General features: G+C 43.6%; 1 protein-coding gene, 1 long non-coding RNA gene and 1 pseudogene across 7 annotated transcripts; 2 read left to right on the top strand and 1 right to left on the bottom strand.

Annotated features, from left to right (window-relative positions):
- Positions 1–57,654: 57,654 nt before the first annotated feature.
- LOC147000157 (uncharacterized) lies at positions 57,655–65,580 on the bottom strand. The gene is made up of 3 exons (XR_015046188.1): positions 65,455–65,580; positions 58,863–59,015; positions 57,655–57,867 (listed from the first exon to the last, which is right to left on the bottom strand). It is a non-coding gene; the product is annotated as an uncharacterized LOC147000157 (long non-coding RNA).
- On the top strand, positions 63,588–234,646 carry Smarca2 (SWI/SNF related BAF chromatin remodeling complex subunit ATPase 2). 6 transcript variants are annotated; one of them, XM_021151582.3, is made up of 34 exons: positions 63,588–63,734; positions 78,074–78,334; positions 82,329–82,458; positions 89,186–89,650; positions 98,718–98,979; positions 105,523–105,649; positions 107,544–107,717; positions 109,933–110,106; positions 112,679–112,849; positions 122,325–122,378; positions 127,012–127,142; positions 127,356–127,413; positions 129,362–129,462; positions 130,711–130,858; positions 134,633–134,796; positions 136,309–136,375; positions 137,048–137,158; positions 140,117–140,359; positions 142,050–142,163; positions 150,068–150,175; positions 150,853–150,939; positions 154,881–154,927; positions 157,052–157,218; positions 164,832–164,995; positions 169,087–169,314; positions 175,287–175,364; positions 179,939–180,157; positions 208,316–208,533; positions 216,269–216,322; positions 227,251–227,356; positions 227,819–227,920; positions 230,475–230,607; positions 232,401–232,543; positions 233,657–234,646. In XM_021151582.3, the coding sequence occupies exons 2-34, from the start codon at positions 78,110–78,112 to the stop codon at positions 233,690–233,692; spliced, it is 4,809 nt and encodes a 1,602-aa protein (XP_021007241.1). In that variant the 5' UTR covers positions 63,588–63,734; positions 78,074–78,109; the 3' UTR covers positions 233,693–234,646. The 6 variants fall into 6 exon arrangements, with proteins under 6 accessions (XP_021007241.1, XP_021007243.1, XP_029328330.1 ...); XM_029472470.2 differs by lacking the exon at positions 63,588–63,734 and adding an exon at positions 65,050–65,552; XM_021151583.3 differs by lacking the exon at positions 63,588–63,734 and adding an exon at positions 65,775–66,040.
- A 15,492-nt stretch (positions 234,647–250,138) lies between these two features.
- LOC147000156 (serine/threonine-protein kinase VRK1-like) lies at positions 250,139–256,040 on the top strand (annotated as a pseudogene).
- Positions 256,041–288,358: the final 32,318 nt, after the last annotated feature.

Here is a 288,358-nt window from a genome sequence, read left to right as displayed (position 1 = left end):
TGATCAAGATAATCATTTCCTTATACTAGCAATATTGAAAACATCTGTAAACTATATGGAAACTCTGATCTCTAAAACTGTGCCTGCTTAAGAAATGTCCTGTAACCAGAAACTGTTTTAGACAGAATTCAAGTCTCTGTGTATTTCAGTAACTGCCATACCTACAGAGAGCCTGGCTGGTGTTTCCCACTCTCTTTTCAATGGTCAGTTTGACTCTGAGTGAGCTTCTGAGACCCATGCTGAATCATCTCAGAGTTTTAAGAATAGCATCGGTAGGTACCTGGGCTCCCTGAGGTGTCACAGCGCTTGAGAGCTAGCTCATAAACTGACTCTCTTCTTGAGATCTGCTCTGAGGACCTGGGTTGCTCTTGGATCATAATTAGTCTTCCCAACCTGTCAGGTTTGCTCTTAACAAACAAAATTATCTCAAGGGGAGAAAAAGCTGTATTAATCAATCCTGAAGGGTTTCTATTTTTTTCCCCCATTAGAAATACAGCAGAGTGACTTTAATGTTAAAAGGACATTTCAGACCACAAAAGGCCAGTGACTTTAGAGGGATATTTCCTGATGCATTTGGCACTTTTAAAATCTCTGCTGCTTTGGCTTTTTTTTTTTTTCTTTTTTCAATATAAACCCTCTCCTAGTTTCTAGCATGGGTATTTCTGAAATTCATCTACTGCCATTTTTCTGTATTGCCCAACAGATTGGTCCTAGTACCTTCTGATGTGTGACAGCTGTGTTTTAACCATTCCAAGTGTAGCATATGAAAGTAATCAAAGACATTAACACACTAGTGTCTGCATCTCTGGAGGGATTTCCTGCACATGGAACCGTTAGGCCATGCAAAGGCATAGGTAAATGACTTTGGGTTAGTATTTAGGATTGGGGGTTTCAGGTTTTGCTGTTTAGTTGGGCTTAGCATGACGCGGTGCTCTGTCCATACCTGTGAGCGCATCACATGCTCACACTCATGGGCACATGTTTCTAAGGGCATTCGTGTCTACAAAGGGCAGCGTGCCATTTTTACGGAACATAAGATATATCACACATTAATCCAGGCATAGTGATTTCTCAGTCCCCAAAGGAGGAAACCGTTAAAAGTTTAGTGTTTGCTCTGATAGTAATGGACCCTGAGCCGAGTAGTAACGGCTAACTTTGTAACATCCTAATGTAAGCAGTTATTGGGGAATGTTTCAAATAAAGTATTTTATTATTGTAAGATTGGACTGTACTTAAAGAAATATCCTTGGATCCCCTCCAAAGCTAAAAGAAGGTAGCCTGCTCATTCAGCATCTTTCTCTGCCAATAAATTAGGGTTTTGGGAGTAAAGGTTCTTTGTTTATCATGAAAGGTAATGGATAAGAGGAAGAAAGCAAGCTTCCAAAGTACATCCGTGGTTGGCTGGGTGGTGACGCACTGCGCAGCCGTGAAGGGGCGGGGTGTATTACCTCACTGATGACAAAATCACAGAAATGACAGAAGCAAGGTGTCCGGGGCTGAAGCTTAAGAAGGAGGGTTCCGAACGTGACAGATGCGGTCACGAGGCTCGTTCTAAATTTGTAGTTAGTTCGGCTTAGGCATTCAATTTCTGCATACTTGGTGACAGAAGTAAAAAAAAAACAAAAACCTGTCAATTCAAATAGTTTTACTCTGTAATCCTGCACTTCAACGTCACAGGCCCAGATAGAGGAGAGGGCTAACGTGCCATTCCATCATGTCAGCTCCATGTTCTTTGCTGGATGAGGTTTTCCTTCAAAACCTGCTTTAAGTCGGCATGGGCAGTGGGTCCCGTGGTAAAGCAGCTAGGAGCCCACATTTATCCCACGTTCCAACTCTCCCCACAAGACCACTGCTGAGAAAACCTCAGCATGGCTGCTCTGTGTAGAGCTCTTACTCTTAATTAAAATGGTGACACCAAAAGCTTGTAATGACTCCCTCGGTGCTATTAAAAGGTGCAGGGTAAATGTTAGATCAGGGCCCGGTCTTTGGGGGATAACTGAGAGTTGGATTTCACATTTTCCGTCACTAACGCTTCAGCCATCGCTCTTTCTCTGGCCTCCCGTAGGACTTGTCTAGGCACTGGGCCACATCCAGCATTAACTCCTTGCTGGAGGAATCTCTCTGGAGCACCAGACTACTAGGGGGGGACATAGAAGACAAGATGGGTGGATATGCACGTGCTGCTTTGAGAAGCAAGAGTTAAAGATTAGGATTCGGTGGAATCCTTGTGGTCTACCTCTCTTGTTTCCGAGCCTCAACTTTGCCTGCTTTACTCAAGCAAGGAAAATTAGGAACAGTGTCTGAAATCCTGCCATTTGGATCCGCCACTCTAATTTCCTTTACAATTTCGTGCGGGGAAGTGGGGGAGGGGGGTGGATGTTTAGAATGTGCAATGTACTGGACTGCACAGGAAGGTACTCAAAAGGGGGAAACCTAGCATCTCTTCTTCTAGCATCGTTGGGAAGTTACGCCAGCAGAAAAGTCGAGCCTCACCCTTAGGTGAGACTTTACAGGAGCGTTTGGAGGTCCAGCAATGGAGAGTCAACTAAAGCGCAAACTGCATAGAAATGATGAAGGGAGGGAAAGTGGAGTGGGAATGGCTGAGTGGGGAACCTGGAGCCAGAGCAGACACTGAGTGACAGCCTAAGTTCTGAGTGTTGCCTCCTTACAAACGAACAGAGGCTCGCGAGACACGTGGTGTGCTCCATTTTGCTTCCTGACTTACTGATGAGTAGTTTAAAACTCAGGGCTCATCTAGAACACTGGCAACATCATCCTTCTTCCTCCCTCTCTCCCTCCCTCTCTCTTTCTTTTCTTTCTTCCTTTTTTTTGTTTGTTTTGTTTGTTTTTATGCTAAGCTGTGGTTCTACAGGCATTACTCCAGAGGAGGCAGAAATGGCATTCCCAACCCAATTGATTTTCCACTTCTCGAAGCAGTGTGTACTCTCATGGTTCGTTGGGCTTAGCTACCACAGAGTGAGAAGTATCAGTCCCTAGTGTGTTCTTCTCCCTCCCTCAGTATCCTGCTTCCTCTGTATCCATGTATTCATCTTCTGTCATAATCCCATGGACTGTGATCAGGATACTGCCCCACCTCACCTAACCATTAATTGCCTCACTAATGTCTTCATAAAGGTAATTTGTGTGGTTATATAAAGTCAATGTTAGAATTAGTGCACAACCCTTGAGTGCAAATCACAGGAGGAAGATTATGGCCGCCACATTTCCTCAATGAGACTCCCACCCAATTGTTTATGTACAAAATTCAAGGAGATACAAATCATTTTATTGTCAGGGTTGGAGCTGAAATTGCAAATAGTCAAAGAAAAGGAAAACTTTGAACTGAATTTACATTCATATGTGAACGGCCATTCATATAGAATAGTGTGCTGGTTAGGTTCCCAGCAGGAAATAGCTGGAACACTCAAATTAGGATCCTTCCAGGAGAATTTAATAAAGGGACTATTTACAGAGTTGCGGAGAAGCCACAAGGGTTAGTGCAGTAACCTGGGTAATAAAAGCACAGCTGTTACCAGTCCCAGACCCAGGAGATGAGGGGAGGGAGCTGCTACTGGAACCAAATCTGAGAGAAGTGCAGAGAGTCACCACAACAGGAGCTGGGCCTTCCAGCCAAATCCACCGCTGTCCCCATGTGACCCAGCAGGGAAACAGCCAGGAGAGGAAGACCCTGCTTTGGTGTTTTACCTTTCACCCAGTCTCTCACCAGGGCTAGACACTGCTAGTGCAGATGCTGTGGATAGGCAAGAGGACCACTGGTGAAGTTTATATACCTTAGCTTCTATTCTTGTAGATCTGAACGGGCAGAAGGCATGCAAGGAGTGGGAAGAGAATAAAGCTCTATGCTTGGGGTGGGCCTGGGAGGTGATGAATGATGTGGAAGATTTAAAGCTACAGTTTTACTGGTGTCCCACAAACCTGAGCCTGTTACTAAATCGAAACACAACACACACTCACACACACACACACACATACCCCACACACACTCAGATGGAAGCTGCTATCCCCTGGAGTCCCCATAGCACCCCCTTTTCTCTTTCCCTTCCTTCTCTCCTCCAAAATCTTGGGCATCTTCATTCCTGGTTCTACCTTGAAAAATAGTTTCAAATTTCTATTCTGTTCCTTTTCAGATTTCTCTAAGAGTAAGAATTCTTAAGCCTGAAGCAGCTACAAGGAGGAAAAAATTTCCAACTCTCAACATAATTTTGAGGCATTAGTTGAAAAAAAGAAGTCTTCTCAGCAGTCTTTGTCATATTTCACATCCCCTCTTCAATCTGAGCACGTCTCAAAAAGAATACATGAAGTACGTGATACCTTAAACCTTGCTTACTCAACCCGTGTGTTTGGTGTTTAGGGGAGGGTGTATCTGTTTTCTAGTTATGACTGGGTAATGAATTCCTTGATTGGTTGGATGGAGTCCATAAAATACCTTCATTCTCCTTGCCTAGCCCTATATTGACCTTTAATTCAACTTTAATATGTTTATCATGTATAGATGCACCAACTAATACCCAAATGTTGTGGCTTGAAACAACAATATAGTAACTGCCACAGCTTCGTGGCTGTATGGGTGCTCCCCACGTTCCTGGACTTGGCAGCTAATATGAGGCCCTCATGCCACTGTACACGGATGCAGACTGTAGCCTTGAAAATTAGCAATGACTGTTGACAAAGGTGCTGTTCATAGCCTCTCTGCAGTGTTTATATTTAGTAGCCTGGCAGGTTGGTTCTGAGACAGAATAGCTCAGGAGGAGCCTTTCCAGAGACCCAAGTGTGAGTTGCCAACTGCCGGTAGTTTATCAGAAGTCCCAGAGGGCACTTGTCCTTCAGACATGCCTCACATCAATCAGGTTGGAGTGAGAAGAAATAAGATATTCTACCCACTTCATATGTGGAGCAGTATGTACCCACAGAGGAACAGAATGCGTAATATACAAATCAACATGACTTTCTCCTCTTTTGTCTTTTCCTGCTAAAATTATGATCATTATTTAGTGTTATAATAATGTAGCAGCCTAATTAATACAGAGAAAAAGAAAAGCATTGAATTAAAAGTGAGGCCACACCGATCATTCCAACCAGGGACAGACTGAAGCCAAAGCAGCAGGTTGACTATGCAGCACCCGCACAGTGGTGCCTGGCCCTTGGACTCTGGGAGCATCCTAATGCCTTCTAATCCTACTGCTAATGAGAAGGACATTTAAGACCAACCTACAGCTATCCATCTCCATAGTTGCATCTCCTGCTTCCTGACTGGTTAGGAGGATGTAACCAGTTTAAAAATTCAACACTGAGGAGGGAACATGGCCAACAGAAGCAGTCCTTCTGAGCCACCGGAGCTACAGTGTACAGACAGTTCTTTACTTCCAACTGAAGGTTAGCTATGCCCTACCCCCCAAGGGTGTCATCTTCAGGGTACACAGACATCAAATTGCACCAGTCCCAACCTTGTCACCACTACTGTGGTCTTGAGGTGGTCACTTGCAAGCATCCACATCTGGAAAATGAGAATTGGCTGTTCAGTGTGTTAAGGGATAAGACGGATGCTAGAAATGTGACATGTAAGGCGCCAGATATAACTGAAGTGTTTTCAAGATTGCTGTTGAACACAGGGCTCAGCAAACTTTTCTGTAAGGGAATACAGAACATTTTCATGATGGCAAGCCCCATGGTCTCCTGTTGAGACTACTCAACTGCATCATCATCATCATCATATCTCTCTCTCTCTCTCTCTCTCTCTCTCTCTCACACACACACACACACACATACACACACACACACACACACACACACACACACATTTAAAAAATGGCCATGAAATAGATTTGATTCTCAGCTCATTCTCAACCTTAGTCAAGGTCAAGATTTCACCTGGGAAAAAGTATAGAAGGGAAATGGAGGAAAAGTAAACATTTTCCCCCTTCCTCCCCGAGAAAGGAAGGTGGCTTATGAAGCTGGCAACACTTAGGATGTGAACAGACCAAAGGTCCAGAAAGTGAACAAAAACATCCAAGGTTTAGGAAATCCCAGAAACTTAGAAGATTCACAAGGCCGCTTCCCCATGGTCCCATTAGTCATGTACATTATAGTAGGTCTGTCTGGGCAGAGGAGACTCTCCAGTCAGCTGCCTGAGAGCTGTGCAGGGAGCTCTAGAGACATTATGACTCTTATGAGATGTTACCCATGCTGTGGTGAGCTTTTTGGTGATACAACTACATTTTAGTCACCCATACTCCTTTAAATAGTCCCAGCAAAGTCACTGATGAAATAAGGCAGGAGTTTGGTAGAATTGTTACTTTGGTCTGTTGTCAGTGCCCTGTCTGAGGTGAATGGACATTTGCTCATATCTCTCTAGGAAAGAGGCAGATAACTAGACGAAAGCCGGGGTCTACCACAACTAAGTTGTACCCACAAGCTCCACACAGTAAATTCTCAATAATATCTTTTATTTATGCTTATGCTTAACTATGGTTCACCTGACTTCAGATAAGGTGACTTTCAAGTGTGAAGAAATGGGAATGTTCTGAGCATGATAGTGCGTGCCCATAATCCTAGTACTCTGGAGGCTGGAGCAAGGAGTTCTTGATCTCACTTCCTAGGTTACCAAAACTACTTAGCGTCTCAGACTGTCTCAAAACCAAACCAAACCAAACTAAACAAACACCAAACAAACAAACAGAGCCGGAAGATGGTTCGGAAGCTAGAACTATGCACTGTTCCTCTGGCTCTCATGGGGTAGCTCACTATCACCTGGAGCTCTAGCTCCAGGGGACTCCATGCTCTCCCGGCTCCTGCATGGGTGTGTGGTACACATTCACTTCATCCAGATACATCACACACACACACACACAATCACACACACACATTACATAAGTAAATCAGAGACATACAGAGAGAACTTGCTATTTGATACTAAGAATTGACAGCAGGCTATTTCTAAGGATGGGGAGAAAGTGAGATGCTGGGAGCTCAGGTTTAGAGATTCGTTGTCTTAGATAAAGATAGAGCAATGCTCCATTTATTCAGCCTAGAATTGTTAGAACAATCAGGAGTCTCAAGGTGACTCTCCGTGGGAACTTACCAGCCCTTGGTAGGATTATTTACTCCGTGACATGTTTGCAGTGACTTTTGTTTTAGTGGTTGCGGTGGTGCTGCAGGCTAGCAGTAGCTTGCCAGTGTGAGGATGCACATGAGGCCATTGGAGGCCAAGGAACAACTTCAGGGGGCATCCACAGAAATACTGTCTTTGCCTCTGAAACAGGGTTTCTCCTTAGCCATGAGCTCATCAGCTAGGCACTGGCTAAAGATAAAGAGGCCCAGGAATGTTCTCATCTCCAGCTTCCCGTCACTAGGATCACAGATGCCTGACATTTATATTTGGGTTCTGGGGATCTAACTCTGTCCTGCTTGCTGAGGCCAGCACTTTAACAAATGACTTAGCTTACAGCCTGGTTTTGATATTTGTATTTGGGGGTTTTGTTGGTTGTCTTTAGAAGGCAGGAAAGAGCCTGGGGCCTCATTCCTCACTCACTTGAAGCAGCCCTTGAGAATCACAGCAGAGTCCCAACTGTAGAGGGAAAGGGAAGCATGAACATGTGAGCTCCAAAATGCTTAGAGAGGTGGGGCTGTCACTTGGGGGAGTGGGGGTGGGGGTGTAAAAACATTTAAAGCAGATGTCCACAAGGCCAGGGCCCCAGCTAAGCCTTTTGCAGAAACACAGAATGGGGCCTGATGTAAACAGTGATGGTTACAGCAGCCTTGTGGACCGTGCCAAAGGCTTCCTATGAAATGCTAGTTCAAGTCTTGAAAAGGCCACCAGCTATTCTGTTCCATGTAAACAAAACAAAGAGGATAAGGAAGAAATGTAAGTCCCTGGCAACTTCTCGAGGTTCTCATGGAGATTTTTCTCCCAATTGCATTGCTACCAAGTCCACTGTAGTGTGGAATTAGGGAGTTTAGACATCGGGCACAACTGCTACTCACCTGGAACCCCAGCAGTGAAGACGCTGAGGCAAAAGGATGTGAATCAGAGATGGGCCTGTGCTAAATAGCAAGACCTTATCTATAAATGAATAAATAATTAAATATTATAGTTAACACTGGATACTTGAAGAATGCTCGTACTGCCCAAACTCTCTAGAACGTGGACATGTAAAGGCATGTACATACTTGCTTCTCCATGAATGACCTGAGCTAAAAGTGTCACATTGGTGATACTGGCATATACTTGGTACACTGTATCTAACCTTGGCTGTAGAAGTGTAGGGAGCTGTTGCTGATGCTGGTTATTATTTTATAGGAAAGGCGCTGTAATATAAGCAACATCTTACCAGGAAATGGGTGCATTGTCTTTGAGCTTGATTCTGCAGCCTCTTCCTTCCTTCTCCAAGGTTCTAATGAGATTTCTAAAAGCTTCAATTTCATCCTCTTGAGCATGGTAATAGCACCTCTCCTTCATACATCACCGGTGGGAAGAACTCATAGAGAAATGGTAGGCAGGAAAAGCTTTTCAAATTGATGCAGAAAGGGAAGATGCTGTAAGGTGATGTCTGAGAGGACACTGGGATTGATGGCTAGGTGTTTTAAATGTGCTTTCACGGTTTGCTTAATAGGATCCAAGAACGAATTGTCTGAACATACATATGTTATCAGTGTATCAATAGTACAGCAATTCTATGCATCATTTCTCTTCCCAGCCTCATTCTGGAAACTGATAATAAACACACTAACAGCAAAAGCAGCTGGGACATAGTTGACACCATCAGTCACCTTTCAAAGCTATGGCTACCTCCTTCGTTCCTCATTAACAGTGCCCAAGTATTATTCCTGCATCAGTATACATGTCATCTTTTTAGAAATGTGTTTATATGCATGAGTGTTTTGGCTACATGTATGGATGTGTACTATGCACAAGTCTGCTGCTCATGGAGTTCAAAAGAGGGCATTAGATCCCTGGAAACTGGAGTTAAGGATGTTTGGGAGCCATCAGGTGGGTACTAGGCACCAAATTCCGGTCTACTGCAGGACTAAGTGCTTTTAACTACTAAGCCAGCCATCTCTCCAGCCCTCAGATCATCCTCTCTGCTCTTCACTTCAATGATAAATATTGATTGTTCAAATCCAATCATAGTAATACTGTTCTGTTTGCTAGTGACTAATTAATAGGTGGGCATCCATTCATTTAGAACTATATTCATAGTGAGAACCAAGAGTTATTGAACTCTTTCTGCATATGCCAAACAGGTCCCCCAAGTACTTGGAGAAACTGATGTTAATCTTGCAAGCTGGGGCCAGTGTCTTCCAAACTTCATAACAGAGGGCACTGGGACCTAGGAAGACATTAATATTTGCTCAAGGAAATAGGTAGAATCAAAATACAAACCCAGACAAGCACAGTCTCAGAATCCATATATGCTTCATTACTACAATTTAATACTGTACTTAAGGAGGAATATCCTAAGGGCTTCTGAGAAAAGTCTTTTCACTGCTTTAAAAAAGGGGGAGCAAGGAAGGAGGAGGAAAAGAGAAAGAGAAAGAGAGAGAGAGAGAGGGAGGGAGGGAGGGAGAGGGAGAGGGAGAAAGAAAGAGAAAGAGAAAGAGAAAGAAAGAGAAAGAGAAAGAGAAAGAGAAAGAGAAAGAGAAAGAGAAAGAGAAAGAGAAAGAGAAAGAAAGGAAAGAAAGAAGGATGGAGAGGAAGGATACAATACATGGCCGGCTTCCTTCCAAGCTTCTGCTGAATATATGTAATGACCAGAATGATGCTATCCCACTCTTGGCAATGGGGAGAGCTGAGTTCATCCACTGAGGATAGCCAGGTGGAAAGCCTGAGTCCTTGGTATAATGTTAAACACTAGTGTTAGAGATGGGTCTTGGCTAAAGGCACTTTGCTGTCAATCCTGATGAGTCCAATTCAATCTCCAGAATCTACACAATGAAAGGAGAGAGCACTGTTGTTCTTTGACCTCCATGTGTATGTCATTACACACACACACACACACACACCTACACATGTACACACCTACACACACCTACACACACACACACACACACACACACACACACACCTCTATATAACAGATAAAAACACTGACTTTGCAAATGTTGCCTGTTTCAGACCTTCGTAATAAATGAAATAACATATAGCTTCAACTCCATTCTAATGATTTTGAACAGAAAGCTTCTATGGTTCTATCACTGGCATGTTTTTAGGGGTGGTACATCCAGCAAAGATATTCACTTTTCTCTGGAATACTAATTTACAGTTAGAAATATGTTAGAGATACCAAAAATGAAAGGCAGTGGACAGTGGTAAATTTCAGCCTAATGTGGCACCTTGCTTCCTCGGTTTTATCCGTCAGGGTTAAGGACAATTCCTGGCATAGACATCAAATAACTACATAAATCACTTCTTCCTTTTCAGCGACAGCTTCAGAAGGCAAGAAAGCCAACTTCTTGACTTCTGTCAAAAAAAAAAATATTGTTTTCTGATCTCAAGTGATCATCAGGAATGGCTTCATTTTCCCTTTTGAGATAGGTTTCGCATGTTTGTCCAGGCTGCCCTAGAATTCATTGTGCATCCCAGATTTACCCCCAACCATATTAGGCCTACTGCCCTAGCCTACTGGTTACTGGGATGACAGGTCTGACCCACTGTACCCTGAATTAATGCTGTCCTAAGTTCCAAATTCTGTAGCTTATTGTCAGTCTTTTACTTCAACTTTCAAGAATTATGAAGCCTTTCCCCAACACACACAATGCACACACACAAAACACACACACACTCTCTTAGTTAAGGTTTCCATTGCTGTGAAGAGATACCATGACCAAGGCAGTTCTTATAAAAGACAACATTTAATTGGGGCTGCCTTATAGGTTCAGAGATTCAGTCCATTATCATCATGGTGGAAATATGGCAGCATCCAGGCAGGCATGGTGCTAGAGGAGCTGAGAATTCTACATGTGCACAGTGACTCACTTCCTCCAACAAGGCCACACCTCCTAATAGTAGCATTTCCCATTAGCCAAGCATATTCAAACCAACACACACACACTTGCGCGCGCAAACCCCCTCCAACTTCCAGACTCCTGTTATGAGTCTCTCTTATGCAGTTTCAGTTACTCCAAAGGCCAACCATGTCCAAAGCTGAATGTACTCTTCTTTTCTAGAAATCACTTTCCCTTGACCCTTTTGGTTCATATCCCACACTAGGGGAAAAATGGCTCTTCTAGGCTCCTTCATCTCACCCCATGAGATGGTTTGGGTGTCTCTTATAATCATTGTTGTCAGTCCATCCCCCAGACCTAACCACTTTTGTCCTTGTGCTATTTCTCCCACCCAACCCCCAACTCTCTATCAAGCTCTTCAGATAGCTGCCCCGTCCCCATATTCCATGTGATCAGTACTTACACAAAGCTGAGCAGAGTCCCCTAGTGGTGCTTCTTCATTCTTTAACTTCATTCTTTAACTCCATTTGGGAAGGCCTCCCCCATGCCCTCTCCATCTCTAAGGGATACTCCTGTGCCCCTGGCTACACCTGTGGAAATCACCTGCTCTTACTTGGTGTCTTAGTTAGGGTTTTACTGCTGTGAACAGACACCATGACCAAGGCAAGTCTTATTTAAAAAAAACATTTAAAAGACCTGGCTATGCACCCGTTCTCCCCTCTACCACTCTTTGACATGGTCAACTCAGTCAGTAAAGTGTTTGCTTCTAAGCATGAAAACTTGGCCTTGATGTAAGAAATTGGGCATTGTAGTGTATGCCTCTAATTCTACTCCTGGAAATCTATGACAGGAAAATTCCTGAAGCTACTGGACAGCCAGCATCTCAGAAGCAGTGATTTGCTTGTCTAGTAAAGGGGGAAAAAAATCTCAAAAATTAAGATGCAGAGTTCCACAAAAGTTCTCATTGGGTAAAGGTTCTATTACCAAGACTGACAACTTGAATTAAAACTCTTGGAAACCACATGTCAAAAGGAAAGAGCTCACTCTAAAAAGGTGTCCTGTGTCCTCCCTTTAGGAGGGTACTGGCACATGTGTACACACACACACACACACACACACACACACACACACACACACAAATAACCATAGATAGATAGATAGATAGATAGATAGATAGATAGATAGATAGATAGATGGTAAAAAATGTAATTAAAAAAATTTAAAATGTAGAGTGACTAAGAGATGCTTATTGTTGACCTCTGACCTCCATGTATGCTTGTGTGTACATGCACACAAGCATGTGAACCTTCATACACCTGTGTACATGTCCATCCAAGCACATGCATATGCCAATCACACATGTATGCACAAGAATTAAAACTGATTAGAAAAATATAAATGAGACAGAGCAGTAGGTTCTGATGCTTTGGGGATATAACAGACAGTTCCTAACAAATGAGTGTTTTCTCCTAGAGCCAAGTGAGTGCTAGATATAGAGAAGTAGGAAGCACTGAGAAATATTAAATACATATGTATACGTACATAACCACAGTACATCTATGTAATATATACACAAGAAGACTAATGTATGTGTGTATACACAGACAAAGCTGCGATAGAAGAATTACTTCCAGTAAACTGCAAACTTCTACTGAGAAGCATGGTAACACTGACGGGCACAGACAAAGCAACATGAAGACTTTGGTACAGGTGAGACCTCATCCCTTCCTCAAACACTCCTTGAACTTTATGAATGAAATCCAGTCTACTTCAATATATTTTTCATTGAGATGTGAGGTGTACCTAAGGCTTACCCATAATCAAAAGGAAACAACCAAGATACGTTATGGTTATTTTCAAATATCAAAGCAATAATAGATGCCAAATATATTGCTAAAGTAAAATAATCAGAATAATGTGCCACCAATAGAATTGCCCAATCTTCACTTCTTTCCTGTCATTGTTTGCCCACCATGATTCTGACTTTTTTGTGTGATACTTGCTCAGACCAACCAATAGCAATGTCACATGCCATGTGACGTTTGCCTGTTATCGAGTCCATATTTTGCTATATACCATGTCCATCTGCCCACTGAGTTTACATTACTACAGTTTCATTATCTTTGCTTTAATGTGCCATGCCTATGTTTAAAAATCAGCAATGGCAGAACCGAAGGCCTTGGGGATTTAATAATATAATGACGCAAAGCACTCAAAGACAGGTCCTAGGCGGTGGCAGCAGCACCCAGGAGAAAAGCAGATTTGGGATTGAGTTAGCATATCCTAGATGATCCAAATTAGGAGAGGCACGGAATCAGAAGCTGTGGTTCATACACAGCCTGTAAACCTGTTAAATGTGAGCAGCGCAACCCCTCAGAATTGCATAGAATGGAAATATTTCATGGATCTCCTGAGGCGGTCACACATAGTTAGATATCTTCCCAAACAGAAAAAAAAAAATATGTAAATAGTTTCTTTCCTTGATAAGCAACATTTAGTGACCAGAAGGCACAACTAAAGAAATTTAGGTTTGAGAAAAAAGGGATGAGGATTCAGGCGATGGGATAACCGGATGAGAAAGGAGCCTGGAAGCCATGAAAGTGGGAGTGATGGGGAAACAGTGTGATACCTAGCTTACATCTCCCATACACAGAAGAAATTTCAGATTTCTCTTGCCAGCACCTATCTCCAAGACACTGTTCCTTACTGCAGTCTGCCTAATCTACATTTGAACCTGGGCTGCTCTGATGTTCCCTCCAAGTCACTGTCTTCTGGACAGGGCCAATTCTTCCTCATAAGTGTGCATCCTATCAGTGGAGGCCCCAGTGCCCATGTCCACCCTAGCAGTACAGAGGAAGGCTGGTGGGGTCTCCACTGCTTCTCCCGGGGACAGCGCAGTTCTATAGAATGTGTTAAACAGTTGCCCTGTGAAGAAATGAATCTGATCATAGCTTCCTTTCCACCCCCCCATCTTCAGCTGACCACCAGCACTTTTTTTCCAGGGAGGTCTACCTATATATACATCTACCTGTATTGAGTCACTAGCATCACGGGGACCACATCATGCCCTAGCCGTCACAGTGAAAGCTGAGTCACTCTCAAGTCTCCTGTCATTGGAGATCAGCCTTACATCCAGGGAACCTGGCACAGCCTGCTCTTACCCTGAGCACTAACTGAACCCTTTATTCTAGAGTCTGCTTCTTAAAAGTCCAAGTTCGAGCTTCTTGTCCGTCTGCGGTTAAAGACTTTCACAAAAGACTCCTTCCTTTTAGCCTATAAGCTGACTCACTCTTCCTTACTCTGCATGTCCTGCTAGAATTTACTCCCTCGAAGTCAAATGCCCTTCCTCATCACCGCTGCCCATCAATCTTTAAGATTTGCTTTGTCCTACTTTGCCAATGAAGCATGGTCCTTAACCACTTAAATATAACCTGATTTCACCTATCATCAACTCTTCCTGATGGCGCACAGTAAGAACTCCACAGCAGACAATATTTATAATGGCCACTCTTTGTGTCCTTTTGAACATCTCTCCATCTGTATCTGCTGTCCATATGGGTGAATAAAATGCTCAGGTTAGTTCCAAAGCTTCTCTCCACCACAGATAAGTGGGGTGATATTTAGCAATGCACTTTCCTTTTCTTAACATCAATTTTTTATCATATACATGTGTGTATGTGTAATTTATATATGTGTGTATGTATATATGTATATGTACATATAATATATTGTATATTATAAATATCTAATAATATACATACATAAATGTAGATTATATATATATTAAATCTCATATTTTAAAAATGTTATATCAGAAATTGGAGAAATAGCACTTCCTATTCTTACAGAGGACTTGGGTTCAGTTCCCAGCACCCACACTGCAGCTCACAACCATCTGGAACTCCAGTTCCAGAAGATCCAATGTCCTTTTCTGACATCTGTGTCTCCTGCATATATGTGGTACACATAAACTCATCCAGGCACACATGCACACATACACATAAAAATAATAAGTAAAACTTTTTATAAATGTCATACAGGGCACCTGGAACATAGAGTGCCTGATAACCTGGGCATCTCTTATGGCTGAAGATACTTTATAATCGTATATATTCCAGTAGTTCAGAGTTGCCGCCTTTCAGTGGTGAGTTGGTGAAGGTTACTGTGGTTAGCAATGTAGACTGTCCGCTGGAGGAGTTTAGACCAGTGACCCCTTCAAAAGACAGCAACTATTCTTCAAGGAAGTGTCAGAAAGAGAGGGGAGAGTGAGAGAGAGGAAGAGAGACCAATAGCCCTGGTGGCACATGCCTTTAATCCCAGTATTTTGGAAACGGTGGCAGCAGAATTACAAATTCAAGGCCAGCCTGGGCTACATATCAAGTTCCAATCTTGAATGAGGTACTTAATGAGACCCTGCCTCAAAACAAGGTAAAACAGAAGGTGAAACGAGTTCACATCTCCACCGGTTCTATCTACTTTCTAAATCTCTAATAACAAGTCCTGTACATACTTTTTAATCTATTATCTATTTAGATGTGTGTTATGTATGTGCATTTGTGTGCATGTGAGTGTGTGCATGTGTGTATGAGTATGTGTGTATGTGTGTATGAGAACACGCATGTGTAGAATCATGAAGGAACTTCATACCTTTACATGGGTCCCAGGGACAGAACTCGGGTTGTTGGGCTGGCAAGGCAATAACTTTTACCCACTGAGCTATCTCACCCACCCTCTGATAATGTCTTGTAAGAGTGTTGTTGCCATTAAAACTAAACTAAACCTGTTGTAAAGAGGTTGTAAAGAAACCTCACTGTGTAGCCAGAGATAAGTAGCTTAGCTTTTCTCAATCTGTCTGTTCATTTAACAGTAAGATGAGACCAGATGACCTCTGTTGTCCCTTGGAAGGTGAGGAGAATATACTTGCTTTGCTATAAAATGCCAAGCTGGTATTAACTCTATTATCATTTATCTTTCATGGAGGTAGCAGTGCTAAGAAATAGTCTCCCTCTAAGTAACAAATTGATACAATATTTCAAGATGTAGATGACTAATTGTCCCTATTGTCATATGTCAAGCTATAATTCAATTATTATTAACCTCCCAAATGTCTGCATTACTTATGAAAAGGTATCATGGCCTATATTTAAAAAGCAGGTAGAAATGTTTACTATCTCTTTCCTTTGGAGAAAAAAAAACCACATCACTATGCAGGGACTGATTGTATTCATAATGAACTATTTGCTTATTGGAACCAAAGATAGCCCATGAGTTTCTGTTGCCTGGTTTTTACTAATTGCTACACGTACCCTTTGGGGCATTAGAACTATATTTTAATAGGGTAGGTGGTGACTATGGCAAAGTTTAGAGTACTGCCACTTTTCATTTATTAAGACGAAAAAAATATTTGTTATTGGGTCTCATTTATGCCCTGACTTGAAGAGTGATTTGGTGTTTGAAACACACACACACACACACACACATCTAAGGAATCATGAGCTATATGCTGGGTTATACAAGACATGAAGACAGGTCTACACTTGTCTTCTGACAGATTTGTTGGGGTGTCTGTTACACTAAATTGATAATTTTTTTTTCTCATCAACCTCATTTCAGTGTTTGCTTTAGGAACCACTGGAAAGTCAGCCCAAAGTGACTGACCATGGCTGTGGCTGTGCAGTGCCCTCCAGCCTGGTTGCTGCAGAACGTTGCCAAGTGTCAGTACAAAATGCTAAACATGCATCATAGGCTATTGTACCTTCAGACAAGTCTCCAACCCTAAGCTAAGATCTAGTGAATATGAGGGTTGGGTAGTCTATTTCCTCCAAACGTAGGGACTTAAATCTCACAGTCTTTGGTGGAGGTTGGGAAACATCTCACCTGTATCTCTGGGAAAGAGTTCAGGTGTGACTTTCCACTGGGGTTCATGGTGGCTACATTCTGCGTAACTTAGACTTTCGGTTTCAGTACCACCATCACCACCTCATACCCCCTACCCTTTTGTGGCCCTGGTATTCTTGATCTAGAATACAGAACCACAGAGGATCGCTTGTGCAGCAAAGCCACTGGCCCACCTCTGTTGACCTATGAGAGGTAGACCAGCCCTGCAGCTGATAGCCACCCAAAGCACAATTCCCTGCAAGCTGCTTGGATCTGGTTACACAGGGTTCCAGGATGTCACTTCTGAGTGATAGATGAAACTGTGACAACATCATTTCTCCTACTGATTAGTCTACCTGCAGGACAAGTTGGGACAATTGTCTTTTCAATTGCAGCAAAGGCCCCCACTGCCCTCAGAAGTATCTCCCAGCCTCTTGGCCAGGTGTGAAGTTTCCTTTTATAGATATACTGTTCTGTCTGACATCAGTACCATCCAAGTGTAAGCAGCAACAAGAAACTAAAAGGCACAGGGATCGGCACAGGGGGTGGCTTTCCCTTTAAAGTGGTTCATGAATCTACCACCTTTTGGCCTATGGGGGCAGGCACACAGAGCCTGAGTGAGTTTGCTTTGCTCCCTGTTTTTGTACATTATACCTAGCAGTTTTGAATGAAACCTGAGAATCAGACTGACAAACAGACAGATGCATTTGCCCTTGAACCACAGGCCTTCAACCTTAATGACAGAATATACTTAGTGAAGCGGGAAGCACCTCTTTTCTGAGGACCTTCTGTTACCAGATCATGAATGTATTTTATTATTATTATTTTTTGCATAGGTAGTAAAGTATTAAAATTTTTTATTATATATTTTCTTTATTTACATTTCAAATGTTACCCCTTTTCCTGCTTTCCCCTCTGAAAACCCCCATCCCTTCCCCTTCTCCCCTGCTTACCAACCCACCCACCCCTGCTTCCTGACCCTGGCATTCCCCTGCACTAGAGCACAGAACCTTCACAGGACCAAGGGACTCTCCTCCCACTGATGACCAACTAGACCATCCTCTGTTACACATGCAGCTAGAGCCATGGGTCCCCACATGTACTCTTTGGTTGGTGGTTTAGTCCCTGGGAACTCTGGGGGTACTGGTTAGTTCATATTGTTGTTCCTCCTATGGGGCCACAAACCCCTTCAGCTCCTTGGGTCCTTTCTCTAGCTCCTTCATTGGGGACCCTGTGCTCAGTCCAATGGATGGCTGTGAGCATTCAATTCTGTATTTCTCAGGCACTGGCAGAGCCTCTCAGGAGACAGCTATATCAGGCTCCTGTCAGCAAGCTCTTGTTGGCATCCACAATAGTGTCTGGGTTTGGTGGTTGTAAAATCAGAATATTTTGGGGACCAATAAGAATCTGTTCTTAACAATTCCTGGATCAAAATAAGGTGGCAGGGGTTTCTCATTTTGGTTCCTCTGCAGTGAAGGAGTAGATCATGCACTTGCCTGGGGCACACAGTGACTTGGCAAACTCCTCCTTCCTCTCTTCCCATGTGCTGGGCATAGGGGCAAGCTATACAAGAAGCCCGGGACTGATGAGTGCTCCATCACAGATGTTAAGTCTACCCTCTCTCTCCTTTGCTACCTACTGCCTTCTGTCCGAGTTAACATGTGGAATCTGTAAGGCACAGAGCTGGGCTTGACTGTTCCTTGGGCTGGCCACTGTCATCTGCCAGATAACCCAACAAGCTAATAAATCCAGCTGGGGGTGGCTATGCTTTTTGCCTGTGGTCTGTTACAGCATATGGTGCCTTCAGTGGTGGTTTGGGAGGGGGGTGCAGAGCTGTCTCACTGACAGTGACTGTCTGATGCCCTCACCCAAATACCACACATACTGTCATGGACCGATGAGCACAGGCTCAGCTTGGTTGGAATTCATGGATTTCATAAGAAAGATTAAAGTTGGAATTGAATCCTGCTGGTCCCAGGATGGCAGAGCTGGCTGGCAACATTTGGAGACATACTCCTTAATTGGCCTCATTATTTTTCCAGAGGATAAAGAAATGGAAGCAAAGAAAGATTAAGTGACTCCCCCCAAGGACTTGTGCAGTCAGTTAATATTAGGAGGAGGGCTAGAACCCTTGCCCCTGAGTTCCAACCTGGTGCCTCCTCCAGCTTAGGCTGTCTCTGTGTGTTTGGTTTCATTTAGAATGCAAAATATGGACCCTTGCAACCTTTCCTGGAATTGGACTTCTGAGCCTAAAGTGGCTTAATGCTCACTTTGGGGAAGGAAGAACATGAGGTCTCTAAGTGGTTTTGATCAAGTTTGCCAATATTTACACCCTAGGATAATCTATATAAACTTCACAAATAATGTAAATCCCTACCACACGCATTAACTATAAGTTACCTGGGTCTTCCAAAAAAAAAAAAACCGTGTTACATAATGACCCTGACAAAGTTAACAATGGAACAGAGAACTGACGGTAACCACCGCCCGCACTCGCTGCTATTGACCATTTTAAGTGGGACTATTTTTAAAATACTGTATGCCTCATTAAGCCATGCTCTGAAAATGAGAAATTTGCTTTAACGGCATTGTTTTGAATTGCTGAGAGGAGACTCTATCAACCACAAGGTGCCCTGCTGCTGAACTCAGCCAAAAAGCTGTTAATAACTCCAGCAGATGTTTCAGCTTTTTAGGCCAATCGACTCTCTCCCTCCTGCCCACCCCTTTCCAGAATCCTGTGCCAGTATGACTGAACTCCAGTTCCTGTGGTTGCCACTGCCACTGGCGCCGCCGCCGCTGGGGCGGGTGTTACTAGTACTTCTGGGGAATGATTCTTTAAATGACTCCTGGCAACAGAACCTCTGGCCTCTGAGGTCAGAGCATTATTGCTTTTACTATCAGAAGTTTAAATCTTCAGAGGGGCAGCGGAGGTGAGGGCGCGCAGTCCAGGCTTCTGTGATGTTTTCGGCCTTAGTTGCTAGTCATTTTGTCTCGCTTCCTGTGATCTCTCCCGAGGCTAGAAGTCCATTTCTCAGACTCATCAGAGTGCTAGGGCCGGCTGAGGCCCAGGGTCATGAATACACTGGTGGCCTTGCAGGTCCGGGGGGGTGGGGTGGGGGAGGGCTGTGTGTAGTGTAAGTTTGTGTGGTTCCTCGCTGATAGCCTGTGCTTCCAGTGTCCCGACCTCAGCAGCTCTGCAATATCAGATGTGTGTCTTAGAAACCCAGCGACATCCCCGTGAGATGCAGGGAGTGTGAGCTGCACAGTGGACTGGACCAGTGCAGTTCCACCCCGGTGGACGGTGTGACATCACGGTGTGACACCTTCACCTGAAATTAAATCTATGTTCTCAGGCTTTCCAAATGAGAAGAAATTAAAGCATGCTCTGCCGTTGCCTCTTACTTATTTTGGAGGAAAAAACTTAAGGATACCCCAGTGACAACAGGATGACCAAGACAACACAAGTGTACCACACAGTTGCCTGGTAACACATCTGAAGTACACATCTATACCTGTTGTCGTGCAAGAAACTGCCATTTTAAAGCAGGGAGGAATGGAGAGGTGGAATCAAGCTTATAAATATTTTAATTCCTTATTTTGATGTAACACAAAAAAAAAAAACAGAATCTCTGAGGCTCTGTGGACCTCCTTTGTCAGCTTCAACATTTACCATCCATAGTAATTCAACACCCAAATCTCCACTCTGTACCTCAGTGGCTGTAAAAGCACCTTTTCCCCAGCAGCTGCCCACCATACCATACTGTCTGCACACTCTCAACGCTATGTCTTTTCAATTCTCGCTTTGACTATAAGAGGATGACACAAGTCTCCTGCCTCTTAAACCCAAAAGAATGATAGATTCCATCACAGCTTCGTTGGCATTCTCTTCAGCTCAGGAACGGAGCGCTCATTAACGCTGACAGGAATTTGAACATACATACAAAAGAGAAAATACAGTTGTCAATGTGTGTGTGTGTGTGTTTTCTCCACTTTCTTAGACCAAGCCGCCCCCCCTGCCCCGCCCCGTGGCATCAATATCTTTTAATTCGGGAACATGGGAAGCTCAGATTGAAAATCATGTCGCTAGTGCTGAAAGACAGCATTTGCGCTAGCAAATGAGAAGGTCTTTCTGTTTGATCACTGTGGTTTCAAGAAGTCCCTGTCAGATGTAGATTCTTTAGTAAACTAAACCACCAACGTTGTAATAATAAAACAGGCCTTCCAAAAGAAGGGGGGGGGGGAGCAACAACAGAAACTCCCTACTGAATCAGTACAGAATACTTCTCATTATTAAAAAATTCCATATTAAATTACACATATGCATCTCCAGGGGGGGTGAATGCACAAGATAAGGAAAAAGAATTGAAAATAATCACGGCTAAGTTGAGATTTCAGGCCTGCCAGCAGTGAACAGTGGGACTAGACATGAATAACTGATGCAGAGACGGCGGAGGCCCATGTAAATCCACACCATAGACTTCATTATGTCCCGAACTCTGCCTTGGGACCCTATGCTGAGAGTGACGATTTCCCAACTATTTTGTTTCTTGATTTTCTTTTTCCAGTTCAGATAAACCAGATGACAAAGGAAAGATGCTTCCATACTCTTTCCATGATGGATGTTCAAGACCAAAATAGCCTTGCCATCTGATGTGTTTCACAGTTTTAAGTTAAAACAGACATGCCGGAATATGCTCGTACATCTGGCTCAGGTGCTCCACTCGCCATATGTTTGTGAAATAATCCAAGGAGATGTTACAATTGTGTATTCCCCTTGGGACCTGAATAAAATGTGCCCACAAAGAGTTACCTAATTATTCATTCCTGCCAACAGCATCCTCACCTAATAATAAGGTGGTGCTTCAAATGAGACAATAGCGCTTTCAGTCTTGAGAGATGTCAGTGCCACTTATTGTTGCAAAAACAGAAAGTCTTTTGCATGTTGAAAATCGGGAAAAGATCCCCGACCTTTGAAGCAAATAAAATCTCTGCAGGTGGCATATTTTGGGATTCTTATGGTGACAATTTATTCAGTGTCTATCAAAACCCGATTGTTTCCTTAAACCTATTAGACGATAGCCCATGTAACCTCAGTAGGAATTAGTGACCCCAAATCCAACCTTATAAGAAATAGGTATTCTGGCAATATTCCGAATTGTGGAGGCTGTGTGTGTGTGTGTGTGTGTGTGTGTGTGTGTGTGTGTGTAACAGGAGGTGGTACATGGTGTGAGACCATGTGGGTGGCTGTGTTTCTGCACTTGTGGAGGACAAAAGAAGACATCAGGTGTCCTACATGATCACCCTCAGCCTTATTCCCTTGAGGCAAGTTCTCTCACTGATCCTAAAACTAGGCTGGCAGCCAGTAAGCCCCAGTGATCCCTCCTCACATTCCCCTGGCATTAGAGGTTACCACATGCCCGTGGCCATGCCCAGTTTCTGACATGGTCTTGAGATCCTAACTAGGGTTTTCATCCTTGAGCCCCAAATGGAGCCTTCTCTCTTGCCTGTAGGAAGAGCTCTATAGATGGCAAATTGCAATCACATTGGTTGCCACACTTCACCTCTGTGACAAATTTGCCAATCAGATAAGAAGGGGTGCTTTGATTAGCCTTGCTTTGTGGGTTCTGATTCTTCTTGGCCTTTATTAGTCAGAGGGTGAGCATGTAAAAGCTTTTAGGTGATGTTAGTCTTGACCAATGAGAACCATTTGCCACGGTGCAGATTTCTCATCTGAAGAGACATTGGCAATCATCTCTGTCCATTTTTCCTTGTAATTTGACTTTCTCTAGCCTATATTTCTCACTTACATTTTTATTCATGTATTATTAATGTGTGTATATCTGTGTATGGACGCACATACTTGCATGTGTGCATGTATGCATGTATGCACATGCTATATGTGCACATACTTGTACCAGGGTACGCATGCAGAGATCACAGGACAACTTTGTGCAGATCATATCATCCCTCTACCTTTAGGTGGCTTCTAAGGGACCCAATCCAGGACATCAGGATTTTTCTCCACATGCCTTTCCACCCCTGAGCTATCTCACTGGCCCAAACTCCCAGTTTTTTTAATGTTTATCTTGATTCAGAATTGGTAACTTGGTGTTCTTTAGAGGGTTCAAAAGGGAAGTTAAATGAATTTAATCATTAAAATACAGATTGACCATTAAAATTAAAAATTTCATAAAACTCTAGGCCAGGTCAAAATCCCAGTAAATGAAGCACTGCTCTAGACTCAGCTTCATTCATCATTAAATCAATTTAAGATTGTGGCAAAGATGAAGATGTCAGCCAATAAATCTCTAGAATACAACAACAAAATTCAATATACAAACTGCTAGTTGTATATTGACTGAAGCATCAAATGGCATGGGGACTGAAAGCCCAAAGAGACTAGGGTAAGAGTCTAAATAAGCAGATTGTATTAGAGTTTCATTTTCCCTGTGATAGAAACCCTGGTGTCAAGCACGAGGCAGAGCCCCAGTTATGAATGGATGTCATTTTCCCAGGTATCTGGTTTGCAAAATGGGTGTCCATAGCCAGCCACCTGCCCCCGAGATGTTTCTGGAGCTTCAGGTAAATTTTTTTATCCCTCCTTCCTGGTAAATCTTACCACTTTTCATAGCTCAGTATATAATCTCTTAAGTCTGACAGGGAGGGAGAGAATGTTGCTAAGAAGTAATTGAATATCAGTCTCTTGTTGGGATGATAGAAATTAAAGAGAAGGTCCATCCTGCTTGAAGAGTGAGAGAGCATTACATTGGAACAAAACTCTGCAGGCCTTCCCCATCACTGCACACGGAGACAGAGTGAACGCTACGCTTTCCCAGAGAGGAGCCTTGAATCTTTGACCTTGGCATCTGGTGGGGTTCAGATTAGTGTTTGAAATTTATCTGATGGGAGCGAAGGAAGCTGTTGGAAGAAATCCTGAAAGCCATCTCCACAAAGGGAAGTGTCTCAGCAGAACAGATGCATGGCTCTGACCTCATCTCTTTCCCAGCACCCACTTCAGCTAATTCACTGAAGAAAAAAAAAAAAAAAAACCCCTGGACTCTCCAGGTCAAGGCCATCAAGCACAACCATCACCATGGTATAAAAGTCTCCATAAACAAATGCATGTCCCAGAAGTGACTTGGAAAACATATTCCGACTGAAGCACAAGTTGTGGTCAGGATATATCCCTAAGTGTGTCTCCAGGGTTATGTATATAATCAAGAAGACATTCCTGATTTTAATTTTGTCAGGATAATGCTTTGTGATTCCCTGGGCAAATGTTTTCCTACTTATCATGATTATATACCTAAAAACTATACATACATCTTCATTCACTCAATGTTTATTGAGTAGCTACTAGTGTGCTGCACATTAGAGGTGCAAAGTTAAGAAAGGCAAGGGCTTGCTGTCAAGGTGTTTAAACAAGAGAAGAGTCAGATTTGCATACAGGCAAAACAATGAGATTTATTAAATTGAGTGGCATAAAAACCTGAGTGAAAGATTAGAATAACACATCTAATATGTCCTGGAAAACCTCCCAGAGGAAGTAGAAACATTAATGAATATGTGTTTCCTGGGCAGACAGAAGATTTTAAACTATATGCTATCAGTCATGAGATACTCTTATGTTATTTCCTAGGGAGATGTGAACAAACATTTAGCCACCCTGGTATGGCACTAAAGACAAACAGAGTAACATTTCCACAAAATCCTATGTGGAGAACCAGTGAGGTTATTAGCTTGAGAACATACATGAACAATTACAGACTTACAGGAGTCTGGGTGATGCCAAGGACCATCATCATCATGATGTCACCCTATAGTCCCACTCACCATGAGACTCTCATGAAAACTCCATCATGGAGTGTCTCCCCCCCCCCCCCCACTTAGTTAACCTTCCACTTCCTATACACTCTAGAACATACCAAGGTCACTTGCAGCTGATGAAGGGGTCAGGCCAACATAATGGCTGGACTACAAGTAAAGATTCTGCGAGTGGCCCTTCATCCATCTACTAGGAACTACCTATCAATAGGCCCTTTACTATTTCACACACCAGCTATCTCTGAATTGTACTGCACCATTAGCTGCCATGGCTACCTGGCCAAAGTAGTATCTACTCCAAGATGGGATAGAGTGTACATGTTATGTTATACTCAGAGAAGAAAAGCCATACCTCTACAAGTGATTGAGTTTTAGTATTTGAATTCTGAGGCCAAAAGAAAAGGGAGATTAGAGGTGAGGATTCCTGGAGACCAGGTGAAGATCAAGGACTATCCTATAGGAATGAAGGGAGTTTATGGGCTTATTGATGGTCATTACACTATGCAAAGAGGGTAATAAATAGAGTGTGTTGTTTGGATCTGAGATGGGAGTCAAAACCCCTTCAGTCTACATCTTGGGGAAAGGGGTGAAGCCCCCAAACTTTCACTAATACAAACAGGAAAAAAACAGGTTGGGGGTCCCATAGCACAGATGAACAGCATGGAAGCTGTGGACTCCCTGAGTTTGATTGGCCTATAGGGTATTTGGGTACAATCATTTAGAGAAAGCCTAGAGATGGAAGAGACTCAAGATAGGGATTTAGATATGAAGTATCGGCAAAGACTACTTCTCCCCAAAGTGAATAAACTGGGTGAAAAGCACACTGATTTCAGGGGAGGGTGGATGGATAGAAACACAGAGGCACACCCTGTAATGAGATAGAGTGGACAAGAATGAAAAGGTGGGTAGCATAGAAACCAACATCCCAAGAACAGATGAGAGGCAACACACAAGGGGGGTTAGGTTTGGAGGTGAAGAAGGCAAGGCAGTCTGTGCAATGAGATGGGTAGAACCATAAAAGAGTGGGTCAAAGTAGGAATGGACAGTGTGGAGTCCCAAATAGTAAGCTCAGGTAGCATTTTCTAAGACAGCAGTCAGCATATGAAAGAGAGAAGACTAACGCCAGGGCAGGGTTTTCATGTGCTTCCTTTTCTTGCTGAAGGAACGCCTTGACAATGGAAAATAGCCAAAAGAACATTTCAGTTAAAAGGACATTAATGAAGCCAAGTCCCTGAGAATATCTATCAGGTGGGGAAAAAAAATGTCCTTAGCCTCATGGGTGGAGTTGCTAGAGATGATTGTAAGAGGAGAACAGATACAGGTACAGGTGGGTTTGGGGCAAATGAATGGCGAAATGAAAGAAGCCACTCCTGATTGCTACTGGTCCCTCAATTCAAATCAAGGCCACCCTGAAGACAGAAGATTAAGCACTTTGAGGAACCGGGAAGACTTGGAATAGTGGGTGAGGGACATGGGAGCCGCACATGTAATAGGACTGGCGAGTCACATTAAAGGCACAGCTGAGATTAGTTTCGACCCAGATTTATGGTCTCCACTTGGCTTGGTTGTGATTTTTCTTTCTCCCCCAGCAGAGCAGTGCTCGCAGAATGTTTACAGCTGAGGAGGGTCCAGAGAGGATTGCTGAAGGACACGGAGCCCATCCATCTCTTCAGATAGTTTACATTACATCTCAAGTTCAAGGTAAACCAAACTAAATACCTAAGCCATTCTATTTTTGGTCTTTTTCACTGTTGCTTGCTTTTCCTAAATTGTGTGTTGGCATCAGGCCTTGGTTTACACTGGGGAACCCAATAAGCAACAAACAGCCCTGGGTGTCTTCGTTCCTTTAGCCTCTCAGAAGGGAATTCAGGAAGACATGCTCAACTCTCTGTACCACTTGTGTTCCTCTCATGAGGGCCCCGAGAGCATCTTTCTTGGACCTAATTGTCAGGAGACAATCGATTGCTCAGGAGCAAAACCAGTGAGTTTGTGTGTTTCCTTGGTGCAGAGGCAGAGATGGGAAAATACAGTCTCTAAGCCAGCATGCATCCATGCATCCATCTATTAGCAACTTAACCTTGAGCCTGTTAACTTTTCTGGATTTCTATCTTCTCATCTATATGACAGCAAAAAATTATAGGGCCTGCCTTGTAGAAGATTCAGCAAAGTAGTCAATGCAAAAATCTTCAGTATGCTATCTGGCCAATCACCAACTCTCAATACCCATGAGCTGTTGGGAACATTATCTTACAGCTGATATTTTCTGGTTAGGATTTTGTGTTTTCTAGCCATTCTAAATGTGATACACCATTTAATGTACTAATTTTTTTGTCTCTACCTAATAAGATTTTCTTTTCCATTTGTTCTTTGTCCACAGCACTTAATTTTATATCTAAAATCTACCTACCATCATTTTTCCATGAGGCAGAATGTAAGTAAACCCCAGAATGTCTAATGTCATCAATAATTATGAAGACTATCCCATATCTTTTGTTCCTGTTTTAGGAAAAGTTTCAAAGACAGTAGAAAGAACTCAGAAGTTTGTGATTTCCATTTACATCTTGAAATGCAAATTTCCTAGAGATCTATTTCACCTGATTCTTTTTCTTACAATTAATTATTCTTGATTGGCTCCTTTGGGGGCTTACCTTGAGTCAATATTTGCTTACTTACTTTTCATTGTAGAAAAAAATAACATGCAGGGTGGGGTAGGCTATCTATCAACTGGAGAAAGGGCTAAATTTTCACCATGCAGTGTACTCTGCACTGGGGTTGGGGGAGGCTCACTTGACCTCAGTTTACACCCCAGCTCTACCCTGACCACCCTCCACTGCCTCTCTGCTAAGTAGGGCTAGCATGTAGGCTGTGGGAAGCAGAGAAGAGTTGCTGAGTAGACTAACTGGCTCTGCATGCTATGAAGGAAGCAACAGAGAATCATTCGAACTTGGCTTGAGAAATTGGGCCAGATAATTCTGCCTTCTTTGAGAGGTGACAAATCGGGACATACTTGCCTCCTTGAACTTAGTTATTTGAAATACTGATACAACCCATTTGGAAGACGTTTAGCCAAAAATGAAAAAAAAAAAAAAACCTAACTGTTTTAATGCTGTTTTAAGAATACCATTCTCACAAGCCTCATCCGGTCAGAAAAGCACCAGGCCAGCTGGGGCGCAGGGTCGGCTGACACTCACCAGCTACCCACAACACCCGCCACAGGATCTTAAGACTTCTGGTGAGTGGAGCACAGCTTCTGCTCCAATCCAATTGCGCAGGACCTGAGACTGCATTAGTTAGGGAAGCAGAAACCAGCCTGAGTAGGGCCACAGGCCTCATCCGGCCGGATCAGCGCAGGGGTAGCTGGAGCGCAGGGTTGCCTGACACCCGCCAGCTACCCACGACCCCCGCCACAGGATTTTGGGACTGCTGGTGAGTGGAACACAGCTTCTGCTCCAGTCCAATCACGCGGGACCTGAGACTGCTCTGGTTGGGGAGAGAGAAATCCGACCTACATAGGGCCACAAGCCTCATCCGTCAGAAAAGCACCGGGGCAGCTGGGGCGCAGGGTCGGCTGACACCCGCCAGCTACCCACAACACCCGCCACAGGATCTTAAGACTTCTGGTGAGTGGAACACAGCTTCTGCTCCAATCCAATTGAGCGCGGGACCTGAGACTGCATTAGTTAGGGAAGCAGAAACCGGCCTGAGTAGGGCCACAGGCCTCATCCGGCCGGATCAGCCCAGGGGTAGCTGGAGCACAGGGTTGCCTGACAACTGCCAGCTACCCACGACCCCCGCCGCAGGATTTTGGGACTGCTGGTGAGTGGAACACAGCTTCTGCTCCAATCTTTAAACAGTGACAACGATAACAACTAACCCCAGAGATTACCAGATGGCGAAAGGTAAACTTAATAATCTTACTAACAGAAACCAAGACCACTCACCATCATCAGAACCCAGCACCCCCACTTCGCCCAGTCCAGGGCACCCCAACACACCGGAAAAGCTAGACACGGATCTAAAAGCATATCTCCTGATGATGGTAGAGGACTTCAAGAAGGACTTTAATAACACACTTAAAAAAATACAGGAGAACAATGCTAAACAGGCAGAGGACACTAAAGAGGAAGCACAAAAATCCCTTAAAGAATTGCAGGAGAACACTGCTAAAGAGTTACAAATCCTTAAAGAAAAACAGGATAACATAATCAAACAGGTAGAAGTCCTTACAGAAAAACAGGAAAACACATCCAAACAGATGATGGAAATGAACAAAACCATACTAGACCTAAAAAGGGAAGTAGACAGAATAAAGAAAACCCAAAATGAGGCAACACTGGAGATAGAAACCCTAGGAAAGAAATCTGGAACCATAGATACCAGCATCAGCAACAGAATACAAGAGATGGAAGAGAGAATCTCAGGTGCAGAAGATTCCATAGAGAACATCGGCACAACAATCAAGGAAAATGTAAAATGCAAAAAGATCCTAACTCAAAACATCCAAGAAATACAGGACACAATGAGAAGACCAAACCTACGGATAATAGGAGTGGATGAGAATGAAGATTTTCAACTCAAAGGACCAGCAAACATCTTCAACAAAATTATAGAAGAAAACTTCCCAAATCTAAAGAAAGAGATGCCCATGAACATACAAGAAGCCTACAGAACTCCAAATAGACTGGACCAGAAAAGAAATACCTCCCGACACATAATAATCAGAACAACAAACGCTCTAAATAAAGATAGAATACTAAAAGCAGTAAGAGAAAAAGGCCAAGTAACATATAAAGGCAAGCTTATCAGAATTACACCAGATTTTTCACCAGAGACTATGAAAGCCAGAAGATCCTGGACGGATGTTATACAGACACTAAAAGAACACAAATTAAAGCCCAGGCTACTATACCCAGCCAAACTCTCAATTAACATAGATGGAGAAACCAAAGTATTCCACGACAAAACCAAATTCACACATTATCTCTCCACGAATCCAGCCCTTCAAAGGATAATAACAGAAAAAAACCAATACAAGGACAGGAACCACGCCCTAGAAACAACAAGAAGGTAATCCCTCAACAAACCTAAAAGAAGACAGCCACAGAACAAAATGCCAACTTTAACAAAATAATAACAGGAAACAACAATTACTTTTCCTTAATATCTCTTAATATCAATGGACTCAACTCCCCGATAAAAAGACATAGACTAACAAACTGGCTACACAAACAAGACCCAACATTTTGCTGCTTACAGGAAACTCATCTCAGAGAAAAAGATAGACACTACCTCAGAATGAAAGGCTGGAAAACAATTTTCCAAGCAAATGGCATGAAGAAACAAGCTGGAGTAGCCATTCTAATATCTGATAAGATTGACTTCCAACCCAAAGTCATTAAAAAAGACAGGGAGGGACACTTCATACTCATCAAAGGTAAAATCCTCCAAAAGGAACTATCAATCCTGAATATCTATGCTCCAAATACAAAGGCAGCCACATTCATTAAAGAAACTTTAGTAAATCTCAAAGCACACATTGCACCTCATACAATAATAGTGGGAGACTTCAACACACCACTTTCACCAATGGACAGATCATGGAAACAGAAACTAAACAGGGACACAGAGAAACTAAGAGAAATTATGAATCAAATGGATCTGGCAGATATCTACAGAACATTCTATCCTAAAACAAAAGGATATACCTTCTTCTCAGCACCTCATGGTACCTTCTCCAAAATTGACCACATAATTGGTCACAAAACAGGCCTCAACAGATACAAAAATATTGAAATTGTCCCATGCATCCTATCAGATCACCATGGACTAAGGCTGATCTTCAATAACAAAATAAATAATAGAAAGCCAACCTTCACGTGGAAACTGAACAACACTCTTCTCAATGATACCTTGGTCAAGGAAGGAATAAAGAAAGAAATTAAGGACTTTTTAGAGTTCAATGAAAATGAAGCCACAACATACCCAAACTTATGGGACGCAATGAAAGCATTTCTAAGAGGAAAACTCATAGCTCTGAGTGCCTCCAAAAGGAAACTAGAAAGAGCACACATTAGCAGCTTGACAACACACCTAAAAGCACTAGAACAAAAGGAAGCAAATTCACCCAAGAGGAGTAGACAGCAGGAAATAATCAAACTCAGGGGTGAAATCAACCAAGTGGAAACAAGAAAAACTATTCAAAGAATCAACCAATCAAGGAGCTGGTTCTTTGAGAAAATCAACAAGATAGATAAACCCTTAGCCAGACTCACTAGAGGGCACAGGGAAAGCATCCTAATTAACAAAATCAGAAATGAAAAAGGAGACATAACAACAGATCCTGAAGACATCCAAAACACCATCAGATCCTTCTACCAAAGGCTATACTCAACAAAACTGGAGAACCTGGATGAAATGGAGAAGTTCCTAGACAGATACCAGGTACCAAAGTTGAATCAAGATCAGGTTAATGATCTAAACAGCCCTATATCCCCCAAAGAAATAGAAGCAGTCATTAATAGTCTCCCAACTAAAAAAAGCCCAGGACCAGATGGGTTTAGTGCAGAGTTCTATCAGACCTTCAAAGACGATCTAATCCCAGTTCTTCACAAACTATTCCACAAAATAGAAACAGAAGGTACTCTACCCAACTCATTCTATGAAGCCACAATTACTCTGATACCTAAACCACAAAAAGACCCAACAAAGATAGAAAACTTCAGACCAATATCCCTTATGAATATTGATGCAAAAATCCTCAATAAAGTTCTTGCTAACCGAATCCAAGAACACATCAAAACAATCATCCATCCTGACCAAGTAGGTTTCATCCCAGGGATGCAGGGATGGTTCAATATACGGAAATCCATCAACGTAATCCAGTATATAAATAAACTCAAAGACAAAAACCACATGGTCATCTCGTTAGATGCGGAAAAAGCATTTGACAAGATCCAACACCCATTCATGATAAAAGTCTTGGAAAGATCAGGAATTCAAGGCCCATACCTAAACATGATAAAAGCAATCTACAGCAAACCAGTAGCCAACATCAAAATAAATGGTGAGAAGCTTGAAGCAATCCCTCTAAAATAAGGGACTAGACAAGGCTGTCCACTTTCTCCATACCTATTCAACATTGTACTTGAAGTCCTAGCCAGAGCAATTCGACAACAAAAGGAGATCAAAGGGATACAAATTGGAAAAGATGAAGTCAAAATATCACTTTTTGCAGATGATATGATAGTATATATAAGTGACCCTAAAAATTCCACCAGAGAACTCCTAAGCCTGATAAACAGCTTCGGTGAAGTAGCTGGATATAAAATTAACTCAAACAAATCAATGGCCTTTCTCTACACAAAGAATAAACAGGCTGAGAAAGAAATTAGGGAAACAACACCCTTCTCAATAGTCACAAATAATATAAAATATCTTGGCGTGACTCTAACTAAGGAAGTGAAAGATCTGTATAATAAAAACTTCAAGTCTCTGAAGAAAGAAATTATAGAAGATCTCAGAAGATGGAAAGATCTCCCATGCTCATGGATTGGCAGGATCAACATTGTAAAAATGGCTATCTTGCCTATAGCAATCTACAGATTCAATGCAATCCCCATCAAAATTCCAAATCAATTCTTCAACGAATTAGAAAGTGCAATCTGCAAATTCATCTGGAATAATAAAAAACCTAGGATAGCAAAAACTCTTCTCAAGGATAAAAGAACCTCTGGTGGAATCACCATGCTGGACCTAAAGCTCTACTACAGAGCAATTGTGATAAAAACTGCATGGTACTGGTATAGTGACAGACAAATAGACCAATGGAATAGAATTGAAGACCCAGAAATGAACCCACACACCTATGGTCACTTGATCTTCGACAAGGGAGCTAAAAACATCCAGTGGAAGAAAGACAGCATTTTCAACAAATGGTGCTGGCACAACTGGTTGTTAACATGTAGAAGAATGCGAATCGATCCATTCCTATCTCCTTGTACTAAGGTCAAGTCTAAGTGGATCAAGGAACTTCACATAAAACCAGAGACACTGAAACTTATAGAGGAGAAAGTGGGGAAAAGCCTTGAAGATATGGGCACAGGGGAAAAATTCCTGAATAGAACAGTAATGGCTTGTGCTGTAAGATCGAGAATTGACAAGTGGGACCTCATGAAACTACAAAGCTTCTGCAAGGCTAAAGACACCATCAATAAGACAAAGAAACCACCAACAGATTGGGAAAGGATCTTCACCTATCCTAAATCAGATAAGGGACTAATATCCAATATATATAAAGAACTCAAGAAGGTGGACTCCAGAAAGTCAAATAACCCCATTAAAAAATGGGGCTCAGAACTGAACAAAGAATTCTCACCTGAGGAATACCGAATGGCAGAGAAACACCTGAAAAAATGTTCAACATCCTTAATCATCAGGGAAATGCAAATCAAAACAACCCTGAGATTCCACCTCACACCAGTCAGAATGGCTAAGATCAAAAATTCAGGTGACAGCAGATGCTGGCGAGGATGTGGAGAAAGAGGAACACTCCTCCATTGTTGGTGGGATTGCAAGCTTGTACAACCACTCTGGAAATCAGTCTGGCGGTTCCTCAGAAAATTGGACATAGTACTACCGGAGGATCCAGCAATACCTCTCCTGGGCATATATCCAGAAGATGTCCCAACCGGTAAAAAGGACACATGCTCCACTATGTTCATAGCAGCCCTATTTATAATAGCCAGAAGCTGGAAAGAACCCAGATGTCCCTCAACAGAGGAATGGATACAGAAATTATGGTACATTTACACAATGGAGTACTACTCAGCTATTAAAAAGAATGAATTTATGAAATTCCTAGCCAAATGGATGGACCTGGAGGGCATCATCTTGAGTGAAGTAACACAATCACAAAAGAACTCACACAATATGTATTCACTGATAAGTGGATATTAGCCCAAAACTTAGGATACCCAAGATATAAGATACAATTTGATAAACGCATGAAACTCAAGAAGAATGAAGACCAAAGTGTGGACACTGTGCACCTTCTTAGAATTGGGAACAAAACACCCAGGGAAGGAGTTACAGAGACAAAGTTCGTAGCTGTGATGAAAGGATGGACCATTTAGAGACTGCCGTATCCAGGGATCCATCCCATAATCAGCTTCTAAACGCTGACACCATTGCATACACTAGCAAGATTTTGCTGAAAGGACCCAAATATAGCTGTCTCTTGTGAGACGATGCCGGGGCCTAGCAAACACAGGAGTGGATGTTCACAGTCAGCTATTGGATGTATCACAGGGCTCCCAATGGAGAAGCTAGAGAAAGTACCCAAGGAGCTAAAGGGATCTGCAACCCTATTGTTGGAACAACATGATGTACTAACCAGAACCCCGGAGCTCTTGTCTCTAGCTGCATATGTATTGAAAGATGGCCTAGTCGGCCATCAATGGAAAGAGAGGCCCATTGGACTTGCAAACTTTATATGCCCCAATATAGGGGAATGCCAGGGCCAAAAGAATGGGAACGGGTGGGTAGGGAAGTGGGGGGCGCTATGGGGGACTTTTGGGATAGCATTGGAAATGTAATTGAGGAAAATATGTAATAAAAATATTAAAAATCAAAAAAAAAAAAGAATACCATTCTTTATGCAGGCGAGATGTTGCCTCCACAAGCAAAGGGCGTGTGTGCTTAAGCTTGAGCACCTAAATTCTGTCCCTAGAAGTATCATGGTGGGAAGGAAAGAAGAGACTCTTCTAATTGTACTCTGGTTTCCACACATGTAATGTAGCATATATACACGTGTGTGTGCATGTGCATATGTACCTGTGTGCACATACATGCCCATAAATGTCAAAGAAAACCATTTTTAAACGATATCATTCTTAAGAAATCTCTTGCTTTCAGAACATCAGTTTGGCCTGCAATGTCACAGAGAAACATACAATCTATCTGTGTATATTTTCCGCTTTTTATTACATTAATGATCTGGGTAAAAAATCCCTATATGCAAATAAGCCTGCTTTATCTCCTGGCAGATGATAGCTGCACTTTGGTTCAGAGTCCCTTCTTCTAATTGTTGCTGTTCCTGCTTAGAGGAAAAGCAGCCTTTGTTTGGTTTGGTTTTAACTGGAGGTGTGTGGACATTGGATGACTTATCCCAGTTGTGGCTATCAAAAGGATTAGAAAAGGCTTTAGGCCAATTCTTTTAAAGAAAATTGAAAGACATATTTTCCTAGGCCCTTCCCAACTTTCAAGACCAAAGTTGAAACCCAGAGGGCATTGTGTTGGTGAGCCACTCCCATCCCACAGAATACCCCTGAGAAATCAGAGTCGTCGCACAGCATAGAAAGAGGCCAGCTACAATGGTTGGCCTTCAAAGGGGCTCATTTATTATATTGCTCAGTGCCCTACAGAGTTGCTCCAAGCTTATAACTGCCACTGATTTCAAAGAGAGCTCTGAACTCACATGTGTTCCACAAGGCACGGTGCAGGATGAGAAATAGGCTGAGTGGCTCTAAGCCATGCTCAGACATTTTTTTAATGTTCATAAATGTCTTTGGCACCATCACTTTCACATAGAAACCTACTTACCTCCTGCAGCAATGTGTGAAATAAAGCCATTTCCAAACCTGGGGAGGGGATGGTTTGGAAATTGGGCTAAATCTTCAAACTGCACGAAGAATGAAAATAGGAGTCACAGGTTGGAGCTCAGCTCTCACCAAACGTTTCCAAGGTCAGATCATAATGACATTCCACCCTGATAGAAGCCATCAGAGATACCCTTAAAGGGTGAAGAGGTGAACCACGGTCATCTCCCTAGCTTCCCACTGACTTAAACTGACCCTTACCTCTAAAGCATCCCAGAGCTGGCTCTCAACAGGGATGCAACTGGGAACCAACTGGCATGATCTTGAGAAACTCCTTGAATTAGGAATGTACATTTCCTACAACTTTTAACTGCGTAGGGCACTGGTCCTCAACCTTTCTAAGGTAGGGACCCCTTAATCCATTTCCTCATGTATTAGTAGTAACCCCCCCCCCAAATTAATTCATCACTACTTTATAACTGTAATTTTGCTTTTGGAGATAGAGGTTTGCCCAAGGGGTTGAGATGCACAGGTTGAGAGAACTACTGGCCCAGGGAGATGCCACCACTTGGCATGTTAGTAGGAGGGCTATTGGGATCTCGCTGAAGTTTTTCCTGCAAGAGAGAAATTATCTTCTGCTCTTTTGTTCCTGTGGTTCCTGAGGGCAAAGATAAGGAAATGTGTATCTTAGCTGCTGGTCAGTTTAGTCAGCAGTGACTTTGTGTCCTCTGAGATGTTGTGAGGGTCCTCTGTCATCCTCTCTGAGTGGTTTCCTGAGTACCTGTGTTTGGACAACTACAGAAAAAGAAAAGATTACCCATCTCAGTAGACCCTAGGCAGTATGTTATATTACGTGCCACTTTTAGTAAGAAAGTGATCTACCTGAGCGAGAAGGTGCTAGCTGGGAAATTAGAGGTGGCCACAGGTCTTCTTTCTTGTAGTCCCTCTCCGGTTTTCAGGGTGAGGAGCATTGTTTGTTTTATTCATTTTGAGGCAAACCTCTCACTGCCTAGCCCAAGCTATGCTCAGTTCCACAGCAATCCTGCCCCAGCCTCACAGGTGTTAGCCACAGCCTTTTCTATCTAACAAAGTGCTGCCAAGCATTTATCTGCTATAAACCTTCACTGTTTCTTTATTCCCTTAAAACCACTTAGTGAGCACCTTCTATGTCCAGATGTAAATCCATTTGTTGAGACACGGCAGAAGGGAAGATAGTGAAGATCCCTGCTCCATGCAATTGTGTCTGAATGTACAAGACATGTGATCACGCAATAGGCCTTATGTCTGATGGAGTGACGAATCTAAAATCACTAATGAGCAGGCTCGATTATGGAGGTGAAGGCAAGGTCTGAATATGGCAAGAGAATCTGGGAAGGGTTGATAGAGGGAGGTGGCCTTTGAGTAAAGAATTCTTGGGAGGTTTTCTTTGTCGTCATTGTTGTTAGTCCATATCTTCACTGAATCCTCCATGAATTCTTTTGAGAACTTCAAAGGCTATCTAGCTGATGAGCAGATAGAACAACCATGGACCACAAAGACCCGGGGAAAGGAATTGGGCTTGCCTTCATGTTGTCAGCACAGTGAGGGACCATTAAACATTCCTGGCTTACAGGACAGATCCATGGTCTTGGGTCCCATCTTAAAACTATTTGTTGCAAAAGTAATTCCGCCATGCTTTTCTCTCACTCCTGGGGGCTTCAAGTAGATGTTGCCATTTAGACAGATGAAGCTTCACAAATAGTTTCTAGAACTCTATCAAGCCAAAGCTATTCTGCATAGCATCCTTAACTCCATCATCATCAGTACAAATACACTTAAGTAGCTGCCTTCTCTTACTCCTGCCCTTGGACTTATTATTGATGTCAATATCCTTTCACATCTCCCTGTCTCTGAGAGAAGACACCCAATTTTCTCTATGAAGCACAGCGTATTTCTAACCTTTCTCTTTTGCTTCCTCTTTCCTTGGCTATCCTTTTCTTCTTTCTAGTGTCTAAGATATCACCCACTATGGAGCCTGTTTACTGGACCAATGAAAAAAATGACTGTGGATACTGGTACCATTTGAAGCATTGAAAAGTACCGTGATAAGGAGTGTAACTTGGAAACAACTAAACTAGGTAGAATACATGAATACTGCTGCACCCGATGGCATCACCTCCCACGCATTGTACCTAAGCATTTCTAGGTCCTTCCTACGTTGTCATAGCTCTCTAGACCAGCAGTTGGTATCTCCTGCCTTGTTGGAAATGGAATCTCAGGCTCCACCTCATTTACTGATTCTGCATTTTAACAAGATCTCTCGAGTAGAGATATCATACACACAGAAAAGCTTGAGGATTTCTGCCTCAAATACTCCTAGGATGTCAGCAAAATTGTGCTTCCTAACACTCATATAAAAGTCAGGTGTGACAACATCCATCTGTAACCTCGGTGCTGGGGAGGTCAAGGCAGGGGCCTCACTGGAACTCTGGCCAGTGAGTCTAGCTGAATCAGATAACTTCAGGTTAAGTGAGAGACTGTCTCAAAAACAATTTGGGTCCACGGCTTCTTTCTACATTCATACCCATCTACACACTACAGCACACACAAACAACAACAACAACTGCACTTCAGAGATCTACAATTGGCTAATAGACTATCCGACCCACGGTGAAGAATCAGTATTCTAACCACTTGTGTATAGTACACACCTGCCATCTTAGAACCAGAGGAGCCGAGTCAGGAAGATTGGGAATTTGAGGCCAATCTGAGCTCTACAGAAATATCTTATCCCAAACAAACAATAATTAATTAATTAATCCAGTGTTCTTTTCATCATACCAACACCCTGTGTTGAAGAAATACCAATCCCCTGCGTTAGAAGAAAATGACACATACTTGTTTTTAAATTGTGTGTATGTCTGTATGTGGTATACATGTATGCCCGTGTGTATGCAGGCATGTGTGAAAGCCAGGTTGGTGCCCAGTGTCGTCTTCTGGTCTATGCTATCTATCCTTTTTTTTTTTTTTTTTTTTTTTTTTTTGAGACAGGGTCTCTCACTCACTGAACTCAGAGCTTGCTGATTGGCCTAGTGACTAGCTAGCCAGTGAACCACAAGGGCCCACCTAGGGGGTTACATAGGCATGCCACCATAGCCAGCATTAACTTGTGTGCTAGGGATCTAAACACAGGTCTTCATGCTTCTCCAGCCAGTCATTTATCCTCAGAGCTGTGGCCCAACCCACACATCTCTCTTTAGGTCTGATCTATCTAAATTTTCTCTCCTTCCCTGACCTTCCTGTCTCCCTCCCTCTCTCTCCTTTTTCAGGGTTAAAGATTGGACACGGGGTCTTACTCAATTCGGTCTTTCTTAAGGAGCATCGATAGAGATCACAGCCTGATGCTATCCCTGATCGTGAGTAAGCAACTGGTCTTCTCTTGCTCAACCACACGTCCCTGGTGCTGGGTGTTGCCCACAAGGTCAAAGGTTCACCGCATAAAACCAGCTTCATATTTCAAATTTTCTCTATTCTTTCCCAATTGCTCACGTGAACACATTAAACTATGTTAGATATCCTGTAGTATCTGTTGACTTTTTTTCTTTCCTAAGCAGGCTCCTTGCTGCCTTGCTGCAAAAACTGTCCCCACCACCACCCCCCCACACACACACACACACACTCAGCAAGCTCAGTCTGCTCCACATAGAGGGTTGTTTCTCATACCTCATTTGCAAGATGCTGATGCCGAGTTCAAAAGTCAAAGGTCCTTTGTAGCTATTGCAGGCCAGCCAGCCAGCCAGCCAGATTCTGCCTAAGGTGCTGGCCTCTTCCTAGAAGTAAGCCTCAGCTGAATTAGCAGGGCTGGTTCTTGCAGGCACAGAGAGGACACATTGTTATCTTGGTTTTTAATCCCCACTGATGATATTGTAAGTAAGTTACTGCTCATCCCATTTTCCAAGGGAGGGAGATGACTGCCATGCTTCTTCTCTTCCCCAGGGTAGGGTTAAATGCAGAGTAGTATCTAAACCAACTAAAGGAACCCACTAGAAAGATACAAAGTCAAAGTCTAAGACCTTCCAGAGAGGATTCAAAAAGGTGCAGAAGAGGAATCCTAGGGAATGTGTTTAGAGAAGTCCATAGCAACACTGTAATACTGACTACAATAGAGGCATATGATCCAAGCAGGGCCTTCTAAACCAGTGAGGTTTTGATTCTTCATGTTTACCAAAGAAGCAAGAAAAGGTCACTGGCTTCTATAAGAAAGAGGGGTGAATAATCCCTCAAGCTAGCAGAGCATCTCCTAGGCTCTCCTCAGGATTCCTGTTAATATACAGGCTCTAAGTTACAGCTTTCTCTGCCCCATCCTGTCTCTCAGACATTGGGTAGTATGCTCTCCCGTGCTTCTCTCTGAGAATCTGAAGACAGTTCATGCCAAAGTCTCTCTCCTGCTCTTAATGAATTTGATAGAATATTATAATTACTCAGGGTTTAATATATGCTGCAACTGTTTTGCTGGCTTAGCACTTAAGGATGCAAACTTTTCCATCTCTTCCAGAAACATGACATTATCAGAGGGACTACCATAATTAGAAATAAAACTGTATGGTCCTCATTAGCCAGAAAAGCAGCTTTTAAACCCAGGGAGGCTCTACTCTTATTCCAAGGCTCTATTTTTTTCCCCCATCAGGAAGATGGGGTGGGGAGGCAGAAATGGAGTTTATTTGGTAGAGTACTTGTCTAGCATGCATAAGGCACTGGTTTTTATCTGCAAATAGATTGGGCACATTGGTGTGTATCTGTAGCCCCAGCACTCTGGGGGGGGGGCAGAATGATCAGAAGTATGAGATTGTTCTCAGTTACATAGGAACTTTGCCCAGTTAAGAAGGAAAGAAGAGAGTGGTAGTGGTGGGGACATTTCAATGCCAAGCTCGATGACAAGAGTTCACTCCTGATAATGCACATGACAACAATGCACATGACAGGAGGGGAGCACTAGCTCCCTCAATTATCATATGACTTCCACACATCCATCATACACACTCACCCCCAAATAATAATAATAAAATGTAAATAAATGTAAAATAATCAAAGATAGAGGATAACTACTGCTTCTAACAGAAGAAATCCAAGCAGACAAAAAGTTTGAAAGATTACGATTACGCTAAGCTCACTATTGTTTAAAGCCTTGCTATTAACTCCATCTTAAGCATCCAAGTTCATTTAGTTTTTCAATGCAGTGCGCAAAGTCCTGTGAGCCAAGAACGTCATGGTACATGGTTCTGAGGCTATTGTGTTCCTGCTAGCTAGGTGTAACCAGAAGAATGCTTTCTGATTTCAGCTCCAAGACCAAAAGGGCCAACTCCCAGGTGACCTCAAATAGCAGAAGAGTCTGTAACAGCCAGGACACGGTACTTCAGTGAAGATGGCAGGATTCTCCTCGATTACTAGCATCTGTCTCTATCTCTGTCCTTCTGAGATCGGTCTTTCCTGGGGCCTTGCTATGGTATTTATTAGTCCCAGAAAGAGTTGAACATGTAAGCCCATGCTTTCTTATACCTCTTCAAGGGAATCTGGTCAAATCACAAATGAACATTATTAGTACTCATAATAGTTGACATTGTAAAGGAGCTTAAAACCAACCCGTTGATTTTAAGGATTCTGTATGAATATTGTTGATGTGGAACTCAGAGAATAAAAAAGAAAGTCATCATGGAACACTTAGGAAGTATCACTGACAGGCATCAAACTTAACATGTTCAAAAGTTAATTTATAAAGTAGCTTCATGAGTCTGTTTGTAATTATTCAGGGAGGAGAGCTTACCAGAGGAAAGCAGGCATTAATGAAGGTAACATTATCCCATCAATAATTAAACATTGATTACATTTTAAACATCCTCCCCCCCCCCTTTTTTTTTTCATTACGAAGGCCAAAGAAAGAGGTCAGCAAAAACTGTTGTTCTGTTCCTTGGGATTTTAGATGAACACCTTGTCATAGCTGAGGGCTCCGTTTCTGTTTGGGGACAGTTTCATCCTCAAGGTTCTAAGAGCAAACATGACCTTGATGAGGACCTAAGACATGTTAATAGAGGGCCCTCTACACAGGTAAAGACAAGGACTCAGGCAAACAACAGTATGTGGTAAGATATCCCCAGAGGGGTGACAATGGACAGTCATGGGATCTAAGGCCTGCGGGCTGAGGGGAAGAAACTTGGAAAGTAACCACAGAGGAGAGTACCCCTGCTCTAAAGGTGCAAGCCTACTGCCAGGTCCAAGTTCAACCAGAGGATTGGATACCTCATTCTCACAGTCCCACACTCCCAAGGTTCCCAGAGGGCTCCTACTTCCCACTGTTTCTAACTAGAAGAAAGAAGACCACGATGTAATTGAAGAAGATCAGATTCCTTCCAAGCATGGCCCAAACGAGCAGACGTGAAGGAATAGAGGGAGAATTTAAGCTCCACTATGGGCCATGCTACCCGGGTTGCCAGGCTTTGCTTCCCTCTCAGGCCTCTTTTGGACCTTCTCCCCACCATTGCTCTCATCTCCATCCACTACATCAGCAACAGGAAGGCCAGATAGTTTCAAAGTGGCCTGCCATAGACAGAAATCTATTAGTGCTACCAGAATGTTCCATGAAAGGAAGGTAGTACATAATTTTAAAGTGTAAAAGTTCATATATATGTATATGTGTGTGTATGGGATATGTATATATATATATATATATATATATATATATATATATGACCTTTCTCCCATTTTTTTAAAACTAAGAATTAGCAGACAAGGCTGGGTAAGATATGTATATGTATACATTTCACACACACATTTAGACACTATTTATTGTTCACACATCAAATGAACATTTCCTTGGATTCCTTCCTCAGACTTGAGTTGTTCTTCACAAGCTTCAAACAGTGGTGGTGTGTGTACTAATCTCTGGGTTACTGGGGATGAAGCAATCCTTGCTGGTTGAAAACCATGCCCTTATAATTAGAGACAGTAACAGTGGTGAATGTGGTTGAGAGGTTGTGTGCATGCCTGAAAATGTCACCAGGAGGATGGGGAGATGACTCGGTGACTGAAAGTACTTGCTACTTAATTATGAAGACCTGAGTTTGTAGCCCCAGATCTCATGTAAAAGCTAGACAATAGCACAGGTATCTGTGATCCTAGTTCTCCTAAAATGAGATGATAGACAAAATCCCCTGCAGCTCAGGGGCAAGTTTGCCTGGCATACAGAGTGATGAACAAGAAACACTGACTCAAACAAGATGGAAGACAGGACAGACATCAGAGGCTGTCCTCAGACCTCCATGTGAGTGCCATGGGGCATGCATGTGCCCATAGACACATGTATATACATCATAGAGATACACAAATTCAAAATAGTTTTAAAAGATATAGAAAATGCCACAATGAAACTCAATTCCCTTATATAATTAATATGTTCAAATGAAAAAAAAAGAATTGAGGTACTCAACTGAGGTCTTCTGAATAAAGGGGTTCTGAGGCAGATTTTCCAGTGGTATCTGTTTATGTCATGAAAGATAAGACTGGAGATGACAGTTCTCCCTGGCAGCCTGGTAGCGCCTGATGATATCAGGAGAGCTAACCAGCAAGGAGGGATCTTCAAGCCCGACTACACAGACTGGTTATTTTTACACTTTTCACAGAATAGGATGTTTTCCTTCCTAACATTCGGTGGGAAGCTGATAACTTGATTAATGTCTGTCTTCATCCCAGAAGGCAGTTTCATGAGTAATGAGAAGCTGGTCCATCATTGAGTTCCTGACTGTGGCCGGAGCCTGTCCCACAAAAGGAGGGAGCACCCTGAAGATGTAGAATGAACCGCCTACTCAACCAGTCCTCCTAGCTGCCTCCGTTGGAAGGCTGTGGTGTCCTTATCACCAAAGCACTAGAGATAGGATGTTCCGCTAACAGCTGTGTGCATGTTTGAGAACAGCCTAGCACTCTGCGTTATTTAACTTGCCAGTTTCTTGAGAACCTGAAAGCCTGGAGGGAGAAGCAGTATCTTAATCAATTTCACACCCACTGTATCTGACACATAGACAGTGAATAATATTCCATAAGATTTTCAGGTAAAATTCAAGTAAAAGTCATATAATGTGAAATTTTCCACTTAGTGATTTGTTGGCGTTTGGTACATCAAGAATGTTGTACGGCCGTTAGTAGCTACTTAATCTAAGACAATTTTCATCACCTTCCAAGGAAACCTGTCCCCATTAAGTACTCACTCCTACTCCCTATCACCTGCCTCCGGTGACAATGGATTTTTCTCTCTGTATTTGTGGATTTCCTTGTACTAAATGTTATGTATAAATGGAACGTTAAGATGCATGGCCTTTGGGTCTTGTTTCTCGAAGCTACATACTATTTGTAAGGTTTGTATGTGTTTCAGCATGGCCTTGCACTCCTTCCTAAGGGCCGAATACTTTATCATTGTGTGGCTATATGTCACATTTGACTTATCCATTCATCTGGTTTGGGATATTTAAGTTGTTCCCACTTGGAGCTACTGTGGCTATTGAATGTTCACTACAAAATTGTGTTTTGAGCATTTTTTTCCAGTTCATTTTGGAATATCCCTAGAAATAGGATTCTGGGTGACTCTCCTCTTAGCTAAGTAAAATAGCACCACACTATTTTCCTCAGTAGTTGTACTATCCGTGTCCCCACGGGCAGCCCATGAATTCTAACATGTTTCTCAACACCTTCACCAACACTTGTGATTTTCTAGTTTAAAAAAAAAATGTTATTTTAGTCATCCTAGAGAGGAATAAGGCATGTATTACTGTGACTTGACTTTGCATTTCTGTATTTATTAATGATGTTAAATATCTCTGTTTAGTTGTTGGTCATTTATATAATGACCTCTGTAAAGAAATGTCTATTCAGATCCTTTGCCCATTTTTAATTGGGCTATCTGTCTTCTTAGTGTCTAGTTGTAAGAGGTCTTTGTATCATCTGTGCACTGGGCCACTGTCAGAAGAGTGGCTTGCAAATGTTTTCTCACATTCTTTGGACTGGGTTTTCATTTTCTAAATAAAGTTCTTTGAAGCATAAAATGTTTATCTTTGATGAGGTTCAGCTTATTTATTGCTGGCTTTGTTTGTTTGTTTTGTTCTGACATTCTGTAATCTTAAATATTTTGGGGAGCCTAGTAGATGTAAAGAACTCTTAGAATTTCAAGGAAAACTATAGTATTGACCCAATTACCTCCGTGGATTTACCTAAGACATTATTTTAATGTTGGAGTTAGTTCCCACTATTCAAGTTTCAGGGATGTCAAGATGGAACTGAGTCATAGAGGAACTGAGAGATAGATTTAGGACAGAAACCTTGAGATATGTATTCCAAACCAAGTTAAAGGATTTCTAATTAAAAGAGTTCAATTAAAGGATAACTGACAAATATGTGGAGGATAAGCACTCTATGAGTGAAACTCGCAAAAGAGTTTGAGAAATCTCAAGCCATACCTGCAATACTGAATACAATGGTGTTTATGTAGAAGGAAAATAGTAATAAACTCTGACAATTACAGAGTTACTATAGAGCAATGATGATGATGATGATGATGATGATAACCCTAGGTAGTGAAGAGAAATGAGAAAAACTTAGTTTCTAATTGAACTCCAATATGGTAAGTTGTCCTATGCACAGTAAATATTCAGTAAAGTGTTTGTTGATGCAGAAGGAAGTCCCCAGAAGAACAAATGAGCACCCTGCATTGAGTCAGTTCTTAGTGATGTGTGTTGGATGAAAGAAACCTTCTAAAAACATAAATAATTGAGAAATGGCACTTGCAAGTTGAATAGCGATTGGGAGGAGGTAAGGACATTTCAGAGAGTACCATTTCTAGACAAAGAAGAAGGAAGAGATGCAGGGAGCAAGGAAGCCAACTTCTTTGCAAGACTATAGGCCCAATATCAGGACTGGTACTGTAAAGGAAAGATCAGATTTTCAGACGCCAGGAACACAGCCATTCACAACACAGATGGAGGAACCCATCTATCAGATGGTGACAGCAGTTTTGCTTTTGTTTCCTGTTGTGAAGCACCCCAACAACAACAAGAACAACAAAAAACCCAGCTTGGTGGAGAAAGGGTTTGTCTTAGCTCAAAGTTCCATGTTATGAATCATGGTATAGAACCCAAGGCAGAAGAGACTTGAGAGAGCCAGTCATGGTAGGTCTATAGTCAGGAAGGAAGAGAAAGGAACACTTGCATTCTGGAACTCAGGCCCCTCTCCTATTTTATTCAGTCTGGAGTTTCACCCATGAAATGGAAATGGTGCCATCTATACTCAAGGTGAATCGTCCTACTTCAACTAACTAGATTAAGGAAATCCTTCAAATATGTGCCCACTGGCCAACAAGATTTAAACATCCCTCACTGAGACTCCCTTCCCAGAGTTCTAGATTGTGTCACATTGACTCTTAAAACAAATCGTCACCACAGCTTATCTAAGTTTGCACACTTAGGATAAATATATTCTTTCCTATCAACTTCCCTCCAAATGGTTCCCAGCTCCCTGTTATGTGTGGTTTCTTTAGTGGGGATGGATGTTCTCGTAGGTGTTGAGTATTTGCACTCATATAGTATGCATGTGAGTGGGGATGCAGAAGTCAAAAAGGCATCTTCCTCAATCCCTTCCCACCATATTTTCTGAGACCTGGTTCACGGAACTTGGAGCTCGCCAACTACCTAGACAAGCCGACTAACAAGCTCCAGGGAGCCACTTGTTCTGGATTCCGTAGCACTGGGATTTGAGCCTGGATTTTATGTGGGTGCTGGAAATCCAAACTCAGATCCTCAAGCTAGCAAAGCAGGCACTTCACCTGCTAAGCCATCTCTCAGCCCCCCATAGCCTTTTATCTTCAAAAGAAATTATTTTTTTTTCATAAAATTCTCTTCTACTATTCAGGCTCTGAGGACGGAAGTCAGCTCATCAGATTTGTCATAGAGAAATATTAACTAGTGAGCCATCTCACAGGCCCTCTGGTATCTTTTGAATGATTTCCACTTGCATTCACTTACTGAGCAACCTCAAGATCATATCTTATCCCTCAGGGCATCCTCAAAGCTCAACACAAAGGGCATGCTCAATACATACTTATTAATGATGATGAGGAGGAGGAGGTTCACTGTTAGCACAGCTGTGCTGCCTTCTGTGTCAAGCAGGAAGCAATATGGGAACATCAGGTAGGAAAGTCATCGTTGTCTGTGATATATATATATATATATATATATATATATATATATATATATATATTACTTGAATGGAACAGATATAACCAAGGAGAATAAAAGAAAAGGAGAGAAGGGGGAAGGGAAGGATGGAGGGAGGGAGGAAGGGGAAAGCAAGGAAGAGGGAGAGAAAAGAATGGGAAGAAAAGGAGAACAAAGGAAGGGAAGAAAAGAAATGCGCCTCATTTTACATTTTCTCACACCTTATTTCACCATATCACAGGAGAGACCAATGTGAAGCAGTCTCAAGCTGTAGGATCTGTCACATGATGTTTGAGGTCTCAGCTGCAAGCAGTAAATAGTTCCAAAATGTGACCCCAGGCTTTATAGGTGCACTTTAGTCTTCATAAATGCAAAGCACGATGGCCAAAAGGCTTATGCTTCCAATTCATATTGCCCTGGGATGTAGTTTTATCTCTAGGAATGACTTCTTGCTTGACCACAGTCAAGTTATTCAACTTTTCTATGCTGTTTTCTACTACTCTGGAAAAGGAGCGACTGTCCCTGGAATCTTAGAACATAACTACCAACCAGCTCTTTCCCTCAAAATCTCCAGCTTGTAGTATATGTCTTTCTGTTTGTTTTTGGGAGCCTTGGTTGACCTGGAACTCACTGGGTAAAAACAGCCTGACTTCAAACTCATAGAGATCTTCCTGCCTCTGCCTCCCTAGTGCCTGAACTAAAGGTGTGCACCACCAGATGGGCTTGTAGCATATGTTGATGTCTATGATGTGAATATTCCCAGAACAACTGATTTCAAACTACATCAGGTTCACAAAATCCCTGGAAATCTAGCAGGTGGCTTCTACGGGTGCCTTGCTGACAAGATTGCTATATGAAGATGAAATGAATTCATGCATGCAAAGCACTTAGAACTTGCTCTGGCATACCATGAGCTTAGTTGGAGGAATATTAGCTATTTTGGGCTTACCATCTTAGTTTGCCCCCTTCTATGGAAATGGAGGATCAAAAATAGTCCATTGCAAAAAAGCAGTTGCCTTGAATTTAGTTCATGCCAGACTCTTCTTAGTCACTTGCTTTATGTTCAAGACTGCCAAGCGGCCCCATTGACTTACTTGATTTCCTTTCCTTTTTCTTAATTCATCTTTTTGGAGCATTCTAAGAATGAGAAGACTGGCTTAAAGCCACATACCAGGAAAGAAAAGGGTTTGTAAAAAAAAAAAAAAAAAAAAAAAAAGTATGGATAATCCCAAATGAATAATTTTTCCTGAATAACCATTTTAAAAAATACTTAAATACTAACTCGACTAGCCGTGGAAGTTTCTTTGGATATGATAACTTATTGCCCATTTTGAGAGGGAATATGAATTGTATTCCACCTAGCCTTCAAAATAATTTTATTCCTTGATATTTTTCCTGACACAGAATAAATAAGAATTTTTATTAAAAAAGGATCCTCAAATATATTACTATGAGCAATGTGACTTTCTACCTTTTGATTCCTGTGGGCATTTCCATGACTCCCCCAGTAAAATATCTTCTTACTCATCTCCTTTCCTGGCTGTTGCATCAGAACTAATAGTTATGCAATAAATATTTGCTACCTGCAGAAAACATGGCAGTTTTTGATCTTTAAGCCTAAACATGGCTAGCTGACAGCTCTATTCATCAGCAGGAACCCCAGACTCGGTCATTTTTCTGCAGAATCTATCACCCTCTCTTGCTTCCCAATTTGTGCAGCCTTCCCCCTACACCTTCCCAAGTCCTTCCTTGCTTCTCTCATTTTGATTTCGTGATTTTTCATCTCTTCTCAGCCACTGCTGGAGTTGTCCCTTCCCTCCTGTTCCTATGACATAATTTGTTACTTCTCTCCTGAATACCACGCATCACTGTCATCCTCAGATGTCAGGGAAATGTCAGATTATGAACCTTCCTGTTGACGAAGTGCAGGAGCCAGTGAGAAGCCAAGCCTGACACCACCAGAAAGCGTCTGCTCAAATTCTCTACATTTCGGGAACGTAGAAAGGTCTCCCCATGCTTTGCCAGCCACCCTTTGCCCAGGAACCTGGTGGCCTTCTGACTCAGTGAATCTGACTGTCCCAGAGAGCATAAATTGAACCACATAGTGTCTCTCTTTGTGAATGGTTTGTTGCTGTTAGCATGGTACCTTCATGGGCTTTCTTTCATGTTGTAGCATGTGACAGAAATGTCTTTCCCCTGGTGGCTGCATTCTATTTGTATTGCCTGCACATACCACATCTTATTTACACACTTATCCATTAATATACAGACAACAAGACTTATCTACCTTTTGTCTACTGTGGGTAATGCTGTGAAGGGCATGTGTGTATCTCTGCTCAAGCCTCATTTAAAGTACTTTGGGTATATGTCCAGAAATGGATTGTTGGATCATATGGTACATTTATTTTTAATTCTTTTTATAATTTTAGCATTTGCTTTTATTGATGTGTAAGTATGCACACACCTCTGCTCGTGTGTGTGTGTGTGCGTGTGCACGCACACGCACACATAGCATGCATGCACATGTTACATAAAGGTAAAAGAACAATTCACAGGATTTAGCTCTCCTTTTCTTTCATTTGGGTTTCAGGGATTGAACAAACATTGAACTCAGGTCATTAGGCTTGGGAAAAAAGCCATTACCTATTAAGCCACCTCTCCAGTCTTTTATTTCTAATGTTTAAGGAACTGCCATAATATTTTTCACAATGGCAGGGCCATTTGCATTTCCATCAACAGGGCACAAGGGCTTTTGATAGCATTCCTCTTGGAGTAAAGTGACAGAGTAGGATTTCTGATTTCTCCACGTCTTCACCAGAATTGCTTTTCTTTCTTCCTTTCTCTCTCTCTCTCTCTCTCTCTCTCTCTCTCTCTCTCTCTCTCTCTCTCTCTTTCTATCCTTCTTTCTTTCATTTTCTTTTTTCCTTCCTTCCTCTGTCCTTCCTTTCCTTTCTCTCTTCTTTGTTTCTTCCTTTCTTTCTTTCTCTCTTTCTTTCCTTCCTTATCTATCCTTCCTTCTTCCTTTTCTTTCTTCCTTCCTTCCTTCCTTTCTTCCTTCCTTCCTTCCTTCCTTGCTTTCTCTCTCTCTCTCTCTCTCTCTCTCTTTCTCTCTTTCTCTTTTTCATAGAATGCAGTTGTCCTAGTTTGCTTTTCTGTTGCTGTGATAAAACACTGACCAAAACAACTTGGGGAGGAGAAGGGCTAATTTGGCTTATACTGGAGACTCAGAGTCCATTCCTGAGGGAAGTTAGGGCAGAAATTCAAGGTAGGAACAAACCTGGAGCAGAAAATGAAAAAGAAGCCTTGGAGGAGGATGCTTGCTGATTTGCCTCCCAAGGTTTACTCGGTTTGCCTTTTTTTTTTTTTTTTTACAGCCGAGGACCACCAGCCCTAGGGTGGCACCATCTACGGTGGGTTGTCCCCTTCTGCATCCATTAACAATGAAGAAAATGTCTCAGACTTGCAGACAGGCCAATCTGATAGGGATATTTCCTCACTTGAGGTTTCCCCCACATGACGTTGATTTATTTCAAGTTGGCCCAAACTAACCACCACATCACCCTGATGGGAATGGTGTAATAACACTCATGACTGTTTGTACCTATGATCTTTGCATGGTTTTAAAAAAAAAAAACAACTCTTAAGATATTGAAATTCTACCATACATCAACTCAATTCCATCTTCATAATTTCCACATGAAATATGGATTATCGTAATCTCATGCCATAACAAGATAACTAGATAGGTAAATGCAAATAAGTTAATTACACATAAATATGTATAGAAACACATGGAAGAGCAGAGTGACCACAATAGGTAGGGCAGCTGGGAGGGTAATGGAAAGCCAGCCCTGAGCATAGCAGGTATAGGAGAAGATGTGGCCATTAGAGGCAGGCAGACTGCTGTGAAGCAAGATATTGAGGAAATTACATTTGATTTGTGTGTGTGTGTGTGTGTGTGTGTGTGTGTGTGTGTGTGTGTGTGTGAGTGTGTACGCACCTGCAGGGAGCTATCAATAGTATGTCCTGCATTTAAAATCTTTCAACATTAAGAGGAAGGTAGGAAAGAATGGGCTTTGGCTTGAAAATGTGTCTAATACTCAAAGAAGCCTGGACTTCACCTTCAGCACACCAAAGATTCACTTGATGCTCCTGAGAAAATCACAGAAGATGTGGAAGCCAGTTCTGGGACTCCGACTGAAGTCCGCTTCCCACTGAACTGGAATGCAGGTACTGGAAACAGAACAGTAATACAATAACCTACTATGGAGGCTTCCCACATGGAAAATCCTCAGGGAATCCTCTGGACCACAAGCAAGACCCAATTAGCACTGGAAATGATGATCACCATGTTGGGGCATGACACCATGCAGGGAGAAAAGCTGGAAAGAAAACAAATTAATAATCATAGTAAAAGATGGGGCTGGTGGGATGACTTTCCCCATTAACCAGATTTTTCTTTTTTTTTTTTTTTTTTTTTTTTTGTAACGTGGTCTTGGGTTGTCAGTATAAAAATATTGTCCAAATGGTAAAAATTACTGACAGAAAAAGAGGTGTGTGAAGAAGACATTGATTTTAGATAAAACAGTGGACTTTAGGCATCATGAAATAAAAGCACACCTCTCAAATACGGCGGCTCTGGAGCTGTTACCCACACTGTCAGACATGAAGTTTTAAATAGGACTCAAGTTTTTACAGACTGTGTTGTGAACCCTGGAATTTGATATTAAAATCATGGTATCATTTATGTTATCACTACAAAAATATGGGACAATTATGTGTAAATCTAATAAAATAAATATAAGATTTATAAGGGAAGTTATAAAACGTGGAAAGAAATCAAGAACTAAACAGAGAAACTGTTCTCAGATAGGAAAACTCCATATTTTCAAGACACCTGTTCTTCCAAATTGATCTATAAATTTAACATAATTTCAATTAGGATCCAGGTAAATTATTTAATAGGTGGGGTGTGTGTGTGTGAGAGAGAGAGAGAGAGAGAGAGAGAGTAAAATTTACATGGAGAGGCAAAAGACACAAAATAGCCAATATAATATGAAAGAAGAACCCGAAGACTCACTGCAAAAAACGACAGTAATAAAAACGGTGTGGTATACACAAAACAAAAATTAGACATAAAAACAAACACACACACAAACAAGAACAAAAACAACAAAACAGAAGAAAAGCCAAAATGAGCTCACATAAATATAATCAAGTGGTCTTTGACAAAAGAAGCAAAGGGAACCTACTGGATTTTTTTAAGCCTTTTGGAGCTGCGGGGGAGGTGGATTAGTCAATAAAGTGTTTGCTGTGCAAACTGAGGCTGATGCCTGGCACCCAGGTAAAAAGGTAGGACAGGTCACAGATGGCGTACACCCTCAGCATTGGAGAGGCAGTGACAAGAGGATTTCTACAACTGTAGCAGCCAGCCAAATGAGCCACAAGCTCCAGGTCTCAGTAAAAGACTCTTTCAAAAAGGAACAAGGTCAGCAGCTCCAGAAGAGTGCCTAAGCCTGACCTCTGACCTCTGACCTCTGACTTTCACACATGGACACACACATACACTCAGTGTTTTCAATAAGTCACCCTAGACTAAATTAGACAGCAACATGAAAGAAGGAAGAAAGGACAGAATGATGAGAGGGAAGGAGAGAGGGAGGGAGGGAGGGAGGGAGGGACCATGAGGGCTCTGAATACAAAGCATTTACTTTCCTCACCATGTATTACAGACCTAAATGCAAACATGAAACTATAAAACTCCTGTAAGAAAACATGACCTTTCAGAGGCAACATGAAAGGCACAACCCATGAAGGAAGTAATTGCTAAGCTAGATTTCATTAAAATTAAAAATGTCTCATCTAGAACAGAACAATAGCTAGAGAAGGAACCAAAAAATGGTTACACAGGGCACACCTGATGAAGAGCTAGTGTTTTAGCTGGCGAGTTCACTCACTCAGGCTGCTCTTTGTCACTGGAACCCACGTAGCAGAAGGAGAGAACTGACTTCCACAAGTTGTCCATTAACCTTTACATAGGCTGTGTGTGACATGTTGACACACACCAAATAGCTACATAATTAATAAATAGGTAGATGGATGGATAAATAAATAAAATAAAATAAGTAAATGAAGTTAGATTTTTAAAAAAGAGTCATTTAGAACAGCCAGGCATGTTGTACCACACACACACACACACCACCATCCTAGCATGCAGAGGCAGGAGGATCAGTGCAAGTTCAACTTGATCTGTATAGAGAACTCTAGGCCACCCAGAACCACATAGTGAGACTCTGTCTTACAAAGCCAGAAAAATATACAAAGAGCTCTTAAATGTCAATAAAGAAAACCTGTAGTCAGTCATGGCGGCTCTTACCTATAATTCCATTATCAGACTGAGGCTGCAGCCCCAAGGGAAAGCCAGTGTGGGCTACATGGTAAGTTTCAGGCCAGCCTGATTTACAGAACGATCCTTTCTCAGAAGAAAAACAAACAAACAAAAAGGAATAACCTATAGCTTTCTATTATTCGTTGCTATAATGAAATACCCAAGAGATTCATATAATACAGTAGATAAATTCCTGATCATAAGATCTACATTTTAATAAGCTGTTTTGATAGTAAATCTCAATTTCCAACTTAGTAATATTCCAGACACCTAGGAAATGAACCTCTGGGCATGCCTGCTGGGGATGATCTTGATTAAGATAGTCCATGTGGAAAGGCCTAGTTCACCATAGGTGGCACCATTCCCTAGGCTAGGATCCTCTACTGTGTGAAAGAGAAAGTAAACTGGGCACAAACATTCCTCACTCTCTGCTTTCTTAGTGTGGATGCATCATGATGAGCCAGTCTCCTGTTCTATCCCCATGCTTTCCCTGCCAGTTCTTGTGTCTGCTGCCAGGATGGGCAGTTTCTCCATGGAATGGCAAGCAAAATTAAGCTCTCCCTTAAGCTGCCTTTGGGGAAGTATTTTATCATAGCAGTGAGAACCTAACTAAGACACCTGTCCTAAAAGCAACATAAATAGCTGAGTAACTGAAGGTTAAAGGTCCTGTGTGTCCCTAATTGATCCAGTATTTTTCCACCCATTCAGAATTATGAGCCATGATGAGATGTATTGAGGATAAAGTTAAAGGAAGGAAGGAAGCAAGGAAAGAAGGAAGAAAGAAGAGGAAAGAGGGAAGGAAAGAAGGAAGGGAGGAAGGGAAAGAGGGGAGGAGGAAGGAAAGGAGGAAGAAGGAAGGGAGGAAGGGAAAGAGGGGAGGAGGAAGGAAAGAAGGAAAGGAGGAAGAAGGAAGGGAGGAAGGGAAAGAGGGGAGGAGGAAGGAAAGAAGGAAAGGAGGAAGAAGGAAGGGAAGAAAGAAAGAGAAAGAGAGAAAGAAGGAAGGAAGGAGGGAGGGAAGAAGGAAGGAAGGAAGGAAGGAAGGAAGGAAGGAAGGAAGGAAGGAAGGAAGGAAGGGAGAGACAAAACACTAATTTCAGAGGGCCACAGGGCATTGCACTTAGAAAGAAGGCAAGTACTGTTTCAGGAACCTGTATTTAGTTACCGAGGCTCTCATAGGTAAACCTCATTTCTCAACTCAGCTCTGTAGAACAAATGGAGACTGGCCCTCTTGGTCTGTGTTTCCCAGGCTCCCAGATCAGCTGCAGTCAGCCCTAGTCAAGCTGATGAGAGTTACTTACAGGCCAGTGACAGGGCTACAGGTAGGCAGGAAGAAGGAAGAAGCCTCGGGGAGCCATTTGCTCTCCTTCACATGTGGAATCAAAAACAATCAAATGACCCCAACTATTGAAGTTGAGATAAAGTTAAAGGGATTAGTAAATTAATAATTCTTCTATTTTTTTTTTCTTTTTCTCCTCACTCCCTCTCTCTTTCTCTAAGGGAAACAATGTGGATGAGTAGAAAATGTACTGACAGGGACTGAAGAGACCACCTTATCTTGGTGGGTAGCTATGGGCAATCCATTCAACTACACGTCCTAGTATAGTGTGCTTGGTTCAGTCATGAAAACAGAAGTCCTAAGATTAGCATGCACTTCTTAAACTAGGGACTACTATAAGGTGCTATATAGCGTTACTACTCACAGTAAGGTCCTAATACATGCTCTGTAGTAACCTGGGTATTCAAAATAATAGGTTATTGGGAAGCATAAATATTTATTTATCTAGATCATTAAATTATATGTGGTTAGAAAGAGAACTGCCCTACCCACAGGCTCTGTTTTTTGAATGCTTGGTCTCCAGTGGGAGGTACCATTTGGGGGAGATTACAGAACCTTTAGGAAGTGGGATCTTGCTGGATGAAGTATGTCACTAGGGGAGAGCCTTGAGGGTTTATATCTCCACTTCCACTCATCTCCCACTCTGCTCTCTCTGCACTGTGCTTCTAGTTCAAGATGCGATCCCTGTTTCCTGTAGCCACCTGCTGCTACACCCCTCCCCCGCCCCCATTATGGACTCTCTCCCCTCTGAAGCCATAAGCTCAAACAAACTGTCACAACAAAATATTGAGGTTTCAAAAAAGAGAACGTCCCTGGCAGAGGATATATTTTTAAACACGATTTGGTAAAATATTGACAGGATATAAAATAGTGACTTCTTTATATTCAGATATATCTTGAAACTTTAGATCCTGGGCAAATGTTCTTTTATCTTAACAGAAAGTTCCACTTCTTCATATATAGCTATAGAAAGTATATTACCCAAAGCTCCCAGGTAATCTTTATCATTAGATTTCAACACACGTGGCAATGTTTCTGGTGGGATCAGTATGTGGATGTGCACATATCCACACAAAATGTGATTTTTTTTTTTTACTACATCCAACAGTTTCTGAACTCAGTGTCTGTTCAGCTAAGTTTTTCTGATAGGAAGATAAAAGTTTCCTACCCGGTGAAGAATCCAGATGCTTTGAAACCTACCCCAGACATCTATGCTAGTTTTCTGTTCATCACTCTCCGGTTTAAAAAAACAAAACAAAACAGTACTGACAGCTAAAATGAAGCCATATTGTTATGGCATGTGTTTTTGTGAGGAGAGGAGGAAGGCCTGAGTTAGTGTGTGTTGCTGCCATGAGTATGACCGACCTCAGAGCTGTGGGATAGTGGCAAAGCCTTTTTCCCAGGGTAAGGCTCAGAGAGATGACAAAGCCTCCCTCTGGTCCCAGATGCCCCTGTTAATACTGTTGATAGTGTGTACAGAAAGAAGAAAAAGCCACCATATCTTCTTCCCTGTGGATGTTTACAGTCTGAAGACTGCTCCCCTACAGAGACCGCTCCCAGGAGGGCAGCTAAACCTGCCTCTTTACTCCAGCTGTAGACCATAAACACTGGCTCCTTGTTTATCTCTCTGTAATAGCCCAACCGCTTTGTTCAACTGTATGCAATGGCCCTGCGTCTCTGTTCAGTTGTATATAACGAACATACTGAGCTTCTGAAATGCTGTGCTTTCTCCATCAGAGAGCCCAGTCCCCAGGCAACCCCAGCTTTTCGGGGCACTTCTGTCTTTTCTTCATTTTCCTTGCTGCCCCAGTCAAGTCTGTCCCTGGAGCCATCTTGGACAAGGCAGTATTTTTGTCCTACCTGAGAACAAATTCAACCTGCTGCCCTCCTCCACAGAACTCAGCTTGCTTATTTCACATTCTTTATGCAGTCATCTAAGGGAATTTTAGTAATTGTTTCTGTGTTTACATATTGCTGGCTTATTTTTTAATTGGATGCATGGAATTTTTGTAAAAGTCATGCAGAGGATTTATTTCTTATCATAACATTATCATGGGTCATTTAGGCTGCATAGGCTTCTTGGTAATTCTTACCACCTTCTTGAGGGAAGAGCTCCTTGAGAGTATAATGAAGCAGATGCACTCATTGAAGAAAATGCATATTACGTTCCTACACACACACACACACACACACACACATACATACACACATTTAAATAGAGTTAGCCTACAAAGGGAGAAAAATACCCCAACTAGAGACCATATGCTAGCAAAAACAAAACAAAACAAAACAAAAAACACCCACTACTTGCAATGAGTTATTCCTTTTTGAGTTGTTGGCCAATGGTGTCCCATATACCCGCAAGTGTATTGCAGGCTATTTCCAGTACTCTTGGTTACCCTCCAGAACTTGGCCATAAGAGCCCGCTGCTGAAGATACCACATACTCAAATCATACAACATGGAATAGCCAAGCTGGCACTGACCTAGAAGCTTCAGCTATGCTCTCCACTCTCATAACGCCAGAAGGTACTATCACATTTCCAGAGTAGAAAAGCAGTCATCGGTTTCACCCAGCAGTGAACCCCATAAGGTATAACAATGACTGGTTTGCTCAGCTATACCCACTGTTGGTGCAACCATAGCACACTCGAGAATAACTAATCAGGTTCTGATAGGAATAGATCCCCTCCATAAGTAGGAGCTGTACCCTGGTACTGTTTAGGGACCAAGAACCTGTAGGTGAATAAGTTATAGATCCTAGGGGAGATTCTAATACTAATATTATGCTAAATGGACAAAGGAGACCTATTCCTATACCCATAGGTCAGTTCATCTCCCAACCCTCATAAGAGAAACTTCTTGGAGACCCTCAACTGGTCAAAATGCAGAGACTAAGAGACTGTGGAATGCTTAGCCTAAATGCAACATCTCTATAATAGCTCTCTCCTCGAGGATTCTCGAAGGGGCAAAAGATTGTAAAACTTCTAGGTGGTTGATCTCATCAAGGAAACAGTAGTTTTCAGGACAACTGGACTTACAGTGACTGCGGCAGCCTCCACCAGACCCTTAGTAAGCTCAAGCCAGACAAATCCCAGTACAGAGGGGATGAAGGGAGGAGGGCACCAAATTATCACCTCGAGTTGATGAGTCACTGGCATTTGATAGCTGCTATGAGAGAGTCAGGAATTTTGAATGATGTGATTGCCTGGTAGATTAAACAACTCCAAGGCAGGCCCCACTCCCAAGAGAAGTTGGGCAGCACAAAATAGACTCCACAGGAAAGCATAAAAGAAAGAAACAAATCTCCCAGCAGGGCAAGGAGGACGGAGAGGGTGGGGATAGGAGGAGTTGGGGGAACACTGTCAAAATATATTGTAAAAAAAAACTCTCAGAGAATTAATGAAGTATTATTCAAATTAAAATCCACACTAACATGGCCACATAATTTGGTACAGTAAATGTTTGGAAGAAGACTCATATTCTACCCCCACCAGTGTTCCAGCATGGATCAAGAACCTTCTACTGAGGACAAATAATGGCAGTTTTTCCATGAGGACACGCATTGCTTGAGTCTGGAGAGCTACCAAGGTGAGTTAAAATTTCTGACTTCATCATTTAGTCAGCTCCAAGTTGTTTGATCGCCTTTCCCTTGGACCTCAAAAGAAAGTAAGATAAAGTACAATGTGTATATTTCATTATTAAACTCGAGTTCAGTATTAATAATATATCAAGTGCATTATGAATCACAAAGCAGAAGTGATGAAGGAGTAAGATGAAGATGAGAAGAAAAAAACCTTAATTATCTTGCTAATTATGATTACATCATATTATCAATAATGAATGCCTCAATATAAACTGAATGTGTAAGTCAGAATTCATCATGAGCGATAGTTAATATCAACCCACATCCCAAGCAGTCTTGGGTAATTGTGGATATTTTTGACCTATTTTTTTGTAAGATCTAATTAGGTCCTCATTGTTTTACTTCTCGGCATGGCTGGCAATGAATTCTTGGGGGCTAAAGTAGCAATTTAGAGCCTGGTTTTCACCTGTGCTTGCCTTATTGCCACCTCAGCCTCTGATTTCTTTTCAGAACTCTTTTTAAGTCAGTTGCTTCATAAATAAGAGGGCTGATTGGCTAAAATTGGAGACAGGAATATCATCTGTGATTTCAGTTAAGGTAGACCCTGAGGAATGGCAACTGTGAATTCATTTAAGGTAGACCCTGTAAGCCTGAGACACTATGGTGCTTGAAGAGCTGTCTCTGCCGATGAGGGAACAGAAGGGTGTCAGCACCATGCCTGCCTGGGACAACCCTGCTCTCAAGGTTCTTCAGCTCTTCTGCATGGCAGAAGGCTAGTTTACTTCAGAGACATCTAAAGACTCTACAGTCTGCGAGTATATTAGGCATACAATCCTTTCACTTTGGAGGGGTTTGTAGCAGCAGCAATGTTTTAAGGTCAGGAAGCAAAAACAGGGTTTCTAGTATTCTTCTCATATCAATCAATTGCCTTGCTTTCTCCAACGTGGGGAACACAGTTTAAGAACATTACTTAGCTGTCTTGTCGTATGGACTAGAAAGTGAGACTAGTGTCGCGTATCTTATTTGGCTAAAGGGAAGAAAGGATATGTGTGAAGATACAGGCCTACCTTCTGGCCTGTGGTTTAAAGGAGAAATGCTGTCGGGACCGGCTGATTCTCTTAGCGTGTCCAGCTCCCTCGTTTCCTTTGGCCTGGTTCAAATATTCACAGAACTTCTGATCAATGCTCTTCATACCAAAGTGCAGCTTCTTATCTTTCAAGCTTCCAAACAAAACAAAATTAAACAAACAAACAAACAGATATTTTAAAGTCTTTCCTGCTTAAAAATTATCAAAGATTGTAAACGTTGCAGATTGTTCATCATAGTTACTGGTGGTGAAGACCTGCTGAGTTCTCAATATTGGGTAAGTTTATTATTTATTGCTCATCCTTTCATTCAACAAAGTAGTGGAGGTTGTTTGTTTGTTGTTATTTGATACACTGTACTAAGCAACTAGCTAATTGCTGAGGTTTCCACCATGAATTGAACTTATTCTATACCCTCCGGGCACTAGTGGAGTGATATCAAACAAATTACTGCATCAAAGTCATAAGTGCCCTAATGGAGGTGCACATTGGTTGCTATGGGAGCAGAGTGGGACCTGCAGCTTTTCTGTCTGCAAGGGCACCAGGACCACTTTCTGGATGTTGGGTCACAGGTGAGTCTTAGAGGACCTGGAGTTAAGGCCTGCCTGCATGTCAGAGAGGGGAATATGACCAACAGAGCTCTATAGGAACCTACAGGTAGAGCAGGTCACCCACAGGGTAGCATTGGGGGGAAGTCAACAAGCCTGGTAGACATCTGTCCCTCCAGGGCTTTGAATGCTATGCTAAGTTTGAAGTTTATCCTAAGATGAATTGGGGATACATATAATTTTAAAGTAGAGAGTTTTACAATCATAAAAAAAATTAGGGTGGCATTTTAGAGATATGATTATGGAGAGACAAGATATTTTTAAATAGTTTATTAGGGAAGAAGAGAGAGACTAGTGTTTAGTTCTGTAATCAGTTTTCTTGCTAATTCTAAACCCTTCACTAAATTAGATGTCAGCGGATTCAATTTGTTCAAGTCCAGTGTCTACTACTACATATGACATAGCCAGTCCCTAATGGCCTTACCTGCTCTGGCCTGAAGCTCAATACCGTCCACATTAATGCTTTGTTGGGAGTAAAAGCTTCTAAATTTTGTGCATGCAGTTTTCCTTTACAAGGGCGTTCCAACCAGATACCGGCTTTTAAGCCCACTATGTACTCTATAGAGGCATCTTCATCTGCCAAAGAGGACTTACATAACAAGTAAATGTGGCCAAGCAGACATGAAAAAGCAACTTCTACCCCTTGCTACCAAGCTAGAAAGAGAAAAGGCAACTCCAGAGAACACATTATGACTCATCGAAGTCCCCAAAGCAAAGCTCCCAGGGACTGCAGCATCCTGTGCAGCTTCCCTGGGTCCTTTTACCCTCTTAACCAGAGCTGCTTTCCTGTGATTCTGTACAAAACAAAAGAACCTCTCCTTTTTCTTTCTCAGCATCAGCAATGGTTACGTTTTGCTTCACCACAGAGATGAAGCACGTACTGGATGTGCTGCCCTCAGTTTTTTCCTATGGAGCAAATGCTGCAGCCTTTTATTTCTCACGAGCTTCAGAATCTTTTATGAAATTCTTACTTGCTGCAGTGCAAGCTACAAACAAGACAATTCTTCAGAGGAGGGAAATGAAGGGAGAGGAGAGGGTGAGGCATCCTTAGGTCAATGTGAGGTGAAAGGGAGCCAAGTATCTATATTTAATCTGTATTCCCGAGCACTGATCGTGCACTTTCATTCTGGTGGTTGAGCATGTACAGGTATGGGTAGCAACCCCTTCAAGTACTGCATCAGAATTTTATGTAAGCTGGAGAACACACACACACACACACACACAACAAAGGGAAGGTCTTCTTTTTACTTTCTCTCTGACGAAATGCCAGAAGGAATGGCCAGTGGCTTTTGTGTCATAGAGATGAAGGTTTCTCTTTCTAAGAATTGTTATGGCAAGTGGAGGTGAAATTTTATTAATGAGAGAATAACGGCAAAGCCATACTGGTCATGGTGTGGCACACCTGTAGGAGGCAGGGGTAGGGGGCTACAAATGCCAGAGCCCTTTGGGCCAGGGAGAGGGAGAGGGAGACAGAGAGAGGGAGAAAGGAGGAAAGATAGGAGGGAGGGAGAAAAAGAGGAAAAGAGAGAAACATAGAAAGACAGACATATATACACAGGTAAATGAACAGGGAGAAATACAAACACACACACAGAGTCAAAGATAGACACAGAGAGAGTCAGCCAGAGATAGAGAGATGGAGAGATACACACAGAGAAAGAGACAGAGAAATAGAGAAAAATAGATACACAGAGGGAAAGACACAGAGATGCACACACACACAGAGAGACAGACAGACAGACACAGAGATACAGAGAGACACACACAGAGAAATAGAAAGAAATAGACATACAGAAAGACACAGAAATGCACAAGTGTGCAGACACATACGTACAAACACACATACACACAAGACACACACATAAGACACACATACATACACACACACACAAGACACACACACATAGACAGAGACAAAGTCAGAGAGAGACAGACACAGAGGGAGACACACACAGAGAGAAATAGACAGTAAGAAATAGACATACAGAAAGAAAGACAAGAGATGCGCACATAGAAACACACACACACACACACACATATCTTGTGATATCATCAAATTGTTAAACCTGGGCTGTGAAGTTGACATGTGAAGGAAACAAATTTAAAACCTAATCCTTGTTAATGAATGCTTATCTTTATAAGTTAAAGCCTTTTATTATACACAATTAGGTTTCTGGCTATATTCTGGTAAAGCTGAAACCTATTAGGCAGTTAGAAGCTAGTATTTAGATTATGCATTTACTACACTATTAGTTGGACTTAGCGTTTCTTAGAATATATTCCCAGTTACTGTTATACTGGCCTATCCTCAGGCAGAGAAACAATTTCTTACAACCTCCAGGGAGGCACACTATATTCTAGTCCCTTTTGTTTGGTTTAGAAGTTTGCCATGGGATACACAGAAAACATGGAAGCCAAATTTAACAAGCAAGTAACAGCACCTTGGAAAACTATAAAACTCTAGGTTTGTGTGATTGCTCTCCCTGCTTGCCTGCTCCATGCAGTGGAGCCTTGGTAGGGCTTCCTCCCAGGCCTGGGCCAGTGATGTAAACTCTTCCTAATGAGCACACAGGAATCTGACATTTGTTCCCTTTGCTCCTTGTCATCAACATACCCAGTATCTAAGCCTGAGCATCCTTAGAATGGCACTTCACACCCAGTGGCTCTCACAGTCAATTCTGTAAAAGTATAAACCATCTTAAAATAGGATTTTACCCTAGGGTGGGAGGGATCCTCAACCAAATAGTCACAGTGCACTTTGAATGACTAATTTACGCCATTACATTGCAAAATAAGGAATAAATCATACTTTTCATAACATGACCACATAGGAGCAGTTTTAATTTTAAGAGTCAAGCACCTACATTAATCTGAGTCTAATATAATAGGCCTCTGATTTAAAATCTCCTAACATTCTTTCACACTTCATAAAACTAAAAATAAAACCGCCTCACCAAATAGTGACCTAGGGTCCGGCAGACATACTGTATTTCAAGGAAAACTGAAACACTAGCTCTCCAAACCACTACGTGCAGGCAAATTGCAGTTTGTAGCCTTAATTGGTCTTAAATGTGGGGTGGAAGAGAGAGGAGACTTCGGTCTGTAGAGATTGAGATTTATTTCCCTTTTTAAATCAAAAGCAGATCCCAAGGTTCAGCTGCCCCCTGACTCTCCCGCCCTACCCTCGCGGGTCGTTCTCTCCTCCCACATTTTAATGTATATTTTATTCGAAGATGACAGGTGAGGGGAGGTGAAAGTGCTTCGTGCCTTTCCGAAGTAAACAGAGGGGTTAGGCGGGTTTATCTGGGTTTATTTATTTACTAGGAGGCCGGCCTCTCAGCTGTTTCTCTTCTCTGGCATTTGGAAGCTTGCAGTCCTTTAGGGATGAGACAGATTTGGCAAGCTCGCTCTTTGTGCCGCCTCCCTTTTCACTGGGGGTTGGGGATGGGTGGGAAGAACGCAAATTTATGACAGCCTTGAGAGAAACGGGGAGGAGGCGGGGGTCGAAAAAGTTTCAGCTCCTATGATAATGCCCATTCCCTCCCACCCCCACCCCCGCGGCCAACACTGCCACAAACAGCTTTGGTGCCACCCGGAGCCCTGCCCCCGCCGTCCCCTCCCTTTCTCTCTGCAGGCTCGAGCTGGCAGGCGCAGGCACACTTAAATTCCAGCACGGTCTCCACATTCCCCCGAACTACTACGCTCGATTACTACGGCTGCCCTCCCCTTCGCTTCGGGGGTTCCCCCAGCCTCCTCGGAGAAGCTCGGAAGGCTTCTGCCAGCCAAAGGATGTGCGGCTCCCGAGTCCAGCAGGGCTGCGGGCTGGTTGCTTGTCCTGCGCAGTTTCTCTGCTCCAGGCACAAACACGGCGGAGAGCCGGCGCCTCGCAGACACACACAGATCCACGCATACAGTAGAGCTGTCTAGATCCACATTCTTGCACACCGCCCCCTGCTCCCCCCGCGCGCTCCCGGAGTCGCTGAGCAGGGCGAGTGACAGGAGCGTCCCACCAACCCGCGCCGGGCCGGGCAGGGAGGAGCGGCTCGCGGGGCCAACTGCGGCGCGTCTTCCGGCGCCCGTGGAGGCGGCGAGGGTGGGACGCGGGGCGGAGCCCGAGTTTAGGAAGAGGAGGGGACGGCTGTCATCAATGAAGTCATATTCATAATCTAGTCCTCGCTCCCTCTGTTTCTGTACTCTGGGTGACTCAGAGAGGGAAGATTCAGCCAGCACACTGCTCGCGAGCAAGGTAAATATAACTTACAACTCCTTTCTCTTCTCTCCCCGGCTCCGGCCTTTCAGCAGCCGCAGCCGCCGCCGAACCCCTCGGGCACCGCGCCGCCTTCGCCCCGGATTATGCATCCTTATCCTAATCATTATTTATTGTGCATGCTGGAAGACCAAAACAAACAGGCGGGCCAACCGCTACAACAACAAAAAAGCCCGCCTCTTCCCCGCGGGCCTCAGGTGGAATGCTCTAACCACAGCTCCCGGGTGGCGATAGAAGAAACAAAGTTTCAACCGAACCTCGCCTTTCTAATAATAACAGTAATAATTACTACTTCGAGGGGGCAAGGAGAAGAAATCCCAACATGTCACAGCCTTGACCCTGGGCAGGTTGACAGTGATGCGCTGCCAACTCAGGGTTGCAACACACTCTCGGCCAGGTTGCACCCCCCCCCCATCCCCTAAAAAGCAGAGGTGGGGAGGGCTGGTGGCAGGAGGAGAGGGGGATTTTGGAAATCCGGGCCGGGGGGGGGGGCGGAGGGGTTGGGAGGCGGGGGACTGGAAACGCGACAGTTCACCCCGAGCCATCCTCCCCATTAGAGTTGGAAGGGAACAGGAAAGGAGGGTGAGGAGCCCGGGCTAGCGGCAGGGCGCCAACCAACACGGCTGCTATTCGCCTCCCGGGGACTTGTTTAAAGGGCTCTGGCTGCGGGGACGAGAGCAGATCTTGGCGGTAGTAGTCTGGGCTGGCGCACTGAGCGGGCGGCGGCCACTACCACAGGGTTGGAGCCTTGGGGCTCCGAGGTGTCACCTCCACTCCCGGGGTTCCCTAGGGTAGGGAAGGGAATGTTGATTGGTGACAGGCCTTTAGGTGAAAGGGTTGCCCCGGGGGCTATGGCCGTGGCACCGCGGACCTTCTTGTCTGGTACCTAGAGGCAGCGCGGGCTGGGATGTTGAAGTTCGGGGTGTCCAGCCCGGGTCTCATTACAGAGGGTGGAAGGAAGCCCCAAGGAAAGAGGTCCGAGGTGTCCACTAGGCTCAGTTAGCCTCCCCTCCCCTTTCTGGGTTTGTTTTCTTTTGCTTGGTGTCTTTCCTTGGCTAGCGCCGAGGAAGCTGCAGACGCGGGGCGCCTGGGATGGTCTGAGTGTCAGGGGCGCACAGGGACCCGGGAGAGCCACGGCGGCTGAGGGCTGGGGAGGCCATGATCCGGATAATCCTCTCTGTCTGACTGTCACAACAGGACCCGCACGCACCCGGACAGCGGCCGTGGTGTTCGCCCGGGAAGGGAAAGGGCTGCGGTGGGAAGGAAACAGGGGGTGGCGAAGGAGGGAGGCGGGGAGAGCCGGTGGGAGCCTCCTCCTAGCGATGACACTCACCCCTTCCTTCTTGCTCCCTGCTTTCGAGTTTGCTTTATTCCCATCCCAACATAGTTCACCCCTTCCCTTGCCTCCTCCTCCTCCTCCTCCCCCATCGCTGGGCTGCCTCCCCTCCCGTTGGCGTTGCAAAACAGGGCCACGCCATCTGCATAGGTGTCGCGATGTACTTCCCCAAATCACCGGTCCAGCGCGCCAGCCCCTGGGCGCCCTCCAGCCACCAAGCGCACACCAGCACAGTGCCCCCCGGTGCCCCGCACCAGGCCGCGCAGCCTGGACGCAGTGACACCGCTCCGGGCGGGGCGCAGTGGTGAGGACTCTAGGGGACACCCGCGCTCCGGCCCGGGCGCTCACGCCGGTTTCCGGTACCTGCAGGAGATCGCCGGGTGCCGGTGTCTGCATTCACCCCTGCGGCCTGGATTACATTATTATTTTTTTATACCGGTTGCTAGTCGCTGCGGATAGTGGTGAGCGCCGGGCTGGTAGGGCTGCCTGGGGGATGGGGGCGGAGGGAAGTTGGACACCAATCAACCCGGAAAAAAAAAGTTTGGCAGGGCTGCAAGTCGGATGGAGGGGCTGGAGGGGGCGGCGGGCTGGCATGAGTGTGCAGTGCGCTAGGGACCAGTGAGTGACGAGCTGCGCGGGCTGCGTCTCTAGCCGGAGCAGTCCCTGGAGCCGGACGCAGAGCCGGCTGGGTCTGGCGGCGGGAGGCGGTGGCGGTGCGTGCGGCGGCGAGGGCGAGTGCGTGGCGCGCGCGAGCGGCGGAGAATCAGGAAGTCACCGCGGCGAAGCGCACAGACGTGTTTGATCGCCGTGACATGACGCGCGCGAGGGAGGAAGAGGAGGTGGCGGGGGCCGGGCCGCGGGCGCCGGCCTAAGCCGCGCTGTGCACACCGCTCTCTCGCAGCCCCGGGCGGCGCCAGCCCGAGAGCCCTGGCCGTTCAGCGTCGCCCAGGTAAGGAGCCGGCTCCTCCCGCTGTCGCCGCCGCCGCCACCCGCTGAGCTTTCTAGGTCTTTCTCTGCCGACCCCCCCCCCCCAATCTTTGGCTCTCCTTCCGTGCAAAGTCAGGCAGGCAATCGATTGCAGGGAAAACTTTCCAGCGGGAGGCACTGCGCGGGGGAGATGGAGGCCTCGCGGGTGGCTGGCGTGGTCAGTTCTTTCTGCTCCAGGTCCGGAGAGAGTGAGTCGCTGTGCCCTGCGGCTGTTGCATGTTCAAACTTCGGGCCTAAACGTGCTTCCAACTCTCGCAGGATTTACTCCACGAAGAAAATAAACACCCCAAGCGGTCCACTCTCTCGCGGGGGCCCTTGGGGGTGTTTAAAGCGAAGGAGGAAGGTGTAGGAGGGGAGAGAGAGAGGGCGTAGTGCAGAATCATTCCTCATTCAGTGTCTGCACCGGGTGTTATGTAATTTTAGTGGCACATGGGTGCGAAGCCCACACTGGGCTTCTCCCTCCTTTGTTTATATAACTTTTGGGGAGTTTTGCCAGGCTGTCTCCTTTATCCCCTCCTCCCCAGTGCAGTGGAGGTTGGTGCTTTTGAAAAACAGCAGAGTGACCGGAGTTAGCACTGTTTTATAGAGGTGTCATCATTGTGTCCTTTTTAGTCATCTCGTTGACACAGATTCCTTTGTATGTTTAACAATGGAACATAAGGAAGACGTTAAGTACTCACGTTTGTTCTTTGTGCCTTGTGGTGCTGTTTGAAGTTTCAGTTAATCTTCAGACTTCTTTTCACCTGGCTTGCTTGCCTTGCTGGTGGGAACACCTAAGATGGTTTGAGACTTTCTTCGGTTTGGATAGCACAAAAATCCTTTCCACGACTCAGAAAACAGTGAGAACTCGTCTAGTATAAAATGTCATGGTCGTGTTATGTGTGCATATACTTACAAACGCACAGTCTAGTGTCTCCAGCAAGGTTTTCCTCCAATTTGTGAGACTTTACCTGAAGCTGATCCCTACCCTACCGGGGGACTTGTCAGGCTTAGGGATGGAAGTCTAAGTACACACAGTTGAAAGGTTAGGAGGCGTGACTGGGTTGTTTCTTAGGTGGCATTATTATGCAAATGAAGGCACACTTTTTTCTTTTCAGAATCTAATTGCCCTTTTATTCCTCCCGGCTTGCTGACTGGTTTTTAAAATACTACATTTGGATAGTTGAGGAAGGGAGCCCAAAGTGGGGTTGGGGGACTAGGGACTAAGGACAAGAAGGTAATTGGGTTAAAGTGTGCCGTGAACTTGTGTGAAAATGCCATAAGGAAACGCATTGTCTTGTACAGTCAATATACTCTAGGATACGTCTTAAGAAAAAAAGAAAACCTTAAGAATAAAATAACAAAATGGTCCCTTTCATCTCAAATGTTTACTACTGAAAAACTGGGAGATTTAGAGACACCTGTTGTTAAGGTAGGTTGAGGGGAAAATAATCCACAGGATAGAGGTAGAGATAGAGATAGATATAGAGTGCTATCTAGGTTTTGTTGAGGCCTTTTAAAAGTGGGGCCATATTGGTAGAGAATGTTTTTTAAATGAGGTAGGATTTGGGGATGTCAGAACCTTTGACAGGAAGGGAGGGAGAGCCCACCTCATGCAGCCTTTCTCTCAGGACTTGTATCACTCACAGTCCAGCATTGGATCTGACTGCACTCTGGTGTCTCACCGAAACCACCACAGAGCCTGTTCAAAGCAGCCTTAGATCTTGCTTCTGTTCTTTTGTAAAGTGTTTTTTTTTTTTTTTTTTTTTTTAACATTTCTCATCAAGTTTCTTGAAAAAAATGCTCTGGCCAACACTTGAGGCTTAGAACTAACAGCAATAAAAGTGTGTCTCTTATATGGTTAGTGCTTGAATTATTTTTTTTTTAAGTATTCTGACACATTATACTTAGAAAGTAACCCCTTTGCAGGTAGTTATTTAAAGCTCTGTTTCTTTGTCAGTTGAAAATAAACCTTTCTGCAGGTGGGGTAAAAGATGTGCAGGTAAAAAGCGCATCTTTCTCTTCTAGGGGGCAGCTTGGATAGTCTAGGATACTGTATAATATGTAATATTTTGACGTTTCATTTTAAAGGCGCACTGTGTTTTGGAGGACCATAAACAGAGAGGTTTCATAAATTATGGAAGTGGTGCTGTCCTCCAGGGGTCCCAGGTTCTTCCCTCCCTTAGAAGTCTTCCTTTGTAAACAAAGGCCTTTGTCAACCCTCCTAGGTCAGCAGCTTGCTGCTGCTCTAGAGAAACAATAAATCAGTATTTATGACATTTTGACATGCTGCCATGAAGACTCCTGACTTATCTCAGGCACCACGCTGAGGACTTGTTCCCCAGTCCTCAGCATTGTGAAGGAGGGCCAGCCAGCCTGGGCCACCAGAAGTTAGGATTCAAACTGTTTCTGCTTAAGATGCTGTGGAAGGAAGAAAACTATGATCCACAGATCCCCCTGTGGGAATTTCTAATGAGCAAATGAGCAAATGACCCTCGTATGAAAAGCTAGATTTGGAGACTGTTTGTTATTTATTTTTCCCTGTCATTGTTCAGAAAAACTATGTGTGTGTGTGTAACTTTTAATATCTAACTAGTTAATAAAATTATGAGCCATTACATAAGTAATTGGGTATAGATAGTACAGATGTTGGTAATTTATTTGGCAGAGTGTTTGGGAAGTTGTAAGGCCTTTGTTTTTCTCTATACAGAAAGTTGTGGCTTCGTGTTACTTAGAGAACACAGGAGTCTAATACTAAGCCTTGCCAGAGTTTGTGAAAGAGCACATTTTCTGCCTAAGAGATTTACTACCAAGTTAAATAGGATCTCGCAAACTGGGTTTGAAAGACTTTATGTCTCCCTTACTGTTTATTATATCTTTATTATTTTCCATATTATTGTTAGTACCTTTCCTTGAAAGTGTTCAGAATATATCCACATTTTCAAGTACTTAAGTTTTTTTTTAAATATAATTTAAATACTTGAATAATTATACTTCAGCAGTTTGTCTAAGGGCTCTGATGGAGCCAGTAGCTAAATGATGAAGTTTTTAAATATTGACTAGAACCATCTCATTAATTCTCTCACATGATCACCTAGAGTGATGTATTGGATAAGGATGTAAATTCTCATTTTTTTTTTATTTGTTTGCTTTTTGGAGACAAAACCTTATGTATGCCAGACAGGCCCAGAATTCACAATCTGCCTGCTTATATCTTTACTGGAATTACAGCTGTGTATCATCACACCTGGAGCTAAGGACAGAACCTGGGGCTTTGTGTATGCCAGGCAAATTCTCCACCAATGGCATCCTTAACACACAATTTATTTCTGGACTTTTGGGAAACTTCATATGAATCGTGATATTTTACTGGTTGTTTGGGGGCCTGTGGGGCATTGTGACAGGTATAGTCAGGATATGCTTCTATGTGATTTACAGCATCTTAAGAGTACTGCATTTTTAGGTGGGTAAGCTTCAGTCCTATACCATTATATGTTCTACATTTGTGCAAACACTACTGTCTTAGAAACTTTTCACAACAAATTACTTAATCTAAGTATGGTCTGGGGTTTGTAATTGATGAATGGAATCCCCAGAAGTTGAGGCTGAAATAAAACCGAGTTTAAAAGCCATTAAGGTGTAATTATAATCCCCTCTTCTTTAAAAAACAAAACAAAATACTGGATTTGGCATTTGGGGGTTAAAATTGGGTTTTTAAAAAATGGCTGAGAAGAGCTGTAGTGTGTTGGTACCCAGGTTATCTGAGGGGGATTCTCTATGTGTTTGCTCTCCACTTGTGGCTTTCTTGTTTGGGATGCTTGTGCATTTATGTGGTACACTGCAGTTCCTGCCATCCCACTGGGAGATGAGCCATCCCTGTGGAAATTGAAGGTCTGGTAGGAAAGCCTCTCCTGCCCTCAGGCTTTTAAACAACTGGACACATAATAGCTTGGCAAATATTTGCAGCTATTCTGTGGTTTGCTGTTCTGCTCTGAGATGCCATTAAGCAAAGTCCAAAATTCTATTAAAAAAAAAAATCAGTAGTCAGTAAGTAGTGGTGTTTTCCACAATGTACCTGAGATCTAAACACAGGAATTGAGTGGATTGCTGAGCCCTGTAACAGATCAGAACCAGCTCTCTTGACTTCATGTGACAGATAAAATTTTATGAGAGGGTGGAAAAACAGAGTAAAGATGGGGGTGGTAGATGCAGGCAATCTTAGATCAGAAGAAGATCTGAGCTCACAGGGACTAAGCTTCAATAAGCCTTGGGAAGACCACTATACCTGTTTTGACCTAGACCAAGAGGTCCTTTTCTAGTGTGCATCCAGTGGTAGGCAAGGAATTGAAACCCAGAAAGGTTCGGTGGACCTCTTGATGACAGACTGGTTCCTAAATGGTTACTGTCATGCATTTCAGGGATTCACTGTTGAGTTCAGATTATGACTGTGTCAGTCAGGGAACATTGGGCATATCAAAGATAAGTTGGCCTAGAGGTATAGTTTGGTAATAGAAGGATCAAGTGCACGCCTTTAATCCCAGCACTTGGCAGGCAGAGGCAGGAAGATTTCTGAGTTTGAAGCCAGCCTGCCCTACAAAGTGAGTTCCAGGACAGCCAGGGCTATACAGAGAAACCCTGTCTCAAAAAGCCAAAAAAAAAAAAAAAAAAAAAAAAAAAAAAAGGATCACCTAACATGTGCTTGTTAGGTTCATGTCCTTGGATCAGTCCTCAGTACTGTAAGACTGTCCATCACATACTTAAACCTGGTTCACTCCGAGTGGAAGCCTAAATGTTGAGTTTTACTCCTCAGTACAGGTAAGCGTGCCATCCAGATGTTAAGGCATGCATTTTATACTTTTTAACAACTTATTAGTGAACAGATGAAATTTTCATAGTAGAAACCATTGATTAGTGTCAGCATCCTAAGACAAGATTGCTTTGGAAAAGAGCCCTCCAGGTCTGGGAAGGACAGGCATGCCTACAACATGTGTGAATGGTTACACTTCAGGATGATGCCCACTTGGGAAACTAGCTTTTGATGGCTTGATTCATTGGTTTCATTTATGGCCAACAGCCTAATGGTGTATACTCACGGGGATTTTAAAACTGAGTTCACCTTTGCAGGTCCCTATTCTCCACGTCCCAGATTAGAGAGCTGTGTTGTTTCTGCATTTGAAGAGGTCTCTTACACATTTCGGGTTTTGTGATAAAACACCTTGCTTGGGAACATTGTTGGTCCTCACTGGCTTGGAGTAGAATGCATCCCAGATGGACTTCTGTAGGGTGGTAACTCAGGGTTCTGTGGGAGTGATAATGTGAAGGGAGGGTCCAGCTCAGGCAGTGCTTGGAGCACATGGGGGTTGTTGGGGTGGGAGGGTAATTAGCACCGCAGCACAGTTTGTTATCTTCGCCCTGCACCAGGCTTCCTCCTAGCCTTTGCCAGATCTGACTCTGGGCAAGGACAGTCCCAAGGCAGTTTATTTAAAGTCAGGGCAGCAGCTCAGGCATGTCCTAAATTTGTTTCCCTGATTGAAAGATGAAAGAGAGTTCACAGAAAGCCCAGTGAGCAGAGAAATTTTCATCTAAGCACTCCCTAAAACACATATGACTTTGAGCTGAATGGCAAGCCAAAGTGAATAACTGTGAGAATATGTTGTCAATGCTTTTCTAGGGCTTAGGTGGGTTAATTTACATTAGCTTTAGGTGCAGTATGATTTTTGTCACCATCACAAATCATATGTGAAGCGTTTATAAGTTCTACTTCTCAGGCCAAGTAGCAGTGCAGGCCTTCATGATGTTTAACTGGGAGGCAGATACTCTTGGCCTCTGAACAGGAGGCTTCCGGTAAACTTATTATTTCCTTTATGTTCACTTTTGTTCTAAGTCCTGCCCCCCAACACACACTAATGGTGCTCTGTCCAGTTCTAGGCAGATTGCTACCTCTTGTGAAGGAGTTCAGTTCCCCTGCAGAGAAGGGTGTGTGGAATGAAGAGATGCACCCCTCCCGACCAGAGACTTCTGAGTCGGCAGACAGACACAAAGGACCCTTATCTTGCCTTATCTGCCAAGTCTTATCTCTCTCCTGTCACAGCCAGAATGCTTGGGAAAGGCCGAGTTATTCTTAGGCCTTGGACTAAGTTCTTATTTATGATGGTCCACCTTTAGCCTGCCCCTCAGAGTCTTCCTGTAAAGTGAGCTGTGGGAAAGATTGGCTGGAGACTTGGGCTTTCTCCAAGCTTCCTTAGGAACTCTGCAGAAGGGCAGTTTTGGAGGTATTGTCCAAGCTACTGAGCACTCCCCAACTCTTCCTGGTTTTTCTTAAGCTTCAAAGTCTAACCACAGTACTAGCATCTCCAGTAAGTCTTCCCAGAGGCCTTAACTCCTCTTTGAGTATCATTCATATTGCCTTGGGGACATTGAGTTAGACGCATACTGATTTTGAAAGATCTCCATCTTTATTTTTCTTTGTTATCATCTATACACAAATTTCCTATTAGGTGTTCTGGGTTCCAGGGTTTGTGTGTGTGTGTGTCCTTATTGATCTCCTGTAGCTCCCCTCTGCCTGGAACGAGTCTATAGAGCTGAGAATATATACATAAAAATAGATCCTTCCTTGTTGGGCTAAGCAAGATGAAAGAGAGTTCACAGAAAGCCCAGTGAGCAGAGAAGTTTTCATCTAAGCATTCCCTAGAACACATATGACTTTGAGCTGAATGGCAAGCCAACGTGAATAACTGTGAGAATATGTTGTCAATGCTTTTCTAGGGCTTGGGTGGGTTAACTTACATGACTTTTTTGTCACCATCACAAATCATATTATGAAGCGTTTATAAGTTCTACTTCTCAGGCCAAGTAGCAGTGCAGGCCTTCATGATGTTTAACTGGGAGGCAGACACTGCTTTCAGGCACTGATGTCTTCATCTCAGAATCTCTTTAGGACTTGGCTTCTCTTTATTTCATTCCTTGATAAGTAAATATACTGTCCCAGCCAAAGCCTAGCCATTGCAAAACACCTCTGCCCACCTTTCCATCTTTGTTCTTTGTCTCCCACTTTTCTATCCCTGTCTGGCCCAGCAGTGGAACCCATTACAGATGCGCTGGGCTCAAGCTGAGCCATGTTATCCCTAAATCAATGAGGTCAAGACAGCAGATTGGCCAGCTGCTCTCCTGGTTGTATCCTTAGGAATTGCCATCCCTTCCTTTCATCTCCAAGGCAGTAAGGAGAAGATGGACCTGATGGTTGTGTTAGAGGGCATCAGGGTTCAGCCGGTGCATCCAGCTAGGGCAGCCAGGGAATGAAGAGATCAGAGACACACTCAGAGCAAAGACAGCAAGCTGGGATCAACAGTGGACCCGCTCTCTTCTGGAGACACCACAGCACCCTGGACAGTCGGCATGTTTGTTATAGAGAGAGGCGGGACTATTGCATACAGCTGGCCGATGAGGTGGGCTTATTACATACAGATAGAACCAGGAGGCACAGTTTATGGTATACAGCTGGATCAAAAAGGCAGGTTTAGTTAATCTTGGTAGGAGCAGTCTCTGCAAGGGACTTGAAACTATAAGCATCTCGGGTAGCGGGAGAGAAATCTATGGTGAACATTTTCTGTGCACTGTCACTATTTGCATTCTCCCCCACCCCCATAAAGGCTTTGCCACCCCTCTGAGCCTAAGACTGTGGGGTCCTTGCAGGTGTTAACAATACACATTCACTCAACAACTCACTCACTCAGGCTTTTCTCCAGCTCTCTAAACTCAGCAGGAAGGTAGAGAGCTCTGGTAGCCTTGATTCAGTGGTGGTAGGCTTACCCTGATAGACACCCTGCTTGGGTGGTGCACTGCAAGTCAAAGGAAGGGCTCTATAAGGAGTTTTGCTCCTGTGACCCATGGGACTTTGGACAAGCAGAATTGTGCTTTCATGCCTTCACCTTTGCAATGGGAGCCTGATACAGTGTCTCCTAGTGACTAGAATAATTATGAAGCATATTTGGTATGTTGAAGTTCTATTACCCACATACAGATCCTTGGAATTTCCTGGATTGCAATTAGACAGGAGTCTTTAAGTTTTGTCTAGGTTGTCAGAGTTGGAGTGGTGACCCTTAGAATTCAGTGGAGTTGACCTCCTTTTAATATGCAGATGGAGGTGCTCAGCCTTTCCGGGGAGAGGGAGGTGGAGGCTTAGGCTGACTGTGGGGTTTGGGGTTGTGGGAAGTGCAACCATGGCCTTTTATTTTTAAAAGCACACACTCCCCATTAAGGCAAGAATGTCTGGGTTAAGAAGACAGGGTGGACTGCTGAAGAATTCTTGCCAAGAACACAGTGGCCTGGCCCTTTGGGAGTCCTGGTCTGAGACGGAGAGTAACGTGTCAGGGAGGGAAATGGGGCTGCATTGCACGTGTCTGGGTGGCAGCTGGGCTCTTGCCCAGGCAGATTTCCTTCAGTTAGTTAGGTGCAGCATTGTGGGCTAGGTTGTCCCCTTCTGAGACAATGTAAAACTCTGTCCCCAATGCAAACTGAAAATAGAATGTCTGTTTCATCACTTGGACAGTCCTATCATCTGGGATTATTAGCCCTGTGCCTCTCTCTCCCACTGTGTTCCTGGGACCATCTCCTTATCTATCCCACCTGGTGCTTTGAAGAAAGAGGAAAGGGGCAAGGATTTGAATGGACACCAGGAGAGAGCTGAGTTGGCTGACCTGGACTTGAAGCCCTTATTGCTGACTCAGTGATAACATGCCGGCCCCCTGCCTTGAGATTTGGATCTCGGACTTGTAGCCCTAAGGGTCTTTATACTAACAATATAGGATCCTGCCATGGTGCATTTGAGCTAAAGAGTAAAGTTGCCACCAGAAATGTAGAGGAAGAATAAGAGTGGACCTTCTGGCTTCAATTCTTCTTCCTGTGAGTGCTTGAGAGATGGACAGTCCTGGCTTTGGCATAGAAGCCTATTCAGGAATTCGAGCAAGCCCAGGACAGGAATGGGGTCTTGGAGAGTCTCTGGATGATGGTAGACACCAAATCGTAGATAGATCGATGGAGAGGGTCTTTGCGATAGATATTCCCATCCTAAGACTAGAGGGAGCAAAGGGGCACCTTGGGAAAGGTTCTTTTTCAGGGCCCTAAGACTTGAGGCAGAACTCAGAAGTGTGGATTCACAGTTGAGTTGGAGATCACCCATCATGGCCTTGGAGAGTCTAGCTCTTTACCGTTCCCTATTGACATGACCCAGACTTAAATTTTGCAGCTTCTCTTAGACCTATATATTCATTACATCCCTGAGTCTGTGGCTTCTCATCTGGAGTTTCCCATGAATCATGTTCCTATATTAAAATTCCACTTAATGTGTTCCATAACTCCCCATTTCCCTCCAAATAGATTTTTCCTCTCGAGAAGTTTTAGTCTCCTTTAAAAAAAAATAAAGAGGAATATTTGTCTGGAGTTGAATGTGTTTTACAACATCTCAGAGATCCCAGATAAAGGTGATAATAATGCAGAACACAGCCATAGATTTATACATATTAAACATGTAAAACACAAGAGGTAGAGGTATCAGGCTAACTTGAGTGTTTGGGTGTTCATTGTTCAATCTTGTGCTATATTACCAAAATACCTATTGGAGCCAATTTCATAACAAGCCGTAACAGGAACTAAGTAATTTCCTTTAATTCACTAAAAAATAAAGGGGTGTATCAGTTTGTTGATATACATGGCAGAACATTATAACTTGGAGTGCCCAGTGAATTGACGTCAGCTTCCTAAGTTTAAAATGCTGACCGAACATGTTTGTGTTTATGTGAGAGGTAGGCGGAAGGTAAACACAAGGGTTATTTCCATCTGCTTTGTTAGTCATAAAAAAAATAATAACATTTGGCCCTTAGGGTATTTAAGGTTATAATTCACCCCAGGCCCTTCTCTGTTTGAGGAAACACTTGTATTGAGTTCCCATTTTAATTTATTCACCAGAGTCTCCTATGTTTCTACATACCCTGTAAAGACTTCTCTATTTACACACCTCAGACACTGGGTACTCTTTAGTTTTTATTCACAGAATTTATTGACTCCACTTGCCCTTGAAATCTTGCCTGCTGTTCATTTGCTCAGTTTGGGTTTGTGCTTGTTTCATGGCATGGTCTCACTCTGTAGCCCAGGCTAGCCTAGAATTCTCAAGGAACGCTTCCTCACTATCCCATGTACTGTCACTGCAGGTGTGAATGGCCATGCCTGACTCTCATCAGGTATTTTCTGAGCCCATAGTACATGCAGATAGAAGGTGCTGGGGCCCCAGGAGTGAGGAGCAAGGCTCTGCCTTCGTGGGCCTTGCTCTCTAGAGGGTCAGTAAGCAAGCAGGAATGGAGCTGAGGTGGCTTTTTGTACTTCCCCTTCACCTCCCGCTTCACTGTGAAGGAGCCATGGGTGACTAGGCTGGCTGGTCTAATTTCATCTCTGCCATTATGTGGTAGGTGAGGGAGTCACTTAGAGGGAGCCATTCTGTGTCTTGTGAGGTTGACAGCAAAAATGTTTCCCATGTACGTGTGTGTACCTACAGGGCAACTCCTGAACATGGACCGATTATCATCATCCTGGCACTCTGCTATGTTGTCAGGATCTTTGATTTCTGCCGGAATATGGAAAACATCTTATTTACTCATTTTGACTTACTATTCTCAGTGCAATGACTCCGCCAGTCAGTTCCTAGTGGGGAAATGCCAGGAAGCTTGGAGGCTGGGTGATGGGGGAGTGTTCAGTTAAGTCTGGAGAAACAGAAAGCCCATTCGCAGACACAGACAGCTACACCCTGGCATCCTTGACCAGAGGCCTAGCACGAATCCTGAGTCTTAGTTGTCCAGGTTTTGGTTCTAATATATAACCTAGGAGGAGAACCCCAGCTTTATCCATTTTGATTACTTGAGGTCCAGTAGCTATGGTGGGTAGGTGAGGCAGGCAGCTGTGGTTGGAATTCTGTTGTTTTACATGTATGTCTCATCTGACTCTAAGAAGTATCAAGACAAGAACTTATCTAATAATTGTGTCTGGATCTATTTGAGCCTATATTGTATGTATGTAGCTTCTCTCTCTCTCTCTCTCTCTCTCCCTTTCTCCCTCTCCTTCTCTCTCCCTCTCCCCATCTCCTTCCCTCTCTCCCTCCCCTCCCTCTCCCCCTTCCCTCTCCCCCTCTCCTTCCCTCTCTCCCTCCTCTCCCCCTTCCCTCTCCCCATCCCCTTCCCTCTCCCCCTCCCCATCCCTCTCCCCTCCCACATTTCCTCCCCCTCTCTCTGTTTTGTTGTTGTTTTGTTTTTGAGGCAGGGTTTCTCTGTGTAGTGCTGGTTGTCCTGGAACTTGCTCTGTCCACCAGGCTGGCTTGGACCTCACAGAGCTCCTCCTGCTTCTGCCTCCCAAGTGCTAGGAGGAGTAAAGACCACCTATGTACCACCTATGTGCTACCCTGTGTGTTATTTTTCTTCCATTTCTATAATTGAGACTTCTCTTTTTATTATCAATTGACGGACTTATTTTTTTCCCCCTTTTAGCTATCTAGAAATCTTGGTGAAGTTTTTATTGCCTGTTGGCTTGTGAAAATGAGTCTTGGTTGGATACTTATTTGCAAATGATTTTCTATTCCAGTAGTTTGGGGCGGGGGGCTTAATGACTTCTGAGGTGTCTAAGCCAGCCTATAACAGAGAGTATCTGTTGTGTTTAGTAATAAATTTCAGACTTGTTTAGATTCTGCTTATGTGTTAAATTTCAGTTGCTCCAGTGAGACTCTCTATATCCAGGGTGATTTATCATTCGGGGGAATCATTTAATGTATGTGTTTTTTAAAACAAGTGGTCTCCATAAAACCTGAGCCCAAGGTTATATATCACATTCATTCAAACATCTGGAAGAGGCCAGGGAGTTCTGTTTGATGTTAGTTACAGAAATGGCACCATCAGATTTTAACAACTGTTTTATTTGGACCTTAACATCATGTTTAAAACATTTCTTTCTTTCTTTTTCTTCCTGCTCTCCAACTTAGTGTCACTCTGCTAACTGGCAGAGCCAGGAGACCTAGATGTCCACACCCACAGACCCAGCAGCAATGCCCCATCCTGGGCCCTCCCCGGGGCCTGGACCCTCTCCTGGACCAATTCTGGGGCCTAGTCCAGGACCAGGACCATCCCCAGGTTCTGTGCACAGCATGATGGGTCCCAGTCCCGGACCTCCCAGCGTCTCACATCCTCTGTCAACGATGGGCTCTGCAGACTTCCCACAGGAAGGCATGCACCAATTACATAAGGTAAGAGTCTGTGCCCTTTCTCCCTCTTGACCTGTCTTCTCAGGCATTCTGATGACTCTGAGCTTTCTCCTGCTGGTAGCATAAGGATCTAGCTAGAAATTTGTGTTAACTTGCATGTTATTAAAAACATTCCTATAATCCCAGCACTTGAGAGACTGAAGCAAAAGGATCGTGCATTAGAGAGCAATCTGGATCTTATAAAAACCAAAACCAAACCACAACCAAGCGCAATCTAAAACAAAAACCATCCCCAAACTGGTGTAAAACACTTCTACTGCTGTATTTTTTTACTGTTACGCATGGCCCAGTAATCGAGAAGTTGTCTTTTCAAACACAAAGGTCCACCATGCAATTTGGACAGGTTTGGGGATTGGTGGGTTAAAGGTATTTTGTCTTGGTGAACGTATCTCAGTAAGGGAGACCTCCTTCCCTCACCTCCTGTGTACTTTATATCACTCACAAATTAATATATTAGAAATTAGTCCTCCCTACAAATGTTGAAATTTATTTGATGAAACTAGATCTGTAAGAGTGAAGGTGAAAGTTGTCTTCTGAAGGCATTTCAGGGCCTGGAGAGAGAGAGAGAGAGAGAGAGAGAGAGAGAGAGAGCGAGAGAGCGCAGCAGCAGCACCTAAGAGCACGTGAAACACTACCATTGGGCAGCTCACACTGGCCTATAACTGCAGCTTTAGTGAAGTGATGTCCTCTTCGGCACCCCCGTATGTTGTCACGCTAGATAGCATGGGTGAGCATGCGCGCCTGCACGCCAGCACACCCACAAATAAATAAATCTTTAGAACGTATGTTTTCAAAGGGCTTTATTAAAATTAAGTAGTTTATGGGGAATTCATTCTTGATTGCTTGATTGAGATGCATAGATCGGTCAGGTTGGTCTCAGAGTCTCAGCAATCCTGTTCTGTGGCCAGTGTGTTGAGCGAGCTGCAGTGGGAGTCTTGGGGATCCTCTGTTCAGAAGATCTTCTTGTTCAATCCCAGAATAGTGTCTAGCCACCCTGTTTATGAGACCTCGATACTTGCCTGGAAGATGATCATTACATGGCTATTGTTCAGCGCAGAGCCCTTCTAAGAGGTACTAAGGATAGCTTTTCTGAGAAAGAAAGCTCTTCTTAGACTGTTTGCTTTGAGGGTTAGCAGTAACCGAAGAAAACCTACAAGGGTACCCTGTTTTACTTGAAGGTCTTGTCTCCTGAGACCAGTAGAGGTTTTACGCCCCTGTAGATGATATTGCATAGCAGCATATACATATACATATGCATAGCAGCAGATATATCCAGGATCTCTGGAGAAACAAAACCAATGAGATTCAAGGTTTTTGCTGAGGAGTTCATTGGCTCATGTGATTCTGCAGGCTGACAGGTCACACAGTTTATGGTCAGCAGGATGGAGAAGTGGTTTAGTTCCCATCCGAGTCTGGAGGCCTAGGAATCAGAAAAGTCAATCCTGTAAGCCTTAATCAAAGTTAGGACACACACTTCCAGCCTAGGTCAGAAGACAGGCCTCCTCCTGACCCTCTTTCCTTGTCTCCCAGCTCTGTTCTTGTGGGATGATGCCTGCTGCTTACTTAGGCTAGGGCACCTCTGTTTCTTCAGTTTACATTCAAATGCTAATCCCACCTGGAAAACCCCTTCCAGACAAACCCTGAAATGCTGCTCACCCAAGTAGTATGGATACCTGTGGCTAATTCAAGGTGCCATATTAAGTTAACCATTATGGTAGACAATTTGATAGAAGATACTTGATTAAAACAAAAGCATTGAGAAAGGGGCTGGTCTTTCCTCATTTTATCGGACCCTAAGTCTTTTTCAAGATAGGGCCTTAGGACGCCCAAGTGCAAATTATTATTGGGAAAGTAGTATGTGCTTATTGTAAAAAGTGGAACATGACCAAGATAAAGGAGATAATTAAACCAAGGGAACAGTTGTACATGCATTCCACGTGCCACTTTACCCATACTCTGTCATAGGTACAGCATCAGCAACAGGTCTGCACAGACAGTTTCTTTTTTTCTCATCATAGAACCATACTATCTCTATTATTCTCTATTCCTCTTTTTATTCAATAATGTGTCTGCAGTATTCCCAAGTTTGTATCCCTCCCCACTTTTGCTTGTTTGTTTGCTTGATATAGAGTCTTGCGTACCTCCTGCTGACCTGGACATCGCTCTGTAACCCAGAAGGTCCTTCAACTCCCTCCCGTCGTCCTTCCTTCTCTGTGTCACTGTGCCTGCTTATCTCATCAAATATCTCCTGAACTAAAGCTCTTCTTTCCCATAGCCTATTATGGGGTGACACCTTGACATACTGAAGTCACCAAATCATCTCATGTTATGTCAACTTGGAGGTGTAGTCTAGATGTGTTCTACCCTTGTAGACTTTGTGTGTTATCAAACCTCTGGATGATCTGAGGAAAAATGTGGAGGACATGTTTAGCTAACCTTTGTGATTGAAACATCTAAAAATTAAGTATGCGGGTGAGGGTTAGTTCCGTCCTGCCTTTTCTCTTGGGACGTTTTATTGATTAGCATCTCTTCTGACCCAAGGTTTCTTTCCTACGTTCTTTCCATCTCTCATATCCAGTACACTCTTTTTTTTTGTTTTGAGCTTGTGTGCTTCCTTCTGCTCTGTGTTTGTCTTACCTGTGGGCTTTGGTGTTTTTTTTTCTCTTTCAGCCTTGCTGACTTCGCCCCTTGCTTTTCCTCCCTTGCAGCCCCTCAGATAGCTGTCTGCGTGAGGACCTGGGTGAACCCACAGAGCACACACCTGCTGGCCAGATGCCTCCACTTTCTTCTTCCTCCCTTTTCAGGCCGCTGTGTTCCTTGTCTTCCTCCTCCAGCTCCCTCTGAGCCTGGGCTTTTCAACATCACTGAAAATAAGTAAACAAGCGGCCTAAATACATCTGCTGCGTGGCTTTGATTTCCTCTCTATTATTACTACTTAACAGACTCAACTGACACTCTTTATACCACATTCTTCCCATTTTTCTTCTGAACATCCTCTTTATGGTAAAAATTTCCCTCTTTTCAAGTGCATGCTTTTGACTCTGCAGAAATTAACTTTCTTTTCTCCAAAACTGCAAACACTCAGCCTTTTCTTGCTTGGAGTCATTTGGTTTTTATAAACTCTTGGAAACGTTCCTTTCAGGCTGTTTTGAAAATTGCTATTACAGTTTGGGGGAAGAATAGACTTTTCCCTTTCCAAACACATGCTCCCTGGCCCGGTTCTGGATTGGATTAACATCAGTTCAATAGCCATTCATTGTATGTCTGTCATGCTCTGGGGCCCGGGTCCAGTGTGCCATCCCCGAGCTTGGTGTTTACTTCCAGCCCGTGCCTTTAGCCTCTCCTGGCTCCCCTTCCTTGGCAGCAGCAGCTTTCTCTGCTGTTCACGCTCTCCTTTTCAGTCTCCACCCCCTTCGCTTCGCTGCCCCGTATGTTCTTCTCTTCCCAACTGCCATGGAACCTTCTGGTTCAACTTTGTAACTTTCCTTAGTTCACTCCTCCTGTGAGGAAAAATGACCAGGAAAATGGGTCACCTCGACCATTTCCCATAGCCTTCATTTGGACTCCAGAATAAGTTCAATATGTAACGGGTTTCAAGGCTATTTACAGAGGTATGAGAGAGAGAGAGAGAAAGAGAGAGAGAGAGAGAGAGAGAGAGAGAGAGAGAGAGAGAGAGAGAGAGAGAGCTTTGTCTACTTTTTTCTTAATTGGGAGGTTGTGACATTGGCTAATGAATGAAATTCAACCATTTCTAACGCCTTATTTTTTTTTGACTTAGAGATGGTTTTGCTGGTCCTATTGGTGTAATAATATCTCTTCCTATTTTTACTTATGAAGCATAAAAATATAGGTCCATAGGATGGACAGTGAATGGTTGTGTCATATCTTTAAAGCCTTTGGGGATGACTTTTGATAGTCTTGCTAGAAATAATGTACCTTAAAGAGGTCTCTAATGGATAGCCTTTACATGTTTCAGCCCATGGATGGGATACATGACAAAGGGATTGTAGAAGATGTCCACTGTGGATCCATGAAGGGCACCAGCATGCGCCCACCACACCCAGGAATGGGCCCTCCACAGAGCCCCATGGACCAGCACAGCCAAGGTTGGTGGCCACTGTACATTAGATTTTGTCTTCATACCATATTAAAGAGATATCAGTCTTTCCTAGTAGTAATTTAGAAACAGTGTTTGTTCGTTTGTTTTTCTTTTTCTTTTTCTTCTTTTTCTTTTTCTTTTTTTTTTTTTTTTCGAGTCAGGGTTTCTCTGTGTAGCCCTGGCTGCCCTGGAACTCACTCTGTAGACCAGGCTGGCCTCGAACTGAGAAATCCACCTGCCTCTGCCTCCCAAGTGCTGGGATTAAAGGCGTGCGCCACCACTGCCCGGCTTAGAAATAGTTTTAACCTAGGAGTCTAAAGATGGTTCACCCCAGTTAGCTTGCCTTTTCTATATCTATATCTCCATATCTACCACCCGTTTCACCCAACAAGATATCATTATTATTCATTTGGGGAATTGTATTTCCTAACTCCTAATAATTTTATCAGCTCAATGCATCCAGGAGCTTCGTGTCATTTATTGAGAGTCCTTATTTTGATCTTGTAAATGATGTCACTCCCATCCCAACTGGGGGACCTAAAGCTTGGGGAATTTCCTTATTTTCTCTGAGTATACATAGCCAGTAATTGATAGGCATAAAAAGGAATCTAGATCTCTCCAGCACCAATAGCATAGCTGGAAAAGTAAGATGAAGCAAACACCTGTATCCCTTCAGTTGACACTCACACCCTGGGTCAAAGGTAACATTTTCTGGCAGCAAAACCACCTGGCATTGCTGGTCAGTGCCTCTATAGGTCTCCTTAGGCTTGCCATAGCAAATAATTGTGAATCTAGTGGCCCAAAACAAATTTATCCTTTTGTAGATCTAGTGGTTAAAAGTTCATGAGCAAGGTATCAGGAGAGACCACTGTCACTTAAGGCTTCAGAGGAGACTCCTCCCCACCTCTGCTGGTTGCCAATAAAACTTGGCATTCCTAGACTTATACACTCTAGTCCACCCCACCACCCCCTTTGTCACCACAAGGCATTTTCACTGGCTGTCTCTGTATCCAGCTCTTTCTTTTTGACACTTGATCAAGGTGGACCCTAATCTAGTAAGGCTTCACCTTAACTTGGTGACGCCTGCATGGCCCTGCTTCCAAATGAGGTCGCACTCACAGATAAAGAGGATAGGATATCTGTGTTTCTTTGTGGGTAGCAACACAATTCTACCCCTCACCATAGCTAATCAGTATGTGAATTTCTTTTCTCCTTTTTGTCATCTATGTCATGTGTCCTTCCTTTGCTGATACTGAAGGGATATTAAACCGCTTCAGTCATTAAAATACCCATAGTCTGAATGCAGAATCACCAATTGGCTGGCTTTGCATATAAGGCCTGTGCATTAATCTAGTGCCAATTGACACTGGTATGTCGGTCTTCTTCCAGGATACCTGTGGCTTATATGTTGAACATACTTTCCTGTAATTAAGTGTGTTTCAGTTTTTCCTCTGTTTACAGTGGGGTCCACCACAGCAAAGACTGGGCTGTGAGGATTTAGAGAAACATGCTCACAGTTGTTTTTTTTCCAAACTAAATAAGCAGGTCCCAGAGGCTGACATTAGAGTGCCCCTCCGCTGTTATCTATGGTCTTGAACATCCCAGGGTCTGATCAGAGTCTTGGTAGCAGGCGAGCATAATTATCCCAGATGACTGGTGAAACCTTGACCTATGGAGGAGAATCAGAGGAGTGAGGCCTTTTGCAGGATAGGAAGGAGAAGTTTGAGAATGGATTGTAGCGGCACCTCTAGGTTCATCACTTAAATTCTAAGGGGCCATGTGTACTCGTAGCGATAATGAGACCTCAGTTTCAGTACCTGGAAGGTATGGCTGAACTGCAGGCAGTAACTCCTAAACCCAGATGATTCAACTTTCTCTGCTCCTGGCCTTGCCAGACTTCTAGAAGTGACTGGCGCTGTGTGAGTGCCCCTGAAGGAACAAATAAAGACACCTGGATTTTATAATTGAGAACAGTTTCACATTTGCTTCTCCTGAAAATTCTCTGGTAGCTTGACTCTTCTTCTCCTTTAGGATTATTTCCTTTACCTCTAGGTTCTCCTGCTTGGTAGCAATGCTCTCGACCGCTCTCGACCACTCTGCACACGCTGTTTCATTAGATACAGAGACAAATCATACATGCAACACCCCCCGCGCTTTTAAGTAGTTCTGTTTTTATATAAATTCTATCAGTGTTTAGTTACATGGAAGTAGGAGGACCTTCATTCAGTCAATGGAGTTAGAACTAGCATGTAATATTCCATAAAATCGCAAAGTGTTCTGTAGACTGGGGAGTGAATGTTTTCAAAATACAGCAGTGTTGGTAGAATGCATTTCCATTTTACATAATGATCTAAAAAGAATTTTGACCTGGTAAATTGAATGTACCTTTAAAATCCCATTGTGGAAACATCTTTCTAAACTGACAGCTATAGGGAAGTCTCGTATTGGTGAGACGGCTGCTAGCTTTAACTAATTCAGAACACAGTTTAGGGTATTTTAGGGCATTGCTTGGAAGGCAAAACCAGTTCCCACAGTAAATACTTGTGTGCCTCATAGTCCCAAAGATAACATTTTTAATTTTTAACACAGTGGACTAAGAATGTTTTTATAGATAGACAGACAGACAGACACACACACACACACACACACACACACACACACACACAGTGTGTGTATATATATAATCTAAATACATGCATATGTTGTTGTATGTAGAAAATGTATATAAAACTAGTTCTTAGAAATTTGAGATTAATAATTGGAGAGAACTTACTGCTTCCCTCCAAGACAAGGTGAAACTAAGGAGACGGTGACTCTTGAAGACCAGTGAAGGAAACCTGCCTTTTTTGTGACCCTTTTGGATGAGTAAATCAAAGACAACGTTGAGAAGAGTGGTATCTGTGGCAACAGTGTCATCTTCACACAAATGGCTATTTACTCGGAGGCCATGTCTTCTCTCTGTTTTCTCAACTAAGGATAATTACCAAAATATGTTATGCTGATGCATCATTTAGAATCTGTTTTCCCTCAAGTTTTATGGGATGCTACTCATGTCAGAAAAAAAAAAATCCCTTTCATTGTAGCTAAGCCGCTGTCACATTTTTAATGTCACAGTGACAGAATGATTCTATTAACATCTTCTGTAAATTCTGGGAAACAATTTCCTCCGACCCTCGGCTTCTTTCTATCAAATTTGAGGCAAAATTTCTCATTCTATTGATTGATCCTGCCATATGAAGTTGATTCTGCCAGTTTCCTTCTTGTCAAACTTACCACTGCTTTCCTGCGGTGATTTCTCGGTGGCCAGGTGTGTTGGTCGGCTATTCATTATTGTTACAAAATAGTCCAGACAGTCCAGTTGGAAGGAGGGAACGTTTATATTGGCTCAGTTGCAAATCTTTCCATCCATCTTGGCTCTCTGAACCTAGGTCTGACATGGCAGAGTATCTTATAGAAAGAACAGTGGGGTGGAGGAGGCCTGCTTACCTGTTAGCACCTCAGAAGCAGACACGGATAGACAAGAAGAGACTGGAGTCCTAATATCCTCTTCAGTAGCACATCCCCAGTTATTTAACTCTTTAGTAGCTATCACATCTTCTAAAGTCTGCTGCCGCCCAGGTGTGCGAGGTGAGGCCCAAACCTTTGTCCAGTATCTAGGCCTTTGGGCTACGTTCTGCAGCTGTCTGTTGCAGGTTCTTTTGTTTGGCTCCCAGAGCTTTGAGTTCATCTCTTCAATGCAGTTGTCACATATTTGTAATGTATACTTGATCTTAGCTCAACCTCATAGCAAAGCTTTATATGTGACTTAAAAGATGGGTTCAAGGGCTGGAGAGATGGCTCAGTGGTTAAGAGCACTGACTGCTCTTCCAGAGGTCTTGAGTTCAATTCCCAGCAACCACATGGTGGCTCACAATGATCTGTAATGGGATCTGATGCCCTCTTCTGGTTTGTTTAAAGAGAGAGACAGTGTGCTCACATACATAAAATACATAAATACATTTAAAAAAAAATGGGTTCATTATGCTACATTATACAGTTGAGTTTATATGTGTTTGTCCAGTATTTTAGACCTTGTATCAGGAATTCTGTGACTTGTGGATCACCTTATACCTGACAGCTTAGAAAACGAGGAAAACTGGGTGGGCCACAGAAGACTAGTGACTCATCTTAACTCCTTGAGTCATATCTTCCTACTATGAAAATATAAGTTTTCCTTCTTATACTAGATTCAGAGTTGTGAAAAGAGATGTTTAGTGAATAGCCATTTTGATCAGCTTATAATTAAAGGGTGAATATCAGCTTCATGAACAGCAAAAAAAAAAAATATCAACGGCAGAAGTTAAGAAACTTATTGATACCCTACTTATTGTTATAAATAGTAACATATTGGAGTGGTAACAAATGGAATATTTATGCTGGCAGTCTAACAGGCTGTCTTCAGGGAGACTTCCTTGGCTTGCTTTCATAGATAACTAACTAGAATTAGAACCCCAATTCTGATGTTGTATGCTCCCACATGAAGTAGGGATTTGGGTATTGAGACCCAGTAGTCCCCCTCTTGGGTAGGAGTTCCCCACCTGGTGTTTCACTTCTTAATCATCAATAGAAGAACACCAACTCTTTTCAGGGGATTGTGTTAATTTGTTTTTTCCCCTCCGGATAGCAACATCACAGATAAAAGTAACTGTCATTTCTTTTCTCCTGGCTTCAGGATGGTGGTGGTCTCTGGGGGTCACCCACCTCTGGATCTTTGTGGTCATGGAACTCTTTTATACAGACTTGACATGGGTTCAAACCCACAGCCTGCCCCTAGTAGCCAGGCTTGTGGTGACCTTTACACTAATCATCAAACACAGGCTCACCAAAGGATCAAGTCTTTTCGCCTGTGTTTGTCCTCGTCTGCCTTGGGACTCCTTCACTTTATTAAAATTAGTCCTTTGTTTGAACTGAAGGCAGCTGTTGGATTGCAGTAGCCATTTGGTACCTTTTTCCATCCCAGGTCTCCCTCTGACAACACTCGGTCATATGTTTTTGAGGGTATTGTTTAGCACGCCATCTTCTGAAATGCTTCCCTTGAAATTTCTCTGTGTTTTGACATTTCTTCCTTCAGAATAATATTCTTCATTTCCTCCGTTTGCTATGTTAGAACCCAAGTCAGTGCCTTCCATTGTCTCAGGCTATCCCTAGTGTTATGCCTGGAGATTTTTGAAATTTTAAATACCCGATGTATTTTGACATAAGAAAATGTAGAGTAGATTATTGAGTGTGTGCCACTAGATCCAGACAGATTCGACTTTAAAACCTGAGCTATAGGCCCAGCGGTGGTGATGCATGTCTTTAATCCAGTACTTAGGGGGTAGAGGCAGGCATCTCTGTGAGTTTGAGGCCAACCTGGTCTATGGAATGAGTTCCAGAACAGCCAGGGCTACACAGAGAAACTCTGTCTCAAAAAACAACCAACCAACCACCATCAAACAAACAAACAAACAAACAAAAACAACCACCAGCCAAGCAACTAAAACAAGCTATGCTACAAAGATTTACTTGTGTGACATTGAGTGACTCGCTCTGAGCCTCTGGAGCCTTACCTGAGAATAGGAAAGAACAGAATATGAAGAACAGAATTTTCCTTCAAAGGGCTGTACAGCGGGTTGATATTGGCAGTATATGATGCTCTCCCTGATGTGCTTTGGTCCTTCTGCCATCCCTGTGCCTACACCTGCCTGGTTGGCTGTCATCATCATCTTAATTCACTTCTGATTGGTGATGCCTGCCTTACCTACTGTGGAATAGTGTCCTATGACCCCTACTGCATTAGTGAGACTAGTGATTTCACCAGTGACCCATACAATAGGAGTCAAATGCTCTAGCTTCCTAACCCCCATCCCTGGAATAAGCCTAGGTAGTTTATTTATCTTTTATCCCAAAGCTTCTGCAGTGGATTAATCTTCAAGGCCTGCTGCAACAGCTGGCTTGGTAATGCGTCTTTTTTATTGGCTATCTTCCCTCCCATATATTACGTCTCCATATTCCTCTCAGTGCCCCGGTACCTCCCATATAAATTACCTGCTCAGTAATTGGCTTAGCCTGTTTCTGGACCAACTCAGTTGAGATGCTGTGTGCTGCCACTGCACAGTGACTGTAATTGCCAGTTAGTCACAGCTTGCATGATAATCAAGCAAATAATACTTGATTTCTTCATAAGACACTGTCTATTCTATACAGAGCCACGGTAGACCTCTTCATGTTGCAGTGAATGGCTTGGAGCTACTTCTAATGTAGAATACTGCCCTTCGTCGTTGTTCCTGCAGGTGGCTAACAACCACTCAGTTTGCCTTCTAGGGTACAAGTGGCTATTGATCATTTGAGATGTGGCTGGAGAAATCCAGATGTTCTGTGAGCATGAAATACAGGACACCAAAGACCTATTATGAAAAAAGAATACACAGTAGCTCTTTTTGGAAATGCTAGTCTTGTGGGTGTTAAATAAACTGCTATAAAGTTATCTTTACCTGTTCCTTTGACCTTTTTAATGATGTACCTATTAGATAGTTTTAATATATAGAAAGACTATATTGTGGATTAAACTTCTAAATTATATGTAATTGTTAACTTGTTAATACCTTAAGTTTCTATCATGTTGTGCTGCACTAGGAAATTATTAGAATACTCAAGAATAACCTCCCTCCCCCGAGTCATTTGCTATAGCCTGTGATATTATGTTTTTATTTTAGGTTATATGTCACCACATCCGTCTCCTTTGGGAGCCCCGGAGCACGTCTCCAGCCCTATATCTGGAGGAGGCCCAACCCCACCCCAGATGCCACCGAGCCAGCCAGGGGCACTCATCCCAGGAGATCTGCAGGCCATGAACCAGCCTAACAGAGGTCCCTCGCCTTTCAGTCCTGTACAGCTGCATCAGCTTCGAGCTCAGATTTTAGCTTACAAAATGTTGGCCAGAGGCCAGCCTCTCCCTGAAACTCTGCAGCTGGCAGTCCAGGGAAAAAGGACCTTGCCTGGCATGCAGCAGCAGCAGCAACAACAACAACAGCAGCAACAGCAGCAGCAGCAGCAGCAACAGCAGCCCCAGCAGCAACAACAGCAGCCCCAGCAGCCTCAGCAGCAGGCTCAGGCACAGCCCCAGCAGCAGCAGCAACAGCAGCAGCAGCCAGCTCTTGTTAGCTATAATCGACCATCTGGTAGGTTAATACACAACCAAATGAATATCATTCTGGTCCAGCTTGCATAAGCAGCCTCTTGCACACAGAAGCACTAGGTTAGTAGAAGCCATTGAGTTTGGCTAAGGTTCTTGGTTCCTACTATAAAGAGTCCTAGAGCAGTGTTTTTTAATTGGAGACCCTCCTGCAAGCTGGGAACCGTGGAAGAAAGCACATAAACATATAAACACGAAGCACATTCACCCAAGATCCTGTATTCTCTTTTAAGATGTACAAGGTTGCTTGAAAGCCTATCAGTGTACTCCAGGTTAGGCAGCCTTGTTTCCTCTGCATTCAGCTGTAGAACTCCCTGCTCAAATTGGCCCCCAACTGAGTCTTTCAATATTTGTTGATTTATTTATTTCTTACCCTGTTTGTTGGAATAACATTTATGCACTTGATGTTTAAAAAAAATATATCAAATAAGAAAGCTGAAAATGTGGGAAATTTTAAAAAGAAGCAAGAATCTCCAGGTCAGGGATGTAGAGCCCACAACAGCCCCCTGCAGTTACCATGGCTAAGCTTCAAAGAGGAGTTGAGTTTTCTGACAGAGCCACAAGGAGGTGGGGTCACAGATCTCATTCTCACCATTCAGAAGGAAGTTGCTTCCCAATTTCTCAGAGGACACAACATGGTTTCTGGCATGAGAATATAAAGTAGATCTCCCAGGTGTGATTATCCTTCAAATTACAGTCATTCCTTGGTGTCTGAAAGCGGATTGCTTCTAGGACCCCAGTGGATAGATACCGAGATCCGTGATGTTCAAGTCCCTTATATGAAATGTGGTAAGGCATTTGCATTTAAACTATGCATATCCTTTCTGTGTACTTTATCATCTGTAGATTATTCAGGAGAAATACAGACTACAACATGAATGCTATCAGAATGGTTGGTACACTGTCTCGTTTAAAGAATAATGACAAGAAAAAGAAATCTATACCTACTCAGTACAGATGCATTTTTGCCCCTGAGTGTTTTTTAATCTGTGGCTAGTTGAATTTACAGAGTTGGGGCTCATAGACATGGAAACCTGACTATTCTTCTTATTATTATAGGCTTTGGATGATAGAAACGTTGGTAACATTTATTATAGCAGGGTAACAGATCCACATACCCTGTTTCTTAGACTCCTTGGGATAAAAATCTGAAGCTATGATTATATAACAGAGGGCTCCCATGTTGTCCTCTGCATGATCTTCTGGAGACATGGCTCCTTCTTGTTGGCAGAACCCAGAGGTACAAGGGGCTTTAAAGTGCTCCTCTGTGAAGGTTGCATTTCAAGAATGCATCTCAAGATAGCCCGGGGTGAAGGTATTTATCCTGGAAGCCTGATGGACCATGAGTCTCATCCCTAGAACCTACATAAAGATAGGAGAGAAATGACTCCAGAAAGTTGTCTCCTGACCCACTGTACATACACACTGTGGCACACATGACCCCTTTTCCTAATCGTTCAATCAATCAATCAATCAATCAATCACATTTTAAAAAAGGACTAGATAAACAGAATTTATGGTTTAGCTATCAGGGCTTTAGATAGTGGAGACTGTAATGTTCCCCAGACACAAGTACCATCTCCTATGAAGGAATGGCTTCCCCTCATTTGGGTAAACTGACAAGCTAATAACCATCAGAACAATGAATTTGGGATGTTTGTCCTAGGTTTAGGAACTCAGGTAAGGAGAAAGGATTCTGATTAGTATATTTGATTTAAATATTTTAATTTTCCAGGTAGCATTTCTTTTCCGGTAGATTTAGTTTTGAAAAATAGAGACACCAGGAAGATGAACTCTTGTAGTTTACAGGTTTGACATTAGAAGTGAGTCTAGTGGCTGGGGAGATGGCTCAGTGGGTAAGGGTCCTTGCTATGATCTGAGTTCGAGTCCCTAGAACATGTGTAAAAATCAGGCATGGTTGTGTGCACCTATAATCTGGGTACTGTGGTGAGGGGTTAGTAGGGAGACTGGAAGATTGTTGGCACTTGCTGGCTGCCAGTCGGACTCTATGTTCAGTTCTCAAGGGAATAAGGCAAAGACTGATAGAGTTGGACACAGAAGACCCATAAATTCCTCCTGACTCCCACTCCCCTCCCCACACATACTTATATACTGCATATAGACACACAAAAGGTTAATAATTTTTAATGGGTGTCTTAAACCAGCTGTGGCATACAATATCTAACCCCAGCTCTTGGGAGGTCCATGTAGGAGGGCCGAAAGGTCACTGAAGATAATGTATTCAGTTATATCATGAGTTTGAATCCCAGCTTGGGGTGTATGACATCCTATCATAAAACTGAAGCCCAAAACAAAACTAGCAGAGAGTTGTGTCTCATAGTTCTGAGGCTGGGACTTCCGACATTATTAGTATGATGACAACTTTATCATGTGGTGAGTCCTTGCTTTCTGGTTCACAGAAAGCACCTGTACTCTACCCTCTCACAGTATGGGGGGTGAGGAAGCTCTGTGGTCTCTCACATGGTCACTGGTCTCATTCATGAGAGCTTTTCCTCATGGCTTCATTTTCTCTACCTCCTAATACCACCTACTTGGGGATTTAGATTCCAGCATAGGAATTTGGGGAGATACAAACATTTAGAATATAGAATGTGGTTTTTTCTTTCCTTCTTTTGTGTGTGTGTGTGATTTAAAAAAAAAAGATTTGTTTTATTTATATGAGTGCAATGTAGCTGTCTTCAGACACACTAGAAGGGAGCATTGGATCCCATTACAAATGGCTGTAAGCCACCATGTGGTTGCTGGGAATCAAACTCAGGACCTCTAGAAGAGCAGTCATTGCTCTTAACCGCCGAGCCATCTCTCCAGCCCGTGCGTGTGATTTTTAAGACAAGTTCTTTCTTTGAAGCCTCAACTAGCCTTGAACCTGTAGCATTCTGCCTGTCTCTAAATGCGATAGGCATGTGCCAGCGCTATCAGTTTAGAGTTGAGTTTTTAAAGAAAAAGATTATTTCATAGCCAGATTTCTGTGTGGCCAGCAGAGAGCCTTTTGATAGATGGAGGACCCAAATAGTATCCTTGGAAAAGACACGACAAACTCCATACATGGGAATGACAAGTTGAACCCTCAGTAAAATATAAAGCTCTAGAGAACTTGGCCAAATAGAAGGAAGACTTTTGTGTGTGGCTTAGACACCGAGAACCTGCTGGCTGGCTGGTGCTCTGTCGTGTCCCTGGTATGCGTTCCCTCTGCTGCATGGAGTGCATTCAGATCCAGACCCTAGCTGTTGTGACTTGCAAGCTCATATTCTTGACTATTTCTCCCAAATCCTACAGACCAGGGAAAGGATCTGCAGAGTGTGTGTGTGTGTGTGTGTGTGTGTGTGTGTGTGTGTGTAGGGGGGAGGTGCCTGAGCCCTTCTCTCTTGTGCATAAAGAGTGGAGATCATAGCTTCCTGGCACAACTTCACACTGCTAACAGAACTGGTTGTCTCTGCTTCCCACATCTTAGAGCATGACTGGTTTTAACAACCGGGTTTTACACAGAGGCCAGCTGGTTACATCAAGATAGCTGGCACCTGGGCAGAGCAGAGGGGACAAAGTGAAGTTCCTGAGAGGTAACTATGTGTGGGATTTTGTCATATGAGCATTATCCATGGTGCCTGGAGCATGTCTTGGGGTATCACCTGCCACGTCATAGGCCTCCAAAGGCATTAGCGGCTTTTCAATGACCTCAACTGAGCAGGAAAATATTCCAGAGTATGAAGAAAGTAGGATGCTGAATTCCTCATCTGAGAAGCCTTTCCGCCAAATGATGGGAATGGCGTAGTGAAATTTAAATGGTGAAGAAGTTTATGTTATCTGAGTATATCATTGTCACTAGTACTTCATGTCAACTGAACCTAACTGTGCCTTAATTTTTCTGGGCCATTTCCACAAATGGGGTAACCTTCTTAATTATCTACCTCTTTGCCTATTCCTGCCCCATTGCCCACCCCCCTGTCAATAGGAGGACTTAATTTTATCACCCACTGCTCATGTCTTTTGTATGTCCCAGCTGTCATGCTTAGTAAGAAATGAAAGTATTTGTTTGGGCAGATCCCTGTTTTCTGGTCAAGAGGACAAGAAGACCATGGGTGAAAGAGAAAAGGGAATATCTCTTTCCAATAGAGCAGGTTGTCCTTGCTGCTGCCACGAGCGTTGATCCTGTAAAACTTGTGCAGAAATCTGACACAGAAGGACAGACAACCTTATTGGATAACGGCATTTTTTATAGACATTTTGAATAAACCTAAATAATGGAAAGATTTTTTTTAAAGTCAGTATTAAACTATCCTTCACCCTTTAAAAAAAAGTGTATTTGCTCATAAACACCCTGAAAAAATTTTTTAATGCATGTACTTCTCCTAAGGTAGTTAGGTCTCTTCCATTCTTCTGTCTCCTTTCCTAGTGTATTTCATGAACAAAGAGAACATGTTACAGTGCTGAGTTGGTCTTCCTTCCCCAAACTTACTCAAGAGCTAGTACTCACCGGAAGTGACATTGTTCCATAGCCGGTTGCCCTCCTGTACACTGCGCATGTGTGCGGGAGGAGGCAGGGGCAATGGCAGCGGCGGCCACTTCTCAAACAGAGCCTTGTCCTTGCTCATGTGGGCAGCGCTCAGATGAAGACAAATTTCTCTTTAGGCTTTGATTCTTTTAGGGATTAAAGCGGGATAAAAATGAGAACTGAAAAAGTTGTGGTTTGGGGAAGGTGAAGGAACAACCTTACAGTGGTAGAATAAGAAAGTGGGTTGTTTGTTTTGTTTTGTTCTCTGCTCATCTTAATAAATGCTTGTGTTCTCCCATGGGGGGGGGGGGAGGCACGCATCTGAAACGTTTGCTCAGTTTAAATGTTCTTTACTTCATTTATTTATTTATTTTCCAACCTGTAGGAATCACTTACATTTCTCTTTAATGCAGAGTGGTGATTTGCTTAATCGCCCTGTGTGCTGAGTGGGATGAGTGCACAGAAATGCTGTGCAGGTGAGGCAGAGGTGCAGGTGTTTTAGGAAGTGTGTTGCCTTGTTAACTTCACATCAGATGGGATGGGATTGGATCACTTTCTGGAGAGCCAGGCAGTACAGGTTCTACTTTAGTTCCTAAGACAAGGGCTGAAGTAGATTACGTTTTGGGCACTGATCATATTGGAGAGACAAGCTAAAAATTCAATCTTTGTTGAGTTTGAAGGTGACAGGAAAGGCCTTAGGTAGCTAAACCACGGGTGTTTGGTGCACAATGGGTGTTATTTTGTGGCCTGAGTCCCAGTGCTCTCTGTAAAAGTCCTGCAGGACAGACACAGAGCTGAGTAGATGGTGCGCACATCCTGAGTATAAGTACAGGAAGCTCCATTGAATTTCCCAGACTCTGTAAATCACTGTATTTATACAGTCAGCCAGAGAGAGGAGAAAACAGACCCACACAGTAAATAAATCTGGGTTTAGCTAGGAAATAGAATTTGTTCCTAAGTAGCCCCGATAGCAGCTGTCAGGGTACACACAGCGAGTGCACTGACCCAAGGAGCATCTGCGCTGGGTTGTGTGAAACTGCAGACATGTTTTAAAATTTGGCCCAGAAAATAGCTCCCCAAGTTGCCAGCTAATTGGGTACCCAGATTCCGAAAGTGCTGTCTTTTTGTCATGGGGTTTTCTGTTGCGTGGCGTGCAGTGATTAGATTAGATTTTTTCTCTCCGTCCTTGATCAATAAAGACGAAACGGTGAGCTTACTGAAACCTCATGACCACTTAGTGAGAGAGGCATCATCATCAACATCCCTGTTCTGCAGATGATGAAGCAGACACAGGACTTGGCAATGCGGTCAGCCTCACACAGCCAGTGGGGTAATAGAGCTACAGAAATATTTGTCTTTCTTTTGGGGGAAAGGGCAACCTTATGTTATATATATTTTTGAGAGTTATTTTGTTTTATGTGTCTGAATGTTTGGTCTTCATGTGTGTATGTTCATTGTGTGTGTGTGCCTGGTGCCTGAGGAGGTCAGAAGAGACTTCAGATCCCCTGGAACTGGATGGTTGTGAGATACCATGTGGGAGTTGAACCTGGGTCCTCTGCAAGAGCAAGTGTTCTCTAGCCCTTACTACTGCTGTTAAGTTAGACATTGGAATACATAAGTCTATGGTTGGGTCTCTGTGCCTCAGTATTAAGGATGAATCCACCAGACAGTGTAGCAGGATAAGGCTAACGAGACATATCAGCCTTATCATAGAGACACAGCAACCCAAAATGACCAGCTGACAATACCTTGCTTTCATTAGAAGGTACTGCCTTTGTACTTCTCGGTACTAGTACCTCTGCTACATAGGGGGTTGATGGTAATGATAAGGATTGCAACCGGTGAGTGTGTGCTGGTGCAGGACTCAGCAGCCAGTGTGTACTGGTGCTGGACTCACAAGCAAGTGTGTACTGGTGCTGGACTCAGCAGTGAGTGTGTACTGGTGCTGGACCCATGGGATTTTTTTTATCTTTTGAACTTAGAAAAGAGAGAAAATACTTTGAGGGTGAAATTTACAGTAATCATTGTAATACTATTTTATCAATAACTACCAGATTTTCTTCTCCTAAAAAGTATTTCTACTCTGAGACTTTGACACTAGTAAGCTTGTTCTTTAGTGTGCTAAGATCACAGCGCCTAATATATTTAATTCTACTTGCTCAGTGGCTCTTGCCACCAAGTCTGAAGATTGAGTTCGATTCCCACAACCCACACAGTGGAAAGACATTGACTCCTGCAGATTGGCTTCTGATGTTCCATACATGCACTTTGGATGCATGCCCCCCAATAAATAAATCTAATTAAAAATAAAAAAAATATGTAAGTACTAGAAATCTATATTGTCTGTCATTTGACTAGTCATACATAAGACAGTGTAAAAGAAAACACATTCCTTAATTAAAAAACCTCTCAGGAAAGGTATTCTAAAACCTGCCCCACATAATGTATACCAGTGCTTAACAAATCCGGGCTTTAATTGCTTTCTTAAATATGGATGGAAAAAGTTCTAAATAAAACACATAATGAAGATCTTTGTATTTTGTAAAAGAGCTCCCATTCAGAATACAAAACAAAACAAATTTAGTTGAAAAAAAAAACCAACTTTATATGATGATATAGCCTCGACATAGAAATAAAGAGCCATAATTTCACCCCAGAACTTTTTAAAATCAATCCCCAAGAATACCAGGACTATAAATTAGTTTAAGGAAAAACTTTAGCAGAGCAGTGGTGGCATACACCTTTAATCCCAGCACTCAGGAAGCGGTACAGAACCGTTCCAGGACAGCCAAGGGTAGACACACAAACCCTGGGGGAGGGGAAGACACAAAGAAAAAAACCTTATCTAGGTATATATTGTTTGGGAAATTTTACCTAATTTTTGGAAGGGAAGGAAAACAGCCTGTGCCAGCTATTGAGAGAGAGGTACCTGTATGTATACACACACACACACACACACACACACACACACACACACACGCGCGCGCTGAAGCTTCCCCAAGCCCTTTGTACTGATCCTTCACGTTCCTCACGTCACGGTGTTTGCTTATGGCTTTCTCTGGATTGCCATTGAAGTCCTCTAAATGGCATTTGTCAGAAGTTGAAGAAATGTGTTTCTTTTTCCACAATGCATGCCTTTGTGTGGTTAATTATTGTGCCTCTCTGAAGTTTTGGACTATGAGTTTTGTGTTTAATGGCTGTGTTATTTTTTTTTTTTCCTAAGGAAGGATATAAGAAATACTTGGATGAATTCTGCTTGTAGCTTTAGCATCTGCTGAGTGAGAGTCTTCGTTTATTTTATTTTTTTAAAGTGCACTAATGCATCTGGTACCTTCACTAATTGTATTCAGTTTTAAGGAAACTGAGAACTCACCTGGGGGAGAATTGAAGCCCTTCTTATTTTAGATTTGTATCCAGCAGTTAATTGAAATTCCTAAAACTTAATGCAGAAAACTGGCTGAAACTGAATTCAGCAATATTTAAAGATTTGTTTTGTTGCTTAGGGACAGGGTCTCCTATAGCCCAGGTTGGCCACCAACTCTTGAATTCAACTCTTGCCTCTACTTCTGAAGTGCTGGAATTACAGGTCTAGGCCGCCATGCCAAGCTTCAGAGACAGGTTAAAGATTGCATGCCCTCGTCTGATGATAAGAAGAAATAAAATCTTAATATTTGCTTGAATCTTAATATTTGCTAATTTTTGTTAGGGGAAATGAGCATATTTTACCCCTAATGTTGAGTAGTTTTAGGAATACTTTAATAATGTAATTAAGGTAAGATTTACTTCCTCGGATTCACTATAACTAAGCCTGAAATAAGCTCTCAGAGCTGCTAAGGGAAGGATGAACCTCTTTTAGTCCCCAGTTAGCTATTTTAGCCCTAGGCACTGGATCCCATAGCGGTTGGGACAGAGGCCTGTTTTATAGGAACTTATCAGCAGTTTGCAAAGTGAGACCTTGGGGCCACACCCATTGCATCTGAATATTGTAGAATTCGTTCTTTTTTGGAGTTTGAATCCACCTGTGATTCTTTTTTTTTTTTTTTTTTTTTTTTGTTTTTTGAGACAGGGTTTCTCTGTGTAGCTCTGGCTGTCCTGGCACTCACTCTGTAGACCTCAAACTCAGAAATCCGCCTGCCTCTGCCTCCAGAGTGCTGGGATTAAAGGCGTGTGCCACCATGCCCGGCCCACCTGTGATTCTTAAGCAACAACAAACCTACTGCAGAATGTGGCGTTAAAAAGCCACTTTGTCATTTCCTTGATTTATTACAACGAGGAGTCATTTTTTTGTGTGTGTGGATATTTTGACAATATTCATTAGTACGTGCCATTTTCCCGTGGAATACATGCTAGGCCACTTTTTCTCTTTCACCCCTGCCCATCATTTCTTTCCTTCCTTTGTGCCCTCTATTAGTCATCTCTTGAGTTTAAGACAATGGCAGCCTCAGACCCTAGGTAGTGATTGATGGATGGAGGAGAGATAGGTATGGTCAGCAGGGGGTCCTTCCATCTGACCTGTCCTGCTTATGTCCCCTTTGTCTCACAGGCCCCGGGCCGGAGCTACTGCTGAGTGGCCAGAGCACTCCGCAGAAGCTATCAGCACCAGCACCAAGCGGACGACCTTCACCCGCACCCCAGGCCGCCGTCCAGCCCACGGCCACAGCAGTGCCCGGGCCCTCGGTGCAGCAGCCCGCCCCAGGGCAGCCATCTCCGGTCCTACAGCTGCAACAGAAGCAGAGCCGCATCAGCCCCATCCAGAAACCGCAAGGCCTGGACCCGGTGGAGATCCTGCAGGAACGAGAGTACAGGTAGCGCCAGGCCATTCCCAGGACCAGGGGGTGACACTTGCCTCGTGGGGCAGTGACCTCATGGGGACACTGGGAGGGGTGAAGAGAGGGCAAAGAGGACTTAGGCTGTGACCATGGTTTCAGAACATTTGTAGAGTAAGTTCATATGCCATTGTGCCGGTCCTTATGTGTTGTTGAGTAGGACAGGCTGATTTTCTTCCATTTGGCCAGAAACGTTTACCCACCCGGTCTGTCTGCTTGCCAAGGTGCTTAGAATACACCGATCAAAAGCCCAGCCCAGAGTTCCTGAATCTCAGGGCGTGTCACCTCACACTAGGATTATGAGATGGTCCGGTTTTGTGTTCTGGAACAACTGATGACTTAGATAGTCATGTTGAGTATGTTGTCTGGGTCCATCCTTCAGAACTCTGGCCCAGCTCATGGGCCAGTTTGAGCAGTACTTAGAAGCTTACTGCTTCGCTCGGCCCAATGTGTTCTGTGTTTTAATTTGCTCATGTTTTAGTCTAGAGCTTGGCCCAGGTTTAGGGATCAGCCTTAGGTATCTGTCTTCAAACGGGAACCTTAGTTAAACTTGGAATCCAGGCAATAGTCACCTGATTTGGCACAGTTGTATCTAAATTAGGCATTGGCAAACTTTTTCTGTAAAGGACCAGATGGGAAACATCTAATGTTTTACAGGGCCATATGTCTTAGACACAGATAGTCAGCCCCGTCCTCTTTGTGGGAAAACACCAATAGACCCGTGGCGTCTTAGCTCTGTTCCAGCAAAACTTTATTTAGAAAAGCAACTGGGGACAAGATTTGGCCCACGGGTGTCACTTATCCGGCCCTTCAGGTCAGTGGTTAGCAACCATGAAAAAGTGGGTGCAGCAAGAGCTAAGATGAAGCAAAACTGAGGCTTTGATTTCTGCGGCCTGCCTGGAAGCGTGCTCTGTCAAGAACAGCTCTGTGGTCTTGGGCAGGTTACATCATTTCTTTGTGACTTCTATGTTAAAAATATTATAGTCTTTTCTCATAGAGTTGGGAAAGGTAATGCGTTCTGTAAGCTTTCAGTAATATTGGTGTCTGCCATTTTCCCAGTGTTACTTGAAGTAAATGCAAAGTAGATGGGAAAAACTAACAGAGAATGTTAGCCAGGAAGCAGTGTTTGGGTTCTCTTTAAAAGTGTTGTCTTAATCTTTATTAAAAGGCATGTAGCTTGTTATGAACTAAGTAAAACATCACTGGTTTCGGAGACATCCCAGCAACCAGGTATTAGATGTAGGTCACCCTTTGAGTGGGAACATGACTTCATTTTCTCATTTCTGTTGGTGGTTATCACTGGGAGCATTTCTTCTGTCGTTCCCAGCTTGTCATTGTGCTTCCTGGGCATCAGGGCCAGGTATTCATCACCGTTGACAGGCACAGTGTTTTGGATAAGAACTAGTGTATCATAAAGTCAAACATGAGGATACCCAGGGCAGAAAATCTCATCAGATGCAACATCTTCTTTCTGTTGAATAAAAGAAGGCATTAAGTAGTTGCTGGGGTAGTGCTCGTGGTCAGTTATAAGAAAGACCAGAGTTATGTGGTTATCCTGAAATTCTAACTTGCCTAAAATCGATCATGCTTTCGCCCTGCCCAGAAGGGGCAAAGATGCCAGAAGCTTTGCCAGCTCATGCAGTTTACCCTCAGAAGACATTCACTGTACCGAGACATTTTACGTAACACTGGCCCTTTTTCTCTTTCTCAGCCTTGTGTATGTGTGCATGTGTGTGTATGTATGTGTCCATGGGTACATAAGTGCATGAATGTGCACATGTGTTTGGATAAGCTGCTTTGTGGACTCCTAAACCTGTTTTGTCATTGTTGCTAGGATTTTAATGACAGGGCTCTCCTATAATCTCATTTTAATGCCATTTTAAAAAGTGTGAGTTTGAATGGATTGTCTTCCAAAGTATTAAATAGTACTATTTGTCTATTTCAATGTATAAAATGGTTGTAACCTATATGATCTTCTTAATTAAATTTTATTGCATCTATTCACATATTTGTTTGTTTGTTTGTTTGTTTTTTATTTATAGCACATCTGAGCTACTTCACAGATGTGGAAGTCAGACAGCAACCTGTGGGAGTAGTTGTTTTTTATTTTCCTTCCGTTATATGGTTTCTGGAGATTAAGCACAGGGTTGTAAATTTGGTAGCAACTGAGCCATTTCACTAACCCCATTCTCCTATCTTGACATCTACTAGTATTCTTTAAACTGTGGTACAGGGTGATGCATGCCTCTGATCTCAGCATATGGAAATCTGTGGCAGGAACATCATGAAACCAAGGCCAGTTTAGGGTACGTGGTGAGACCCTGTCTCAAAAACCAAACCAACTCTAAATCAAGTGCCTATCAGACTGTAGCTGAAAAGTTGTTTTTTCATATTGTTACTATTTGATAAATGTGCCCACCTTGGTATAGCTGAAGTTGTGTGGTTTGGGGGTTGCCAAAAACCTGGTGGGACCTTTGGCCTAAATCTCCCCATGGCCATCTGGGAAAGAGTGAACTTGTGCTGGCAGCTTTTCAGGGGCATGCCTTATCTTGTTTAGTCATGGAACAATAGTTGACTTCTGCCTGTATAAAGACACATTGTTCAACCTCAGAGATTAGGTTTATCATCGAAGGGGTTACATTAAGTCCCTTACATACTCATAAAAGGCAGTTATGAGAATCTTTCTCTCCTGTTCCCTTTGATGGGCTAGCTCACCAGACTTCTGCCTGATCCGTAGACTCTGCCTGGCCTCTACGACCCTCTCACCTGGCTAAGGATTTGAGTCAGGTCCTAACAGTTCTCTTTTGGGATTTCATGGACTCTGACAAAGCAAAATATCATGCAACAGAAACCCCACAACAGATGTTCATTTCATTGGCTACAGTCCTTGTCTGCAAAAATTGGAAGGGAATTATTAGTTGGCTGCTCTTCCTGGTTTGCCATAAACTCAGAATCTTTGTTGTTGTTGTTGTTGTTGTTGTTGTTGTTGTTGTTGTTTTACAGCCTAAGTGAGTTTCTGCCTGTGCACACTCTGCTTGGCCTCAGATCTCTAAAAGCCCTGGCCTTGAAACATTTATCTCCCCTTTATTTTGGATCATTTCCTTTCGACTCTCTCATCATTTTTAATGGAAATGTATTCTTTCTTTGGTGTCAGACAGTCTTGCCTGCTGCACTAGCCCCTTACCCCTCCCTCCTCCCTTTTGGGGCTTGAGTTCTTGACTCTAACTATAGCCAACTTCATTCCCTTCCACATTCGATCAAAGAGTACTTCAGGAGCTTATGCACTGACGTGTCAACTAGGTCTGTGAAAACAAATGTTCGCATGGAGGATGCGTGTTACCCTTAGAAGGGTTTATTTGAGAAAGGCAGTTTTGAATTACATCAGGCCTCTGGTCTCAAAAGGGAAGTGAGTATGGAAACAGGTCAGGAGATGTGTGCATGCATGTGTTGCATGTGTGTGTGCATGTGTGTGTGCTTCCTTGTCTGGCCCTGTGTGTGTGTGTGTTTTTTTTCCTTGTCTTGCCTTGTGTGTGTTTCCTTGTCTTGCCTTGTGTGTGTGTGTTTCCTTGTCTTGCCTTGTGTGTGTGTGTGTTTCCTTGTCTGGCCCTGTGTGTGTGTGTGTGTGTGTGTGTTTCCTTGTCTTGCCTTGTGTGTGTGTGTTTCCTTGTCTTGCCTTGTGTGTGTGTGTGTGTTTCCTTGTCTTGCCTTCTGTGTGTGTGTGTGTGTTTCTTTGTCTTGCCTTGTGTGTGTGTTTCCTTGTCTTGCCTTGTGTGTGTGTGTGTGTTTCCTTGTCTTGCCTTGTGTGTGTGTGTGTGTGTTTCCTGTGTGTGTATTTCCTTGTCTTGCCTTGTGTGTGTGTGTGTGTGTGTGTCCTTGTCTTGCCCTCACTGCCATCATAACCCTGGAAACTCCTTTTTAGGAATCACCAATAGCCACTGTGCCAGAAGAGCCACCAAAGTCACACATGTTCCCTTTCTCTCAGCCTCGCTCTGTAAAGTGTCACTCAGCTCCTTGAAGGGACAAAATGTACCAGTGTCATTTTCTGTTCAAATAACTCTCCTACGGGAATCATAAACTTCTCCCCTGGACTTGAACAAATATCTGTTGCCTTTAATGGAACTCTTTTCCTTGGCAGAACAGTAACCTCTCTTGATTTACTCTTCAGTCTGTATGAAAAACCTGAGTGACCTAATTCTGCTTCAATCTTCTGTGCTCGTGAGGACACTAAATGAGCCTCCTGCAGTCAGGCAGGATTACATCTTGCTGTTGTTTTGGGAAGTTTGGAATCCTGACTCTCTTTATCAGACTTCCTGCTGAATCTCATTGACGGGGAGATGAAATTGTCCAGGAGAGGAGCATTATTTAAAATGAAGATTTCTATTAAGCACAACAACAGAGATAGGAGTTGACTGTCACCCCCTCTCCCACGCCGCCCCACCCTCACAAGTTTGCCACCCACCCCAAGTACCACAATGAGCGCATATCATTTTGCTGTAAAATCTCCCTCTCCTGTCTTGAGTTTGTCCTTTGTACTTTATGCCTTTCTGAGAGAGAGAGAGAGAGAGAGAGAGAGAGAGAGAGAGAGAGAGAGAGAACTCTTGAAATGCACTAATAATAAATCACTTCTCCTTTGGAGAAGCAGCCCCGACAAGGAGAAGAGCACCCTTAGCTCCTACCTGCTGCAGCACCCCAGCACCCACACTCTGTACCATAAGCCTCCACTCCTGGCTTCCTCACTTCTCTTCCCTCCAACTTCCCACCCAGTTCAGTGAGGGTTTGTCTCAGCATAGTCACCCCAGGTGTCCTGTGGTCACATTCCCTCCTAGAGCCTATCCTTTGGAAGATGGAGGAAGAAGCCACTGTTCCTCGAGTTTGATGCCTGGCCCACTGTGCCATTGCAAACCAGAAAAACAGGGGAAGCTTCAGCTCTAGGATACTCAAGTAAGGAAAGAACCTACCGAGTCTAGAAACAAGGAGATAACGAAATGCAGTCATGGGTGATGCCATCTTCCGTCGCTTAATAGCTAACTCCCTTTAATGTGGCCTTGATAATAAGACTATAAAGCAAAGTGGCTCTAAAGGTTAAACACTTGTTTTAGGTTTACTTCTATTCCCCTCTAAGTGTTTTGATCTCTCTTCATATATTCAATGTTTAGATGTGACTTCTTTTGCCTATTTGGACACCTGGGGCTACATAGATAGATGGGGAAAACCACTCGGGTAACAATAACCCGTAAAATGTAGGTTTTGGTTTTGGATTCCTCCATGTCTAGCTCTGTGATATCCACATGTCTCTTCAGCTTTCTCATTAGTAACATGGGGCCACCCCAGCATTTATGTACATGCACCTGTGTACTCGTGTGTGTGTGTGTGTGTGTGTGTGTGTGTGTGTGTGTGTATGCTGGGAATTAAAAATTGCTCATTAAATGCACTTAGTGCTGAGAGCATTTACTGGGTTAACTCATTACTACTTCTATTAGCATCTCTTTCCTTTCAATCCTAGTCTCAGTTTTATCCCAAACCCACGGAGGGGCTTATTCTAAAACTAGATTTCAGTGGTGTGTATTTTTAAAAGTAGGGCTTGAAACCTATTTGTGTGTGCCCAAGCCATAGCAGCCAGAGGCCAAGGAGAGATGTCTTATATTCTGTAGCCTGTCTTCATCAGGAGGAAGTACTTGCAATTCTATTCTTGATGGTGTCTAAACTGAGAACCCCCCCAGCATCCTTCTCAGGAAATGCTCTTCACTGCTGCCCCTGATTTTTGCAGATGCCCAGCTTGTCTTCTTTCCTGAAACAAGCACTGCACAGAGGAAGTGGTTGTGGTTGGCAGGGCTCTCGGAATGTCTCAGCTGGCTGACTTCTGTGGCCTCAGCTCCTAAAACTGCACTTGCCACCCCACCCCCTTTCACGACTAGAGTCACTGTTGTCTCAGCATAGAAGGAAGAACTGTGGCCTCAGCCTTGTTCAGTGGCAGGCTGGGAGTTAGGAAGCTAGCCAGACTGCCTCTACATTCTCTCTATGATCTCCTGATCTCTCTATGACTTCTGATCCCCTCCCCATCTCCCCCTCTATGTAGTGTGAAGTCCTTTTCCATGTCTTAGAGAGAAGCTACAAAGAGGTTCAGGGTGTGTTAGGTAGGATGAAGCATCTCCCTTCAGGAATTCAGAGGGGGCCCTTTCTTGATTAGCTTTTGAAAACCCTATTGAGAAGCTGAGCAGGTAAAGGCAGCCCTTGTCTTGAATCCCAAAATGCATGTGAGGACTGATATTTATAAGCTGTCCTTTTTGTGTCCATACATGCACTATGGTATGTACATTCCCCCCTCCAATAAATAAATAATTGCAGACTTTTTTTTCTTTTAAAAGAAAAGAAAACCTAGTTGGGTATCAGAAGTTGACTGTCTGTATATGGAATATAATTTACCATGAACCCAAACCTAAAGCATTGCTGATCACAGAGGAAGAAATCGTAATGCAGGTCTCCACCTGCCCCACCCCTGTCTTCTTTCTTATTTCCTTCTAGACTTCAGGCTCGCATCGCTCATAGGATACAAGAACTGGAAAGTCTGCCTGGTTCCTTGCCACCAGATTTACGCACCAAAGCAACCGTGGAGCTGAAAGCACTTCGCTTACTCAACTTCCAGCGTCAGGTAACACCTTTTCCCCAGTGAACCCGTGACGTAGGAAATCAATGTGATTGTTGCTAAGGTGTGACCTGGGAGCTTCCTCAAGTCTACCTTATCTTGTAATAAAGCTTAGTGAGCTAGCACATCTTCAGACTGATAGCTCACGGCTGAGAGGGAGGAGTATGAACTGCTCATTATTCTATTCCCCTTCTGTATGCACTGAAACGTACAAAATCAGTTATCGAACTCTGGTACCCTGGATGAAAACCATGACAACGGATTGGGAAGATCTGTGTTTCATCTTTGTGACTCTAAGGAAAACCACAGAGGTGGTAGATGGTGTTCCTGGTAAACCCAAATGCACAAAGGTAGCCATGACTCCAGAAACAGAAAATATGGTAGTCAGTCTTGCTCCTAATCACTAGCCCATTTTTATAGAAACAAACAAAGGGAAAAACCCCAATGTCTTTACCTTAATTATTCAAAAAAAACTTAACTTGGGGTCACTCGGCCACATCAGAGTCACAGGTTGACTAATAAGGAGTCGCTGTCTCCTAGAACTTACTACTGAGATCTGGCATAGTGATCTATATTCTGATTTCTAAATTAGTAGGTGTGTAATGGAATGAAGTAGAGCTAATTTTCTCTTGGCTGAGTTTTGTCAAAGTGTGCAGGCCCCTCGTCCACAGATTGCCTGTCTGAGTCCAGGGGGACAAGGAGTCCCTCTTCTGTCGGATGGGTTGTCCTAAGGTATGGGACATACAGAATGAACTGTTACTGTGTAAGCACAGTCTGGAGGTTTTGAATTCTGTCTGCTGGAGGATCTGACTGAAATCACAAGGTCACCTCTTTTGCTACCATCTCTGAACTGGAGTTCACATTTGAATTCCTGGATGTCATATGATGGGGGGGAGGGGGCGCATCTGGTGTCTAGGGGCTACCTGGCTAGGGTTTTGAGAGAGCAGAAATCAGGTTTCATTTAAAATGGAGGAGGAAAAGAGAAAGCCTCCAGGTTCCATTGCTTCTTAATTAGAGGAAAGTTTTTTACAGAAGCGAATAAAATTTTGGACACAGGTTTAGGAAATGAATATTAGTGGCGAAATGAATATTAGTGGCACGAGTTCTCAATTTTGAGACATGAGTCTCTCTCCTCAAATTCTGCTGGTCCTTGTCTTTTGTTTGATATTATCTATTATCTACAAAGTTTCCTGGAAAATCTGTTATCTACAAAGTTTCCTGGATTGATGTGACTGATACTAATTTCAGGTTCAATTTAAGGTAGAGCCCTCCAAGTGCCCACTGTCTACCAGCATATAATATGTAATATCGTCACATTGTTATATGACTATAATCTAAAACAAGTCCATAGCACAATATAAAATTTTAATACTAAAGAATATCATTTTTGGAGAGGAAGAAAACCCAGACGTGTATTTTTATGATTTCTTTGAAGCTGTGAATCTACATTGTTGGAGTTACTGTTGTTACTTAGAACATGAATGGACAGCAACTCTCTTGTTCTTCTTGTAGATCAGCAACAGAATGATAATATGACAGTTAAAAAAAATTAAAAGGTTTATTGACTAAGCATTGCCATTACAATAATTAAACAGAGTGAATAACTTTATTTCAAACCTAGATAGCATCCTTATTATTTTTTTTACTGTTACAATTGTATAATTGGTTTTTTATGTGAATTATGTGTAAGAAGATTTATACCGTCCTTAAAAAATTACCATGTAAAATTGCTCCAATTTCCATTTCTTGCTTTTTGTAATTGACCAACTTGCAATTGGATTGAGAAACTTGCATGAAAATCCTCCTTCTGTTCCATTGAGTTGAAACTCCAGGAGCTCAGAGGGCTCAGGGTCTGGCTTGTGTTTGGAGGATTCTTTAACCACTATTCTCTTCCTGATAGCTGAGACAGGAGGTGGTGGCCTGCATGCGAAGGGACACCACCCTGGAGACGGCCCTCAACTCCAAAGCCTACAAGCGGAGCAAGCGCCAGACCCTGCGCGAGGCACGCATGACAGAGAAACTGGAGAAGCAGCAGAAGATAGAACAGGAGAGGAAACGCCGGCAGAAACACCAGGTCCTTCAACCTTTGCCGGTTCTTCTGGGTCAGAGGTGGACCGTAGGGTCAGTGGTCAGGGCCGGGATGTTTGCAAAGTTGGCGCAGGGAGGTGAGGGAGTGGTGGGGGTGGATCATAGAACAGAAAGGTGATTTGGAATTTATATACTACAGATGTATCATGTAGGGATAGGAAAGTACCCTACTTGGCTTTTAGTTGCTGTGAAAACACTGACAAAACAACCTGGGGAGGCAAGGGTTTATCTGACTTGCAGGTTATGGTGCATCTTTGGGGGAAGCCATGGCAGGATCAGAAGTAGGGACCACAGAAGAACACTGCTTACTGGATGGCTGGCTGTCTCTAGAACTTTCTTATTTGCTCTCTTCCACAAACCAGGCCCACCTGCCCAGGTGACCCCACCCACAGTGAGTTGGGTTCTCTCACATCCATCAAGAAAATGCCCCACAAACATGTTCCCTGGCCAGCGGGAGGTAGTTCCTTAACTGAGGTTCCCTTCTCACCAAATGACTCTAGTTAGTGTCACATTAGGTCAAGACAAGACAGAAGTGACCTGCCCACGGGCTGTAGCAAGATAAGGCTGAGGACCCAGCTTTCTTGAAACCCAATCAGTTGTAGTCAGTGGAGGCTGCTCTCACAAAATACCAGACCGTGTAGTTCATCAACAATAGCAGTCTGTTTCTCCGGAGATCTGGAGGCTGGAAGGCCAAGTCTGCACAGCAACATGGTCACCTTGAGGGTAATGCCTCCTTCCAGGCTGCAGGTGGCCAACTTCTTGTGTTTTCACAAGGCAGGAGACAGAAAGAAGAAAGCTCTATGGGTTCTCTTTCTCTTCCATCTACTTCTGATCATATTATGTGAGGGGCATCAGCTTATGAACTGGGGTAATGTCTTTCAACCCCTGTGGGGGTCAAATGATCCTTTTATAGAACTTGCCTAAAACCATCAGAAAATACAGATTTTTATATTACAATTCATAACAGTAGCAAAATTACAGTTATAAAGTAGCAATGCAAATAATTGTATGATTGGGGGTCACCACAACATGAGGGACTGTATTAAAGGGTCATAACATTAGGAAAGTTGGGAACCACTAAACTAGGGTCATCTTTAGCCCATGACAGATATGTCACCCAGAATTCTATGGGAAGCTAATGACTAAGTTGGCCATGAGTGAGTCTTCTAGAGCAAAATTCTGGGGAAAGATGATTTGGAAAAGGGAAACAAAGTTAGAAAGTGATTTTGCTGTTTTGCTTGCCCATATGGTTTTATGCCCCCGAGGCCAGAATAAGCCTGGGTACCCCTGGAACTGGAGTTACAGATGGTTTTGATCAACAGTGTCAGTGCTGGGAATCGAACCTGGGATTTCTATAAGATGAACACATGCACCTAAGTGCTGAGCCATTTTTCCTGCCCCCAGCAGGAAGTTATTTTTATATATTGTTTTGTACTCTTTGAAGGGCCCAGTTGGAGGAGTCACGGGGCAGATATTCAAAAGCATTCCTTTCTAGGACATTAAAAATTTTTGATGTAGGATTTGATTTTGTCTCAGGATTGTTTTATTGTGCTTAATTTAGTGCCTTAGTTTCCTTTTGAAAAAAAAATTACAGATTTTAGTGTAAGTAGGGTATGAATGCTCCCTTCCTTGTAAAAAGTGAATTTGGATTGCATATGGAGAGTTCAGCTTTGTAAAAACTTATTTTGCATCACAGTTCTAAATTTAAGTTAGAGCAGAAGAAATGCGGTTTTCACTGGAAATGCCCAAAACCCTCATGTTTATTTCAGGGTGACAGAAGAATGTATTGTAAATTTTTTCATAGATGTTTTTGTAGGTCATCTTTTGTCTTGCTCTTTCCGGTTCAGATGACCACACCCTGGTGGTGAAGGCAGTGTCTCTTCCCTAGCTTACAATATACAGACGAGGAAAGTCTTTCTTCCCCCTTAGCCCATAGCCCTGTCAGTCTTTGCTTTTCCCAATTTTGTCCATCCACTTCAGGGAGTGAAGGCAGCCACTGTTTTCTAGGCTTACAGTCAGTCATCCTAGCCTACAGCCCACAACCTGTACTGCAGAGGCTCTAGGCAGGGCCCACATCATCAGTAGATTGCGGTCTTTGAATGATGCCAGGGTACACTGCATCATCTCACCACTGGGCGTGTGGATATGTCACTGGAGAGTGTACTTAAAGCATCCCTTTCTCTCTCTTGTGTATCCTTTAGGAATACCTGAACAGTATTTTGCAACATGCAAAAGATTTTAAGGAATATCACCGGTCTGTGGCTGGGAAGATCCAGAAGCTCTCCAAAGCAGTGGCGACTTGGCATGCTAACACAGAAAGGGAGCAGAAGAAGGAGACAGAGCGGATCGAGAAGGAGAGAATGCGGAGGCTGATGGTAAGGGGCCCCATATGAGATCGAGAAGATACCCTGCTTGCATCTTTCCCATTGAAAATGGGACACAAGGCATTAAGACCAGGAAGGGAAGCTGCTTTTGACAAACACATACATATGTATATACATATATATACATGTATATGTACATTTACATACATATATATTTATTCATTCACACACATATATATGATATTGAATGATGTCAGTGTCTGCTGCTTCATCAGTTGTGTGGATAGTCATATATATACACACACACACATACATATATATTATATCATCATTCACACACACACACACACACACATTCACAGATGTCTGAACCTCTGGAGGGAGGAGTAAGAATGTTTTGTCTTTTCTGTACAATACATCTAATGATCCATGGTTACACATAAGCACATAAGCATAGAAGTTTTGTACCCCAGGCTACCATCATTATCCACTTGCATAGCCTCTCATGGAAAGGTACATGCTGTGACTTGCAGGAGTTTGATGATCACATCTGGAAGAATGGCACATGCAGTCCATTGAACCAATCTGAAGATATGTTTTGGGATGGGTGGCTGTCTTAGTCAGGGTTTCTATTCCTGCACAAACATCATGACCAAGAAGCAAATTGGGGAGGAAAGGGTTTATTCAGCTTACACTTCCATACTGTTGTTCATCACCAAGGAAGTCAGGACTGCAACTCAAGCAGGTCAGGAGGCAGGAGCTGATGCAGAGGCCATGGAGGGATGTTCTCTACTGGCTTGCTTGCTCTGGCTTGCTCAGCCTGCTCTCTTATAGAACCCAAGACTACCAGCCCAGAAATGGTCCCACCCACAAGGGGCCTTTCCCCCTTGATCACTAATTGAGAAAATGCCTTACAGTTGGATCTCATGGAGGCATTTCCTCAACTGAAGCTCCTTTCTCTGTGATAACTCCAGCTGTGTCAAGTTGACACAAAACAAGCCAGTACAGTGGCTAAGATTTTTTTGAATGGCTAGATCACAAGGTCATGTCTTTGAATCCAAGATACATATTCATTCTCTCCCCTCCCCCAACTTGACATTCATAATTTTAATAATTGTGTAAATTTACTAAGTTACTCTTGAATGTTAAAACTGACTTTTAAGTTGATTTGAAAGGGTTTTGGGTGCCAGCTCTGTTGTCCCAAGGCATGCTTGGCACCATTCCTTTTGCACAGTTTGATTTTAGTGGATATACAGATGCAGAACAAGTGGGTTAATGTCACCAGCCTGAGTGTTGTGTTTTATTGACCATTTGTTTCTGGAATTGGACAAAGCAAGCCATGAAATTTAGAAAAACAACAAATCTGTACAGGTGCTAAGCTATCCAAAGCTCTGTGTGAAACAGAATTTCTGAGTGGGTAAGAATAAACCTCACTCATAAATACAGTTCTAGAAATCCTAAAGACACTCTCTTTCTTGTCAGGATCCTAGTTGATGTTTTATTTCATTAATTCAGGGGTTCCAGACAGTAACCACCATTTGAGGTATTCCAAAGTCTTACTATTTCCCATCCTTTTTTCCCATTTCTGTATTGGAGAATACTGTCAAGTCCTTTCCCTAGTGAGGGGGGACTCTTGTGCAGGAAACGGAGCAGTCAACAGGCAAATTTGTCTGATTCAGCTGAAGGAAAACTGTATTAGAACTCCGGCAACAGATTGGTTTGACACTAATGATTAGGCATTTGCAAATCATTAATTTTTGCAATTAAATGATGGAATATACAGATAATAGAGAAACTGAAGTTTTTTATCACTCTTTCTTCAAGTGAGATCAACCATATCCAAAAGCAATTAGAGTTATAATAGCATTTGAGTTCACGCTCATTCATGGTGCAGACAGCAGCTACACTGAGTGATGAAGCCGCTGTCGCTCCCGCACGTGCTGGACTGACACCCCACAGCTGAGTCTCCGAGTTCTTCTGGGATAGCGCAACCTCTTAGAGACTATTGGGTGTTCTCCTTTTATTCAGGCATCCTAGAAAAAACACTTTGGGATGTTCTCTCATTGGGACGTGTTTAAAAGATGTTGCTCTCTAGGCGGCTCAGAGGACATCACGAGTTTTCTCCCATTTGATCTCATGATATTGCTTAATGGGAGGTTGAGGTGGTAGTAATGGGGTTTGTTTTAGTACTCAAGAGTACCAGATTTCGGGAGCTAAGTGACCGTCATCTCCAGTCACGGAGGCTTGTGACTCAGTGCTGCAATTTTTGCGCTAATTCTGAACAGTTCAAAGAAGCACAGAATTAACGCAAAGTGCTTAGTTATGTCACACACCCAGTGGGGCTTAGCCATATCACACATACACAGTGGGGCTTAGTCGTATCAAACACACTAGTGGGTCTTTGTGCAATAATTGTGCTACAGACTTTAGAGTCACAGGCCCAAGGTGTTGCTCATCTATATTTGCCACATTGCAGGCGCCACTGGTAGGGGAGCTCTTGCAGCCTGGCTCATGGTCTGTTGTCCCCAGACACTACCATATTCAGGTTGTGGACAGAGAGAGGCATGTGAGGTGCAGCTGTGAGCATCGGTCATCATGCTGTTGTCCTCCTCTTCCCAATCAGGCTGAAGATGAAGAGGGCTACCGGAAGCTTATTGACCAAAAGAAAGACAGACGCCTCGCCTACCTATTGCAGCAGACCGATGAGTATGTCGCCAATCTGACCAACCTGGTTTGGGAGCACAAGCAGGCCCAAGCAGCCAAAGAGAAGAAGAAGAGGAGGAGGAGGAAGAAGGTGAGCTCCAAAGACTGGTTTTAGATGAATACTGTTCTCTGATAAAAAAGCCAGTTCTGACTAATGGGAGGGTGTCTATTGCTGTCTTTCGGTAGTCACCTAGATTAGCATGGTGTAAAAGTAGATGATGTATTAGAGATGAGGGTATAAAGAGATTATTGCAATGAGGTAGTGCATAGTCTGTATTTCTGCTGTTCAATGCATTGTGATATTTCAAGCCAAGTATGCACAGGCAGGAGGAGAAAAAGGAATACAGGCACAAATAAGCATCTATATAGGTTTCATGCCAGTGTGACAGGGACGACTGAGTTAAGAAAATGGAGTGAAAATTAAACAAGAAATGCAGTGTACCTACAGGAGCAAGCCAAGGAAAGGCAGACAAGAAATCCTTGGGATGCTCTGGACAGATATTTTAGTTTGTTTGGACAGATGAAAATGATGGACATTGTCATTCAGTTGTCCTGTCCTGGTGTCACACAGTAAGTTAAGCTTATTAATACAAGTTTTACCAGTTATAGAGGAAAAAAACAATCTTGTGTCAAATAAAGCCTACTTATCATAAGAAGTTGAAGGACAAAACGGAGCATCTCTGCCCTGCAGATACCATGTCTCCATTCAATAAGTTGCTGAACGTGGGACAGAAAAATCTGGATTTCCTTGGACTTTGGAATGTCCAGTCAGCACCCCACAGATAGAGGGTTCAGCGTCCTAAGTGAAAGATGTATTCTCTATGTTGACAATGCGCAGGCACTTTCCTGGTGCTGCACTCCAGGTGGCCTGACGACACGGCATTTAGGTTGCATGCGTGGCATAAGGGATCAAGAGGTAACTAAAGTATGCGGGAGAACCCAGGGAGGTCACGAGGGGACACTGTGACATTTGCCCAAGAAACCTGCGCATCTTTAGATTTTGGTCTCCTGAGACTTGGGTCTCCTGGAACCTTTGCCTGGTGGTGGATACTGAGGCACAGGCGGCTGCGTTTGTTTTCCTAAGCACGTCTGATTAGGCCAGGTACAAACATCCACAGAAAACATTCATTAGAACTGTGAAAATGGAGGGTTCGGAGCATTTAATCATCCACTCTCCGCACTGAATAATTGAATGGAATGGTTTTTTTTTTTTTTTTTTTTCAGAAAAAAAAATAATTAATTTCATGGCTTGCGAATTCTCATACCTGTTTTATAATTAAGAGGGAGGAATGTGTGATGGAGAAGGAGCCTTCTTGTACCTGATTTTCTTCATATGCGATAGCTCATCTTATTGTGAAGCTGGGGGAGGGATGACTCTGTGTTTGGATTTAGCCGTTTTTGTCGCTGAGGAGGATCTCATTTTCTTGTCAAGTGTAGCGTTATAGACCTCTCGGAACTCCAGCTCCCAACTCATGATTTTGAAGGAGAACTTTCAGAGCCGGCAAAAGGGCACACAGGCAAAGAGATACAGTGCCGGGGTGTTCCAGACGCAGACCCCCAATCCCAGGACAGTTCCAGTGTTCCCGGGTCTGGGGCTGTGTTCAGCAGAGGTTGTCACTGTTAGTGAGTGCGTTCAGCATTAGAGTTCCTTCTATCTCCTTGTGATTAAAAGCTAATGGCCCAGATTAGAGCTTCTAGTTTATAATTAATAGATTCCTGCTGTGGAATCAGATAGTCACGTCACCACAGGCAAAGAAAGCAGTGATGGCCTGTTGACAGTGATGCCTGCATCTTTGCTTTGCTCTGTGCAGAACAGGGCTCTGTTGCCATTTTTCTCAGGGTTCTGCTTGTTCTGTCAGACCTGCAGATGGGACGGTGTGCTCCTTGCACATAGTCCTCCTTTCTATTGCATGGGGCCATTTACCGGCACTTAGGAGCCTTGGGAGTGTGCTAGCGAAGAGAGAAGCGATACAGACGTTAATTAAACATGTACCTAAAGTAATAACTTTAGCTGTGGTGAATGATAAGGAAAACTGGAAGTCCAACAGGAGGTGAGACCCAGTAACCTGGCAGCAGAGAAATATCTTGATAGCAGAGCAGTAGTTGTCCACAGAGAGCTCTGAGCACCCTCCTGATGTCTGTTCCATGATTAATGTGAAGAATGCTTATTTCCAGCCAACTACGTGCATGCTCTTAGGACAGCCAGCACCCAATCCTCCTTGCCTTTAGTGAGACTAAGGAAGGAGATGGGACTTTGTTTCCTTTCTAAACCATCACTCCAAGGGAAGTGGGATGCATAAGTGGAAAGGAAAGAGGGAAGGGAAGGGAAGGGAAGGGAAGGGAAGGGAAGGGAAGGGAAGGGAAGGGAAGGGAAGGGAAGGGAAGGGAAGGGAAGGGAAGGGAAGGGAAGGGAAAGAATGAGAAGAGGCAGGTTCTTCCTCATCCTTCCTGGACTCTGTTTCTTTCACTGGGCTTTAAGACCACTCAGCATAAAGTAGCCAGTTCCAGATGTTTCTTTATTGAACTACCAAGGAAGGCGAAACATTTAAGAGCTGGTTATTTGACCCTTGGTGCTACCTGTAGTTCCCCGCTCCATCACTGGGAACGATTGAGAGTCACCTGTTCCAGCTTCTCTGAGGTGGAGGGAGTATCAGTACTTTATGCTGCAGACTGTGCCCGAGCCAGCATCTGCTCACTATAAGCTGCAGACTGTATGTTCCAAGTGTCTCCCCATTGTAAGCTGCAGACTGTGCACCCCCACCCGACAGTGTTTTCCCCATAGCCTCAGATAATACTGTCCCTGTTTACAGTCTTGAAAATGAAGGCATCAGTGCATTCCTTATTTCAAGTAAACCTTCATTACTCAGTGAAATAATAGCCCTGAGCTGGTTGCAGTAAAGATGTAGGCAAAGAAAGGAGAGCACCCCTGGCCTTGAGGCTTGATTGGATAAGGATTACTCTACTTTCAGTGTTAAACTAGTATAGAGTTGTTTGTTTTTTTTTTTCCTTCTATTCTTTCTATTTTAATCACCCGGCATAGCAGAGCCTTTGCTGTTCTTGGAGAATGTGTTGTTTAGTGTTGCTCGTGGATAGTAGGGTTGGTTCCTGTAACCTGTCTTGACCTTGTTAATTCAATTCTCTTCCCCATTTGGTGCATTTCTATGCAGTGCATCTTTATAAATTACTTCGAATCTTCTCATTCTCAGCCCGGTCTTTCTTCACTGGCCTTGAAATGGAAGAGGATAAAAAGTCAAACCTATGTCTGTACTTAAACAGGTCAGAGGAGAAATAAGTTTTAAATATTGAGCTAGTGTGTTAAGTGAAGGCAAGCCCTGTGTTTCAGGGTGAAGGCTGCCTTGAGCATTCAGTATGACCTTGATCTTTCTGTCCCACCAAGGTGTTCTCAGATGTCTACAAGTGGCTACAGAGTGGGGGAGGGGAAGGGGGCAGATAAAACTAACAAGCTTATACAAACAGGTTTGCACATAGGACTGTCCTTGTGGTGATAACATGCAGCCTTTAACAGTCAGAGCTGCATAAGAAAATATTTGCATACTAATTTGCCATCAGTCTCTTATAGGGTGTGTCATTAAAAGATGTATTATAGGTTGTTCTGTCCCTTATCCACTGATAGGGTTGGTTCTGGTTTGATCCCTGTTGCTGTGATGAACACCAAATACATGAGCAAATACAGCTTAGGGGAGGGAAGGATTCTTTCAGCTTACACATCCAGGTGACACTCCACGGTTGAAGGAAATTAGGGCAGACACTCTAAGCATGAGACTGGAGGCACAGACTGAGGAGGGACGCCTGTCCTCACATTCATTGGCTCACACTCAGCCAGCTTGCTTACATAGCCCAGTCCCACCCCTGCCTAGGGATGGCAGCTCCTGCAGTGGGCTAGGCCTTCCCACATCAGTCAAGAAAGTCTCTCACAGATAGTGGCCTCAGTCTGGTCTGCACAGTCCCTCAACTGAGACCCCCTCTTCCCAGCTAAGTTATGTCAAGTAGTCAGTCAAAGCTAAGCAGGACAAAGGGCTGGAAATACTTTCTGCCCTCCAGGTCTGATGTGAGGGTTACGTAGGAAATTTATCTAAAGCATTTGGAGTACTCACTGGCCCACAGTAATACTCGGTAAATGTTAGTTGCTACATCAAGCAATTTTGTGATAAATGGGTAGAAAGATGTTGAAATACTTGTGGTTTCTCCATCTGATTGTTTGATTTTGAAAACAAGGCTCGGGGGATGGCTCAGCAGGTTAAGGCCCTTGCCTCCAAGCGGGAAGACTGATCCAAGTTTGATATCCAGCATCCACATGGTGGAAGGAGAGAACTGGTTCCTGTAGATTGTCCTCTGACCTCCACATGTGTGCCGTGGCACACAGACACACACACTTTTTAAAGTCCATTTTTATCTTGATTGCGGATTTCCTAATGTTGGATACATTGATCATTTATTTCTTTTTCTGTTTATCTTCTTTTTTTAAAATAACAAGGTCACATGTGGTCCAGGCTGTCCTCGAGATAACCAGGAATGGTGTTGATTTTTAACTACTAAGTGCTAGGATTGCCAGCAGGGACCAGCAGGGCCAGCTATTTTTTTTTTTCCCCTAACTGAGGTTCGGTTGTGTGTAGGAGGAAATCTTCTAGGGCATTGGTAGGGTCTTTGGCTGTCAGGACGTGTAGAAAGGATGGGGGGATTTATTATTTTGGTAGCCCCTGCTCCCACAGAGGGGATTTTCAGCTTTCTGGTGATAATTTCTCCTGGTGCTTTAGGCGTGGTGTTTGCGAAAGCTGTGGCTAGGAGCTCTTGCCAGAGGCTCAGGGCGCTTAGTCTAGTTGTCTTGCTTCAACATCTAGAACTATTTGATGGCTAGCAAGAATGAAATATAAAGCCATCCCTCTAGCCTCTCAAGATGTTTACTGGTAGAAATGCATGGTTGGGTTTAGGCTTTTGATGTGTCTTGGAAACCCATGAGATTAATGGGCGTGCGCTTAGCCCATGCACAGCGCTGCCAGGCGGCACTTTCATGGCGGGCTTGGCTTATCTTGTTTTATTGTTTACAGATGGATGGAACATTAGACTTATGGTGTTTCTCATGCGAGATTTGGTCTTGTTTCTCCCTGGTCCCTGTTTTTCTCCTGCCATTCTTCTCCTTGCTTGGCTCCCCAACCCTCTTGTGTTTCTATGCAGTATATGTTTCTTTTACACTCTGTGTCTGTCCTCAGGGCCTTTTGTCCTTCTCTTTCCAACTATGTAGTTTCATGGTCTAGCCCAGCTCTCTCCCCTGTATTTACCCGGTCTTCATTCCTGTTAGAAGGAAGAATCTCAGTATGAGAGAAAATGTGGCAGTTTTCACCTTTCTGAGTCTGAGTGGCCTCAATATAATCTATTTTTAAAGCCTTTTTGTTCACTTTCCCTTCCCTCCCACCTACCTCCCATCCACTTTTATAAGTACAGCTCAAGGCTCTTATACATCGAAGGGAGAACTTTCCTGTCATGGTGTATTATTCAATACAGTGATTGGAAATGTGATTTTTAACCTTTTTAGATATTAAACACAACCGCCAAAAGCCAGCTGGTAGGATAAATAAAAATGCCATTGAAACGTTTGTTGTAAATTCAAGTTGCTCACTGCGTCTTCCGGTTATTTGATCTCTTCTGTTTTCCTAAAGAGTCCATGGTTTAGTGCAGCTTTTCCTTCCAAGGCTCCATAGGTATCAGAAAGCTGCTTACTCAGGTTTGCACACGTGGGTGTGAGGGCTGTCTGGAGAGCTGGGAGCACTCTGCCTCAGCAATTAGATTCATTTGATCAGTTCATCGTGGAAAATGGGGGAAACCAGTTTGAATCCAAGTCCTGTTTAGCTGGCTTTACCAGTTACTGGAGTCAAATGTTCAAATTGGCTTTCTCTGTAGGACAGGACCCAGGCAATGTTCAAATGCTTGCTAATTTGATATTCCTGGGCTTTTTTTTTTTTTTTTTTCTGTTTGAGCACCTGTCTCCATGCTCAGAGGCCCACTTAAATGACAGTAAAAATAAACCAAGTGGTTCCTAGAAGCTTCATTTCCAGAAAAGTAGAATGAGCCCTTAAGGTACCGACATGTTTAGCCATTGCTCCAGCACACCGTGGCAATACCTGCTGGGGGTTGAAAATGGGTCCTTTTATAATATAGGCTGTAAAATACTCGAAAAAAAGCTGTTTCTTTACAAAACAAGGCAGCCTCCATGTTGTAGTCTAAAGAGACTGCCCCACGGAAGTCTCTTTCCTTGATTTTTACTAACGTGGGATCTTTCTATTTCCCAAAGTCCTTCCTCTGGTTGCTCCATTGTTCGTTTTATAAGCCTTTGAATGGAAGATGCGCCATCTGCTTGCTCTCTGATCATTCTGAAGCAGAGAATTCCAGTTGACATTGGCCTTTGAAACTGTGGCCCCAGATCTGTTTGATTTTTAGTACTTTTTTTTTTTTGTGGTGAGTAATCTTTAGTTAGGAGTAGTTTGTATCACACACACATCCCCCTGCCATGAGCAGGTTTATTTAGCTTTCATCCCCACATAAGCATAGATAGGAGGAAGCCAGGACAGGGTTCCTTTGGCCTTGATTAATGAATGAACTTCAATGTATTAGCTTGATCTTTTGTTTCAATCAATGGGGTTAAGCGCAGGCACCAACTAGCAGTATTAGAGCATTTGGTGGTGGTTCCCTGACATAGACCACTGTGGGAGAATGGTTCTCAGGCAGTGGCTCTACGGTTACCTGTGTCACATACGCACCAAGCTATCTCACCTGGGGCCCAGAGACGTAAAAGTCACATCTCTTGAGTATCTAGAGAAAGGAGGGAAGGGGATTTTGGTTTTCTTTTCTGTGTTGACTTGAGTTTGGCGGGAGAACATGGATTTCTGAAAGGATGTCCACAGACACCAGAAGGCCAGGTCACAATGAAAGGGGCTGGTGGTTCTCTCTGTAGACTAGACTGCCACCTGGCTTTCACATCTTATAAGCATGTGGCAGAATTGGGTTCAAGGACAGGGTGGGTGTGACAGAGGTGGCAGAGGACCCTAGTTCATTGATGAATCCTATGTGTGGGTGTTCTTAACCATTTTATAACTTGAGAAATATTTTTGGCTTCCAGTTGCAATAATGATAGCAATAATAGTAATAAAAATAATGAACAGTGATAACAACAATAATATGAATTATTCAGTTAGTGGATCCTAAGTAAAATGCATTGTTCACAATGATGCTTTGTTTATTTGTCTGCTAAATGCTCATTTGGTGATTCCTAAGTGCTGGGCACCCTGTAGGCGTGAACCCTCCTTGAACACATAGAAGCCTCTGGCCTTGTAGCTTTAGGAGGCAGTTTTCAGATAGTGCCATAGCCTGTCTTAATTACAAGCTTAACAATAGCTCCTGACCTACTACCATTTGTGGTCCTGAGCTATGGAAGTATCTTTTTGTCATGTGCCATGTGAATTCAGGATTGAGCAGGTTGAAACAGTGACCCAGTTCTACAGTGGAAACCGAGGTAAGAAGAAGCTGATTTGCTCTGGGTGGCACAGCTAAGGTCTCGTTGTGCAGTCAGAGATGTGATTCACATGCAACGTGTCTAGTCCCAGAACCAAGTGAGTAGATGGACTGACAATAGTACTTTGCATCTTGGCGTCTAATGATATTTTCAAAAAAGAGTTTAGGGGACTTTAAGTAATCAAAGGTTCTGATGATGAGGCAGGTTTTAGACAATGCTTTGGCTTACTCATAGTATATTCATAAGAGAATATTCTTGTGGAGTAGTTTAGATTCTATTAATTTATGGTGCTTCAAGCTTTTTAATGTGCTATTCATTGAAATGGTGATCCAGTTCCACTTGCTAGCTATTTCAAATTGGCTTTTTCATTGTCTCATTTGATTCTCTTTGTTAGCCAAATCTGTAGCTTATTTCTGGTTTGTATGAAAAGAATGGTGGGATTAATTGACTTTCTCTCATTAATTAAAACCATCTCTGGAGTATAGTGCTTGAGAATTCCAAAAATGGAACCTTCAGTGACTGGTAGCTGGCCAGTTTCTTCTCTGAACACAAGGTTTCTGTCATCGTTGGAGCATCTCCCCATGCTAGGTGGGGAGCCCATGGGTGTGATTTCATGTATCAGCCCTCTGGGCCAGGACATGCAATACACAAAGTACAAGTCTTGGGCAGGTCTAAGTGTAGGCGCCTTTATTTCCCCAATCTTCGGTACAAACTCTGTTGTTTAGACTTCATCACCCCTGTCTGTCTATGTCTATGTCTCTTCTGGATCTGTCTGTCTGCCTGCCTGTCTTGTCTACCTCCCTCCTTCCTTCCCTTCCTCTGCGTGTGTGTGTGTGTGCGCGCGCGCGCGCGCGTGCATGCACATGTGAGAGGGTCGCAGAAAGTGTATTTCGCTAGGAAATTATAAAATACATAGAAAAGAACTTTAAAAGGTCATACATTTATGGGGCTTCTTCAGCTAGACTTTAAACATTCAGTAGTTTCAGTATGGTTGCTTTGTTAAGAGAATAATTAGTTTCATAGAAGATAAAAGTATTAATAGAATGAATGTCTTAAGAAAAAGGAGAGTTAATATTGATTCCGTATTATTGTCTATATTTTTCAATTAACTAAAATAAAACATCTTAGGATAGAAAGCTTTTCTTCCTAAATGTCTTTGTACCATAAGTGACTGCAGCTTTTCTCCCCCGTGTTTTATTGCATGGAGATAGTATGGCTTTTAGTAATGATTTCAAAATAGAGATTCTGTATATAGAAAATATGTTACCTGTTAGCCGGGTGTTGTAAATAAATGAAAGACATTTTGACTATTTTGTATATATTACAGATGGACTCAGGTCTGTATAATGTGGCGTCATCCTAGTCTCTCATTTCCTTGTCTTTGAGGCACAGAGAATCTAATGGGCAAAGGCACTGTAATATTTAAACAGTAGTAGGTGATGGAGTTTTTCATGAGCGCGCAGTAGATACACATCAATTTCCCCACATACACACCATGGAAATACTATATATTATGAAAGCCAATTAGGTAGAATAGAAAGCACCCAGGGAACTCACACAATTTTGTTTGGTTTTGTTTTGTGTTTTTATGACTGAGGAGCGGTTCAGCGCATTCAGTTGATGGACGTTTTTAGAAGGCTGCTCTTCATTGCCGATGAAAACTAGCTTAGGGAATAGGAAAGTCAAACTAATTATGTCAGGATTTGTCTTCAGTGCAAACATGAGAAAATGTTTCTGATTCTGCCTTCTGTCTTGATGGCGCCCATGTCTTAAGCTCCGTGGGTCTCTAGCGATGCAATCCACACAGATCTCTAGTGTGCGGGCCTCGAATCACATCTGGCTTTGAGTGACTCTCTACAAGCTGCTAATGCCATGCATGTTTTATCGCAGCAAAGAGAAACAAAGATGAAAGATGTTAGCACTTGCACTGTCTGTGAGGACAACACATAGCAATTGAAAATTACGCATGGGAGTTGCCATGAATTAATTCCTGTCCTGTATTTTTGATGTGTACTTAACACTTGACTTTGTTGTTTTGCAGAAGGCTGAAGAGAATGCAGAGGGAGGGGAGCCTGCCCTGGGACCAGATGGAGAGGTAAGGGCCATGCCAGTCATCCCCTGTGCGCTGTTCTTTGTGTACACTAATTTTACTTTCTCTGAGCCACTTGTTTGTTTGTTTGTTATAAAAAAAGTTCTATTCTCAGGTATGTATGTGCGTCTCTGCCTGTATAGCCACTTGCACATTTATGTGTATGCCCACAGAAGCCGGAAGAGGGTGACTGTTCCCTGGAGCTGGAGTTATAGGCCATTGTGAACCTCTGGATGTGGCTGGTTGGAACCAAACTTGGGTCTTTTGCAAGAGCAGCAAGTGTTCTCTGTCCAGCTATCTCTCCAGCCCCTTAGATGATCCGTTTTAAAGTAAAAAAAACCAGTTACATTGGTAGGGCTATGGCACAGTGGGGCGAACTCTCAATGTGCAATTGTGAGGCCAAGTTAGGACCTGCAGAACCCATGTGAAGCTGCCCATGGTAGCTGTCTGTAGCCCCAGTGTTTGTACAGTGACTGCAGGCAAAGGCAGGGCGACCGCTAGAAGCTTGAGGACAAGATATCCTGAAACTCTTAGTGACAAACTATTGCATGAAATATTAAAAAGACCAGCAAATTCCTGCGCTAAGCTGGACCCTGGCAGGCTCCACGGCTCCAGCATGGTGTTCTCTTCTCGGCAGACTCTCTGGCCCAGAGCTCCTGAGAAGTCTCCACCTGACTAAGTTTCCTTGGTGGGCTGTTGCCACGCCAGCCCCATGTGATGACCGCCCACCTAGTGGTTAGCTGTCACAATTCCCAGTAACCCGGTAAAATCAAAACTCTAGAAGTTTATAATTAAACGGTCAGATTTACATATTAATTAATTCTCAATTTACAAAATGCCCACACAATAATTTCAGAGCCAGTTGATAATGATATAAGCTGCTCACCTAGATTAGGTAAGTTAACCCAATTATTCTATCCCTAAATGATATTATAGCTACCTGTGGCTCCTTAAGGCCACCCAGAATCTGAATTGTCCTGCTCATCCTCCATCTTCCTCCTCCTCCTCCTCTCTTGTGTCACTGCTCCCTGCCTCTACAACTCTTAGCTCCACCTCCCTTTTCCCTCTCCAATCACAGGTTTCTTGTTATCTTAATATTTAAATTAATTGGACAGGGAAAATTTTGTTACAACAAACAACATGAAACCTTTCTCCCAAACCAGGTGAAAGGCAAGGTCTGACAAGAGTGTCTTCTGTCCTCCACACACATGCCTGTACACACACACATGAATGAGCGTATGTGAACACACACACATGCACATGATGATGGGGTTAAGATATTACAAACATCTTCCTTCAAAGCACAGTAGAAATTTAGAATAACACTGTCTCAAGATTATTGATCAGCTGATAGAATTTCTTATAAATCATGCTGTATACAGATAAACATAGATCTTTTGTAGAAGGTGTAAGAGGCTAAAGTGATTCTGTGATTTCATTTGGCAAGTAAATAATACAGAAGCATGAAATACAGCTTATTGTTCTCTTTAGCTAATTACTGATTTGAAATTGGAAAAATACATAAACCAGAAAGTATACATATTCTGGATTTTCTTGAGGTATTTCTGTGGGCTTATAATATAGACTATACATAGAGCTACACAGATATTGTCCTTAATTATATATCCTAGGACTTCTGATATTATCCTGAGTTCTGAGGAAGCATTATTTATTTATTGGATTTTTTTCCCTGAAAAACCGAAGGATCTGTCCAGTTATAAAATGAAGAGATGCAGAGTCAGAGAGTTTGTTTTAAATGACTTTCACATGTGATGGGGGGGTTGCACGTTTCCTTCTAGAATCACTAGGCACATGAGGACCTGTGGCCAGATGCAGAAACCTCTTGAAAATAGATGTTGGCTAACCACTCTAAGCCATTGCAAGGAAAGAAAAGATCAGGATAAATATTGATATGTAAGAAATTGTAGACAGTTCATTACCGGGTAGAGTGCTGTGTTGGAACACTTAGAAGCAGCAATGGCTTTCCACACCCCAGCCTTCTCTCAGAAGGTGGCCCCCCAGGGTAACTGAATGCCTTCTAGTTCTCTCATCTTTTATCTTGTGTGGAAATTAGCTCCTGATCTGGGACCTCTGACATACATGTCATTTTAATCTTTAATGTAAATAAATGTGAGTTCTGTTTGCTGAAGTTTGAGAAGTGGGCATCTCGCTCAGTTTGTTTGGAAATAATGTTCTTATTTCTCTTCTGGGCTCATTCTGTGCTTTTGCCAGAGTTCTAATTCCACCCACAGTGATTTCCAGTTTTCTCCGAGGTGCGACATTAGCAATAAAACAGGCTGTATGATAATAGCCCACGATAACAAGATACGGGTTTTTGTTTGTTTTTTTTTTTTTTTGCCACGGAAATGGTAGCAAGTGTTAGATCCCCCTTTTCTCTCGGGAGTGTGTGGATGACCTTTTACATTAACGAGGAAGAATCCTGTGGCCATGCAAAGTGTTGCTGCTCAGAGTGATTGCTTTAGCGCACATAGGAGCAAGTAAAACTGACAGGCTGGGGCAAGCCTTTTCTGTTAAAGTTCTTTGTGAATAGTCGCTAATATTGGCTCTGATGTTGATGGTACTTGGTTGAGAGAGCAGGAGCAAAGAACTGTAGGGGCTTTGGGTTTTTGGGGAGGATGTTATTTTCTCCAAGATATTGATAGTAACATCAACACACTGTTTTTCCTTATCATTTTTGGGGGGGCTTAATTGGAATAAATTATATGGGAATCTTAATTGCGCCAATAGAGCTGCATGTATTTATTTGACCACAAAACTAATTAAGAGTAATTTAGGGCAAGTTCTTTGAAATAATGAATTGCCTAAACAGTCCATTTTCCTACTCTTCAGGAAGTAGAGAGCAGAATGCACACACAAATGAAGTGTTTCCAAATGACTTACCCAGGGCCCTGCTCCTAGAAGTCGGTCACCTTACAATTAGTAGCATCCATTTGCATAGAGTTGCTTCATTTCCAACCTCACCGAGAGACCCTGTTCTCTGGGGCACATTATCTACAACCTCTGCAGTTTCACATACTCTTAATTTTCTTTACAAAGTTTTTTTTCCCCCTCTTTTTGGTAGAGTCTAAAAATAAACTTCATGTTCGTCTTGGTCAATTCTTCAGGTTTCAAATAAGCAGAATTTTGTTTGTTTGTTTGTTATCATACACATAGCTCCAATGGTTGAAGTAGACTCAATTCTGGTGGGTTAGCTTCAAATAAAATACATTGTAGTAGGTGACATAGGCTATGTTTTGTTGTTCTATCCAAAACCACAGCTTGCAAGAATTGTTACCTGGGGAGTGTTAGGTAAAGGATTGGGGAACTATTAGTTTTAAATGACCCGAATCAGGTCTGTTTGCCTGAAGTAAGAACAGAATTTATTACAAGGCACGTGTCCTCATCCAAAATGCTTGCAGCTAGAAGTGTTTCAGTGTGGGTTTGGACTCAGACATTGGAGTGAATAGATATACATATTATTTATATATATGTGTGTGTGTATTATATATATATATATATATATATATATATATATATATATATATATATATATGTGTGTGTGTGTGTGTATTATATATATATATATATATATATGTGTGTGTATATATACACATATACATATATATATACACATACATATATAAATATGTATGATCTCTCTCTCTATATATATATATATGTGTGTGTGTGTGTGTGTGTGTGTGTGTGTAATAACTTGGAGATAGGACCTAGATCTAAGTATACACTCTATTTATGCTTCATACACATCTTCATGGTTTTTTTCACATAGGATTTAATGCATAGTCTGAGGGTGACTTTATGCATTATTTTAGTATGCTTGTATTTGGACTAACTATGGATGGTTCTTCCCATTGGCCAGTTATAGAGTTCTCCACTTGTTCCATCATGTTCATGGACAGAAAGTTTCAAATTTTACACTTTTGGGCTAGGAATGTTCAGTGCATAACAGGATAAAGGGTACCTGGAGAACCTGTCCTAGGGCTCCAAGCTAATTCTATGTCATCCCATCCAGCTGGTCCAGTAAAGCCATGGCTGCTATTTGGAGAAGGCAGGCACTTGTCATAGCCCAGTGTCACTCCACTTGCATTGCTGCCAACGTGATTTGGCTGTCTGTTAGGATACCTGCGTCCCAGATTCCTTGATCTTCTCTGTCTTCTAACTCAGAGCCTTGGCAAGTACACCCAGCCAGTTTAGAAACGCCAACGCCTTACACTTGTACCTTAGGTGCCAGGGAGGCCTATTGAGTTTTTTTTTTTTTTTGTTGGGGATCAAATTCAGAACCTTGTACACGGTAGCCAAGTGCTGTACGATTGAGCCCCAGCTCCAGTTTTTAAAGACAGTCTCAATGTGTAGCCTAGGCTAGCCTTTAACTTATGACCTCTCTCCCTCAGTGTCCAGGGTGCTAGTGTTCCCCACATGTGCCATCATGTGTACTTTGGATTCTTTAATGGGAGGTGATCTTTCCCCTACTCACAAAGACATATTAGATCCTGAAAAGAAAAAATGCAGAAAACAGTTGAGTTACTGGGCAACCAGAAAGCCTGAAAAATACCCAGTGTAGAACTGAGAGAGCCTCCTACGACCCAAGGCTGACTTGATTTCTCTTTGCTCTTTCTAGCCAATAGATGAAAGCAGCCAGATGAGTGACCTGCCTGTCAAAGTGACACACACAGAAACTGGCAAGGTCCTCTTTGGACCAGAAGCACCCAAAGCAAGTCAGCTGGATGCCTGGCTGGAGATGAATCCTGGGTATGGTGTTAAAACAGTTGCTGGGACTCTTGGAGCTCCTTTGACTAGGGGTGGGGGTGGCATTCCTTTTAAAATCCCCAAACAAAAGCAGGGAGCCTTTGCTGAGATGGGGAAGCTTCCTGTGTGCATTTGTCATTTGCAAGTAGGCTATTGCAGTTAAGTCATATATGCCTTAAGATCAGCCCCCTCGTCTCCGCTCCTCCTTTTCCCCAGTTACGAAGTTGCACCCAGATCCGACAGTGAAGAGAGTGAATCGGACTATGAGGAGGAGGTATGTGGACATGTGTCACTTTGTGGGGTTCAGTGTTAACAGAAGCAGACGCTTCTCCTCGTGACACCTCCTGCCCGTGGCTTTTGGGTTTGTTCTCAGGTAATGACTGGGGCTAAGCATGTGGGTAGTCTCTGAAGTTCTGTGCCTTGCAACCTCACTACCATCTCGGGGGGTTCCTGGCTGGTGAGAAATGTTGACAAATCCTAAGTTCATTTGGAACCAAGAAGAGAGAAGCTATCGTTAGATTAGAGGAGGCCTTTGGGTGAGAACTTTGAAGATGGCTTGCTTTGGGAGAGACGCTGTCCTATCCCCAAGTGGTCTGTAGCGAGAGCTAACTGCCCAAGAACTTGTGTACCCTTCTAAGCCATGGCGTCCATTAGAAGTTATGTATCAGGGACCTGCGCTAGAAAGGGCAACATGGGCAAGCCTTAAGACTCACTGACTGCCTGGATGTCTCTTTAAACATGACTCCTAGATTTGAATTCTTGGATATGCTGGTTACTGGAAGGAAAGCATATTTCGCTTTTTCTTGGGAGGAATAAGTAATACGTTTAAATCCTAAAATGAGAATCTTGCGTACTTCCACTAGGGATTAAGAAATGATAAAGGTATTTGTTAGGTTAATTATGAAATGATTGATTAGTACAAATAAAAAGATTAAGTGATGTTTATATCCTTTGCTTGAGTCTGGCTTGTACAGTCATTAAGTCTGGTTTGGGTCAGAACACAGGGCCCGAGTGCAGCATGGCCCCAGATGGATGTCAAACAGCTGATGACACAGCCTTGCCTAATAACTGATGGGGATTTTAAGGCAATGGTCATTTTCCTTCTGGATTTTTGGATCTTCGCTTTCTAAATTAATATACCGTGAACATTTACTGCTTTGAGAAAACAATAAAATTTTCATTTAGAAAAACATAACCATTAAAAAGCAAATACTTTGTGGCATGCTAGTATCTCCCCGCTCCGCTCTCTCACACTTGCTTGCTTGAGTGAACAGGTCCATAAATGATCTGTTACAAGATTTTTTTTTTTTCTGAAGAAGAGCCTGGGAGTGTAAGGATAAGATAAAGTGGGTGGTTTAGGTAGCCTGTGCCACCCAGATGTTGACAACTGCAGACATCTCCTGACAGCCGGTAAGAGATGCCCTCTGACCGAGTGACAGGAGCCCCAGGCCACCAGTGAGTGACCTGTAGCTCCACACTTCTAGGAGGTACTTCCTAATGACCTGATGTCAGTGCCTTGGTGTCACCATTGATACTGTGTCACATGTGTCCTTTCTTTAGTCAATAGTTAGGAAACACATATTCACCTTGAGATGGTTTCGAACATCAGGTTAGTTGTGGACAGGAGGAGTATTTTGGGACACTTGCTAGAGGTAGGGAGGTAATCTCCTGTGCCAGGGTAATGATGCCTTTCTTCTGAACACTCAGAAATGCGTGATGAGAATCACCAGCCTCAGGAAACAGTGTGCTCACCAGTTCAGATCCTCTGCTATGCACGGGGACCACAGAGGCCCTCAGCATCACCAGAAAGAACATTCTCAGGAGGATGCTAAGCCTCTAGCATCTGCTTTTGGAGAGAGGAATATAGGATTCTAAAAGAGCAGATATGGTCTGTATATCTGCTTGGAATGACCAAATAATTATGTCTTTCTGGTATGATTTTCACACACTTACTCTTGGGAGTGTAGGTCTTGGGGACCCCTGGAACATTTCTCTCTCTCTCTCTCTCTCTCTCTCTCTCTCTCTCTCTCTCTCTCTCTCTCTCTCTGGTGAAATGCTGAATCATTTGGTTTAAGCAGATGTTAAATATGCTTCCTCCCTTAATTGGATTTACTTGCTTCATTTGTGAAGCAAAATACTATTTAATCTCTTTATAAAAAGTGCTAATCATAGAACTTGCTCGTTAAAGTACGTGCCTGGCTGTATTTCTGTTCTTCCTCCAGGATGAAGAAGAAGAGTCCAGTAGGCAGGAAACCGAGGAGAAGATACTGCTGGATCCTAACAGTGAAGAAGTTTCCGAAAAGGATGCCAAGCAGATCATTGAGTATGTGGGCCTCGGAGCTTATATGACAAGGGCAGTCAGTGTTTGAGGTTCATGTAGTGGGGGTTTTCTGTCTGCAAATGCTGCTCAAAAGACAGGAGCAGACTTCGTAGTCACACCCCAATTGGGAATGTTCTCTCAGCTCCTTACAGTTAACTTCTGAGTTCTGGACCCCTCTGGCCAAGGGCATTGGATTGCTCATCTCCCTGCCTCCCTCCCTTCCCCCCTCCCTTGACTGGAGAATCCTATTTCCTGCTCAGGTTCTTTTCTAGATTTTGCACCCACCATTCCTGCCTCTATTCTAGATTAGATTGATCAAACTTACTTAATGGGTGTGTGTGTGTGTGTGTGTGTGTGTGTGTGTGTGTGAGAGAGAGAGAGAGAGAGAGAGCCTTCCCTGCTTCCCTCAAAGCCATCAGCATACCCAGAAGCCCAAGTGTGAATCCCCGTTCCTGTGTCATCCTGGCTCCCATAGCGTTATCGGCTGCCCACTCTGCCCAGGTCCAAACTTTTAGCCTCAGCTCACCCTGTCTGGGGGCCAGGGGCCATTCTTGTCCCGTTTCAGCTGACTCTCCACCTGCGGTCCACACACCACGTTGCTCGGGTGACTGTTATACAAGTGTTGTTCTGAAGTAGCGGACAGAAGAGAACACTCACAAGATGAGGCTTTCCAGAAAGGAGGGGAGACTGTAGTATGTTTTTCCCTTCCCAGGTTGTGTGTCCCATGTTAGGAGCCTTTGTTTTCCAGCTCAGCACTGGTTTTTCAGTGAGGACTTTAAGACAGTGCAGTGACCCTTCCATATGCCTTGGGTAAAGGCCCCGTAAGGCGTGGTGGAAGGAAGACCCCCCCCTTATGATCCCCTTCCCCTCTAATGTGCTCTTGAATCCTCTCTTACATGTCACCCAAGCTTTTGTAGTGTCCTGTGGATGAGATCTGCATTGCATCCAAAGAACCCAGGATAGCTTCCTTAGCCCAGTGCTCATCTACAGCTGTGCTGGTCAGACCCCTGATGGGCTTTGACCTTTTATGACCTTCAGAGAAACATGTCTGAGACCCAGCTTCCTCCCATGCATAATGTGACGCTGATGAAGTACTGCTGACCCTGTTCAGTTTTTGTGACGTTTACAGAGACTAATCTTAACTGCAGGGCAGGCAATTCCTACAGCAGCAGTTTGAGGCTTGGGTCATTTCAGATACAGTAGCACACAGACTCAAATCTCTCTGTGGACTTTCCACTTTGTCTTCTTCAGGACTGCGAAGCAGGATGTGGACGACGAATACAGCATGCAGTACAGTGCCAGAGGCTCCCAGTCCTACTACACGGTGGCTCACGCTATCTCTGAGAGGGTGGAGAAGCAATCTGCCCTCCTCATTAATGGCACCCTAAAGCATTACCAGGTAACTGGTGCGTTTGTGTTTCGGTAGCAAGCCTTAGCCTTGCGTATACACCGTCCCGAAGCGTTTGCGCCCCACTTGAGAAGCCTTAGTCAACCTAGGAGATGAAGATGGGGGATGCATTCCAGGTTAAGTGCCTTCAGTTATCTAGAGTGCCCTCCCCGTAGGGGTGTAGCGTGGGGGTAGGCTTCCTTCAGAGAGTTGTGCTCCCTACACTGGGTTTGCTGTTGTCATCCTGGAATGGATTTTGTAAGAAATGCTGGCTTAACGTTTGGACCAGTTTTACTGCGGTTCTCTGCAAAAAGGAAAAAATCAGCTCCATCCCATTAGGCTGGGGATCTGAAGCAAGCGAGGCGTTAGCTCAGCTATAGCTGCGACAGCAGGTGCACTCATACCTTTTATTAAAGGTATGATAAAGTTGTTGGCACCTGTGCCTTGGCTAAAACCTAGGGACTGTAATAAATGTAGCAGGTGCTTCCTGTGATGTGTTTAATTTGAGGGCATCTCCTGACTTCTAGTTCCAACGCTTCTGCCAAGTTACCTGGAGTGTGCCCCTTGGAGCATTTGTTGCACGAATTACTCTTGAAACTGAATTAAAAAATGAAATTAAAATAATAATTAAAATTTAAAACTAAATTAAAAGCTAAAGTAAAAGGATAAGGTTTTGTGGTCACATAAATGTAGGTGATCCCATTTATTAGCACGAAATCATGACTGGTAAAGGTGAGTAGAAGTCCTTGGTGCCCATAATAGGCTGACCCTGGACCATCCCAGGCCACCTGGGTGATCAACTTGGCCGTGACTCCCCTCTGTCCATCCATAGTCCCTACATGCTTATTGAAGACTCCATCGTACCCATCAGTCTCCTGCAGAAAAGTAGCTTAAACACAGCTGGATTCCACAGTTCTCAAACATCTCTCTACTAATGCCTGGATCATGTTTACATGATTGCTTACTAGTAGCCTATAAAAACGGTGCTATCTAGACTGCATTTAGTGAGGTGCGTGCTTGTGACCAGTCATCTCAGAGCTCCTGGGGTTAGCCACTGCTGCCCATGGTGGCTTGGGCCCCATCTGTACTGAGAGCCACGTGGGAAGAGTGACTAGCAATACCTGAGAAGGATCACTAAAACCATTTGGACAGACTCGGGGCTTGTCTTGGGGAAGTCTTAGGGTTTGCCTGGAGCTCCTAGAACGTACTTTGAAGATCACTGTCCTGGTAAGGCCATGTCCCCCTTCAAGAGGTCAGAGTATTATTTTTAATCTCATTTGCCCTACTTGATACCTTGACACTTCAGTGTGTTCTCTGCTATATCTGACATGGGAGATCCATTTCTGAGTTGTTGTTATTATGGTTTTTGTTTGGTCCTTTGTTTTTGAAAAGACAGGGTTTCTCTGTGTAGCCTTGGATGTCCTAGAACTCACTCTGTAGATCAGGCTGGCCTTGAAATCAGAGAGATCTGTCTGCCTCTGCCTCCCTAGTACTTGGATTAAAGGTGTGTGCCACAACCACCCAACTTTTTCTGATTTATTTATCAATTAAAAATCAACAGCAACAACAAACTCTTACTACTTTACACATTGTGTATGTGTGTGTGTGTGTGTGTGTGTGTGAGATGTCGTGCTCAGGAGGTCAGAAGGTAAGCTGCAGTAACAGTTGGTTGTCTCCTCATGTCATGTGTGCCCCAGGGATTGAACTCAGCCTTGGCAGCAAGCCCCCACTAATGGCCCTCATAAAGAACTTTAGATGCCACCCTGGTTTCCTCCTGCCATTCATTCTGCCTACACCTTTGTAAGCGTTCTCCGTTGCTCCATTCTCAAATCCAGCTCCTCCTACTTGAGAATTCCTGTGCCCGTCCCACTCCTCGGTGGGCTCCATCCACCTCTCTGTATGACGTGCACCCTGTCCTGGACTTTCAACACAAAAGGCCCCCTATCTGCAGTCTGAGCATCCTTATCTGTTGTGTGGGTTCTGTTTCTCTTAAAAGCTCATAGGTGGTCACAGTAAACTTTGTGATGGCTTCTTGACAAATTTAATCTTGGCAGCACTGGTACAGCCTTCCGGCTGCCTCCTGGAGACTTTGATTCAAGTCTCTTTCCGCAGTTCCACAGTGCAGAAAAGCCCAAGTCTCCTTCCACACATGTTGTGGGTTTCTAGACTACTCCCCTTCCGCTGGTTCTGCTTTTTATTTTATCTGGGATCCGTCTGACTGCCTTTCTGTCTGTCTGTCTGTCTGTCTGTGTCTGCCTTTCCTCTGTCTCTTTTAAACTCGGTATTTACATTGAGCCTACAGAGTCATGGGGTACAGTGTGGCATTTTTGTGCGCACATTGCTTTTTGTTTTGTTTTTAAGACAGGTTCTCCTATAGTCCAGGTGGGACAGAACCTACTGCTTGTTCAAGGATAGCCCTGTGAACTCTGATTCTCCAGCCTCCAACTCTCAAGTGCTGGGTTGTGCCTTGGTCATCACCCAGCCTCATACTTGGTTTTGGTTGATTCTCATCCCTGTTTTGGTCTACTTACTCTTTTTCTCTCAGGGCTTATCCGTTTCTCTCCTTATCTTCTTTGTGTTGCTGTTCTGCAAAAACCTTTAAGATACGGAGTTGTTGCACAAGTTCCCCACCCCCACCCCCAATTTGGCTTGTGAAATTTAGGTGATCCCAGTATTTTCCTAAGGAAATGTAGCCAGTACACGGTTACCCGCATTCTCTGAACTGGGCTACTTTGGGGTACATGAGTGTTCAGCACTTCCTCTTCACCTGGCTTCTGAAGGGGTTGCCTTGTCTACCTTGGTGTCCAACTGCAATAGTTCCTCGAATGATCCTTTACAAAGACGAGCTGTTTAATGAATATTCCAAGTACAAGATCACAACATGTCCTAAATGTAACTGACTTAGTGAATTAACTTGATTGTAACACTGTGTATCTTAATATGTGTGTGTGTGTGTGTGTGTGTGTGTGTGTGTGTGTGTGTATCACATATAATGGATGCTGTCATTCAGGCCCAGCATTGCATCATGGTAGTGCCATTAGTCTGCCTATTCACCTCGCCTTTCTTTTGTGCCTAATTGGGAATCATGAGCTGAGACTGGACTGTACTTCCCATGCTCTGAAAACATGTAGTACACCTTCCAGGCTGCCAGCTTCAGGGAGCTGCCTTCCGAATGTGCCCACAGTGCAGAGTTGCTGCGTGCTGCCTGCCTGGGGACTTTCTTTGCCAGGAAAAGAAATAAATGTCCTTCTGGAGCCCAGCAGAATGGCCCTGGTTCCCTGGTCACAGGCTTCCTCACTGCAGGGATGGCACCCTGGGGCAGGCTGGTCGCAATCCAGAAAGCAGTTTCTGATGATCTGTAGGCCAGCTCAGCCTTCTGGGTTGTTTTAAATCCTCGAATTGGCTTTTTGTTCTTGGAGTGGTTGGAATAGATTTTGGTTTGGGTTTTCTTCATTTACAATAATTCCAGGATGTCATCTACTGTGAAATGCTAAGTCCCGATGAGCCGCAAAGCTGCTTCAAATCCCACCAGCCTGCCTTAGCCCATCCTTTCTAAATCTGATTAGCACTTAGCACCTGCCAAGCAGCAGGGAGATTACAGGCTCACCTTTTAAATTCCTTTTGGGTCGGTGCTTCCTGCCCCCACCCCCACCCCAACTCTGCTACTGTGGGACACTCAGCATACAGCACAGAGAAGTTAAGGAAGTCACAGGCTCACTTGAGTTGTATTAGTATTAATTACCTGTGCAGATCTTGGATAATTGAAACAATTACTCTTCATTTCAGCTCCAGGGCCTGGAATGGATGGTTTCCCTGTATAATAACAATCTGAACGGAATCTTAGCGGATGAAATGGGGCTAGGCAAGACAATCCAGACCATTGCACTCATCACGTATCTGATGGAGCACAAAAGGCTCAATGGTCCCTACCTCATCATCGTCCCCCTCTCGTAAGTACAGCCATTTGTCCCTGCAGCCAGCATTCCATGTGGTGCAGATTGCCCTGTCAGCCTTGTTTCTTTCTTCAGACAGAATAGTGGCATGGGGTGGGAATACCAGGAGCACAGAATCTGAATGAATGTCGGTTTTAGTTTCCCACACCTACCAGCCCCACTGTAGTCTTTTGACTAGCAAGTAAAGTTTGTAGCGATTCTTATCAGCCATGAACATGTTAACCTTGTAGTCAGGGTAGCCCACACCCTCTAGAGCAGTGGTTCTCAACCTTCCTAATGCTGTGACCTCCAATCATAAAGTTATTTCATTGCTACTTCATAAACTGTAATTTTGCTCTTGTCATGAATCATGATGTAGGTATCCGATAGGCAGGATAGCTGATATGTGACTCCCAACGGGGTCTTGACCCTTAGGTCGAGAACCACTGCTTCTGAGTGCATTCAGTTCCTCATTGCTCTTTAAGTAGCTTACTAAAGGGAAAGGTGAGAGCATTTTTAAAATTTCCTAGAAATATTTTCTTTGTATTCACACTTACACACACACACACCTCCAAAAGATTCTAGCTTTGTACATTTTCCTTATTGTATCTTTTAAAGCAGAATAGAAATCAAAACCATGGCTACAAATTCCACAAATCCAAGTAAGCTTCCCACATATACTTTGTGTTTCAATGGCCTGCTGCCCTGGAAGGACCAGTCTCTGCTGTGTCCAGCCCAGCCCCAGTTCCTTACCCACTGAACGGCTCCCCCTGGTCTGTAGCCAACACGCCGAGTAAAGATGAGCTAGTCACATCCACCTTCCCTTAGTCCAGTGCTTCGGTGTATGTGTGTCTTGGCCACCCTTTAGTCACTGAGCCACTTGTTGTGGCTCGCAGTGCCGAGACACCTGCAGGAAGAACAAGGCTTTTGGTTTTGTATTTCCTTCAGTTCTTTCTCTTCTGACCAAGGCTGAGTTATCTGCCTTCATACTGTTTACATACCCTTTGTGTTCAAACTATATTTTCAGGGGCTGACTTGGATATTATGGTTTCACTTTGGAGGACTAAGAAAGAAAAAAAAAAGATTCAGTATTTCTTCCCTGCGTCCTTTGACAGGTCTATTGACTGTTTTCAGGTGGTTTTGTAATTTCTCTTGCCTGATTTGAGTAGCTTTCCAGAGTTGTATAGATCTCAAACCCTCCAGCCGTTGTTGGGTTTCGGAACCACAGGAGGATTCTGTTACATTGCTTGCTCCCTGTCTTTATATACTTTGGAATTGTTTCTTAGGAGATTTTATTTTAAATGAAGTGTAAAACTGTCGTGCTTTGTGGCAGCTTATTTCTAACTTGCCTCTCACCTCCATAGCTTTAAAATAAATATGTGTCTGGGATAGTTTATATTCTCTAGCCCCTCTTAGGGCAAGGGCTAGAAATAAGTAACAGGTTTCTAGTAACTGACTTTTACATATGTGTGTGTACGTGTGTGGGTTTTTACTGGTTTTTCTTTTTGTTGTTGTTGTTTCTTTTTGTAGGACTCTGTCTAACTGGACATATGAATTTGACAAATGGGCTCCTTCTGTGGTGAAAATTTCTTACAAGGTTTGAAGCATTGTGTTTCTATATAAACCTGGAAAAGAAAAAAACAAAACAAAACAAAACCCTGAGCTATGCTTTCTCCCTTGCATGTGCACATCTGTGAACTGTATCTGGCTGTAAAGTTTTGTCATGTACATCATGTACTAAACAGTGAGAGTTAATCATCCCAAGAAGATTACTGTAATAAACCATAATTACTTTCAGATAGTGAAATGCAGAAGAAAATTGTTAATTATCATATTGCAAGGTTTCTGATGAGAGTAATACAAATGACAAATATCACACTTTTCTATGTGCTGCTGACTGGCTTGCTGTGGGCTGCTACTGTGCCGACTGCTCCTCCTGCCTTGGCAGGCAATTAGGGGGCACTGGGGCTGCCTGCTGCACTCTCCCACAGAAAGAGAGCCTTTCAGCCAAGCAGCGGGTTCTCACTGCAATTTCCTCCTCTCTCTCTCTTCCCTTCCTCAGTCGTAAGTGGGAAACCTTCCTGTAAGGACCTGGAAAGGGTCAAGATATGTGTGGTTTAGCTTCCACTTTCTTCAGAGATAATAGATCAGTATATGATAATACATGTATGTGCGCATGGCCTGTCCAGGCTCCATTAAGCTCTGAACAGTGAGAAATCGCACCTATGCGCTTCCAGTGGGTAATCGATGTATTTTTCTTCCCATTCAGGGTACCCCTGCCATGCGACGCTCCCTTGTTCCCCAGCTACGGAGTGGCAAATTCAATGTCCTCCTGACTACTTACGAGTACATTATAAAAGACAAGCACATTCTTGCAAAGGTATGTTTTTTTTTTCTTTAATTTTTTTATTTCTAATTGTGGATCATCTCACTGGAGTATAAAGTATCCTGCAAATTATACTCAATAGTATCATTTGGTCATTGGATGGCTGGATTTTTTTTTCCCTCTTCAGGGTTTTTTTTTTTTTTTCCTCCTGAAATCTTGGTCACAGGATTTAATATTTTTGTATGGTATTTTGTGTGTGTTTGTGTGTGAGAGAGAGGGAGACTGGGGCAGGGGTTGGGGGGGACTGAGAGAGGAAGAGGAGGGGAAGAAAGAAATGCCTTGGTTGATGTACCCTGGGCCCTTTCCTGGTCATTTGTAGTGAATTCCCATCTTTTTGGGTTATTTAGGTTTTTTGGTTTATTTGTTTGTTTGTTTTATGAGTATGAGTGTTTTGCCTGCAGACATACATGTGTGCAGGGCCTGTGGAGGCCAAGGAGGGGCGGCTCAGACCCCCTGGGACTGGAGTTAGAGAGGGTTATGAGCTTCTTTCTAGATGAGACTTGGAATAGAACCCTGATTCCCCCGGAAAAGTAGCCATCTCTGCAGCCCCACTTACACATCTGTTAAGAAAATTCACCTGGGTTCCACTTCTCTCCAGCAGCTCTGAATGTGCTTGGAAAGAAATAATTGTTTTTGTTGCCCTGGGTTACTGTCAGCAGGGCTTCGTTCCTCTTGTGCCTCTCTCTCTCTCTCTCTCTCTCTCTCTCTCTCTCTCTCTCTCTCTCTCTCGTAGGCGCCCCTCCAGATGGTGTCCCCCACCAGAGCTTGTCTCCAAGCTGAAGCTTGTGTGCTTTATGTGTTTTCAGGTTTTCCTGGTAAAAATAATGGGCCATTACTGTTTAAATTTCTCAGGGCTGCTCGTGTGGCTATTTCTTGGGCACAGAGAAAGAGTTGTGTCTGTGACCCTTCCCTGGCTCCTCATTTGAATGTCCGAAGTTGTCCTTTAGCCACAAATGAGAAGGTTCTCTTCCCATTTATATCATGTTGTCTCCTAATGTATTCACACAGGAAGATGGAAGTACTGTCTTGCCTGGAACAAATCATGAAAACTTAATCTCCCCGCCTTCCTACCCCCCTCTCCCCGTGGTAATTTCTTTTACCCCATGGTGTTTGGAAATCAGTCTAATCTAAAAGTAAGTTATGGTCAGAATTGAACAGAATCCCCATTACTGAGTTTTGTTCCATCTTCTGCATTAAACCTTTGCTCTGGGAGCTGTGTGTTCCCTTCATGGTATCATAGGAAATAACATAAAGGAAACGCATGCCCAGGGGACACTTAATAATTGAGACGGCACTGACAGCAACCGCCACCTTCCAGTTCCTCATGCTCCGAGATGAATTTGGCAGTGTCAGAAATGACGTGTCTCCAATATTACTGTGGGAATGTGTGTGTATCTTTGAGATCCCTAAAAAAAAAAAAAAAAAAAAAAAAAAAAAAAAAAAAAAAAAAAACTGTGTCTTGTGCATATGTATTTCAAAAGTCGCCAGAGACACCCCGTAACGAGACGCCATGCTTTTATTTGTTACTGGAGAAACAGCACTCTCGAAAGGGGTAGTAATTTTTCCAAGCAGAAGACTTAATTAGTACTTACTTGGTGGCGGAATCAAAGGTCTCTGGTTCCTTTGCTGCCTCCCAAGCTCCACTGAGGAAGAAAGTAGATTTAGAACATCTATTTAGATGCATTTTTTTTTTTTTTTTATCTTTTCACTGCTGTTGGCAAGTTGACTGCAGGACTTTGGTCAGTCTTACACAGCTGGTGCTGGTAGAGAAAAGGGTGCAAGGAATGCTGGGAGTTTCTTTTATTTGGCTAGCCCAGCTTGGCTGATGGTTTTCCTTCTTTTCCCTGGCTTCACTGGTACTTCTAATGAGGAGGTGAGAATTAGGCCACACTTGCCTGTCCGCTTCCTCTGACTTTCATCATCGTTGTCATCGTCTTCTTCTTCTCCTCCTCCTCCTCCTCCTCCTCTTCCTCCTTCTCCTCCGACTTCTTTTTTTTTTTTAAAGATTTATTTATTTATTTATTTATTATATGTAAGTACACTGTAGCTGTCTTCAGACACTCCAGAAGAGGGAGTCAGATCTCGTTATGGATGGTTGTGAGCCACCATGTGGTTGCTGGGATTTGAACTCCGGACCTTCGGAAGAGCAGTCGGGTGCTCTTACCCACTGAGCCATCTCACCAGCCCTCCTCCGACTTCTTCTTCTTCTTCTTCTTCTTCTTCTTCTTCTTCTTCTTCTTCTTCTTCTTCTTCTTCTTCTTCTTCTTCTTCTTCTCCTCCTTCTCCTTCTCCTCCTCCTCCTCCTCCTCCTCCTCCTCCTCCTTCTCCTCCGACTTCTTCTTCTTCTTCTCTTCTTCTTCTTCTTCTTCTTCTTCTTCTTCTTCTTCTTCTTCTTCTTCTTCTTTTCTTCTTCTTCTTCTTCTTTCTTCTTTCTTTCTTTCTTCCTTCCTTCCTTCCTTCCTTCCTTCCTTCCTTCCTTCCTTCCTTTCTTCTTCTTCTTCTTCTTCTTCTTCTTCTTCTTCTTCTTCTTCTTCTTCTTCTTCTTCTTCTTCTTTTCCTTCTTCTTTCTTCTTCCTTTTTCTTCTTCTTTCTTCTTCTTTCAATATCCCTTTTGTGTAGGCCTGAGTTTCCCAACCTGTGGGTTGAGACCCCTTTGGGGGGGGGGGTCAAATGACCCTTTCACATCATGTAACAGCACTGGAAAGCACAGACATTGTTTCTAGAAGGTGGATTGGAATCACTTGTCCTGGGAGAAACACGGATGCTTTAACATCGGCCAGGCATGGGCAATGCTCCGTTAGTTGGGATTCCTTTCTCTGAAAGAGTATCGTTCTGTGTCTTGTGCCAAACTGGATTCTGTGTTGCTTTTTTCCCACACATGCCCGCAGCCCTTTGGAAGCCACTGTACGTCTGTTTACCAGCCACACCTTGGCGCGTTCTTTTGTCCTGCAGATTCGGTGGAAATACATGATCGTGGACGAAGGCCACCGAATGAAGAATCACCACTGCAAGCTAACCCAGGTCCTGAACACCCACTATGTGGCCCCCAGGCGGATCCTTCTGACTGGGACCCCACTGCAGAATAAGCTGCCGGAACTCTGGGCCCTCCTCAACTTCCTCCTCCCTACGATCTTCAAGAGTTGCAGCACATTTGAGCAGTGGTTTAATGCTCCATTTGCCATGACCGGTGAAAGGGTACTGGCCAAATGGGGGAGGGGATGGGGGGCGGGGGTGATGAAAGTGGGGGTGGCGGAGTGGGGGGGAGAATTTGCCACTCTGTGATGAGGAAGTGAAAACTCCGGGACTACAGAAACTCCACAATGTTGTTTGCTCGGTGGGTGGGATGGGGTCTCCTTTGGGATTTGCCTTCTGAATGTAGATTCACGTGGGGGCATCCCAGCCTCTACCTTATGCCTGCTTTTTTCTGGCTGGTAGAGTGTTTCAACCGCAGCATGCCACAGGGAGGGTGAGCCTGGAGATGTTGGCTGAGTCACTTTAACCAGGCCACATCAACCAATCCAACAGGAACCCAAATATCTTTCTGTGTTTTAGACTCAGGAGTCTTCTTTTATGTACTTCCATGTAGAGTTTGAATCAAAACATTAATCTTCCACACATCTTTTTCCATGTCTGAGTGTGAGGCTCCATTTTATCTACATGTAAATACTCTTTAAATCCTGGAGTAGTGACTCTCACATGCTGCATCTTCATCATCCATCATCCATCATCACCACCACCATCATCATCATCCCTTTATCTTTTGTTCATAAAAGGCAAGCTTGGGCTATTACAAGAAGAAAAAAAATCCCAACCAGGCACATAGCATTGTGATTACCAGTTCCTTGACTCTAGGAATGAAAAAGTCATTAAAATGCTTTAGAGAACTTATGTTTGAACTCTTAGCCCTTTAATCTTGAGATACCTAACGGGTACATTTTCTGCTCCTTAGACTTGCCCATTTGGAGAAAGCAATGCCAATTCACTCTGCCCCCTAGAGGCTAACAAAGGAAGGTGAACACAAAGTAGGGTGTTTTCATAAAAATACGACTAAATCTGAATAGGATTTGGGCAAAGAAAAAAGAAAGGAAGGGTGCCATGGCCACAGTAACTCTTATGGAGAAAACAAATTTCACTGGGCTGGCTTACAGTTTCAGAGGTTCAGTCCTTTATCATCATGGTGAAAGCATGACACCTGCAGGCAGACATGATGCTGGAAACGGAGCTGAGAGTTCTACATCCGGATCTGCCTGCATCAGGAAAGGAAAGAGATGTTGAGCCTGGCTTAAGCATCTGGAGCCACAAAGCTCATCCCCCAGTGACACCAGCAAGGTCACACCTACTCCAACAAGGCCACGCCTCCTAATTCTGCCATTCCCTATGAGTCTGTGGGGCCATTTTCATTCCTACCACCACAGACAAGGTTGTAATGGAGGAGCATAAAGGTGACCCACTCTTGTTCTCCCATTTCCATACTCAAGCACACATCCTTCTGTTTGTTTCTGCACTGGACACAAGAAAAGCCAAGGGCTTGAACGGACATAGGAACACACAAACCCTTGCCCCCTTTTCCCATTGTGTGTCTGTCTGTCTTAAGTCAGTCTTTATTGCCGTCCATATTCTGTGAAGTCTGGGACTGTTCCTACTAACATGAAACTTGCTTCCAGGACTGTTTCCCACAAATCTAGGAGCTGAGGCATAGACACTTATTTGGAGGTCATAAATTTTATTCCCATGGGGCAGGCAGGTAGGGAGAGAATTTGGAGGTGTTAGATGGCTGGCCTCAATCTGGCTTGATAGCATGTGTGATTTCAGTAGGCAATGAAATCCATAATGAGTTTCACTCTGCGAGACTTCCTTCAGGAATTCACATAAGTTCGTTTTGCAGGTGGACCTGAACGAAGAAGAAACGATTTTGATCATCAGGCGTCTGCACAAGGTGCTGAGGCCCTTTTTACTGAGGAGGCTGAAGAAAGAGGTTGAGTCTCAGCTTCCGGAAAAGGTGAGTCACAGATGAGAGTCGTGGGGCTTTCCCTCCTGTGTTGTGGTTTTCAGTACCTTTCTGTGAGGTTGCGTGTCGGAAATAGCAGGCCTAGAGCTCAATCGCAAGTGAAACCATGGCAGGTATCAGGACACTGTCCTCAAACTCAGACCCTCTGGGTGTGAGAGAGCTGCGGTGTGTGGGGGGCATCCCATTTTCAGTCTGGTTTCTGTAACTCTGGGGCAGGCTTAATTAATCAAACTCATGGAGTCTCATTGCATATATATATGTGTGTGTGTGTGTGTGTGTGTGTGTGTGTGTGTATGTGTGTGTGTGTGTATGTGTGTGTATGTGTGTATATATATATATCTGCCAGGTCTCCAGAAGGTTCATTCAGTGTTTAATATTTGTGATAGAAAGAGAGTTGCTAGGATATAAGGTTTGTCTGGTATAACTGGGTTCCTGTAGACTTAGCTGGGAACTTCTAGGCGGGTAGTTTTCTCTTTGGGAATAGCTTTTAGTTCCATAGAGTTCCTTTGGGCCCAGGTTAGTATTGGACTTGAATTTTGATTCCTGTACACCAGGTCTTCTCCTGGAATCATCTACACATGAAGTTCCATTCCTTAACAGGTGGCTTGCTTAGGGTTAGATACTGCTTTGTTTTATTTTTGTTTGGGGGTTTTTTGGTTTGTTTTTTTTTTTTTTAATGATATATTTGTATTTGTATACGATGGGTTGGATCTGAGCTGGGGTGTTGTTTTATGATTGGGAGGGGTTTTTGGTGACAACTACTGTACAGATTGCTGTGTCCCATCTCTTTGTACAGTGGGAGCTGGCAGGTGGATAGACAGACATGATCACTTTGCTGCGAGAGTGTTTTATATCTCAATCCCTTATTCATGAAGTCACAAAAAATTAAAATAAAAAGTCTTATACCATGCTTATCCTAGTTAAAGTGTAAGTACATATTTTATTTTGTTAGTGACTGCAACTTGGGGATCCGATGCTGTTACTTCTGCCTCCTGTGGCCTTGACCTCTGTGGCTAATAGCGATGCTGTGTGTGGTACCCATCATCCACTCGATGCCTTTCTAGGTATCCATATATTTGAAAGCAACCACTCTACCTTGTCCTGGGGGCAACTTGGCAGGGTGGAAACTGTTGATTCTGCCCATCAGTGGGCCCAGGACCCCCTACATCCTTTGTTGTTTATGATGTGAATGTTGACAAGGGTAGCCTTAGTGGTCTTACTGGTGACCTGGAAAATATGTCACCTCTGCCTCACAGGACTGCTGCGAGGTCTAAGTGCTAGGTGCATGAATACACACCTGGTTTAATTTCTGCTGTCCCAGTGGTACTTTGCTTGTTTGTTTTGTTTTGCTTTTTGTTTTGGGGGGTTTTGTTTTCTCCTCATGTATTTATTCTGCTGCTTCTGTTGTTGACTGAAGCTCTACACTCCCATCTACTTGAAGTTCTCTCTCTCTCTCTCTCTCTCTCTCTCTCTCTTTCTCCTCTTGTCTTTACTGTGTTTCTGTGACCTTCTTGCTTCCCTACCTATGACCCAGCTACAGCCTACGTGTGGCTTTTGTTGACTTGTGCTGATCAATATCTATGTTGATCAATATTTATGCTGATCAATATCTATCTATTCTCTATTTCCATTACCACCTTTGTATTTTTTTTTAACCTGGGCCGAGTTGGAAGTTTAACTGTCATCCTTAGGGTGAAGAGTCTTTCTACTACCTCCTGCTTACAAGTACAGACTGCGTATGTCTGACATGGCCTGAGGAAAAGAGACCATGAAAGATTCATAGCTGTTGACAGCAAAAAGAAAAAAGCGAAATCCATCTGTAGTGTTTTATTTTCCAATATTTTCTTGAAGAAGAATCAGGAAAGTGCATTTTAAGCTTAATTTCAGTGACCATCTAGTAAGATGGCTATGTGTAACCATGTTCCCTTTTGTTTACAGTTCTGTGGGCCTAACAAATGTCTGCCTCACTGGGTTCAGAACCAAACCACACAACTCTTCCCTCACCCGACCTGTTCCCCTCAGCACAGCCCGGCCTGTACTGCTTAGTACTCGGAGTGCAAGGCTCTCATGTCCGCTGCCTTCACACCCCTTGCTAAGCCTCATGTGGCCTCTGGGCTGTTGTTCTTCATCCCTAAGGAGTGCCAGTTGACATGAGTTGCTGTTTGCATCTGGGTTCTCTTCAGTCTGTGTAATGTATTTGAATGGCATCCTGGGTGTTCTGCTTATCCACATTGGGTTCAGTTTTGTTGAAGGACATTGGGTTGTTTGTTGAAGGTGTGTGTGTGTGTGTGTGTGTGTGTGTGTGTGTGTACACCTATGCAAGAAGTGTGTTCTAGATTTTCTGGAGTTGGAGTTCTGTGTTTATAAGCTGTGGGTCTTGGGATCTAGCCTATATCCTCCATGAGAGCTATAAATGATCCTAACTGCTGAGCCATCTCGCCAGGCCCTGACAGTCTGAGTAGAGCTGCTGTGGCCATCTGGATCCAGGCTTTTTGTGTGACGTGGTTTTTTGTTGCACTTGAGTGAACAGCCAGGAGTAGGATCCCTTGGTTGTTTGGTTAATAAGGTTAGTGTTTGGTGCATAAGGGTCGTATAAAATCACATGATCTCCATGTTCTCTGCACCTTTCTAAAACGCTGTGCAGTCCTGCTGATTAAATGTGAGCATTCCTGTTCTTCCTCATGACCATCAGCACTCCATATTGCCAGGCGTGTTTTTATTGACATGACTGCCTGTTTCCATGTTTCAGTGATTTTAGTAGGTATGAAGTTGCATCTTTCATTCCGTTAGCTTGATATTGAATACTGTTGAGTATCTTTGCGTACTCTTGGCCTATACTAAGGGCACCTCTGCTGTAGAGGAAAGCCAGCTCTCACAGTAGGCTAATGGAATACCTAATGAGCAGGGGATAGACTGTGCTCCCTCTATATTGCCCAAAGCCCATTTCTTATATTCAGGAAAGAGTGCTAGTTCATAGAAAGGGAATAACATAAGGCAACTTAAACTAAATGAAAATTTAATTTTCCAATCGAGCTCACATTGAAGTCGTGAATTCCTAGTCTTAAGAGCCAATAATGCAGTTGGCTGTGTGTACAGTGGCATGCCTGTGTGGCCTGTGCCTGCTGTGCATGTATGCATGCATGCATGCGCACCTCCCAGTGTCTGCACTTAACAAGAGCTTGGACCACCGAATGCCAATCCTAATTTTTTTATATATATATACATAATTTCTGTAGAACACAGGAAAGAGCTTTGTTTAGATGGAAAACTTGTGTGTTCATCATATAAAGCCGAGGAGGCTGAATAGAACTATCATTGTATCATTCCTCTGTCACATCATGGGTTCCAGGATCTGAGGCCTTTGTAAGTGGAATTGTTTGCTGAAAAATCTCTGTTCACCACATGGGACTGCCACACACTGGGCAGGTCCATTGTTTCAGTGAGCTATCCCTTTGGAATGAAACCTTTTAATGAAGAGCAGTCCACAGGCAGGAGCTTTGAAGAAAGCTCAGGTTCTACTGAATCAAATGACCGGCAGGAATTCTTAGACAATGTAACCAATGTATTCACCTGCTTGTGGGAATTGATTAGGCCATTTGCTAACACAGAATTCTTAGGGATCGATATCAGATACATGAAGTCAGTGCCTCATTTGTCCTTAGTGCTTGAATAAACACAGTCCCAGTGGCTGTCAAGACTATCTCTTAGCAGGGGACATCTCTTTAAAGAAGTCACCAGTTTCACTTTTGTGCAGCATCTGTACGTTTAGAGAAACTTTCACATACTTTCCTACTAGGACGCCATTGCACTTGGGAAGGCTGAGCTCAGCACCTACTTAGTAGAAAATGGCATAGCTATTAGGATTCTTTACTGTGTCCCTTTTCTCTGTATGTAGCTCTCAGTTGGTTCCCCTGTGTATTTCTTCACACTCAGAGCAGGTAGAAATATACTACCCCAGAATGGAAGGTAGGATGGGAGTAGTAGACAGGCTTGACCTTTGACCTGAGATCTGCTTACACTGAATACTGGTGTGGCAGTGGGAGCCCTACCCAACTAATGAAATAAATTGTTCAGCCTTTTAGATGCTTTAAGGGAGGGGTCTCCAGTGTTCATATGTGGGTATAGCAGCAGGGCATGCAGAAGGTGCTCAACTATAACCCCCTTGAGTGCAGAGCGATGTTGGGGCAGCTATGTATATTTATGTTTCTCTTAAAATAAAAAGATTAAGCTCTATAGATCTGGAACATGCAAGGTGACCCTGATAGCCGGGAGTATGTGTGTCTGTTACAATCACTCTGTGCTGGGTGGTGGCAGGGGAGGCTTGGGTTAAATCCTCCCACTAGAGCACCTCAGTGTCCAGTCATTCTTACTTGCCTTCAGTGTGTTCAGATTCTGCAGGTTGTAACCAGCTTTGCTTGTGTCTGCAAAAGAAGATTTCCTATGATCTGATGCCTTGGTTCAAAGTGATGGGGATTGAAATCAGGGCCTCGCACATGCTAGGCATCTGTTCTAACTGAGCTATATCACCAATAACGTATCTATCCATTATCCCCCTGTCCTGTGGGCCTCACCTCATATCTAGAGATGTTAATTTTACCACACGTGTATAATAGTGCTTAAAAATCTATAGGCATATATTGGAAAGAAGACCTTTGTCATCAGACAAGGTCCAGGACCATTTTCTTTGGAGGGACATGGGGGAAAAATTGTTTTCTGTTATTAGGGCTCTTAGGGGAATTGAAAAATCCCAGTTATTTACTTGGTTCATATGTGTGCATACTCATGTGCACGTGCCATGTTGAAACTGTGCCCACAGATGTCATGGCACACATGGAGATCTGAGGATAACTTTCAGGAAATTGGTCCTCTCCTTCTTCTATGTGGCTCTCAAGGATTGCCTTCAAGTCATCAGGCTTGGAGGCAAACATCTTTCCCACACTGTACCATGTCATTGGTCCTGGGAGAAGATCTCGGGCACACTGGACTTTAGAAAGGATCCCTAATATTATGGACAGCCCAAACTTGGAGAAAGGTACAGGAGCAAAATACACCTGCCACAATTAGAGACTACTCCAGGAGCGAACGTAAAATGCGCGTGTGGCGCGTGTAGCCACAGATTTGGTCGTTGTATCTTACCAGTTCCTCTTGTCCTTATTAAAGTAAGGGAGGAGGCCTTGTCTGTCTTCACTCCAGAGCAGCTATGGAACCCTTGAGAGCAGTGGTTCTCAACCTGTGGATCGTGACCCCCAGAGGGAATCACATACCAGGTTATACCCCATCCGATCTCTTCCCCTTTCCATGCTTTCTGGACACCATAAGGGGACAGCTTCCTCTTCCATTCAGTTCTACCACCTTGATGTTTTTTACCTCAACATGGGGTCAGAGTCAACCAAGCCAAGGCCTATGGATTGAAATCCTTGAACCCATGAGCTAAATTAATCTTTCAGTGTTCAATGTTGGCATTATGATTATAACAGTAGCAAACTTATAGTTACAAAGTAGCAATGGAATAATGTTATTGTTGGGGGTTAGCACACATGAAGGACAGTATTAAAGGGTCACAGCATTAGGAAGGGTGAGAACCCCTGCTCTAGAGGGTCTTACCTCTTTTCAGATGCATGGCATCCTGTCTGCATGTATCATCAGGTGGCCTCTTTCTTCCTGAACTTCACCTCAAGCCTTTAGTAATATTTGGCTGACGGGCAGAAAGTGTGGGTTCTGTCCTTGACTCTGGATCATCCATCTCCTGACACATTTTTAAAAGTAGCAATCATGTCTTCCGTACTTGGGAAAGTGGGAACGGGGCAGCAGAGAGGTGACACCAGGCAAAAGTGAACATGAACCCGGGAAGCAGTCTCCTTGGTCATCCTTAGCACTGGTGAGTTTGAAAGGGTGAATGTGTTTTGATCTAGGAGCTTAACCTCCTGGATGGCCAGATTCTTTGTCGATGAAATAAGGAAACTAAAGGTGACCATGTTATGCAGAGTGTATAGGCATTAAATGAGAAAAGGCACACCAACCATGTGCTGTAGAGCCTAAATATTGGCCCTTGATGCCATTGTTAGTAAACTTGCTAAAGTTTAAACTTCACATTTTCTTCCCACAGTCCAATTTCGTTGTGAGTTGAGAGCTCTTGGAAAACTAGGATAGTGGTAATTCTTTGCCAGTGAATGTGTAGAGGAACCTATCATACTATATACATCAAACATGTATAATCTGTGTCAGGTCTACCTCAGGAAAGCCAGACAACATAAGGAGAATAAAGAGAAGGCATGATCAACCTGTGTTAAACACATACTGATTTGTTACATCTGCAGACTGGTGTTTCCTCTCTGACCTGGAAGGTTACTCACCAATCCCATATAGGTAATGTTCACATAAAAAATACCCCAGGAACCATCCCATAATCAGCTTCTAAACACTGACACCATTGCATACACTAGCAAGATTTTGCTGAAAGGACCCAAATATAGCTGTCTCTTGTGAGACGATGCCGGGGCCTAGCAAACACAGGAGTGGATGCTCACAGTCAGCTATTGGATGTATCACAGGGCTCCCAATGGAGAAGCTAGAGAAAGTACCCAAGGAGCTAAAGGGATCTGCAACCCTATTGTTGGAACAACATGATGTACTAACCAGTACCCCGGAGCTCTTGTCTCTAGCTGCATATGTATCAAAAGATGGCCTAGTCGGCCATCACTGGAAAGAGAGGCCCATTGGACTTGCAAACTTTATATGCCCCAATATAGGGGAATGCCAGGGCCAAAAGAATGGGAATGGGTGGGTAGGGAAGTGGGGGGCGCTATGGGGGACTTTTGGGATAGCATTGGAAATGTAATTGAGGAAAATATGTAATAAAAATATTAAAAATTAAAAAAAAAACCCAGCCTTCCTGTAATTGCCTAGTGTGAAGAGACAGCAAGGCCTCCGGCTCCTTTTAAAAGTTGCAGCCAAATGAATATTCAACTTCTCTTCATCCGTGACCTCCTCCCTCCGGCCCTCAGAGCTGAAAACAGCCTCATCGCTTTTTAAGCAGTCGATCACATAGCGGGCAATTGGCTGATTTCCTTTAATCATGTTCTTAGATATCCAGGTGGCATTCTGGCATTTACTTTGAATTTTGCACATTTGTATTCTTAGGATTAAGGTAAAATGGCACCATAAAATAAGCCTTGTCTCCTGGGCTCTCAGTAGGCTGAAGGCTCACAAGTGTGTAATAAGCTGTGGGTGTGTGAATCCCCATTAAGTACCTATAAGTTGGACTTTGTCTTCTCTCAACTGGACACACAGGAGGGGGCCCTGTCCTGCTTTAGCTGTGGGGTTGTGGAAGTTGTGTCCTGCTGTGAGTTAATTCTTTTTAATCTCGCATCTTCACAGCTGTGTGGAGAGTAGAGGTTAATCGCAGTCAACCTGGGTTTGTTATAAATCTTCCTCTAGGATGAGTGCTGGGGTAGCTGCATGCAGCCATTTAGAGATGTTTTACAAAGAAAGTCGTAGGAGTGAGGGCAGTCGCTGGTTTTCCTGATACTGTTCAGTTCATAGGAAAGTATACAGGACTGAGAAGCAGGAGAAATATTATAAATACACCGTAATGAACATTTTCACATAGCACAGTTGTATAGCACTCTGTCTCTCACATATGAGATCAAGAAACGATAGGAAATTGTAAGCTTACATCTTCCACGAGTAGCCTTTTAAGAGTCTCCCCATTATCATGGTGCTCCTGTCCTCGAGGATTCTGGTCTGCTCTATGGCCCTGTCCCATCTCATGAACCCAGGAAGGGGAAACAGATGCCCCATCTGGGCTTCCTGGACTGGGCCCGGAGCCCCTTCTCCTATGCCATCTTCAAACAGCCCCTTCCTCTCTTTTACTTACACCTGTTCTCTGCCCCCAGGTTGAGTATGTGATCAAGTGTGACATGTCAGCTCTGCAGAAGATTCTGTACCGTCACATGCAAGCCAAGGGGATCCTCCTCACAGACGGGTCTGAGAAAGATAAGAAGGTACGTTTAGAAAGTAGGAGACTCAGGCACTGCTCATGATAGCTCTGTGGACCGAGGATGCAAGCTGCCCAGTGCTGTCGGATGCTTTAGGATGTTTTAAAGCCCAGTTTCTCTCCCTAGCATCTTTTATATATGGTCTGCTAGAATCCTAATGACAGATGTGACACAAAGCTATCAGCTTGACATAATTTTGTTAAGAATTACTTTTTGGTAGCCTAAGTTAATCACAGGGATGACATTATATCTAACTCAGAAAAGACTAAATAGCAACTAGAACTCTGGGGCCTTGGTGTGAAGTTGCTAAAAAGACATAGGACCCTGTGTTCTTTTTATTAGCTATCTAGTCAGTCTGTCTTTCTGTCTCTCTCTTTCAATCGATTTCTCTTTCTTCCTTTCTTTCCTTCCTCCTCCTCCTCCTCCTCTCCTCTCCTCTCCTCTCCTCTCCTCTCCTCTCCTCTCCTCTCCTCTCCTCTCCTCTCCTCTCCTCTCCTCTCCTCTCCTCTCCTCTCCTCTCCTCTCCTCTCCTCTTTTCTTTCTTCAGTACTTGACTCATCCCTAGGTCTTTCTTAAGCTGTGCACAGACTCCACCAGGAAGCTCCATCCTTGAAGCCTAGTTTTTAAAAGTCGGAAATGTTTGATCCACGAATAATTAGTTCTTTATTGCACTTTTTGCTCAGGGGAAAGGAGGTGCCAAGACACTTATGAACACCATCATGCAGCTGAGAAAAATATGCAACCACCCATATATGTTTCAGCACATTGAGGTGAGTCTGCAGCTTGTACTTCACTCCTTAGTGTGCTAGTTAGGAAGACAGAACCCTGAATATGTGTAAAGCATGTGTGGAGATGTCCAGCTGGCATGGCCCTTGCTTCTCATGCAGAATTGACAGACCTGTTTCCTGGGTGTGGATCCACTCTGGCACTGACTGCTCAGTTTCTGGAATTTTATAACTAAGAGTTTAGAGTAGTGAGGAGATGGTGGGAGCATTGGCTCATTATGTGGATTGGGTAAAAGCTGTGAATTACCTTGTTACTGTGGGAGCTCTAAATTGAAGATAATGACAGATGCTGCCAGCATCCTCAGAAGGGTGCTGGGAGAGATACTTAAATAATGTGTTTATAGAAATGGAAGAGAAAGATGTTCTTCAAATATTGTCCTTGTCAGAGATACTGGCTTTAGCCTATGACATAGATTGGTATTTTTTTTCCTTGCCTGGTTTCCCTCGTGATGATACAAGTTGTCACTGTGTTCTGACGCTAAGGTCTCTAAGAATCTTGCTTTTAGACCACAGGGCATTTTCTCCTCTGTTTGTTCCATGCGAATAAGATTCCTGTATTGACAAGGTTCACTCTGGTGGAGCAGTTGGCTTGAGCAGGTATACAGGCATGCCTTCCCAATCTGCAGGACCCCATGGGCCACACTGCCTACTACAAAATAACAGGAGAAATGGCAAAGAGGAAAACCAGTGCAGGGCTCTTCTCTATTTAAACAGTTGACAGAACCTTCCAGAAGAACTAAAGCTGAATTACAGGACAAAACGAGTTGAACTATTCTTGGCATTGAGCCCCTGACCCCATCCCAGTTTATTTTGGTAGTCAAGCATGGAGGATCAGTTAATACTTTCTTGTCACCCCTTCCTATACTAGAGGCCCATCTCAGCAGACTGAGTGAGTGAGTGAGGCCTGACACCACTATGGCCCTCAAGTCCTTAGGAAAGGACATCTACGTATATAAGAGGGAAAAATCCCCAACTAAGGAAGAAGGTCCTCACATTGATGGTAGAGTGTCTGTGGATATGAGAGAAAGTATTTTTGGAGACACAGAGAGCATCTGTGACCAGAGCGGGATCATCTGTAGACATAGCGAGGGCATCCAGGGACAAAGGGAGACATCCACAGACACAGGACATCTGTGGGCAAAGGGGGACCCTCCAAATACATTAGGAGAGCATCTTTGGTCATGGGGGTAGCATTTTTGTACATAGGAGATTATTTATTGATACAGGGCATCTGTGAATAGAGATCAGTCTTCATGGGTATAAGGAGCACACCCATAATCCTAGGAATAGCATCCTTAGATACAGGGATAGCATTCATGCATAGGGAGGACAGGCGTAAGGAAAGTATTGACCTAAGGGAGGATATGGCAGAAGGGAGGATACCCATACATTCAGAGAGAGTATCCATACACGGAGGAACATCTGATTGCTAGATGAGTATGTGTGTTTAGACTGTGCTGGCTAGTCTTATGTCAGTCCTGTCACAAACTGTCATCATCTGAGAGGAAGGACACCCTACTGAGAACATGACTCTCGAATATCTGGTTATAGGCAAGCTTGTAGAGCATTTTCCTAATGAACGATTGATGGGAGTGGGTCTGGCCTATTGTATATGGGGGCATTCCCGGGCTGGTCCTGGATACTGTAAGAAGAGAGTTTGATAAAGCCCCGAGGAGCCAGCCAGTGAGCAGCACCGTCCACAGTCTCGGCCTCAGTTCCTGCCTCCGGTTTCTCTTTCTGTTTGAGTTCTTGTATTGGGTTCTCTCAGTGGACTGTGGTTCAGGACATGGAAGCCAACTCTCTCTGTTCGCCAAGTTGGTATCAGCCATGATGTTTCATCACAGCAGTAGTAACCCTAACTCTGGGATGGATGAAGGGGCAAGTGTCAGTCAGTGACAATGAGGAGAGAGAACATCTGGGGATGTCAGTGAGAGTATTTGTGGACATAAGGGACAACAGTATCTCTAGACATGAAAGCATCCATATGCAATAGTTGGGTGTCTGAGCACAGGAGCCTATGTCCCTTGAACATTACATAGCACAGTTGAGAGAGAACCCTAGGATAAGGAGGGGATGCGTTTATAGATCTAAGCAAAATTTTAACTGTAAGAGAACTTTAAAAAGTCTTCCCTATAAGCTGTTTAGATGTACAGATGTAGGAGCATCCAGTCAGCAGTAGTGAGATCCTGTCACAGGCTGCTTTGTCACTGTGACTGGGTAGGGCAAGTCTTGACACCCTCTAAGCTATCTCCTTCCTTTATACTGAGAGAGAAATAGATTATAGGTCTAGCAGGTGGATCAGCCTTTACCTTTTTTTTAAATGAAACTACTGTATGTGAGTGTTTTTCCTGTGTGCCTGTCTGTGCATCATACTGGATGTGTTGGATCTGGAGGTACAGATGGTTATAAGGTGCTCTATGGGTGCCAGGAATAGAACCTGGGTTCTCAGGAAGAGCAGCCAGTGCTCTTAACAGAAGGTCTTCTCTCTGGCCTCCTGGATAAACATCTCTCTGGCCTCCTAGATCAACACTAAAATTAGAACGGAAGACGTAGCTCATACAAGAAATCCCATCAATTAGCTGCTAGGTGCCATTTGCTATTGCCACTACAGGGAGGAGGGCGGCATAAGAAGTCCCAGTGCCAAGATGCTTGGGTTATGGCAGACTGACTGGTCACCTATTCCTGGAAACCACTTGGAGATATTACTCTTCTCTGTAGTGAACTGTGGGGACTTAGCAATGGTGAAATTGCATCTTAGTCTTCCTTCTTGTTGGAGCTGGTTTTTTTTTTTGGGGGGGGCTCTCCCTTCCCTGCCCACCTCTCTTCCCATCTGCCCCCCCCCCACGGCAGTATGTGGAACTCCAGGAAGAAGAGTGGAGGGGAGGGTGTCTGGGCAGATGCTCTCCGGCACCTGCTGGGTTGCACTCTGGGTCGATGTCTGTAGACTGCACTGGTGCTTGCTTCTGTCTCGGTTCTGAGGAAGCACCGAGAAAGCAGCGCCTGCAGTGGCCCCTGAGTCTTTGGCTGTCACGGGTCCAAGATGCTGTGTATGTTTGCCTGTGTTCTGCTTTATTTTGTCCTCCATACAGCTGTGTATTGATACCAAATAATTCTACAACCCCAATTTTGAGACTGGGTTTCTCTCTGGGGACCATCATACCTGAGAAATAAGAGCTCTGTTTTATTTTGAGCAGGGGCCTCTCTATGTAGCTTACATACATTGATCTAAAACACCTAGACTTATGTGATTTCTCTTTCTTATTCATTTATTTATTTATTTATTTATTTATTTTTGTGACTCAACCTTCCAAATATCTGGTAATAGAGGAATGTATCACTGTGCCCAATCTTACTTGTGTATAGATATGTCCATGGCTTCAGTTTTCCCTTCCCTGCTTGGAGACAGGAATGGGAACTGAAAAATCTAGTAAGGGTACCAAGTAGTTAAGTTCTGTGTTCTAACTGCAGAAGCTGGACCTTGACAGCTCTAGTACATGGAGGGCTTTATTTGTAAAGAGAAAAGGGAGGCCTGATTGGGGGCAAAATGCTTTGCAATTGCTATTTCTTCTATTGATTACTATTGCTGTGTTAGGTTTATGCTTACCTGACAATTGTGACCCTGGCTTTAGCCTGGACTGTGAGTTTGTGGGTGGGTCCCCAGAAACCGTTCCAGGGTGAGCTCCTGGCCAGTGCATGCGCAGGCAGTGTTGGGATAGTGAGCTAACTGGACATCAGGGAGTCCAAAGCAAATTACATCGTTCCAGTGGGACAGGTGACCTCAGAAACACGAGTTTCTGGTTTGCTCTGCAATGAGCTCTCACCTCTTTGAGGACCATTTGATTCACTTTGAAGATGCCCTAGAAATACTATAGAAACCATGAAGTTAATGATTATATATTAAAATTGCTTTCTTCTCTCTTTTTAAGGAATCATTTGCTGAACACCTGGGCTATTCGAATGGGGTCATCAATGGGTAAATCCCCCCCTTTTTGTCCTCTCTCCAAGATGCATTGTTATTGGACTTTCCTAACCTCTTTTCTGTAGCATTTTCTATCCTGCAAGCACACATAGCCAGCCTCCTTGCTCCCCTGCAGAGGGACAGAAGTTGCTAAAAGAAATGATAACAGCCTTCCCTTGTACTTTAAGTGGCCTAAATTTCAGCGTGCCCTGAGCAAACATCTATTCAAAAGGCCATAGATCTCATTTAAGAGACTTAGCAGTGGTTTCCTATTGTAAAAATGTTTCAGCGCTGAGCAGGGTGACTGCTAACCTAAAGTGTAGCTTGGGCTTGGAGAGGGTTTCTCTTACTATGGATGATTAGCAATCTGATGAAGAAAATGTCTCATCGGCCGTAAGTAAGTAAATGGTGAGTTTTACAGTCAGTTTTTGTAATAGGATCTAAGAAGGCTTTGTTGTTGTTGTTATTGATGATGATGATGATGATGATGTTAGCATGGACATAGGAAAGAGCCATACCTTGCTACAGAGACACAGTGAAGCTTAATCTATACAGAATGTGTTTGTGTCTCACCGCAGGAGAAATGAATCATTAGGATAGATGTGTCCTTGTTGGGTCCCAGAGACGGGCAGGGTCCACAGGAACATAATTGCCACTTTCAGTCCTTTCTTCATTTGTCCCCTGGTCCTTGAGGACACTCCTGCTTCCTCCAGCATGGTGAGGGGTACAGGGTGAGCTATTGAAGGTCAGGTCTCAGAGTAAGGGCTGGACCACAGGAAGACAAAGGGAAAAATGGACCTGTGAGGAACAAAATGCACCAGGGCTCTGCTCCCCAGTGCTAACTTTTCACTGCTGTTGACTGCATGGATATGGGTGATTGTTTCAAACAGTTTCAGCCCTACAAGTAAATTTCAGTATTACACCACAGTCCTGTTGGTTTGGAAACAAAAGGCTTCTTACCATGGAGGAAGGCACTACTCTATCCTTCCACCCTACCACAGCCTTGGCTCTCTTCTCCATCAAGTTTTGCCTTATGCTCCTGACTTAAGCCAGGACTTTCTCTTTCCTGTCCGCTCACAGGGTGACCATGACAACGCTGTGGAACAGGCTACTCAAGGTCACACGCCTGTTTACAGCACATCAGTGGCTGTCCATTACATTGAAAGCCAGAACAGTCCATAGGGGACTCCCCGAGTACCTGCTCCCTCCCCACCTCTCCAGTCTGCCCTCAGGGCCCCCTCTGGCCTCACTTTTGCTTACATTACACTCCCCATTTCTTGTTCCTAGTTTGTGAGGCGCACTGGGCTGCACTCTGCGGGGCCTGTGCAGAGGGTTTTTTTTCTCTCCTCACAATCTCCTTACCATGTATAAGCCCTCGTTTTTTCACCGAGCTGTCTTTCATCGGTTCAGGTTTTAACTAACATGTTATCTCTCCAGGGAAGTCACTGACCACACACACACACACACACACACACACACACACACACACACACACACACACGTCAATGATTGCAAGCTTTACCTGTAAAGAGCCAAACAGATAGGGAGTATTTTCAGCTTTGTGGCCCACAAAGTCTGCTGTACCTAGTGGACATGGCTAATGTGGTAGGGTAGAATCAAACAGACAGAAATGCACAGGCATGGCTGTGTTTCATTTCCAAAAGGACCTGTGGTGTTGACACACTTTGAGTTCTAGCTCTCACCTGCTGCTTTTCTTTATAGTCCCAACCACAATGTATATTTATATACTTTATCACTGTATGCCTGCCTGTATTGTGTTGGTACCCAGTAGATCTCAGTAAGTATTGGAGTGAATGGTGAGTGTCCTAAGTTAACTTGATGGCACACTGTGAAGAATCGTAGGAACATGGAAGGGTTCCCTTTTCCTTCGGGCACCCACCATATATATAGCAAGCATATCATACCCTTCACGGGTTTAGTAAGGACGGCTTTTTTCCCACATTAAACGTTCGCATGCTTTAGGAGCTGATATCCATTCATTCCTACATCCTTCCAGCCACAGTTCCTTATTGAATGTTTACTGTGTGTAGGGCTCTATCTGAAAAGCTATAAGCACTGCTGGCTCTTTCAAGAAGACAGCAGTAATACTGCCTTCTTGTTTTGCATTTTCGGGTTCAGGGCTGAGCTGTATCGGGCCTCAGGAAAGTTTGAGCTGCTTGATCGTATTCTGCCCAAATTGAGAGCGACTAACCACCGCGTGCTGCTTTTCTGCCAGATGACGTCACTCATGACCATTATGGAGGATTACTTTGCTTTTCGGAACTTCCTGTACCTGCGCCTTGATGGTAAGTGCTGGAGACACCGGACTCAAGCCACACTCCCGAGGATGAAGGGGCCAGAGTCCCTGAGCTCCCATCTCAGCCAGAAAGGAGGAGTAATATTGAGAAGTGGGCCTGCAGGAGTGGGCATGGGTCTGCTGGGTGGCAAGTTAGTGTCCTCTGTGCCCCTCAGACCGTTGACATGATTTGCACGGTTGTTTTTTCACATACACATCAACACAGAGTCAGAGTCCCGCATGGGTACCGCCGTGGTACAGAGCAGACCTGCTTGACCCCCGGTTTTCAGTCTCAACTGTGTATACCATGGACTGTGCTGGCAAGCCTTTGACTTTTTCAGAGAAGACAAACCTTAAGAGATACACTCCATGTCTCCTTTACCCAGTAACAATGTAATGGCTTATTTATGAGTTTGCCATTGAAGCCTATGTCTCTAAAATATAGGTACAAGCCACATGAGACATCACTGCTTCCTATATTCTGCAAATGGCCTCAGTCAGGGTTTCCTCCCATTGCTGTGATAAATCACCAGGACCCAAAGAACCCCGGAGAAGAAAGGGTTTATTTCATCTCATGACTCCCAGGACCCCACACAGAAAAACACTTCCCATTGGCTTGCTCACTGTGCTCTCTTACCCATCTCAGTGTTCACTGGGCCCTCCCACTTCACTCATCCATCAAGAAAATGTCTCCCCAGCGCCCAGAGGCCAGTCTGGTAGGGAGTTTTGCAATTGAGGTTCCCTCTTCCCAAATGCCTCTAGCTGTGTCAAGTTGAGAGAAACTAGCAGCACCAAAACTATTTAAAGAAGTTGGCTAAATTTAAGAGTGAGCTTTGACTGGACCTTGCAGTGTTCACCTTTCAAACCAGTACTCAGGAGACAGAGATGGGTAGATCTCTGTGAGTTCAAGGCCTGTCTGTTCCAGACCAGCCAGGCCCAGATAGTGAGACCCTGTCTCCAAAAAAGAAGGGAGAAAAAAAAAGAATGAAGTTTGCATATCACATTAATAAGCAAATATGAGCAGAAGAAAATACACATTTAGGGATATTCCCTAAATCACATGGATAAATTGGATACCGATCATAGTATTTCAGAGATTCAAGAAACGGCAGCTTCTGAAAGTCCGGCGATGGATAATGTGGTCAAGAAGTGTTGTTCAGGGTCAAGAGCAGGCATTGTACATGAGGCCTTGAGTACAAAGAGCCTTTCTTTCTTTTTTTTTTAAAAAGATGTATTTCTTTATTTTATGTATATGAATACACTGTCACTGTCTTCAGTCACACCAGAAGAGGGCATCAGATCCCATTACAGAGGGTTGTGAGGCACCATGTGGGTGCTGGGAATTGAACTCAGGACCTCTGGAAGAGCAGTCCGTGCTTTTAACCACCGAGCCATCTCTCCAGCCCGCTGCAGAGAGCCTTTCTAATAACCCTTTGTATCTGACGCAGTGTAATGTTACTGTTAGATGAGCGGGAAATGAAAAGGTCTATTCCATTGGAAGGTTTGGGGCTACTTACAGTCCCGTGTGTACCCCCTCTCCCTGCCCCCACACATGGCTAATTTAGAAATGAACCAAACAGACTTGGTAAGTGCTTTCTTTCTTGAGTCTTTAGGTTCATTTTCTGCATAGCCTACCTCTTGGGGTCTTATTAAGTTTAGCTGCTTAAGTCTTAGTTAAAGTTCATTGTGATAGCAGACACTTGATGGTTGTTAGCCCCTTTAGTCTTCCTCTCCAAGTTGCCAACTGATGAATGGTTGAGTCAGCCTGAGTGCATGTTCCTGCACAGCCATAATCATCCTGCCTCTCTCTCTCTCTCTCTCTCTCTCTTATCAAATCTGAGTATTTTCTTTTTCTTGGAGCGGTGTCCTTTCCCCTGCTGCGGGTGCCTCCTGTCATTGCTCAGGTATAGCAGACAGGTTTGGTTTCCCTCTGGGTTGTAGGTTATGAGTCACCCTGAGGTGTCTGCCTCACCACTGACACTACTTCCCGTCCTCACCCCCCCCCCCCTCAGCAATTAAGAACACTTGCTAGGTTGAGTTCCCGGCACCCACACGTGGCACCTTACAAACCACCTGTACCTCCAGCACCAAGGATCCCAGCACCCCATTCTGGTCTCCATGGGCACTGCACACATACGATATACACAAACTCAGGCAAATTGCTCATCTACACTTAACAACGACAGAAACATCTTTACGTGAAAATGCCAATAAGTCATCTTCAGTCTCTTGTGTTTACTTGCCAACCCAGAAGAGTCTTTTTAACTAGTTTGTTGATGTTCTTATTGTTTATGTATAACAATAGCTGTAACCACTAGTGGGTTTTTTTTTTGCATTTTTATTGGATATTTTCTTTATTTACATTTCAAATATTATCCCCTTTCCTAGTGTTGTTCACCCTCCCGAAATCCCCTATCCCATCCTCCCTCCCCCTGCTTCTATGAGGGTATTTCTTCACTCACCCACCCACTCCCACCTCCCTGTCCTTGATTCCCCTATACTGGGGAATTTATCAAGCCTTCACAGGACCAAGGACCTCTCCTTCCACTGATGCATGACAAAGCTATCAACGTCTACATATGCAGCTGGAGCCATGTGTACTCCTTGGTTGATGGCTTAGTCTCTGGGAGCTCTGGGGGAGTCTGATCAGTTGATATTGTTGTTCTTCCTATGGGGTTGCAAACTCCCTCAGTCTTTTCTCTAACTCTTCTATTGGGGACCCAGTGCTCAGTCCAGTGGTCGGCTGTGAGCATCTGCCTCTGTATTTGTAAGGCTCTGGCAGAGCATCTCAGGAGACAGCTATATCAAGCTCCTATCAGCATGCATGTCTTGCCATCCACAATAGTATCTGGGTTTGGTAACTATATATGGGATGAATCCCCAGGTGGGGCAGTCTCTGGATGGCCTTTCCTTTAGTCTTTGCTATACACTTTATTTTCATATTTGCTCCTGTGAGTAGTTTGTTCTTCTTCTACAAAGGACTGAAGCACCCACACTTTGGTCTTCCTTCTTCTTGAACTTCATGTGGTCTGTGAATTGTATCTTGAGTATTTGGAGTTTTGGGGCTGATATCCACTTATCAGTGAGTGCATACCATGTGTATGTATTCTTTGTGACTGAGTTACCTCACTCAGGATGATATTTTCTAGTTCCATCCATTTGCCCACAAATTTCATGAATTTGTTGCTTTTAATAGCTGAGTAGTACTCCATTGTGTAAATGTACCATATTTTCTATATCCATGCCTCTGTTGAAGGACATCTGGGTTCTTTCCAGCTTCTGGCTATTATAAATGATGGTGCTATGAACATAGTGGAGAATGTGTCCTTTTTATATGTTGGAGCATCTTTTGGGTATATGCCCAGGGGGTGGTATAGCTGTGGTACCAGCTTGCAATCCCACCAGCAGTGGAGGAATGTTCCTCTTTCACCACATCCTCGCCAGCATCTGCTGTCACCTGAGTTTTTGGTCTTAGCCATTCTGACTGGTGTGAGGTGGAATCTCAGGGTTGTTTTGATTTGCATTTCCCTGATGACTAAGGATGTTGAACATTTCTTTAGGTGCTTCTCGACCATCTGATATTCCTCAGTTGAAAATTCTTTATTTAGCTCTTTACCCCATAGGGTTATTTGGTTTTCTGGAGTCTAACTTCTTGAGTCCTTTGTATATATTGGATATTAGCCTTCTGTCAGATGTAGGGTTGGTCTTTTCCCAATCTGTTGGTTGCCGTTTTGTCCTATTGACAGTGTCATTTGCCTTACAGAAGCTTTGCAATTTTATGAGGTCCCATTTGTTGATTCTTGATCTTAGAGCAAGAATTCCCTGTGCCCATGTGTTCAAGGCTCTTCCCCACTTTCTCCTGTATAAATTTCAGTCTATCTTGTAACCACTAATGTTAAGAGGGTGCCATTGTTTACTTTCTCAGTAAATGTCCCCTGTCCCTGTCAATACAATCTCCATTTAGAAGAACTCAACACAGAGTTGAGCGGTGAAACCAGGTTTTACCTTGGATTACCTAGTTCCAGAAATGCTTGGTTAGAGCAGAGCCAGGGAAACAACACCATCTTTGAAATGCAGTTAGCTTGTCTGTCAGCTGCATTCTAACAAGGATTGTGAACTTTGCCGTACAGTTAGGATCGAGCCAAGCAAGACAACCAGGCAGCTCTCTTTCTGCTTCTGGAAGAGACAAAGTTGTATGAAAGTGCGCCCACCCACGGAGACGGTGATACCTAGACTGGCTTTTTCCTACTATCTGTGAAGAGCTTTGTGCACATGACCATGTTAATATGCACCCTTCGAGCTGCACCCCCCAGACCACACTATCATCCAGGTTATAAAATGGCTTCAGATTTCATTACCAAATTCAACATCTCAACTTTAGCTTGAGGAAGAAAAATATGTGTGTGTGTGTGTGTGTTTGTGTGTGTGTCTGTGTGTGTGTGTCTATATGATTGTAATTGAACAGAAAAATTTAGCTACTAGCCCATTGTCTTGTTGTCATGGGGAAAACATTTTTTTTTAAGCGAGAGCACATGGTGAAGTCTCATCCAGATGAAATTTCCTAAGACAGCCAAAGCTCAGTGAAAAATTAGCAGCCACGACAGTCTGGCAATGTATTCCATGTGTTCCTTCTGGCAAGTTCTGTCATTTTCAACACAATTACTCCTTGCTGTTAATTGTGTTCCTATAATGGGTTGTGTCCTGCATTAGAGTCTGACACACCATGAAACTGGTGCCCCGGTGCTGAGCACATTAAATCCTGCACACCTGTGGCACGGAGCGCTCGTCTTTGGAGGAACTCTTACAGGGTGGTTTGGGTTCCCTTGAGCCATACTGAAGAGGTTGCTGGTGAACACCAGAGAGCCGATGGTAGTAGTGTCTACCAATGGAAATGAGAAGCCAGGAAATCCTGAATCTTCTCATCGGAAGCACTAGAGCTTTGTGTGGAAAATGATGGGATGTTTCCATTTATCCTTAGATGTCAAGTCTCCAGCTTTTTTTTTTTTTTAAACAGTTTAAGCACCCAGAAGATCTGTTTGCCTGGGGTCTCTGATGGAGAGCCCTGAGGACTCCTTTGACTAAACAATGTTGGTGCTGTTAGTTTTCATTGGTATGTTTTGCCCTGTTTATTTTGCCCTAGGTAGGCATATTTCCAAGTTGCTCCTACTCATCTCTTACCAGATTTCAGTGGTTAAAATCATTGAAGGTTATAATCTCGGAATACCTAGGAGCCCAGTTTCTGTCCTTGGCTATTAATGAGCTGATGCTATTATTATGCCTCCTCTCCCCATTTCAGAAGGATGTTTGTTGGTTTGTCAGCCTTTTCTTTTAACTTAAGGCACAGGATAAACATGTGAGTGATGAATCCCTGTAATTAAATACCAAAAGGGGCATTACTTACAGACAAGTACATTCAAAGACGCAAAGTATGCCTGGAGCAAGCCTTTATACTCAGTTCTCAAACTAAGCCCTGTGTAGGAGATCAAGTATAAAGTTTGGGAGTTCCTTAGGACTTGGTGGTAGCTCAATGATAGAGCACTTACCTACCATGAGCAAGGTCCTGGGTTCAATCCCCAATACCACTAACTAAAGGGTGGGATAAGACCTATAGTTTAAATGTTTAACTTTCTCCAAGTCCTGTGTGTTAAATACTTGGTCCCTAGAGTGTCTGTACTGGGAGGTGGTTGAACCTGTAAGAAAGAAGTAGGGCCTAGTGGGACTTCTCTGTATCCCTGGGGACCTGCAAGGCGTTGATGGGCCTTATCCCTTCCCTTGCCTTATGCTCTTTGTGTGTCCTAGTCTCAAGGGACGCAACTTTGCTCTGCCATACACTTCTGTCATGATGCTGTATTGTGACATCACATAGCAAACTCGATATGTGTCTCACTCATAGAATTTCCAGAACTTCGAGACAAAAGGCAAACGTGTGTGTGTGTGTGTGTGTGTGTGTGTGTGTGTGTGTTGTGTGTGTGTGTGTGTGTGTGTATGCACGCAGAAAATGGTGACTACAAAGGCTGTGTAGAAAAGTTCTCCTACAGAGAAAGTGTATCTCTTATTAGCATCATGGACAAAATGGTCTGCTACAATCTCAGCAAGCCCTCTGAAAATAATAAAAATAAGATTCAGTCAGCCACCCCTCCCCCAAGTCTGGATTTCTGCAGTTCCCCCTGGAAGGATTTGAGCAGTTCACCAAACCAAAGGAAAAAAAAAATCTAATTTAGAAAGTAAGACGAATCCAAGGAGCATTGCTTTATTATGGGAGGAGAGCCCCCAGACCTCGCTCCTAATCCCCACTTGCTATATTTGGGGGATTGATTCTCTTCCCTCCTGAGGATGCTCATTATTTTTTACTAAATGTGAAAACCAGATCCCCCATGTTTGGGAACTTGACCCTAGTGAGTAACTTGATGCCTCTAGCTGGAGTCAGCTAAACGGTTTAATCCTCTGAAATAAATTGTGGGATATTTTCATCCAAAAAAAAAAAAAAAAAAAAAGGAACAACGTGTAGGAATAACATTTGTACAGCAGCCAGCCAGGGAGTATCATGTAACACGCTTAGATTTTTCCCATCATCCCATTCCGAATCCAGCATCCGCTTCCCTAGTGAAATACATTCAGACGGAATGCTGGTGGAGTCTTGTGTTGTTCTCTTCCACAGTACATTTTATGAAGAGGGCAGACAGATATGTTCCAGATGGCTAGAGCAGAACACAGGTGTGACCACCAGTGAACATCACACTCCAGGATCCATGATTTCTGCCTAGTCTGTACTCTTCGAAGCTCCTTATCAAACCACCCTGGTATCTAACAATCTGCTCTATGGACTGGTGTTCGCTTAGCTTTCTTTATTTATTGTTTGTTTGTTTTTTTCGAGACAGGGTTTCTCTGTGTAGCCCTGTCCTGGAACTCACTCTGTAGACCAGGCTGGCCTCGAACTCAGAAATCCGCCTGCCTCTGCCTCCCAAGTGCTGGGATTAAAGGCTTGCACCACCACCTCCCGGCACTTACCTTTTAATCCAAAAGAACAGCAAGTTAGCCTCAGAAACACGGAGGGCCACTCTTCCATATTGTTGCTTCAGGTCTTCAGGGTGGAATCCAACCGTCCTTCCCTCTTTCCCTCCCTCCCTGCAGGCTGCTTATTCTCCATTGCTGTCCTCCACAGCAACCCAGCGGCAGAGGCAGTAGAGAGCAGCTTCTTTCTGTTTTAATTCTCCTGGGAGTCAATAAGACCTTGTCCTAATGGCTCTCAGGGAAGTTGCTTCAAGCCTTTATAGACACTTTGTGAGCCTGTGAGTGTACACGTATGTGGGAGGTTTTTAAACATTGTTATTTTTAATCCTGGAAACAAGCCCAGGAAATGTGTCCATTGTTTCTTAAAGTAAGCCGGTGCTGGGGTTCATGAAGTTGCAAAAGGTATCTGGTCAGAAGGGTGTAAACACACCTTGCCTTCCTTTCCTGTTTCCAATTGCGAGCTCCTTCCAAATCTACAGATGCCCCGACCATTTCCTAGCTGGTGCTGAGGAGGGTGGGTGCACTTCTAAAGGAACCAGGCCTGTTTGTCTACTTCTCCTCTTTCAGACAGGTGTTAATTGGCAAATTTCTTTTTCTCTTATTCCCCCTCAGGCACCACCAAGTCTGAAGATCGCGCTGCTTTGCTGAAGAAATTCAATGAACCTGGGTCCCAGTATTTCATTTTCTTGCTGAGCACAAGAGCAGGGGGCCTGGGCTTAAATCTTCAGGCGGCAGACACGGTGGTCATCTTTGACAGTGACTGGAATCCTCACCAGGTGCGTGGCTTGGCGCCGAGGCTTCCCTCTGGAGAGCACGGGAGAGATTATCAGTTTCATCACTCACACTTATCGGACAGAGCACACCTCTAAATGACCGGGCAGTTTCTCCAAAGGAGAAATAGCCCAGCCAATTACTGTGGCCGTTTCCTTCTCTCCCTCGGAGTGCAGCTATTTCTGTGTTCTGCCCAAGCCTGTGAAAGAGCCCAAGAGCGTGCTGGAAAACTCACTTCTTCTGTCTTAATCCCATCTCTTGGGATTGCCGTTGAACAAATTACATCTGGTGAAGGATAAATCATCAAAAATGTTTCAGGGGCTGGGAGTATAGCTCCGTTGATAGACTGTGAGCCTGGCTTTCAGGAGGCCCTGGGTTTGACCTCCAGGTCCAGTAATAACAACAAACTGAAGAACATGGAGGCTAGCAATCTCCGAGCACTCCCTCTGCACCAGACTCCTGGTGGGCATTGCTGCACTAAGTTTCCACAACTGCTCTCAAAGTTCATAAAAGTTACCATTTACATTCTTGCCTTTTAGAGATTGAGTCCTGAGCAGGTTAAATAACGTCTTCAAGGACACTTAGTATAGAAAAGCTAACCTTGTCTTCAGTTTTCTATGTTATTTAAAATCATACACACACACACACATCCAGTATCTGTTATTGGTAGCTACTTTTTTTTTTTTGATAACCTTAGATATATTCTTTTAAAGGAGTATTTTGTTGATTCCCCAATAAATGTTGACTAGGTCTTTTATGCCAGGGGTTTCCTGACTGGCCCTGGGCCATCTGCCTGGGTTCCAGCTGATAAGACAAACTCTGTGTCCACCTCACCCCAGCTACCAGGCAACTGGCCATCCATGGCAGGAGCATGCCCGTCTTATGGAGCCGGGGAAGGAGGAGTGGGAGGGACTTCCTGGGGCTGCTGGCAGGAAGTGGAGTACTGGGCTACATTAGAAGGAAGCACGGGCCTGTTTCCTGTTCCCTGCTGCTACAGCCCCAGGTATCTAATGCATTGAGCCTGGATGCCTGTGTGTTGAGCTTTGATCTCAGTCAATCTCTGAAAAGATTAAAGCAGAATGAAGGGTGGAGCCTCCAGTAGAGTTTGCTTGCTCCAAATTCAGGGTTTTCACATTTTGTTTTGTTTTTTTTTTTTTTTTCAATATCCCTGACTGCATTCTGCAGCAGGGAGGATTCCCATCAGGGTGACAGACACATCTGCAGTTTTCTTCCTTACCTCTGCTGTTTTCAGTGTCTGAGCTACCTAGAAGCAAAGGGAGAGCGCATGCATTTGGGGTCACCAACAGAGTCCTGCATTTACCGGGCTCTTCCAACTTGACTAGAAGTTCCATAACTGAGTAACAGAACAGTCGACCATGAAGTCTCCCAGGAGGCTCTCTTCTCAGCTGGGCTCTTGAGTTCAGGCGTCATGCCTTAGTTCGGTGTCCTATTGCTATGAAGAGGCACCATGACCATGGCAACACTTGGAAAGGACAATATTTCACTGGAGCTGGCTAAATAGTTCAGAGGCTTAATGCATTATCATCATGGAGGGAAGCATGGCTTCACATAGGCGGACATGGTACTAGAGAGGTAACAGAGAGTTCTGTATCTGGGTTTGAAGGCAGGAAGAGAGCTCAGTGCTGGGCCTGGCTTGAATTTCTAAAACCTTAGTGACACATTTCTTCCAACAAGGCCACACCCACTCCAACAAGGCCACACCCACTCCAACAAGGCCACAACCACTCCAACAAGGCCACACCCATTCCAACAAGGCCACACCCATTCCAACAAGGCCACACCCACTCCAACAAGGTCACACCCACTCCAACAAGGCCACATCCACTCCAACAAGGCCACACCCACTCCAACAAGGCCACACCCACTCCAACAAAGCCACACTTCCTAATAGTGCCATTCCCTGTGGGCCTGTGGGGGCCGTTTTCCATTTAAACCACCACGTATCATAACGCATAGCGGGGTGAAGTTTGAGGCTGCTGATTGACACCCTAGACAGAAATAGAACTTAGTAACACGGGTCTGTAATCTCAGCCCTGAGGGAGACAGAAGCTGGGAGATTGCAAGTTCATACCATTGAGGGTTATGGAGGGACTTCTGGGCCAGCCTGGGCAACTTAAAGATGGGCTAGGAGTGTAGTTCAAAAGTTGAAGGTTTGCCTAAACTGTTAGGGGAGATTGAGAGTTACTTTCCAGTACTGCCACAAACAAGCAAACACTCGGAGTTAAACATATAGAAAAACCTCAGAAATATTCATCCATTCAGCAATTACAGCACTTCTTTCTTGTTTATGCTTTTGGCCTAGGGAGACCCACATTCTTGGAATCTCGGCATCCTAAGAATGCTAACTTTGGCTACTTTCCAAGTAGACAGGTGATCTAGACGTAAAGTCATGTTTTGCTCCCCCCCGCCCCCCCCCCGAAGCTGTTGTTGCAACAAGTTCCCAAGGACTCTTGGACTCCCCGTCCTGACTCTGTCATCTGCTGCCACCTGTGTTTTAGTGGTGTGGCTTTATCCACCTCTTTTAGGCTGTAGGTGGGAAGACTGTACCTTCTGGCACGCTTGGTCTGCTACTCCCAGAAAGAGGAGATGCGTTTTCATGATTGGAGACTAAATATAAAACTGGAGCCCAAATCTTGAGGGTGAGACTTGTTACCGACATGATTGGCTCACCTCACTTCTAATGAAAAGGCTGATGACACAGAGCCTGCCATTGGCTGCTGCTTAGGTGAAGGTGGGTTGGGAGAGATGATTGGTTCAAGCCCCGCTCCAGGAAGCATTTCAGTTATCTATTTTACCTTTGTCCTCTTCAGTAATAATTTGATGGGCTACTCTGCATTGTGCTCAAGCTTCAGCCCATGATGCTGACATGAATTTGTTCACGGCTCCTGAGGGCAAACTTCTGACTTAACTAATCACGCCGTCTGAAAGGTCCCTGCAGCAAAAGCAGACCTCCTGTGCTAAGGGTCATGCTAGGAATGCAAGAAGCAGAGCAGAGCACCTTTGTCCTAAAAGCATGTCTGCTCTCACGGCACGTGTGTAAACAGTGCATCGGCGTCAGACCTGGTCCCTCGCCTGGACCATGTGATAAAAGGGCCATGTTTATTTGAGTAGCTATCAGGTTAGGTGATGGCCTCAGACGTTTACAAAACTTTTTACTTAAAGGGACCAAATGTTTATGTTCATTCACAACTTGTAGGTGCCACTTACAGCTGCGTGTCACTAAATCTTCTGATAATTTGTGCTGCTGCAGACTGCAATCTGCTGTGCCACTCTGGTACTCTAGAATGTTTACTTCTTATTTTGAAAAAAAAAATACAGAAAGAATAGGTAATGCTTTAAAAAAAGCCCATTTGTTTATTAATATTTATTCATTCATACCCATGGTGCCTTCCTCAGGGTAAACTTGCAAACGTGAAATCTGACACAGAGCCATGTCTAGTATGGCGCTTACATCTTGCTATCCCAGGCCACATTTATTATGCTACTAGCAATCGTTTACATTTCCAGATGTACTGGAATATCCTTGTAAAACAAAGTAGTGAATCTTTGATAGGATGAGATCCAGGAATTGTCTAGCTGTATAATATATCCATGTCTGTGGGCATGTACGTATCTATAATGCAATGTATATGTGTATGTATAAGTACAATGCATGAAAATATAGAATAGTGTTATTAACACATTACAATGAAAAGACTGTGTGTCTTCCTACTTGAATGTGTTTCTGTAGGTAATATCTAAGTCTTAATTCTGACATCAGACCTATTGGGTTTGGTTTTGATGAAGGGTAAACCTACACAGGTAGGTAAAAAAATATTTTAAGAGTTAGATTTCAAATCTTGAGATAACATTTCAGTTTGGCATGGTTAATTTAAGCCCAGACTTCCTCATTAGGAGATGGCCTTGAATTTTTCCAAAGACAATAGCTTGTATATATTTTTTTTTCACACGTAAGCAAAATCTAATCTTGAAAAGGCCGTTTATGGAACATCCGCACATCTCCCTCTTACGTAGCCCTGGTTGCTGGGATAGTCCAGGCGCTCAGATCCTCACCGCATCTTGTTCTCAAAACCAGGATCTGCAGGCCCAAGACCGAGCTCACCGCATTGGCCAACAAAATGAGGTCCGGGTGCTGAGGCTTTGCACCGTCAACAGTGTGGAGGAAAAGATTCTCGCGGCTGCCAAGTACAAGCTGAACGTGGATCAGAAGGTTATCCAAGCAGGCATGTTTGACCAGAAGTCATCCAGCCACGAGCGGAGGGCCTTCCTGCAGGCCATTCTGGAGCATGAGGAGGAGAATGAGGTAATGCACAAAGCCAAACTTGGGAAATCTTAACGGTGACCTTTTGTCTCAGAAGGATTAAAAAAAAAAATCACGCCTTTCCTTTGTTCCTTAAAGAATTTTCTGGGCTGGGGTTAATTAAAATGACTAAATTAGCTGCTGTCTTATATCCCAAGCACACAAAATCTCGGAAAGGTATTCGTATGTCTTAAGCGGGGATCCATCCCATAATCAGCCTCCAAACGCTGACACCATTGCATACACCAGCAAGATTTTGCTGAAAGGACCCTGATATAGCTGTCTCTTGTGAGACAGTGCCGGGGCCTGGCAAACACAGAAGTGGATGCTCACAGTCAGCTATTGGATGGAACACAGGGCCCCCAATGGAGGAGCTAGAGAAAGTACCCAAGGAGCTAAAGGGAACTGCAACCCTATAGGTGGAACAACAATATGAGCTAACCAGTACCCCCCGGAGCTCATGTCTCTAGCTGCATATGTATCAGAAGATGGCCTAGTCGGCCATCATTGGGAAGAGAGGCCCTTTGGTCTTACAAACTTTATATGCCTCAGTACAGGGGGAACGCCAGGGCCAAGAAATGGGAGTGGGTGGGTAGGGGAGTGGGGTGTGGGGGTCTGGGGGACTTTTGAGATAGCATTGGAAATGTAAATGAAGAAAATACCTTAAAAAAAAAAAAGAGCTATTGCCAGGGCACCTTCAAAGCTTAGCCTGTGCATACTTCCCTGTCCTCTGGGGGGTTGGGTACCACCAAGTGTATTTGATTGTATTGTGAGTGCTGCCTCCTATTGGCAGGATATGGAACTGCAGGAATGATACTTCATAGAACTCTGGCTAAGTGGTCATTTTTTTCTTTCTCTCATACCCCAGAACCCCATTCTCTGCTGCTTTTTGATTAAGAATGAGGCTACTTCAACAATTATAGGGTGGTCCTTCCCAGCCCTTCACAGCATCTTTAGCTCATGAGTTTGGAAAGCTTGGTCTTAACGATCATAAAAAGGATCTTTTAAAAACTGAACAGAGGCAGAGAAAAATCAGAGTCTAACATCTCTATTTACAAAAATTGCCAACGTTGTGCAAAGAGTGTTTTATCTTTCCTTTATTGAGTCATTTTATCCTTTTAGATGACCCACTTCAGTCATTTTATTTTAAATATTCATTCAAGAACTGGGGATGTGTAGCTCTGTATAGAGTACTTGTCTTGTTTGTGTACATACACACACACACACACACACACACACACACTAACACACACAAACTATCAGCCTAAAATGAACATTTAAAAACATGTCTATAAACATCCAGAGAGCACAATGCCAACACCAGTTCTTAGCATAAAACTGTTCAAGGACAGACGTCTTCGCTTTTGTATACCTGTGCTTAAAAGTTAGAACGTTAATTTATTTTACATATTTGCACAGACTATTATTCTCATTGCATAAATATGGTTTTGTGCTTTTGAAATCCTCTATAAATTAAAACTTATATTCTTTTTAAAAGTCTTTTTAATTGAAAATAGATTTTTTTCATGTAATTTATTCTAATTGTGGTTTCTGCCTCATCTAACTCCGAGGCCCTCCCCACCTCTCCACTCACTAAAATCCACGTTCTTTCTTGCTCTGTTTCCTCTTATTTGTGAGTGGTTATCATTCAAGATAGCTTCCAGGTTAGGCATGTGGGCCTGTGTGCACATGTCCACTCTCAGAACAGGAATTACATCCAGCCCAGACCTATACAGGTGCTATTCATTCTGCTATATTCTCTGAGTTCATATGGGTGCCAGCGCAGCTGTGTCTAGAAGGCCTTGTTCCTTTGGTGTCCTCTGTTCCTTCTGGCTGCTTCAGTCTTTCTGTTTCCACAGGGTTCCCTGAGCCTTGAGGGGAAGGAATTAATGAAGACATCCCATTCGGGACTGAGTGTTCCAGGGGCTCTTGCTCTCTGCATATTGTCCAGTTGTGGATCTCTGTATTTATTCCTGTTTATGCAAGGGGAAAGCTGCTCTGTCCATGGCTGAGCAAGACACTGACCTATAAGTACAGCAGAATGTTCTTAGAGTCATGTTGTTGCTTCTGTTGCTATACTCTTTTAGCAGAACAGTAGTGTTCGGTTTTTCCCCTAGGTCCCTGGCTCATCTAGTCTCAAGTTCATGGCCTCCCAAGCAGTGTTGGCGATGGATTCCATCTTATAGAGTGAGCCTTAAATCCAACCAAACATTGCCTTAGGCCACTATTGCATAGCCCATCTTGGGTGCAGGCTTATAGCCGAGTTGGTATCTACCTTTCTCCTTTGCTATGGCTTTCAGGATACCTTCCAGGACTCTGAGCACTAGTCAGTAAGGGCAAAGGGCTCTAGGTAGGCACCCCCAGCGCAGCTTCTTCATGTTCAGTGAGTTGTGTAGGTGTTGTCTTCAGAAATGGGGCTTTACCATCAGTGTGTTGAGAGCAACCAGTAGCCTTGGAATAGTTGAAGTGTTGGAGGATCCCATGGGGCTAACAACTCTGTTGCCTGTAATCCATTCTCAGAACTGGTGTTAAGACATTTGGTGATAAGAGATGTCCACAAGGGGCTCCTTTTCCCCCATTATTTAGCGATTCCATTTCCATCACCTTCATATATGTGCCAATTTCAGGAAGCTTCTACTGTATTGGATTTCCATAGTACCCCTTAAATGGTCCTCAGTTTCAACTATTCCTCTCTGTCTTCCCTCCCTCAACCTTTTCCTCTCCCTGTACCCATTTGATCCTCCCATCCCAGTTCCTTCTCCATCAATCCATCCATCCATCCCTATTTTATTTCCCCTTCCTAGGGGGATAGATATAGATATAGATATAGATGATATAGATATAGATATAGATATAGATGATATAGATATAGATGATATAGATATAGATGATATAGATATAGATATAGATATAGATATAGATATAGATGATATAGATATAGATATAGATGATATAGATATAGATATAGATATAGATATAGATATAGATATAGATGATATAGATATAGATATAGATGATATAGATATAGATGATATAGATATAGATATAGATGATATAGATATAGATATAGATGATATAGATATAGATATAGATGATATAGATATAGATATAGATGATATAGATATAGATATAGATGATATAGATATAGATATAGATGATATAGATATAGATATAGATGATATAGATATAGATATAGATATAGATGATATAGATATAGATGATATAGATATAGATGATATAGATATAGATATAGATGATATAGATATAGATATAGATATAGATGATATAGATATAGATATAGATATAGATGATATAGATATAGATGATATATAGATATAGATATAGATATAGATATAGATATAGATATAGATATAGATATAGATATATCCCCCCAGGTTCCTTACTCTATACCTAACATCTGTGGTTATACAGATTATGGCAAGACTAGAAAAGGCTTCAGAGCTAACATCCATAAATAAGTGAACACATATTTGTCTTTGTTGGGTCTGGGTTACCTCACTCAGGATTTTTTTTTTTTTTTCTCTAACTCCATCCATTTACCGAGCTCCCTTGCTAGTGTGGCCAGCTGCTTTCCAGGGAGAGACTGCCTTAGGTGTTGGTGGGCGAGGCAGAGCTTTTAAAGTCTCTTTCATATACTTTTCACTTCTGAAATGAGCCTGCATGTGAAGTCGAGACTGATAGGTAAAAGAATCCTGAAATGAATCTCTCTGCAAAGTGGAGAGTGCCTCCTAGTTTGTCCACCATACATATACATACTTACATACATACATATGAACGCACGCGCGCACACACACACACACATCTAGTCACCTATTGAGTATCAGGAAATGATGAGAAGTAAAACTAGTCATAGGCACTCAGATGTCCGCACTCTTCTAAAACCTTTTAAAATCTCAAGCAATTCGCCAATCCTGGTTTTTAAAACTGAAGATTTGATACAGACTGCGGAGTTAGATTATCTGCTACCTTTTGCTTTAGTTTATACATGTGGCCATTTCCCCAAACACTATGGGCTGGTGACATGGCTCAACAGGTAAAGGTGCTTGTCAGCAAGCTTGCCAAACTGAGTTTGGTCCCCGGGACCCACATGTTGGAAGGAGAGAACTGATTCCCACAAGTTGTCTTTTGACATCCACACACACACATATATACATTCTCGTAATAAATAAATATTGAATAATTAATATGATTTCAGATACTAACGGGATAAATTTTAGTCTATTTTAAATCTAAAGTGGCACACAAAGTGTTTTGACAAAGTGTTTTGACAAAGTGTGATGTGGGAAGAGCTGGTATTCAACTAGGAGTTGCCACTGCATTCTTTCTTTCTTTCTTTCTTTCTTTCTTTCTTTCTTTCTTTCTTTCTTTCTTTCTTTCTTTCTTTCTTCCTTCCTTCCTTTCTTTCTTTCTTTCTTATTTTCTTTCTTTCTTTCTTTCTTTCTTTCTTTCTTTCTTTCTTTCTTTCTTTCTTTCTTTCTTTCTTTCTTTCTTTCTTTCTTTTAAAAGATCTTGTAATAAATGTTACCTGACCAGTTGAGAGGATGGGCAATGAAGCTTGGGGGTTTCTAGCTTTCCTAAACCACAGGCAGAGGCTGATCTCTCTCAGGCCCACAGATCGCAACATAAGGTTACAGGGGAGTTCTGTGCCACTTGTTTCTCACTGGTAGCAGCCTGCTGGGACAACAACTGTGTCAGGCAACTATTACCAGACTCTGGTAGTCTATGCCCTGATGGGAAGTCAACCGGGGACCTTTGCAGACATCAGTGGAGGGCTCCTGTGCCAACAGTCCAGGGCAGTGCAGGGTGCCACAATCACAGCTGGCATGAAGGATGAGGGGACAGAGAACACAGCAAGATCTCTTGTAAACTTCACAGCTGCTCTGCACCCTGGGTACTCAGGTCTCTGTGGGCAGCTGTCCTGCCAACTTCCAGAAGAGTGTACATCTTGTCTGAGGACACCTATGGCCTCATTGTGTACAAGATCTTGTTAAGTCCCGAGCCCATTCTCCAGCTAATCTGCTTCCTTGTCAGATGAACTGTAATATTTAGACAGATTGACTTTAATCAACATGGAGGTGAATGAAATCGGAAGGGTTTTCAGTAATAATGATTATCTTGAATCATTCTTTATTGGATTGCATGTATTTCTAAGAGTGATTAAGTCCCTTCGGTGTGCAAGGTGTCTTGGGAGCTGACATCATCTAGCTTAGGCTGCTGGTATTATTATTATTATTATTATTATTATTATTATTATTATTATTTTAATCATGGAAACCACAGCATACTGTTTGTTCCTAAAACCTTGAGAACTATTTATTTCTGAAAATTAGCAGGTAATGTGCCTTTGTTTAACAGGATATAAAATTTAGGAGCGTTTTGTACCATCATCAATAATAGTGCCTATCAAAATTCATAGATTCAACTTATCTTAAAGGTTCTATATTTAGTACCTATATATGATTTTTTTTTCTTTTACCTCATCCTGGTGCATAGTGACAAAAACCTCACTGTTTTGGGTAAATCTTTGAAAATAAACATTCATGTTTGCAGTATCTGCAGTATCATCAATGGATTTAGTAGAATTAACATTAAGTAGTTGTGCCTGGAGCTGGCATCCTCCCGTGAAGTAGATGTGAAGTAGATGTCATGCCTGTGTTACAGATGAGGTCATGGAGGCGGGGAGACATTAAGTAGCTTGCTTTAAAAGTAACAGAAAAGATCCACACCCAGGAGAGCTCGTGTTTCTTAGAGAGCAGATTTCCCACCCTAGACAGATTTCCTGCTGGAAAGACGGTCTGAAAAGCTCAACCTCTCAAAATACCAAGGGCAGGTACTAAGCTGAGAGACCCTTCCTCCCCTTTCTGTCCTGAGAAGTAGGGCAGAATATTCCCCCCTACAAACTATCCAGTCTCTGTTCTTAAAGCCTCTTCCGATCATTCTGTTTCTGAATCCAGGAAGAAGATGAGGTACCAGACGATGAGACCCTGAACCAGATGATTGCTCGCCGGGAGGAAGAGTTTGATCTTTTTATGGTAATGTTGCAAGAATTATGGGAAAGGACTATCTCTCCCCACCCCTCCCCACCTCCCCTTTTTGTTATCCAGACCGCCTGCAGCCAGAATACTGGGCAGAACCTAGGCCCTGAAGTCTGTGCGTTGCTTTTGGTTCAGAGTCTGCAAACTGGCTGGATTTAGCCGGCAGACATATTGTGTTTGGCCCACATAGCAGTTCTTGAAATTTTGCATTTGTTGCCAGCATGAAAAGAATCCTGATTTCTGGCTTCCTTTGGAAAGTGAGATGGGGCGGTGTTTGGCCCACAGCTCTGTACGGAGGCAGTTGGCCAGAGCTGAGTTGCAGCTTCACCCTTTGCACAGGGTATGCGGTCCATAGTTCACCAGGGACCCACCCCTCATCCCAGGTCTAGTCACGCTGGGCAGCCATCCATTCTCGTTGCATTCAGCTTTCAACTGTGGCTCAGCCAGCTTCTTCCTGAATAAGAGCAGGTGAACAGCAATAGCATGTGAAGTTGTTGCAGGGAAGACACATAAGGGAATAGAACCTTTGACATGTGTGCATAGGAAGACACGGCCATGATCCAAAGAGCAGAACCTGCTTCATGTTAGAGGAGCTTGGTGTTTTAGAATTTGTTGTCTGTGGCTTCAACCTCGAGGTTCCATGATATGTAGTATCACCTATATGTTTCCTAAAACCTCAGTTTGTTTTACATGTGAGGTGTACTACATTCCACGGGGAACAGGCCCAATCTGTGGGGGAGGCTGCTCAGTGGCTGCAGAATGGTGGCTACTGCCTTCTTCAGGCTTTTACACTCTCATCGTAAATGACCAGAACAGTCCCGGGCACGTAGTGCTTATGTGCAATAGGTTACTGAATGAGTGTGGTGGTGGTTGTGGTTTTAGGCTTTGTCCAGATGGCAAGACAGATCCAGATGAGTGAGGGGTATGGCAGGGCACTAGGCTTCCTCCAAAGCATTCAGTCATTCTGACTTTCGTATTAGGCATTTAGCGTGACCATGGAGGGAAGGGATATGTATGCACCATGGCTGTGGTGTAGTAGCACTGAAGAACCCTGATCACCAGTTAGAAAGCCGTGGGGTCCTGGATAACGCCCCCCCTGTGTAATCAAAGCACCTGAAAGGAGAGGCATAGTAAAGATGTGGTTACCAGTTCTGGGGCTGCAAGGTGGAGATGTGAGACCCTTTTAAGCAGAAATTACAAATTTTGAAAAGATGCTAGGAATCGACCCTTTTTGGCGAACTCTCAGCATTAAGGTTTGTAACTACATTCAGGACCTTTATTAATATTATTCCATAACATTGCAGGCCAAAGAAAACACAGCTAAGCCAAATATGACCTGATGGGTTTGTAATCTCTGCCTTTTAAGCTTAGGGACGGTGAGAAAATAGAACCAAGGCTGTGTGGACACTTATGTCATTTTCATGGGGGGAGGGGGAATTATTTGCTTGTGGCTTTTGTCTAGAGAACGCAGATTATGCCCATACATAATGATTCACAATAAAAGACCATTATCTCTTTCTCAGGCAGAAAAGCAGGCAGCCGTAGCAGTGGCTCCCAGCTTTAGGAAATGTATTACTTTGCTACCCCAGGTGAGGCCATTTTAGGGAGACAGGGCATTAATGTGGGTTCTACATTAATGTGGGTTCTACATTAATGTGGGGTTCTGCTGTTACTCCCCACAGTTATAGATTAGACTTTTAAATAGGGAGATTGGGGGTACACATCAGAAAGCAACATCTATCTTTGAGGCACTTACCAAGGGGTAGGTGACTGGGGAGCCCTGAGGCAGAAAGGCTTTCCTGGCCTTTCCTGGCACTCACTCAACACTGCAATGGCTTCAGATACTCCCAAATTAGGTTACGCTCAGAAATCGCCCTTCCCTGGCGGTGCCCTGAAATCGGGAGAAATTTAGTGTTGCTCCATTCTTCTTTGAGGCTGAGCTTTTGTAGAATTTGAAAAATCTCAAGACAAACCTGGAAATTTTGTCCAAGGCCCCATCTCCCTTTAACTAAGGAATGAGTATGCGACCCTAGAACAGGCTTGTCACAGCCCAGACTGACTCAGGAATGAATTGACATAGCCCAGACTGGCTCAGGAATGAACTACTTGTGTAAGAACCTGAAGTTTGTGAGTTCTCAGGCCTGTTTCTTACATGTTAGCATCTGTTAGGGAGACTGTACCAGCTCTGCTGGTTTTTGTTGGGTTTAATTTGTATACCTTTGGCCACTGGGCTGTTCATTAGCACTTCCACCAGGGGGCAGGAAAATGAATTTGAATCCATGCCAGCTACTGTGATTAAAGAGTTTAGCGGCAAGCAAGAATGGAATGCGAGCTGCCTAAGCACTCTGGACCTCATGTATCAAAAGGCTTCGTCCATTACTCAGAATTAGTCCTGTGCCTCACATTAATAGAGACTTATTACTTCAATGTAGAGATACTGTAAACAAATAGCTCCTTTAAAATAATAATCTTTCTTTTAAACAGTGGCATTGCTTTCCCCTTTTAAAACCAAGACATCAAATAATTAATTCACCGTCAATACTGATAACCTGTGGGTTTTACCTAAAAGGTTTATTTGCTAGCAACATGCTTCAGACATTTATCTTGGAGCAATATATAAATAATGGGCTTTTAGAGGCCATATTTGCTATGAAGGCTAAAAATAGTAATAAATGTTATGGTTTATACTAAGGCCTTAAGATGGATACATCCAGGTAGTAATTAAATAGAAAAGTTAGTCTTGTTTGTCCAAAGCTGGTTTAAGATGCTATAGAGAAGTATTGGGTGAGTAGGGTCTCTAAGATCACTAGGACTTGCAGCTTATCGTATTTAATTGAATGTACCTTTTTTTAAAAAATCATATATATGGGTTATTGTTATTAAAATTAAAGAAAATATTTATTCTATGGTTGTCCTACTCTCCGGTTACAAAACAACCTACTGTGGTCATTTTGCAAACTCTGATCTAGGAATCCAGAATTTGGTCTAGCTAGAGCTTGAAGTAGCAACAGGCTATCACAGAGTAGGTCTCGGGGAGATTGCTTTCCTACTAGTTATCGGACAGCTATTAAGAGGTTGCCTCATGCAACCTCTGTCTAGGTCCTGCCTTAAAGAAGCATCCTCTTGCTCACTGCCAAGCTTCCATGGGTAGATCCTGTTTCTGAGCCAAGCATTAGATGGCTGGATTAAGCCAAGCATCACAAGCTAAGTATAGCACATGGGAGAGCAGGGCAACCACGTTTATCTACCAATAGGATGCTGCCATGCTCCAGGCTTACCCTGTCGTACAAACAGAGTGATTTCCAGAAATGTTGAAGCATAGTTTCAGGAGCCTCGATGCTTCAGGAGCCTCGACGCTTAATTTCTAAGTCACATTTGGGTTCAAGAAGCAAATATTTCCTTCACATTTTATCAGTTTTAGCTTTTAAGGAAAAGAGATCATTTTATTGAATATGTGTTTTGGTACTGTAGAATCAGAGGAAGAAGGAGAAGGTAAATGATGAATGATTAATGACTTATTTCTCCATGGCGATGATCCGGGTATATGCATCTAGTGTATACAGAGAGTAAACAATGCTTTTGGTTTGTTCTTTTACACGGTTCAGATTGTTTGGCTACACTTTAAGCCATGCACGCAGGGCACATCATTTACTTAGAACCAGATAGGATTTCTAGAACGAAAAGCGAGAGAGGCACAGGCTCCTGAGGCCCATGAAGGAGAGACAGTTCACGTGTGTCTTGTCGAGTTGAGAGGATCCTGACTCTGTGGTCTGTTGTGTTATAATAATCTCCTAAGAGCTGAACTTTTAGGAAGTGAAGTGTGGAGGAGTATGGTCCTCTGCTACCCCCACCTAGGTACCGAGAAGCCGATGCATTGACAACAGCTGGACCAGGGTAACCCTCCGTGTCCCCTCGACATGTGACTGTGGTTGGTGCCTGAGTCACTAAAAACCTCCTCTGAAGTGTTTCTCTCTGTTCCATTAAAATTGCAAGTCCTCTTCATAAAGGTTAATAATCCTTAGTAGAAGTTTTATATGTGCTCAAGGAATTCACTTGTTTGGGGGGAGCAATGAATTAGATAGGCAGGGCTCACCCTTAAATATTTTCCCACTTACTTATTTTGCGTGTGGCATGTACATACCACGGCACGTGTGTGGAGGTCAGAGTGCAACTTGCTGGAATTGGCTCTTTCCTTGCATCCTGCAGGTCCCAGAGACTAAGCTTGGGTTATCAGGCTTGCCAGCAGGCACCTCTATTCACTTACTGGCCCAGGGCTCACATCTTTAAAATGCAGTCTCCTTTTGAATTTTATACACACACTTGGGCTAAGAAGAAGAGCCCTTAAAGAAGGTATTTGTATTTTTTTTTCTTTTTTGCAAAGGTAAATTCAAATGATGAGTATAGAGGCAGAATCATTCATGTAGACCCGGTGCTTAAGGATGAATTAGAACAATCTGACTAGAGTAGGAGACTGAAAGGGATATTTTGGCAGTAGAAGACAACTTCTGGAGATTGTAAGTTCTGCCATACAGAATCCTCCTCCCTTGGTGACACTATTGTCCTGTTTCCAGCGCATGGACATGGACCGGCGGAGGGAGGATGCCCGGAACCCGAAGCGCAAACCCCGCTTGATGGAGGAAGATGAGCTGCCCTCCTGGATTATCAAGGATGACGCCGAAGTGGAGAGGCTCACCTGTGAAGAAGAGGAGGAGAAGATATTTGGGAGGGGCTCTCGCCAGCGCCGGGATGTGGACTACAGCGATGCCCTCACCGAGAAGCAATGGCTCAGGGTAGGTGTGGCTTTTTAAACTTAACCTGGTGGCTGGAGTGTTTTCGGTGACTTGGCTGGAATTCTCTGCGGTGGCAGAGTTGCTGACGGCAGGGCCTGGGCTCCTGAACATTGAAGGTGGCTTCCTCGTGCAACAGTCATTCTGTGTTTCCAGGCAGTTTTCAGGAGGGAAAAAAATCGGAGTGACAGATTTTTTTGTTAGAGGAGAATTGACCATAAGAAGTAAGGATTATTAGGGCTGTGAGACACATTAATGCTTTATGGTCAATTGTCTGGCCATGCCTCACTTTCTCAAAATGGACGAGAGGTCCTTAGAGATTGTTTTAATTGTTCACCCTTATTTCATGGTCTTTAATCATGGATTTAATTCTGCATGGCCTGCATGGAGAGTTCAGGGGCAGCGTTGTTTTCTAGCTGTGTGATTTCATGGTTATAGCACATTTAGATTTGGAAGGTCCTTTGTACTATTTGGTTTTGATGAAGAAATTGGAACTCAAAAAGTGTGGGTGACTATTTGGGGCACACAGCTGGATAGAAATACAGTCAGTGGCTACTGGTGTGTTTGCATGTCAGCGTCAGCTCGGCGTGATTTATCTGTTTTAAATACCAATGATACCTGGACTGGAGTCAATGACGGTAGGGAGAAAAGAAAATGTTATTCTAAAGTTTGTGGGGATTTTTTTCCTCTTCAGAAAGTGGTAATTTCTCATTTTGACTGGAGACTGAAATCGCACAAAGTTCCTTTGGGACCCCAGAAATATCAGTGTGCTCCTAACAGTTATGTGTGGGAATGTCATGGACAGCAGGGTTTAACTGTCCTTTTGAGCAGACTTGGTACCTAATAGGCAGAACAGCCTGGGACATGCTTTCCAGACAGGGCCAGCAAAGCAAGTGCTGGAAATAGTATGTGCAGTTGGGTACAAACCAAACGAAACAGAAGCCAGTATTGGGCACCATCCATTTTTCTCAAAGGAAATATAATTCCCAAGCTTTGTGAGCCAAGGATTTCAAGGCCTGGGTCAGAAGAGGGTAGGTGGGGAGAGAGGAACAGGGAAGGATTTTGAGATTGGATATCCAAGGCAGACGGCCTTGGTACCACTGGAGGGATGATTCTCTCGGGGCATTGTGTCATGACAGGGATGTGACCTGAATTTTGAAAAGATGGTGTCTGTGGGATTCTGCAAAGAAAATCCAAGAAAGCATCACTCAAATTTATGGCTGAACAATTGCATATGAAATGTAACTTGTGTGTGATTGTTTCCCTTTCAGACCCAGGTAAGGGTTCCGATGGCCTCAGAATGCAGCTCTATGAATTACCTCCATTTGACTGTTACGGTCGTAGTTGTGTAATTAAGACTCATCCTATAATATAAGGAGATTTTGCTTAATATTCACTTCAGAGCTTGGAAAAATTGGTTTTCCTTTCTCTTTATTTAAGCAATATATTCATCACTTGAAGTGTTATTACCAGAGAGGAAACAGGCATAATCTAGGCCCACAACTTTAAAATTGATTTTTTGATATGAATAACCTCCAGATGTGATAGGCATAATAACCCTGTTTATTGGTCAAGATTGTAGCCAAACTTACCTTGTGTTTTATAATCATAGAGTCACTCCTAGGAAGGATGACAACATTAATCTTGAGAGGCCTACGTGTTAGGCTAGCTTATCATCACTTACTCTATCCTTCACGGTACCCCATATGTACAGAAACAGAATGAGTGATTGTGGAAACGGACTCTAATCCTAGAAAAGTGGAAGCTACCGGCTTCCCAGTAGTGCTTGGAGAACATTCTTAGTGTGTGCAGTAGGCTCCCATTTTATCTGCCGCAGGCACGTTCGAAAACAGAAAACTAGTTAGTTTTACAGAGCTAAGTCCCCTATGGAAACTCGTGTGTGGTTTTTATGCCTAAGGAGCCTAGGTGTGTCAAGTCATCCAGGAGGGCAGAGGCTGGTCTCAGTACAGCTTTCGTGGAATGTACCTTATTGGCATTCTTTTCAAAAACTGCATTTCATGTTCTGTTAAGGCACCTGACCCCCTGACCTCAACCCTTGAGAGCTGCAATCCTATGTTGCTGTTGACCCAGGAGCAGTCTTTGTTTAATATATGGCAACTAAGTATGTGCTGCAATAACATGGAATTGGGGGGAGGGAGCTCTTAGGGGGCTGGGTGTGTAGAGACACTCTGTACCGCCAGTGACTGGGATCTTGAGTACACAGCCAATGTGGTCTTGAGAGGGAGACTGGCAAGTACTACAGAGTAAGATATGCTCCATCAGGGCTGAAATGAATTCTTTTTCCTGGCAGCGCTGTATAAAGCCTGCTTGGCTAAAGCTTGGAAGACGCATAGAATCCTAGAGTTGGAAGGCAGGGTTGGAAAGCGGCTGAATGGGGTTGAGGCCATCCCGTGTTCAGCCCACACTCTAGAGAGTCCATGCCAAGAGTCTGGCTGGCCCTCGAAGGCAGTACACTGTCGTTTTGTCTTCCAAGCCCCAGAAGTTCAAGGTCAGCCTTGAAGGTTGTTTCTTCCTCCCTCTGGACAGAATTCTCTTTCCCTATCCCTGGCCTTGATCCTATGCCCTGGAAAAGACAGAACAATGCATTTTCTGTCTTCACAACACAGGTTTAGTCTGGCATGGACATCTCAACCCTCCTCTTTTGAACTTTTCCTCACCGTTCACGGCTCAGTGCATTGGTTGCCTTGGAAGATAAACACTGATTGCACATCCCAGTGTGTTCTCGGGTTTCCTTGTTTGCCCCCCCCCCCCCCCATCACAGCACCATTCCGGGTTCCCAGCATTCTCAGGCTTTGTCTGATTTCCTGGCTGGTTGGTAAGCTGGATCTGGAGCCGGATCTTATCAAAACTGTGGACTTCCATGTGCAGCTATTATGGGCCACTGGGTACCACAGTGAAACAGACTGTACAACAGAATGTAGATACAGTCCTAGCCCCTGCTGTAGCAGAAGCACCTAACCACGCCCATCTGTGAACCTATCCAAAACCAAAACCGTAAGTCGGGGTTGTTCCTCTGTCGTGATGGTTCCTGGATGAGGGCACCTTGTTCTTCATGGCATTCTTCACGTAGCCAGGCTGGGTGAGCATTTGCCAGCTTGATCAATCTCTGTCCACGTGAGCTCTAAGAGGGGGAGATAGCATGGTGCAGGGGTTCAGGAGCCTGTCTGGTCTGTTTCACTTAGCTTTACTTACATCCTGCTGGGCAGGCCTCCTCTGTGTGGCCACCCCGGCTCACTAGAGGCTGTGAGTCCAGGAGAGCAGGTTTGGATGAACTCCTAGCATTTCTCACCCAGCACCTCAGGACTCTCAGGATAGATGTAAATGATGGCACTGCTGCTTTCCTGACAAGTACAGTTTCCCACAAACAGGCTTTATTCTAGAATTGGAATATGCTAAAAATTTCTCATAGACTCCTGGAGAGAGTCTGTTTAGCTGGGAGGAATTTTTTTTTTTAAATTTCCCCCTTGATTCATAATGTTTTAAATGAGGAGAATCATAATTTCAAACATACCTTGTGGGTTTTTTTTTAAATAAAGTATTTTAAGTTGATTTAAAATCTGATTCCATTGAAACTTAGAAATGCTTTCAGTAGCCGGCAGTTTCCCAGTTTGGGGGTAACTTTGTTTTTTGATAGTGGTCTGTTTAATGTCCCCTTACCAATGGGACATCATATTGTTTGTGTCTGGATAAAGATAGAAGCTATTGTTTAAGCATGACCTTGGGGGCATACAACTGGGTTCTTCCCACCCCGTGAGTCTCTATGAGAGTTGGCACAAGGTTGATGTGCAGCCGTTATCTCCAGAAGTCTCTATGTGCATACACACCTGGTCCCCTTTTGTGATCTTGGAGACTTTGATGACTGGTACTTTTGACATCAGGGGGTCCTAGCCACCAGCTCCAGTCAGAAGCAGTTCTGTGTTCTTATAGTTCATTAAGTCTCTGGGTTGTTTTGTTTTGTTTTGTTTTGTTTTTTAGTCTAAAAGGACTCTTAACTTTTTCGTGTCTTGGTTGCTTCCTAACACTGTGTTGGAGTCTGTGGTGTACATCAAAACCAGCCCCTCCCTCAGCAGTTGCCCAGTTACCACCAAGGGGTTGTTAAACCTGTAATTTCTAGGATCCGATGGTTGGACAGATCCAGGAAACTTTTTTTAAAAAGACAGTCTGTATGGAGTGGAATGTCTGACATTTACAGATTTTTCTAGAAGTTTATGACCATGGGAAAGACATAGCGAGAGACTTGCCCTAGAAGAAGCTCTGTGGGGCCTGAAGGTCAAGCCTCATCAGCTTTCTAGTGAATATAACTCTGAGCATGCCTCTCCACCTCCCACACCTTGAGGGGGCTTTGTTGTTTTCTGAGGACTTATTTCATCGACTTATGTGTGTCCTTGCCTGTATGAAAATATATGCACGCATGCGTGTGGATGAGTATCCTTATGTATGTGTGGAGGCTAGAAAAGGAGGTCGGAGCCCTTGGAACTAAAATCATATAATAGGGATGCCCACATCATTACACTGGTCTAGGATATAAACTCTAGTCCTTGTGATTTTATACAGCATCTCTCCAGCACCTACCTGTCGTTTTGACCCAGGAGGGACAATTTTTCATTTCAGCCTCAATAGCAGTTCAGTGCTGCCAAAGACCTGACAAGCTCAGCGATGCAGTCCTAATAAGATTGGCTGTAACTTCAGATACCAGCCACATTTGGGGAGGGTCAAGGGCCCGCATGCCACTGACTGGCTGACTGACTGACTGACTGACTAACTAAGATGTTTCCATGAGCTCTTTGGATTCACACTTTACTAGAATGGCTCACAGAACTCAGGAAAATACCCCTGCAGCTCTAGTTTCATGACCACGTATGTGAATCAAAGGAGAGGTGCACTCCCCTCACTTTTGCATGTAGATTCAAGGTGTCTGAATCTCCTACAACATTAGTACGTACTCCAAACAGGAAGTCCACTGACCTTTAGTGATCAGGGTATTCATTAGTGCTTCATTAAATGGACGTGATCGAGGAAACCATTGGCCAATTGATGGTACTCAGTCTCCAAGCACTTTGGCCTCTCTGGAAACCAGTCCAGATATGATGGTTTGAGTATGGTATGTTCTTCCAAAAGCTTGTGAATGAAGGCTTGGCCCCTCGCTTGTAGATGCAGTCCACGGAGAGACCATTGTATTATGACAGCTTCTACTTCCACAGTGTATTAATCCATTGATGGGTCCATAGCGTGGCATTATTGGGAGCTGGTGGTACCTTAAGGCCTGACCAGGGAAAGATGGTCAATTGAGACTAGGAAGGGCATCCTGTCCTCAACATCTGTCTCACCTTCTGCTTCCTGGTTACCATGAGGCAAGCAACTGGCCTGTGACACACCAGCTTACAGGCCCAGAAGGAACAGCCAGCTGACCGTGATCTGAAATGTGTGTCACCGTGAGTCAGAATAGCCTTCCTTCCTTCCGTTAAATTATTTCTGGTGTTTGCCCCAGCACGGAGAAGAGAGCTAACGTCTAGGCCAAGCGACTAACAGTCTAGCCACACTGTTCTGTTAGTGCTATATGTGTTTGATTTTATATTTTATTTTTATATTTATATATATAGTATAAATACTTATATAGTTTAGTATATTTATATAGTATAAGAACCTATATATTTTATTAGGTTCTTATACCTCTACCTCCCTTCAAACTCTTATTCTACCTTGATCTCTTCCAACCCCCAACACCAGGAAGGAGAGAAAGAAGGTTAGAGGGGGAAGGGGTGTAGACGACTTCCTGCTGATTTCGGGACATCGTGTCTCTTGGGACCCATCCAATCATCATCGTCAGGATATCTCCAACTTTTTCTTCTTACTGTCAGACCACGGGAGCAGCAAGGGAAACAGCAGCCTTCTTTTCTGAGCATCTCCTTCACCCCCACCCCTCTCAGGGCTCTGGCATTTATTTCCTCTCCAGAGACCCCAGAACTAAACTATCTGCAGCTGGCGAAAAATCACGCCCCTCCTGGAGCAGGAGATGATCATAGTTAGCGGCTGTGGACAAACTGAAGCAGCCTCATATTCCACACCTGGGATTAAAACAAAACCATTATTTGTATATTATGCTGGGTTGTTAAAGAAACCAAAACTCTCACTACGTTGTTGGTCTTCTGTGACCAACTCTAGCCAAAGCTTACCCACCAGAAGTCACTTCTTTCGTATGGTAAAGATAGCCCTGTCATCTGGGAAACTCCAAGGGTGTAGACACTCCATGCTAAGAACCTAGGAGTAGACGGGCAAGAATTATGATGCAGCAGGAAGCCCTATCTTCAGGCCTGACCTCTCTGTTCTCCTTACATGGAAGGAACCTCTCCACCTGGCCTTCCTTTCACAGAGCAACTTCCTGGGAAGAGTGCTCCATGCTTGGTCTCCACTGACACTCTCAGTAGCCCCATCCCCACCCCATCTCCCTGGCCGTCTCTGGATTGGGGTGGGCCTTTGGAACTGAAGACACTCTGTGATGGCACACAACGAGTTTGCTTCTTGATGAGTGTAAACTAAGCAAGAGGCAAAGGAGGGGTGAGGGGCTTAGTACCGCTCCAGTGAGGAGACCACAAGTGTTCAGTTTGCAAAGTAGTATCTTCTGAACGAGGAGGAAGCTGTGGCTTTTATTGGGGAAACCTCTGCATACGGGTAGACATCACCATAGGTAGAGACCTAGGTATTTCTAAGCATGCTAGGTTTGAGGTCATTTACCATGTTCAAATAAAAGACGGGTGATGAGCACTTTCTGGAGCATGCTAAGTTCATTACCATATGGTTAAAATAAGATGCCTACCAATGAAGGACTCCGTGTCACTGTGAGCATAGTTTCCCCCAGATCACGCAAAATAAGCCATTCAATGATTAGAGCTGTCTCTGTCTCCTTTTTAAGATTCTCAAGGAATCTATATTAGTAACTTTTTTGTTGTTGATATTGTAACTAAATAGCCAACAGGAGCAACTTGACGGAGGAGAGAGGGTTATTTAGGCTCGTGGTTCAGGAGCTCCTTAGGCTATCACCGCAGAGAAGATGCCTGCTGGATTGAACTCAGCTGTAATTTTCCTGGCTTGCAGCTGGTCACATCACATGGCAAACGGGAAGCAGAGAACTTCAGCAGAACGGAGGGCTAGCCTTTGGAACTCTAGGCTCTGGGAGCCTGCATCAGCCCTCTATGTCTCAACGTTTCCAGATTCCCTACCAGCTTGGAACCAAGGGTTCAAACACATGTCCCCACATAGATGACATTTCACATTCAGGCAATATCAGACAGTCTTAGCTGAAGTTAGAAAAAAAAAAGGAGGAGGAAGAGGAGGAGGAGGAGAAAGAGGAAGAGGAAGAGGAAGAGGAGGAAGAGGAAGAGGAAGAGGAAGAAGAAGAAGAAGAAGAAGAAGAAGAAGAAGAAGAAGAAGAAGAAGAAGAAGAAGAAGAAGAAGAAATACCCCCTTTGAAGGCATGTCTTTTAAAAAGCCAGAGGCTCATACTCGGCTGTTTCACAGTCCTCGAAAATGCCCACCTCCTCTAATGGCTAACATCTTCTGCCTCCTGAAGATGCCTGGCTAACATTTCTGTCTGCTGATGGGCTCATACCACTCATACGGGTTTAGAAAGCAAAGGCATTCTTTGTCTCTGTGAACTGCCCTTATCCTCATTTTTTATTAAGACAACGGTTCTCGTTCTTGCACCAGGGATAGCCAATCTAGAAGGTGCGGAAAAGCGTGTTAACATGACTTAAAAATATTCTTCTACAGTGAGAGATTGGTAGCTTCTGCGGGGTTATACCCAAGGTGTCAACAGTGTCATACTAAACATTAAACTTGTATGCATCTGTTTGTGCTCATGATATAATTTGTGTCTTGCTAACTTCGTTTAAAAAGCATACTGTAGCTTGCTTGTGTTTGAGAGCAGGCATTCCGTCTACTAGTATTGGCAGAGTCATGGTGAGAGAGCATGGCTAGGGCCAGAGCTTTTCATTTGATTTCAGTCATGTATGTTCTACCTGAGATGTTTCTAGCATCGCAATGCTGGTGCTGTTGTTGAGGCTTGGGACTTTGACAATCTGGGGTTACTGCAAAGCTAGAGGGTAAGCGGACTGGTGATTTCTGGAGGGCTCTGCTCTGCTCCTTTGGTCTCTCTGCCAACTTCAGAATGCTTCTCTTCCTTAAAATGCTTAGCGATAACCTGGAATTTGTTTAATTGCAGAGTGGAGTGATTTTGCCCCCCAGCACTTGGAGATAATTAGAACACGATGTAGATTGTGTGCTCTGTATAATGTGTAATTACAGCTGGGCGGAGACAACGGATTTTGGAGAGCAGGCCTTTGTCACATGGCGGATCTGATGTCTTGAAAACGTGGTTTTGAAAAGTCCCACTTAACTTGTTTACTATCATGAGCTTCCATAGGACCTCACCTGTCCACCTGTCTGCTGTGTGCTCTTTGAACACTGTGTGATTAAAGGTGACTACAGAGGCTCCTGGCGTTGAAAGAAAATGCTTTTTCTTTTTCTTTTTCTTTTTCTTTTTTTTTTCTTTTTCTTTTCCTTTTCCTTTTCCTTTTCCTTTTCCTCCTCCTCCTCCTCCTCCTCCTCCTCCTCCTCCTCCTCCTTCTTCTTCTTCTTCTTCTTCTTCTTTTTCTTTTTCTGAATGATGCCCTGTCTAGTTGGACCCCAATATGTTTATGATGTGATGGAGATGAGGCGAGTCGATAAGACAGGTATTGTCAGAGGCCATAAGATTTCAAAAATGAGCCTCTCAGGAGCAAAGACATATTTTTTCCTTTCTCCCCATAAATCTGCTACCAGATGTGAGTATGCATTTCTAGAGGATCTTTGGGGTCCCCATGATCACATCTGCTTTCCATGAGGAGGACATTGGGAGTTTTCTTTTCATAAAGCCTGATCTAAATGAAAGGAAGTGCAAGACTCTTCAGATTGACAACAGTGGGGCGGGATGATTGGTAAATCCTAAACCATGGAATTTACTTTGGCATTTTGAAGGTGTTGTCATGCCAGCATGCATATCCAGACAGGATGGATCTCTGTACTTGGCCACTCAGTGCAGGCAGCCAAGGTGCCGAATTCTAGAGTATAGAAGGCAGACGGCTCCCTGAAGATTGTGTTCATAAAGGACACACACACCCATACCCAAGAAAAACCCAAGGGGTTGGAGTTTCAGATAGCATTATTTGGAATTCTGCTGAAATACATCAGAAATAATAAAATCTCACGTGTATGAAGACGTAGACTGTAGATCCTTTGGGAGGGTTTGAAACATGGTAACATCTCTGTTTGGGTCGGACGAAGTCGGACCCACCCCAGATCAGAGACAGACTGGGATCTCTTAGCTCTGTTTTGGCTGAGAACATCTGTGATTCTGGGAAATGTAATTTTCTCTAAAAATAATTTATTTTATGCTGGTAGGATTTCTTGGCGACTTCATCTACAGCATAACATGCCTAGCACTTTTTATATTTTTATATTTTATGTTCTGTTTGTTACCTTAAATAATCTCCTTAATTTTGTTTAAAGACTACAAGACTTAAAACAATTGACCTTTTACTTTTTTTAATGGCATTTGGGTTTTAAAATTAGGTCATCTGATTTACCGGGGCAGAATTTTCTAGCAAGCTGCATTTCCGTTTTTATACACAAGGGAGAGCTAAGGCCCTAGAAAATAGATGTAGGTTTCACCACATTCCATCTTTGGGTGGAAGGACTGAACTAATTAATGGCGTTAAGAGCTGTGAATTACTGGGGGTGTGTGTGTGGGGGGGGAATATTTGACAGAAGTAAAGGAATTTTAATAACTTCCAACAGCTTTTATTTTATATGCACTGGCCAGATATCTATAACAGCCATTTAACCCCAGTATGTTCCCCTTTTGTTAGAATTCAGCAGGGTAAATTTAACAGAAGGAATAGTCCTCAGAGGGCTGGCAAAAATAAACAGCAAAGGTTGAGAGGCCGGACAGACTTGGGGCAAGTGATTGCTTTTCTTCTTTTCTCTTCTTTCCTTCTTTTTTTTTTTTTTTTAAAAAAAAACAACAAACAAACAAACAAACAAAACCCTTAATGGTTAGAATTTCTGGTCTTGAATTTTATTGTTAGAAATCAGGATTTAAGCTGGGCATAGTGATGCACACCTTTAATCCCAGCACTCGGGAGGCAGAGGCAGGAGGATTTCTGAGTTCCAGGCTAGCCTGGTCTACAAAGTGAGTTCCAGGACAGCCAGGGCTACACAGAGAAACCCTGTCTCGAAAAACCAAAAAAAAAAAAAAAAAAAAGAAAGAAATCAAGATTTAGCTCCCAAATCAAACTCCGTCATCAAAAAGAACTGTGGAGAATTGCCCAGGCCTTACACATACAAAGAAGCAGTAAGTTCATACTCTCCTGAGAAGAAGGGGGCAGAAATTCATTTGTTTCTGTGGGGAAAGAAAAAAGTTTGGAGATGTCTTTTTTTTTTTTTTCCAAATCAAGATTTGGTGTTTAATCCTGTGTATTTATTTAGATATTTATTTATTTATTTTAAAGCAATAAGGCAAGTTGACAGAAGATGAATCTTAGAGTCAGGCAGATGGCCAAGTTTGGTGCCAGCCTGGTCTATCTAGCAGGTTCCAAGCCAGTCAAGGCAATATAGAAAGACTCTATCTCACAAAACAAAACAAAACAAAAAAACCAAACAACCCAATAAATAGTCTTTATTGTTGGTAAGGGTTGGGGCATGCACTGTTTGGGGAGAATCAATCAGGGCAGGGTGACTCCATTTTCTCTGGGTGGAATGAGAAAGCCACAACACAAGGCCACTTTCTCTGCAAGCTAGGGCTTAGTGGCAGAGAGCCCAAGCCTTGGGGTCAGCAGGGGTTCAACTCCGCCTCGTGACCTGGTAGCCTTTGAACTTCTAGGAGCTTTCTTTGTTTTGTTTTGTAATTTAATGTGATTTTATAGAATGTTCCACGAGGAGGGATTCTGTGTTTGAATGTATCTCACACAAGAACCAGGATCCTTAAATGGGAGAATAGACTTTTAAGAAAAAAGATCCAACTGTTTCTGAGAAATCCCAAATGGGAAGTAGGAGAAGAAAATCCTTCTGTTGTGTGTCCTGAAGAGAAGGTTTGGGGTAACGGGAGAAAGCTTAGGGTGGGGAGCTTAACCAGGAGGGCCTGCCTACTTACTGACAATGTCACAGCTTCTGGCCACAGGCATCTTCCACTCAAGCCAACAGAAGTTCACCCAACAGTTAACTGGCTCCGGCTAGTTCTCACTGAACAGCTTGCCAGCTTACCCTCACTCAGCCAATGATGATTTTGACTTCAGTTTTCACTTTAGCCTGTGCCTACAGAAAGAATGTAAGGAAGGGCTGGCAGCCATGGAGTGCGAGCCCGGGCCTGCTGCTACCCATGTGGTCTTTGAAAGGCTTTTCTCCAGTGTGAGGAGGGCAAGCAAAGTTTGGCAGAAAAGGGCAGAAGAACCAGAACCTGCCTGTATTCCAGCCAGTTCTGGGACTTCTAGCCCACAGAACCATGCAAAATACACATGTACTGTTTGTGAGCCCTTGCTTGGGGTCTCCAAAGGCAAGCAGGGCCAGGACTGGGAAAGCCGCTGATTATAGGCACAGGCTTGTCATTCTGGGAGCTGAGACTCCTGTGAGGTGCCAGCTGTCGACCAGGACACAGGGAAGCCAGGGATGTGGCTTTAGTCCAAGCCTGACACCCCAAGCATCAGGGTGGGAACACGTTGACAAAAGTCTTGGACCCCCAGAGGCCTAAGAATCAGGAATCTGGTACCCAGAATCCAGTATCTGCAAATTAAATGGCCAGAAAAGGAGAATCCCTCTTGCCTCCTGCCTCTTTTTCTTCCCTGGCCCCCAGTAGATTGGACCAGCTGCTGGCTTTACTGATTAAAAAGGTTATTTTATTTCAGAAACACACAAACATTTTTGAATAGTGTATTCTCAGCCATGTGAACATCCCTTAGAGTTGTCAAGTTGACATGCCATCACATTAGTGAGGTGTCCTCACCCCCACCCCGCCCCTGTCTCCCCTAGGCTGCCCCATCCCTAACCCCGGTACTTTGCACTGCAGTCCAAACTAAGATGTGGGTCATTTTCAGCTTTGATTTGAGGAACCTTTCTATCCACTGTCCAAAGGAAACCTCCAAAGTCACAGAAAGGTTTGTTTGCTTTACTGTTGACTGTGATTTTTAATGATCCCACCCTCTGTATACATGAACAGGAACTGTAAAAAAGCAGATTTGACTCAGTGATCCTGTACGGACGACTGATTACGTCTTGTAGACACATTTGGGTATGGGAAGAGTGTTGTTGCTCTGCACAGTCACAGCTGGCCACATTTATTAATGCAATTAAGAGGCAGACTCGAGAGGCGCTCTTAGCGATGATATTGTACAGTTAGCCACTTGCAAGGGCTGGTAAAGAGTGGGTCTCCAAGCACACAAGAAGTGAGAATTAGCAGAGATGAGGACACACAGTGACACACTCCAACACGTTGTAAGGTCTCTAGCTGTTCGGGAAAGGAGCAGGTGTTCGGCACCATGTATTCTGCATAATGCCACCATGTTGGCGTCAGCCCTCTGGGGGTGATAGATGTGTGGCTGCCTTTGGACTGGTAGGGGAGGGGAAAAGGCTGCTGCCTCTACAGGCCTCGTTTGTCTTCCTGCTGCTGTCGGGAGACTCCATCCTTCCCAACAGACAGCAACAGCTGGGCGTGTGTGTTACCTGTCAGCCCCGTTTGGCCTTGAGGGAAGGAGAAATACAGCCTCCACATTCACTGACAAACAGGAGCTCGAGTGCAGAGTAATGAGGATTGGAGCATGTGACATGTTCAGATTCCTGACACTGTAGAGGGTGACTCTCTCTTTGTTCTCATTGCCCAGAGGATACAGAAGGAACCTTTCAGAACGAATGTATACTCTGATCACCCTGCCTACAACCCCCATCCCCCCACACACACAAACACTCCACTATTGGGGAGTGGAACCCCAAACACTTTTACCTGATCTGTAAGGCCGTGGCCTTCTGCTCCCTTGTTCTTGACTGGCCCACAGGGCTATACTCTGGTTCTTCACATCCCCTGTCCCAGATCTCTACTTCTCCTTGTCCAGAGCAGCTCCTTAGAGACCCTTCCTGGTCACCCTTGTTGAATGGTGCTTGTTACTGTCACTTGAGGTGCACTGTATTCAATGGCCCTGCCACTGCCAAAAGGATACCTTATTGTTCTCCCCCATCAGTCCTGAGCTCCAGGGACAGCCAGGGTCTCGACTAGTGTATCTCAGGGACTGGAGTAGCACTACTATCCTAGCAAAGACTCAGTTAGCCTGTGACTCCGTGGATGTGGTTACAGGCGGCAGGGAGAGCTAGGAGGGGAGCTTTGACTGCAGCCCCTCATCCTTTCGACAAAGCCGGTGGAATGCTGTGCTTTCTTAATGCACATCAGGATGGGGCATTGCTGGCATCTCTCCAGGAATGTCCCAGCGATCCATGCCTTCATAAAGATTTGCTCCCCGAAAGAATCCTTCGACCTGCAAGTGCCCCTGCACTTTTCGCAGATGTGAAGGCTCCAGTATCCTTCCAGGAAGTGTGGATGAGGACTGGTGCCAAGCCGTGGTGGCGCACGCCTTTAATCCCAGCACTCGGGAGGCAGAGGCAGGTGGATTTCTGAGTTCGAGGCCAGCCTGGTCTACAAAGTGAGTTCCAGGACAGCCAGGGCTACACAGAAAAACCCTGTCTCAAAAAATCCAATAATAATAATAATAAATAAATAAATAAATAAAATGCATAGAAAGTTCAACTATTGCTTCCAGCCAGCTATGTCTCAGAAACCCTGCCAGGTTCGGCTCCCATGTCCTTCCCAGCAAAGGCGGGATTAACCTCAACTGCCTTAAAATGGAAGACGCAAGGGACTAAACGAACCAGATGCTCCTCTTTGCATTCTGTCCAAGTGTCATAAATGAATGTGCAGATTTTGAGTGTGACAATGATGCTCGGTGTATAGATGGCTTCCTCCCTCTTCCTCATTAAGGGAAGAATTGTCAGGATGAAGGAAATCTGTGGTACAGACCATGACATTTTGCTCTAGGCAAAGCTTGCTTGATTCTTGTCCGCACATTCCTGCTCAAATATAATATTGAAGTTCACTCACTGTGCTCAGAGCCCTATCACAGAACATCACATTCTTAACGTGTCATACTGGTTTTGTTTTGTTTTGTTTTGTTTTTAAAGATTATCTTGCATTTGAACCTTGTAGGATCTTTTCACAACGACTTTTTTATTATTATTTTTCATTGAGCTTTGTGGAGACTGATTGTGACACTTCCTCTACTCTACCTCTGCTCCTGACGGCATAATAAGAGAATGTGGGTCAGACAGCTGGAAATCTCTTCTCCGCCTGGTGACTCAGTTTCCCTGTCTGCACACTGGGGTCATAAAGTGGGACTAGGAGTAGACAGAGCCCCTCCATCCTGCCTTGTGATTCTTCAGCATTGCCTTTGGTGACCACAGAGGGGTGATTCAGTCTTGTCCTGGGCCACATCCAGTTCTATGACACTCAGCCCTTGGGGACTTAGGACCCAGACATGTTTCTTTGTTCCTCTTCTTGACCATGTCGAGTTGACCAGGGTGCTCTGTTGTGACTGTGGGCTTTGTAACTGATCCTTTGTGTAGACTTCAGGGACATCCTGGTTATGATATGCATGGCATTCACATAGGTGAAACCAGTCTTGTGTTGTGATGGGCCATGAGGTGCCAGCATGAGAGAATAGTGAAGGTAGCAGCTGCTGCCACATGGGCCGCTCCTTACAGGGAGTTGAGACTTTTATCAGTTTTGCACAGACCCAGAACTGGGATTATCAAGAAACGGCCCACCCAGCCCCTTTTACAATCCTTGGCTCACTACTGGCTGTTAGAGTAGACCAGATTTTAAATAGATATATTGTGTTCATCAAGAATATCAAGGTGTCCCCCAGATTACCAAGATCAAATCCGTTTGCATTCACTTTAAAAAATTAGTCAGTACTTTACTGTCATGTTACAGATGGCCATGATAGTCACAGATTTCACATCCTCAAAATCAACCAATCACACATCAAAATGTTATTTTTTTAAAAAAAGAAGTCTGTATTGAACATATACTAAAATAGATGTATGTCATTATTCCCAAAATAATGTGGCATAACAATTATTTTCATGGCATTTGTATCGCATTAGGGAATATAAGTAAGGAAATGATCTAGAGATGATTTTAGGCCCTGAGAGGGTATGCCTAGGTTATGGATGAATGAATACTATGCCATTTTCTGTAAGAGACTTGAGCCTGACCCCATCTTTAAAAACCAAACAAGAAGAAAAGTACAGAAGAGTGCGAGAAAGAGAACGGAATGACCTAGAACCTCACCAACTGTTGTGTATGTTCCAGAAAGAGCCAAGGGAGAATCCTATAAAAAGGCCACTGGGGCGGCATTTTGCATTCCGGGTTATTATCAACCTCTTCTAAATCTCCACACTTGGCTCCAGCCAGCTCCGTCTGAGATGCCCATCAAGCCTCAGCCTGTTGGTGGCATAGACCTGAAGAAAGCCTGTTTTACAGGCACGTGGTCTAGCGGGCTGCCTTCTGTATTTAGGGGCGCTGAAGGATGTAGAATGGCATGCCTTTCCACACTGGAAAAAAATGACTTTTCTTCCTGCCCCTGAGCAGGGCTATGGTATCTCACAGAGTATCTATCCTCCTTTCAAAATGAGTTTTGGTTTGTTTTTTGTTTTTTTTTTTTTTTCCTTTCTTACGTGATACAGTTGGCGATGTTGTTTTGGTTTGTCTGTTTTTAGTTGTTAGAAAAGAAGCAAGCCATAGCCTCTTTTTCCCAAGACTAAGTTCTTAACAATAATTCATCCCCATAGAATTTTTAGCTTGTATTTGTTAGTGTTTTGTTTGTTTGCTTGCTTGTTTGTTGAGACAGAGTAGTCCTGGCTGTCCAGGAGCTCCCGGTGTAGACCAGGGTGGCCTCGAACTCTCGGAGATCCATCTGCCTCTGCCTCCAGAGTGCTGGGGTTAAAGGTGTGTATGCTACCGTACCTAGCAGCATTCTTTTCTTTTTTTTTAGTGCTCCATTGCTGAGATACCTCTATCCCACAGGACTGGTTCTGGGGTGAATCAAGCCCATTCTTTGGGTTTTCTCCTTCCTGCCCCTTTCTGTGTCAGACAATGCCAGGCTAGATGCTGTAAATGCATGCCACCATGTAATCACTGAACGTCTTGGAACCGATACAGTTTCTCCCATTTTCCAGATGAGGACTCACACCTCCCAGGCCTGGAGCACGGAGTCTTTTGTTTATGACAGGCATGTCCATTAGGTTGACGGTTGAGCGTTGAATCTGTTGCCTTTTCAATTTCAATAATGCACATCTGGGTTCTAGCTCTTGGAAGACAGAGCTAGAAGCAGGTGAGACACAGGTGGTAGTGAAAGTCTTGGAGGGATCATCCTAGAGATTGTCCAGTCAGCCTCCTGAGGTGACCGTGGTGACCATGAGACCTCTCCAGACTGCTAGTCGGGCCACAATTACACAGAAGCTGCTTGGTAGACTTCTTTCTGCTAAGTCACTGGGCATTTTATGTGTGTGGGTTAGTGTCTCCATCCTCGTTTGCTTTTGTTTCTGGGGAAGCTGAGCCCTTGCCTGCCCTCCACTGTACCTTGCTCAGTCATGACACAGTCACTGCTCTGCCTTTGAACTGAGGGCTTCATTACTTCTCAGCTCAGAGAGGGCAACATCACCTGTATGGGCAGATTTTTTTTTTTTAATGTTTGACCCTTAAAGCTAAAACAAGCCAGAAGACCGTATGAGTGCCTGTTAAAATAACTGTAGTAAAAGGAGATAGGTTGCAATAGAATATGTTGCAGTGGTAAAGGAAAACCATCTGATCCTCTCTTTATCTGACTTATATGGCTCATCTGGCTCATCTGCCTTGTTTTAGTTCATCATGCAATGTATGGCCTTTGAATTAATCACCGAAGCCTGATGGTAAAATGTGGTTCCTTGGGAAGTTCTTGTTGCAGAGGAAGCAGAGGAGTCAATAAAGACTTATTTTATTTCAGGGAGACAGTGAGCAGAAGAGTAAAGACTTACTTTAATTCAGTGTGGCAGTGAGCGAGGTGTTGATCTTAGTGCTGGTAGAAGCTAATTGGATTAAAATGACTCTTTACAAAGTTTTTCCCTGGAGCTGAAGAGATGGCTCCGAGGTTAAGGGCACTGGCTGCTCTTCCAGAGGTCCTGAGTTCAATTCCCAATAACGGCATGGTGGCTCACCACCCTCTGTAATGGAATCTGATGCCCTTTCTGTCTGATTCCCTCTGCTGTCATGCAGGCATAAATGCAAGAGGAACACTCATACACATAAAATATACAAAGAAATCCCTTTTTCAAAAAGTTTTTCCTGGTAAGAGATTCAGCCAATTTTTCAAGAGAAAATAAACTATCTACCAACAGAATTAAACCAATGCAATGAACTTGCTTATGTCTGAAAGCATCGTGGGAGGAGGGGCCATGCCGTATAGCAAGAAGACGGTATTTTAACCCTTGAGAGGTGTGTATGATCTGGATAGCAAAGAGGGATCTGGAGACGAATTCCGGGCTCACAGAAGCCCATGGAGGCTTAGAAAGATGAGACTCCTTGGCTGTGATCCCGTATGTTGGAAGCAAGGTTTTGATGAGGACAAGTAGAGAGGGAGAGATAGGATGGGAGCAGCCCCAAAGCTCTGCTCAACCAAAGAATATGAGTTTTTCTCCTGCTCTGCAGGAAGAATTCAAAGACCAAGCATATTTTAGATGGGAGAATGGATGGATGTACCCACCCTCCTAGGCAGAGACAGAACTGTTTGCAATGTCAACACAGATTTATTAAAAGTAGGGTATTACAAATTAGTCACCTACTCAAAATGGAGGCCATTTTACGGAACAAAGATGGCACAGAGGAAAGGTCCGTGGATCATGTCAGAGGCGACCTATAGGATGGCTGATGAGATAGAGAAGCCTCCAAGCTAGATAGTGGAGGGCATGATGCTCTCTTGGGTGGGTCAGAAAGACTGGCAGTGCAGAGAGGCGAAGGAACAGTGTGGGGGAAAGCAAAATTAGAAAGGGTTAGAGGAGCCGGGTGGTGGCGGTGCACACACGCCTTTAATCCCAGCACTTGGGAGGCAGAGGCAGAGGCAGAGGCAGGCAGATTTCTGAGTTCAAGGTATTGAAAAAAACAGAAACCAGAGAGAGAGGGGGAGAGGGAGGGGGAGGAGGAGAGAGAGGAAAGAGAGAGGGGGGGGAGAGGAAAGGAGAGGAGAGGAGAGGAGAGGAGAGGAGAGGAGAGGAGAGGAGAGGAGAGGAGAGGAGAGGAGAGGAGAGGAGAGGAGAGGAGAGAAAAGGGTTAGAGGAGGCCGATGTGGGAATCCTGAGCCCCGAGCCTTTGAGCAACTTTTGGAAAAACAAAACAAAACCTGTGACCTTCCAAGAATACTGCATTTTCAGAAGGTCAACTCATCAGTAACTGGACTGGAAATCTGTGAAGGGAACGTAGTCAGCCATCAGCAGTGTTGTGAGGAGACGGAAAACCTCGTGTTTCTGACTTAGCAGTTGAGATAGCTACAACAAACACATTGCATACAATGTGCACAGGTACAGGAGTTTAGGGCAGGCACCCTCAGGGAGAGTAGAGCTCTCAAAGGTAGGAGTGAGTACAGCCTCCCATGGGAAGATGCTGGATTTGGGTTCCTGTCACTTGAAGAATAGTCACACTACAGACTACTGTCACAAAATACCTCAAGCTGTGCATGTTATAAATAATAGCTATTTTTCATAGCTCTAGAAGCTAAAAGAGCCCTCTTAAGGTCCCAGCAGATACTGTTGGGTGGTTCTGCCTGCTGTTCACGGGTGGCTCCTTGTGTATGCTCTTTTGGTAGATGGGACCAGGGAGCACAGTAGAGCCCGTTTCTAAGAACACTAATCTAGCCACAGAGCCTCTGCTTTCATGAACTAACAGGCTCCCAGTTGCCACACCTTCTATACTGGCTCGGGGTGGGTGGGATTCCAACATATGACTTCTGAGGGTGCATCCATCCAGACCAATGGCATCTGAGATTGGGTAAGCTCAAGGCTCTGGGTTGGAGGCATATGGGCTTGGGCTTGATAAGCTCACCAGAGGAGAGGACCAGAAGCAGGGGCGAAGAAGGTGGAACAAGACTGAGGGCCTGGCAAAGAGAATGTGCCCCATACCTGTTCAGAGAGGAAAAGGAGAGTGGAGATGGAGCCCAGTGGCAGCCGCTTAGTGTGTATCAAGCCCTAAATTTAATCCTTAACTTTGGGAGTCAGTGGTGTGATATCCAGGTATGAAGTCTTATGGTAACATAAAAAGGGAAAGGACTAATCGGCAAAAAGAGCAGGCAGGATAAGGTGACCCCTTGTTCTCAAACGCACAAAGGCATCTTCATAACTTCTCAGTAAGAACCAATGATACACTGGTTGGAGCAAGCCGCTAGGGAGGTGAGAAAAGGCAGATGAGCGAGGCCCCATAGGACATCACAGATGGACCGATGTGATAAAGGCTTTAGCGGGGAAACTCAGGTGCATCCAATTGCTATGCTGTTCTGATGGAGGCTTCGGTCCCACTCAGGTCTCCTGACCAGAACACTCTGCAGTCTTTCCTGCAGAAATAACAGCCGCAGTGTCTTACTGAGGCTTCCCACTTTGGGTCTTTGCAGAGCAAGTGAGAAACTGACCCTAACAAAGCATGCTGAGTACAGACTCATCCCAAATTATAACAGCTACACATTGCCCGATCCGGTGGCCAGATTGTTTTTTAAAAAAATACACCTCTTTTGGAATCTTTGAGTGTGTGTTCATCTGTTTAGAAATGAGAATCTTAGAGTTTTTTTATTATTATTATTCATTATTGTTACATGTATGTACGATGTATGGGGAAGGGTGAATATGTGCCATGACATGTGTTGCTTCTCTCCTCCTGTCTTCATGTGGGATCTCGAATAGAACTTAGGTCACCAGACCTGGAGGTAGGCACTTTTATCTGCCGAGCTAGCTATCTTGCCAGCCCAAGAACCTTATTTCCTTCTTCAATCACATTTTATTAACTTACGTAACACCAAAAAGAATCCTGCTGTTTCATGTCGGCACTTTGGGGAACACAGAAAGTGTCTGTGGACCAAGTCAGAGAGACACTGGCAGGAAGGTGTCTGCTGGGACAGCATCCTCAGAGGTCAGGGCTACAGGCTCTTGCCTTCAGAATCACTGAAGCTCAGGTGTGCACCCTTAAAATTGTAGATGCCCCATTTCTGAATTGTGTTTCAGAGATGGGATATCTAGAGATGCGGCCAGATGTGTCCCTGCTGAGCCGGTCCCCATGTCTGTCTTCTGTGATACAGCTGACTTTGTCTTTGAGTGCCGTGTCCAGAATTTCACTCTTCCCACCTTGACTTCAGCTGAAGATTCCTAATCAAACCTGCCAGGTAGCCCTGGTACTCTAACAAGGAGCAGAGTCCATACAAGGCTCCTCCAGGGATATTCATGCATTTCTTAGCAAGACCTAGTCTTGCTAAGAAACGCATGCAAGTGTTCTGTTCTTAGAATGGGCAGAGAAAGTGTTCCGTTCTTAGCACGGGCTCCTTACTTTAGTGCTTTTGTCCACATTGGGTGAACATATACACCAGAGAGTTTGCCATGTAGTAACAACAAGTGATCCTGGATCAGGGCTCAGTAACTCATGGTCCAGCCCAACCCAGAGGAGCCTGGAAGAGATGGTTTGGCTCAAGCCTTGCATTCCTGAAGGTGCCTTGGTGTACCTTCCTTGATGTGATCTCCACGTGTGCTCACCATCTTAATCTTGTACCTCTCCCGGAGGTATTAACAAAAAAGCCTGTTACTCCATCTTGGTATTTCCTCAAAGTAGAGATATCCCTGGCCTTCCTGCAGGGACTTGCCCAAGGGAAAAAATAAGCAGAGGTCTTGGCAATGTATGAGTCAGGAGTGGCTGGACAGGTGGTCTCGGAATACAAAAGTTGAACCAAATTCCTTGTCACTGCCCATACCTTCTCTAAGTCTCTCTCAGAGCGACAGATGCTTTCTTTAGTTGTGCTCATGTGAGTTGGAGCCCAGCATGGGAGCAGCTGTAAGTGCCAAGGTCTTGGTGGTAGTGGTGAGTGCATGTGTGTATGTATGTGCTTGGTGGGGACCTCTTGGCCAGAAGTTTTGGAAGCTCCTATCTACTAAAGGTTATTCTGAGTAGAGTGTTGAGCTTTGTACTGGTTGGGTTTGTGTGTCAACTTGACACAAGCTGGAGTTATCACAGAGAAAGGATCCTCCCTTGAGGAAATGCCTCCAGGAGATCCAGCTGTAAGGCATTTGCTCTATTAGTGACCAAGGGTGGGAGGGCTCACTGTGGGTGGTGCCATCCCTAGGCTGGTAGTCCTAGGTTCTATAAGAAAGCAAGTTGAGCAAGCAAAGGGAAGCGAGCCATTAAGTAACATCCCACCAGCCTCTGCATCAGCGCCTGCTTCCAGACCTGCTTGAGTTCCAGTCCTGACTTCCTTTGGTGATGAACAGCATTGTGGAAGTGTAAGCTGAATAAACCCTTTCCTCCCAAAGTTGCTTCTTGGTCATGATGTTTGTGCAGGAATAGAAAGCCTGACTAAGACAAGCTTCAGACTGCTCAAAGGTAGAGTGGAGGGTGGGAACTTGAAACAGGCTTTGGTGTGTGTAGCACAGGGTATTCTTGAACTTGGGATCAGCCTCCTAGATTCTTGAGATTACAAGTGTGTACCTCCATACCTGGCACGCGAATAGCTCTTAGAGGCTTGAAATAACTTTGCCTCTCCCTATACTAATTTTTCTGCTTTAAATTCCACATCGAAATGATGTACTTAATATGTCTCAGCTCTGTTTGTTCCACCCCCTCCCCGCCCCCACCTACCCAGTCCCACTCAACTCTTCAAATGGCTCCCTAGGTCACCAGAGCCAAGGAAGCACCTGGTTTCGTTTTGCTCCAATAGTGACCTGAGCCTGCTGAACAGAAACAGCAAAACTTACTTTACCTGTAACGCATTAAGCCAAGGTTGCTCGATTCCCAACTAGGTCTAGGCCAGCACTGTATGTTTACGTTCAGGGAGAACGGCAAGTGCACTTGACTCTCAAGACAGCAAATACTTGAAATAAGTGAATGAAGGTGCAGTGGTACACACACCTTTAATCCCAGCACTTGGGAGACAGAGGCAGGCAGATCTATGTGAATTTGAGGCCAGCCTGGTCTACAAAGCAAGTCCAGAATAGACAGGGCTGGTTACACTGAGAAACCCTGTCTCTCGGGGAGGGGAGGGGGAAGGGGGAGGAGGAGGAGGAAGAAAATAATAAGTGGATGGTTACATGTCTATAATTCCAGCCTTTTGGAACCTGAGGCAGGAAGATTTCTAGTTCAAGACCAGCTTGGGCTACATGTCCAGACCCCATCTTCAAATGAAGTAAATGGGGGTCAGTCTATTGGGTGAATATATCAATATTTTGCTGTTCCATCATTTGGGTGGAAATCCTATTCTGTGAGCTCCCCAGCCTTCAGATTAACCTGTCTCCTAACTTTGGGAGGCATTTGTTAGCAAACAGACCATTTGAGGACAGGCATGTGCTCTTATGTGGGTAATTTCTTACACCAGGGCATTTCCTTAGTTACAGTGGATGGGGGGAACCTGTGAGGATTCCTGAGGGAGCTTGTAGTCATTGGGCAGGACAGGACTGAGCGTGCCACCTGTTGGAACACTGAAAGGCAAACTGCCAAAAATGTCCTGGTGTTATATGCTCTGTGCCGAGCCAGTGGCCGCGTGTACGGACCTGCCTTTGTTGGGATTCTTCTCATTTAGAGAGGATTCAGGGTCTGGCTTTCTAAAGACACTTGTTTTAGTAAAGATACATACAGAATGTTTGGTTCTCATCATTTAAAGTGCACATATCGGTAAAATGAAGTACATTAAAAATCTTACGCAGCTGTCACATCAGAGCTCCTAGATCTACAACCTAGTTGACCACTGAGCTCCTGTACCTTGCAGTTTTTGGTCACCCCCCACGCCCCATGTTTGAAGGTTTTATGTACACCTTTCTTAATGCTCTGCTTTTGGAGACTGTAATAATTAAAACCGTAGCCATTGTCCCAAGTCCTGGGTCTGGAGTTCTGCCCCTGCCCGCCCCACCCTGGGACTGAAGGGCCTGGCAGCAGTTTGCTGTTACTTTTTGAGACTGCTATTATAAGAGCACGCCTCGCAGTGGAACTACAAACTCATTAAAATGCTGTGATTTGGTTGTTAGTGTTACTCTTCAGGTTTGGGGATCATGTCTGTGATCTTGGTGTTTAGGGTCTCAGCGGAAGGAGACCTAGCCTTTTAGGACATTACCCTTTGGAAATGTGAGATTCCCCCAGAAAGCACCAGGTTGTTGTAGTTTTTATTCACATCCTTTCTTTAACGCTTAGCCTGATGGACACACACACACACACACACACACACACATTCTATCACTGCCTGTGTATGTCTCTGTGTCTCTGAATGCCTTCCTCCCTCCTCCCTCCCCCCTCCACCTCTGTCTCTCTCTCTCTGTCTCCCCCCACACACCTCCCAATTAGAGTCCCTAAAGGAAAAGCCTCTCCCATCACCACCCAGAGGGAAAAAAAGAAATCTGTCAGGGAAGACATACTACAAATACCAGGTGTACTATCAGATTATGCTTTGTTTGTTTCTCTTTTTCTTCTATTTACCATCTACAGTCTAGTGATCTCCAGAATTCCTGCTTTACACGTTTCGAGAGATGGTTTGGGCCATAGTGAGAGGGCCCTATCACACTGCCGGGTGCTTCAGCGAGGAGGCGGCAAGGGTGGGAACAATGGGCAGAGTGGCTTTTTGTTCTCCCGCCGCTGTTTACCTATTCACAATCCTGAAGCCGCTCGGCTGGGATGGGGGATGTCACGTGTAACTCCACCCCCGCCCCCACATCCCCCACCCCCTGGCTGAGAAGGAGCGTAATGCCGGCTTTCGAGACCTTCCCTCATTCAGTGAAAGATGTAGTTGGCGTGTGTCCGGATGACAGAGGGGCACGGTGGAAGCCAGCACGTGTGGGTGATTACCGGGGCTACCATGTGCTTTACGAGCTCCGGTGTCTGCTCCGGAGCTGGTCCCTGCATGGCCGCCTCCCGGCCGTCCTTGTCAGCACCGCTGCTTTCTTAAGAATCATTGGAGAGCAAGCCTGTCCCTCCCTCGCCTGTGCGTGCACATCCTGTTTCGTGAAAACGTATTTTTCTTTTAAGCAAAATTGAAAGAAAGAAAGGAGAGCGAGAAAGGAAGAGGGTGGGGGGAAGAAGGTTGCCATCCAGTGGAGGAAGGAGTAATTTCTAGCTTCATTCAAGGAAGAAAAAAAACGCACACACACACACACACACACACACACACACACACACACACACACACACACCCGCAGGCTGAAGTATGCTTAACTCTTTTAACTTGGCTGGGGCTTTTTAGCACCATATGGGTTCTTTCGTGACGTCCGGACCCGAAAGAGTGCAGTGTGCCTTTAAGGAAAGAGGTACCTCACCAAACTTCCCTGTAGTTGTGCCTCACCATTTAGGTAGGGAAGGAAAGTGTTAATTTCTTATTTGTACACTTTTTTTCCCCCGACTTCCTTCCTATTCACTTCATTAAATCTAGAGGCGGTTCAGCATGGGAGCCGTCTGTATGTTGAATTAGGGCTCGCTCTCTTGCGCAACACGTCACCAGTCGGAAACTGGGGGTTTGCTTCTGTGATTTATTTCATTATTGTGCTGGTAAAAGGTTTGGAAGGGAATTCTTTCTGGGGGTAGTACTTTTAGCATTGTATAGCAAGTTTTTTTTGTTTTTGTTTTTGTTTGGTTTCTTTTCTTCTTCTTTATTTTTTTTTATCTCTCCCCCCCCCCCAGCTAAGTTGTCCGTTGAGCTAGCTTAACAAATAATATTTTTAAATCAGAGAAGCCCCCATAATTTCCCTTACAAGCAAGAGAAATCTTAAGTCTAACTCTTGAAGTGCGAAAAGCATTGGGAAATATGGAGGGAATTGATTTCCATTAGAAAAAGCCCCTTAGAAACCACAGAACATGAAGCCCTGCATATAGATGTGTTCCCGGTCTTTGGGGAGGAGGGAAGATTTCTGTAGCTCTCTGCATTCCTGCATAAAAACCTTAACTTAAGGGGAATAATGGTCAGTACTTTGTGTGTTTTCCTGTAACTCCACAACGTAAATTTAATAGGAATCTGCAGTATTAGCAGTTGTAATAAACATTTGTTTGACTAGTTCTGTTTGCAATTTAATTTGTTTTCCTTCTTAGGTACTCACAGGCGCAGAGATTTAAAAGTCCAAATATCACAAGCTTATGTTTTGTTCCCCGTTTTTTTTTTCAGAATGGGGGGGGGGTTAGAACAGAAATACTCTTTTCACAACCTCCCCCTCCTCACGGATCCCACTGAAAAGAAAAGAAAAAAAAAACAGTGAAAAATTTTGCAGTATGAAAACCGAAAGTGAAGTGTCACAGTTATTCGAGATTTTCTTTATAGAGAAAAAATAACACTGTATTAAAATACAGGAACCTGAGAACATACACATTGCTTTTACTTACACGCATCTAGTGTGGGGAGGGGGGGCAGAGGGTGGGGGAGGGCGCGGATGTTTTTCTTCTGTGTTAAAATCGTTTTAGACTGCTCCAAACCATGCAGCATATCTTTTCAGAGAAAAAAAAAAAACCGACTAAGATGAAGCATAAAATACAACAACAACAAAAAAGATATCTTTGCTTTAATCTTTAAAAATACATTTGAATATTCATTTGTTTTCTTATTGGCTTAATTGTTAAAAAATGCAAGCAAGATTCAGCAACCACCTGAGCTAAAAATCTCTAATTCTGCTGCCTGGAATAATAAGGGGGGGAACAATATGATAAGTAGTTGTCAATATTAAAACAGGCTGGAGGAGGAAGGCTTGGGGCCTGGTCGTAGGTAGAATGAAACAGCAGATTTGAGTATCCACAACCCTTCCAGTATTAAATTTTCAGTAAAATAAAATTACTTGTATATGAAAACATAGCCTTTCCCAGCTCTCTTTTTTTTCCTGATCAGCTGATGAAGAGACTAGCAGCTCGCTGCTTTGCCGGCTTGTTAATTTTATCCCCACTAACTGTGATTTCCGATAGCCGGCCTGCTGATAGTGGTAAGGTAAATATCTTTTTTCGTTGCCGTCTTGAAGATTCAGTAGAACTACATCCCAGGCATGTGTAGGTGTGTAACACATCAAAAGCCGCTGGTCTCCGTCTTTCTGTGTGCAACTGGGTGCTGGAGGAGAGGGCTGTACCATTAACTGTTGACAGGCTTGCGTGCTGTATTTATGATTAGCATGTTCAGCCTCCAAGATAATGCGAGACCATTTCTTTCTCTTATCTTTGCTTAGCTGCACTGTGTTTAGCTGTATAGTGGGTGTCCTGCTTTTAGGCGAATGAATATTAATGGAATAACGGGGAGCGTATTCTTCTTCTTCTTCTTCTTTTTTTTTCTTCCTTTCTCCTTTTCTTCATAACTCATCAGGTCTCGCCTCTTTCATAGTGGTTATCCGAACACTGTAGGATTGTGATGGAGATTGTCTTTTGATTATTAAGGCCTGGGCTCAGGCCGTCCCTTAGGAGTCTGTGTGTGTGTGTGCATGTTGCTTCTATGGATTGGCACATTGGAGAGTGCATTGGAAACAGTTTTTGTTTTTTTGTGTTTTTAAAATCCCATTGGCATTTTTAACATGCCAGGTTGTTTTGTGTTCTGTAGCAGGTTTTCTTCATAAAACCTTTCTTTTTTCAGGAGGCATTGTACATAAGTGAAAGAAATTATGTCTGAGCTGTAATCACTCTTTATATTGATTGTTATATTCACATGATCATAAATATTAGCCATGTTTGGTGCTGTGGAGAAATGAAGGTAATTGCCTTATGATTAGAGCTCTTTCAGCTAGGAGAGGATTGATTAGCATTTACATACTGGAGGCAATATCGAGAGCCTGAGGAGCAACACCAGTCATTTGTGTGAGAAAGCAATCTCAGGAAAAAAAAAAAAGATATAATTTTTAGATTTTTTTTCTTTTTAAAGAAAATTTCTTTTCCATGGTCAGATTTCCCTTTGTCTGTCTGTTTTTTTTCTTTTTTTCTTTTTTTTCCTGTTTTGTTCCTCTCTTAATTTTTCTTATAAGTTCAGAGACTTACCAGGATAAAAGAAAAGTTTGAACTTGTGGGTCCTGTCACATGGATCTTTGAGCCTTTTCTGAACAGGTCTCCTTCATACCTGTCTGTTTTTATAGTGCTTTTATTATCTTTCTGCATTAGTGCGGCTGGCTCTGGTTTAAAGCAAGCGTTTGCAGGTAATTGGAAAAAAGTGTTTTGCTGTTTGTGAGTGTGTGTGTGTGTGTGTGTGTTCTCTATCGGGTTATTTCATTCCGTCTACCAGGGAATGTGGCTCCTACTCCCTTCTGCTCCCTTGTTTACTAATTTCTGTGTTAGAACAAAAATCTGGATGGAATTGTTGATTTATGTTGTGAATCATGAATAAACTGATGTAAAACCGTAAAGGTCAGAGCGTGTGTGACTGCATTGATGTCTTAGGGGATTATTCCATATTCTTCACACGCCCCTGGTTTTTTTGTTTATCATTACCGTTCTTACAATAATGACATCTTTAGAGTAGTTTGCTTATATTAAGATACACTTTATGTGCATTCAGTCATTTTCAAGCACTTGAATGTATTGATGCTTTAATGTCCATCACCTGTTTATTATCAGTGCTTTCGGCCTTACAGAATAGACTGAGGTTAAAGGTGAATTTCATCCAATATGGTGGTGCCTTTTTCTTTCTCCTTCGTTGATGACTGTTAACTTTTACTTTTACTTTGCTAGTTCCATTTTATTTTAGTTATTCTAATTATTCAAGATATATGTAGCTATACCCCTTATTGTAAAGGTCTGGATATGTTTGCCTTGGTTATTTTCCTTACTTGGATATTTTTTTTTCCTTCTTTCTTTCCTGCTTACAGGCCATCGAAGACGGCAATTTGGAAGAAATGGAAGAGGAGGTACGGCTTAAGAAGAGAAAAAGACGAAGAAATGTGGATAAAGACCCCGTGAAGGAAGATGTGGAAAAAGCGAAGAAAAGAAGAGGCCGCCCTCCAGCAGAGAAGTTGTCACCAAATCCCCCCAAACTGACGAAGCAGATGAACGCCATCATCGATACTGTGATAAACTACAAAGACAGGTGAGCCCCTGGCTCCTTCCTCTCCAGCAAGTCCTTGAGCGGTTAGAACTTGAGAGGATGTGTACCTGGGTTATGTCCTGGCCTTCTTTCTAATTCTCATTCTATAGCCTTGGCTTGGAAGGTACAAGCTGCTTCCTACCTTGTGAAAGGGCCGTGATTGTGATTTTGTATGACGGTTCTCGGTGTGTTGTCTAAGATGGTGGGAAGTGAGATTCGATGACTTTTTAAAGACACCTATTCCAGAAAAGGATTCTTCAGGAGCTCTAAGGAGAGAGGCGTTGGGACGATGGGATGAAATTATTTATTATTGTTTATTATTATTATTATTATTATTAGAGGTTGACTTGTCAGAAGGAAGGAACTGCAGTCATATTTAAGCTAAATCTTTTATGTGCAGGACCCTGTTCAAAACCAGATCCTTCCACAAAATTGTCGGGCTTCCCTCCTTCTAATACTTGGGAGTGGTGAGCCTTTCTATCAGCTGTGGTCTCTCTTACATCACTGCTGTATGTATTCAGAGTGATATTTCGGCAAATTCACCCCTTTCTCATGGACTTTTTCGGTGTGGCCAATAAGAAGGCGGTGCTGCACACAGACAAGATCACTTTAAATAAAAGAATGAGTATTTGGAAACTGAGGCCAAGACGCTTGAGTTTCTCAGTCAAAGCTCTACTAGTCTGATTGCATTGGAGATTGGAGATGGTTGATTTGGGGTTTCTTGCTTTGATTTCCACTTGATGCAATGCTATTTTCCTTTGGAAGCCATCTCTTGTTTCCATGGAAAGCAGATAGGGAACAGATATTTCTGCTGTCTGAGTTGTGTGATCATAGAGGTCAGCTGTTCGAGACGGTGCGTTAGCCCCGGGAACTCCTGTTGTCCTGTCCACCGCTGAACTGAAAGTGGGCAGCTACATTGCTTGCGACTTGGGTTTTTCCTCATAGCTTTGACGTATTACATGGCAGGCAGGGAGGAATTGTTCGAAAGATTAAGTGGCAGGAAAAGTAGAAACTTTCCACCAGGAATTTCTCTCTTAAGCCTTTCTAGCCCGTGTGACATTTTCCAAACCAGTAAAGGGGACAGGAGGAGAAAGGTTCATTGAGGGGTCAGAATTTCTTGTGTCTCCTGACCCATCAAGACTTGTAACTCCAGTACTTACTAGCTTCGTTATTTTCTTTTTGAAAAAAAAAAGAAAGAAAGAAAGAAAGAAAGAAAGAAAGAAAGAAAGAAAGAAAGAAAACACACTTCTTTTTAAATACTGTCAAGTGGCCACCAAAGGCACCCCACCTCCTCCTCCTGAGGGTGGATTGGCTTCTCAGTGACACTCCACAGAGGGGAAACTCAACCCAACCCCACGTCCACTCTTGGTCTGGAGTAAGCATGAGGAAAAAATTTTTTTCAAACCAAGAGTTAGTAACTGCAGTTTCTAGTCACCCCGAGTTCCTCCACCTGTTGCCTTCCCACAGGGGGAAGCTGAATCATTCCACCTCACATCAGCCTCTGGTGCGAGGAATTTGACTCTGCTCTACGGCTTACTTTTTCTTTTTTTTTGCCTTTGTGTCAGGAGAACACACCATCTGTTTCTCTGACCAGGTGTGCCCTGGTCTTTGGCAGGCCTTTGATGATCACATCCATCGCTTGCTGATTCAATCTGGGTTTGCTGGAACACCGAGTGGGGCTGAGTGAGCCTGTGGGGACTTAAAAAGGCGGGAGGGGGTGTCTTTGAAGAGTGGCTGTTATTTCAGCTTCCTTAATCATTGGAAGGGTCAGCATCTAGTGGGTCTCATGTTACCAGTAGATTGTTTTATTTGGCTTTACAGTATCTGTGTGTGTATGTGTGTGTGTGTGTGTGTGTGTGTGTGTGTGTGTGAGAGAGAGAGAGAGAGAGAGAGAGAGAGAGAGAGAGAGATGTTTCTATTTCTTGACTCCCCCTTTAGAAAATCTTAAAAATCTGGCACGTTTCTGCCAGTTTCCCCGCAGCGGGAGCTCCACAGGAGGGCGGAAATGGCTGCTCTCTTTACCTGACACCTCACAGGTGGTCTCAACTGTTGCCTTCCCTACCACCAATATGGAGTATGAGTTGCTGGTTGTTGACAGACTTCAGGCGGCTTGTGTACATTGCCTACTGGCTGCATTTGTGTCAACCTGGTGAACATAACCACAACAGACGCTCTCAGAGCCCATTCCCAAGTATGGAGCTCCTTTATGCCTGGGGGAGGCAGAGCCCAGGGGCTCAGGGCACAAGCTCTTCCTAGTCTAGCCTCAGCGGCTTACATTGGAATCTCGTGTTCACTTACCTGCCTGACCCCCAGTTTCCCAGTGCACACAGTGGAATAATTCCTGCTCCCCACCCCCACCCCCCAGCCTGTGGAATTGTTGTCCTAAGCAATTAATATAACCCCAGATTCTTTAAATAGTTTAATGATTAATAGTCCAACTCTGAGACTGTTTACAGTTCATCCGGCAGGTGAAGAGACCTCTGAAGAGAGTGTCCTTGCCGATGCTGGTTTCCATGGTTTTCATTCCAGAAACAGAAAATGCAGTTTCACCGGAACTGACTAGTGAGCATGTCTCTAGTTGTACTGTAGGCAAGGGATATTTAAATATTTCAGCACCCAGGTATCGAGTGGCTCTTCCTCTTCCTGGCTTGCTTGCTTTCTTTGCTTATTGAGTTCTCCTTAAAAAGCACCCTCTTAAGACTCTTGACTCTCCCTGCGTTGTTAGGTTATCATGTGCTGAGTTTCCTAACCGCTGCATGTTTCATGTATATTTCATGTTTGTGGTCCTCTAGAAAAAGCAATGGACTCTATTTATATTTTGTATTTCTCTTACCAAACTTGGTTCTCAAGTAGGAGGTGCTCAAATTAGGAGGGCCTTAATTAGATACAGTGTTGTATTTTTGGTTCATTTTAGGAAAAAAAAAAAAAGCTACTGGAAGGATGTACATCTTGCTGTGTTGAGGTTCCTCCAGCATTAGCGTCAGTTATTAATACAGTAACTCAGCCTACTTAAAGAAGGAGGGCCACCGGTACGAAGCCCCGTCTAACATGCCCGTCTCGTGTTAGTCGGGTTCTGATGGCTATGTAGCTGAACAGTAGATTAAGTCAGACCTCCATCTCTACTTAACAGATAGATAAGAAGAAGAAGAAGCTCTCAGGAGCAGTTGTTTAAAAATCCTTGCACGATTCGGGGACAGATGTGGCCTGATATTTCCAAAAGGACTTAAGATAATTTGTGTATATTTATTGCTTTATATTTTAAAGCATGATATGGTTTTAAAGTATGACCCGGAAGAGCCGATCACTTTGTGTGATTCACGAACCGATGGCTGTTAGGCAGTACAGGACTACAGCTACTAGTTCCTACCATGTTATTTGTCCCAAATAGAAAACTTTATCTCAAGCCATACTTTGTTTTGACTTCGTGGACATGTTTTGTCCTCTGCTTGTTTTGAAGGCTGTTAACTACCCTCTCATCTTCTATAATATTTAACCCGAGGCACTCCGTTTCTTTGTAAAGGATTCCTCCTCCGTTGCACTTGTACTCTTTAAAATCGCCATGAGATGTCATGGGGAATAGGTGGAGACCTACCCTGGTCTCAGGAAAAGGTTCCTAGAGACAGCCTTAAAGGCAGAGGTTCTGGGCTTTGGCTCTGCCTGGTGTGGTGTCCTGTGACTCAGGTGCAGCAGCAGCCCTGGTGACAGAAAGTCCTCCAGCCTGTGGATGTGGATCCCCCATTAGGGCATGGTTTCTGGAGGAACTTCTTGACGCTGCAAGACTGTCTTCGATATGGTTGTTCTTTCCCACGTTGAAATCCTTTCCACTGATTTTTAGCTAGTCTACAAACTAGTCAGAGAATGAGTCCAGTCTTGTTTCAAGAGATGTCCTTTGAAAATAGTTCTAAACGGGCATCCCCAGCCCAGGGCCACCTTCTTCAGGTAGAAACATCCCCCTTTGTTCTCTGAGTGACACTTAGACCCTCCCCAGGCATATTCTGCTCTTGTACTGCCCATTTGAACCTTGCCCCCCAAAATTCCCACTGTGCTCCAAGGGTATGAGGTAGTTCAGTTGATGAGGTAGTTCAGTTGTTTGTTCTGGATGCCAGAGCTTTGTGCACGTGGCTTAAGGGTCACTTTGCTTTCTCTGGCATCTTTGACACAGAGCCAGCTGATGTTGGACACATGACATAAACCATAGGTATCTTTTCTCAAAAACTGTCAAGTGTAGACTTGAGCTAAGTAAGCTTTACTATTTGAGCACCCTACACTGAAGTTCCCCGGCTCCGTGCAGCCTCGCCTCACAGTGTCTGTTCTCACCATTGCTCTTACTTGTTTCTTAGTCTTGAAACAAGTATGTGCTCATCGTCCTGGAGTTTTTAGAAGCCCAAGATGTGTCAGAAACTAGTGCTGGGATGTTTTTAAAGGAACCAGGACAGGGTTCTATGACGTGCCCTGGGAATCGGCTCAGGTTGACACGAGTCTGTTGACCAATAGTCCTTGAGGTTGGTTCTGTGTTGTTGAACTTCCAGGCCCAAGCCCTGATGCAGTCTGCGTTCATCTGTCCCTTCTCAAGGTTATCAAGAAAGACTAAAACCAACTACACTGTGTTTGTAGCCCTTTCCCATCTATCAACCTAGAAACCCTGCTGAACAACTGAACCGAGGTTGGCCTGCCTGCCTGCCTGCCTGACATGGTTTTTTTCAGGGACACCCCCTGCTAGTCCTTAATGGTGTTATTTATCTTTGCTAAGTAGCCCCCCAGCCTCTGGGCAATTTAGTCTAAGTTCTCAACAAGGGTCAACACGAAGCCTAACAGCATAGAGTTTCATCTCTCATTTCAAAACAGGGCCCTTTGCTGCTCTCTAGCCTCTGCCTCCATTTCTTCTGTCTGATTTCCTACGCACTGTTGGCAGAAGCAATCTACACTCTTTCAGGGTGTAATTAGTTTACCGCTGGTCATCTGAACTCCTTTGAAGCATCTTGATATGTTCTTTTTTTAAAAAAAGAAAAAAAATTAACTCTCCTATCAGGAGCTTCTCCTGTGTTTATTATACCTTGCTTTTCAAATCTCTGTCCTCCTTCCTAAAGAATTTGGAAATGGTGGCACATGACGTGCACAAATGTTAACCAGCAGCAGGATGCCGAGGCACAAGGATATCCAGTTTGAGGGCAGGCTGGGCAACATGATGAGATCCTGTTTCAAAAAACAAACAACAGAGTGAATCAAAAATCTTAAGGATATAGAAGTAGAATGTGCATTTATACATTGCTTGTTTTTGTTTTTGTTTTGTTTTGTTTTTTTATCTCAAGTGTTCACTGCATATGTGGTTTAAAGATAAATGACTTAAGAGTTGGACCTATGGTGACATGAGGCAGTTGGGAAGGCAGGAGGTTCTGCTTGGCTAGTCTGATCCATGGCTACAGGGCAGGAGGTATGGCAGGAATGGGAGCTATGTAACTCCTACCTCCCTGAAATGGGTTGCCCCCACCCTTAGAATTTTAGTAAGTCCTCAGTGATACCCTGACGGATGGTCCAGGCCTGTACTTGATCTGAATGTAGTGCTTTTGGCGTTGGGAAAATCATTTGCCCATCCTACAAATACTCCCCATGCTGCTTTCAGTCCAAGTGATGCACTGCTAAATCTAGCCACAGGATCCTCGTTCCCGGTCTCTCTCCGGCCCCCTCTGTGCTGTACCAGGTAGGGAAGGCGGCTCTGTGCTTGCTGCTGACACAGAATAAGGGGAGTTGGGAAAGGCGGGTCATGAGAGCTTTACTACACCAGAATGCACTCATGATGTTTGGTTTTGATTTTTCAAGAAGAGTCATCATAATGACACTTTTCTGGGGGGCAGAGGGAAGAGAGAACCAGGTGGTATTTCTTTACATTATATATAGCCCTTTTTAAAGGACATGGCAAATCCTAAACCCAATCAAAAGTGTCCCTGTTTAATCCTGGCATACACTAGAGAGTAACTTGTAGCATTCCCTATTTCAAGTTGGGCCAAGCGGTGATTTTTGAAGACCCACTATTAACTAGTCTGTTCCCAGAAGGACTGGACCCTTGTTCAGAGATACTGTTTTCTTTTAAGATTTTTCTGTTCCAGAGATCTTTTTAAAAATGCACTGAGCTATCTCCTGGGTCAGAGCCTGCTGTTAACAGCTTTTGAGGCTTCTAGCCAGGGGGGTGGCTTGCACCATCATGCCTACTTCCTTTAGAAACAGACCTAGAAAGTACATCCTACAAACCCAAATCTTTGGCATAACGTAGCATCCGATGTGGTCTGTGCTTTGGTATCTTTCCCCAAGCCAGTCAGATTCCTAACCTCTATCAGAATGACTGGAATCTGTCTGTTAACAAAGGAGATCTGTCAGAATCTCCTCTGTGGATTACCTGGCTCTTCTGTCAGATTTCTGCCTTTGCTGCTCTCCGGTCGTAGAACTGGGACTTGTTCTCTGAACTTGTTACAGTATATTTTATAAAATACCCAGCGTGGTGTTCCTCCTTCCCGCTTCCTCCTCTGCTGCTGTGAGGCCTTTTGAAAGGACCCCAGTTGGTTTTGGCTTCTGTATCAACATCATCAGCCGAAACATCTTCTCTCACCTCACTTCTAGCCCCTCCCCACACATGAATCTCCAAGGCAAGCCTCCTCCTGCATCCTCACACTCTTCCCCCCATGAGACCCTGGGACCTTTGGTCTAGAGTAGCTGCCAGTTGTGTGGGAGTCCAGTCTCTCAGCCCTTCCTGTCTTGCCTTCTTTCTGAAACACATATCTGATCATGTCTTCCTGTTCTTTAAAAGCTTCCAGACTCCTGGCTTAGGAAAAGTAGGTTTCCATGCTCTGAACCTAGCAATTTTACAGTGTTATTTTCTAACATGGCTCTCCCTGCTCTCTCTTGGATTTCAGACATTCTGGTTAATGCTGTATATTTAGGGTTTTGCGTGCACATTCATATCTCCACTGTGTGGTATATGCTGATCCTGTCCAATTGCCGCCTGCTCTGGACCAAGCAGGCAGGGTCAGGGCAGAGGTCCAGAGGTAGGCTAGCCTGAGTTTGCCAAGGGAGACTGCTGGTTTGGTCTAAAGCATAATCTATATGGGATGGAGAAATTCCCAGGGTGCTGCCAACCTGATTGCCCTTCCACGGCCACCACACAAAAGGTCGCCTACGTGTCAGTGTCCAAAATTGTCATGTAACCCTCAGATGGTGGCTCAAATTCATTCCTGGTCGAGAGCAACTTATTCAATGATCTGCTGAAACAAGAGGTCAGGGAGGGAGAGTTCAGCTGGTGACCAGAAACCAGACTGCTTGCTGCATGTGCAAGCGACAGGTGCTGTGAGGAAAGCCCCTTCTCTAGCTAGCACATAGGCAGGAGCTGTCTGGGTAAGTATTGTCCCTACCGTACAAACGAGCAGCCAGACAAGACTAAAGCCACCCCACCTTCCTTCTGAAGCTCTCACACATGCCTGACGTGGCTCCTCATTCACCACTGCTTCTAGAACCACAAATGGGAGGGAGATGGGACAGGAGAAGAGGGAGACTGCAGGAAGGGCTCAGAGATGCTAGGAAGCCATGCCCCGAGCCCACCACCAGCACCGCCACCACTTTGGAGAAATGTGTATCACTGTAGAATGATACCTTGTGTGATTCCCCCGGCCACCCAGCCTGAGAGGAAGGAGCTGGGCTGGGAGGAGGACACAGGTCTTCTGACTCTAGTGTTCTTTCTACTCTACTGCAGGTGTAACGTGGAGAAGGTGCCCAGTAATTCTCAGTTGGAAATAGAAGGAAACAGGTCAGGATCTGCCTTGTATTCCCCTGTCTCTAAATACAGGTATCCTTTGGTACACAGAGCGAGCCAATGCATAGACTTGATCTTTGGGAACAAATTTACCTAGTCACCATTCCCCTGCCCCCCAGTCACCTCTACTGGGAATGGGGGGGTTGCAGGTACACACACTCTTAAACTCCCCTGCCACACTTTTGAGGTCATATGTGCAGTGTGCTCACCTGGAAGAGCCCACCTGTACACGCATGTCTTGCAAAGGTGGCAGGAGCCATCTGGAAGCCTGCCAAGCCTGCAGCATCTCAGAGGTAGGTCCCTGCCTCCTCTGTCCCTTCTGAACTTCATCCTGGTATGCGTCCCGTGAACCTCGTAACTCTGTGCTGCCCAGATGTTGAAGCTTGGTGTCAGACACCCCAGGAGAGCCACTGTGTGTGACAGGAGAGCCACTGTGTGTGACAGGAGAGCCACTATGTGTGACAGGAGGGTGAGGGCATGTGCATCCTGCTGTGCACCCTGAAGTTGATTGCAATTGGCATGGGGAAGGGCAGGTGCTTCTTGCATTTGCCCCCTGTGTGTGCTGGATGGGATTTCAGGGGGTGACCTCTGAGCCTCCCATCACGGTGAGTCCTAAGCTTCCCCCGCCAACTGTCTGTCTAAGATTCATGTGCCTCTGCCCCAGCTGGGTGGATATCAGAAGCACACTTCCCCTAAGATAGGCTAGGCTTGGATGGTGTTGCTTGATTGCAGATGGATGGGTGCCATGCCCAGACAAAAGTTCCCTGTATATGGAGTGTGGTATTTTCCTCCTTGTTGATCAAGCTCAGTTGTTGAAATTGACACTGTAGTGCTTTGCCTCCTATCTTTCAGCTTTGTCAAGAAATCCAGTAATGTTTTCTATACCTTAATCCTAACCCTAACCCAATCAGTGCAGGATTGAATCCAGGGCCAGACGGAAAAGAACTAAGGTTGTATCCCTTATTTCAGAATGAACAGATCTCAACTTGTGGCCTTCATTTTTTTTTTTTTTAACATAAGGCCTTAAACACAAGTCTGCAGAAATAAAACCCAGGCAAGATTGTTGGTTGTCAGTAACCATACGGGGATGAGCATCTATGGAAGGAAGTGTGGGTAAATAGACTGCTTCTAGAGAGACCATGTGTTCTTTTGTACATCTAGGCTACCCTGTCCAAAGAAAGGGCAGCCACCCTGGAGTGAAGCAGGGAAAGCTCCAAAGTGAGGAACTTGAACATGCTCTTCAAGAACTCCGATCTCTAACACGGTGTCTGTGTCCTTGTCCAATCCTAGAAAGCACACACCCCACCGTGCCTGCTGAACACTGCCAGTTATGCTCAGTTTCTATCATCAGGAGAAACGGATTCAGGTGGTCTTGAAACATCACTGACTCTGTAAGATTAGGTTGTTAACATAACACAGCAACTCCTGTGGATCTAGAAAAGAAGCCCAGTGGTCTAAAAGGTACCCAGCCCCCCAAAGCAGGCAAGGGTCTGAGTCCCTTTTCCCTTTGTTCCCCCCTCCTCTCCTCCTTCAAAGGAGCCACATGACCATGACAAAGTAGATTAGTGACTTTAAAGGCTACTGTAAACCCCCATGTCATGCCTGGGCTTTCTGAGAAGAGTTGAGAATATAACTGCTTGCAGTTGGGACCTAGATACATCCATTTTCACTAAATACAATTTAAACGGTCATTTCCAGAGGTTAGAAGAGCCTTGGTGCTTGCTTCCTTGGGGGCTCTTTGGAGGTGGTGTCCTCTGTATTAGAGTCCCCCTTGTTTCCTTTTCCCCTAAGCCTGAGATGTGTGACAGTCAGAGTTGCATTTTGATAAATTAACCCTTCCTTCGGAGCAATTCAGAAATTCTTCCTTGCTGTAGAAAAGCCCAGGATTTTCTGTGTCTGTCTCTGTGTAAGTATTGAAAATGGAAAAAGAGAGAGGGGGAAACGGGACAAAGTGAAATAGATTGCCTTGTGCACTGTTGAAAGGAGCTAAATAGTACAGATACCTGGTGTGAGTTGGGGGGGGGAGGGGCCAGCAAGAGCAGGAACTTGGCTTGTGGGTGACAGAGGGATTGCGGTGGGGTTAGGATGGACAAACCCAGAGCCCTCAGTAGTGTGGGCATGAGCTGTAGGGAAGGAAGCACAGGTAAACAGACTGCTTCTGGAGACCATGACCTTGTACATCTAGGCTACCCTGTCTAAAGAAAGGGGAGCCATGCCCAAGTGAAACAGAGGAGCAGACCCAGAACGCTGTGAGCTCCAGAGCATGCTCTTTAAGAACTCCGATCTCCGAGTCTTTGAAGTTGACTGTCCCTCCCATTGGTGTCCAGTGTTGAGGATACACCTGAGTTTTTACTGAGAGGGCACAGTGACCAGCACGAGGTGTCTGCTATGGGTGGCCAAATGGCTGCTACCCACAGCTTGCTGTGCTGTGAGGAAAGGAGAGTCAAGAGAGGACTGTAGGCCATGCCACAGGCTCACGTTGGGAGTGAAGGAGACGTGGGGGGTGGGGAGGGTGTGTGGAGATATAGGATGAGGGGCGCTGGAGGTGAAGGGGAAACATCCTTTTGATTAAGGCAGCTGCAGTGGGGAGGAAGACTGCATGCTCAGAATGTCTCACAGACTCAGGCAGACTGAATCTGAGGTGATAGTCCCAGTGCTTTGGCTCTGTTTCCTGCGTGGTGAGTGAAGGTTCTGTGCCAAATGGAAAGGAGGTGAAAGAGCAGTGGGGTATATCGGGGTGGGGTGTAGCATGCATAGACATTTCTGTATATATGTATATGTAGTAACCCAGCCCCACAGACTCCACACCAGGACACTTAAGTTCTCTCCATGGCTGTTAACAGCCCTTGATGTCATGATTATATCATTAGTATTGACTGCTCTTTCAGTACCAGCCGAGAAATTGTTTTAGACAAAGCCTGCTTTTAGCATCCCTGGCATGAGGCATTCCGTATTTCTTTAAATGTAAGAGGAAGGTTGCTGGAATGGCTCTCGTGCCCAGGTGCCTTTGCATTTAGAGGCTTCATGGATTACAGAAGAATTACCATGAAGTAGCATTGTGACTAGGTGGATGCATTTAGACAAAATTCAAGAGAAGTTCCTCATTCTCATTCAGATACTTTTGACCTCACACAGTGCTGCCAAGTTTGTCTCATGGACTTGCAGGCCTGTGAGGTCATAGCTGGGTGTTTTGTCTGAGAAAAAGGATCCTACAAAAGGACCTCCCACACTCATCTTCTAGCTCTCTTAAGAGATATCCAGTCCAGCCAGAGAACTGAGTGTGTGTGTGTGTGTGTGTAATGGCTGTGAAGCCAACAGTCTAATTTTTCTTAGCTCAGTATTCCCCAAATGCATTTGTTTAGTCAACCATCCTTCCAGAAAACACTGTCTATAGCCCCACAGATTGGTGTGCTATGACTCACTCTTTGAGCAATGCTGTGTTGGAGCTCTGATACTGCACTTAGACGGTGTGTAGGTAAATGTGGGCTCTGGTGTCTTCACCCTCATTACACATACCTGTGATGTAAGCATTGCTGGGGCGGACTGCTGAGATGCCTGGTGATTTGACCGGTATGGCTCTCACCCAGTCATACCCGCATACTGGGTGGGTGGACAAGGATAGTCTATCTGCTTTCTGAGGCATCAAAGGTTTCCTGATGGTTTTTTGTTTTGTTGTCTGTAACCTGAGACAAGCTAGTATCACCTAAGAAGAGGGAACCTGGATTGAGAAAATGCTCCTATAAAATTGGCTTGTAGGGAAGCTTGTGGGATGGTTTCTTGATTGGTGATTGACATGGGAGGGTCTATCTAGCTATGGATAGTTCAACTCCTGGGCATGTGATCCTGAAATATATAAGAAAGCAAGATGAGCAAGCTAGTAAGAAGCATTTTCGCATGGCCTCTGCTTCAGTTCTTGCCTCCAGGTTCCTGCCCTGACTTCCCACAATGAGGCAATAGAAAGCCAACTATGACAGACAACCTCCCCTAGCTTCCAGTATTGCTCTGGCCCTATAGGCCTTCTCTTCCTGTCAGGCTCTAAGCCTACACAAATGATCTCTTAGGAAGAGGAAGGGACTCCCACTGAAAGTAGAACATATCCTTGTATAGGGATGACATTGTCTTCAAACGCTGTTCCATGAACATTTGGTCGAAAAATGGATTGGTATTGAAAATGGTAGATATTAAATAGATTTTTACATACATAAATCCTTTTGTGTTTGTGAGAAGAATCTGTCTCGCTCCAGAGCTTACCCAACTGGCCACTGCAGGAAAAGGCCCTTGGGAACCATACCATAACCCAACATTAAGCAAAACAGCATCTAGGCCAAAGGATTCCTCAAGTAGAGAAGCACTGGACTTCATTTGCTTCTAGGTTTGTGTCACAAATCAACCAAAAGCCTTGAAGCATTTTTACCATATAGAAGTCAAGACACTGTCCAGGATCAAAGGACAAAACGCGCAGAAGGGGAGGGTCAGTCCATCCTTACACTGTGAAAGGACAGCATCTCAGGATTACAGGAAGAAGTGATGAAAGCCCAGAAGGTGGCAGGCCAGGGAGTGGCAGGCCATTTAGCTGTCATGCGTGACAGAGGTAGGTGAGAATTCATACCTTTTCTTGCTATTATGAAAAGTCAAGTAAGAAGTTAAAAAAAAAAGTGTAAGAAACTAGATGGCCTCTGTCGATATTTCTAAAAGTCAAGTGATAGGCAGTAAGTCTACAAGAAAAAAAAAACGTCTCAAGTTATCTGTTAAGAAAATAAAAGAGCCAGATGTGGTCGTCCAAGCCTGTAACTGAGGCTGTCTGGGAGGCTGATGCAGGAGGATTGGAAGCTGATGGCCTTAGACAATATAAAGTGAAGAGAGAGGAAATACTTGGAAGCAAATGTTCTTCTTTCCAAGTGTCTCTGATAGTGGGCGATGCTGTAAGACTATTCTAAAGAACTAACACATGCAATCGCTTCCTAAGGTTGCATTATCCTAGGGAAAGTTTTCCTGTAGTTATCCTGTGTGTTCTTTTTGTGCTTGTCTCACTGGTCAGATTTAAAGGAGTGGGTAAGGAAACACGCTGTTCATTCGATAGAAATCAAAGCTAGCCATGTGACACGTGTCATTTTCTTTTCTTAAAGAGAAAATAAAACGTGATTCTCAGACCAACATCACATTTCCAAACAAGGTAGTCCAATCAAAGCCTTGAGACCCCCTTTGTGGGTGACCTGGTTCAGAGTTGCATTGGATTATAAATCTTGGTGCAGCGCGTGTCCCTGTGACTGTCTCTGTGACTGTGTCCCATCGCTCCTCTGATCTCTTTCTCCTATGCTTATCTCAAAACTTTTGAGATGGCCCACACATGGAATTTAATATCCTCTGGGTGGTTTGTTTGTTTGTTTGTTTTAATTCCATAATAGCATCTCCCTGCCCCCTACACAGCTTTAGACTCCCTAATACCCCATCACAGATCTCTCTGATGGTAAACATCTTGACTGTTTGATTTAAATTATTGTAAGTTACCCTGTGATGACGATCTTGTCATATCTTTTTCCCATTTTATATCTTTTGTGTGTTCACGTGTGTGTACTTGCTGTGGCACGCCCGTGGAGGTCAGAGGGCAACTTGTGGGAACTGGTTCTCTCCTTCTATCCTGTGGGTTCTGGGTACGGATTTTACGTCATCAGGCCTGGTGATATTTACCTTCAGTGTTGCTCCATCTCTCTGGCACTCTCATCTTTATCTTTGTTTCCACCAAGAGGAGACAATAACTGCAACAGTGGTTCAGAGTGCCACTGTTCCTGAGCTGTGCGTGAGGTCAGGTGGCAGTCCTGAGTGAGGGCTTGGCTTCCCTATCATGGTGGCCTTCCCTTTCTGATAACTGAGGGGTGTGGCGTGGATATCTGTGTTCTCTCTTGAAATGCAGGGTGGTTCTATAGGCTACCCACCCAACTACCCTAAACGAAATTAAACTTATTCCAAGCCACAAGAGCCTGGGAAGTCAGAGTGAAGTATCAGTCATTGCCTGGTGATCCCTAATCCCTGACAACAGATCTCACTAGTAACTATAACATGCTCATGGCTCCAGATTCATACCTGGCTCAGGGTTTCTTAGATAGCTGGGGTGGGGTGAGGGTGGGGGACAGGTGTGATCTTGAAGAAATTTATCAGTGGGGTATATGAAGCTGCTTCGGGAACCTGATCTGGGGAGAAAGCGGCATTTACTCACTTGCTGAGATGTCATTCCAGGTTCTAGCTTTTCTTCCCAAATTACGTCCTGTATAGGATATCTTCAGGACTGTAGTAATTTTCCTATACTATCCTTCCAACCCTAAGTGGGTGTTCTAACTTATAACTTCATTTTTCTTATGAAGTAAGCCACAGTTTTACGATCACTGTTTACTACCAACAAGACTTCTTTTGGCCTCAGGTAGTCATATCTTGTTCACAACTATGATAGTCAATTGATCAACTTCATTGGATGATAAAGAAAATACAGTTGTTAAAGTATTTGTCTTGCAAACTCATATCCCATGGTTTGACCCCCACTCCCCCCCCAGAACTACATCAAGAACTGCAGGAACCATGTAGATGCATAATCCTTGTACTTCAGAGGATAGCAAGGTCAAGGTCAGCCTCTGCTGTTTTAAAGACTGGCATGTCTAACCTAGTCTAAAGCATGTTTCCTGTGGTACCCAGTCAAGGTGAAGCTGGTATCCATGCATTGTATACAGCCTCCATCTAGAGTCAGTGTCATAGATGGGGGAACCTTACCTTGTGGACCATAGAGGTAATGGGGACAAACTGGTTTCCAGATGAATCATAACAAACTAAATCTCAGTGGTGTGTGCATGTGCCTCTTGTAGGCAGGGTTTGCAAGTCCCCATTTATGGGCAGAGCATAGTGCTTCTCTTCATGCACAGGACACAGCCATCAAATCCTTGTGCCCATTCACTTTGGTAAACAGAAAAGAGCTTGCCACCTGCTCCTGTAAGCCCTGAGCTCAAGAGGAACCTTGTCTTGCCCCACTAGCCCTGTATCTTTGTAGTCACACATCATAGGATGTGTGGATGTAAAAATGGATGTAAAAGCTGTCTGTGGACTTAGGGAGGAGGCACAGCTTTTGCCACAGGAAGTAGTGCACTTCAATAATTTATACTTAGGTCTTACATTGTATAAAATAACATAATGAAAAAATACCTAGGGTAGACTAAAGGCTCCAAACGAGCCAGACTACCTTCTTGAAACAATTCTCTAATTATCCATCATTCAAGTGACTTCCTTCTTTTATTTGTTTAAATCTATATTTTTTTGTGGGTGAGGTTAATTGTTGCCGTCCTTTAGCAAGTATCCTGCTACCCTGTTGCATTCTATAAGTCCTACATGTAACGCTAATTTTTCCAATCTTTATTTTTAGCGATGGTTCTTAAATGCTTTAACCTCCCTTGTAGCCCACCACCCACCAGAGGTAGTAGAAAAGAAAGGATATGGGGGAAGTGGACCTGCTTAGAAAGGTTCTTTGGAGCAACGTCCATCTATGTTGTCTGGAAGTCGGCAGTTCAGTTCACAGGTTAGCAGGCAGCGGCAGCTCGAACCACTTGCAAACACTCGGATATACCAGCAGTCTAGTTCAGTAGTCAAGTTAGCAACAGCAGCGACCTAGCAGAAACAGCCAGGCCTCGGCCTTGGCTTGAATCCACAGGAAGAACCTGGAGGGACACCAGGTCCCCTCAGCTGTGCCATTTCTCAGGAAAGTGAAGAGCCGTGAAGCTGTGAGACCCACAGCATTGCACAGCTAGCTGTGCCAGCAACCCAAGCTCTCTCTCCCAACACTCCATCAAGTCCTCCTTATACCCTCCAAACATCACGTGACTTCCATGTGCCTTGCCTCAGCACGTGCATCCAATCAAACTGAGTCCTCAGAGTCCCAACAAATGTTGCTCAGCTATGCTAAGGTAGACCAATACATGCATGCTGTTAGCAAAGAATCCTTTATCACATATTCTTTCATGTGCTTACATTAGCAGAACATCCTCTCTGCTGTGTCTGCCTCAGCAAAACATTCCTTCATGAGTCTGCCTTCGTCTTTAACCTGAGTCCACTTCAGGAAAGCATTCCTTCATGTGTTTGCCCCAGCAAAACACAATGGACCCTCCAAAAAACCCTTAGGTTTCCTTGTCCTCAAGAGTCGAACATTATCTAGGTCAGCCCTTGCTGCACAGGCCTTGATCTCCCCTCCCTGGGCTGCCACCACCAATCACCCTGGCAAGGATGATGGCAAAGATTTGACAATAGAAAAATGTTGGCATCTTGTGGGAAGAAGAGAAGTAATTCTGAGAAGCAAGGCTCATTAAGTTAAATGCAATTAATATTAAGGAGACTGCCCTCCATTTTTATAGAGGATGGGTCTGGATTGTGGGAAGATCAATATAGTGTTTGAAGTGGGGTGGATTTCAACCAGGACTAGTTTACACCTGTAATCTTAACCTTCTGCATGCTGAGGAGAGAAGATGCAATGGGTTTGGCCATCCATGGATTATAGAGTAGACTGACCCTATCTTGTCACCTCTAGCACCAGATATAAGAAATATTCAGTCGTACACATGAGGATGTCTCAAAGGAAAACAGGCAATTCTGTGGAGCTCACAAAGCATCCGTAGAACAAGTAGGGCATAAAGCCACACCCTAGAGTGCTTGGTGGCTAGCCCAAGGTATGGATGCAAGGTGTGATCCAACTTGATGGCTGGAAGACAACTTCATAAGTGGCTTTCAGGTCATTCTCATCATCTTTCTCTCTTTTAAAGGAGGGTGGGACGTGGGTAGCAGAGAAAGCAGGAAGGAGTGTTTAGACCAGTGGGGCTTTATTTATTTATTTTTAATTTGTTCTCATTTTATAGTACCAACACCAAGTCTGAGATCACTCAACTCTTCTCTTATGAGCATGGGTGTCTCTGGACTTGTTCCTTCAGTGGACCTTGGGCCTGCAGGTTTGCCTGGAGAGAGGAGGCAGGCACGGGTGACCTTTGTGGCTTTGCATTCAGTTGAAGTTCTAGTGAATTCTTGGGTCTAGTCCATAGCGTTTAATTCTTACTTCACCCTGAGCACAGGTGAAATTGAGAGTCCGTCCATCACAGGTGTGCGCAGCCAAGATGTGCTTGTAATCTGTCAATAGAAAAATGACACCATCTGATGGGACTATAGGAAATGACACTGAAGATGTCAGTGAGGGTCAGGTTTTAAAGCCAGGGCTACAGGAAGGTCCAGTGTGTGGATTGATGCCAGCTTATGAAAACACTTGAAGAAAATACTTACAGAAATAGAAAAATCAACACACAGAGAGGCTACTTTTTGTCACTATTAAGGTGTTCTCTTTTTTTTTTTCCAAAAAAGGTAAAATATGAGTTTATCAATTTCAAAATGGGTAGAAATGCACAGCAGCCATTGTGGTCCTGTGTTGGAACTGGTTGTAAACAAGGAAATGTGCTGTATACTTCGTGATGCAAATTATGGACATATAAACATATCTCAGTCTGCAGGGGTTGGAGGGGTAAGAGAACACCTTGGTTCTTGCCACTGTAATCCAAGAATCTAATTTCCTAGCATTCAGTAGTCTTGTTTTTAAACCTCTTGGGTTTGTCCCCGATTTTAGTATTCATGAGGCTCATCTGAGCATTAAAAATAAAACAAAACAGTGACCCGCCATAGCTGAAAAAACTTGCCTATCCTTTGACTGAGGATTGTCGGTTAATTTATGCAGGCCCCTTTGCACTTCAGCTTTTCCCCCACTGGTTGCTAGGCAACCACTTGAGTTAGTGCGCATGCCTCTTTTATGATAACTGTCATTATGATTATTTTTTAATTATACAACTGGGACTGTGGATTAAAACGGCATATTGTCACTCATGCCTTGCTGCTGCCTCTGACCAGTCCTAAGCCCTGGTGCAGCCACCTTCCAAAATTTACATGCGTGCGAGGGTGGGGGGCTGTTTATGATTATCTTTTGATGTTTCTGGCCGCACAAAGGGACTGGAGATGCCATCCTAAAGGCAGGAAGAGTTTTGTGGGAAATGACTAGACCATATATCACAAGCTGCTATTGATTTAGCGAGGCCAGCTCAGGTATTGGGATCTTGAACCTCAATTATCCTCCTTTGTACCTTTAACCGTGCCTGCTTCCAGCTTTAAGTTGATGTGGAAAGCTTGTTGCTCTGCAGCCTGCTTTCCCAGATGACAAAAGGCTAAAGCATCTCTCTACTAAACCTGCTTTCAATAAACCCACCATGCACTGGGGGAGGGGGGGGGAGGGTGCAGCTCAGAGCCGAGAAACACACAGCACGCACATTAGCAATTGTTCTCATTTGTCCAAATTGCTCCACATAAGTGCATGTGGGGGACGGGAAGGGGCTCCTCAGGCAAGGGACAATGGGAGGGGCTCCGTGGTGTGTAGAAACACGTAAAGGATTGTGGGAGCATACAGCGGCTTCACATTAGCGTTGCTCTGTATATTTTAACATATTTTCCAAATACATAGTGAATCTGAAGACAAAAGCAACATGGGAATCAGGGCTATGCGCCTTCTTTTAACCAACCCTGTTTTTCATTTAAAATGGGACTTGGGGCTCAATCAGTTATTTTAAATATTTCTCTCATGATGAGAAGAGATTAGCTCCTGACAGGGGAATCCACAGGGTACTTGCCACATTTGTGTGTGTGTGTGTGACAGAAGCGGGGACATAACTGTGCTCTCATGTGATTGAAGCCAGCATGTGGGGCATCAGCCTCCAGAGCGGTGGTGGGCTTTTGCTCCACTCCCAGAGCCCCTGTGTGTGTGTGTGTGTGTGAGACCTCCTTTGCTGTGTTGACGAGTCTCTGAAATGACCCCCTCGCTGAGGAGTGCTTCATCTTCTTTGTTTCTGTTTGTCTCCCCCATCCTGCAGTTCAGGGCGACAGCTCAGTGAAGTCTTCATTCAGTTACCTTCCAGGAAAGAGTTACCAGAATACTATGAATTAATTAGGAAGCCAGTGGATTTCAAAAAGATAAAGGTAGATACTCTGTTCACTGTTGTTCTTCGAGTACACAAAGGAGGATGCATGGATGCTCTGGAGTGATTCTAGGTGGGGCTGGGGTCGTGGCCTCCTGGTTGCTAACCACTGACCTACACAAGGCTTGCCCCAGGATAGGCCGGGCCCGGATGGATGGCATCCATCCTTCCCGTGCATGTCATTTGGTCACTGCAAGCTCAGATTACACACACTGCATGTTTCTGAGAACCTTTCTGTCCCTCCATTGCCATTCATTTCCCTCTCCGTGCACCTTCCTCCCCTGTCCTGAAGATCACTGGTGGGAGGGTGGTCCTGGTCAGTGACGCCCCGCCCTTGGGGTTGCTCAGCCCCGCCCACCCAACAAGGCTGAATGCTTTGAAGACAAAGGGAAATGTGGGCTTCCTTAACCGAGTAAGGGCGGTTACATATCCCTCTTCTGTTTCCATCCGAAATTCCCATCAGGAGCGAATCCGTAATCATAAGTATCGGAGCCTGGGAGACCTGGAGAAAGATGTCATGCTTCTCTGTCACAATGCACAGACATTCAACTTGGAAGGATCCCAGGTATGTGTCAAGTTGTCGGAGACATGTCTAACCTTAACCGTGCTTAGGTTCTGGGAAGTGAAGTATCTCATTTCTACTTTTTCGAACAGTTCCTTCCTCCCAGAAGAACACTGAAAACCAAAGAGGCCGTGTTCTCTGCAACCTGTACAAATCAGGGGAGGGATTGGGCCGTAGCTGGGTAGGCTTCTACTCATGCTTCCTGCCAGGCTCATCTCCGCATTAGAGGGGGAGCTCAAGCAAGCCATTGATGGTGATGCTAAAGGCTGGGTACCATATCTCTAGATTGACAGAGACTCTCTGTGATGACAGTTGCCTTCTATCGGGAGGTCAGAATCCAGTGACTTAGAAAAAGAATGGAGAGGGTTTTAGAAAATTCTTGGTTCTCTTCTTCATAGTCGGGAAGTCATTGTAAGTAGCAGTGAATTTATGAGCCTAAGGAGGCAGACACTTCCTCTTTAGTAACAGCTCAATATCACTTATCAACGGTGGGAACTGATTTCTGTTTTCCTTTCTGGCCTGTGGCTACCATGTCCAGCAAAAGAGAAGAAACGAGGAAGGGCAGGTTACACTAGAGATGCTGCGTGTAAGCATGCGGCCCAGCAGAGTCCACTTCCACAGCCAGGATTGACAGTGACACTGCCGCCACATTCCCCACCCCGGGCCTCCTGCCTTTCTCCTTTGCACTCTTGGCTTACCCCTGGCCAGCTTGTCCTCACCTTAACTTGTTAACTCGTATCTCTGGCAGATTTTGTCCCAGTGTCCTCATTGTCCCCACTGCTGTCCTTATCTTTTGCCACAGGGTACCCTACTACTTCCCTGAATGTGTCAGCCAACTTTTTTCTTTTTTTTTCCTTTGAGGCAGGGTTTCTCTGTGTAGCCTTGGCTGTCCTAGAACTTGCTCTATAGACCACACTGACCTTGAATTCACAGAGATCTGCCTGCCTCTGCCTCCTGAATGGTGGGATCAAAGGTGTGCGCCACCACTGCCCGGCTGGTGCGGGTCACCTTTACAGCAAAGGAATTCAATCCCAGAGAGCAACAGCCGTTCATTCATACTTTGCTTTTGAATTATGGCAAAAAGACAACATAAAACTTTACTACCTTAACTGTTTGTTAAGGGTGAAGTGCAGCAGTGTTAAGGCTGCTCCTGTGGGTATTTAGTAGGTCTCTAGCAAACAATGACACCTTAGGTCTTTAATACTCTTCTCCCCGACCATGGCTCCTACAGCCACCCTTGGACTTTATGTGTTTCATTACATAAATGGAATCACTCAGTGTCTGTCTCTTGGCGACTGGCTTCTTAGGGTTCTTCTGTGTTGTAGCAGGAGACAGGAGGTCCTTCCTCCCAAAGGCTGGATCCTAGTCCTGCACCAGCCATATTTTCTTCAGTCACTCATCTGTCAACAGACCTTTGGGTTCCTTAGCTCTTGGCTGAGGTGCATCTTAGGCACATGGGTGTGGGGGGGATATTTATTTCCTCAAGACTTTGCTTCTAATTAATGTGATTACATATCCAGAAGTGAGATTGTTGGATCCATTTTAATTCCCTGAGGGAAAGAAGTGTGGTTAGACTTCCTGTTCCTCTCACTACAGCCTGGGGCTGTGTGTGGATGGGTGCAAATGTTAAGCCACTGTGGACTGCACTGAAGGTCAGCGACAGGCAACAGCAATGGGAAGGGTTCCTTTGCCACTGGGTTGCCATGGTATTTAAAAGTACAGCTTAAATAAGTGGGCTTTAAAACATTGACTTTGCCTGGGATATGGTGGTGCTCACTTTTAATCCCAGCACTCAGGAGACAGAGGTAGGTGGTTCTCTGAGTTTGGGGCCAGGCTGGTCTACAGAGTGAGTTCCATGATAGCAAGGGTGGTTACTCACAGAAACCATATCTCAAAAAAAAGAAAAAAAAAAAAAGAAAAAAAAATATGGTGGGTTTTTTTTTTTTTTGATCAAAGATGAGACCCCATCTGTTCCAACACATTTAAATATAATAATTATATATTTTTGAGACAGGGTTTTACTGTATAACAGAGCCCTGGCTGTCCTGGACTCACTTTGTAGACCAGACTGGTCTCAGAGATCTGCCTGCCTGCCTGCCTCCCGAGTGCAAGGACTAAAGGCACATGCCACTACACCCAGCCTGAACACATTCTTTTAGCTTCATTTCAGTGTCTTTGGTCTTCCTTTGAGTATCTTGGTGCCCATATTTGGATTCACTGTTGTGCCTCTGGGCTTTCATAAGAGTACATGGTAGCCTGGTGAGTTGGCTTCGTGTTTAAAGCATTTGTCACACAAGTATGAGGACCAGTTCAGACTCCCAGAATCTGGGATGGGTTTGGGGTCCAGCCTATAATTCTAGAAGAGATCCTGCCTTGACAGCTAATATAAAGAGTGATTAAGGAACATTCCTGCCATCTACATACATGGCCACACACATATGAACACATACTATACACATGGGGAAAGGAAGCCAATGACTAAGGAGGTGCACACAGCAGTTGTGGGTTTGCCAGACTCAGCATTTGGGTTTTAACAGCTGACGCTTTGGCCATTTAGATCTACGAAGACTCCATTGTCCTACAGTCAGTGTTTAAGAGTGCTCGGCAGAAAATTGCCAAAGAAGAAGAGAGTGAGGAAGAAAGCAATGAAGAAGAGGAGGAAGATGATGAAGAGGAGTCGGAGTCAGAGGGTAAGTCCCGCGCACCTGGCCCTTCCCACTTGAGGGGCTGTTTCCACAGACACTAAAGACTATATACTTGTCCCGCTTGCTTGTGTCCAGTTTTCTCTGCTGTTAAAATGAAGCACACCAGCTATGGAGCTCAGGACTGCCCATGTGGCCTTTGGATACACACCACCTGTCACTCAGGGCAAAGCATTGTAGCATGGCGTCTACAGGGTTTGAGGAACATAGACTTCGAGGCTCCATCCCAGTGTTTCTGGATCAGAGAGTCCCATCCTCTACATGTTCCCACAGGGCACTGCTGGACCCAGGCCTTACTTAGACAGGCATCGATTTTCAAACTGATCTTAGTGCACCTATTAATTTTGGTTTGCATAGAGACCTGATTTCACAAACATCATTTGGTTTATTGCTAATTAATGTAGGTGAATTGGAAGGTGAAAGGTATAGTTCCATAATCTATATGATGTGGAGATGTGTGTCCCAGTTCTCTGATATTTTGTAGCATACATTTCTACACTTAACAGATCCAAAAACATTAACGAATGCTTCAAACTGTCTTAATTTCACTGTTCCAATCAGGCCGGTTCCTTACATTTCCCCAAAGAGATTGGAAGCCTCAGCTCACGTATTCTTTCTGCAGTGATCAAATCCCCCACCCCCACTGAAATAGATCCAGCCGGTCCTGAGATCTACAAACATTGCAGGGATTGGCTTATGTGGTAGACCCACCTTTTCGTGACTTATCCTCAAGTACATGGAGTCATAGCCATGGGCTGCCTATTGCAGAAGTTCCTGAGGTGGCATAGCATGTCACACTCTTCTGAGCAGGAGCAGAAATGGCTGCAGTCTTCCTGACAATGCAATTGACCGCGTTAGAATGTCCTGTGTAGCTGCTACCACTGTACCCCCACCAAACTCTGCCAACATGGCTTCACAGTGGCTTTCTCTGTTGTAGCGCCCATCACTGGGGAACTGGTTAAATTGATTATGGAGTAGATGGTATGTGGGAACTTTTTAGGGGTTGAAAGGAAGCTACGTGTGTGAGCTGATACATACGGCTGTCTCCCTTGAGTAGGCAAGCCATGCACAGTGGGCATGCCTGAAGATTTATCTAACTAAATAAAGCTTCAGATATCTATGCATGTATGTGTCTATATATATTTGAATTCTTTGTAGGCTAGAATATAGACTATTTACAGGTATAAACTATGCTTTTTTTTTCTGGAAATAATCAGTAGAGAGTCATGAAATGGGGTCAAGGATGCATGTTGTCATTTTTGCTTGTCATTTTGTCTCTATGCATTAAAAATGCTACTCAAATGACTTAAATTTTTATTATTTTATTTGTTTATTTACATCCTAAATGCTGTCCCCCTACCTGTCCTTCCCTCACTGAGTCCCTCCCTCATCCTACTACTTGAATGTTTAAATTAAATAGTGCACACAGTGAAATCATCCTTTTTTTAAACAACCCTTTATAAGATTTAGTAATAATTAATGTAAATTTTTTATTTGTTATAACTGCTCTGCTCAGCCACCAGGAGCCAGGAAAAAGATCCACCCCCCACCCCGACACCGAGTTCCTCCTCCCCAGTAACTGTGTGTGTCCCTCACCTTTCAAACAGGGACCAGCTTGCATGTAGAAGAGGTGGGCACATGCTATCTAGACAAGCAGGGTGAACTGGCATGCCACTGAGGCTCTCCAGCACTGGGGGAAGTCGGACTTGCTATCCACAGGTGGGATAATGATAATTTGACTGGCTGAGTCCTCACTGGGGTCTCTCTTGTGACTGCTCTAGCGAAATCTGTGAAGGTGAAAATCAAGCTGAATAAAAAGGAAGAGAAAGGCCGGGACACAGGGAAGGGCAAGAAGCGGCCAAACCGAGGCAAAGCCAAACCCGTCGTGAGCGATTTTGACAGTGACGAGGAGCAGGAAGAGAACGTGAGTGTACAGGCCGGAGCAGAGGCGGCTGCATGCTCCAGGTCCCAGGCCCTCTTGGGGTACACAGTCCTCACTTAGGCCGAGGAGGAGGAGGAGACCTGGGAAAGGGAGCCGTGTTGAGTGAAATTTAGAACAAAGAATCTAAAGCTGCCCGTGTTGCTGTGGAAATGAAAAGCTCTCCATTGCAATTCCCCTTTTCAATCTTCCAGTACACGTACGTGCAAATACAGTTTTCTTCATGGCTGGTTAATATTTTATATCTCTCATACCCAGCTTGCTGTGAGTATATAGCAGTTCAGATAAAATAATGGTTAGAGGGGGGGAAAGGAAAGGCATTGTGGCGGCGGAGGTTTTGGCTGTGGTGCCTGAGATTAAATCCCCAGAGGCTTTATTCTTAGCAGGAAAATTTTAGGAAGTATTTTATCAAACCAGCACCTTGCAATCTGAGGAATACCTTACTGTTTATATTAGCATTGTCACAGAGATATCACTTTGGGTCCAGGGTACTCTGAGGGTTCCGAGGGAGTGAATGGTAGGGTCTGAATCCAGACGCCAGGAGCTTCCTCAGTCTAACACCGTTGACCCTGCCGGTCTTGGGGAACAACAGACAGAAACTTGGCCAGTCCCGTCCCTTAACTCACGGCCCACAGCAGCTCAGCTTCCCCAACATGACAACCCCTACACAGCTCTCATTCTGGAAAGACAGTTTCCCATCTTAGTACATAAGTGAATTTGATTTTCCTTTAACACTTTGCTACTCCGGCACGATCACAAAGTTCTAGAACCTGGCTTCCTATATTTCAGTTACATTTGAAACACCATGTTTTCCTGAGATGACTTACCAATGAGAAGACATCCAAGGCATGATCTTATTTTTGTCATGGACAGGTTTCCCAAGCTCAGACAAAGGTAGAACTGGTTAGCAGAAGTTAGACTTCTCTTCTGAAGAGAAGTCGCCAGTGGCAGACAGCAGATGCAGCTGGCAGGCATCGCCTTGGGCTTGATAATGCAGCACTCCCCATTTGGGGGCATAGAGGGTACCCATTCCTCTAGAGTCTGTCTTTCCACTGAAAGGGGTGTAGTGCCCTCAGTCTGTCCACCTCTTTCTTTTAGGAACAGTCAGAAGCAAGTGGAACTGATAACGAGTGACCATCCTGGACGTGAGCTTCCCGCGGCGGCAGAACCGAATGCTTTCTTCCCCCTCTCCTTCCTCCCCAGTGAGTTCACTTGCCATTCGGGCACACTGGGTTATTTCTCCGTCCTCATTGTCATCTAGAACTAGCTTTAGGGTAGTGCCAGACAAACATATGATATCATGGTGTAAAAAAAGAAACGCGCGCGTGCAGACACACTACACACTCACACACACACACACACACACACACACACACACATTTGTAACATATTGTGACCAAATGGGCCTCAAAGATTCAAAGATTAAAAACAAAAAGCTTTTGATGGAAAAGATGTGGGTGGATAGTATATTTCTACAGGTGGGTCAAGTTTGGTAGCAGTTTGATGTGCTGGGTTCCGTCATCTGTTCTGATGAGAAGATTTTTATCTTCTGCAGTGCTGATGGCCAGGAGGAACCATTCAAAGCCACTGGTTATTTTGTTTTTCATCAGGCGATTTTCAAGATTTTCATTTTTTTTTCAGTATTGTTGGTTTTCTCTTTTCTCTTTTTTACACTGTGGTACATATAAGCAACTTGACTAGTGACAAATGTACAGTAGTTAGATATCACCTACATATACATTTTTCCATTTTATGCTCTATGATCTGAAGAACAACAAAAAAAAGCTTTTTGACTTGTATAAGATTTATGTCTACTGTAAACATTGCTGAATTTTTTTTTGTTCTTGTTTTATTGACAATGCTATTGAGTATTACAGTGTCTAGAGTACCCTGGATGGCTTCTCTTGTCCACCCGATCTCCCGTGTTACCAATGTGTATGGTCTCCTTCTCCCGAAAGTGTACTTAATCTTTGCTTTCTTTGCACAATGTCTTTGGTTGCAAGTCATAAGCCTGAGGCAAATAAAATTCCAGTAATTTCCAAGAATGTGGTGTTGGTACTTTCCTAATAAACCGATAACTTACCTTGACTCTGTCGCCTTTTCTTTTATGAGCGCTAGGGCACTAAACCTCTGGGTGTGAGCGAGAGCTATCTGCAGATAGAGAAGGGCCTTGTCATACAGATCATAAGGGGGGAGGGGGGAGATCATTGCTTTTCTGGCTAAAAGAGGGGCTGCTGCAAGTCAAGCTTTGCCTCCTGGCTTAAAATTTCATTCATTTAGTCAGAAAAATCTATAAAGGTAGGTAATGTGGAGACTGGCTCAGTCACTACCCATATGCCCTTTCCACTAAGATTTAACAAAATTGTGTGCAGTGTGCCTCGTTTTAATAAGCCATGAGGATGTAAGTCACAAGAGCAGGTACCCACAGTCCCACTGTCAAGCAGAAAGGATTAACACCCATCCTCTAATAGTTAGTAGACCAGTCACTAGCATATCTGCCAGTTGCCCTAAATTTGTGTTTGGGTTTTCAATCATATGTCCTTAAAAAGCCAGCCCCGAGACTGGTGCATCCTTCCCAAGGAACTGCCGGCAAAGTCAAATGGAAGTTTTCCACGCCACTAAGGAGGGTTAACGTTTTCCTAGGGAGCAGGTGAGATTGCGCTAGGTGAGCTCTCCGGTGCCATATCAGACCACAGTCCTACAAAGCTTCATCTTCCGACCATCTTCAACTCTGCTCTGACTTCTCAGCTACACGGAGCATTCCAGAATATTATATTTCATTTTGGGGTTTGCTTATGGGATTTATTTACTGTGGTAGGAATGGAGACTTCAGAGAGAAGACATATTAACTTTCCACTCCAAAACCACTTAGTATCAGTTCAAAGCAAACAGCGCCTTCCCCCTCTGCTTTCGTTTCTTTATTTTCTTGGCTTTGGAGGCCCTGCAGTTGGAAAGCGAGCCAAACCATTGTTTTTATGGTCCAAGCCTTCTCTGCCTGGAGCGTGTGCTCCCCTTTTCCTCCTACTGCATTTGCTGAACTGTTCTCCCTGCCCGGTACACCACGTATCCCATTGTCCACCGTCTCCATGCCGTGTATGCTACCCACCTGCTAGTCATCCCGTCAACTCACAGTGCCGCTGTGCTTCTTCAGTTAACAAGATCAACGGTACCCTAAGTCCACATCGTTTGCCACTTGAGCCCTTTTTGTACGCACTGCATCATCTCATGATCACTGAAAGGGTCAGCATAATATGGTATTGATATGTGTGAGTTGGGGAGAGGGAGAGAGAGGGGGAGGGAAACAACAAATGCTTGAGATAATGAACTCACAAAGGCTTTGTCAGCTCACACTTTTGGAGCTTTCAGTCCACAATCAGTTCACTCTATTCTGGCGAAGGCTCCACAGGACAATGAAATGCCTGCGACCCAAGAGAGAGGGACCAGGGCCCCACAGTTCCCTACAGAATTATGCCACCAGTGATCACAAGATCTCATGCCAGGGCCCACTTGCTCAAGCTATGGCTATCCCCCCCCCCCCACCAAGCACCTCCTGGAGAAATGTAAGCCTTTAAGACATAAGCCTTTGGAGGACATTCAAGATCCAAACTACATCAAAATAATGTCCAAACTGTACTGTTTCCTACTAGTTAAGCCTTTCTCTACCTGCTTTATAAATTGGACTTCGTATATATTTATAAAGTAGAGATTTTATAGCAAGGTCAGTTCTGTTGGTGGTTCCAGAGGGGATCGTAGGATGTGTCCCTGTGGGAAAGGGGGGCTACCAAATAGCTTTGTCAAGCAAGCTCTCCAGGTATACATTATGTAGAAGATATTGCTAAGCACTTCACCTATGCAAACAGTGGAGTTACCCTTCCACCATCAGGTCCTGGGGGCATTGTCACAGCTTGCTCTCTTAGCTAAGTCCCCCAGAGAGTTGGTTTCAGTCTCCCTAGCTTGGCACACACCTGGACTGTCTTAGCCTGAGCTCAGAGCATGTGCTTTGTGGTCTCAAATGAGGCCATTTTCATAGGTCTGCCTTTTAGGATGAGATATGCTGGTATCATCAAAGTATGCCAGATATGGCCACATTTCCTTCAACAGCACAATGCTTTTGGGGAAATGCTGTCACATGATGTGTTGATATATGAATAATAGATTATTCTTATGAAAACAGATGGCAGTTTCTTCTATGGGACCACTGTTGTATCTGGAAGATCATTGGGTAGTGTGTGCATTGTAGCAGGCATGCCTGGGAAGGTTATTAAGGCCTCTGTTTTAAAAGTACTTTTTCTTTAAGTTTTTTTGTTTTTGTTTGTTTGTTTGTTTTAGTTCAGAAACTGAGATCATAACCCTGACTTAGAATCAAATGTGTGGGTTGTTCCTGGCTTTGCCCCAGACATACATGAGTTTCAGTATCCTCTGCAAAATATGGAGTGAGTTGTCTATAAGTTCAGTGTTGTAGTTCATATACAGCTTTGTTATTAAAGGTTTCCACTATTTAGGGAAAAATAACTTATAAATGGCATTAAAGAACCAGAAAGATTCATAGAACTAAGAGGTGGTTTATAAAGCAGCGGCTCTCAGCCTTCTTAATGCTGGCCCTTTAAAACAGTTCCTCATATTGTGGTGACCTCCCCCTCCCAATCATACAATTATTTCATTGCTACTTCACAACTAATTTTTTCTGCTGTGAATTGTAATATAAATATCTGATATGCAGGATATCTGATATGTGACCCTTAAAGGGGTCGCATCCCACCAGTTGAGAACCACTGTCAGGAATGCTCATCGGCCCACCCCTCAAAGGGGTCGCGTTCCACAGGTTGAGAACCACTCTCAAAGCTCATCAAGCATCGATGGTTTCAAAATCAACGTTTCACAGTGTTGTTCCCTAGACCCACAAAATCAGCATCACTTGGGCACACAGGATGCAGGTTCATCCGAGACCCACTCAAGTAGAGTCATGGTGAGCCCTAGGAGTGGAAAATATCTTCCCTGGCATGTGCAAACCGCAAATCTAAATCTATCAGATTACAGGCAAAAGTCTGTTATTCCATTTCTGGGAAGCCGTGTGTGGCCGAGCTCATCTTGGTTTCTAAGGCTGCTTCCCGTGTGCAACCCAGCACACTCACTCTCCTGAGAAGAAAGTAAGAATGAATTTGAAAAGGTGAGGGTTTCCCTCTCACACCTGGCTCTCCTGTCATCTCCGCGACAGGCAACAGTCGTCATTTGTACCCGAGTTCAGCCTCAATCAGGTTGATATGGTCTAATACTTAGGGGAAATATCTTTGGTTTGCTTAGCAGAGAGGTACTGACAGAGTGTCTGCTTGAAGATATAGCCTTTTTTTCCCCCACAGAATTTCATATGAACACTCAATCTTGCTACATAGATACCTTGGAGGAAAGAACCAATCTGTTTCTTTGAAATTTGCTAGTGCTGCATCAAGATAAAGTATGATTTTTTTTTTTTTTTTTTTTTTTGCTTCTTTGAATACACAGTCATATAGTGTGAGAGGTTCAGCGTTAGGGAGGTAGAGGCAGGAGGATTGCCACCACAAGCTGGGGCTTGTGTTATGGAACTGTTTTACACACACAAAGACCCTAGCAACATGCTATTCTAAATCCTAGAGAAAACTGTTCCTCAAAAATGAAGAAACATTTGGGAGCCTAAACAGAAGGAATTGGAGTTCAAGGTCAACCTGAGCTAGATAGCGAGATAGATCCCATGTCAAAATGAGAGAGAAGAGAAAAATAAAGAATACTAACTCCTAGCTATATTTCTAGTCTTGGGGTTTGTTTTCTTTACTCTTGATTTTCTGTAATTTCTCATAAAAATTGAGTTTTTTGGGTTTTTTTTTTTTTGAATCATGAGTGGACCTATCTTGCAAGAAATGTTAAAGATCCTTCAGGGAAAAAGAAAATAAAAGAGATACTGACCTGTATGGATAAATATTCCCAAAGATATCCTGGACCCAGTCCCCACCAAATACCAATGACATCTTTATAGAACATAGAGAAATAAACTTTAAGATTCATATGAGGCCACAAAAAATACCCAAAACAAACAAGAAACTGGAGGCAGAACTTCCTAGCTTCAAAATATACTAAAGAGCTATAATAAGCAAAACAGCATGATACTGCCATGAATTAACACATGATCTATCAAACTGAAAGTCTTGAAAAAGAAAAAAAAAAAACCTTTAGATTTCTGTGAATCAATACATGACAAAGGGCCCAAAGCCACGCCCTGGGGGAAAGGTCTCTTTAATAAAAACTGTTGGCACTGCTGAGCATTTGCCCAAAGAATGCCACACCTTATGGCATAGACCTTCATGTTTTCCACTGGTCTTGTCACAGTGGCAAGAAATGAAGTTAGCCTAGCTATCCATTAACTGAAGAATGGATGATCAAAATGTGGCTCATATATACAATGAGATTTTATTCCTCTGTATAGGGAAAAAGTGAACTTTACAGGGAAATGTGTGAATCTAGAAAGCATTAAGTGAGGCAGCCTGTATGTTCTCTCTCTCACACGGACCTTAGACTCTGGTGAAGCTGTGTAGCCAAGCAGGAGAAGAAAGGGGGAAGGTCAGAAAGCTAGAGGAAGAAGAGACTCTGAGGGAAGCAGATGCGACAAGAGAACCAAATAGAGAGGGAGTGCTGGGGGCCGTGGATAGCGGGGACGAGGAGGCAGCAGGAACAGGTCAAGACTGGAGAATCAAGCCAATGAGGTATGGATGGAAACCCATTGGGAAACCGATTACTCTGGAAGTCAACTTAATGTGTATAATTTTAAAATGCAATAAATGGTGGTCCCCAAATGCAAAGAAACGGAATAGCCCCCTCTCTCACACAGACAGAGGTCAGATGGAACTATAAACTGCTTACTGAAGGACAATGGAGAGAGGTGACGTTGAACTGGACAAAAAGTATGATCTTCCAAATACAGATAAGACAGTTGCAAACTGCAGGGTGTCTGCCGAGCAAAATAAAGTATCTTAGAGGGAGCCTAGAGGAGAGAGCTGTGTGTGTGAAGGATGTATTATTTTATACATACATACATACATACATACATATATATATATATATATATGTGTGTGTGTGTGTGTGTGTGTGTGTGTCATATATATATGACAGACTCAGTAACATGCCCAGGCTCCATCTGACTTGAAAACAGGCTAGAGATCTGCACAGATAATCTCTCAGAAGAAGATCCTATAATCAGGGCATTGAGACTGGATATAGCAACAAGCACAGGGGAGGCATAAAGATCAGGTATTCAAGGCTACCCAGCTTGAAGCCCAGTTGTCCCTGCTACCCAGTTTGAGGCCCAGCTGGGCTCCACAAGGTCCTGTCTCAAAAACCAAAACAGCAGTAGCTGTTCAGAGCATTTTTCTTGCAGACAAAAACTCTCGGAGTCATTTGTCATCAGCCTCTACCTTCTGACCATCACTTCAGGCAACTACTCACCTACTTTTTATCACCCTAATTTTGCCATTTTTGGCTTCACATATAAAGACACATTGTGAAGTCCCCTGTGGATTTTTTTTCCCTATTACCATTCTTGATATTTTTTTCATGCTGCACTCTTTTTGTGCCTTACCAAGTAGTATTTCATAGTGAATATTCTACAACCCGTGCATCTGCTCTGGTTAATGGTTTAATAGATAAGGCTGTTCTGAACACTGCCATGTAGGCTTTTGTGTGGCCATGGTTTTGATCCAGTAGGTGAGTTCTGAAGTATCAGATTGCTATATTATATGGCAAATACATAGTTAGAGTTTGGGGAGAATATACTCCAAATGATACCTCATCTCACAAAAGGAAATTCACATGAGATAACTAGACCTTATTTTATTTTATTTTTTGAAGGATTATTTATTTTATGTATATGACACACCAGAAGAGGGCATCAGGTCCCACTACAGATGGTTGTGAACTACCATGTGGTTGCTGGGAATTGAACTCAGGACCTCTGGAAGAGCAATCAGGGCTCTTAACCACTGAAGCATCTCTCCAGCCCCTGGACCTTAAATTTAATGGAGAAATATTACATCTCTAAGAGAGAGCATAGAAGAGTGTGCTATTAGATTAGAAAACTAGTTTTCTTGCAGGCAACCAAAATCAGGGGTCATAAAAGCACATGATGACAAAATAGATTTCCTCAAAATCAAAAGAGACGACGATGTTAATTATTAAAATAGTAAGGCAAACCCCACAACCTATGATAACATACTTTTAAGCTGTGCATAGACAGGGCGTCTTCAGAAAGTCCAATTACATTCGTCCCACTATGAACTTTGTCATGTGGCTAAAGCTACTTTCTATGTCCCAGGAAGGCATGGGCAGGGATACTGACAATTTGCCATGTAATTCCTTGAGTCCCTGTGGCTGGCAGGACTCAGAGCAGGCTCCTGCTCTCTTCCCTTGGTGTTCTCAAGAAACTTGCTCACAATAGCAGATCTTGGGTAGGTTGACCCTTGGATATGACACTAATTCATTTATGGTGAGGTTCAAAGGTTGCTGTTTGCTGTGGTTCAATAGAAATACCACTACTTGTCCTGTTGGTGGGATGAAAATGTAGTGTTTGCAATGAGTGTTACCCCAGGGAAAAGTCCTAACGAAGAAGCCTATGACAATAATTCACATGAGGACTTCTAGAGGTTCCTTAATTTATAAATGCATTTTAAAGGGAGGTTAAATTGGAGAAACAGAACTCCAAGACTACCCAGTACTATACAGATCCAAGCATGCACTTCCTATATACATAAATATCACTTCTAGAAAATTCTATCCATGTGAACTGTCATAAAACATGATATTTACTATCCCACTCGGGGATCCATCCCATAATCAGCCACCAAATGCAGACACTATTGCATAACCCAGCAAGATTTTGCTGAAAGGACCATGATATAGCTGTCTTGTGTGAGGCTATGCCAGTAACTAGCAAATACAGAAGTGGTTGTTCACAGTCATCTATTGGATTGAACACAAGGACCCCAAATGGAGGAGCTAGAGAAAGTACCCAAGGAGCTGAAGGGGTCTGCAACCCTATAGGTGGAACAACAATATGAACTAACCAGTACCCTTAGAGCTCGTGTCTCTAGCTGCATATGTAGCAGAAGATGGCCTAGTCGGCCATCATTGGGAAGAGAGGCCCCTTGGTCTTGCAAACTTTATATGCCCCAGTACAGGGGAATGCCAGGGCCAAGAAGTGAGAGTGGGTGGGTAGGGGAACAGGGTGTGGGGAGGGTATAGGGGACTTTTGGAATAACATTTGAAATGTAAATGAAGAAAATCTTTAATAAAAAATTGAAAAAAAAAGACATGATATTTGAAAATAGTGTTAGGAAGGGACTGCACAGTCCTCAAAGGCTCGGTGTGCTCAGGGTGACCTGTTTCCCCACACTTCCTAGCAGTTACACTTGAATCAGCCCAGATAGCTTTTCAGATTTTCTGGGAACTTGTATAGGAGTTGAGATCCTTAATAAACAACATAGACAAGGAGAGTTTTCTTAGAGTCAGGTACCAGCCTCTACTGCTTCCAATGTTTCAGAACTATGCCTGCAGCTTATGTGTCTTCTTTAAAGCACATTGATGGCTTCCTATGCTCACTCCTATGTCCAATGCTGACCAAATCCTATCACTCATGTGTATCTTCTGAAGTTATGGAGACTCCCTGTATTACACACTTCACCAGCCCCCCCACATGATGGATCAAAAGGCCTTCTCAATGGATGATCTAAAGGGGTAGCCACCCACATTACGATTTCTGCAATTTTTCTTGTCATCTAGTTGGTGCTATGATCTTTGCTTGCTTTACAAGGATGGGCAAGGGCTAAACCCAGTATCTGGCTTGGGATTAACAGTGGATGAGAATCATAGCTTGGTTTTACTTCAAATTTGTTTCATTTCCAAACCAGTAAACAAGCAATGTACACCTGATAGGAAGAGTGGGATCCAATGTTATGTGGCCCAAAGTGAGGGCCCCACTGGGACAGAGCAGCTCAGTCCCTAGAGGTTCTAGAAAATGTCAATAAGAAGATACCCCATGCATACATATCGATGCAAATGCATTTAATACATGCTAAACCTGTAGAATTTTATTACACCTCTAAATGACATTAATTTCCTTCAATCTATGATGCCATAATTTCAACTGGCAAGAGGTTTTTTTTTTCCCTTAGTAATCCAATCCTAACCAGATTACTATTGATATTGTTATAGAGTCCATAAAATACTTTTCCTTCAAGCCTGGCATAGACACAGTTGCACACATGCTCTGGAGAGAAATGCCATCAGCCAATAATGAGCTGTGCTGTTCTTTCCAGTCAGTGACTATCCCATTGTATCATTGAAGTTCCCAAATCTGTTCCTTATGGATATTCTGGTTGGTCCTCGTCTGTGTTTATCATTGCTAATAACAACAGATGGCATGGATAGGGTGACATTCATGTGGTATAGGTATAGGAAGGAGAGGGTTTCTTTGGGGTTGAGGAAGGAGAATTCAGATGTTAAGTGGAGGATATAAAGTATGGCTTAAGGTTGAGGAAAGAGGAAGACATGAGACAGGGGGAGCTTTTGTTGGCATTTTAGTCTGGTTGAACCATGAAAAATCCTTCTCCAAGTGCCACTGGCAAATTGGCATGAGCATGCTCAAGTTTCAAGTAATCAATGAGAACTGTCTTCCAAGAAGCTGCCTCAGAATCAACTGAAGGACTTGTGAAATCAGATCGCCAAGCTCCACAGAGGTTTTGCTGTTTAAGGCATGGAGCCAGGCCTGAGAATTTTCAAATCTGAGATATCAGCAGTGACCTTTTCTTGACTTCTGGGCCACACCTTGAGAATAAGTGTTCCTGACTAGAGATGACAAACCAGCACTCTTTAGTTAGTTACATTTGGCCATCATAACTTTTTATTGCATTAGGCCTTGTCAAAAACATTTAGAAATGGGGATTTCTCCTAAAAATCTAGACTTGAACCTTCTGTTAGAAAACTGGGGCTGTATTTCTGCCTGGCAGTACCTAGATGAAAGCAAGTTGGCTGTTTCTTAGAAGACTAAAAGAGCCAGACATATATCTATATTATTATTTCTCATTGAAATTCACCTGCCATTCTATGCCCTGGTCCTCCTGTAGCCCTCTTGGTAGCTACACCAAATTCTCTTTTGCTCTGGGGCTCAGCATATGAAATTCCATTACCTGGTATGTTCTCACCATTGTTGCTACCACTGTGGCCTGGCTTTCCCTCGTGCCTCTGCCTTCAGCTGAGAAGCCACTCTCTCCCATGAGCTTGGTCTTCTGTCCCTGTGATGGAGGGTAAATACTCCTCTACGTGCTCCCAAAGTGGTCCTGAGCTTCTCCATCAAAACTATTCACATCCCAGTGTATTGTCTCCCGACCAAATGAGTGGATGAAGATATAAGGCAGCTAAAGTAGTAATAAATAATATTATACAATCTTTGCTTCCCCCCCCCCAGGTGACTGCAATGGAATCTTATGTTTTATTTCTAATTTCAGATGTAACAATAATGAAAAATATAAATTTTAATTAAATTTTCCTTAAAACTGCCATTCAGGAAGAGAAATAAATTTAAACTCCTTAATTATTTAAAATACCCCACTAGCTTGTGCTGCAACGCAAGTTTTATTGTACTTGGCTAGAATTTACTGAAATCCAAGCACATGAGGTTCATACCATGGCATTATTCAGCTACATATTCCTGGTGATCATCTGTAACTATCATGTTCTTGGTTAAACCAAATAGATAGTTGTTTCCTCACGATGCTATTCTAGAGACAGTCAGAATTTGATACAAAAAGTTTTAAAATTTTGTAGGAAAAGGGAGAAGTTGGAAGGATTTACCATATTCACATTGACCAAGATCTCACAGTTGTCCCTCTGGGAGACTCTTGACCTAAGAGAAGATATGGATGTAGGCAAGTACAAAGTAAGATAGGAAAACAGGCCTGTCTTCATGGTAGGTAAAGATGTCACATAAGTATTCAGAGAAAACACACCTCTTTTCAAGGTATACCCAGCTGGCATCCGATCTGGTCATGCAACAAAATTTAAAAGATGAGTATTCTACAAGAAACAAAAAATTATTTTCAAGTACGTTAAAAAGAGGATCTTGTAAATCTTTGTTTAAATGAGAAAAGTTTGAGAAAGTAACCTAGCTTAAGAGAAAACAAGTGCAGGGTGAAGTCTCTTTGTAAAAGAATTTGGGAGGCAGTTTTTGCCAGGAGTTAGGCTATGACCTTCAGAGGTTTCTTAGTTTTCCTAGACCTGACTTTTCTCATCTGTAAGCTGAGCTGATAACAAATGATCTCTCAAGTCCTTTCTGGTATTATTCAAATGAGTGTCTATATTCTAATTTTTAATACTGATTAGACTTCTGTGGTCCATGCAATTAGTTTTGCTATGTGCTTCACAATAAATTCAGCTTTGGAGTCCTTCATTATGTGCAGAGGTAGTCGTGTCTTATTGCTTAGGAGACAAATGAAGTGTCAACTTTATCCTGAGGAAAATGATTAGAGATTATGTGTCTAGAGGGGAAGAGCAAATCTTATTCAAAAGTGAAATAATAACTTCAGAAGGTCTTGGAAAGACTTTGAAATATTCTTTGGAGTCAGATAATTAAAGACAGATGATTGCATGAGTAAGTTCCCAAATGCAGTGGAAATAGCCGAAGCATGTGTCATTAAATAAACGGCATTTCATTAGTCCTTAATAGGTAAGGGCTGGGGGAAGGAGAACATGCTGATAGATTTTGTTAAATGTATTAGATCCTAAGAAATGGCACTTAATATATTTCAGGGAAAGCCATTGGTAATGAGCATGACTGCAATTTGCATATTTCCTTGTTTATTTTACACCTACTCATACCAATGAGGATATCTGTATGTAAATGTAATGAAATAGGCCAGGAATGGGTAAGAGATACCCACCCACAGGAACACCCCTACACTACACCACTTATCAGTGGTCTATTGGCAGTCAGAGCAGATAGTACTTAGTGACACTCATGGGCAATGACAGTCACTTCCTGAACTAGAAAGAGCTCTCCAAGTAGCAAGCTTACAAGTGTAAGAAACCCCAAATTAATCTGATATATTTAAAAGTCAGTTGTTTCACTGAAATGTGAACAAAGGAAAGAGTCCCTAACAGTGGAACACTCTAGTAAAGTATAGTCTGTTTCATGAACTGTAAAGAAACCAAAGACAAAAGGAAGCAGAAGGCCCAGGGATCACCCTGGTCCTTAGCCCACCAGCTCATGTAGCTTCACACACTGGGTTATATTGTTTCACAATAGTTTTAGCATTCTGAGCAATTGCAGCTAAGAGTATAAGGCCGGTCTTAGTCAGTGTACTATTGCTGCAATGAGACAGCATGACCACAGCGACTCTTAAAAAAAAAAAAAAAAAAAAGAAAAGTCTTTAATTGGGGCTTCCTTATAGTTTTACAGATTTAGTCCATTATTGTCAAGGTTGGAAATATGGCAGCACATGGGTAGACATGGTGCTGGCGAACTAGCCAAGTTTCACAGGCAGCAAGAAGAGAGTCTGGCTTGGGCTTTTGAAACCTCAAAGCCCCACCAAAAGGGGCATACTTCCTCCAACAAGGACAAACCCACTCCAACAAAGCCACACCTGCTAGTCCTTCTCAAGTAGTGATACTTGCTGATAACTAAGCATTCAAATATATTAGCTTACGGGAGCCATTCTTATTTAACCCACCACAAGGCCCCTGCAGCAGGAAAAGGCCAGGGGCATGAGGGAAGGTAAACTAGGGTGCTGAAAGGCTTGGGTACATAGCAGCTGAATTTAGGTGAGCTCAGCTATATAGAAAGGAAAGAAGCTAGGCCTGCTAAAACATACCTGTAATCCCAGGTTCTTAAGAACCTGAGATAGGAGGATCCCCCAAGTAGAGTGCCTGCTTGGGCAATTTAGCAAGGCTTAGTCTCAAAACCAAATCCAAAGCATTCCGGTAATACAGCTCAGTAATAAAGTACCTGCCTAGCCTGTTGTGGTGGCTCCTACCTGTAATCCTAGCTCTTGGGAGGCAGAGGCAGGCAGATTTCTGGGAGTTCAAGGTTAGTCGAAAGATGAACGCACATCCATGGTCCTGTTCTTACATTAGCTCACTGGCTAAAGATGAGCAAATTCATTTTACTCAGGAGAGTGAGTGGCATGGTGCATTTGGAACCACAGAGCTCTGGGCTGAAGTGCCATGAACTGAGTGAACGAGGGCATGCACAGGAAGTTGCTGGCATGTGGATGGTACTCTGTGTTCGCTTTCTCTAATTACAGCTTCATCCCAACCTGTCCATGTCAGTGGTAAACCTTACAAGCAATATTTTGTTTTTGTTTTTGCTTTTCCTATTGAGGCAGGGTCTCACTATCTCACTATGTAGCACTGGCTAGCCTAGAATTGGCTATGTAGACCAAGCTGGTCTCAAACTCACAGAGATTTCCTTGTCTTGACCTCCTTAGTGCTGGGATGAAAAGCATGAACTACCCTGTCCATCCCATTTTTCCCCCACTTTCACTGAACTGTTTCTGTTGTGTTTTATAAAAAAAAAAAAAAGAAGGAAGGAATATGTTTGGTGGAGGTGCAGTATTGTGTGGGAGAAGGGGGTAGAGCCTCTGTGGGCCCATGCTGAGGCATCCCCTTCCCAAGAAGTACTAGCCACATGATGGTATAGTATAGAATAGAATTTATTTAGGGCATGAAGAGGGGAGTTGGGGAAGTAGTAGAGACAGAGAAAGGTGGGGGTGGGGGAGAGAGAGAAAGAGAGAGAGGGGGGTAGAGGAGTAGAGGCTAGACATGAACACATGGAGAGAGTGGGAGGAGGGTAATGGGGAGAAAGGGGGAAGAGGGTAAGGGATCAAGAGCAAGAGGAGAAGAGAAGAGAGCAAGAGAGTTGTTTTTAAAGTGCCAGTTAAGTAGTCATGTAGAGATATTATTTGCTGGGTACTGTGAATTAGACCTGGAGATGTCCCAGTAGGTAGGGACAAGATGGTGAAGAGCAACTCTTTGGGTGTTGAAGTTATTAAAATGTCCCTACTGGCATCTGGAGGACAAAAATCAATAACAAATAAGCAGTCAGATCTAGACTTGCCTGGGTCATCACTCAGAAGTTAGTAGCTATGTGTGAGTCCCGGGTTTTGGCACCATATGTTAGCTGAAAACAGTGTGTTCCTGGACAGATCATGCTAAGCCAGCACAGTGCTCACTTTGGGAGGTCTTTCATAACAGAGGGGAAGAAGCAAGGAAGAGAGAGGGAGCTTTGGGTCGGGGTTCGAGTCTTTAATCTGGGCTATGACATAGGTAATGCAGGTGGTGATGCAGATGATGCAGATAACGCAGGTAACCCAGGTAACGCAGGTGCAGGGTGTGTGTGACAGTTGTCATAGCAACAGACACAGGAGGGTCCTTGCAATCTAGGGATGACACTGTCACTGAATTCAGAGGCTGGCTGTAAACAGCTTCTGATGCTAACCGATTCAGGATGATCTTCCATGACAGTGTGCACACATGTGGGAAGAACGATGTATACATACTAGTTTCTTATACTTGTTACTACTACTAAGCTTCAGGAGAAGCAGCAAGATAGAGGGTCATGTTGGTTTCAATAGGCAGGAGGCTGCCAGCCTGCGTCTATCTCTACATTCAAACTTTTATATAACAAACTGCAACCTGACCCTATAAATAACCAAACCAAAACCTAACAGTGTGGTTTTGCATGTGTGTGAAAAACAGCCTGATTTCAACCAATCACAAACACTTGAACTTCACTCGAACAACATACCAATACACATACAATATATACCACATCACACACACATCACACACATAGATGTGACATATAGAAACACATACAATAAATAATACACAGACCAGAGACATACTACCCAGGACATCCTATATACATGCAATCACATGCAACCACACATACACACACACACACACACACACACACACCACACACACACACACACACACACACATCACATGTAGCTATAACACATAAAGACACACAGCATACCCAACTGCACAACCACAAAGGAACTATACACAGCACACACAAATACACCACATACATACAACAAACACATACAACCACACAAATGCACAAAGACACACAAACCCGGACATAAACCACACAAACATACACACCTCATATTACATACATACACACTATATACACACACTACATGGAAGAACCTAAAAAAAATCCTCTACCCTTTGCAAAATGTGAGTGAAGGAGCTGATAGACTGAAGAATACAATAAAAACCTGTCCCAGAAGATATCTGCATAACCCTGGGTAACCTTGGGTCTAGTAGTGATTTTCTAGATACAACCAAGGCACAATTCTTGGATGCGGTAACAATATAGTAGCTTTCATTAAAATGGAAAATATCTGTTCTGTAAAAGATATAGTCAAGTGAATGAGAAGACTTCACTGACAAAATTTATGCACAGATATGTCTGATGAGGTACTGCTGCCTACAGCATACAGAAGCAATAGTAGGAGACAGTCTAGTTTAAAAATGGATCAAAGACTCGGCAGGGATAAATCAAAGATGGCACATAAGAAAGATACTCTCTACCTGCTATGACCAGAGAAATGTGAATTTAAAGAGAACTGCTGTTGCCATTGGCCCCATCCAGAGGACTGTTGGCAGCAGGAAGCCTCCTTCTTTGCTGGTAGAAATGGTATGGCTGCTTTGAAAGTGTGTAAATAAACACCATATGGTCCAGCAAGTATGCTGCTGGCTACTCACCGGGGGGAACTGCAAATAGGTAAGCCAGGCATGGTGATGCTTGCTTAGTGGCCCAGAGCATCTTAGTTTGTTTTCTGTTTTGTAATAAAGAGACTGACCAAAACTGACTTAGGAAGGACAGTTTGATTTGGCTTACATTCCCTAATCAGATTCCATCACAGAGGAAGGCAGGACAGGAACAGAGAGGGAAGCAGAAACCATGGAAGAACGCTGCTTACTGGCTTGCTCTTCATGACATGCTTATCTACTGTTCTTATGTGACCTAGGATGAGATGCCCAGGGTGGCACTGACACCACGCAATGAGATGGGCCCTTTCACACTCATCAGGAAAATGTCCCCCATAGTCCTGCCTACAGGCCAGTCTGATGGAGGGTTTTTTTTTTTCAAAGGAGGTTCCCTCTTTCCAGAAGACTCTAGTTTGTGTCAAGTTGACTAAATAAATAAATAGCCAGCACATTGAGTTTGAGGCCAGCCTGGACTCTGAGAAATTTAAAAAGGGAAGAAAAAAAAAGAAGAAAAAGTAAAAATGTGCATACGGAAACCTACATATGAATATTTACAGCAGGTTTATTATAACTTCCAAAACTTGGAAGGAGCCAACCAAGACGTCCTTTTCCAGGTAAATAGAAGCGCTGTGGTACAGACAACAGAATATTGCTCAGGGCCCCAAAAGGAACAATTGAGCCATGGGCAGACATGGAGGAAAACAAACAAGTATTACTAAGTAAAAGAAGCTAGCCTGAAACTGCCATAGCCTGTCACTCACTGGACATTCAAGGGAAGACATGAGTATGGTGGAAACCGAAAGCAGTAGCAGGGAGCACTTTCGGGCAGCCAAGTTATTCTGCATGTTACTGTAATGGTAGATGCAGGTTGTTGTGTATGGGTTAGAACTGTAAGCTATACATCACCAACAATGAGCCTGAGTGTGAAATAATGGAATGTAGGCTAATAATTTAGAACACTCTGGGGAAGTGTTGACAAGGGCGAGAATTCAGGTGTGGAGGGAGTAGGAGGACGTAAATGTCTCTGAACCTTCCTTTCAATTTAACAGCGAGCCTAAAATTGCTCTAAAAATTTCCCATTTTTTAATGTGGCCATAGAAGCACATTGCATAGTCGCAGCTCTGCCCACAGACAGAATTTTCTATTGTGATGCCAGAGAACAGTTATTCTTGCCAGTCTCATACTGTGCACTAAGAGTTCTTGCCTTGTAAGACTGAAAGACACCAAGAAATGTGTCCAGCCCCTTCCATTCTCCCTCCAAAGTCACCACAGGCCCCCAGAGGTGAAGCCCATACAGCTTCCAGGAAAGAAAATAGCAAGCCTGAAGTTTGAAAAGGTTGTTTCTTGCCCACATCTACCTCTGGGCTGTTAGAAAGCCATCAGGGTACCAACTCAGTCTGGGGGGCGGGGGGAGCTTCTCCCCCAGCTCATTAACAGAGATTACAGACTTGTGACTGGGCAGCACAAAGTGGCACTATGCCCCTGCCTCCAGAATTCTTGCAGGCTCCTTGGCTGTCTGGGGATGCTCCTTGTTCGTTGATGATTTAACAGAACAGCTGTGTGAGCCCGAGGACTGGCAGCTCAGTAGTTCTGTGCTCAGCTAGACTTTTAAGCATTAGGGTTTCCACATCTTGATCATTGCTTTAATTCATGCCTGACTCATTTAGAATGCCGAGGTGTGGATTCAATGACCTATATATCCTTGGCATAATGAAGCTAGTAGGATCCAAAAAGCTAACTTAGCACACAGAGAAGAAAGGAGATACCTAACATTACCAGAGGGCATAATCAGAGGTAAAGTTTATTCATCAACTACCCACCTAGGTGCTTGCCATATATATCACCCAGCACAGAATACTGCACTCCTCCAACTTTCAACATTTCTTACATACTTGGGAGTTCTACCAAGCACATGAGAAGTATAATATAAATATTATAAAAAACTCTCCCATTTTAGTGGTGGCCATAGCAGCTGTGGCTCCTCCTTCTTCTTCCTCCCTCCTCCTCCCCTCCCCTCCCCTCCCCTCCCCTCCCCTCCCCTCCCCTCCCCTCCCCTTCCTTCCTTCCTTCCTTCCTTCCTCCCTCCCTCCCTCCCTCCCTCCCTCCCTCCCTTCCTTCCTTCCTTCCTTCCTTCCTTCCTTCCTTCCTCTTTCTTCATTTTCCACTAAATTAGAAGGCTTGTGTTTGTCATCTCCGATATAGTCAGCAAATGCATTGCTTTATCCTTAGTTCCAAAGTCAAGGCCAGACCTAGGACAGAGTGACAGGGAGCATAAACAAGGTCTAGAAGCATAAAGACTGGAGAAGGTAGCCCTGGACAATCAGACTTTGGAAGAGACATTATTTCTGAAGAAGTTCTTGACCAAGCTAAGGCAGGGAGTGTTTCTTCCTAGGTCATCATGTGGTAGATTTTCTCAGATCCTGTTTCTTTCAAACATAGAAAGAATAACCCAGGTCAGTGGAGATGGCCCTTCAGCTCTTTCTACTCTGACTGGCCAGTTTTAGCTTTCTGCCTGCATCGTTTTGAATTGTGTCATTATTCTGTAACATATAACATCTGTCTCCTGGCTTAATTGTTGGGCTCATATGCTTCCCCATCCAGTATTGGCTGCAGAGTATATAAATTACCCAGGTCCTGGTTTGCTCCATCAGTTCCATTTTTCAGTAGAGAAAAATAAACTTTTTTCTCATTGACTTCGGTCCCTTGCTATTTTTTATTGTAAACACAAAGAGACTTTATTTGTCGAATGTCTTGTCATTTCTACCCAGTAGTGTCTTGACATTATCTGTACACTTAGGAGATGGATGGCCTGTGTCACTCTCCTAATTCATGATACACTACTGTCACTAGTCTATAAATTAACGAAGGGGACTTTTCCAGAGAAGAAAACTGTCCTGTCCATTAGATTTAAGTTCTCTTTCAGATCCCTTCGTAGAACTTCTTATTGAGATTTTTACAATGTAGATTCAACCTCTGGTAAGGCAATAAAATGACACTAATTCAGATAGTAGGAGCTAAAGAGTGGGGAGGCCAGTTAGAATAAATGAAAAATAATGGTTACGAGACAGATTGATTTCTGCAAAATCTTTTTCCGGTGAAGCTTCTCTAGTAAGAGGCTGCTTGGCTACCAGGTGGGACTCACGCCAGTCCAGGTTGTGGGGCAGAAGTCTCTTGTTGGCCTGTGAGACATCATCATTTACTGATATGGGTATGCAGAGAGCTTCACAATGGAGCTCCCCAGAGTATTAAATCTGTCATATGAAGTCAACAATGGACAGATGTATTGAAAGCTAACAATCCTTGAAGAAGAGTCTCCAGCAATGGAAGATAGGCAGTGGTAAATAATTACCATGGTTTATCACCAGCAGGGTGGGACAACTCTGATCACGTTATCATCCACTGGTTCCTAGTAAGATGACTTTCCTACTCCACAGCCACAACCATCCCCATTTGTTTGTTTGTTTGTTTGTTTCAATTTCTGATGCTTCTCTTCTGAATCAAACTACAAAAATCATTGTCTCAGGTTTATCTGGGAAAACCCACGACATGGAGAGTAATGGGAGACCCAAGAGATGGCCTTACCAAGTATCTATACAAAACAGAGCCGGTGGGGAGGGGGGGTTGCATACAAGGATCTTCATAGTCCTAGCTGCGCAAAGCTCAGAGAGCTAAGACTCCAGACGAATCAACAGCCACTGAAGCCACCCTAAGTCAGTGGCTTCTGGGGCCTCTGTCTTGTGAACTTAAGAATAAACTTTTATTAAAACTGGAAGAATGATTTTTAGAAAGGGGATTGCGAAGTTCATACTACTTGTGGACAGCAAGTTAGCCTCTCTGGTGAAAATGCTTTGTGTATGTTCTAAGGAACCACCAAACTGATTTCCAGAGTGGTTGCACCAGCTTGCAATCACACCAACAATGGAGGAGTGTTCCTTTTTTTCCACCTCACCAGCATCTGCTGTCACCTGAGTTTTTGATCTTAGCCATTCTGAATGGTGTGAGGTGGAATCTCAGAGTTGTTTTGATTTGCATTTCTTTGATGACTAAGGATGTTGAACATTTCTTTAGGTGCTTCTCAGCCATCTGGTATTCCTCAGTTGAGACTTCTTTGTTTAGCTCTGTACCCCTGGCAGTTCCTCAGAAAATTGGACATAGCACTACCTGAGGACCCAACAATACCTCCTGGGCATATACCCAGAAGATGTAATATGCTCCACTATGTTCATAGTGGCCTTATTTATAATAGCCAGAAGCTGAAAAGTACCCAGATGTTCCTCAACAGAGGAATCAATACAGAAAATGTGGTGTATTTACACAATGGAGTACTACTCAGCTATTAAATGAATTTATGAAAGTCTTAGGCAAATGGATGGATCTGGAGGATATCTTCCTGAGGTAACCCAATCACAAAGGAACTTAAATGATATGCACTCACTGATAAGTGGATATTAGCCCAGAAGCTCAGAGTACCCAAAATACAATTCACAAACCATGTGAAACTCAAGAAGAAAGACCAAAGTGTAGATACTTCAATCCTTCTTAGAAGGATGGAATGAAATACCCATGGGAGGGCTTACAGAGACAAAGTGTGGAACAGAGACTGAAGGAAAGGCCATGCAGTGACTGTCCCACCTGCGGATCCATCTATAATTACCAGTCCCAGACACTATTGTGGATGCCAACAAGAGCCTGCTGACAGGAGCCTGATATAGTTCTCTCCTGAGAGGCTCTTCAGTACATGACAAATACAGAAGTGGATGCTGACAGCCATCCACTGGACAAAGCACAGGGTCCCCAATGGAGATGCTAGAGAAAGGACCCAAGGAGCTGAAGGGGTTTGCAGCCCTATAGGAGGAACAACAATATGAACCAACCAGTACCGCCCAGAGCTCCAAGGGACTAAACCACCAACCAAAGAATACACATGGAGGGACCCATGGCATAGGTAGCAGAGGATGGCCTAGTCGGTCATCAATGGGAGGAGAGGCCCTTGGTCTTGTGAAGGCACTATGGCCCAGTGTAGGGGAATGTCAGGGCCAGGAAGCAAGAATGGGTGGGTTGGTGAGCAGGGGGAGGGGGAAATGGATAGGGGATTTTGGAGGGGAAATCAGGAAAGAAGATAACATTTGAAATGTAAATAGATGCCCCCCCCACCTCCCCCCCCCCCCCCCCCCCGTAAAAGCAGCTCAGGCTGGAAGACAGGGACCAACAAAGAGGCGTCTTGCAGAACAGTTTGCCGCCACAAAGATCATAACTGACATGCTAGGAAGCAATGGAAACTAGGATTGCCTATTGGCCACGGTGGCTTTGACTGCATCTATCTGGCAGACACAAATACTTCCAAACAGGTTGGCAGTGAGGCGTCCTCTGTTGGGAAAGTGGAACCCAGTGACAATGGATGTCTTGTCACTGAATTAAAGTTCTATCAGGGCTAAATTAGAGCAAACTCAGGAATGGATTCATACACATAAACTGAAGTACCTTGGTGCCCCTAAGTATTGGGGATCTGGTCTACATGATAAAAATGGAAAAAGTTACAGGTTTATGGTAATGGACCACTTTGGGAGTGACCTTCACAAAATTTATGAAGCAAATGCCCAATGGTTTTCTCAGAAAACTATCTTTCAGCTAAGCTTAAGAATTCAGGGCCCCCAATGGAGGAGCTAGAGAAAGTAACCAAGGAGCTAAAGGGATCTGCAACCCTATAGGTGGAACAACAATATGAACTAACTAGTACTCCCCAGAGCTCGTGTCTCTAGCTGCATATGTAGCAGAAGATGGCCTAGTGGGCCATCAGTGGAAAGAGAGGCCCATTGGTCGTGCAAACTTTATCTGCCTCAGTACAGGGGAACGCCAGGGCCAAGAAGTGGGAGTGGGTGGGTGGGGAACTTTTGGGACAGCATTGGAAATGTAAATGAAATAAATACCTAAAAAAATGAAAATTAAAAAAAAAAGAATTCTGAGTTTTTGATCTTAGCCATTCTGACTGGTGTGAGGTGTAATCTCAGGGTTGTTTTGATTTACATTTCTCAAATGACTAAGGATGTTGAACATTTCTTTAGGTGCTTCTCAGCCATTCAATATTCCTCAATTGAGAATTCTTTGTTTAGCTCTGTGCCCCATTTTTAACGGGGTGATTTGATTCTCTGGAGTCTAACTTCTTGAGCTCTTTGTATATATTGGATATTAGCCCCTCTATCAGATGTAGGGTTGGTAAAGATCTTTTCCCAATCTGTTGGTTGTCGTTTTTTGTCCTACTGACTTTTGCCTTACAGAAGCTTTGCAATCTATGAGGTCTCATTTGTCAATTCTTGATCTTAGAGCACAAGCTAATTGTGTTCTGTTCAGGATATTTTCCCCTATGCCTATGCTCTGTGCACAGGGGGGAAACAAATTCTGGATATCCTGGAGAACATCCAGGAACATTGGGACATCAAGACCTCCAATCTTCTTCTGAGTTACAAGAGCTCTGATCAGGTAGACTATTTACTTGGTTATCTGTACTTCCCAGATGGAGTTCATAAAGAGTACAAGGAAGATCCCAAAAGGTGACACAATGGCACATTGGAGTTCAACCAGCATTGCCGCACACAATGGTGTGGCCCCAACATGATGTGGAGATTTGTACATACTTGGTTATTGCATGATCCAGTTGCTCAGAGACTGTCTTCCTTGTGCATAACCCATGTGGTCTGGGGCTTGGGAGCCTGTTCTGGCTCTGGCTGCCATGCGCTTCCCATATTGGACAGAGTGCTCAACAGGCTCCTTGCTTTTAAGAAATGAAGAACTTAAAATAAAGGTCTCTTTTGCTTGATGTGGTATACACGTCATTGTGACAATAAAGTCTGGTATACAAGTCATTGTGACAATAAAGTCTGGTCTACATGGAAAAAATAAGGAGGGGGTTACTATGGGAATGTGGGTGAGAGTTCAAAAGAAAAGACGGAGCTCCTGCAGAACAGAATTTGGTTCCTAGGATTAGGTTGCCACTGAACCCCTATTTCAGGACTTTTGATAGAACCTGTGGTAGAAACTGGGATGGGGTGTATACTGTTGTCCTGTGTGCTCATTTGTCATCTAAGTCATGTATGATGTTGTGGGTGTGGCTCTGCAGTTGCCCCAGTGTCTTGGTTGGGATGATTCTCTATTGTACTGCCATTGCTTCTTTGTAGTAGACAGTATCAATGGGATACGTTTCCAACCTTTCTGCTCTGTTCCATCAATTGATTTGTCTTTTCTTCCCTAGTATATCACCTTCATTCCTTCAGCTATGTACTAAGTCTTGACATTAAACAGCATGTTTTCTACCTTTGTTCTTCTGTCTTGAGCTCTCCAGAGTTTTTTTCCTCTCTGTATAAAAATGATATAATTTGTTATTTATAGCTACAGAAGGAGGCTTTGCTTGTTCTTGATTGGGAATACACTACATAGAGCAAGTGTAGAACTGACCCCTGAAAGAATTTCAGCTCTTAGCCACAAACATGGGCTTCTCTGCTCCTTAAAATTTTGAATTTTGAATTTTGTGCAAGTAGATTGTGTACCTAGTTGTCTTAGATTTGCTCACAGATATTACACTTTCCAGAACATAGAATGTCAATGTAAATAGTACTCTCTCTTGCTCTCAAAAGCTGTTTCTGTTTCACTAAGTCTGTGAGTGGTGGCTCTTGATGTTAATCTTACATTCTGCTCATTTGATAACATCCCTTGCCAGGATCTTTGTGTCACTTCTGGTTTTCTATATAGATAATCATATCGACTATGAACAGTTTCCTCTCTTCCTTTCTACTCTGGATTCTTCTACTGCTTTTACTGTCTGTTTTAGGACTTGCTGAGGGTTGGAAGACCAGGGTCGAAGGGGGCATCATTACCTTGTTCTTGCTCTTGTGAGGAATCTTTGAGTGTTTTAATGATTAATATGATGCTGCTTGCTCTGGGTTTGTTTCTGGTTCTTGAAGAGTTCCTTCTGTGAGTGGAGAATTCTCCTCCTATTCCTAATAAACCAAGCTGTAAAACATTATGAGTAGATATTAGATGTTTTCACTTTCTTTTGTATCTATTTATATGATTGTATGACTCTGCTATGATACAGGGGATTACCCTGATTCTTGAATGTTAAACTCTTGCATAAACGTGTCAGTCACTATGTATGTTTCTCTGGAGTCACTTGCATCTGCTCTTAGGAGATCTTTGATGGAGTTTTCTTTTGCAATATAGACTGAGTATTCTTTATCAGAGATGCTTTGAACAATTAGTTTTTTGGATGTCGGAGCATGTCACATTGTAGAATACTTACATGGAACTAAATAAAACCATTCCTAACCCAAACTCCCAAATCCAGAATGCCGCAAATTCTCATACTTCTTGAGGGGCATGTCAGTACTCAAAAATGTTTCTGATTTCAGAACATTAGGGATTTTTGGATCAAGGGTGCTCCACCTGTATTTCTCTCTAGCTTGAGGACTAGGACATGCCAGTCTCATGGAATAAATCAGAAAGTGTTGCCTCTCCTTCTCTCTATTGAAGAAATTTATAGAATTAAATTTTTTTCTTTCAGTCTGTGGTAGAGTTTACCAGTGAGCCATTATGGGTGATTCTTTCTGGTTTGGAAAGTTCTACTTTTTTATTGAATTTCTCAAGTAGAGTAGAACTATCCAAGTCAGAACTTCCTATGTGGGTGGGTGGGGGATAATGGTTAATTGCATCTTTTAAGGAATTGACTGATTTCTTTTAGTTTATCATGTGTTCAGGGTATTTCTCAATGGTCCTTTCAAAGATTATTTGTAGTCATGTTGTTTTGCTTCTGGTTTTCCTTTGATGTAGTAAGTATCTATTTTGACTCATGTTTTCAGACGGTTTGGTGCATCATAACAAAAATGATATATTGGAGCCAAGCAGCTCATATCACAGTAGCCTGGAAGCAGAGAATGAGAGACAGTGAGAGAGAATGAGAGAGAGTGAGAGTGAGTGAGAGAGAGTGAGAGACAGATGGACAGACTATTCTTTCAGGCTCTCTTCTCTATAAAACATTTTTTGAACAAGTCTTTCCCCTTAGTTAATAATTTTCAGAAACTCCTTTTAGACACAACCAGAAGCAAACTTTCCTACCCCCTTGGGTTATCTCTTAATCCAACCAATCTGATAACCAGGATCAACTACCTCCACATATAATCTGATTTCATGGATCTTTCCAAATAATTTTGTTGTTTTTCTCTATTGACTTCCTATTTTCTATTTTTTGAATTCTCTTCCAATTTTTATTTTTCCATATTTATATTGGATCTCATTTGTTCATCTTTTCTGGTTGCCCACAGCAGAAAGTTACTACTAATTCTAGCTCTCTCCTTTTCTAATAAACATGTTCAAAATGATACACTGTTTTGAGTACATTGGGCCAATTTTGATAAATTGTGTTTTTACTTCTCCTTCATTTCCAAATTTCAAATTTAGCTTGAGATGTAGTCTTTCATTTATAGGTCACTTAGAGGTATGTTTAGTATCCAAATATTATGATATCTTCTTCCTTTTTGTTAATTGGTTTCTGGTTTAATTGCACTGGGGTCTGGGAGAAAACACGGTATGGTTAGTGTTCTCTCAAATCTGTTAAAATGTGTTTGATGGCCTGGAATATGGTCTGTCAGAATGCCTGCTCCTTACAAGGTTGAAAAGAATGTGTTCTCTGTTGTGCTGGGAGAAGTGTTTTGGTAGCTGATGGATGGTGCTGTTGAACTCCACTCTGGCCTCACTGATTTTCTGCCATCTGGGCGCATCCTTTTCTGATATAGGATGTTAAAGTTTCCAACAGCACGGGTGGGTGAGTCTGTCCAATCAACTCTTGCTGCACATAATTTGACTGTCTTGTTACATGTGTACATTATGGATTGTCTTTTCTTAAAAAATGAACTGTTCTGTCTTGACATGATGCCCATCTTTGTCTCTGATCAAACTTCCTGCTCTGGTCTGCTTTGCTTTTTAAATTAGACTGAGCACCACAAATTAATCTCTGCCTATTTGCTTCTGATTCACATGCAGTTTACACTTTAAGTGGATATTTTTTTTTGACAACATGTAACTTTTGATTCCATGCAAAAATTTCTTTTGATTATTGTAACTAGACCATTGCCACTAAAGACTTTTATCGGTACAGTTGGAGAGTTATCTATATTCTGTTAATGTTTTCTATCAAGTGACTTTCTCCTGATTCCTATCTTCCAATCTTTTTTATTTCTTCTTCTTGGAAGTTAGTTCTAACTGAGCATTTTAAACAGCTGCTTCCCCTGTTGCCTACTGTATTATTTCTTCTTCATTTTACATATTATATATTTTTAGTTGTTAGTTGTTGTCCTAGAGGTTGAAATGTACATCATTAATAAATTCAGTGTCGCATTCAAATAACACTATACCACTAGATGGGTAAAGTTGCCTTGAGAAATCAAATACTCTAAGTGTACCTTCTGTTTCTGTGTCATTTTCATTAAGTTATGCAGGAACATACAAACGTATACACACATGAACATATGCACAAGTATAAACATAAACAATAGAATGCATTGTTGTTATAATTTTGAACAAAGTGTTGTATGTCAAAGCCATAAAAAAAATTAAGGCTGAGGATATAGTTCAGTTGTAGAATACTTGCCTACATGTGTAAGGTCCTAAGTTCAATTCTCAGTACTGGGAGGGAAGTCCCAGAGGCAGATATCTCTAATCCCAGCACTCTCCTCTTTAATGTAGAACTGGGTGTCTGGTCTATTTAATTTTTCTTCTTTTAAAGAACTTTCAAAAGCAAAGCAAAACAAACCCACAGTGTTTCTTGTAAGATCGGCCTTTCATGTTTCTTGAAAGATAGCAACAAACTATGGATTTCTGTTCATTTCATAACCTTCAAAAAGTCTTCTTTTTGAAGGTTAATTTAACAGGTCTATTAGTTCTGGTTTTGTTTTTGTTTTGTGTTTTATAATGCAATGCCTAAGACTGACTACTTCCAAATAGAAAAGTTTCATTTCACTCACAGTTCTTGAGCTTCAGAGGGTGTGGCTGTAGCATTGTCAGGACTCTGGTAAGGATCTCATTACTGTGGCATCACAACCAACAGAGTGCATGACAGGGAGTGAGTATTGGCAGCCAGAGGGGCTGGGTGGCTGGGCTTGCTCTTTATAACCCTCTCATGAGGGTGAACTCAAATGTTTCCTGAGAACAGTTTCAATCATTGTAAGACAGCATCTCCAGCGACCCACGGACTTCCCATTTCACCCCACCATTTCTTAGCACTATCATGTGGAGGACCACATCTCCAGCACGCAAACCCATGGAAACCCATATGCAAGCCATAGCAACTTGCTCAATTCTAAATTGGTACACTCCCCCTTTTTTGGCTTACATGGTCTCTGAGAAGCTGGATCTAGTTTTTAACTTTGTTCCTCTATAGGACCTCTTTGTCCTTGGGCTCCTTTCAAGGTTTTAAAATTTTAATGTGTACCTTTTGAAGCTAATACATCTTTGGGGAGAAAGTCTGGCATCTGACGTTAATTTGCAGGGATTCTCTGTCCCTTTGGGCTCATCTACTGCTTCTATCCTTCCTTTTCCTTTTCCTTTTCCTTTTCCTTTTCCTTTTCCTTTTCCTTTTCCTTTTCCTTTTCCTTCTGATAGTCCCAACTATGAAGGTTTTCTTGTAATTGTTTCACAGTTCTTGTACATTGTAGATAATTTTTCTTCCGTCATCCCCTCCCATTTCTCAGCTTTGCCAGTGTCTACTAAGCTATCCTTAGGCTGCAAATCCCCAGCCACACCCTGCCCAGCAAAGACATTCTCCGTTCCCATTAGTGCTTTTTATTTCTAGTATTTCCTTTTGGATTGTAGTTTCTGTCCGTTTGCAGGTCCATCTGTTCCCATCCAGTCTCCTTTACCCATCAGAAGCCTTTCCAAATAAAACACAGTTGTTTTTAGTTCCAAGCCCAACAGTCCAACAGATTCACATCCCCACTTCTGATGCTTTCTCTCATAAAACTATGAGAGAAAACTTTTTCCTCTTGCTTATTAATATGCCTTATAATTTTTTTTCTGACAGATGGATGTGATACACTGGATAAGGTGGACCATGGCCAGTAAGACCAGCCATTAGTGGTGCGGTGGCAAGGTGTGGGAGCGAAACCATCTCATGGCATGGATGATCTACATGTGGGCCTGATCCTTTAATTGAACTTGCACTTCCAGTGAACTTCAGCAGTGCGATCCAGCATCCTCTTGCTTTGGAGAGGAGACAAGCTGGCTGTGATTGGCTGGAACAGGGCATTTTTCTTTCTCTCTCAGAATAAGTTCTGAATATCCTCATTAGTTTAGACTCTAGAAAACTCTGTATTTTGATCCTGCTCTTGCTAAGAATCGTTGACTGCTGTAGGATATTTCCAAATGGTTTTCTCCTGTGTTAAGGGGTGTTCTCTTGACAATGTCAAGATTAAGTCTCGCTAAGATGTGAGTGAACATCTGAGGGTAAAAACTCACAAACCTGGTGCAGCACTCCCTATCATTGGGCACCCCTGAGATTTTTAAAATGTGATTTGTCTACACTGAGCCTTTGAACTCTCCTTTGGGATTTCGTATCTCAGTACAGGTTCCCATGAAAGCCCTTGCTCTCTGCTTCTAAATAGGTAATTTATACTTCCCTTTCGTTCCTCTTGGCCTTTCTTTCCCAAAGGTAGCAGTCCCCTCTATGGTCTCATCTATGATAGATATAAGACGGGTTATTAGTTATCAGTTTGTTCAACTTTTACTTGTAGTCAGCACACAGAGGTGCTTTACAAGTTCCTTCCACAATATATGAGAAACTGGAAATCTCTCTCCTTTTTGGCACCTCTCTGTGCAGAGCTTCAAGATTTGGACCCTGGTTGCAAGTGTTCTAAGGGGATCCACTGCTGAAAGGAGCTGGGATGGCCTCTGCTTGGCAGCCCACCCAGCTCTAGGCAGGCATATACTTAATAGAGAATCCGGTGGTGAGATCTGAGACACAGTACATCCTATATCTAATTTCAAGTTTGTGTGTGTGTGTGTGTGTGTGTGTGTGTGTGTGTGTGTGTGATTTCGATACTATTTCTAAGCCACCACTAAATTTTCTTAAATATTGTTATTCACTATTCTCAGAATGAGCCAGTAGCCAGACCTGGGAAGTGGGCACTGCATATGGTTATGTAGTTCTGGGTTTCTTAGACTTTGACAGTGGCCTCTGTCCCTACATATGAAAATAGGGAGGCAGCTGTTTAGCCTGCAAATGTGCACTTATAGCATCGACCCTGAAAGGGAGCCCGGGCTTGGGGATGATCAGTGACTAGGATACATTGTCCAACTGGAATGAATGATAGGAAAGTTCCAGTAATACTTTTGATAAGAAGTGAAGGATAAGAAGAGGTTTCAGATTCATGCCATTGGGAGAAGCAATATCCCTACTTGCTGGAGAAACTGGGGACATCTAGGTTACACTGACCTCACTCCTCAACCATGCCAAAAGACTCTTTCCCCTCATTACAGTGCCTTCTCTCCACACCCGTAAAGGCTGGTGGCCTCTTATTTTACCTTGCTAGGACATTACTTTCCCAGTGAAAAATCAGGACAATTCACCTTATATATTCTTTATTTTCCCAAGAATTCCATTAACCACAGTGTTTTGCACATGATATAAATGTTGAAGTTAAGGGCACTTGACAGAAAAGAAATAAAACACGATTCACTTTGAATCTTTGTATTCTAATTTAATACGAGTTTTAGGCTCAGACCAAAACTTCTACAGATTGGTCTGTCTGACAGAATTATCCAAAATGAAAGCAGTTCCCTAAAGGAGCTGGGATGAGCCGGTGAGTAAATTCAGGAACTGTGTTCCCAGATCCAAGGCATCATGCAGCATAGGAGTTAGCCTTGATTGTCAATCTGATTGTAAGGAGAAGTGCCTGGGATAATAACACACCCTTCTGAGAGGATGAAACCATAGGGGCTTTCCCTCATCAAATGTTTAATCCCTTGATGAATTCACAGCATCCTGGCAGCACTGATAGCACACAGAGCACATCTCTGGGCTGTGCCCTCAGAAGAGATATTTTGCCCAGGCTTCTCCTTGGATTCTCTGTCAAGTATAGACTGACACCTCTGAAACCAGGAGCCAAAATAAACAGTCCCTCCTCGATATTGCTTCTCGAAGGTATTTGGTGACAAGAGAAGTAATTGATACATAGGGGAACTACAGCAGCTTAGGCCAGGGACACTCACTGATTTCAACAACCACATGTGGTGTGCATCTGCTGCACATCAGCTCCAGATCATCCTTGCCAGGGATCACTGCGAGTCTTTCTTGGTGGCTGTCATGCTCTTGTATTAATTCCTAACAATATTCCTATTTACTTCCTGAGTTTCTGCCCTGGGAATCACTTTACCTCTCAGCTACCAATACCCTAATCTATACCCCACTAGCATCTTCATAGCTCTCCCCTATTCCTGACACCCCAACCCTGATTCATCTCCCAGACAGAAGTGAGAGCGAGCATTTTGAAAGCAAGGATGGCCACTGCACTTCCCACTAAAAGCATTGCAGTAGCTAGCCATGATTGCCAGGGCTAACTCCAAAACCCTCAAAGTGGACAGCAGGCCTGTGACATGTGCCCTGCCCATGTCCTGTGCTTTTTCTGATCTATTGTGTCTCTTAGTCACTAAGGCCCAGTCTGATTCACAGTGCTTCAGTTCCTCACTTGTGTCGTGTTCCCATGATATTCTCCATGGTCTCTCTCCACACAGGACTTCCTTTCTCCTTGAGATGCCAAAGAGAACTTAGCCCAGTATTCTTCTGATACTGGGACAAAAATATCAGGACCCTGGGCAACCATGGGCAAACCATGGGTTTATCTTAGCTTATAGCCCCAGAGGAGATACAATTTATTGTGACAGGGAAAGTTTTAGAGCAAAAGGAAGAGACCAGCCTGACAGGAAACAGACAGAACACATCTCATCTGCACACAAGAAACAGAACAGGATGTTTCTCCCCAAATCCCAGCACATCTTCTTCTAACGCTGTAGTGTATATTAATGTGGAAGTAAACAAGTGTGCCTGGCACTGAGGCCACTGGAGTAAAGGAGATAAATTGCTCCCTCTCTATCTACCCCACACACATGCGCGCACGCACTCACACACACACACACACACAAAAGCATGCAACACACACACACACTTTCACATTCTGTACTCACCCACTCACATATGTACATACTTTGGTGGTCTATAAAGGGACTTCAAGCCTATTGCAAGTATTCCAGAGCCACAGTATCTTCTCTTCCTCCCAGGACACCCTACTCTCAGAGAGGTTTGCCGGATAATAAGGATGATCAAAATCTCTCTCCTGGACTGTAAAGGAGCCTCCACGGACCTCTCCCCTACTTCCTCCCCACCTTCCCTAGCTCAGCCCCTCCGTGTGCTTGTAAATACGGATGAGGCCATCATCCATCTTCATTCTACAATGCTTAGCACATCAAGCTAATGAAATTTTTTGTGCATGGGAGTCATAAGTTATCAGTTCAAGTTCTAATGCTTTCACTTTCTAGTGACCACTGGAAACTCAGCTTGTGTCTGGTCCTGAGTTTTTCCATGTGTCATGTGAAGGGGCTGGGCTGACGAAAGCTCTAGGTTTCCTTTTAGCTCTAACAGTCTGTAATTTTTATGATGGAAGGCACCGATGCCTAAGAGCAGACAGCTCATCTTTCTGCAGATGGTTCAAGTCCTAGTGATGATTTAACTTCACCAAGAGAAGCTTAACCATTCTGGAGCTCTGTTTGGGCTCTTCATTACATAGGTCAGTTCTAGCTTAGTCCTCCCATGCTCTTCCATAAGACACACTGCAAATAGCAAGAGTGGAAGGCAGGCAAACCACTCTCCAGGATCGCTGACATGGACGGCTGATAGTATCACTATGAGAACACCCGCAAGTTTGGGAGTTTTCCCTTCATAAACCCCTTCCTTCAGAAAACTGTCTTTGGAAACCACATAACCTTATTTTCAGGGAGGGAACAGTCATAAAGTCCATGGGTTTTTGGCCAAGGCAAAAAACTTTGTAGTTGTTGAGTCTGCTCTCGACCAGCAAGAACGACACGACACAGTAGGATTCTTCTCAACAGCCTTTATTTCAGGAACGCCTCGATGCTTCTACGGGGACCCCGGGTGCCCAGGGAGCCCTGCTTATATACTCTCAGCCCCCATCCACTCACAGCAGGCCACGTCACCTCACCAGGCACGCACTTTCAGCCAATCAGGGCGGCAGGGGCATGTCTCCACCAAATATGGACTTTTTTACACTGCCAGCATCATGGTGCACCTGCGCAGCTCTTACGATGGTCGTGGCCCCCAGCTTCATACACAGACCACCACCACAGCCAGGCATCCACATTCTTCAGATTCGGAGATGTGCCAATCTATCTGGATCTGCCCCAACTCTCAAGATAGGGAATGAATTCCTAGGACTGGAAACACCTTTATCTTCACTCTCTTCACTTCCCAAAATACCAAGGATACACACACACCCCAAAGACACTTGGCTCCAAGGACTAGAAATATGAGCTCCTGTGCACCACTTTGACACAAATCTCTAAATCATTATCCAGTTTCATTCTACACCAAGTGTTCACATTATAGATTATCAACCATATTTTTTCAGATTAAAAAAAAAAAACCCAACACCTAAGTCACTTCTCAACCACCTTGTGTTGTCAATTATACCAAGAACTTCCAGTGGCTTCACCTCTCCTCCCTCCGACCTTTTAGAAAGCAGCACATATAAGTATAACTGCTACCCCCTCATCAAGGAAGCCTCTCTTTACAGCCAATATAGGTTTAAGGACCATGGAAAGTGATCTCTCACCGGACACAGTGCAAAGATAAACAGATTGTGTAGAACTTAGCCCCAGTGGTTACATCTACATCACAGCTTGTGGTGGTTTGAATACAAATGGCCCATAGGGAATAGCTGGAGGAAGTGTGTCACTGGGGGTGGGCTTTGAGGTTTCAGATGCTCAATCCCAGCCCAGTGTCACTCTCTTCCTTCTGCCCTTCCTTCTGTCAATTTTCATGTCGAATTCTCAGCTACCTCTCCAGCACCATGTCTACCTGCGTGCTACCATGCTTCCTGCCATGACAATAATGGACCAAACCTCTGAATTTAAGCCATCCCCAGTTAAATGCTTTCCTCTTAAGAGTTGCCACGATCATGGTGTCTCTTTCACAGCAATAGCAACCCTAACCAAGGCACAGCTCCTACACCCATGGCTCAGGAACAATGCAGAAGAGGGGTGGAGAGTTTGTAAGAGCCAAAGGACCAAGGAGTCTGTTGTGAGATAGTCTCTCCTAGAAATGGCTCACAAACAAGATTGGAACAATGACAATATCAATGAACGTATTAACATGGAAAGGGGGAAGTTTTGTGGGGTCCATCTCTAGACAAAAAGCTACAGGCAACTAATGACTACTGGTCAAAGGAGAGATAGCTTCTTTCAGAGATGATCACTCTAATTTATTGTCCAATAAAGAGTGGTCAGCTCTGTAATTATGTAGACACAAACAACAGGAAAAAAAAAACAGACTCAGTGGGTTGTTTTTAAATATATTTGTGCATATACATTCATATATGTAACAGAAATTACCAAAGGAGGAGAGACTATCAACTTGAGGAGGTAGAGTAGTACAGGAGAGCTGGAGGAAGGAGAGAGAAGGGGGAAAGAAAGTTAGGAAAAATAAGCAAATGAAACCTCTCCCCTCTACCCTGGTCACCTTAGAAAGACTGTCATTCCTCTCCAGCAGTGGATTAACCAGGACGGGGCTGACAAGGTGCCCCTGGAGGGCGACAAATCATCAGGCTCCTCCAGACTGTGTCTAAGCTGGGGACAGGCTGCAAAAGCTGTCCTCAGACACTAGAACAAAGAAAGCAATGGCTGCAAAGACCGGGATTTAGTGATGGTGAGCATGGGAGGCTCATCTGGATGCATGGAAGGGGAGATGGGGATGTGGGGGAGGGGAATAATGGAACCAGGTGAAGCCCTGAGCACCATGGCTAGAGAAATAAAGGAAGGAACAGCTAGAGTAGATTTATATTAGAATGTTGACATAAAGCTGGTCTAGATTAGGATTTAGGAAATATTGTATTAATCATAGACCTTAAAGGGGGGGGTATGACATCAGTCACATCTCACAGTAGTAGCTTGTAGCTCAGATTTCAGTTCCTCCATGGCTTCTCATTGCACCTTGATCTCTGTAGGAAGACTCTATTACTTGCAAGCACACAAACTATACCTCACAAGGCTATGCACAAGTAGAGGATGACACAATCATTTCACTAACTCTGAAGGAGATACCAGCAGCTCAGCGTGTTCAAAATACTATAATCTTCCTTCCATTATTTCTCTACTGGGCATCTGGCCCGCTAAACTTTGCATTTTATAGAAGCATGTGAAAGTCAAAGAGCTAGGGGGTGACCCTTCAAACCAACATTTTCTGCACTGGACTCTGCAAATGACATCAATCTTAATGATAGCTGAGTTTCCAGTCTCACTCTTCTTTTGTTGGTTCCTGTCTGTAGTGTTCCTGAGAATAGTTCAGAGTTTCAAAGACAACCTCGAAGAAATTTTAACTAAACAGCATATGTATAGCAAACAAAACAATCACCACACATAATATCCTATGCTATATATCCATATTTCTGGCTCTATGGAAACAGTATAAAAGGATCTCAATTTAAAATAATTTATGTATGAGTAAAGGAAATGAAAATTTATTTTTCAAAAGATGACACAAATGGATGATAGGTATATGAAAGCAAGCTCATCCTTGCTAATTACTATCTAAATGAAAATCAGAACCACAATGAGCTGTCACTTCATACCTGTTAGGGCAGCTACTATATACTCTTGAAGATAGATGACAAGAATTGGTGAACGTGTACAGTAAGCAGAACCCTTGTCCACTGCTGGGGAGAATATGAGGCAGTAGAGTCACCATGAAAACCAGAATGAAATTCCTCAAGAGAATTCAAACTGAACTGCCATACAATCAAATAGCTCAAATACCAGGCATAACAGCTGGGTATACAAATACAGTGTAACTACACTGAAAAGAAATGAAATCAAGATATCAAAGGAGCATGTGCATTCCTACGTTTACTGATACCTTACTCATAAGAGCCAGGATATGGAGTCAACCAAAGTAACCATCCATGGGTAAACAGCTAAAAAAAAGTATGGTGTATATACATACAATAGAATAGTATTTGGCAAGAAAAGCCTCAAGGGTCTTGTGCTATAAGAAAGATTTGAGGAATTGGAACAACAAATACCACATGGTATCAGTTATACATAGAATATTAAAGTTGAACATTCAGGAAAAATGGTGGCTACCAGAGCATGTTGTACAAAGGATACAAAACTGAAGTTAGACTACAGGAATAGATTTATATCTGTTGTAGAACACTATATTGATGACAGATTACTGGGTTGACAAGATGGCTCAGAGAGTAAAAGTACTTGCCATGCAAAGCTCATGTTGGTTCAATCACCTACTCTAGGACAGAACTAACTCCTGAAAGTTGTGCTCTAACTGCCACATATGCACCATAAACACTTGAGTGTGTCCATACCCTTGCACATACAAAATATAAACATATACGCAACATAAGCAAATTTAAACACAGCATGTGGATATTAGCCCAAAACTTAGGATACCCAAGATATAAGATACAATTTGCTAAACGCATGAAACTCAAGAAGAATGAAGACCAAAGTGTGGACACTGTGCACCTTCTTAGAATTGGGAACAAAACACCCAGGGAAGGAGTTACAGAGACAAAGTTCATAGCTGTGATGAAAGGATGGACCATTTAGAGACTGCCGTATCCAGGGATCCATCCCATAATCAGCTTCTAAACGCTGACACCATTGCATACACTAGCAAGATTTTGCTGAAAGGACCCAAATATAGCTGTCTCTTGTGAGACAATGCCGGGACCTAGCAAACACAGGAGTGGATGTTCACAGTCAGCTATTGGATGTATCACAGGGCTCCCAATGGAGAAGCTAGAGAAAGTACCCAAGGAGCTAAAGGGATCTGCAACCCTATTGTTGGAACAACATGATGTACTAACCAGTACCCCGGAGCTCTTGTCTCTAGCTGCATATGTATCAAAAGATGACCTAGTCGGCCATCAATGGAAAGAGAGGCCCATTGGACTTGCAAACTTTATATGCCCCAATATAGGGGAATGCCAGGGCCAAAAGAATGGGAATGGGTGGGTAGGGAAGTGGGGGGCGCTATGGGGGACTTTTGGGATAGCATTGGAAATGTAATTGAGGAAAATATGTAATAAAAATATTAAAAATTTAAAAAAAAGAAAATAGTTGCAAGAGTAGATTTCAATTATTTTCACAATATGTCAGTACATGAGGAAATGAATCATATTTACTTGATTTAGCCAACCTATGATGTTTAAAAATATAGTAACAGTATGTCTATAACAAATGCATATACTTATTGTTTTGTCAATTAAAGAGTAATTTGTAAGAAGCTGATCTTGTTCTATTTAAAACAATAATAGGGTTGGAGAGATGGCTCAGGAGTGCCATGGCCCACACACTTCCCATTCTGTATACATTTCTAGTGTATGTGCATATAACTCTGTTGGTTTATGTCTGCCACATGTGGAGGCCAGAGGGTGTCAGATTCCCCATTACAGGCAGTTGGGAAATGTCTGCTGCTCTTGCAGAGGACTTGGGTTTGATTCCCAGCGCTCATGATGGCTCATGACCATCTGTGACTCTACTACCCAGAGAAACGATCATCTTTATGGCCTCTGTGGACACAAGGAACACACGTGGTACACGTACATACACTTTTAAAATAACTTGAATTTATTTTTAAAGAAATCAATAGACAACAAAGATGACCTGGGGAGAGCTGTAGATTCACAAGGAACTGGATACCACTGTAAATAGCTTTGGAATGGTTTGCTTAAAGAAAAGGGTAGAAGTGGTAGTGATTATTCTACCCACATATTCTAGGCTTTGTAGAGATCATAATCAAACTAGAAGGGTGTAGCTGGCTTCCAAGTATGCCCAACCTTTTGACACTGCAACATGACTCTGTTAGTTGTAGCATTCTTGATCAAGAAGCACACAGTCAAGTGATGTATGTATGTGTGTATCTATATCTATCTATCTATACATCATATATATATATATATATATATACATGTGAATATATATATACATACATACACACACACACACACACACACATATATATATATATATATATATATATATATGTATATATATATATATATATATATATATACATACATACACATACACACACATATATAATCTCATCATGTTTATGATTTTAGTTTGGGTTGCATGAGGCCTGCAAGCTATATACTGGATACACCTAGACAACCCAAATTGGGGAAAACACACACATTTCCCATTATTTATTTGTTTTTATTTATGTGTATGTACCTAAGTTTACATAGATTACATCCAGAAGGCAGAGGATGTCAGATCCCCTGGAGCTGGAGTCATAGTAATGAATCACTGGATATAGGTGCTGGGCACTAAACCTAGGTCCTCTGGAAGAGCAGCAAGTACCCTTACCCACTGCGCTATCTCTCCAGCACCTCCCATTCTTAATAGAAAAGCTCTTATCTTACTGAATGAAACACAGGACCTTGCTACAAGCTAAGATGGCCTTCCAGGACACAATTGAATCCAACTTAAAGCAAGAGTGCTTTATTAAGGATACTTTCACAGTCAGCCACTTGGAAGCTTCCCTTGAGGAGGAGAAAAACCCCCTCAACATTAGACCATACCCAAAGTAGGCTTTCTAACACCAGACACCCTCTCTTCCTACCCTCTTGAAACAAGTGGGTGTGTCTGTAAACAATAAAGGGGGCTTCTGGGAATCCAGAACATGGCCATCTTGGCTCTCAACCCTTGGTCTCTGTGGTCTGCTCTGATTAAGCACAAACCCCCAATTCATACCACATGTCGCTCACACAATGCAAGTGTCAGGTTTCCTAACTCCCTATCTCCAGCAGGCTGCCATTTCTGAATCCCTGTTGTGTAGAAGGTTCGGGAGATTTGATTGCTTTGTGCGTAGTGAAAACAACTACAGCATTTTTTAGAACAGAGTCAAAAGCAAAAGAAACTTTAGACAGCTCTGATTTCAGTCCCAGCTTTCAATGAAGAGACTCCGGTCTGGAAGATGGGTGGTTTGCTGACCAATGGAAGGAGGTGGGCCAGCAGTCTTTATCCAGTGGGACTTGTCTACTCTAATGGCACCTTGCAAGATATAGTATAGAGTGGGTAGGTGAACACTCTGCTGGATGGCTACAATTCATAGTACCTCCCTGGTGGTTTGTAAATCTGGAACCCTCATCATAGCAAGGAAGGGCATAATGAGTCAGTGCATTTGTACATATCTGTGAGTACTGCAAACAGTGCCTGGCATACAGCAGACATGTACAGAATGATAGCTAACATAGTCGGCACCTCATAGCGTGAGCTCTGGGATCATGAGATAAGAGGTATCGAGGGTCGTCACAGTACCTGGAAATAACATGCTCACGAAACGTATTCTTCCAGTTGGACAGCAAGGGTTGGAGGTTGCTCTCTCAACTGACTACTTTTTCTCCTGACCGATTACGTCATCAGAAGGAAAATGGACACTTACAAGTATTTTTGTAAGTTATGTATGGCGAACACTGAAGGACTGTTATATAAGCCTTGAGCTGTTGCTTCCTCTCTGAAGGGACTGGAGGGTATCCTAGAACACCTGACATCCATGTTTCTCTTTAATAGAAGGGGCCAGAGAGGCATTAATACTTTGGTATTATTAGTTAAGGATCAAGACCACTTACTTGAGTCCTCTGTATCTATGGCAAAATGCTAAAGATGCAGCTTATAAAGAGGAAAGATGTTATAGGTTCACAGCTTTAGAGGTTTCAGATCATGGATGGCTACTTGGATCATCACTTTGGGGACTCTGCCAAAGCAGAAAAACATAGCAGGAGCATGTGGCAGAACAAAACTATTTACTTTATGCTACCAGGGAGAGGGAGAGGGAGAGGGAGAGGGAGAGGGAGAGGGAGAGGGAGAGGGAGAGGGAGAGGGAGAGGGAGAGGGAGAGGGAGAGGGAGAGGGAGAGGGAGAGGGAGAGGGAGAGGGAGAGGGAGAGGGAGAGGGAGAGGGAGAGGGAGAGGGAGAGGGAGAGGGAGAGGGAGAGGGAGAGGGAGAGGGAGAGGGAGAGGGAGAGGGAGAGGGAGAGGGAGAGGGAGAGGGAGAGAGATGAGCACCAGGGTCTCAATACACTGGTATTCAGGCCACAAATGACTTAATCCTCCAGCTAAGGCCCTTTCTCCCAGTGTTTCCACATCTCACGAACCTTGAGCTTGTAGATACAAGATCAGAACTGTGACATCCTTTGAGAAACTTAATGACTCTGATCCCAGCTCATATTTTGGCTTTTAGTGTTTAACAACCAATATATAAACTCTATATAAATCTCAAGCCTGAATAGAGAGGGTCACGTGGTCAGGAAGCGCACCAGGACAAAATGAATTGATAGTCTCTTCGGGTGTAAAATGGGTGTTTGAACTCAGGACAGTTGAGCTGAGAAGACAACTCAAAAGTTCTCAAGCTCATAGGAGGGCAGACAAGGTGAGAAACTCCACTCTAGCAGGACAGGGCTTCTCTGTGGGTGGGCTTTGTGCTACACAGAACTTTTCAACAGCCTACTGATAGCTATCAACCTCATAAAAAGAGGTTTCTTTCTCAGGATTCCAAAAAAACATCCCATAAGCCAGTTTTATTGGCCTGGCTTAGTCATGTGTTTGTTCCCTAATGGTGTGTCCATGGCCAAGCTGGCATTGAAGCTGTGATAAATTATGCTGTTTGGCCAGACTGACTCGTGATGCAACCCTTACATTTTGGAATGTTGGGTTAGTACCATGCAAACCTCATGAACAAAATGAGAAAGAAGGGAGTAGCAAGGAAAAGCTGGGCTCTCTCTCTCTCTCTCTCTCTCTCTCTCTCACACACACACACACACACACACACACACACAGAGGGAATTAGAAAAATGGAAGTTCTAATGGCCCATCTAGTTCCACTATTGTATACCCTAGGGCTATGGATAACTCGTCTCATCTTCCCATCTATATTTGAACCAATTAGAAAGGGCATCTCCCATGTTAGGGAATCTAGGGATGCTCTGAATGGATTGGTCCCACTACAAGGTATTCTGATTCAGTAGGTCTGGGATGCTGCCCAAGGGTTTAGCTGTCTGTCAAGTATCCAGCTGTTGCTGCTGCTGCTGCTGCTCTGATGATGACCTAGACAGTATCTCGGTTCCTTGACACATTGTAATGCTTTTAACAATTGTGAGGTTTAAACTACAGCTTCTCAGGACAGGAAAGGCATTATAAGCTCATGACTTGACTCAAGACTGGCTGCTCTGAATTCCTGGCTTAGGATCTTTCACTGGAGATACGGAGTAAAATCCACCCCTTCAGTAGTTAAGGAGACTATGGGGCGAGGCAAGCAATGTGTGGATGGCTTTATTCTCAATGAGAGGAGATGTGGGAGTTCTGATGTGGAAGGAAGTGAATGGGAACAGGGTCCTCTTTGTGAACATAGGGAGCGGACAACAGTGCCTTAAACAGGCCCAGGTTAAGGCACGGCTACGTTTCCTGTACCTACCGTAGGCATGTGCAACCCTGCCAGGGAGTGGTTAGTTAGCTCTTCAAAAAGTTACTAGAGCATTGTAGGTAAAAAACCATCTTAAGTAATGGTAAAGATGATACCATATTTATTTATATTATAAGCATGTGGTTGTGGTGACGGGAAAGGAAATAGCTGTGTTTTTCAAACCAATGCCAGATGAAATGGGATCTCGGAAAGATGGAGTGTGGGGCCGCTCTGGCCTCTGGCCTTTCTTTGTCTGATGACTTCGGGCTGGGTGAAACTTCAAGGTCAGCACATTTTGCTTAGGTTTTTATGTAACTTGTTGAACTCCTTCGAGAACATAAAATGAAACAAACCGTTGAAACAGCGCCACAACCAGCTTCGTGCAATGTGTTCTCTTGCCCATTTAAGAGCTGCTGAGCTTTGAAGGGAGGTCCCGAGCATAGCAAACTGGCTGCACAGAGAGAGCAGTGCTCAGCACTGAAGAATAAATGCCTCCTCCTCCCAGGCCATGGGCCTCTCTGGCCGGCAGCAAGCTGAGACTCTGTGGCTTCCAGCCTCTGCTTCCCACCAGCTGCTCTAGGTCATGTCTGCGTTAGCAGAAGACTTGAAAGCTTCCAGCCCAGATGGACTTGAGATTGGGGGATCAGCCGCATCTATTTGCAGAAGTGCATCACTTGCAGTTTTATGAAGGGCAATACACAGGAATGTGACAAGGATGTGGCCTTTTAATTGCCAGGACAGTTCAGTGGTGTTTTGTTTTGTTTTGGTTTTGTTTGTTTGCTTCTTCTTCTTCTTTTTTTTTTTTTTTTTTTTAAGGCTGGCAGATTTCAGGGGGAGGGTACCAAGGGAGCTCCCTGCAGCAGATTTCTTTTACCCCGAGGCTGAGGCTGAGGTGGTTCCTGGGCTTTTTACTGAGCCACTCTCTCAGCCAAGCCCCCTACCCTAGCTCTGCCTTTTCTCTCTTAGGTTCCCAGAAGCCTGTGACTACAGGACCCCAGTGGGCACTGTTTCAGCTTTCCATCCTTGGGCCGTAGAGCTAGCTGCTGTAACAGGATGGGTGTAGTGCAGGAGACCATGCTAAGCAAATGGGAAGCCTCCAGCCCTCTCAGGTCCACATGCTCCGGCAGTGGGTTCAGCTCAAACGCTTGCTTTTAGTTTCTGTGGGTTGCAATTGAGAGTCCTAAAAGCTGCCACCCCGGAGCTTCTGAGAGAAGTAGGCAGTGAAGGCCTGAGAGCAAAAAGAGACTCTGGGATCAGAGCAAAGGACCAGCCTTGCTCTCTACTGGATGTCAGCGGGATTGATCAGAGCCAAAGCAGAGGGAGAGTGAGAACTGGTCATTTCAAAGGAGGCTTCTGATGTAGTTGGTAACTGATGACACGGAGACCAACTCTGTTGAGTCCAGAGCCTGTCTCACTGTTTCTGGCACCTCTTTCCTTCAGTTCCTCTTTCTGCCAGGCAGCCTGTAATTTAAGTCCGGGATGTTGGAAATCATGAAGCCCCGCGAAACCTGCTCTCAAAGGTGCAGCACTCCAGTGCTTATCAACGGGTGCCAGTGGACAGATGTGCAGATCTCCGTGCTGTGACCGCCCTGAGATCGTGAGGCAGCTGTGTGATCAGATGTCACCACAGGAGGAAGCGAGAGCGATTCAAAAAGCACATGTCTATGCCATAAGACCTTCCCCACTAAGTGCTGCTCCCAGGAGGCCTGGACCCTTCTTTCCTCCTATCTGGACAGGCCATCACTTCTCTTTTGAGGGACAGGAATCCCAATAAGGCTTGCTGCCAGGAAGGCTGCAAGTGATCTCACAAGAGCAAAAATGACTGTCTCATTCCTTTAGGGGCCCTGTGTGTTAATGTACAGAAATGGAGCAGAGGTGACTAGTAAGGGCTCACTGATGGCCCTGGGCCACCATTTACTTCATCTGTGCAGTACTGTACACTTTTCCAAACCAGCTTTGCACATCTATTCTGCATGAAGCCTTCTGCACGGCAGCTTTCCTCAGTTCTAAAAATGGAGGTCAGACCAAGGAATGGAGGAACTAAGTGGCCCACCTGATGGATGGGACAAATGAGTACAGGATGGCACAGGGGCTACAGCTGGGAGGAGGGAACACTTGAGGTTTTAGAAGAAAATAATGAGAACTCCTGGAGCACAAACCTTGACTCAATTAAAAGGCTTCATGCTTATATTTGAGACATCTTACAGAATATTGATTTTTTTTCCAGTTGTAAAGTAAAAGTGTGACCATATAACAATAAAGGCCAATGTGCATTTTGAATGAATGAATGAATGCTGCCTCCAGGTTAAAACTCAAACCAAGCCTTTTTTGAAGCTGGGGAGAAATAATAGTGATTAGACCCCACCATAAAGCTCAAAAATATAGAAAGAAAATCACATTACCCCCCCCACACACACACACATTGTTAATTTGTTGATAATGGGAAGTAAAAATAACAGTGGCATAAGAATTGTAAATTATTTACTTGGAAGCATTTTTTCCCCTAGTAAACGAAATATTCCACTTCTCAGAACTAATTGATTCTCTGTTCATTTAACTTTAACCCTTAATCATTCTTTAACTATTTCTGCAAACTATTAACAGCATAACCCAGTGGATCAGGGGCTACATTGTATATTTCTTCCCTGTTAAGCTCATAGTATCATGGTCATACTTCAAAGAATTAGCACTGTTTCATCTCAAATGATCCCTATTAGTACTTCCATCAAGCCAAGGAAGCTCTTGTTGCTATGACAACAGCAACTTTGGTTGCTATGACACAGTATCGGTTATAGCCACTTAAAGAAGGTGGGACCTATTTTGGCTCACAGTTCAAAGGTTTCAACCCATTTTATTGGGTTTTATTAGGGACAGAACAGCTTATGATGCCCAGGAATCAGAGAGAAAGGAAGCCTATGATGGATTTTCTTTTCCTTAGTTGGTCCTCCCTCTATCCCTTATAGGTTTACCATGAAGTTTGCTTTACTAATCTTTTATGTGCTTCTTAATCTAACACTGTTTCTTTTCTTTTTTTTAAGGTATTTTCTTTATTTACATTTCAAATGCTATCCCAAAAGTCCCCCATACCCTCCACCCCGCAAACTCCCCTACCAACCTACTCCCATTTCTTGGCCTTGGCATTCCCCTGTACTGAGGCATATAAAGTTTGCAAAATCAAGGGGCCTCTCTTCCCAGTGATGGCTGACTAGGCCATCTTCTGCTACATATGCAGCTAGAGTCAAGAGTTCCGGGGTTACTGGTTAGTTCACATTGTTGTTCCACCTATAGGGTTGCAGATCCCTTTACCTCCTTGGGTACATTCTCTAGCTCTTCCATTGGGGGCCCTGTGTTCCATCCAATAGCTGAATGTGAGCATCCACTTCTGTGTTTGCCAGGCACTGGCATAGCCTAACAACAGACAGCTATATCAGGGTCCTTTCAGCAAAATCTTGCTGGCATATGCAATGGTGTCAGCATTTGGAGGCTGCTTAAGGGATGGATCCCCGGGTGCAGCAGTCTCTAGATGGTCCATCCTTTCATCTCAGCTCCAAACTTTGTCTCTGTAACTCCTTCTATGGGGGTTTTGTTCCCAATTCTAAGAAGGGGCAAAGTGTTCACATTTTGGTCTTCCTTCTTCTTGAGTTTCATGTGTTTTACAAATTGTATCTTGTATCTTGGGTATTCTAAGTTTCTGGGCTAATATCCACTTATCAGTGAGTACATATCATGTGAGTTCTTTTGTGATTAGGTTACCTCACTCAGGATGATACCCTCCAGGTCCAACCATTTGCCTAGGAATTTCATAAATTCATTATTTTAATAGCTGAGTAGAACTCCATTGTGTAAATGTACCATATTTTCTGTATCCATTCCTCTGTTGAGGGACATCTGGGTTCTTTCCAGCTTCTGGCTATTATAAATAAGGCTGCTATGAACATAGTGGAGCATGTGTCCTTCTTACCAGTTGGAACATCTTCTGGATATATGCCCAGGAGAAGTATTGCTGGATCCTCCAGTAGTACTATGTCCAATTTTCTGAGGAACCACAAGACTGATTTCCAGAGTGGTTGTACAAGGTTGCAATCCCACCAACAATGGAGGAGTGTTCCTCTTTCTCCACATCCTCACCAGCATCTGTTGTCACCTGAAATTTTGATCTTAGCCATTCTGACTGGTGTGAGGTGGAATCTCAGGGTTGCTTTGATTTGAATTTCCCTGATGAATAAGGATGCTGAACATTTTTTCAGGTGCTTCTCAGCCATTTGGTATTCCTCAGGTGAGAATTCTTAGTTTGGCTCTGAGCCCCATTTTTATTTTATTTTTTTAATTAGGCATTTTCTTCATTTACATTTCTAATGCTATCCCCAAAGTCCCCCATACCCTCCCCCTACTCCCCTACCCACCCACTCCCACTTCTTGGCCCTGGCGTTCCCCTGTACTGGGGCATATAAAGTTTGCAAGACCAATGGGCCTCTCTTCCCATTGATGGTTGACTAGGCCATCTTCTGATACATATGCAGCTAGAGACACTAGCTCTGGGGGTACTGGTCAGTTTATTTCGTTGTTCCACCTATAGGGTTGCAGATACCTTTAGCTCCTTGGGTACTTTCTCTAGCTCCTCCATTGGAGGCTTTGTATTCCATCCTATAGATGACTGTGAACATCGACTTCTGTATTTGCTAGGCCCTATAGCCTCACAAGAGACAGCTATATCTGGGTCCTTTCAGCAAAATCTTGCTAGTGTATGCAATGGTGTCAGCGTTTGGAGGCTGATTATGGGATGGAATCCCGAGTATGGCAGTCTCTAGATGGTCCATTCTGTCATCTCAGCTCCAAACTTGTTTCTGTAACTCCTTCCATGGGTGTTTTGTTCCCAATTCTAAGAAGGGGCAAAGTGTCCACATTTGGTCTTCCTTCTTCTTGAGTTTCATGTGTTTTGCAGATTGTATTTTGTATCGTGAGTATTCTAAGTATCCGGGCTAATATCCACTTATCAGTGAGTACATATCATGTGAGTTCTTTTGTAATTGGGTTATCTCACTCAGGATGATGCCCTCCAGGTCCATCCATTTGCCTAGAAATTTCATAAATTCATTCTTTTTTTTTTTTTTGGTTTTTCGAGACAGGGTTTCTCTGTGTAGCCCTGGCTGTCCTGGCACTCACTTTGTAGACCAGGCTGGCCTCGAACTCAGAAATCCGCCTGCCTCTGCCTCCCAAGTGCTGGGATTAAAGGTGTGCGCCACCACGCCTGGCAAATTCATTCTTTTTAATAGCTGAGTAGAACTCCATTGTGTAAATGTACCACATTTTCTGTATCCATTCCTCTGTTGAGGGACATCTGGGTTCTTTTCAACTTCTGGCTATTATAAATAAGGCTGCTATGAACATAGTAGAGCATGTGTCCTTCTTACCAGTTGGAACATCTTCTGGATATATGCCCAGGAGAGGTATTGCTGGATCCTCTGGTAGTACTATGTCCAGTTTTCTGAGGAACAGCCAGACTGATTTCCAGAGTGGCTGTACAAGGTTGCAATCCCACCAACAATGAAGGACTGTTCTTCTTTCTCCACATCCTCGCCACCATCTGCTGTCATCTGAGTTTTTGATCTTAGCCATTCTGACTGGTGTGAGGAGGAACCTCAGGGTTGCTTTGATTTGCATTTCCCTGATGATTAAGATGCTGAACTTTTCAGGTGCTTCTCAGCCATTCGGTATTCCTCAGGTAAGAATTCTTTGTTTAGCTCTGAGCCCCATTTTTAATGGGGTTATTTGATTTTCTGGAGTCCATCTTCTTGAGTTCTTTATATATATTGGATATTATTCCCCTATCTGATTTAGGATTGGTAAAGATCCTTTCCCAATCTGCTGGTGGCCTTTTTGTTTTATTGACAGTGTCTTTTGCCTTATAAAAACTGCAATTTTATGAAGTCCCATTTGTCAATTCTCAGTCTTACAGCACAAGCCATTGCTGTTCTCTTCAAGAACTTTTCCCCTGTGCCCATATCTTCGAGGCTTTTCCCCATTTTCTCCTCTATAAGTTGCAGTATCTCTGGTTTTATGTGGAATTCCTTGATCCACTTAGATTTGACCTTAGTACAAGGAGATAGGAATGGATCAATTCGCATTCTTCTACATGATAATTCCCAGTTGTGCCAATACCATTTGTTGAAAATGCTGTCTTTTTTCCACTGGATGGTTTTAGCTACCTTGTCAAAGATCAAGTTACCATAGGTATGTGGGTTCATTTCTGGGTCTTCAATTCTGTTCCATTGGTCTACTTGTCTGTTGCTATACCAGTACCATGCAGTGTTTATCACAATTGCTCTGTAGTACAGCTTTTGGTCAGGCATGGTGATTTCCCCAGAGGTTCTTTTATCCTTGAGAAGAATTTTTGCTATCCTAGATTTTTTGTTATTCCCAATGAATTTGCAGGTTGCCCTTTCTAATTCGTTGAAGAATTGAGTTGGAATTTTGATGGGGATTGCATTGAATCTGTAGATTGCTTTTGGCAAGATAGCCATTTTTACTATATTGATCCTGCCAATCCATGAGCATGGGAGATCTTTCCATCTTCTGAGATCTTCTTTAATTTCTTTCTTCAGAGACTTGAAGTTCTTATCATACAGATCTTTGACTTCCTTAGAGTCACCCCAAGGTATTTTATATTATTTGTGACTATTGAGAAGGGTGTTGTTTCCCTAATTTCTTTCTCAGCCTGTTTATTCTTTGTGTATAGAAAGGCCATTGACTTGTTTGAGTTAATTTTATATCCACCTAATTCATTGAAGCTGTTTGTCAGGTTTGGGAGTTCTCTGGTGGAATTTTTAGGGTCACTTATATATACTATCATATCATCTGCAAAAAGTGATATTTTGACATATTCCTTTCCAATTTGTATCCCCTTGATCTCCTTTTGTTGTCGAATTGCTCTGGCTAGGACTTCAAGTACAATGTTGAATAGGTTGGGAGAAAGTGGGCAGCTTTGTCTAGTCCCTAATTTTAGTGGGATTGCTTCCAGCTTCTCACCATTTACTTTGATGTTGGCTACTGGTTTGCTGTAGATTGCTTTTATCATGTTTAGGTATGGGCCTTGAATTCCTGATCTTCCCAAGACTTTTATCATGAATGGGTGTTGGATTTTATCAAATGCTTTCTCAGCATCTAACAAGATGATCATGTGGTTTTTGTCTTTGAGTTTGTTTATATACTGGATTACATTGACGGATTTCCATATATTAAACCATCCCTGCATCCCTGGAATGAAACCTGCTTGGTCAGGATGAATGATTATTTTGATGTGTTCTTGGATTCGGTTAGCGAGAATTTTATTGAGTATTTTTGCATCGATATTCATAAGGGAAATTGGTCTGAAGTTCTCTATCTTTGTTGGGTTTTTATGTGGTTTAGGTATCAGAGTAATTGTCACATCATAGAATGAATTGGGTAGAGTACCTTCTGCTTCTATTTTGTAGAATAGTTTGAGAAAACTGGAATTAGATCTTCTTTGAAGGTCTGATAGAATTCTGCATGAAACCCATCTGGTCCTGTGCTTTTTTTGGTTGGGAGACTATTAATGACCGCTTCTATTTCGTTAGGGGATATAGGACTGTTTAGATTATTAACCTGATCCTGATTGAACTTTGGTACCTGGTATCTGTCTAGAAATTTGTCCATTTTATCCAGGTTTTCCAGTTTTGTTGAGTATAGCCTTTTGTAGCAGGATCTGATGGTGTTTTGGATTTCTTCAGGATCTGTTATGTCTCCCTTTTCTTTTTTTTTTTTTTAATTTATTTTATATTTTTATTACATATTTTCCTCAATTACATTTCCAATACTATCCCAAAAGTCCCCCATAGCGCCCCCCACTTCCCTACCCACCCATTCCCATTCTTTTGGCCCTGGCATTCCCCTATATTGGGGCATATAAAGTTTGCAAGTCCAATGGGCCTCTCTTTCCATTGATGGCCGACTAGGCCATCTTTCGATACATATGCAGCTAGAGACAAGAGCTCCAGGGTTCTGGTTAGTACATCATGTTGTTCCAACAATAGGGTTGCAGATCCCTTTAGCTCCTTAGGTACTTTCTCTAGCTTGTCCATTGGGAGCCCTGTGATACATCCAATAGCTGACTGTGAACATCCACTCCTGTGTTTGCTAGGCCCCGGCATAGTCTCACAAGAGACAGCTATATTTGGGTCCTTTCAGCAAAATCTTGCTAGTGTATGCAATGGTGTCAGCGTTTAGAAGCTGATTATGGGATGGATCCCTGGATACAGCAGTCTCTAAATGGTCCATCCTTTCATCCCAGCTACGAACTTTGTCTCTGTAACTCCTTCCCTGGGTGTTTTGTTCCCAATTCTAAGAAGGTGCACAGTGTCCACACTTTGGTCTTCATTCTTCTTGAGTTTCATGCGTTTATCAAATTGTATCTTATATCTTGGGTATCCTAAGTTTTGGGCTAATATCCACTTATCAATGAATACATATTGTGTGAGTTCTTTTGTGATTGTGTTACTTCACTCAAGATGATGCCCTCCAGGTCCATCCATTTGGCTAGGAATTTCATAAATTCATTCTTTTTAATAGCTGAGTAGTACTCCATTGTGTAAATGTACCATAATTTCTGTATCCATTCCTCTGTTGAGGGACATCTGGGTTCTTTCCAGCTTCTGGCTATTATAAATAGGGCTGCTATGAACATAGTGGAGCATGTGTCCTTTTTACCGGTTGGGACATCTTCTGGATATATGCCCAGGAGAGGTATTGCTGGATCCTCCGGTAGTACTATGTCCAGTTTTCTGAGGAACCGCCAAACTGATTTCCAGAGTGGTTGTACAAGCTTGCAATCCCACCAACAATGGAGGAGTGTTCCTCTTTCTCCACATCCTCGCCAGCATCTGCTGTCACCTGAATTTTTGATCTTAGCCATTCTGACTGGTGTGAGGTGGAATCTCAGGGTTGTTTTGATTTGCATTTCCCTGATGATTAAGGATGTTGAACATTTTTTCAGGTGCTTCTCTGCCATTCGGTATTCCTCAGGTGAGAATTCTTTGTTCAGTTCTGAGCCCCATTTTTTAATGGGGTTATTTGACTTTCTGGAGTCCACCTTCTTGAGTTCTTTATATATATTGGATATTAGTCCCTTATCTGATTTAGGATAGGTGAAGATCCTTTCCCAATCTGTTGGTGGTTTTTTTGTCTTATTGATGGTGTCTTTAGCCTTGCAGAAGCTTTGTAGTTTCATGAGGTCCCACTTGTCAATTCTCGATCTTACAGCACAAGCCATTACTGTTCTATTCAGGAATTTTTCCCCTGTGCCCATATCTTCAAGGCTTTTCCCCACTTTCTCCTCTATAAGTTTCAGTGTCTCTGGTTTTATGTGAAGTTCCTTGATCCACTTAGACTTGACCTTAGTACAAGGAGATAGGAATGGATCGATTCGCATTCTTCTACATGTTAACAACCAGTTGTGCCAGCACCATTTGTTGAAAATGCTGTCTTTCTTCCACTGGATGTTTTTAGCTCCCTTGTCGAAGATCAAGTGACCAAAGGTGTGTGGGTTCATTTCTGGGTCTTCAATTCTATTCCATTGGTCTATTTGTCTGTCACTATACCAGTACCATGCAGTTTTTATCACAATTGCTCTGTAATAGAGCTTTAGGTCCGGCATGGTGATTCCACCAGAGGTTCTTTTATCCTTGAGAAGAGTTTTTGCTATCCTAGGTTTTTTGTTATTCCAGATGAATTTGCAGATTGCAATTTCTAATTCGTTGAAGAATTGATTTGGAATTTTGATGGGGATTGCATTGAATCTGTAGATTGCTTTTGGCAAGATAGCCATTTTTACAATGTTGATCCTGCCAATCCATGAGCATGGGAGATCTTTCCATCTTCTGAGATCTTCTATAATTTCTTTCTTCAGAGACTTGAAGTTTTTATTATACAGATCTTTCACTTCCTTAGTTAGAGTCACGCCAAGATATTTTATATTATTTGTGACTATTGAGAAGGGTGTTGTTTCCCTAATTTCTTTCTCAGCCTGTTTATTCTTTGTGTAGAGAAAGGCCATTGATTTGTTTGAGTTAATTTTATATCCAGCTACTTCACCAAAGCTGTTTATCAGGCTTAGGAGTTCTCTGGTGGAATTTTTAGGGTCACTTATATATACTATCATATCATCTGCAAAAAGTGATATTTTGACTTCATCTTTTCCAATTTGTATCCCTTTGATCTCCTTTTGTTGTCGAATTGCTCTGGCTAGGACTTCAAGTACAATGTTGAATAGGTATGGAGAAAGTGGACAGCCTTGTCTAGTCCCTGATTTTAGAGGGATTGCTTCAAGCTTCTCACCATTTACTTTGATGTTGGCTACTGGTTTGCTGTACATTGCTTTTATCATGTTTAGGTATGGGCCTTGAATTCCTGATCTTTCCAAGACTTTTATCATGAATGGGTGTTGGATCTTGTCAAATGCTTTTTCCGCATCTAACGAGATGACCATGTGGTTTTTGTCTTTGAGTTTGTTTATATACTGGATTACGTTGATGGATTTCCGTATATTGAACCATCCCTGCATCCCTGGGATGAAACCTACTTGGTCAGGATGGATGATTGTTTTGATGTGTTCTTGGATTCGGTTAGCAAGAACTTTATTGAGGATTTTTGCATCAATATTCATAAGGGATATTGGTCTGAAGTTTTCTATCTTTGTTGGGTCTTTTTGTGGTTTAGGTATCAGAGTAATTGTGGCTTCGTAGAATGAGTTGGGTAGAGTACCTTCTGTTTCTATTTTGTGGAATAGTTTGTGAAGAACTGGGATTAGATCTTCTTTGAAGGTCTGATAGAACTCTGCACTAAACCCATCTGGTCCTGGGCTTTTTTTAGTTGGGAGACTATTAATGACTACTTCTATTTCTTTGGGGGATATAGGGCTGTTTAGATCATTAACCTGATCTTGATTCAACTTTGGTACCTGGTATCTGTCTAGGAACTTCTCCATTTCATCCAGGTTCTCCAGTTTTGTTGAATATAGCCTTTGGTAGAAGGATCTGATGGTGTTTTGGATGTCTTCAGGATCTGTTGTTATGTCTCCTTTTTCATTTCTGATTTTGTTAATTAGGATGCTTTCCCTGTGCCCTCTAGTGAGTCTGGCTAAGGGTTTATCTATCTTGTTGATTTTCTCAAAGAACCAGCTCCTTGATTGGTTGATTCTTTGAATAGTTTTTCTTGTTTCCACTTGGTTGATTTCACCCCTGAGTTTGATTATTTCCTGCCGTCTACTCCTCTTGGGTGAATTTGCTTCCTTTTGTTCTAGTGCTTTTAGGTGTGTTGTCAAGCTGCTAATGTGTGCTCTCTCTAGTTTCCTTTTGGAGGCACTCATAGCTATGAGTTTTCCTCTTAGAAATGCTTTCATTGCGTCCCATAAGTTTGGGTATGTTGTGGCTTCATTTTCATTGAACTCTAAAAAGTCCTTAATTTCTTTCTTTATTCCTTCCTTGACCAAGGTATCATTGAGAAGAGTGTTGTTCAGTTTCCACGTGAAGGTTGGCTTTCTATTATTTATTTTGTTATTGAAGATCAGCCTTAGTCCATGGTGATCTGATAGGATGCATGGGACAATTTCAATATTTTTATATCTGTTGAGGCCTGCTTTGTGACCAATTATGTGGTCAATTTTGGAGAAGGTACCATGAGGTGCTGAGAAAAAGGTATATCCTTTTGTTTTAGGATAGAATGTTCTGTAGATATCTGCCAGATCCATTTGATTCATAATTTCTGTTAGTTTCACTGTGTCCCTGTTTAGTTTCTGTTTCCATGATCTGTCCATTGGTGAAAGTGGTGTGTTGAAGTCTCCCACTATTACTGTATGAGGTGCAATGTGTGCTTTGAGCTTTACTAAAGTTTCTTTAATGAATGTGGCTGCCTTTGTATTTGGAGCATAGATATTCAGGATTGATAGTTCCTCTTGGAGGATTTTACCTTTGATGAGTATGAAGTGTCCCTCCCTGTCTTTTTTGATGACTTTGGGTTGGAAGTCAATCTTATCAGATATTAGAATGGCTACTCCAGCTTGTTTCTTCATGCCATTTGCTTGGAAAATTGTTTTCCAGCCTTTCATTCTGAGGTAGTGTCTATCCTTTTCTCTGAGATGAGTTTCCTGTAAGCAGCAAAATGTTGGGTCTTGTTTGTGTAGCCAGTTTGTTAGTCTATGTCTTTTTATCGGGGAGTTGAGTCCATTGATATTAAGAGATATTAAGGAAAAGTAATTGTTGTTTCCTGTTATTTTTGTTGTTAAAGTTGGCATTTTGTTCTTGTGGCTGTCTTCTTTTAGGTTTGTTGAGGGATTACCTTCTTGTTGTTTCTAGGGCGTGGTTCCTGTCCTTGTATTGTTTTTTTTCTGTTATTATCCTTTGAAGGGCTGGATTCATGGAGAGATAATGTGTGAATTGGGTTTTGTCGTGGAATACTTTGGTTTCTCCATCTATGTTAATTGAGAGTTTGGCTGGGTATAGTAGCCTGGGCTGGAATTTGTGTTCTTTTAGTGTCTGTATAACATCCGTCCAGGATCTTCTGGCTTTCATAGTCTCTGGTGAAAAATCTGGTGTAATTCTGATAGGCTTGCCTTTATATGTTACTTGGCCTTTTTCTCTTACTGCTTTTAGTATTCTATCTTTATTTAGAGCATTTGTTGCTCTGATTATTATGTGTCGGGAGGTGTTTCTTTTCTGGTCCAGTCTATTTGGAGTTCTGTAGGCTTCTTGTATGTTCATGGGCATCTCTTTCTTTAGATTTGGGAAGTTTTCTTCTATAATTTTGTTGAAGATGTTTGCTGGTCCTTTGAGTTGAAAATCTTCATTCTCATCCACTCCTATTATCCGTAGGTTTGGTCTTCTCATTGCGTCCTGTATTTCTTGGATGTTTTGAGTTAGGATCTTTTTGCATTTTACATTTTCCTTGATTGTTGTGCCGATGTTCTCTATGGAATCTTCTGCACCTGAGATTCTCTCTTCCATCTCTTGTATTCTGTTGCTGATGCTCGTATCTATGGTTCCAGATTTCTTTCCTAGGGTTTCTATCTCCAGTGTTGCCTCATTTTGGGTTTTCTTTATTGTGTCTACTTCCCTTTTTAGGTCTAGTATGGTTTTGTTCATTTCCATCATCTGTTTGGATGTGTTTTCCTGTTTTTCTGTAAGGACTTCTACCTGTTTGATTATGTTATCGTGTTTTTCTTTAAGGATTTGTAACTCTTTAGCAGTGTTCTCCTGCAATTCTTTAAGGGATTTTTGTGCTTTCTCTTCATTGTCTTCTGCCTGTTTAGCAGTGTTCTCCTGCATTTCTTTAAGTGTGTTATTAAAGTCCTTCTTGAAGTTCTCTATCATCATCAGGAGATATGCTTTTAAATCCGTGTCTAGCTTTTCCGGTGTGTTGGGGTGCCCTGGACTGGGCGAAGTGGGGGTGCTGGGTTCTGATGATGGTGAGTGGTCTTGTTTTCTGTTAGTAAGATTATTACGTTTACCTTTCGCCATCTGGTAATCTCTGGGGTTAGTTGTTATCGTTGTCACTGTTTAAAGATTGGAGCAGAAGCTGTGTTCCACTCACCAGCAGTCTCTAAATCCTGCGGCGGGGGTCGTGGGTAGCTGACGTTACCCTGGTGCTGGTCCAGCCGGAAGAGGCCTGTGGTTGTACACAGGCCGTTTTTCTGCTTCCCTAACTAATGCAGTCTCTGGTCCCGCGTGCAATTGGATTGGAGCAGAAGCTGTGTTCCACTCTCCAGAAGTCTTAAGATCCTGTGGTGGATGTTGTGGGTAGCTGGTGAGTGTCAGCCGACCCTGCGCCCCAGCTGCCCCGGTGCTTTTCTGACCGGAAGAGGGTTGTGGCCCTATGTAGGCCGGATTTCTCTCTCCCCAACCAGAGCAGTCTCAGGTCCTGCGTGATTGGACTGGAACAGAAGCTGTGTTCCACTCACCAAAAGTCCCAAAATCCTGCGGCGGGGGTCGTGGGTAGCTGGCGGGTGTCAGGCAACCCTGTGCTCCCGCTACCCCGGCACTGATCCGGCCGGATGAGGCCTGTGGCCCTACTCAGGCCGGTTTCTGCTTCCCTAACTAATGCAGTCTCAGGTCCCGCGCAATTGGATTGGAGCAGAAGCTGTGTTCCACTCACCAGCAGTCCCAAAATCCTGCGGCGGGGGTCGTGGGTAGCTGGCGGGTGTCAGGCAACCCTGCGCTTCCGCTACCCCGGCGCTGATCCGGC

The sequence above is a fragment of the Mus caroli genome, unplaced genomic scaffold (genome assembly GCF_978045245.1).
Source record: "Mus caroli unplaced genomic scaffold, Mus_caroli_1 scaffold_20, whole genome shotgun sequence".
Classification (NCBI taxonomy): Eukaryota; Metazoa; Chordata; class Mammalia; order Rodentia; family Muridae; genus Mus; species Mus caroli.
This window is presented reverse-complemented; position numbering and strand designations above follow the sequence as displayed.

What these genes read in the sequence shown, in the direction of transcription:
- Smarca2 (XM_021151582.3), top strand. Translation starts at nt 78,110, where the DNA reads ATGTCCACACCCACAGACCCAGCAGCAATGCCCCATCCTGGGCCCTCC. An exon ending in CTGCAGGAACGAGAGTACAG is followed by an intron (nt 98,980 to 105,522) that starts GTAGCGCCAGGC and finishes ATTTCCTTCTAG; the next exon opens with ACTTCAGGCTCGCATCGCTC. An exon ending in TTGGAAATAGAAGGAAACAG is followed by an intron (nt 216,323 to 227,250) that starts GTCAGGATCTGC and finishes CCCATCCTGCAG; the next exon opens with TTCAGGGCGACAGCTCAGTG.